The sequence below is a fragment of the Pituophis catenifer genome, unplaced genomic scaffold, assembly GCF_029215685.1.
Source record: "Pituophis catenifer annectens isolate HBS135680 unplaced genomic scaffold, rPitCat1.0.hap2 SCAF_1, whole genome shotgun sequence".
NCBI classification, from domain to species: Eukaryota; Metazoa; Chordata; class Lepidosauria; order Squamata; family Colubridae; genus Pituophis; species Pituophis catenifer.
The window spans coordinates 238,408,857-238,637,280 of record NW_027256881.1 but is presented as its reverse complement, the minus strand read 5'-3'; the positions used below and the strand labels follow the sequence as shown (position 1 = coordinate 238,637,280).

Genomic DNA, 228,424 nt, shown 5'->3' with positions numbered 1-228,424 from the left:
GATGGGTTACCGCGCCAGCTGCCGTCCATAACCAGGGGCCTCAGAAAGGAACCGCCAGCTCAAGCTCTTCAGAGGACCGGTTTCTCTAGACGGCGGACGGCCGGCCCGCGGGTCCTCCGCCCTCCCGGGCTTTCTCCCTCCCGGGTCCCCGCTAGGTCTGAGCGAGACTCCCACACATGAGCCGGGCGCCTAGCGACTCGGCGTTTCCATGGAAACCCCCACGCGGGATCGTCCGCCTATGGCGGAGCCGAGCGGATCGGACGGGGCGGGACTAAGAATTCGTTCTTTCGTCTACTACGCGCTTCCTACTCTCGGCCTGGCACGCCCCCTCCGGGGGACAGGACGGGTTTAGAGCCCGGCTAGGCAAAAAAAAAAAAAAAAAAAGCACAAAGACGCGCCAAAAACGCCGCCTCCGCCTTTTTTGTTTTTTTAACCGGGGGCTTGTTTCCCGGAGGAAAAGACGACGAAATGGGCCGGGCTCCGCTTTGTTCGGTGGCGCGCAGAGCCGCGATGGACTCCGCCGCTCCCGCCGAATGCGGAGACCCACCCGGCTCAGCCTCTGCCGCCTCCGCCGCCTCCAGCAGCTTCTCAAGTCTACTTTTGCATCCGGATAGGCAGCCCAGCCGGGTGCGGGATCCCGTCCTTTTAATGTGCTGCGAGAAGGGCAGCATCTCCATAAAACAAAGTTTCGGTTCTTCTTTGCCCCTCGGAAGACATGGACAAGGGGACCACTCTACTTTCCAATTTCAGTGTTCATTCTTCCCTCCACTTGAAATGTTTCCAATAGGAGAGGAGACTGCAGGATGCAACTCTTGCCTTCCAGAGGCTGGATTTCAGCTTCTGTCAACCCCACCAATCAAAGTTTTCTTTTAACAGATTATTGTTAAAATAAACCAACAAAACATGTAATTTTTTTAAAATAAAGAACAATTTCCTAATGCTGCAACGACACTGTTTCCATTTCATCAAAGTTGTTGAGAACTGAAATCTAATGCAGGTAGTTCTCAACTGACAACAGTTTATTTAATGACCGTTCAAAGTTATACCAGCACTTGTGACCGTTTTTCATAATTATGAACTTTGTAGCAGCCCCATGATCATGTGATCAAAATTCAGATGCTTGGCAACCGGTTCATACTTATTTATTTTATTTATTTATTTATTCGATTTATATGCCGCCCTTTTCCGGAGACTCAGGGTGGCTTACAATGCGTTAAGCAATAGCCTTCATACTTTTGTATATACCTGCTTAGTAGGGCTTTCGCCCCACCCCCACCCCCAAGCGGTGTTCTTTTTTATACAAAGTCAGCTTATTGCCCCCACAAACCGGGTCCTCATTTTACCTACCTCAAAAGGATGGAAGGCTGAGTCAACCTTGAGCCTGGTGAGATTTGAACTTGCAGTAATTGCAGGCAGCTGGTGTTACTTAACAGCGCTTTAGTCTGCTGTGCCACCAAGGCGCAGCAGATGTGTCCCAAGGTCATGTGATCACCTTTTGCAACCTTTTGACAAGCAAAATCAATGGGGAAGCCAGATTCACTTAACAACCATGTTACTAACTTATCCACTGCAGTGATTCACTAAACAATTGTGGCAAGAAAGATCATAAAACGAGGCAAAACTCAATAAATGTTTCACAACAGCAGCAATTTTGGCCTCAATTGTGGTCGTAAGACAAAGATTACCTGTATCTAAAGATTCAAAAGATTTATTTGCTGCTACTTGACAGTAGTCTGCGAAAAAAAGCCAAGAAATATTTTGTCAACTGGAAACATCATTTTAATAATGGATATCGTATACAGTTAAGGAAATTGGAGAAGTCATATCCTCAAATTGTTCAAAACGATTTGGCAAGAAAGCTTTCTGTCCACATTTCAAACAGATCAATTAGCTGCAAAGTTGAAACCTGTTTCGTTTTGTAGTGACAGTACAGTAACTGGAATATCTGCAGAACGGATCTATCCTTCCAGGTATCTGCAAGGGGAAGTTCAAAAATCAAGATGGGGCCACAACTATGCAATCAACGTACTACCCCTTATGTCACAACACATTAAAAAGGCAATGTAACCATAAAACCATGTAACCAATTACATGGTTCTGACCACCATCTTGACTTTTTTGACTCTGCCTGTGGACACTCCTGCATCCTTCCCTCTAAAAATACATCAAGGAGGTTGTACACACCCATCAAGAGCACATTCAGATTTCCACATGGACTGGCTTGACAAAGTACTCTGCTTAACCAATCTGACAAAGCATTTCTACCTGCTTCAACAATCTGGAAAAAGGCAATATTTACAGCCTACTGTGCATGACATTGTTCTTCCTATGATTTTAGCGTGAGCCATCTGCTGTAACATAAACACTGGCCTCTAGTCTTTCTGCCTTAATACAGGAAAACACTACTTTATCACAGATACCAACACATAAATTACTTCTGTAGCTGTGAAGCTACTGCTGCTACAACATTTAGAGAGGTCGCTAAAAGTCTACAGTATTTGCTATACTAACATAAAGATATGGAACTACCATAACCCAGCAAATCAAATTAATAATGAAGCCTCATTATAATGTCTTCTTGCCTAGGGTTGTACGTAATGAATCAGTAACCCCAAATAGGTGTTTCTTTGGGTAAATGTTATCTTTTATTTAAGCAAGTAAAATGTTATCTTTTATGTAAGCAAATATCTTTACATCTGCCTAACATGCCATAGTAGCAGATCATAACCATAACCATAAATGAATGCCAGCATTGATGGCACATGCACATTCAGCAACTGAAAAAAATACTGGAGATCTTTAATTAGTTCCCACAGAAATGAGCAATTAATTCATTTCTGAATTAACTTTAGTATCAGAATAGATTGTACTCTGAGAAGACTATACCCAGAGAGATACTTATGTCAATCAATTCACCCATCCCCAGGAGCTTTCAGCCTATCCCCACCTAGTTATTTTGGTACCAATCCCCACTGGTATTCTAGTTATTTTGGTACACACACACACACACACACACACACACACACACACACACACATCATTGTAACATCATTGTGACACCCGCTCTGCGTTTATTTCACTCCAGATGGTTGGGAAAAGGTGATGTGGATTCTTTTTCCCAATTATACTGTATGCCTGCATCTCTCTGTTGAGTCAATTGCCAGTTAGTAATATAGAGCTGATCCACATGTCTATGTTCCTTTTTAGGCTCCAACATTGCCATCAGCAATATAATCACACATCAAATATCCATTCTGTAGATAACCATAGCATCATCATATTACTCTTATACAAGCTTTTACCAAAATGGAAAACACGCCAGCCTGTCTACTCACTGCATGGTGGACAAAAACACAATTTGAGACAATAACCCCCTACTCATTTAGTGACAGCATGGACTGCTTATCTTCAGAAAATACAGCTAATCCATCTGGGAAAATACAAACACAGATATTCAGTGGGAGGGAAAAAGCAGAGAGAGTATGTCTCAGACAGAACAGCATAGCCAAGAGTACATTTTTGCAAGGTGTATGAAAAAATGGTAAAGTCAACATGATGAAGGTGTGGCCATGAGCTAGCTGACACATGATAAGTGAGTAGCAATGTTCCCCTTTTCTTGCAATAATGATACAGCAGGTGGAATTTATCTTACAGTTTCATTAAGAAAGGTGCCCCCATCTGTGGGGGCACCTGTTATCTGGAATGAGCTCCCCCCAGAGATACGGAGGATCCCAGATTTACGCACCTTCCGCCGCGCCCTCAAGACCTTTTTATTCCAACAAGCTGGCCTGGCCTAACTTTCCCTTTTAAACAGTATATGAGTAATTTTAAATCTGTTTTTAAATATGGGGATGTTTTAATTCGTCTCGGGCCAAATTGTTTAATACGTTTTTATACTGTTTTAAATTTTATAATCTGTGTGTTTTATCTTTTTGGCTGTTCACCGCCCTGAGTCCTTCGGGAGTAGGGCGGTATATAAATCTAATAAAATTAAAAATTAAAATTAAAAATTAAATTAGATAATAAGCAATATACACTTATCGCAAAGCCTTAAAATTATTAAAGAAACATTCAAAACAAAACAAAAAGTCATAAGAATGGTTCCTGAAGCTTTAAAAAAGGGAAATATTAAAACCCATATTTTGAGACTACAAAATCAGCTGAGGCATAACTTTAATGGAGACTGGGTTGTTTTAAATAGAAATTCACAGTGCTTTCTTTCCTAATTTCAGAAGCCCTCATACAAACCAAACCTAACCCAGCTCTTGCATATACCGAGATGCAAAAATGATAACTTCTAAAACAAGAGCATGGGATTGGCTAGGCAAAGGGTACAACCATTGTAAGCCATTTCTTCTTTCTCCAATTGGATTAATGTGTTATCTTAATCCAAGGTCCAGTGTAAAATTGATTAAATGCCAGATGACCCCACACTGAACATATAGCTGGTCTATGTTTTCCAGTAAGGCAGCAGCAATACTACCAGCTCGTGAAACATACACCAGAGTGAAAACTCATCCACTGGGAGAAATGTGAGAAATGGAAATATAAAAAGAGAGTACAATATGGCAGCTAATATTACTGGATAGAAAACTGAGAACAAAAGAAGAATTGGTGTGCATTACACCTAACTGGTAAAGTAAGCCACAGTGTCTATTCCATGCTGAAAAGGAATTCAGCACACAAGATAGTGGGGCTAGCATTTCTGTGTCTTTAGTTTTCAAGTCTGCAAGGAGTAAAATTTTCCTAAGAATCACACAAAAAACCAGAAGGAATTCTAATTTCAGATTTGCTTTCTGCAACTTCTGAATGTTTACTACATCAAATCTGAAATCAACAAAGTCTTCTTAACTCTACAGGCAGGTTTGTCAGTTTGTGTATCACAAAGAGGAGTAGAGAAGAATTATGTTTCATCACACCCTGCAGTGCAGGGAAACAAGAGATCCTTCTACCTCTGTATGCTGTACGTGCATATGATTGAGATCAGGGAGTTATATCCTTAGTACCTCAATGAATCTATATAGTACTAAAACTCTTGTGTTTATCTGTTTGTCTGTTTGTTCCCTCAAATTAGCTAAAATAGTGCATTAAACTGCAACAATTCTTAAATCAAGGTATTTAAAATCTGCTAATTTAAAAAATATGTTTAAAAAAACCCAGGACTCATTTCACCTGTGGAATTGAAATTTCTACAATATTCAGACCCGTTCTATTTGCAAAATTGTGGATGTTGTAGCATCCCTGCAGTCAAGTGATTGTGATTTCTGATGCTTGCTGCCAGCTTCCCACAAGGAAACTCAATGGGGAAGTTGGCAGGAAGTTGGAAGTAACTCCTGCTCTCACTGCTTTTTTGCCTACCCATGGTCATTCTGGTCATTTGTTTAGATTAGTAAATACTGATATATTAGTGAAGTTCATTTGCCACTACAATTATTTTTCTACTTATGAAAAATAATTGTATACTCTTTTTATATAATCACGGGACCATCCAACATTGGGGTCAAAAAATATGGTTGGCTTAGCATTTAATGTTCATTCTGGTCACATCGGACTGCATTACCTTTCTCTCAACACTGGCCCAATGGGTCACAGGTTAGGTAAATTCAACTTGTAAAGGCACATTGCATTAGATCTAATATTCCGTCACTTTTCACTTTTAGCAGAATGGAACTACCATTTCACTACAGATGAGAAATGAAAGCCTCCAGGATAGAAGAAGGGTGATAAGAAAAGTCTCCCAAAAGAGAATCTGGCTATCTGCAGTTCTTTCTGGTTTTGTGACACTTACATATATGACCAGGTCACAAGCATCACCTACTCAATGGCTAGGCTTGTGACTCATGCTATCCTAAGGACCAAAATTTATAAATAATAAAGTCTGAACCAAACAGAACATAGTGGGTAAGAATAATATAGGAAGTATGTCACAGATAGGTGGCACTTTTATCTTAGATATTGATCTTCCCTAACAGATTTTAGAAAAAATTGGACAAACATAGTGATGAGTTGTTTGGAAGTGGAAAAGAAATTTTTTCCCAAACCAGAACATCTAGGCATGTTGCAACTGGCATATGCATACTAAGTGTTCTTCTTTGTGCTTGCATTCACATGCATTTTTCCAGTTCTTGAACTAGCAAAACATATGCTGGCATAATCTGTGCAGCCCCAACTGCCAAGCCCTAGTGTACCTCCATTACAAGATCAAGTACTGCTCTTAAAGTTAAAAAAAAAAAAAGGATTGATAGATTTTCCCTGGCTTCATCTCCTCTCCTACCAAGCTTAACTTGCCATCAGGAAAAGCAATCATAATCACCTCTTAATATGCATTTAGACAAGTGTGGATGGAGAGTTTAGTTAGCTTTAAAGTTACTGGGTTGGTGGCTCACAGATATAGAAGTGCTCCATGCCTGTGCCCTGCCAATTGTTTGTTTTTTGAAAGGTGCTACTTTCCAGTACACAAAGCTTTCCTCTGCTGCATCGTTGACCTGTCAATTGGGCTTTTGGGGAGGGAGGAAACTGTAGATCTAGCATACTTTAAGGTACTTCTGCAGAAACTTGTCTGTCCTGAGTTCCAAATCAAAGTGCCAATGGAGGGTCATGCCCAGCAACCAGAGGGAAGGGGCCATGTTCACAGCAACCTGCAGTGGCTAAGTGAATTGGACAAATCCCAGCCCAGCTGTACCATCAACCACGTAACCAAGAAAGCATGAAAATATACAGCCACAACAAAAGTCCCAGAAGGTGGAAAGTATCACTTCAAAATTGGAAGAGCTAAATATAAATTTAAGCTGCTTCTACTGTGAATTAAGGATGAAATGAAAGCAGTGTCATGGGGACAGGCCCTTACATCTTTACTGTGTGGTTAGAGAGACATAAAAAGCTCTCAGCTAGTCAGATGCTCACATTATGTCACAAAGTTTGTACAGCTACAGAGCTGCAGAAACTCTATAAAAACCGTAACTATCCCAAAGATTTTTTAAATCCCTGTTTCAAGGTGCTAATCTAGGACAGGAGACATAGCTTGAATATGTGTCTTAATTTCTTTAAAACAGTAGTACATAAAATAAGACAGATTCGTTATGACAGTACAATTAGTGATGCTCCTTCCTTAGCGTGCGGAGTGGTTCCTTGAAGTCTAAAGACATCATTGTGCTTTTCACTTCTGAACAGAGGCTGGAAAGACGCAAACATATTAAATTAGGGTAAGATTTTATGCTGAAAGGAAAAATAAGGATGGCATGAATGTGAAAATACTCTCCACTGATGACTTGTGAGATTCCCACCCCTGCAACATTGATCTGTAGCAAGTTCCTAGAACATTTATTGAAAAGGGAAAATGACTTGATTGTTCTGTGTTGTTTTGCTGTGTGTTGAGAGGGCGAAATATCAAATATATGCATTTTTTCTGAAACTGGAAAATCTTGAGTAGACATAGGAGGTGCTAAACTTAGCTTTAGTTTCTCAACAGTAGTTGAATTATTAAACTCATACAGTGTATCATTATAATCTTTTGTATCTTAACCTGATAATACCGTCATATCAGGGGTGGGTTGTACTTACCTTTACTACCAGTTTGCAATGGGGCCGCATGTGCACGTCGGGGTCAGTAGGTGGAGCCTCCCGCCTGTTTTACTACCGGTTCTTGCAAACCGCTCCAAACCAGGGGCAACCCACCACTGCGTCATATTTTGCCCTGCTTTTGGAGTATCTTAAAATGCAATGGACCAAGTTACTTACTTAATTGGGGACAGTTGTCTGATGAAGAGCAGCAAAACGACGATCATGGGGAGAATCGCGATAGAATGGGTCAACAGTTGTAATTGTCCTACAATGGCAGAGGGCAAGCATTGGAAAAAAAATAAATTAAAGAGGGTAGAAGGCACCTGAGGGAAGGAGATGAAATGGCAACGGGGCACCAGAAATGACTTGATGGAGCAAAAGAAAAAGAAACAGTCCTGCCCCCATGATGTCACCTGCCAACATGGGGATGAACAGTCCTCAAGGTCTCTGTAGCATTAGGATCACTTCCTAAGTCAGTTCCGTGGTTGTTCGTAGCAAAGCCACCTGCTTGCTGAGGCTGTATACCCCCTCGGGTCCAGCCCTCCCTGTCCACTCCCTTTGAAATGGTTTCATAAAATCTGATAAAGAGAAAGATGATAAATGCCTGGCAGATTCAGCAACTGCTTCTTGTGTTCTAACAAATATAAATCAAAGATATGTCTTTACTCTGGCACTCCTTACCTCTGGCACTGCAGACTTGCAATTTGAGAGTTTACACTAGGGTATGAATATTTATTTTTCTACAAATAGCAGGGCCACTATTTTTTTTTCTGCCCTCTGCTCCCACTACCCATCCTCCAAAGTCCTTTTTTTGAATAACTTGATCCATATAGCTAAAAGAATCAAAACCACCTATGCAGACAGGAAAAATATGCTTTGAGAGAAAACCATAGCTTAGGAATGTTACTATCTCCCCCCCTCCCCTTCTTAGCATTTTCCTGCAAGTTCAGGGTCTGCTTTTATTGGATCAACCAATTGAATTGAATTGAAGGTATTGAATAAGCAGAGGGAGAACAACTGGCCCAAAGTCACCCAGCTGGCTTTCATGCCTAAGTCAGAACTAGAACTCACAGTCTCCTGGTTTCTAGCCTGTGGCCTTAACCAGTAGATCAAACTGGTTCCCTGAATGTTACTATCCTAACATGGATGGTAAACTACTACCAAACTCACTTGGAATTATAGCTAGTCAAAAACCTGTTGGGCAGATTTGGGTCATACGCAGGTGTCACATAATTAAGGTTGTTGGTGCTGAATCCCGTTGGCTCCTGTATGGAGAAAGGCATGAAAGCAAAACTAAGGATGCCTCAAGAAGAAGACAAGAAATATGTGATTATGAAAATAGTTGTAAGATCCCCAAATAACTCCCATATTATATATCCAACATACCTTGCTGCCCACATACTCTCGTCCTACAAGATTGGTTTGTGTTTGAGGCTGTCGCTGATGGCCTTGGAACTGAGAATGGCTCAGTGGTCCAGATGCTTCTGCATTGGGTCCCTGTGAAAATGAGGACCATAACAAACAAAGGAATTTAAAGGAGTTGGTGAAGTATAGGAGAAGCAAGCAACAACAAAAAATAGGAATCAAGATAGGAAAGGTAATGAAGGTGAGCAGACAAATGGCTAAAAAAGTGTAAGGGAGTTTGGGAAGCCCATACACAACTGATAAAGAAGTGGAGAAAAGAGAGGTATCTGTTTGCAGATGCTGTTAGGGAAAAACAACTAGAGAAAAATGTAGAAGAACAGACAAAAGGGGAAAATGAAAGCAGGCAAGGAAACATAGCAGATAGAAGAGCTATAAACATAAGGATAATTCAGAAATAGCTGTGAAGAATTTTGGACACATTTCTCCTGTGTACAAAAGCAGAAGTTCAAAGCAGAGAAAAATGAAATGGGGGGAAAAAACTGTTCTGTCAACACAGAGCTGTCACTTACTGAAGAACCAAGGCGAAGATCCTTCTGCCGACTAAATCCAGAGCCCCGCTCAGAGCCTTTGGAAAGGACTGGTAGAAACTCATCCCCCTTTCAGGAAGAAAAAATGAATAAAGATGTGTGGATAGCTGTAGTATACATATACAGGGGTAGATATTGAAGAATAAAAATGGAAATAATATTTGTTCATCCAGCCCCATCCATGCCAGCAGGTGCACTTCTTACATGTGGAACAGAAGATGGTAGATAATCTGCCTTCATAATGCTGATTCCAGGATTGCTGTCCTACAAAGCAAAACAAATGAAAACTACTACTTAGACCAAGAGAGAGAAAAAGCAGATTGGATATAACACTTATTTTATTATAGCTTTTACTATGTTGGGGGAAAAAACCCAAGGAGCCAGGTTAGTAGGAGACTCTACTAATACTATCTAATTATCTGAACTAATACTGGTGGTATCTGGATCAGCTGTGGCAAGGCATAAGAAGTAGTAGTTATTATTACTACGGTAGCATTATTATGATGGCAGGGCGTAAGTAGTAATTATAACAACTGCATTTAGGGTATTTAAGTTTCCAGCCAGATATACCCTTTTCCATAGTACTCCATTCCATTAGGTTGTTTCCCCCAGCCAGGATTTCAAGCCAAATAAGCATTGCTCAGATACCATTGATCTTAACTGGGACCTTTCCTCCTTTTTTTTTTTTTCATAAATGGTTTTTGTGCGTCTTCAAATCTGGAGGTTCCCCCAAGCTTGCACTCTTTTAGCCACATATGGATAAAGAAAATGAGTTTGCTATTTGTATGGAGAACCCTACACAAAATAATATTCTGGAACCTTCAGTCTGGGAATTTGTGTCCTGATTTGTTGCGATTTGTACCCTTGAAAAATGTGCTAGCAAAAATAGCTCCTGAAAGATATAACAAGCTAGAAAGTATAAAATTATTAGAATGCTACCTGTCCCTCCTCTAGCTTTGGCTCCTGTATGGTACCTCAGCATACCTTGGACCTATTACTGGCAGGTGGGAATATTTCTAAAATAATCCAAGGCTACATCCATCCAATTTTCATAGAAGAAATATAGGAAAGATATATATTTGGGGAAAACCAAGATAATCCTGGGAGCTGCGGTTATTTTTTGCTTAATGAAAATATTTGAAATTTATTTGTAATAAAAAGTCTATTGGAGTAGGAGCTAGCAGACAACATTGGAGGGCTGTAGGCAGATTGGTATAACAAAGCAAGAGCATTTATAAAAATTTATCAGAAAAGAAAAACATAATCCTAGAGGGATTCTGGAATTTTTCTAACAATAAGGAACAAAGATTGTAATAATGGGTTAAGAAAGATGGACGTTATTTACTTTTTCAGAATTCTAATGCACTTTCTTTTAAGGAGAGGTGGCCTCATTGCCTTAACATCAAATATGCTCTCTCCTAATCTTTTAATAATATTTTTTTAAAATTGTGGATTGTTTTTAATATTGTTTATTTTACTGCTTATTTGTTGTTTGCTGCCCAGAGTCAATTTTGTTTGTTTATTGTTTATTGTTGCTGCCTGAAGTCAGGTTTGTGAAATGGGCAGCTATGATAGGAGATATATACATATATATATATATATATATATATATTGTACACAAACCCTGATTGAAGAGAAGACAAATTAGATTGCAGTGTGCAGGGGAAAGCGTTAGCCCTTTTGCCTTTGTCGTGTTTCAGAAAAAAGTCACCCGCACCACACCTTTTGGCTTTTAAAGAGAAAGTTCTAAGGGAAGCCAATCAAGAACACAGCAAATTTGTCACAGTTCTAAGACTAAGAATATCTGCTTGCTTGTCTTCTTTTGTCATTGTGCTGGTTTATGTATTATCTTGTAGGTCAAAGCGAACATGTGAATAATTGTTACAACCTCCAGATTTATGCTTGTGAGCAATAGAATACCATGTCATGGTATACTACTACTCAATAGTCTTTGCCCCAGGGTTTAAATTAAGATATTTGGTACTTACCCTTGATTTAAACATGTCTCTCTTTAAGAAGGTTTCCCTTGGAGCTCACAATCCCTTTTGTACTACAAATCAAAGAACTGCTCTCAACCTCAGTTGGTTTTGCAAAACACTCTGATTAATTTCATAAGGTAAAATAATTCTGTGCCTTACTTTTTCTTTAATGGAGAATTATCTTCTTTTTCATTTACTTTCATTCCCAATAGAGATAAAACAGTTGCTACATGTTTCTAAAATGGTGATTTGCTTTGTAACTAATTATTCTTATGCTCGTGAAGGCAATATTCTTGAAATTGATATCTGAGTTCCATAAACAGATATTTTAGACTAATTTAAAAGCTTTTTTCTTTAACTTGAATGTATTCTCTTTTTGATATTTGCTGAACTACTTGAAATGTACCCAAATTATCCATTTAAAAAATATTGTTATATCATATATGTTTTATCCAAGTTATTTTAATATCCTTTTTGTACTCTTTTTGTTTTCACCATTATTCATCTGTTGGGATTGATAAAACCTCTTTTGTTAGAATGTGAGATTCCTCCTTTCTCTTTTGTTTCACAAATTGTCCTGCTCCTATAGTAAATAGGAGTCCTTGCTGGAGATGGTTAAAAAGTTAAGATGGTGGCTACAACCATGACAGGCCTTAATGCATTTTTATGTGCATTGTGATCTAAAAGGGTGGACTTTGATCACATGGTTGTGGCCACCATCTTCATTTTTTTTTTTTGAGCCCTCCCTGCAGGCACCAGTGACAGAAAGGGAGCCCGTGTATAAAGGGAGAGCAATTGTTGAAACTCAAGAAAAACTGGAGAAGAAGGGCACCATTTTGCCAAGTCTCCTTTGCAGCATCTTTAACATGATGCTTCATTTGCCCCTTGGGAAGAACAGCAGAAGAAACCAAAGCTACTGGGAGGACCTGTGATGCTAGTTTCTCCACAATGGGGTTAGCAAGGCAGCCTTCAGTAAATCCTGACTCTTCTTTGGCTCCAATTGTTTTCTTTTGGAGGAAATCTGTGAGGAGAGAAAAATAAAGATGGCCATTGAAGGGGGGAAAGGAGCATATGCAGTAGATGACTTCAAAAACATCTTGGGAAGCTGGATTGATCTGTTCAGTTCTCACAAATTAACACCAGTGAGTCATGCAAAACCTTGTGAGAGCCCTAGCTTTGAATATTAAGTTTAAAAGGGCTTAAATTGCTTATATAGTACTATCCTTTTCTGGATGCTTTTTCTTTTCAACTGCTATTCCGAGCTTTACTTTTTCTCTGATCCTGGAGGTGATGCCTAGCCAATTGTGATTAAAATTGCTTCATTTTCTATATAAACATATTATAATGGAAGGCTTAGCCATTATAATTTGCTATTTCCTCAAGCTCCTTTCGTCTTACCCAACAGTGAAATCAAGGAAGGGAAGAGGGAGATGCTACACCATATAACAGATATTACATGCAAGCTACATAAAACAGGATGCTTTTTTAAAAAGTGCAAAATTCCATAGCAGAAATCTGGAGTACACAGCAATGTTCCTCAAAATAGATGCATGGATTTTGCATTGCTGCTACCTGTAATGTGAAGTTATTTTTTAGACAGGACAGGGACTTGAGCATTTGTATGTAACTTTCATCCTGTGAGAAATTGTCCCAGGAAACCAAGAATTTTCCAAGTACCTCACAGTTCTTGAGATGTTTAAAAAGTGTTGCACAGCTCAATTTCTCTGATCCCCAATTTTAAATTATGTAAGCAACTCCATTATTTTTTTTAAAAAATGTATGGCTTAAATCTAATTAATGCTAATTAAATGCTAATTAAAATGCTATAGGACAAGAAATAAAAACAACAAAAGACAACCCTCTCCAAACAAAACTGAAAGAAAATAATTATTGAAATGTATATTTAGTAATCTCAATGGTTCCTTTCTAATGGTTGTGAAATTATTGTATTGGTTATGGAAAACAATAGTATTGGCTGGTAGATTCTTATCTGGCTCTCAGTGATTAGTTATGTGATATCAAGTTGGTGTTGACTCTTAGTGACCTCATAGATAGACCTTCTCCAGGATAATCTGCCCACACCCTTCAAGTCTTCCAATAGTATACCACTTGCTATTGTACATATTTCACTCACTGACCTTGCTACTGATTGTCTTCTTCTTCCTTCCATTTTTACGAGCATTATCGGTTCTTCAAGGAAATTGGATCTTTGGGCCAAAGATAACATAATGGACCAAAATATTATAATTTGAACTTAGTAATTTGTGCTTCAAGTAAGAACTCCGCATTGATTTATTCTATGAATGATGTGTTTTTGTGGTGCTCCATAGGATTCTGAAAAGTCTTCCCCAAAGTTCAAAAGCCTCAATACTTTTTCTGTACTGTTTCGTCAAACTCCAACATTTGTTTCCAAACAGTATCATGGGGAAACCATTGCCTGCTTGGTTATGACCTTTGTAGATGCAGAATATCATGGCAAGTGAATTCCTTCTGAATTTGGAGAATTTTTGGAAGACTTTCCTTATATTTCTAAATCTGTTTCCATCTCTGATGTCTTCACAGATGTTGTTGTAATACTGTTTGCGTTTTCTAACAGCTATGTTAGAAAGTCTGTGTTGAGATTCTTTCCAATATCTTTGCTCTCTTCTCTTGTTACAAGAGAAATATTTCTGCTGTATTATCTTCTGATTGAAAGCATCTACTTCCAGTACATTTCAAGTGCCTGATGCCTAAGATTCATTTCATATTTCATTGTGTTAAGCTTTCTTGTGTTCATGCTACTTACATTCCATGTTGCCACCATAATTTGGTCTTTACAGCTTTGGATTTTCTTTTTCTGCATGGCTGTATCATCAAATAGACATCTCAAAGGCTTCAACTGAAGTACATCACACCTGCATGCCATCTGACTTGAGAGATCCAAGATCCAGCACTCTTTTATCAATTGCTTTCATCATTTCTATCCATGGAATTATCTTGGCAAAATGTAAGCATGCTAAAACTCCATTAAATCAAATTATCCCATGGAAGCTTCACAAGTTCGAATCCAAACTATAATTTTACATTTTAAAATATTGATTTAGGAATTTAATATTCAGAGAATGGCTTATGAGTTTCAAAGGGAGAGGTATACTGATATAAAAACCACCGTGGGTTAGGGTAGTTTCAGATGTTGTGATAATCCAAGTCCCCCCCCCCCTCAAAAAAAAACAAATTATGCTTTAATGCATAATAGTAGCATAAATCTAGCAACTATTATGTTGTATTACTTGCACAGAAATTATACCTGGTTGCCCTGGAATGTTGAAGTGGTACTTAGAGCCATACTCCGTGGACATGAACTGAGGTCCCTAAAAATACAACAGAGAAGAAGACCATGTTCTCTGGAATTAACCCACCCTTATCTTCTCAATATATTTTCAGTCTCGCTAAGCTATATCCCATCCACTTTTCTCTCTGTGAGTAAACCAGTTATTCTTGCTATACTTCACTAGTTCTCTTGCTCTTTTAGAAAATATTGCCCTTTCTCCTCAGCTGCCTTTCATGTCTGGATTTCATGTCTAATTCCTTTGCAATGCCAGCTGTTATTTTCTATAGATCGCTACTCAAAGCTCATATTTTCTGTGGTGTCTTTGATACAACCTCTTAGCCTAATTCTCAACTTGTAAGGAACCCTAAGCAAGTAGTTGGAATTGTTTTATTTTTATAGCTACTGTTAAGCTTCCAAGTCCAATACTGGTTATCACTTACCGGTAGAAAGCCAGGGCTTACTCAAAGTGTTTTCCTGTTTGAGCAGAGCAGCAAATGCCTACCCTGACCAATCTTCTCTTTTTATATTTAGGTGTTGAGTACCCAGGTTTATACAAATTGTTCTGACATTTGAGGCAGAAAACCCTATAAGTGATTCTCCCTCAGTATCACCACCTGCACCACATGTCAAATCCCCGATCCCTTGCTGCCTTCTAATGGCATCTCATTCAAATTATTGGAGCCCACAGACTCACATGTCTTGCATTTTCCGCTTCAACTGAGCCTTTTCCAAATGTATTATGGAGCACAGGGACATGTCTGGGCTCCAGCCCTATCACAGCTTCAGCTCCCTGGTTGGCTGTATCAAAATGGACCCTTTTGACCTGTAATAGCAAACCCAGTTGGCCTCTGAGAAGAGCAATGAGCTAAAACATAATGGGATGAAGGGAATGGAAATGCTGCTGAACCTGTTCTAGGAAAGGAAGAGAGAAGAAGATCAAGGTAGACCATTCCAAGACATTTTGCTGCATGACAGAAAACACGGTGGCATCCAAAGTCCGTATTAAGACAATGTGGTGTGAAGCTGCTATCACAAATTTAAATAAGTAAGTAAGTAAACAAACAAACAAACAAACAGCTTATTCAAAAGCTACTCAAGTTCCTTTGGCACCTGAGGCAGAAAACGCACACTTTCTGATAGAGAAACACAAATACATTTAGATAACTATTTGCTGCCTTTCATTGTATCCAAAATCAGTTGCCTGGGGCATATGCTTTCCTCCATTGATAGGACGAGTCATGAAAGCAATCAGAAAGGCAGAAATGCCAAGAAATCATTTTCTATGTTTCCTTAGCTGAAATTGTGACCTGCATTATATCTATGGCCAGGTCTTGGTACCAGAAGACAAGAAAGCACTGAAATAACATATGTTATACCTCTCCGTCTCATTCTTTTTCTTTTTCCTATATACTTTAAACAAAATAGTATGAATTGCAGCATATACCTTTTGAATAAACGTCTTAATCTCTGCTGTAGTGAACATTTTGAAAAATAAGGTTATGGTGTTTTTCTAAAAGCCCACAATATAAAAGGTAAACTGCATTTTCCTCTTAGTGCAACAATGTAGTAAAGTAAGATCATAATTATGAAGCCATTGCATTTGGCAAAACTAGGCATCAATTCCATTGCCTTTTCCTGTCTAGGTAGAATATAAGCAGCTGCGTATTCATAAGAGTAGCTGGCAGTGGTAAAATCCTATTGGTTCACACCGGTTCGGGCAAACCAGTAGTGATAAAATCTACCGGTTCAGTGAACCGGTAGTAAAAAAAAAGCTACCAGTTGTTCCAAATCAGTATTTTTGACAATTAACTGTGCCACACAATTTATATTTGCTAGAAAGCAGGAAATCCTGCTTTCTAGCGAATGTAGATCGCGCAGCACAGCTGTTCCCCCCCAACTGTTCTACTTACCGTCAAACGGCCCCTTTTTCCACACGAAGTGTGCGTTTGGTGCACAATATGCATGTGTGCACAGCTTGTGTTTTGTGTGCACTGTACATGAACACACCTAGCATGCGTCTGGTGCGCACCACGCATGAGTGGGCAGCAAACCGGTGGTGACCAGCAGAGAATTTCACCACTGGTAGCTAGGTTCTTATTAAAATTATGTCTGGGTGTTTTCAGGGGTCATATTAAGGTAGATTTACTCAAATAGCTTCTATTACAGTTTCTCTTGAAATCTTATCTATATTGACATGCACATACATACAGCAGCTCTCATTGGATCAATGATTCCTTAATGCCTTAATATTATTTATTTTGAAAAGAAGGAGGAATGTAGAATGCAGGACAATGCAGTCTCTTACTAATCAGCTAGCCAACCTTTGTTTGGCAGTGCATTCTGTGCACTCAGCTTTTGGGTGGATAAGTAAGTAAACAAATAAATCTCCTTCTGTATAAACAACTCTGTTTTCATAGCATCCCAATTTATGTCCAGATCTGAAAAAATCAGAACAATCTGAAGCAGTATCATCCTGGCTTTAAAAAAAAAGAGTAAGCAAGTTTGTGGAAGATTTAATCTTATGAAACTCTCCTGTGGCCACTTTCAACGATCAGGTGCTCTGCAGGTATATTGGATTTCCCCAGAATCCCATTCATGATTGTTGAACCATTTAGAAGAACCACTCGGAAGACTGTAGAATTGTAGTTTTGGTAAATGAGTTTTCCAGATGTTATTTGAGGATGCACATATGGACACTGTTTCTCCCCATGTATACCGAGACACACACATACATTCAAACCTACACAAGTCTCAGATATTTTTGAAATGTTGTCCCATTTATCTATTGTACACACAGTACATTAAAAGTAAACTGAATAATATATATATAGGATTGTGCTATACATAGTCATTTGTTCTGGTCCGTTAGCAACATCAGATTTTAACTCTCTTAGTCATCCTTGTTCATTCTGAATCCTGACACATTCTCACCTGATCTTATAAATTTAGCAATTTTGCTTCCACAGTCTTCACCTTGCTTGGCAGTAGAGTGCACTAGATCTTGTGACCATATAGAGAGAAGCTCAATTATCCAAAGATTCAATATTCCTCCTCTCAATACACAAACATTATCTTTCAGCATTGATCCATATTTACAGTGCAGGGAACCCTAACAGAATAACAGAATAACAGAGGTGGAAGGCATCTTGGAGATCTTCTAGTCCAACCCCCTGCTTAAGCAGGAATCCCTCTACTATTTCAAACAAGTGGTTGTCGAAGATCTTCTTTAAAGACTCCAGTGTTGGAGCAACCACAACTTCTGGAAGCAAGTCATTCCACTGATTAATTGTTCTAATTGTCAGGAAATTTCTCCTTAGTTCCAGGTTGCTTCTCTCCTTGATTAGTTTCCATCCATTGCTTCTTGTCCTGCCTTCAGGTACTTTGGAGAATAGATTGAACTCCCCCCCCCCTTCTTTATGGCAGCCCCTCAAATATTGGAACACTCCTATCATGTCATCCTTAATCCTTTTCATTAAACTAGGTATATCCCATTCCTCAGTGGACATTGTTACTACCATTCTCAGGAAAACATACATCCACAAGAGAAAGCCAGAATGTAAAGTTAGGATACTTACTGTTTTGGTTGTGGGAAAAGTTAGAGGCTTTTCTCGAACATACCCACTGCCTGGCTGATGTACACTCCAGGGAAGAGGATACTTCCCATCCGGGAGCTGATGGGGCTGGAAATGTTTATTGATTGTTGATTCATAGTTATCTTGTAGGAGTTTCCTGGTTTAGGGAAGATAATATACAGCTTAAGAACACTTCTGCTTTCCAGCCCAAAAGCATTTTATGAATTTTGCTCATATCCCAGATTTGGAGAAGACTCCTAAAGATATCATGGACTGTCAAACAAAACAAGCAAACAAACCAGAGTTCCCATTTAAAACAAAAGACCAGACTTAAATTATTTCAGATACATTATACAAAGACCTAGCTTTCTGGAGAAGCCTCTAATGCTGAAAAAGGTAGAAGGAAAGAAAAAGAGCACAATTACTGTAACAGCAGAGTGGATGGACTTAGTTACAGTGATTGATTAATGTTTTATTGGAAGACCTGAAGGACCATTGTCATGGAGGAAAATCTATCAATGTGTTTCCTAAATTCAACAGCAATTTGAGGGTACTAATAATCAAGGATCTCCAAAAGACAACTGACCATTGGTAGAGGATATGTGAAAAATGTATATTAGTTACCCAATTGTTCAACATTAATTCTAAGGGAATTCTAATTCTAAGAGAAACCTCCAAAATTCTTGGTTGTCAATTAGCAACTGTTCAACTGTCTCTACAGGTCTCCAATAGAGACACTCTACAACCATCCTTCTCATCACTCAGTCAAGAAAGCTGCAGGTGAAGATCCTGGACTGGATGACTCAGACCTGGATTTGAAGGATATGGATTTGAAGAATATACTAAAATCTTTTACAAAAGTCTTCTGCAACAAATCTTTTAGGGAAACACCCCCACCATGATTGTACTCACACAGTTTGTAGACTAGTGACAAATGCAGTGGTTGACTTTATCATGATTTTGCCTGAGCATTCCAGCACAAATCAGTATACCCTGGCCTTATAGTACTTTAGTTTAGAAATACTGTTGATTGTACAGTTCTGGATTCTGAATCCCATTGACTCAGAGACAATCTACCAAATCCAGACTTTCATCATCTAAAGCACTCTGGTTTCATATTATCCACTTTAATGATGTCCTCTTGAGACAAAGAGTTGATTTTATAACCTCAACATTGAAGTCCAGATGCAAATAGTCCATATTAGTCCACTTTCTATACATGAACAGTTTAAGAGTTTTTCTCATGTTCACCACACATCACTACATTCACTTTTTTAGAACTTGGAGTGATCTCTTTTGCCAACTTAGTAAAAGTCCTAGGCAGCACGCTGCTCTGAATGAGAGTTATCAGATACCCCCATATCAGGTATCCGTACTCAGATTGCTTCTGTTTTTGAGAGCACCCATCTCTTACTAGTCTTGGTAATTTAATACGCTTGTCCTAAAGCAGGGTAAATACCAGTGGTTTCTACCAGTTCGCTTCAGTTCGGGCGAACCGGTAGTGGTGGCAGCGGGAGGCTCCGCCCACCCGCCCAGTGAAGGTAAGTGGAACCCACTACTGGGTTCCACTTACATAGCTGTAAGTGGAACATAGCTGTTTGCACCCTTTTAACAAATGGCACATTCTATAGGAACAATGGTTATTAATTATTATGATTCTCCAGAAGTGAGCAGAAAATTATTTTGGAGAATTTCTGAAGAAGATCTGCAAAAGCAGATCGGTCTGAGCACTCTTAGAGACAAGCTAGAGAAGCCATCAGTTTCGGAAGCAGGTGATGAAGTCTACCTAAGCAGCACCAGAGCTGTCCACTTTGGACACTGATTCAAACATTGATGCTGTTGATGCTGAACAAGGTGGGTGTGTCACATCTCTTAACTTCTTGAAAAAATCCAGTTGAGAATCCAAAACAAATACTAACCAGAAAAACTGAATCCTGTAAAGCACTGTCATAGTATAATTTGTAGTGGTGTGGATTATGTTGTACAAAATGTTAGTCGACAGCACCCCCTAGAAGATGTGCATAACCCTACAATATCAATTTGTCTGCAAAAGGGAAGTAATGGAGGATGTGCACACTGAGCTTGTGGATGTTCTCTGGATGCAGACTTTGTAGTTGCACTTTCTGCCAACATTAGAGACTCTTCAGAAAAAAAGAACCATGCTGCTGAAGAGTAAGAATTATGGAGTGCTAGACAATCTGTGTCATTGTTTCAGATATATTTCCTTGCCTACACAGAGGAATAGAATGAGGGAAGACAAAAAAAAGCAGTGGGAGCAGAAGTGACTTCCAACTTCCTGCCAGCTTCCCCATTGAATTTCTTTGTGAGAAGCTGGCAAGGAGCATTGAAAATTTTCCTTCCGTTCCCAGCAGGCAGGTAAGTGGCTGCTGCTGGGTGGGTGGGGAGCAAGCAAGGGATTAAGAGACTGTCTGGGAAACTGTCACAAAACATTGAAAATGAAGTTCACACAAATGCAGGAGCGGTCAATACCACCAAAGCAGCCATAACTTCCCCAAATTTCATTTTCATGGATTTTGAGCACATCCTGTAAGTTAGCCCATTTGAGGTACTTTGGTTCAAAAATTGTTGCCCTATAGTGCACCATTTCACCCAGTTAAAAGTCATGATAACAAAAGTCTTAGTGATTAGATAGGTGAGATAGATACCCTGTTTTCCCCAAAATAAGACATCCCCTGATAATAAGCCCAATCGGGCTTTTGAGCACATGGCAATAAGGCCAAGCGCTTATTTCAGGGTTCAAAAAAATATAAGACAGGGTCTTATTTTCAGGAAACGATAGATAGATAGATAGATAGATAGATAGATAGATAGATAGATAGATAGACAGACAGACAGACAGACAGACAGACAGACAGACAGACAGACAGATAGATAGATAGATAGGTAGAGATAGATAGATAGATAGATAGATGATAGATAGATAGATAGATAGATAGATAGATAGATAGATAGATAGATAGATAGATAGATTAAACTCATGTTATAGAGAGGGTGGCTGAAACATCCCAGTTACTCTTCTATCTCAGTCTGACACATTGTACTTAATTGCCTGAAAAAGGAGATACTGACCCCACAGCTGGATTATCTATTTTATCTAGGTTTGGGTTGTATTGGACAACAGGCCGGTAGTTGCTTTTATATCCTGCTCCAAAATGGAAGCCATTCCGAGGATGAAAGCCTTCCTGACCTGGGGGGAAAAAAGTTTGTCAATATTTTTTTCTTATTACACTGCCAGCCCAAATCACCTTTCCATCAAGGCACTGTAATAAACTATAATATGAAACAGCAACTCAACAAGACTTCTAAATGCTGAAAACATGTTTTGATATCTTCTCAAATGGTTAAAACAGGGGTGCTTGATTGCTTCCTCACAAAATGGCAGTCTAGTTGAGAGTGACCATTTTATTTGGTGAATTTCCCTCTGCCAACTAGGATTCCAGTTTACTATTATTGTTTTGGGGGCAGGTCTACAGATTGCATGGGGGAGGGACTATATTTGGGATCCAGACGTTTGTGAAATAAAGATATTGCAGATTACTACTTTGCTTTCTGAAGAAAAAAAAGGAGGAAGGGTGGAAGGGGAGGGGAGGAGGGGAAAGGAAAGGAAAGGAAAGGAAAGGAAAGGAAAGGAAAGGAAAGGAAAGGAAAGGAAAGGAAAGGAAAGGAAAGGAAAGGAAAGGAAAGGGCAGGACAGGACAGGACAGGACAGGACAGGACAGGACAGGACAGGACAGGACAGGACAGGAAAAGAAAGGAAATCCCAACATTATCATTTAATTAAAGCAAAAGCACCAGGAAAAAGACAAGAAAATAGACTTCCGCTTGGCTCCGCAAGCTTTGAAGACGCTCTTTTATGAGCGCCCGATCCCCAGTTCCATAAAAGCCCCAGAACAGCCGAAAAACAGCTGTCTGGAGGCAAAGGGGAGAGAGAAGAGCCAACAGGCGGAGGTAGAGCCCCCCCAAGTGCCCTAGGAGAAATCCTGGGGCGCGAAGGGTGTGGGCTCCCTATTGAAGCCTGTCAAACTGCTCCGGACCAGGGACGACTCCGCTAAAGCGAAGCTAGAAGCTGCAACCAAAATCTGCTGGGAAAAAAAATGAGGGGACTTTTAACATCTTTACCTTCTTTTATCTTTTATTGAAATTGTATACCGCCCTACTCCCGAAGGACTCAGGGCGGTGAACAGCCATAAAAATAAAACATATAAATACAAAATTTAAATAGAGATAAAACAAATTAAATAAATTTGGCTGAACCATATTTAAAACCCCAATAATTTAAAACCAAATTTAAAATTCCCATTTAAAAATGGAGAAGTTTAAGTCAGGCCGGCTTGCTGGAATAGAAACGTCTTAAGCGTGCGACGGAAGGTGCGCAGATCCGGAATCCTCCGTATCTCGGGGGGGAGCTCGTTCCAGATAGTAGGTGCCCCCACAGAGAAGGCTCTCCCCCTGGGGGCCGCCAGTCGACATTGTTTGGCCGACGGCACCCGGAGGAGCCCCTCTCTATGGGAGCGTACTGGTCGGTGGGAGGCTATTGGTGGTAGCAGGCGGTCCCGTAGATAACCAGGTCCTAGGCCATGGAGCGCTCTAAAGGTGATAACCAAAACCTTGAAGCGCACTCGGAAGACCACCGGGAGCCAGTGCAGCTCGCGCAGGAGGGGCGTTACATGGGAGCGCCACGTCGCTCCCATCACCACCCGCGCGGCCGCACTCTGCGCCAGTTGGAGCCTCCGAGTGCTCCTCAAGGGGAGCCCCATGTAGAGAGCGTTACAATAGTCCAGACGGGAGGTGACGAGGGCATGAGTGACCGTGCGTAACGAGTCCCGATCCAGAAAGGGGCGCAACTGGCGAATCAGGCGAACCTGATAAAAAATCCTCCCGGTCACGGCCGTCAAGTGCTCTTCTAAAGACAGCCGTGAATCCAGGAGGACACCCAAGTTGCGAGCCCTCTCCGTGGGGGCCAATGCTTCGCCCCCAATAGTCAGCGATGGCACCAGCTGACTATATCGGGACGTCGGAAACCACAGCCACTCGGTCTTGGATGGGTTGAGTCTGAGCCGGTTTCTCCCCATCCAGATCCGTACGGCCTCCAGGCACCGGGACATCACTTCAAGGGCATCGTTGGGGTGGTCTGGGGTGGAGATGTACAGCTGGGTGTCGTCAGCGTACTGATGGTACTCCACCCCGAAACCACGGATGATCTCGCCCAGCAGCTTCACATAAATGTTGAACAAAAGGGGCGAGAGGACCGATCCCTGTGGCACCCCACATATAAGGGGCCTCGGGGTCGACCTCTGCCCCCCTGTCAACACAGACTGCGACCGGTCGGAGAGAAAGGAGGAGAACCACCGTAATACGGTGCCTCCCACCCCCAACCCTTCCAACTGGTGCAGCATGATACCATGGTCGATGGTATCAAAAGCCGCTGAGAGATCTAATAGGACCAGGATAGAGGAACAACCTCTATCCCGAGCCCTCCAGAGATCATCCACCAACGCGACCAATGCCGTTTCCGTGCTGTACCCAGGCCTGAAGCCCGACTGGAACGGATCTAGATACGTCGTTTCATCCAGGTACCGGGGAAACTGTCGTGCCACCACACTCTCAACAACCTTCGCAACAAAGCGAAGGTTGGAGACTGGACGATAATTAGCCAATGTTGCCGGGTCCAGGGAAGGCTTCTTGAGGAGAGGTCTCACCACCGCCTCTTTCAAGGCAGCGGGAAAGACACCCTCACTCAATGAAGCATTTATAATCCCCTGGAGCCAGCCTCGCGTCACCTCCCGAGAAGCCAGCACTAACCAGGAGGGGCACGGGTCCAACAAACATGTGGTCGCATTCAGTCTACCCAGAATCCTGTCCACGTCCTCAGGGGTCACAGAGTCAAACTCATCCCAGATAACATTCTCAGGACCTGCCCCCGTCATCCCCCCTGGATCTACCCAGTCGGAGTCCAGATCTTCCCGAATCTGAGTGATTTTGTCATACAGATACTGAACAAAGTCCTCGGCTCTTCCCTCCAAGGGGTCCTCCCTCGCTTCCTGATGGAGCAGGGAGCGGGTCACCCTAAACAGGGCGGCCGGGCGGTTATCTGATGACGCAATAAGAGCAGCAAGATGAGTACATTTTGCTGCTTTTATCGCCACTAGGTAATCCTTAATATGAGATCTTACCAGTGTCCGGTCAGATTCAGTGCGACTGGCCCTCCAACTACTCTCTAGGTGTCTTTTCCGGCGCTTCATCTCCCTCAGCTCCTCAGTAAACCAAGGAGCCAGGTGAGATCGGCGCCGGGTCAGAGGCCGCAAAGGCACGACTCGATCCAGAGCTCCAGCGGCCGCCCTATCCCAGGCGGCCACTAAGTCTCCAGTCGAGGCGTGAGCCAGGACCTCAGGCATTGGCCCAAGCTCCGTCTGGAACCTATCAGGTTCCATCAGGCGCCTGGGGCGGTACCATCTTATCGGTTCCGCCTCCCTGCGGCGGGGAGCAGCGGTTCGAAGATCAAGGCGAAGGAGAGAGTGATCCGACCATGACAAGGGCTCGATGGCTATGTCCCCTATCTCGAGATCACTCAGCCACTGTCCAGAGACAAAAATCAAGTCCAGTGTGTTTCCCCCCATGTGCGTAGGGCCATGAATTAGCTGGGTCAGATCCATAGCCGTCATGGAAGCCATGAACTCCCGAGCCACCTCAGACATCTCACCCACGGACGGCAGGTTGAAATCCCCCATGACCATAAGTCTGGGGGTATCAACCGCCACCGCAGCGATAATGTTGAGTAGCTCGGGCAGGGCTGCTGCCACGTGGCAGGGAGCCAGGTACGTGATCAGCAAACCCATCTGAACCCCATGACCCCACTTCACAAGGAGGGTCTCACAACCGGCCGTCTGAGGAACAGTGGCCTCCCTCGGCCTAAAACCTTCTCTAATAATAACCGCTACTCCCCCGCCCCTCCCCTGAGACCTCGGTTGATGGAATGCGTGGAAGCCTGGTGGGCACATTTCTACCAGAGGGACCCCCCCTCCAGGCCCAACCAGGTCTCCGTAATACCTGCCAGGTCCGCTCCCCCCTCCTGAACAAGATCACAAATGAGGGGGGCTTTATTTACTGCGGACCTGGCATTGCACAACATCAGCCGAAGGCCCGGGCCCTGAGGGTCTGTGCAACCTGGAAAACGAGTGGAGCCTTGGGGGCCGGAGCACGCTACCGCATGAAGACAGCGGGTGCGCGCTCCCTTAACATGATATGGCCCCCTGCTCCCGCCATATCTACCCCTCCCCCTCACAGTACCGATGGTGAAAACACAATCTGGACAAGCTCGACCCCCCCCCATTTCCTCCGGAACTCCCACCCCCCCCCGCCGCATATAGTGGCCAGGCCTGACCTTCCCCTTGGTGGGTTATCCCCCAAACCCACTACCCTAGTTCCAATTTTGCCTCCCCCCCCCCTGGGACCCCTTAAGATTTTTTCCAAAAATTTACATAAAAAACCCCTCAACCCCCTCTTCGCCGCATGCCACCTCTCTGGGTTCCAAGACCCGACCTTGATTGCAGACAGAGCAAACCAGGAGAAAAAAGAAAAAAAATTGCAAGTAACACTTTAACTCCGTTTTAAAATGCAGAAAATGGCGCCTGAGGGCGGGAGGAGAAAGCTACAAGGGAAAGTGCTTGTTACGCTTGTTAACGTTTGCAACATTGATACAGCTACTGGATTACACCTTAAGAGAAAGTTTTAAAGTGGAAGCGCCTAGGAAAAGAATTTGGTACTGAGGAAAAGAATTTGGTATTGACTTTAACTAAAATTTTGCTCTTATACTGCGTGGAAAATAGTTGGAATTGTCGACCTAATAGCTGGATAAATACAAAGTAGCTGAAATATGGCTGACAGCAGGGCTGGTGAATCAGCAAATTCTCAAGATGTAACTGTTAAAGCTTTTCAAGAACTTCTAGAATCCTTTAATTCTGTGCTTTTGGATATAATTGAAAGAGCTTTTTCAAAAAACAACTTGGAAAATTATAAGGAGTCGTTAGATGGGCAGCAGGAAATTTTTCAGAGGAGTCTGCCCTTGGAAGATCAAGAGGCTGTTAGGACTGAAAGGCAGGCTGGCACAGCTGAAACAAAGAACTGGGTAGACGCTTCCATTCAACTGATAGAAAAGCAACAAATAGATTCTTTATTGCAAGCTGACAAACTTTATGGCAACAAATTTTGGCTATATAGACAAAGGAATGGACTGAAGGATTATACAAGCAAGAAGAGTCGAAATGGAGATCTCAAACTAGAAAAAGTGATTTCAAGAAGAGAGCGAGTATTTCAGAAACATCAACCTCAAATCAACATTTTAAAATTTTCAAAAATAAAATTGGGGGGAATGTTGAAAGAATTATTTAAAAAAAAGGACTGGAAAAAATATAGAAAGAAGAGAATAATAGAAGATTAAGTATTTGCTTTGTTTTTTCTCTCTTTGGGGAAGGAAGATTCTAGTAATAAATTGAAAAGTTTAATTACATTGGTATTAAAGGCTATTTTAGGAATTGAAAATTTGAAAGATATCTTCCTGTAGATTTTGAAATCTGCATTTGGCAAATATGTGTTTTAATGGTATTAAGAGATTTTTAAAATGTTTAACATAAGATTATATTATTTTAAAAGATATATGAGATAAATTGTGTAAGCTTTCAAGATGCCCAACTTTTTGAAGCAAAGAGGATTAATGTTAAATTCAGAATTCTATTACAAAATGATAACTAGTTTTGGATAGTAAAAGGGTTGCTTTCTAAAAAGTTAGAGGTATTAAAATGGTTAATTGAAAACTTGAAAGATATCTTGTAGATTTTGAAATTTATATTTGGTAAATAAGTGTTTTAAAGGTATTAAGAGATTTTCAAAATGTTTAACATAAGATTATATTATTTTAACAGGTATATGAGATAAAATGTGTAAGATTTCAAGATACCCAATTTTTTGAAGGAAAGAGGATTAATGTTAAATTCAGAATTTTATTAGGGAGTAATGTTCAAAAAGAATGATGTTCGAGGGTATGGAAATGAAATTTACTTATGACTTTTACTGTTTGTAATATTGCTAAAGTATTGGATTATACATCAAGAAAAAGTTTTTTATAATTAGGATGAATGAATTTAACGGAATTGGTCTTGAGGATTTATAAAAGGGAGGTTGATGAATTGGAGCAAGGGGAGTTAAAGAACGTGTGGGAGTTTTGAAATTTATAATTAGTTAGTTTATTTTAGCATATGTTTTTAGACGCTATACCCTGTTTTTGCTCTGGGAAGTCAGGGGGGTGGGGAGGGTGGGATAAGGGTTGGGATGGGAAAAAAAAGTGGCGAATAGAGAAATGTTTTAACAGAAGAAAGTATCTACGATTAGTATACAGGAGTTGCTCAGATACTAAAGGAGGAGAATATTTCACAGCAAAGAAGTTAGAAAGGAGAGAGGAGGAGAGGGTAGGAAGAGGAGAGGGAGGGAGAGGAATGGAAGAAGGAGAGGAGGAAAGGAAGGGGACAGGAGTAGGAGCGAAGGTGAGAAGGGGAAAAGAAGAGAGAAGTGGGGGAAAGGAAAAGGAAGTAGGATGAGGTAGGAGAGGAGGAAGGAGAAAGTAGGAGAGAAGAGGAGGGAGGGAAGGGAAAGAAAGGAGGAGAAGAAGAAGGTTTGTTGTGGAATGAGGGAAGAAAGAGAAGAAGAGCAACTCCGAATGTAATTAAAATGTCCTATTTTAATGCTTTCTTTAAGGGAAACATGCATTTATTATGTATAAGAAAATGTACACTTTCTATTATGTGGGGAGGGGGAAAGGGTGGGGGGAGAAAATTGTTTGTATTTCTTATAAAACTTTTCAATAAGAAAAAGACAAGAAAATAGATAATAGTAATAAGCATTTTTAAATACAAAATTTTACACATTATTATATGAAATATAAATTTATATGATATAACATGGAATGGTTGCTGCATATAATATAATGTTGCAAATTTACATAAGTTTTATTACATTCATATAGATATACTGTAGTTTTGATTATATTACTTAGTGTGGGTATTTTTTCCGTTTCTTCCAAATTTCAAGCATTGCAGAGTATGGATGTAGAAAAAGGAGAGTAGCCTATAACAGAAAGATATATAAGAGGCAATATATCTAAGAAAGGGACACAGGTTGGACAGTAAAGCAAGAATAATGATGCATAGAAAGCAAATATAACAAGCTGGACCCCATGGGAATCATTCCTGATCAAATATATTTAGGATTTAGCTGTTAATTCTGTGTATTTCTGGATATAATTCCCAAACATATTGTTGACATTTTTTTGGAACAAATCCTAAAGTATCTCAAATTTGTCCTTTCCTCTCTGCTCATGTGCCACAGTTACTAAGGTCTAACTTTTCATCTGGACAGATAAATTATATATTGGACATTCTTGCAATCCAAAGTAAAAAAGCAAGGTTCAAATTCTAGTTTTTAGATTAATTGAGGAGAATAAATTATTTTCTATATTGGTTAAAGTCTTACCATAAGCTGCCCCATAGCTGGTGCAATAGAATTTCATGGGGTCCATACTTCCACCAGAGCTTGTTTTTACATAGGGAGAAACGGCACCTAAGGGGAGACGTCCCATCTTCTCTGTGGATACAGAAAAAGATTTTGTGATACAAGATTTCCCCGGGGAAATAGTTATCGTAGAAGACTGGCCACTGATCATTGTGGAGAACTCAAAAGCTGCTGAGTACCAGAAGGAAAAATCAGTTTGGCTTGGAGAGATATTTATTTAGACTGTTTAGATCTCCTGGAAACAGAGTGAGCTCATACACAACTCTGTGACATCATAGAATCTTAAGATTTAAAGAAAAACTTAATAAAACTAAAGTGGACTGTAATCGAGATACCATAATACCACAAAATGGCCTTAGCACTCAGGTTTGACACTATATGGCGTAATACTGCTTTTATTTATTTGACTATTCAACATCATTTCTATGTCTCCCTAATTGTATGGATGGGTGGCTTGCAATAATTACTGATTTAAAGCCATGAACACAGAGGTGAAATGCTACCAGTTCGTTCCAGTTTGGGTGAACTGGTAGTGATAAAAACTACCGGTAGTTTAAAAAAGCTACCGGTTCCTCTGAACCGGTATTTCCGATGATCAGCTCTGCTGCATGGTTTAGCTTTCCTAGAAAGCAAGAAATCCTGCTTTCTAGCGAAGCTAAATTGCGCCGCACAGCTGATCCCTTCCTTGCTATTCTACTTACCTTCCCAAGCCTCCTTTTGGCACGTACTCTGTATGTGCATGCGCACAGCGCACATTTGGTGTGCATTGCATATGCGCACGCAGCACGTGTTTGGCATGGTCTGCGCATGCGCAGCCAGTGAATCAGTAGCAAACTGGTTCAGATTTCACCACTGCATAAACACATAACAGAAATTATAGAATACAATTAATAAATAATCCCGGTGAATAAATTTGAATAGCAACTTTCAGTGGGTAAGAAACTGAAGCAGCTTTGCAGAAGATATTCATTTAAAGTTTCTTCTTAAATGTCTACCCCCTCTGTTTATTTACTTCAAGAGGTACATTATTCCACAGCCCTGAGGCAGTAATAGAAAAGGCATATTTTTCTGATCTCCACCTCTTTAGCTTCAGGAGGAACAGGGACCCACAGCATTACTTGCTGTTTCAATCACCAAGGATGTTCTGCCCCAGCTCCAGATTCCCGAGGATATTGACACACACCAATGGTCCTTATCAAATTTATTAAGTAGAAAGAATAAACCAAAGTCCGGCAAAGGTTGGCAACCAGCCCAGAAAGCAAGATACGATAAGACTTTTTCAAAAATGCTCTGATGATAATTACAAGTTGTTTCTAGCAAGAAACTTACTAACGGCGTGTGACTTAAATAGGCTAAGGGAGTGGCCAATTATCCTCAAGCCTTACTCTTGAGGAGACCTCCTCCTCCTGAGTAGCCACTCCTGCCTTTTGGCAGCCCTGCGTGCTCGAGCACTGAGGCTCCTCCACTTCGCTATTTCCACTTGAAGGAGCCTCTGGAGGTTCTGAAGGCCCTGGCTAAGTCTCTGCCTCTGGCACCACATCCTCTTCAGCCTCCTCACTGTCCGACGCAAGCGCCGGCTGCGCAGGCTGCTGGCACAACACCACACCAGCCCCCAGGGGGAGAGCCTTCTCTATGGGGGCACCTACTATCTGGAATGAGCTCCCCCTGGAGATACGGAGGATCCCGGATCTGCGCACCTTCCGCCGCGCTCTCAAGACCTTTTTATTCCACCAGGCGGGCCTGGCCTAATCTTTTTCCCCTTTTTCTCTTTTAATACGTAAATTTTAATCTGTTTTTAAATGATTGGGGTATTTTAAATCTGTCTGAGCCAAATTTGTTTAATTCGGTTTTATCCTGTTTTTTAAATTTTGTATTTATGTATTTTATTGTTTGGCTGTTCACCACCCTGAGTCCTTCAGGAGTAGGGCGGTATATAAATCAAATAAAGACTAAGACTAAAGACTCCTCGTCGGGATCAGCCACGATCCGCGCAGGCCACTGGTGAGCCACAACAAAGGAAGGGTAGATCCAAACTAGAACAAATTATTCCTCAGTAGCCAAGATCCAAGTCATAAAAGGATTTGTAGATAACAACTAGCACCTGGACCTGTATCCAAAAACCTAAAGGTAGCCAATACAATGACCAGAGGAAATGTGTTGTCAGCCACATTGAATAGCTGAAATTTTGGAATGTCCCTCAAAGACCAAATAGAGTATGTATTGTAGAAGTCCAAGTATGTGGTAATGAGAGCATGAGTAGTTGTAGCCAGCACACTAGCTGAAATTAGGTAAGAATTTATTGGCCATAGTTTTCACTAGCTGTTCCAGTAGAAGCTCAGGGTCCAAGTGAATTGTCAGATGATATACCTATTTTATGAGAGGGAATAAAACCTCACCCATTCTAGAAAATAAAATCTCTGAGTTTGTCTGTTCATGCCAAGATTAGAGAAGTATGGCTGAGTATCATCAGCATAGTGATGATAGTCCCAAAAGTGCTTTTTCAGGAGACAACTGGACTTTCTTGTTTTTTCTTTTGAAGAGGTTTCACTTCTCATTCAAAAAGCTTCTTGGCTTCCGGTTTGACTTCCGTTGCCACCAGACGGTCCTTTGAGACCGCCAGCCCCGTCGCTCGTAAAGAGCCGCCTTTACATCTGAAAGGCGGCTCGAAAAACTCCATTTCCATAAGGAAATGCAAGATAGAGCAGGCGAGGGCAGGTAGAGCCCTCTGCGAAGTCCCCAGAGTTTTTCTTTTACTCTTGGGGACGAAGCAGGATGAGACTCCCTATTTCCCTCGCCGCTGCTCCGGGCTTCGGGAGACCTCTGCCTCTTGCAGAGCCAGGCGACGAGATCAAACCTTTTAACGAAAACAACAGATTGCTTAATTAAAGAGGATGAGATCTGGACTTGGGACCCTAAATTGCAAGTATTTTTAATGATTTTATAAGCGTTTCTAAGTGAAGGGAAAAAAAAGTTTAAAATGGCGACTGCTGAGGCTTGAGAAGTAGCCGAAAGTGAAAGTCCTTCCGTAACAAGCTACAAAGTAGCGCAGCACACAGTGCTCGCTAGAATAGAGAAAAGAAAAAAATTCTATTTTAAGTTTCTTTTTTTTCTTGGAGATTTGATATTGATCTTGTTGGAGAGAAGTCCTCTTTCTTCAAAAAGAGTTTGTCTGTGTGGCAGGATGGCGTTAAAATTAACAAAGCCAGACAAACAAGCAGCGGGGGGGGGTTTCCCCCATTTACAATTATGTGAACAAGTTTCGAGTTTACAGACTCAGAAGAATGGTTTTAATTTAAAAGAATTTGTTTTGAAGGAAATGGCAAGACATGACGAAATTGTGAACCAGAATTTTGAAAAATTTAAGCAGGAAATTAAAGAATTCATACAATTAAAGTATGATAACTTACAAAGAAAGATTGTAACAGTGACTAATGCTTTTTCAGAAATAGTTATAAAGATGGATACAAATATCAAGTTATTAGAGTCTAAAATGGAGGAAGTTGATGATAAGATTTATAATTTGAACAGTAAAATACAAAGAATGGAAAATGATTTGATAAATATTCAAGACAATAGTTCTGAAGTAAAGTCTAAAAAGGAAGCTGATCACGAGACTCACAATGCAGAAAATATAAAACAAGGGATTGAAAGAGAAGTTGTAATGATGCAATACAGGCTCACAGAATTTGCGGTTAGAATGAGAGGGTTACAGGAAAATAATAGAGATGATTTAAGAAAAATATCTGCTGAAGTTCTGGCTGGGATTTTAAAGATTCATCCAGAGGAGGTATCTTGTAAGATCGACAAGGCCTATAGAGTAAATTCTTGGATTGCAAAGCAAAGGCAATTGCGTAGAGATGTGGTGATTTATTTTACAGATAAAGAAATAAGAAATGATATTGTGCAAAAATCTTTTAATTCCACTTTACAATTGTATGGAAGAAAGATCTGGATATATAAAGAATTGCCGCCCAAGATATTAAAAGATAGAAAGAAATTCGGATTTTTGGTGACTGAGCTAAACAAACAAAACATCTCATTCAGGTGGGATGTCCCAGTTGGCATAATATTGAGATATCAAGGAGAAAGATACCAACTAAATTCTGTTGAAAAAGCGGAAGAATTTTATTATAAAGTTCTTAAAATGGGTTCAACATCTTCATGTATAATACATGAGTGGAATAAAGAAAAGCAAAATCAACAAGAGATAGAAATTCAGGATAAACAGAAAGAGATGGAAGTAATGGAAAAACAACAAGTTACAGAGAATTTTGTAGATAAGCAGCTTCTGGATTCTCCTTCAGAGGTTACAGCTGGACTATTTATAAATACAAGAGAGGCGGCTTTGGATTCTAATGTGATGATTCATCAAGTTACAGACCAGCATAGAAATCAATCAGTTGACATACAATTCAAAGAAAAGAAACCAGAATGGAGACTTAAGCCACAAAAGCAAAACCAACAAGATCAAGTTATAGATCAGCATGAAAACCAAATAGTTGATACACAACTTATAGAAAGGAAATCAGGATGGAGATTTAACCCACAAAAAGTCAAGAAAAGAAGAAGCAGGTCTTACAAAAACAAAAACTTTTAAACTAAACAACAGTGCAATGCCAGTTATCTAAGAGATGATTGAATATATGAAAAGATAGCTGAGGGAAAGTATTGATTTATATTATTCTGAGGACAGTGACAGACCTCTGCAGTGCTCTACTTTTGGGATGTGAAAAGGGCCTTAAACTGAATGAATTGGAATTATCTATTTTGGATTCTTTGATAAATGTATTACGTTTATGTTGAGCTACAAGGCAAGAGAGTTATGGGATTGGGGCACGCAGAAGATCTGGTTGTTACCCTATTACGGTGGTTGGAATTAATAATTTAGATGAAAGACACTACTATAGACACTATGTGGAATACAAATATAAAGTCACTCGGGTGGTTGTTTTTTATATATCAAGACATCTATTGTTGACGGGGGCAGATGGTAATTGAAGATACCGAACACACTGTTGGAATTAGGATGTGATGTTACCCTAATATGGGTAATGGAGTTAACAATCCAGCTGAAAGACACTACAGAAGATATTATATGGATTACAAGCTTAAAGTCATTTGAGGATTTTATTTATATAAGGGAATACTTCTTAGTGATGTGGACAGAAGAATAAGGAGATCAAGAACTATTATGTATGGTAGTTCTGTAGGAAAGTGGGTGGAGATAGGTTAGCTTATTGATTGTTTAATTGAAGAAAAGGGATATTATGTTTAGATATGAATATATGTAAAAGATTTGAGTTAAGAGATATATCTATGGGGGTGGAGGAAATGGGCAGACTATGAGTTGAATAAATGTTAAATTAGGATTTATTATATAGTTTTATAGTGGAAGGTTGCTTTGAAATGTCATATTAATATACAAAAAAGATTTGATTTAAGAGATATATGTATGGGGGAGGAGTAAAAGAGTAGATCATGAGTAGAAATTGTTAAATTGGGGGATATAATAATATTACTATGCTAAATTAGGAGTTATTATATAATGTTATAGTAGAATGTTATTTTGAAATGTATAATATAAGGGGGATATAATAATATTATTAGAAAGAAAGGGTCAGCATATGGGGGATGGAGCAAGGGGATGGTAAAGTATTATATAATCTGTTATGAATTTGGGTTGTACCCTGAAGAAGCCACAGGGGGAGGGGAGGGCGAGGGGGGGTTAGGGAGGAGGGGGGGAAAGGGGGGAAAATTTGTATTTGAAAAAACTTTTTCAATAAAAAAAAAAGCTTCTTCAGCTCTGACAGGATAGTGGGGAATGGAAGGATTTATATTCCTTGCAGACAGCTTGCTTCCTTTTAGCAGGTCGTTGAAGCACTTGGAGTTTTTTCTGTGTCCTCAGGGTCACCTGAGTAGCACTCATGGTTGCTGTAGTCTGCAATTTTTCCTCTGGAAATCCATTCCTACTCCCACACCATTCAAAGGGTGTTTATCCCAAATTATACAGCTAAAAGTCTGTAAACCATCTTCAAAAGAAAAAACAAGTCCAGTTGCCTCCTGAAAAAGCACCTTTGGGACAACCATGACCTGGATGACTGAGAAACTCTACAGACTCATAGTGATGATACTTTAGTGATTATATTTTACCTCAGGTCAGCAGGTAACATCTCCTCATGGTTTCAAATAGATGTTAAATAGGATGGTGAAAAAAGCTATGTTCCAAGCACTTCATGGAATATGCAAAACTTTGATCTTTCTTCCCCCTCAATACTGAGTAAAACCATCAGCTTTAGGAAAGAACAGAATCAATGTAAAAGATGTACTTTCAATCCCCAACCCTCACCCAGGAAGATACTGTGGCTGATGTTATCAATGGGTCCTGTGAGATTCCTGTGAATCTAACAGGATCGAAAGGGCTGCGCTCCTTCCATCCTGATCCTGTTGCAAGACATCCTTAAGCACTACTAATGGAGTTTCTATCCAGGTTTGAACCTAGTATTCAGAGAATCCACTAAACGTCTCTTCTGCTGCTTCATGTCCTGAAGTTACTTGGTAAATCCAGGAGTATATTACTGAAACCTTCTTATTGTTACTGCAATTACTGGGGTGAAGCCAACTGAAATAAAGAGCTTTATAAAGGCAAGCCTCTTTATATTTTACTGAGCTTGGAGAAATAAAACACACAATTTATAGCCCAGAATTTATAGCTGCCAATTGATAAGTATGTATATACTATTCCTTCTTGTTGTTCATCTGAAGTTTTAACTATGTGGCAACTAGTTAGGCAGTAGTTAACTGATGCTCACTTAATACAATCCTTTTTGTCATTTTATAGAATATCTCTTTGAAGCAGATATGTTGAAATTATTTGAAGTACTGAAAATGTTAGATATTGCTTCAAATACCACATAAAGCTTGGTTTCAATTAGTGCTATATAATAAATCCCATGAATTTTTATTCAAATTTGCACTATTCAAAGTAATATTTCTGTGGAAAATTTCAATTCAACCGAAATAAGCAACAAAAAAAATTAAAACATTAAATGTGTATTTAAAGAAAAAAATGTATTTCTAATTTAAATTTATAATAAACCAAGTCAGAGTAATTTTAGAAATAAAAACAAAAAAACTTCTAAATTTCATTCCTAAAGATAAGTTTACACTAACAAAAATGTATTTATTGTCTCTCAATCTCCTTAAAATGCGGTATTTGCAAACCATAAAAGATGATGCAATTTTATTTTTATTTCCCCTGCATTTTTATAATATTGTGCCCTGTAGACTAAAGCATTCCAACCAATTGTGCTGTTTTAGTATTTCTATGACCAGGTTCACGTTGTTCAATTACAACAAATTTTTGCTCTAATGTAATGACAAGCCTCTTCTTTTTTTGAGCTTGTACTCAAACTTGTAGTTGGAGCTTGATTCCTCCAAAAAAATCATCTTTTTCATCTTTTTCTCCATTGTGCACAAACATTAGCAACATCTAAAACTTCAACCACAGAACTTTCCAGTGCCAAAATATCCGATATACTGATAATAGACATAGGTACTTACTGCTCTGAAAACTTATCAGCTGAAATGTGTAGGCATTCTCTAATGTATATACGTAGCTAAGGGACAAGACCTAAATCAGGTTTTAAGTAACATAGCCACTTCTAAACAGATGTTCTATTTAAAGATGTGTAAGCACTGACATTTCCAAATGCACTAAGTTAGACCCTTCAATAAATTACTTTGAATTTGCAGTTCAGTGCTCAAAGTTCAGTAGCAAAGTACACATTTCAAATAAAAGTTTAGTCTCTACAATATTATCCTTAAAAGGAATCAAATAGTATGTCTAGCAAATCTATGATAAAGTGGTCATCACAAGTCTGAATAGAATTTGGTTCATATAACAAACAGAAGGCAAACCACATACAAATTTGAGGCAAAATGCTTCTCTATCCTGAAAACTTGTTTTATGAAGCAATGTCAAGATACATCTTGCAATACTATATCCTTACCTGCCAGTCAAGATATTGATTGGTTTACTGCTGTGAGCAGAATCCTTGTAGTGTCCCAGAGGACTAAATTATTCCCTTAAGTTAGGAACTTGGAGGAATGTGTAGAACTGAAGTAACAATATGTATCCTAGCAACTAGCTCATAGCAACCAGCTCCAGAGAACCTGACCACAAGACAGTCACATTTATAGAACCCAGCGGAAAAGCCAGTGGAATCAGTTTGGTGGCTTTTTAACATGGCAGACGCATTACAGATTCTTATCAGGTGTGGAGATGTTCAAAGTTAACCTTCAGAGTAATGGGAAATGGGATGGGAGTTTCCCTAGCAATGCTCCAATTATGAGTTTCAATCCAGTGTCAGACTAGATTCACAGAAATAATGATTTTTACAGTTATGCTATTCCATTTGTGAGACTTGAAGCAATTACCGATGACACAAAATGGATTTATATATAGGCAACATGCTTTCTACAAGTCTGCAAATTTAAGTGTCAGCAAATTCCATGTGCAGATTTTTGTATCATAATATAGCTGTTTGAGAATGTAAAACTATCTTCATGGGTCTGTATATTAGTTGACTTAATAAAGAATCTGTGAAATCTGGATCAAATTCCTAAGCAAGTCCTAACTATGGTAAGATACAGTACAAAGTTACATAGTGTATTTGATCAAACCTGTATCTAAAATCTTCATTTTCATCAGCATTGAGAGTAGCACCTACAGGTGAAACTCGAAAAATTAGAATATCGTGCAAAAGTTCATTTATTTCAATAATGCAACTTAAAAGGTGAAAACTAATATATGAGATAGATTCATTACATGCAAAGCGAGATAGTTCAAGCCTTGATTTGTCATAATTTTGATGATTATGAAAACCCATGAAAACCCCAAATTCACAATCTCAGAAAATTAGAATATTACATGAAATCAATAAAACAAGGATTGTACATAGAACAATATCGGACCTCTGAAAAGTATAAGCATGCATATGTACTCAGTACTTGGTTTGGGTCCCTTTTGCATCAATTACTGCCTCAATGCAGCGTGGCACGGATGCTATCAGCCTGTGGCACTGCTGAGGTGTTATGGAAGACCAGGATGCTTCAATAGCGGCCTTCAGCTCTTCTGCATTGTTCGGTCTCATGTCTCTCATCTTTCTCTTGGCAATGCCCCATAGATTCTCTATGGGGTTCAGGTCAGGCGAGTTTGCTGATCAATCAAGCACAGTAATCCCATGGTCATTGAACCAGGTTTTGGTACTTTTGGCAGTGTGGGCAGGTGCCAAGTCCTGCTGGAAAATGAAGTCAGCATCCTCATAAAGCTCGTCTGCGGAAGGAAGCATGAAGTGCTCCAAAATCTCCTGGTAGACGGCTGCGTTGACCCTGGACTTAATGAAGCACAGTGGACCAACACCAGCAGATAACATGGCTCCCCAAATCAACAGACTGTGGAAACTTCACACTGGACTTCAAGCATTTTGCAGTGTGTGCCTCTCCATTCTTCCTCCAGACTCTGGGTCCTTGGTCTCCAAATGAGATGCAAAAGTTGCTCTCATCAGAAAAAAGGACTTTGGACCACTGAGCAACAGACCAGTTCTTTTTTTCTTTAGCCCAGGTAAGACGCTTCTGACGTTGTTTGTTGTTCAGGAACGGCTTGACAAGAGGAATACGACATTTGAAGCCCATATCCAGGATCCGTCTGTGTGTGGTGGCTCTTGATGCACTGACTCCAGCCTCAGTCCACTCCTTGTGAAAGTCCCCAACACTTTTGAATGGCCTTTTCCTGACAATCCTCTCCAGGCTGCGGTCATCCCTGCTACTTGTGCACCTTTTTCTTCCACACTTTTCACTTCCACATAACTTTTTATTAATGTGCTTTGATACAGCACTTTGGGAACATCCAACTTCTTTTGTAATTACCTTTTGAGGCTTTCCCTCCTTATGGAGGGTGTCAATGATGGTTTTCTGCACAACTGTCAGGTCAGCAGTCTTTCCCATGATTGTGATTCCTACTGAACCAGACTGAGATTTAAAGGCTCAGGAACCCTTTGCAGGTATTGTGGCTTAATTAGCTGATTAGAGTGGGACACTTTGAGCCTAAAATATTGAACCTTTTCACAATATTCTAATTTTCTGAGATTGTGAATTTGGGGTTTTCATGAGCTGTAAGCCATAATCATCAAAAGTATGACAAATCAAGGCTTGAACTATCTTGCTTTGCATGTAATGAGTCTATCTCATATATTAGTTTCACTTTTTAAGTTGCATTACTGAAATAAATGAACTTTTGCACAATATTCTAATTTTTTGAGTTTCACCTGTATATGCATATAATGACACCTTGTGGTAGTTACAGGCAACGCCACAGGGATACTGTGGCAACAAAAGGATGTACAGTAAAGAATTTATTTCTTTAACCCTGGCCTGTATGTTTAAAATTTCAGAAAAAATAAAACTTTTAAATTGCCATATTTGAAAATAACTAAAAACTTAAAACTATTATACATAAAATACATAGAATAAAATAGCTGTTTTTAGTATATAATTGTAACTCCAATGTTTTATTGCCTAGAACTGTCCTCTATAACAAAATTAAATTCTAACCTTCTGAAAGTGTTATTTATAATTTGTTTAGACAGCATGTGATCAACTGAGGAAAAATACAGGATTATCTCCTGTACAAAATAATGTCTGATAAAGCCATATGGCTGGCACATATCATCTAAAGAAATTTATGTATAAAATGGGCTTGTGTAAAAGCTAATGCAGACATTTAGCATCTGTCAAACTTGTTAAATTAAAGTAACCAGATAAGCAATGAGTTTGTTAAGTGCAACTAATCTCCTATAAATACTAATTCTGATTACATTTTATTAAGCAAGCTAAAAGTTTTAATAGCCACTACTGTATTCTTTGGAGACCTGTCATTTACAAGCTCCTCTGAAAATTTATTTCTGCCTATGAATCATCACAGGCAAAATAGTCAGGGATGATGGGAGCTCTAATGCAAAACTCTCATGACCACTGAGACAGGGAGGGAGGGTTTGATTACAATATGGATCACTTACTCCCAAGTTGTTTTTTAAATCCCCCTACCTAGGTTCGAGAACAGAACAGCATCTGAATCCAAGAACAAAAAATGCCTGTGAAATTTCCTTTACAAAAATCTGATGTGTTTCCCTGAAAATAAGACCCTGTCTTATATTTTTTTGAACCCCGAAATAAGTGTTTGGCCTTATTTTCAGGGAGGTCTTATTATTTTGGGGCACGTGAAGCAAGACGGGGCTCCTCTTGCTGTCTTACCAGATTTCCAGCTCTGCGTTTAAATATTTTCGGGGAGGACTTATTTTTTGGGGGGGAACTTATTTTAGCGCATGCACTAAAAAACCTGATAGTTGCCTGAAAAAACTAGGACAGCAACAGCTGAGCCAAATAGATGGCAAAAATTGGCCAAGCAGGAATAAAGTTGCTGCATAGAGAGTAATCTGTGCAGTGACATATCTGAATTAATGTAATTTTGTTCACATGGTATCTCATTGCACATTATTACTTATCAGTTGCTATCCTGTTAAAAAATGCCACAATTGTCAATAAATGGATAATATAGACAAGCTAATATAAATGCCAATAAAATCATGGTTATCGAATTTGCATATTTCTGAGGCAAAATCCTCAACATATATACAATATTAACCTCTGCACAGAAAGCCTGGAACTGGCAATACCCAATTGAATTAACAGAAATATTCCTTGAATCAATTATCACCGACAGATAGCATTCAGGATCTAGATGGGGCGAAATGGGCCGCAACTGAACTCAAGCAAAAGAGTTGCTGTCTGTACACAACGGTTCTCCCACAGTTCTGGGTTCTCTCCTATAAGGGTACCATTGCCTTTGAAAGGGGAATCCATGACTTAGATGGCTAGTACTGGGCAGATACTATTAGGCAGGCAGAAGGTAGTTCTCCTGCCTTGGGAAGGAGTTGGACTAGATCTCCAAGGTTCCTTCCAGCCATATGATTCTTTGATTCTAGTGACAGGCAGGAGGTCCTTAACCCAGTTGCAGCTGGAGTACCAGTTGTGACTGTCTGGAGGTGGGGGGGATAGTACCATGGTAGAACCTCTGGTCATGAATGCTTCTGACCACAACTAAATCAGGTTCTGACCAAAAAATTCACTTTTTTTTTCACAGCCAATTTCCCCTTCCAAGCCATTTTTTTCTTTCTTTCTTTTTTTTGTAAGTGCCAAATTTCCAAACATAGGTTTGGGTCACAACCAAATCGGCTTGCGACCAAAGTTATGGAATGAATTATGGTCGTGAACAGAGGTTGAACTGTAATGTCATCAACACATTAGCCAATTGCAATTCGCTCTACATGGAGTTTGCTTTTAAAAGCTACTCTGAAACTGCAGTAGGCACAACATACAATGGCCTGTATGCTAACTGGCACTGATGCCATGAACACCTACACATAGACCCTGCCTTGAATGCCAGTAAATGTCCATGCAATTTAAAGTGTTAGTTTTAACCTGTTAATGTCTTATATGGTTAGGCATCAGGGCTACTGTCTTCAACATTCCTCATCTTAATCTCTGATAGGACTACAGGGTCTACAACGAGGAGTTGCTTCTTCATTACGATTACTGCCAGCTAATAGATATAGGTTTAGTCCCATCCTCGGCCTTTGGGGACCAGGTTAAAGGGCCCTTTCAGTAGTTAAAATTGTGCCTTAGAAATTACACCCACAAAAACACCCACAAATATATATGTTCCAGTTTAGATCATTTTTAAAAAATATATTACAGCTATTTCAACTTTTGTTAAATTGCCAAGATCTGCATGATTACAATGGTTTAAAAATCTAATAAATAAGAAGACATTTCTAAAGTGCAGTAGTGATCTCATCACTATTTCCTAATTTGTGTTTCAGCCCTTCTGTCGAGGAAAAAAAGCAGCTTTATTTCAGAGCAGTACAATACAGAAAAGGAGCCCATGAAGCACAAATATGATTCTACATTTTAAAGGATTCTCCGAACTGGGCATTTATGAAAATGCACACAAGATCAGTGGGAGCCTTCAGCAAGATATTCCAGATCTGGTTGTCGTAGTCTCTTCTCTCTGTGCTTGTTTTTAGTAAACTCTCTAAGCATCTGTAGGATTTCATTCTCAAAGATTTCTGGAGCAGGCTTTGTTTCTTGAGAAGAAAAAAAAAAAGTGAGATTTTCCACAGATCCAATAATCTTTTTCAAACTTCAGTTAAGTTTTAGGTAACAAGTTGCATTAGTTTGCTAAATATAAAAAAATGAAACATCAGCTAATAATTACCATTTTTAAGGCTTTCTGAAGAATATTACTTTCGTCTTCTGGGAAGATATATTCAGGATACCTTCACTGCAAATCTTATAATAATCATGCAGTTCAATCCTGTATATGTCTTTTGGAAACTAAGTCTCACTGAATAAAATATTGGTTACTTAACATATATAAAACTGGATTCTGATTTAGTTATGCTAGGAATACTACTACTAAATTTAGTAGAGCAAATTAACTGTGCTCCTCCCAAGTTGTATTTATTTTAGCAGATAGATATTTTAAGCATAAATAAGGATCCAATCTTTTAGTTACAGTACTAGACCTCTTAACCTGGAAAAGGCTCTAAATAAACCCAGTGCACCTTACAAAGATAAACATCTGTGAACTTTTCAGTTCTATCTATAATCCTGCAGTTAATATTGTATATCACAATAGAATTGTAAATAATATGGAGAGTTTAATGGACTCACAAACTATTTCCACAACTGTACTTTTTAATAGATATGCACAGGATTGTATAGTCTCTTAGTTGTCAAAATAGCAAATGGTGTTCTTAACCATTTTGCTGTATGTATTCTGCTCCAAGGTAATATTGTATTTCAAATTCCCATAAAATTTCAAGGCCCATGCATATCTTTTATAGTTTTTTAAGGTCTGTCTATAAGATCCCTGAAATATAGAATAAAGATAAGAAACAGAGGCTCAAATATTACCTATACTGTTTTACTCACTATTGTGAGATTAGAAATACGTTGAGAGCTGTAGTCTGCTGGCTCCAAAACACACTGTTCTACATTACCTGTTGCCCAGGAGTATATGTCCCAATCATTGCTTGGCTCATTTATTAGGCGGTCATAAAGGTCCAGTTGTTGTTCATTCATTTGATTCAGATTCTCTTTGGCAAATAAACTATTAAAAACAATTAAAGAGTACTGTAAAATGCCAAAACAGTGCTAAACTCATAGGAAGTCAGTATACACAAAATGAAAAAAGAATCAAAAACACATCTCAAACATACCAACAGGAAAACAACCTGAATTTTCCTATATATTTATAGGATAGATAATCCTCTCTTATCTCTCTTAGTAGATTCTAATTAATTCTATCTGTCCATTATCATTCGAAGAGGCAGGGACCAAATCTACCTCATCTGAAGATGCCCAAGTAATATTTGTAGAGGCATCTATAATCACAACAAAACCATCTGTACTAAGGAAGTCTTTGTGCACAATGAATGCTTCTGTGTTGACTTTGAGGAGACAAAAGAACAGATTATGTCAGACAGCACATATTTAATCCCAAAATTTTACAGGCAAAATACTAATGGCTACTAATTTAGATTGCTTTACAGGACAAATTAGTCCTCCAGGGGTAGGACTTAGGGCCTTGATGGCGAATTTATGGCACGCGTGCCACAGGTGGCACGCAGCACCCTCTCTGTGGGCACGCAAGCCGTTGCCCAAGTTTAGCTCTGCTGTGCATGTGCGCATGCCTCCCATCAGCCAGCTGGTTGTTGGGTCTCTGCCGCGCATGCGCAGGGGATGGGGCGCATGTGGGGGATGTGTGCACATGCGCAGGGGGGCTGTGGTCGGCTGTGCACACTTGCAGGGGGGGCATGCGTGGGGGCATGCGTGCAGGCAGGGCGCATGCGCGGGGATCACATGCACATTCCATTTTGGGGTGTTGAATGCGTGTGTGCATTTGCACACACTTTGGGCACTCGGTCCAGAAAAGGTTAGCTGTCACTGAATAGGGAGTTCACACAGTAAACTTGATGAAAGAAAACTTGGTAAGAAAAACTTTAGCCTGCTTAGCAGGAAATAAAATAAGAAAAAACTTCTCAAGTTGAACTTGATTGCTAACCTATGCTCGTATAGAAGCAATATGTATATGAAATTGTGGCATTGCAGAATTATTCTGTTTTACAGTTCTGATTTATTCTGGCTTAGTTTCCTGGTGGTCTTCCATCCAAATATTAACCACATCTGACCCTGCTATCACTTTTCGATTTCTTAAGTGCTGCTCCATACTCTGCTGAATATCTCAGGGCAGGAGTCCCAGTAAAAGTTATGAAGAGTGGTGATTAGCACAATATTCAAACATAGTTATTGTAAAATTAGCATTTAGCGTGTCCCAAAAGGGTCTCAGCTAAATAATACAGTAGTAAAAATTAAAATTGGGGAACCTTGGACTAGTGATTCTAAGTACAGGTAATCCTCAATTTATGGCCACAATTGAGCCCAAAATATCTGTTGTTAAGTAAGACATTTGTTAAGCAAATTGTGCCCCGTTTTACGACCTTTCTTGCCACAGTTATTAAGTGAATCACTGCAATTGTTAAGTTAGTCCAACGACTGCTAAGTGAATTTGGCTTCCCCAATGATGTTGCTTGCCAAAAGGGGAATCCCATGACCTTGGGACACAGCAACCGTCATAAGGGATGAACCACTTGCCAAGCATCTGAATTTCGATCACGTGACCATGGGGCCCGCCGCAAAGGTCGCAAGTGTGAAAGACGGTCATCAGCCACTTTTTTCCCTGCCGTCTTGAGCGGTCACCAAATGAGCTGTCGTAAGTCGAGGACTACCTGTACGCCGGCTGGGAAGGAGAGAAGCAAAACCGCTCCGCCCACCTGAGCAGCAGGCAGTTCTCCAACATGCCTCTCTTGCGGCTCTCGTATAAGAGCCTGGCGCGCTTGCTCGCCAGGGGCTCGTGTGGCCGAGCCTGCCAGGGAGGGAGCGGGATCTCCAGCAGGTCCTTCCCAGAATCAGACGGAGAATCCCCGCGGTAGCCACACTTGGGCGAGCGGGAGAGACAGCCGGGCAGCAGCAAGAAGCGCTGCGAGGAAAGAGAGAGAGAGAGAGAGAAATACGAGCGACCGTCCTTCAGAAATAACGACCCTTCCCCGGTCCTCCCGGTCCGCCTCCCACACTCACCCGAACCATTAGAGCCGCCATCCTGCCTTTCTCCCCGAGCTACTCTATCGTTCGCTCTCGACCATAGACGTACAAGGTGACGCGAACCAGGATGCGCTTTCTTTCTTCAGCTAGCCATAGAGAGCTCGTTCGCGCATGCGTCTTAATTCGGTCCCGTTCGAAAACGGCCACCCGTCGAACGCCGCCGGGAAAGGGAACCAAATAGGAAGTTTTGGTCTTCGTTACTTTCTTGCGCGGAGAAGCATTAGAAAACCGGAACAGGCGGGATTCGACAAGCCGGAAGGGGCGGGGCGGAGGAGGCCCTTACTGTGGTGGAGTGAAAGAGAGAGAGAGGTTCGCGCGCGTTTTGGGCCTGCTTGGGATTGTGGGCCTTTACGCGGTATAACGGGGACGCCTAACATTGGGGAGAGATGAGGTTTTTCGCCGGCGGCGTGGTGGTGACCCTTCCGTGGGGGGGGGGGGCGAGGAGGAATGGCGGGGTCTCTTCTCACCAGCGCGGGAAAGCGGGAGGCGATGGCTGCCGCGAGCGAGCGGCCGCAGTTATGGCGCCGACCTGGGGGGGGGGGTTTCTCCGTTTCCCACCTTTTCGCTCCGCGACCCCTCCTCCTCCTCCTCGTCTTGCGGGGCCCTCAGATGCGCGCGGAGCGAAGGGGGGCGGGGTTGTTTCGCGGTCCTAGGCCCGCCTTGCTGCCGGCGGAGGAGGAGGAGGAGGAGGAGGGCCAAGCCCGGTTCGTAGCCGCGCCAGAAAGGTTATCCGTGTGGTCCGCGTTAACCCGGTTCTTTACTTTGACCCGCAGTGCCGCTCTTCCCCCCCTCCCCCCGATTCTCTCCGTGGCGCTCCTGAAACTATGTCGGAAGGAGTAGACCTCATTGATATCTACGCCGACGAGGAGTTTAACCAGGTAAGTGTTGATGCGGCCTCATTGGGAGAGAAGGGAAAAGAGGGCAAAAGGGCACAAAAAGAGGTCAGGTCTTACTGAAGCTTCACCTTGTTACGTACTTGGGGGCAACGGCGCGTTGATTTAACCCAACTGATTTTTTTCCCCAAAGAGATTTTAACTCTGAAGAGGATTGAATTGCCAGGTAACGGTTGTTAAATTTCATTTGCAATTCGAGTAGGAATAAACTTTTCACCCAGTTGGTTTCAAAAATGTTTTTTTTTTTTTAATCTGCGAGGAAGAAGAAATAGTATTCCTTTATTTGAAGTACTAATCATCAGTATAAATGAAAAGTGCAGTTTGGAAGAAACCCTTCATCTTTTTTCATGGGAAAGGCCGATTTGTGCATGTTAAACTTTTCTTTTTAGTGGGAAACGAAAACAAAACAATGTGTTATCTGTAGTGACAAATTTACACACAAAAATATTGCAATGAGCTTAGTTTGTTATTTGAGTGTGCTTTTCCTTTTTTGTGGGATTCCATCTATTAAATGCAGTTGGATATTTGTTTTGTTTTAGACTTGGATGTTGCATATGAAGAAGGGTTGCAGGAATTGGGTATCTCTAGTTTAATGAAAGGAAGAATTAAGGGTGGCATAATAGCAATATTCCAATATTTAAGGGGCTGCCACAAAGAAGAGGAGATCAACCTATTCTCCAAAGATGTGAAGGCAGGACAAGAAGCAATGGATGGAAACTAATCCAGGAGAGAACCAACCTAGAAATAATGGGAAATTTCCTGACAGTTAGAAACAATTAATCAGTAAACAGCTTGCCTTCAGTAGTTGTGCGTGCAACTTTCAGCAGTTGCTAAATGAATGGTTGTAACTTGAGGACTGTACTCTATCTCACTACTGATGCCATACTGATATAGCAACAAAATAAAGCTAAATAAAACACTGACAAACCATCAACCATGCAATTAAATCCATAATCCTCTTATCATCAGCAAAAGGAAAACACAGTTAATATGCTATAGCGCTATTTTTACAAATATTAGTTACCATTTACTAGACTGTATTTTTAGGGATAGGATGATGGCACAATGAGTATATTTAACTTTTGATACTTTTACAAGATGGTAATTTGAGTATATGAAATATAAAGGAAGAATAAATTAAAAGGCAGGAGACACTTTATAATCTGAGTTACTAGATTTGATAAAAATATATTGCTTTAAACTTTGGAAGAGGGAAGATCAGACTTTGTCATTCCCTGTTTAGTTTGAATCTCTGCAAGCGTGTTGCAAACATAGCTATACATTATTTTAAATAAAACATTGGGAAGTCAGCAGAGGAATAATAACTTGGCAGGCAGATTTGGAACTAATCTCTCATTAAAAATTGCTTAGTACTAACAAACACTCGTTTAGTTTTGGAAGCACCTCAGATCATTGATATGTCTCGTGATATACAAGCAGAAGATGCCAGGTTCTATTGCTTATATCTCCTTGTAGAATTACTTAAACTTGTGTTTAGAACTCTGGAGAGTGCCTGTTACTATAGATAGCATTAGAAGGAATAGGTTAATAGTTTAAGCAAAGTGCTTAGAAATGTTAAAAGTGTGTGTAAGGTTCTGGGTTCATACTTTCAAATAGCTTCTTGTAACAGGATTCAGAGATGTTTGCTTGGTATTTGAGTTGAGACGATGTAAGTCAATTACCACTATTAAGTAATGTGCCTCTGATTTGTATCCTAGGGCAAAGCAACTTTATATCTCCTAGGTAGTCTTGCACTTTACTTAGCAGCAACCCACAAAATATCCCGATGGATAGCTTCTGGATATCTGTATTTGAGATACAGTCATCAACCTTTTTGAATAATTAAAATTTGCTATCTAGAAATCAGTTTGAAGCTTCCTTTCTAGGGTCACAAAAGTGCCTAATACTATGTCCATGTTGTCGTCTCAAATTAGAATTGTTTACACTTTCATTCTGGCAATATTTTTAGTCATCTCATATTTGCAACTAGGACAAAGGAGAATACTTCAGTAATTATTCCAGCAGGCTGGGAGGTTTGTACTATAAGAAGTGTTTGTGGCATGCTACAAAATCTGCTGTGTTAATTATTATTTGGTGTTCCAAAGATCCAAGAAGTGATATTAAGATATAATAAAAGAATGACATAGATGTTTGTTTCTTGCATTTGTTTTTAAAGTTGGATTACAATAGTCAGGAAACAATGCATGTCATTCTTTGGCCTATGCATATGTTAATTCTTTATACTTTTACGTCTCTATTAAGTAAAATATGTGCCTGAGAGGATTACATCAATGATTAATTATTGTCCATTACGTCTTTCATATTACCATAGTATTCTGAATTTACAATTATTTGTTCTTTACAATCAATTTATTTATGGAAGTCTTCTGTTCTGGGCAGGTTTTAATTGGATATATTCCCTGATATAGAATTACTTGTATGTTTCTTTCTCTAAATCCTGGTGAAGTTGGAGAGAAAAACAAACAAAATAAGTATTGCTTCAAAAGTGTTCTGTGATTTTTGGAGTCCTGCATTATATATATTGTTTTACTTATAATACATTCATCCATTTCATTGCTAAAGTGTAATTATATATTTGTCTTAGTTCAATTTTTTTGAGGGAGAAAGGCAGCATTTTGAAGCTACAGTATATATTTCCATATGTGCATCTTGCTTTGGGTTCCTCTATAGGACTGATTTAAAAAGTAGTGGATATATCAATTTGCATTTGTCTATAATTTGCGTTACTTGATATACACATCATAGGAACTTGTGTGTTTGTATTTGTATACATAAACAGGCATACAGATAAATCCTCAAAGGATTTTGGTTGCTTTTGTGGTAGATCATTTGCTACTATGATTCTTGAACAGATTTTGGCCTATAAGCTAAGAGTGAACTGTCTACAGCAAGTGGCAGTGTCCAACAAATATTCGCTAATTACAACAAAATTAAACAAGGTCAGCTCAGATTGATATTTAGATAAGAAACCATCAGAATTTAATTTGGGTGACAGTATAGATTGGAACATTGAAAAAAGTACCCTGGAAAAAAGGAATGGTGAGCCATTTCCATATCGCCACTAGGAAAAGACAGTATTGTGGACTGTTTTCAAGAATGACGTGAACTTGTCATTACCTGTGAACCTGACTTAAAGGAGCTTTGACTTTTAGCACTAGGTCCCCATAAGCAGAAAACTTAGTTGTCTCGGAGCAAAGGAATGGGAAGCTGTGAAAATCTGGAAATTGAAGCATTACAATACTGCTCTTTCTGTAAATGGGCAAATGAGAATTTACATGCTTCTATGAACTCTGAAGTATTCACTACAGGCTTCCAAATGATTACTACGGCAATTATTTGTTCTGTGTGCTTGTAATATAGTTTTGCATATGTTGTTTTGTGAGTCCTGTTTTTTTTCTCTTCAATTTGAATCTCCCAATTTCCAAATGTTTTAGTTATAATATTGCTATTACAGAGGTACGATCTAATATTGAATGATTAGAGTAAAGATTCCATGCATTTTTGTAATAATCTAGTGGCAGAATCATTTCCAAGGTCTCTGCTTTAGAACATCTTTATGTTTCAAGTTGAGGGTTTCCCTCTCCCCCCCCTCTCTCTCTCTCTCTCCCTCCCCGCCCCCCCCCCCCTCTCTCTCACACACACACACACAGACAGACACACACACATGTTTCAGGTGATCCCTAGATTGTTTTAGATGCACTTTTGTGGTGAGTTCTAGAAATACAGTGGATGCTGTCAGATAACATGCATACATTATTGTTGCATTCTAATTTGCTGCAATACTTGGTTCCCAATTATCCCTTAAGTAATTTGTATATGCTAGTACTGCCCTTTAATATTACCAGTGTGTATTTTTAGCTGAGAAAGTAACTAATGGTTCTGAATAGTTTTTGGTAGATTATGTTATGCTTTTTATGTAAAGATGTAGTTCTTCCAAAGTGAATAGAATATCAGTGTCCATAATTTTCTTTTTTCAGTTTCTTTTTTCCTAAACAGCATTCAGTTTTGCAATGCATATAGATGCAAAGCTACTGTTTTAAGAGACAGAGTACATTTTCTGATGCGTTACAACAAGTGACTTCGACCATGAGTTACAAGTAAATTTAAAGAACTTAGGTCTTGTAAAGATAATTCACTAAACTTTCTAAATATGTTTTGCAATTAAGTCAGATGTCTGCATTTCAGCAAATTGTTTCTTCAAAATATTCAAAGAACAGAAGTTCGGAAGTTCAAGGAAAAATATATTCTGAGAATGCTAACATCCCCTTTTCATTGTAAATGTAAGGGAACACATGCCATGGCTTGGATTCAGATTTCCTATCAGCAGAAGCATAAAATATTCACACAGAAAAGAGAAAGGGCAGTTTTCACTATTTTTCCCCCAAATACTTTCTTGAAGAGTAGGACATTTTCTCATCCTTTTATCCTGTGGAACTCTTGCTTTCCTTTCCACAAATAAAAGGAGCTTGTCCATTTGTGGAAGCAATACTCTGAATCCATTCCTACCTATGTTTTTGAAAGGGAAAAAGATACAGAGCTACAACTGGTACAGAATGCATGTGGTAAATGATACCAAATATGCAGCACTCATGCATGAGCTGCATTAGTTACTGGTGGGTTTCCAGATGCAATTCAAGGTGCTGGTTGTCACCTTTAAAGACCTACCAGTATATAGCTTGGGACTGCGCCTTTTTCCAAGAGTCTCTACCTGTCCAATTCAATCTAGCAGATCGGGCATGTTGCAGACCCCATCTGCCAGGGAGTGTCGATAAGCACAGACTAGAAGACAAGCCTTTCTGCAACAGCCCCTACTCTGTAGAATATTCTCGCCTTGGAGATTAGAATGGCCCCAACCCTAGTGGGGTTTCAAAATCTGGTTGGGTTCCCAAGTCTGGGGCACAGAATAGAAAGTATTAAGGGCCCTCATTTCTTGCCTTTACTGTTAATTTGCCAAGAATCTCAGCTGCTATGTATATTTATTTTGGATGTTTTTATTGTTTTTGAAATATTTTATTGTTTTATACTTTTGGAATTGTAAGCCGTCCAGTCATTGATTGTGATGGGTGGCTATAGAAAATGAATGAATGAATAAATAAACTTTATAAAGCTATAAAAACATACAAGTTCAAAATTGAAAATACTGTATATTTATATTTGATATTGTGCCACAAAGAGCTCATGTTTTTGCTAAAAGATTATATAGAATCATGGCTTTTGGTTTATCAATTGTACCTAATGGCTTTACTTTTTACATTCCATTAAATTTACTTTTTACATTCCATTAAATATATGGCAAAATACAGAGTCATTAAGCAGGCAAGTAGCAGCTGCATGAATCCTGGATTTGTGACTGTGAGTAAAATAATACACAGCTACCTTGAAAAGGCTATGATGAGTAACAAGTGATATTGGGAGTATGATAAAAAAAATGTCATGAGCCTGAAAAGATAAAGCAACTGTTAAGGCTGCCTAGTAGCCATTAAGTGCTAAAAAGCAAATCTTGAAATGTCTTGAAAATCTAAATATTCAATAAAAAATGAATTATCTTTAAGGTAATATTTGATTTGTTCGTTCAGCGAGGATGAATAAGGATCCAATCACAGCAAATGTATGAAGGAAGAGCAAATGGAAGAAGAAAGTGAAGATTGAGAAAGGCATATTTGAATTGAGCTTATTGAATGCTGATAGATGAGAAGTTTTAGGAACTGATTAGTGCATGAAACAATTTCAGCATGATAAAGCAGGACTCAGTTGCAAATTTAAGAAAAAAGCATGGAGAGGAAGACAAAACAGTGTTGGTGTTATCTAGGTTTAATGGCATTTCACCCACCCCCACCCTGCCTCATTTAATTTCTTTGGTTTACTACTACTTACAGATAGCCCTCACTTAACAACCACTCCAGCGATGATAGCACTGAACAAATGTTAGTAACAACCAATCCTTTAAGTTAGAGACATTGCAGCACCCCCACAACACAATCAAAATTTGGGTGCTTGGCAGCCCACCCACATTTACAACTAGCGTGTGCTCCAGCTTCCCCCATCCGCCTATCTCCCTCCCAAGTCTACTCTTTTACCTGCCCTGCACTCCACCGCGTCTGCTGCACTGGACTCCGCTTTATCAGCAGTTGAGGAACAATTGGATCCAGGTTATGGAGTGCAAGTTGACCAAAAGAACAGACAGTGATGATAGGATGGTGGGCATTGAAGCGGAGATGAAGGCAGAAAGGTGAAGCCCCTATGTATCATTGGCACGGTTCTTGTCTAATGACTGCAACCAGGACTACCAGAACTGCCATTGCTAATCAGACTGGTCATGTGATGTTTCACTTTGCTTAGCAATGGAAGTTAGGGATGCTAAGCAAAGACCATCTATTTTATTTTTATTTTTTTGTGAATAGTGTTCCTTATAGTAAAAAAGGGAATAACATGACGGATGCATCTGGATGTATATAACTGAAGTGTTACATATTTATTTGTTACTCACAACAGTCCATAAGAACAAAAAGAAAAACAGGTATCCTTCCCCCCTCCACCTCCACCCCAATCACTAGACAGTCTTCCAACTCAATCCCCATCCTGGTCCAATGCTTGGGAGAAGACCCAGGTCATCCCACCCTCCAAAAGAGTAAAAGGGGATTCCTCAGATGTATTGTTAAGGGTTGGGACAGCCATCAGAAAGGGTCACATCAGAGGTTCCATCAGGTGGCAATATTTAAGGGAGCGAACCTGGACGCAGATCCGTCATCTAAACTACTACCATAGACGAGGAAGAGGAAGAGCTGCAAATAACATGGCCCTATTCTATGCATGAAATATAATGCTAACACCATGAAAACTGATACAATAATATGGCATTTTTAGTAATACTTAGTTCAGTCCCAACTTATTCAAAATTAAAATCCTACCACAGCCAATAATGCAAATTAGGGTTATTGTTAACAAAATAAGATTTATTGATGGATTTTTAACTAGAGTATGGAGGTCTGGTAAGTGAATGAAACATAGAATAATCAATATGCAACCACACTTTATTGAGATGTATTTTTAAATGTTAATTTTTAATATATTCTGAAAACTTATACCATTTTAGAGGATTTGTATTACATTATTTCTCTCTAATGTGTGTGTAATTTATTACTTCAAAATTTGTTCAGTTTTAATGCTACCAAATTCCAATCAACTCTGAGTTGCTCAAAAATAAAGAATATAAAAACAAGTAACTAAAGATACAACAATCCCTAGAAGGATTTACAAAATAGTTACAAACTGGTAATCCATATAATACATTAATACAGGCAATTGCCTACCCCAAAGCTAAGGAGAACAGCTAGCATTTCCAGTCCTTTTGAAATATAGTAACGGGGAATCATCCAAATCTCTGAACAACTTTCATGCCAAAGGGTAGGAGCTGATACAGAGAAGGAACAATTCCTGGGTCCCAGAATATGACATTGTTTAGTCAAGGGGACTTGGAGTGCATACACTCTGCCAGGCAAAAAACACGAATAGGCTGTTCCTTGAATAACGATCTAAATGCTGTGTAGGCTTTATGGGTGATAACCAGCACCATGAATTGTACCTGAAAACACTGGCAATATGTGTACATTATGAAGCCCATCATTGAACATGCCACTGTATTCTGGACAAGTTGAAGCTTCTAAGCAATCTCTAATGGCAGCCCCATGGAGACCAGAGCATTACAGCGGTCAAGCTGTGAGATAACAAGGCGACGGGTCGAGTGTCAAAAGTCAGAAAAGGACATACTGTAAGTGCACCAGATGGAGTTGTGCAAAGGTCTCCTTGGCCATAACTTCCACCTCTGAGTAGGAGCTAAGTCTAAGAAAACTCATGGGTTGTGCCCTGCTCTTGAATGGGAAAGTGCAAAATCCTCGAAATTAGGTGTCCAGGTAACCATAGTGACTTCTTAATCATGGTGAGAGAGAGTCAAGAGTTGGTTCCTCCCCATCTAAGCCTGCCTTCAGGTATTTGAACATCCTTACTTGGCTGGCTTGATGTTGAAAGATACAATGGAATATGACTAGCTGATGATATCGGGTCCTGTACATGTTGAACAAGAGGAGAAAGAGGTTAGGGCCCTGTTGCACCTCGCAATGGTTTCCTAGGGAGGGGGGTTTCCTAGGGAACAACCTTTCCATGTCAACATCAACTGGAACTGAAGGATTTTGAAGGATCACTATAATATAGCGCCCCTAATTCCTAGCTCTTGGAGTTGATCCAGAGGACCACTTTAGTTGACAGTATCAAAAAATCAAAAAACAGAAGATGGATGCACTCTCCCATCCTACCTCCACATCAGGTCATCATCAAGTATGACCAAAACTATCTCAATACTGAATCCTGGCCTAAAACATGACTAAAATGTGTTTAGATAATCCATTTCCCTCAAAGTCTTTTGTAACTGCAGGACAACCATCTTAACAAGGTTGGAGATAGGATATGATAGTTGTATAAAACAGTTGGTTTCAACGATGAGAAGGAGACCCACCATCATCTCCCTCAAGGAGATTAGCATCACTGAATGGACCTAACTCCAGAAAACAAGTTGCTGAAGGAACTACACAGAACCTCAAAACCCCAACTCAGATACATCCTAGATCAGTGGTTCTCAACCTGGAGGTCAAACGACCCTTTCACAGGGGTCGCCTAAGACCATCAGAAAACACATATTTTCAATGGTTTTAGGAATAATTTTATGGTTGGGGGTCACCACAATGTGAGGAACTGTATTAAAGGGTCGCAGCATTAGGAAGGTTGAGAACCACTGTCCTAGATCATAGCTCAAGACTATGCCCCTGGCACTTGGCCAGATATGCCCAGTTGGAATTCATTCAGTCTGGATCTGATATTCATTATTTGGCAAATAGTCAGATATTCCTCACAGCAGCCCTGCAGATGATCTAATAGCATGCCACTCCCTAGCAGTGATCATACCACCCTCAGAAGGGCTGCTGGACAACCTTTCATGGAAGCAATAAGAGCAAAGAAATACTGACATTTTGTTGTCTTTATTGCCACAAGGTCATCCCCATTATGTAATCTTGCCCATGTTCAGTCATAGATATGTGAATATAAATTGGCAGTGATGTCACTAATCAAAAGTAGATGAATTTTGCGTGTCATTTCAGTATGATATTAACAGAGGATTGTTGTTACATATCTGCTTGCAATCCTATTAGTATAGGACAGGGGTCTGCAACCTGTGGCTCTGGAGCCACCTGTGGCTCTTTCATCCCTCTGCCTCGGCTCCCTGTTGCTCAAAATATACGTCGCAACCGACAATGTGCGACACCCAGCACGTGATTTATTGAGCTTTTCGACCCATCTTTTTTTTGGGGGGGGGGGAGTTCAAAATGTTTTTGTTGCATGCAGAAATAAAAATGTGTTTTCTCTGTAGCAGGTCATTGATTTGTAACACACTATAGTTTTTTTATACAGAGCATAAAGTTAAAAAATGATACATGCAGTGTTATCTTCATTTTAGATGTCAAAAAGTTTTGTGGCTCCTGGTGTTTTGTTTTCTGTGGGAAACTGGTCCAAATGGCTCTTTAAGTGTTTAAGATTGCTGACCCCTGGTATAGGATTAAGTATAATAAGTATGCCATGGTAGTTATATATCACTGCCCCAAGTCATCAAAGTGATGTTGTTGAATTGTTTTCCCAGTGCGGTTGTGAGGATCAGAATGAGTAAGAACAAGCATGCCTCAAACCTGACAAGACTTGAATAGAATCTAGCAATTTTCAGTTCTTAATTCCAGATGGGATGCCACTCAGAGTTAGTGCAGAATCTGGAGATCCTCCTGGACTCATGGCTCCTGCTTGAGATAGCAGCCATGGCCAGGAGGATATTTGCAGAAATACATCTTGTATGTCAGTTGCATGTTGTCTGGAGGCACCACTCACAGTTACTCACACACTAATCACTTCCCAACTGGATTATAGCAATGCATCCTATATGGAGTTGCCCTTAAAAGGGCATGCTGAAAACCAGCTGATTCCCAGTGCAGTGGCACATGCAGTGTGATGGGGACCTGCATCACACTAATGCAACATAATCTGCACTAGGCATCCAAGTGCAATTCAAAGTATTGGTTGTTACTCTTAAATCCCTACATTGCATGAAGTTAGGTTAATCTGGGACATCGCCAGTGGTTTCTGCCCATTCCACTAGATCCAGCATAGTACCTCAGGTTCTTTTAGTGAAAGAGCATTGCCTGGTGGGGTCTAGGAAGTGTGCCTTCTCTGTTTATGTTTCCTGCCACCCTCCCACCCCAGATTCCTATAGCTCTAAATGCACTAGCTTTGCAAAAGGCTCTGAAGACCTGACTTTTCCCTCAAGTAACATCCATTGGATGTTAATAGAATTCTGCGTAATGTGTGTGAGATATGCAGATAAGGTTACGGTGTTTCCACGAGGTTTATTTTTCTTCGCTGCCCAGAGTTCCACTAGTCTACGCCATATCAGCAAATGTATAATTTTAACAGTATATATACTGTTTAAAGATATGTGTATGTGCCCATGCATGTGTGTGTGTGTTATTGAGCAGTGAGTTGGATCCAGATGAATTAGGTCTCATTAAATTCAGTGTGACATTTTTTAAATCTTATGTTTTGAGGGAATTTAAGCTAAATTCTAGTCCAATCAATACTTGATTTGTTCTTCCAAACAAACCAAGATGTGATCTTGGTTTCTCAGTATAGCAACAAATAGAACTTTTCATCTAATGTAAAATTTGCTGAGTTTCAAATTCCATTTTAAGGAATTTGTCAATGGAATCAAGGCAGATAATGCCATGTTTTTTTATGAAATAAATTTCCATCTCTTGTTTGGTTGCAATCTCTTGCTAAATCCAGTTATTACCATCATTGATTAGGCAGCAGGGAAATATTTAGAAAGAGCCTGATTGAGTTATCTGTTTTTTGGCAGAGGAATAAGAAAAAATAAGGCTGTTGATTTCACATTTATAAATATAGTACAGGAGAGAATGGAAACAAAGCCGAAATCTTTATAACAGTGACAACAGTCAACTAAGTATTCATTACCTTTGAAAAGGGACACTGGGGACTTAGGTGCATTAGTAAATAAATCCATCCCACTGGACTTTTTCTTTAGTTTATTCGGAAGAAAGATCGTTGAAGCCAGTTTTATTGTAAGCTGTATAGCCCTTCAGGAGATTATATAAGTGTATTTTACAAATATAGTAAAAGTTTTAAAAGCTCTAGCCCTGAAAATGCTAAGTGGTATCTTCCTGTTTCTAGGACTCTGAATTTAGTAATACTGACCAGATGGATCTATATGATGATGTGCTAGCTGCCAGCTCACAACCTTCTGAAAGTTGCACTAGCAGCTCTGAGCCACCAATTGAAAGCCGCCAAGAACAATCTCCTAAGTCAAACAGCAAATCGCCTGCTATTTTGTATACATACAGTGGACTGCGCAATAAAAGGGCTGCTGTTTATGTGGGCAGCTTTTCTTGGGTAAGTATTCTAAATTAGAAGAGGAAATAAACAGAAGTTGACTTTTTACAAAATACTCATAATTTCAGAGAAAAGGTGCATTATGTGCTTTTGTCATATGTTCACTTTGATTTGGTATAAACTATAACAGCCATAGAGGCACTAATTAATTGAAGCATTTGCTCTATGCTACAAAACATAATTTTCTTCTGGTACAGGTGGTTCTTTTTAACAATATATAGAGGTACACTGTTGGTGTATACTGAGAAGAAAAATAGTTATTATTTCTGTTCGCATCCATGTGGACAAAGATTTGGTGAAAAAATAATGTAGCTGGTTTAGAGGTTTTGCCTTTTAAACCAAGATTACTATTTTGAAGGTACAGAAATCTGGATGATTATTAGATGGCAGCGGAAGAGTTGACTTTTGCAACTCAGATATGCTGTGTTCTCCCCATCTCTCCCCCCCAAAAAGGAGAAAAACCCCTCTGTTGAAGTAAATATATATACTATAGTAAGAGGAAATTGTTGTTGTTAGTCCGACCCATCGCGACCCCATGGACAATGTTCCTCCAGGCCTTCCTTTCCTCTACCATCCCCCGGAGTCCATTTAAGCCCACGTCAACTGCTTCAGTGACTCCATCCAGCCACCTCATTCTCTGTCATCCCCTTCGTCTTTTGCTCTCAATCTTTCCCAGCATTAGGTTCTTCTCCAGTGAGTCCTTCCTTCTCATTAGGTGGCCAAAGTATTTGAGTTTCATCTTCAGGATCTGGCCTTCTAAAGAGCAGTCAGGGTTGATCTCTAGGACTGACTGGTTCGATTGCCTTGCAGTCCAAGGGACTCCAAGGCACCATAGATGGTGCCTCAAGGGTCTTCTCCAGCACCATAGTTCAAAGGCCTCAATTCTTTGGGGCTTAGCCTTCCTTATGGTCCAGCTTTCACAGCCATACATTGCAACTGGGAAAACCATAGCCTTGACTATACGCGCTTTGGCAGGGTGATGTCTCTGCTTTTTAGTATGCTGTCTAGATTTGCCATAGCTTTCCTCCCCAGGAGCAAGCATCTTTTAATTTCTTGGCTGAAGTCGCCATCTGTGGTGATCTTGGAGCCCAGGAAAATAAAATCTGTCACTACCTGCATTTCTTCCCCATCTATTTGCCAGGAATTGAGAGGGCCAGATGCCATAATCTTAGTTTTCTTAATGTTGAGTTTCAAGCCATCTTTTGCACTCTCCGCCTTCACCTGCATCAAGAGGCTCTTTAGTTCCTCTTCACATTCTGCCATTAGAGTGATATCATTTGCATATCTCAGCTTGTTGATATTTCTCCCGGCAATCTTAATTGTCACCTCCACTAGCTTTGTTGTTGTTCAGACTTCCTAAGGCCCATTTGACTTCACATTCTAGGATGTCTAGCTCGAGGTCAGTAACCACCCCATTGTGGTTATCAGGGACATTAAGGTCATTCTTGTATAGTTCTTCTGTGTAATTTTGCCACCTCTTCTTAATCTCTTCTGCCTCTGTTAGGTCCCTGCCATTTTGGTCCTTTATCATGCCCATCTTTGCATGAAACGTTCCCTTCAAATCTCCAATTTTCTTGAAGAGATCTCTGGTCCTCCCTATTCTATTATTTTCTTCTATTTCTTTGCACTGTTCATTTAAGAAGGCATTATTTTCTCTTCTAGCTATTCTCTGGAATTCTGCATTCAACTGGATGTATCTTTCTCTTTCTCCCTTGCCTTTCACTTCCCTTCTTTCTTCAGCTATTTGTAAAGCTTCCTCAGACAGACATTTTACTTTCTTGCATTTCTTTTTCTTTGGGATGGTTTTAGTTGCTACCTCTTGTACATTGTTGCGAACCTCCGTCCATGGTTCTTCAGGCACTCTGTCTATCAGATCTAATTCCTTAAATCTATTTGTCACCTCTACTATATATTCATCAGGGATATGATTTAATTCATACTGAGTGGCCTAGTGTTTTTTCCTACTTTCTTCAATTTAAGCCTAAATTTTGCAACAAGAAGCTCATGATCTGAGCCACGGTCAGATCCTGGTCTTGTTTTTACTGACTGTGTAGAGCTTCCCCATCTTTGGCTGCAGAGCACATAGTCAATCCGATTTCTGTGTTGACTGTCTGGTGATGTCCATGTGTAGAGTCTTGGGTTGTTAGAAAAGTGTTTGCTATGACCATTGTATTCTGTTGACAAAATTCTACCAGCCTATGCCCTGCTTCATTTTGTACTCCCCCCTCAAAAAATAGGAAATAGTCTAGCCTAAAGAGTTCAACAAAAGAACATTGCAATATTGCATTGTTTTACTAATTAACAAATAGAAATCTTACAAAAGTTTAAGATAAAATACTGTGATTTTATGTCTCTTCATATACAGTGGACAACTGACCAGCAATTGACCAGAATAATCCGTTCTATAGGTGTTTATGATGTTGTGGAGCTGAAATTTGCTGAGAACAGAGCCAATGGCCAATCTAAAGGGTGAGCAATGCAGGCTTCTCTGTTAATGATTGAAATATGAAGGGTAATCATTAAGGAAGATACTACAGAGTAATATGGAGTACTTTATGATCCATCATATATATGAATATATGCACACAACATTCTGACTATTTGAATTTGGCTTTATTTTTGAACAAACTGAATGTTTTGCAATATGCCTGCCTGACAAAAAATTTACTTTGGTAAAATTTACATTTGTTTTGAATGCTATTCTTGGGTCACACTTCAGACCAAAGATAAGACAGTTATAAAGGAAAGAATGAAATAAGAACTGATTAACTTAATTTGAAAATTGGTTTTGCTTGACTGCTTATAAATTTGGCTTCAGGGATATGCAAAATATTTCAGACTTGAAATGGATAGAAACGGTGCTTCAAACATAGAGCATTTTAAAGTAATGAATTGTTCTCCTATTACATGTGTTATGTGTATCGCCTCTAAGAAACCTGTATTTGCCTTCAACCTTCACCCTCCAGCTGTGCGTAGGATTCCTGAAGGAAAAAAAGAAAGAATTCATTTGCAGGAAAAGCAGACCTCTGAGATCAGGAGTGTGAAAGGAAGCTCAGACTGAAAAGGAATAGAAAGGGAAGATGCATGTCTGAAATTAGCTAAGAGAAAGAGCCCAAGTGAAAAAAAGAATCAGAAAACTAGACAAATTGCATCAAGTTATTTAATCTAAAATATTTAACTCTTCTGGCACTAAAAAAAAATGATGTGGGCAATGGAAAGAAATGAAGCTACTGTTAGGTGGAATTCTGCAGGGATGATGAGGCAAAACCCTTGGATGGAAGCTGCTCCCCCCTTTCCCCCATCCATTATAATTAAATATGAGGGAAGCTGGGAATTTACAATTGTACAAGAATGGCTGATTCTTCCCTTCCCTTCCCCTTGTTTAGATGGTACACCTTACAAGAGTTTCCTAATAGTCTTCTGATGATTTTTTTGTGGCTCTTTGAACAGATACGCAGAAGTGGTTGTTGCTTCTGAGAACTCAGTCCACAAACTTCTAGAGCTGCTACCAGGGATGATTCTAAATGGAGATAAAATAGAAGTCAAGTTGGCTACCCGGCAAAACCTTGCACAGTTTGAGGCACAAGCCCGAAAACGTAAGTTTAGCTGGATATACTATGCTAGCTGAATAGGTAGCAATGCAGAGAAGGAGGCATTGGTTAGTTTATTTGAAAATCTTGAGCAGAGCTCTGTAGACTAGAAGCAAATTAATTTGCATTTGCAGAAATAGGAATACTTTTTAGGGAAGGGAGGTGATTTTGTTACATTTAAATATAATTAAAGTTCATCAAAATCTCTTGCTTACCACCCTCCAAATTGCATGGGCTTAACTCTGAAAATTGTTGTCATCTGGAATGCTCCATATCCATAAATAGATATACTGTTTTTATATTTTGTGGCTTTTTGTGATTTGTCCTAGACAATGGTCAGGTTTCAGTATTGGAATAATTTAAAATGCCTGTTTCCATTGAATCAGATGCCTGGATCTCTCTACAAAGTTTTAGCCCTGTGTGAGCATAAGAGCAGAATCTATCCTTCTTATAATATAAGCGATCAGAAATTAGAACAAAATTGGATTTTATTTCTTTTATTTTATTTTGTCATAGTGATGTGACAAAAAGTATTTATTGGAAGTTTATGCTGTATGAAACGAAAATCCTGTATTACTCATGTGCTTAATACTTTTCCTCATTTGTGGTATCTTAACAGGGGTGCCTCCAATGGCTCACTCAAGGGATTCCTTAGATTCTCTTGATGGCCGAGCAACTCCAACAGAAAATGCTATCCCACCACCACGCATTGAGAAACCTCCCGTTTTACCTTTCTTCAACCGTCCTCCCTCTGCGCTTCCTCTGATGGGGCTGCCCCCTCCACCCATACCACCCCCTCCACCACTTTCTTCAAGTTTTGGAGTTCCCCCTCCCCCTCCCGGTATCCATTACCAGCATCTCATGCCTCCCCCACCCCGACTTCCCCCCCACTTATCTGTGCCACCTCCAGGGTCAGTGCCACCTGCCCTGCACCTCAATCCAGCTTTCTTCCCACCCCCAAATGCAGCCATGGGGCCTCCACCAGATGCCTACAGCAAGGCGTCTGCACCATATAATCACAGCAGGTGAGAACGAGTCCAGTCTTAAGCACAAAGAAAGGTGTCTAGATGTAATTCAAAAAGGGACTTTGTAAATTATTTGTTAAGATAAAAATGTGTTTTAGTTGGGCAATACAGAAATACCAGAAAATGCCTCCAAACACAGGGAAAGATTTCATCCCTTAAGAGTCTTGCGATTACTATAATATCTACTATGGTGGAAAATAAGAGAGAGATACATATTCAGCAACACACTTCCTTTTTTGGTGGGAGGCTCTTATGCATGGTGGGCAAAGTAGTTCTGCTGAGTGATGGGTGCATTCTTCTGTATTGCAGCAGGGAGTTGGGCCCATTACCTCCACCTGTTGGCGAAGCAGAATTTGATGATATCATGAACAGGAACCGAGCAATTTCCAGCAGTGCCATATCTAAGGCTGTATCTGGGGCCAGTGCAGGTAAGTAGAGTTGCTTAATGCTGTCTTTCTTTCCTAGCTCAGGCCTCAGTCTTACCATCTTGTTTATATTGTTATGCTTCAGGGGATTACAGTGATGCTATTGAGACCCTGCTTACAGCCATTGCTGTAATTAAACAGTCCCGTGTAGCAAATGATGAGCGGTGTCGAGTCCTTATCTCTTCACTTAAGGATTGCCTTCATGGCATTGAAGCCAAGTCTTACAGCATGGGCACTGGCAGCAGCAGCAGTTCCTCAAGGTGAGTTATAACAAGAAAACCTATTTGTGTTTTATCTGGCTGGATTTATTATATTCATGACTCAGTCCTATTTTTCTTTGTTTGGGATTTGTACATCCATATAAGCAATGTGTCCTTTTGTAAAAAAAAAAACAAAAACCCAAACTGACAGCAAGTTTAACCTATTAATCACACTTGATATTTCTTTTTATTTTCCAGAAAAAGACATCGGTCACGTGATAGGTCGCCAAGTCGGTCACGTGAGAGCAGTAGGAGGCACCGAGAGGTGGTTCATAATGAAGATCGACATGAGGACTATTTCCAAGAAAGAAGCCGGGAGCACGAGAGGCACAGAGACAGGGACAGAGAAAGAGATCGGCATCATTGAGAGAAGTGAGAACACTTTTTAGATGGGGCAAAGGAGTGTTAATATGCCTGTCTGTTTTTATTATGTCTTCCTCCCTTAAAAAAAAGGAAAGCAATCTGTCTCTTCCCTCTAATTGGGTATCATAGTCCATATTGTTGTCATCAGAATCAGTGATAGGCATTAGGCAGGAAAAGCGAATTAAATTAAGACTTGAATCCTGGTTTGTTTGTTTGTTTGTTTTCCTTTATTCATGGGCATTTAATTTTCAGTGCTTTGTAAAGTTCAGTTGTTTCAGACGTTTGGGTGTCTTGAAGGATTAGAAAATCGATAACTTTGTCAGTACTGTTCTTCCTGTTATTGTCAATTCCTCTTTATATGAAGCAGCTTCAAGAACAGATAGTCCTCTACTTATGACCATTTGTTCGGCAACCATCCAGAGTTATCACAGTGCTGAACAAAGGGAGTATGATTGGTCCCCAAAGTTACGAGTGTTGCAGCAGTCCTGCAGCCACATGATTGTGATCTGGGTGCTTGGCAATCCATCTACAAGTGTGTCACAATCAGGTGATCACCATTTGCAGTTTTCCTTGCCGGCTTCCCCAGCAGGTTTATGGGGAAGCTGGCAGGGAGGGTCGCAAGCTGCTGTCACCTGCTGACAGGACTTCCTCTTGCCTCTGGAGGCTGGCTGAAAAACCTCTGTGCTGAGGCAGGGTTTTGGCATGAGGCGTTTTCAGACAGCTCCAGAGTCGTATCTCTGAGCGTTGGCTGAAAAAGCTTCATGGTGAAGTTTTCCTGGTCTGATAGTTCACCTCTTAGGGGATTGAAGGAGAGTCTAACCCTTTCAATGGTATAGTGCAGGATCAGTAATTCAGCAGAGTTGCCCACTTCCAAATAGAGTGGGAGCAAGCGGGATCCTCCTCATTATGCTTGTTAATTCCCCCAGGGGAGTCACAACCCATAATTTGAGAATTCCCACCTTGAGCTTGCAGGGATGTAAGGAACCATAGCATCACTTAAAAATAATAGCACCTTCTCCAAAATTAGGCTGGTTTTTCCTGTTTTGTTTTTTTTTCAGGGAAAATGACCACATTGCTGGCCATGCCCCCTGTGACCCCAAGGCAAGGCAGGAAAGCGAACTGTGGCCCCTGGGCCCAAAAGGATTATCCAGCACTGCTGTAGATAATCAGACCAGAGCTTCTAATTTAACTACTTAAACAAGAAGGAAATCCTGAAGTACATTTGTGCAGAATCTGCTTTGTTCTTTCCTGGGTGAAGTATATGCCTAAATTCATATCTTATTTCAGAAGGGGAAATACCAGTAAAATATTTTTTTCTAAAAAAAAATAAATCTCAAATTTAACTGTTTATTCTACTGTAATCTGCTCTGGGTTAAAGGGAATTGGACATTTCAAAAAGAAAAACTAAACTACAAACTTGATTTCTACCTGTTTCTGAATAGTTGCATAAAACCTGAAGTGGTGGTCTTCTTTTGGTAGGTACCATTCTGTGATGGGAAGAAAGTAGTTGGATTATGCTTAGTCTATATCAAGGGTGTCAAACTTATGGTCCACGGGCCGGAGGCGTCACGTGCTGGCCACACCCCTGCCTAGTTTAGCGAAGGAAAAAAAAGTCCTGATACATCACGTGACGATGCGAGTTTGACACCCCTGGTCTATATAATTCAGTGGCAGAATAAATCTGGCTTCAAATCCTAGTCCAGGTCAACTATGGTCTAAAACAACCCACAATTTTCAATTCCCTTTGTATATAGGAATTCACTCTTGGAATTGCACTTTTCTAAACTATGCTCTCAAAAATGCCTTTAAAATTGACTAATATTTTATGTTTCTTTTTTTTTCTTTTTGCAGGGATGCTAGAAGCATACAGTGTTTTTATGGACTTATATCCTGTCCTTAATCAAGACTAAAGGATGGGGGATTCTCCACCCACTCCTTCCCGCTGCCCTCTGCTCTTTCCAGACCCCTTGGAAGTGACTTTGCCTGTAGGACTCCATTTGGCACACTATGGCACTAAGACTTGAGTTCTTCCTAAGTGTGCTGCTGCTGCTGTTGCTTGATGGAGGAACACTGAATGACTTGGAGTTTGGGAGGGGTTGTCTGAGCCACTGTGACCAGGGGGCAATTTCAATCCATGGATTCTTGGACCCAAAGAGAATGGTGCTTTCCACAGAGGTCTGTCACCTCTTTCCTTTCCATGGCGTTATAGAAACACCCGGGGAGGAATACATCCAACTTCTCTCCTGTAGGAAGACCTCATGCTTCAGCACAGTACAAGGTATATTACCATAGCCTCACTGGAGCTTATGTTCAAAATTCAAACTGCATTGTCTTCTTAGGCATCAGTGCATAGAGTCCTCCTTAATTTTTGATCCTTTTTCCAAAGCAGCTTCAGTCTTGCACTCTAACAGCTTTGTACACAGCTTAGAAAAGTTTTGTTTTCCTTTTCTGGGATGAGAACAGGCTACTTGCTGCTTCCAGTCATGCCTCTTCTTAATTCCTGAAAGTTGTCATACCAGTTTAACCTAACTTCTTTTAGGAGGGGTTGTGCTGTTAAGCTTGCCCACAAAATTGAGTCTCCCTTAAAAAAATAAATCTACCTTTCGCTATTGCAAGAGCTCTATTCACAGGTGATTCACTGACAAATTCCTTGCTTTGTTTCATGCATTAGCTGCTCTGATTGTAATTTCTTACACAAACATTTGTTTTCAAGGCCATTCTTTCCCAGCATATCACCTTCCTTGTTGTAGAGGAAGAGTTGTGACTAGATACAGAAACATGGAATTGGGACAAAGTCAAGCTGAGGCTTCTGGACATTATTGATTAGAGCACACCTTGAGCATTTTAAATTTTGTGTGATGTAAGTGTTGAATTAAGGTCCAAAACTACCCTTGCTCCCATTCTCATTTGGAATTTTCCCTTTGGTGGGAATCACTCACACGTTTGCTTCGGTGACATAATAAAACCTTAGTGGTCTCTGGCATGCCAGCCTAGGAAAAGACAAAGTTAAATTTTTATTATGTAAACTTAGAACGAGGATTCCTGGATCCAATGAGCCTTTTGGCTGGCAACCAATTGAAACCAGAAACACATTACATGGGGATCCTTATGGAAAAACAGTGGCTGCAGAAATCTTGATTCAAGTGTCATCTTCGTGATGGAACTTTTTGAGGTGTGCATTTTAGTTTTCAGTGCTCCATCCTGGCACCCCAGTTACACAAAATCAAGTTACATACCCTGGATTTCTTTAGTAAGACCAAGCATCTATTACATTGTGACTATCCAACTGCATGGCGAAGCCCTCCTCATAGAAAGATCTGTCTTTTTCTCAGAGAACAATTGGATAGATTAAAGAGGATGACTGTATCACCAAGGGATATGATGCCTCCTTTTGTGCTGTTGATCCAAGAGGGTCTAAGATCAATGTTTTTTAAAAGAGAAAACAAAAAGTTAATGTAAGCCAGCGGAGAGCGCTTAAACTGTAAAGTATACAATATGGATTGGAAAAGTTGCTTTTTACCTAATGGGACATTTTTAGTTTGTTTTGAAATAATGGAAGAAAAAGAAGAAGAAAAACAGACAACAGAAAACATAACTTCAGTTCCCTTCTACTCTCCCACTCCTGTTCTTCGTGATTTGATTTGTTTGTCTTTTTCTGATAGGTTGGAAATTGTGTAATAAACTTGATGATATTGTCAATCTTTTATACTGCATTGTATTGTTTCTTTTCCTTTTGTAAGTTTTAAAAGGGAGGGTGAGTTGTTTTTTAGAAATCTCCATTAAAAAAAAAAGATTGTAAGGGGAGGGATTGGGCTAAATGTGACTTAGATACGTCAGTGAAGATGTATAAATAAGGCAGGTGCCATGTTCTAGCTGGGTGCTAACCCTTGTACAACCATGGCTTTATGTAATGCTAAATTAGTTCAAAAACCACTTTGTGTACAAAAATTAAAATGCCTTTTTAAAAGATAAAACTTCTATCTCATCATTATATTTAACTAATCATACTTCAGACTGACAAAATCCCTGAGAGTATTGGCTTCTGGTTAAACGTAATAATTTCCAGTATGGGAGGGGGGAAGGTGTTTTTACCTGGACTTAGTTTTTGGTCATGAATTTTTTTGTACCTAATTACCTTAGACATAGGAAAACATGCTGGAGCGAGGGATGTATCTACACTCCTATATTTTATTCACATTATTGGGGGATCACTATAAACTGGGCATAAGACATATTTTGCCATACTTCATAAAAGTTTGCACTTCACTACCTCTGTTATAAAGAGTGATTCTATCTTCTCACAGATCCCTGTCAGTAACTTCTAATCAAATTGGGCAACTGGTTGTCCAGAGAACAAGCTTTGCCAAAGGGTAGAATGCCTTAAAACCAAAGCAAATGTCTAAAAGAAAATTTGTTGTCTTACTGTATGTGAACAGTGTTCCATTAAGCCTCTGGTTTGCCATAAAAGGTGCCGACTGCAAGTAATAAGTGCTGAGGCTTGAATGATGTCATGCTTTCAGAACATGGTAGCTTGAGTAATGGACTTCAGTGGGTGGGGCTTAGTTCTAAGAGGTTGGGTTTACCTAGTTGCTAGGCATCCATTATGATCTTGTGCATCAGACACAGTCTCAAGTAGGCCAAGCAGTTAGCTGGCCGGAAGAATTGGTGCCATTGAGCCTTTCCACCATGACGTATTCCCTGGAGTTCGGACTTGTCAATGCTGCAAACAGATACCTGACTGCCGAACCTTTCCGTTTCCAGGTGGCAGCCACAGGCAAGCAACTAAAGCCTCGCCAGGTGTGGGTGCTGCAATTTGTGACCCCACATGGAGCTGGAGCAGCTGGCCCAGGAGAAGGGGCTGCCCAGAAAGTTCACCTTATCAGTGCCCTGAAACGCTACTTAGCAGCTGACCCAAACGGCAAAGTCACCTGTGACCAGGATAAACCGGGGCCTCAGACGTTCTTCCTGCTGCATCAGTATCCAGATGGCAAGGTGCAGTCATTCAGGGCCAAACACGCCTATTGATTATATATCCCAAGCCACAGAATTACAGCCTAGTTATGAGTGGATTTGGTGGGACTGGATTGAGATAAAAGTGTGGGAAGGAAAGGATGGGGAGAAAGAAAAAGAAAATTTGAGTTGTTTGCTGTGAAAAAAAATCATTTGGTGTTCGCCCATATGTGGTGATCTTATGGTTGCAACGCATTGGTCTATAAGTGGCAGAAGTTACATGTGTGCAGTGCTTGGAAACTACTTGATTCTCGGTTTGTACCTAGACCAAAATAAATTAAGTTGGTAGCTTTCAATGTCCTACTGTATCCCCTGATACAGTACACTTCCCTCCAATAATCCTTAATAAAACAGCTAGTGGACCAAATACATATTTTGTTCTTACTATCTAAAATATGCTGGTCAACTATAGTGTATTGGTAGAAAAAGAATCTGGATCTTTACAGTAGAAGGGTCTGGATCAGGATGTGCCATAGGATGTATAGTTGCTGAAGGGCAAGTTTAATTCCCTAACCCATGGTATGCAATACTGCAACTGACATTTAGAGAGGTCAATTCTAGCTGACATCCAGCTGGAGAGCCTTTCTAGCTTTTCATTCTTAGTGTGAGTGTTTCATTCATCACCTCCCTCGTCTGATGTGGTTGACTTGGTAACGTTTCTTTCCTGGCAGGTGTCTCTGCAAAATGAGCAGTCCAAGCGTTACCTGGGTGGGGCAGAAGACAATGTTACATGCTTTGCCCAGGCTTCCAGTGAAACAGAAAAGTGGACTCTGCACCTGGCAGTGCACCCCAATGTTGCAATCTATAACCCCAACAGGAAGCGTTATGTACGTTGTGATGAGAAGGCTGAGGTATTGCGCTGTGATCGTGATGTGCCTTGGGGGGCGGAATCAGTCATCAGTATCTACTATGATTTCAAAGGTGGGGGAAAGTGATTTTAGATGTAATTATTATGCATAAGGAATTTTGGAAGTCCAGAGTCTTCTTTATATCTCTTCTTTAAGGTGGCTCACTATCTGGTGGGATACATAGATAGGATTGGTCTATGAATAACTTTGCTTCATTTCCAGTATAGGCAGCTATCCTAGTGCTTGAAACTGTCGCAAAAAGCAGGATGCAACTTTGAATTCTGAGATAAAACACACTGAATACTTCTTAATAGGGTTTGGTCTAAAATGAAATAAATCTTACAATATCAAACATAAAGGCTACATGCATAAACCTAAATTAAGCCATGATTAAGGTAGAATCCTTAATACATTTGCTGCAAAGGTTATCTCATTGAGTTGAAGAGTTGCCTGAATAAACAAAAATAAGATTATACAATAGGTATAATTTGGAAAAAAATGAGCTGAATTGGGGCCAATTCATGACTAACTTTCCAACAGTTTCCAAAAAACTGATAAAAATAAACACTGAGGACATGAAGTTGAGTGTTAAATAAATACGTATTTTCAACATTTTTGTATTAGGCCACATTCTAACAAATTACAGAAAAATAATAGTTTGCTCATTACTTAAAGATTTCTTCCATATTAACATTCTTCTGTGATGTGGTTGTTGATGACACGCAATCCAACATTTCTCTCCTATCTAGAATATTGCCAATATAATTTTGAAAACTTTTCAGAATGAAGTTTACTTTAAAAAGCTGCGCTGTTGTTGTACACAGGAATAATCATGTACATCTTAGAAGCAATCATCAACTTATTTAAAATGTAGGGCCATTTCTTCACCTTACTCTTTTCCCTTATGATTCTTTATATTTTCTTCCTGGTGCTTCAAGATCTTGTCCCGTTTTATCAAGCAACCCTTTAATTTCTCTACAAGTAGATAATGGGTAATTTTGAAAAACAGAATTAAGGAGCAAAATACCTGGATGCTAATAGAAATAAGTCATGGTCTAATGACCCTGAATCAAAAAATCTTCAGAGACAGACAGATTGCATCATAGTATACTACAGAAGGAACTACAGAGAGAAAAGAGGATCCAAGAAACTACAGACCAGTCAGTCTGGTATTGATTATTGGGAAAGTTCTAGAGCAGATTACTTTAAAAATCTGTAAATGAATATTTGTTTTGTAGAATTTGTAAACATTTTGAAAATAATGCGGTTATTATTGCATATCAGGAGGGACTTGTGGTCAGATTAATTTTATCAGTTTTTATATGGTATTTCATTAGCAGATTGTGGGAATACCATGATTATAATATATGCTGATTCAGCAAAGCAACTGAGGAGAAAATACCCTATATTCTGATTAACAAACTGTTTTAAGTATGTGTGTAGTTGACTCAAAAACTACATTTATATGCATTTGCAATAGTGGCAAATATCTGTAGCTCTAGCTGTAGGATGAGGGTGAAGGTTCATTCTCTGATCTTGTAGGTTGGTTTCCGAACATTTCATTACCAGGCTAGGTAAGATCTTCTGCAGAGATTCCCCTAAACTCTACTGAAGATGTTACCTAGCCTGGTAAAGAAATGTTCAGAAACCAACCCACAAGCTCGGAGAACGAACCTTCACCCTCATTTATATACATCTATAAAATGTTTATCATACAATCTTCACTGTTAATGAATAGTTGAACAAATGTGTTTGTTTGTTTGTTTATGTATTTATGTATTTATTGGATTTAGAGGTTGCCCAACTCTCAAAATCTCTGGATGGCTTACATGTCAAAAGTAGGAAACAACAGAATGAAATGAAAAAGACAGGTTCATTGGGAACAGGAAACTTAATGCACCAATAGAAAACTAGAGAGGACCAAGAGTTACCGTAACTGCAGCCGTGGGAGCAAAGCCAAGTTCCACAAGCAAGGCCAGTGGAACAGCTGCAGCTTAGGAGCCTTATGAATCTCCAGGGGATGCAATTCCAGAGGGCAGGTGCCACAATAACAAAGACACACTTTCTAGGTTCCAGTAGGTGGTGTTGTTTAATTGAACGGACTTGGAATGTGCCCACTCTGCCCAGTCTCAGTAGGTGGACAGAAGCTATTGGAAATAGATGTCCCTCAAATAACCAGCCGCTGTGCTTATCAGATTTGCAACTGAAACAAACCTATGTGAGATAACCAATAGCCTAAAAAGGAAAATTAAAAAATAATACTGGTAGGCTAGGAAGGGACTAAATCTGCATGAAATTGAACAGAAACAAATTACAATTTCTTCTTTCAAGAAAAAAAAACCAAATGAATAGATATAGAGTAGGTAATATCTGCTTTGATAATCTTCCATAGGAGAAAGACTCTTGTAATTATCTGCTGATATGGCTGTCAGAAAGGCAAAATAATTTAGGATGCATCAGTAGAAATATTATCTGCAAATCATGTAAAGTAATAGTTCCATTGGATTCTGTACCTCAAACTTCATTTGAAGTACTATATCCAGTTGTAGACCCATATTTTAAGAAGTATTCAGATGGCCAGGCTTATAATAACATATCAGCACGAGCAGCAACCTGGTAGACTGGATCCTATTTTTAGAAGAATTCTTTATTGGCCAAGTGTGATTGGACACACAAGAAATTTGTCTTTGGTGTATATGCTCTCAGTGTACATAAGAAGAATAAAATACATTAATCAAGAATAAAAAGATACAACCCTTAGTATAGTCAAGGTTACTAATAAGCTATCAAGTCGTACTAGGAAACAAATAAAAACAATACACATTGAAAGATACAGATGACATGGTTATAGTAATAAGTGGGAAGAGATAGATACTAGTAAGGAAGAGAAGAATAATAGTAATACAGTCTTAGTAAATTATTTGACAGTGTTGTGGGAATTAGTTATTAAGCAGAGTGATGGCATTCGGGAAAAAACTGTCCTTGTGTCTAGTTGTTCTGGTGTGCAGTGCCCTATAGCCTCCCTGGCCCATCCATCAGTCTGACCTCAAAGTGGCCAACCATCTGCATAGGAAAGCCCACTAATCTCCCATTAGTTGGGCTTCTGAGGCAACCACAGTGCCTTCAAGGCTAATTGATCCCCACAACTTCTATGAACTGGTCCAATCTCCGAGGCAGCATCACGTCTCATGGCAACAAATTCCAAAAGTTTAATTACCTGTTGCATTAAAAAATAGTTTAATTGATCTTACTTCTTCCAAGATTGAATTTCATTGGATGACTTCTGGACTGGTATTTTCAAAAAGGTAAAATAGCTTCTCCTTGCCCACTTTATCCATACCATGTATCATTCTGTGCAGCTCTATTATGTTCCCTCTCATTCACCTCCTTTCTAGACTAGAAACTAGAAGTAGAGACTAAGCTCTGTTAGGAAGAAATCTGGATATGTTTGTCTTGGAGAAAAGAAAATTAAAGAGGGGAAATTATATTATATTTCAATCATATCAAGGGAGCAATGAAGAAGGGTAAGAGATAGAATGATGATCATGCTTGAATAACGTTGCCATATCTGCTAATAACTTACCCAAAAGCTACTAAGATAGCCAGACAAACCCCTAAAATAATCCTCTGTTTTAATATGTGAAAAAGTTAAGCTTGAGTCATTTGCATCTCCTCAATAGGTCTGGATTCCAAGGCACACAATGCTGACAGAAGGCAATTGTCCCCATATATACCAGGTGAATTCAAATTCTGCTTACCCAGGAAGTCACTATGGATAGTGCAAAGTTTGATTTCCTTAACAGCATTTGTTAGGTAACTTGGATAATTCCAATTAGACAGTAGTACAAGCACTGCACTGCACAAACCAAAAAGGGGGATATGTTCATCAGGGAGGATTCCATGGTATCTTTGTAATACAACACAAAAATACCTTCACTTCAGATTCTTCTTTCTATCAAATGCAGTCCATCTGGTCCTACTTTATAATACATATGGGGACAAGCTAGCCATGAACAGTGATGTGCAAATTAATTTCCAGTTCCTAACTCAGACTATGTGCCTTGATGCATCTGATTTTACTGGAGTTGGGGGCCATAGTCTTTAGCTATATTAAGAATCTATGCATAAAAAACCACAATACAGTACTGGAAAGAAAATAAGATTGATAAGAAAACAGATGCAATTTTAACACCTAAACTGGGGGCAAAGCTAAAATCCATGCATTAAAACAAAAATTTCTTTCAAAAATATACTTTTACTAAACACATATATTAAAAAAAATAAAACAAGCCACATTGTCCACAAAACAAAAACAAAACCAAGGAGACAGCATCTTTCTTAGACTAACTGAAGAATGTACATTATAGTTGCAAGCCATAATATTTCCAAACATTCTTTATCAGGCAAGATATTTAGAAAGCAGGAAAAATGGGAGGGATGCGCAAAGATGTTATTTAATATCATGTTTATACAAGTTTCCATTCTTAGATTGACTGGTCCCAAGACTCCAAGCATGTAGATTATTTAAGAGGCTATTTTGGGTATGCCAAAGCTCTTTCTAGTGTTGGGAAGAGAAAAACAAAGGCATGTAAAATATTTCAAGGTTGAAATGTTCCAACCGCGAAATGACTCATTATAGCTAGATGTATTCCGATCTCTGTTCTGCATTAGATTCAGGACCATCCATTTCTAAGTTGGAAACCAAGGTGGAAAAAATTCAGAGCTCTCTAGATAAGATCAGAATAATGTTGGGATGAGATATTGTATATTGGAATCAGAGTTCTTGAAACATCTCTAGAAACGTATCTCTACAAATAGGTGAATATGAGTTCGAACTGCTAAAATGAAAACTTTTTCCAACCCTCATGAGATGAACAGATTCTTTGGTAGAAGGAAAACAGAAAGTAGATGAACAGGTTTTATACTTTTAAAAAGATCTAGGCAATTTCAGCTATTGAACTAGGAAGCAAACCAATCCAAGAGAGAACTACTTAGTACTTCACAGAACACAATCCCAGTATAAGTAGTTTAAAAATCCTTCTCTTGTCCTGAATAGAAGCTCACTTAGAACAGTTCACTTTGGACTTTAAATCTGATTTTAAAAAGAAAAAAAAAATAAGAAGGTATGCAATAGTAGATTATAGATATGGGAAACTGGGCTAATTCGAAGGTGGTGAGAACAAAGATGTTGAAAACCTCTGCTGTCATTCTAGAATGAAATGAATAGTTGCAGCGCTGCTTTGCAGACATTCATTTTGAGACTATTTTCCAGGATTGAATACTAAGCCCTGTCAAACTCTTTTTGTTCCCTTCTCCTGCTCTATCTCCAGTGAAGAAGTATGGATTGAGAAATGGGGCAGGTAAACTCTTAGCTTCCAATGGTTCACTGGTATCTGACGTTACTGCACAAACCATGTACTCCTTGGAAGTCCATGGTGGCTTGGTTGCCTTCCGGGATGATGAGGGAAAGTATTTGACTGGGCGAGAGGGTAACATGAAAACCCTAAAGATGGACAGACCTGGACGGGATGAACTTTTCAGCGTGGAAACAAGCCCTGCCCAGGTTTCACTGCGCTCTTCTTCTACCAACAAGTTCGTCTGTTGCAAGCCTGGTGAGTTGAGCGAAAGCAACATTATCTGTCTAGATATGAGTGGCAATCATGGCAATTGAACCTCTAATCATAGCCTCTAAGAGTAACTTATTATTTTGCCTAGTCTGGTGAGTGGAATGACTTGCCCTGGGAACAAGTACAGTCCTAAATCTGCAAAAATGCAGAGATCTTACAAAAGCGATTGGGGGTGGGAGAGATAATAAGAGAGAAAAGATTGGTTGAGTATGTATTGTTATTAGGTCACCAGGCAGTTTTAAAAGCTAGAGAAAAGATGAAAAACAAAAGGGACATCTCATGCTTTAACAGATTTTCCTGCACATTGCAAAGACCTGGATTAGATCAGTGTTCTTCAAACACTGTGTCATTAAAATGTGTGGACTTCAATTCCCAGAATTCCCCAGTTCACACATCTTAAAATTGCCAAGTTTGAAAAAAACTGGATTAGATGATGTTTGTGGCTCCTTATAACTCTACAGTTCTAAGTTTCTGTAAAAATTGATTTGACTATACATAACCCAAGCATCTAGCTACTGTCATAATAGCAATATTGGGTTGGATTTAGACATTCAGTGATCCACTGAAATAAAAGGGACTTAAGGCAGATTTGATCTAACCCTAATGAGTACTGTAGATTAGTTTGAGAAAGCAGCAGACAGAAATCTCCCCTATCCATGCCCTCTCTCTGCTGCCCATGGAGAGTTGTACTATGATTGCACCATTCTGGTTCCATGCTGAGAAATGTATATATAGGAAAATGTCTTGATCAATCGAAGGATACATCTAAAATTTTGCTTAACTTAAGCAACAGAGGTTCCAAGAGAAGGTCATGAAGATCAGATTGTTAGGGTTTTCCTAAAAAGGACAGGATTTTGGAAGTATTACATACTCTTTCCCTGTTCTCGTTACTATCCTTTTGCAATACAGTTGAGCACTGTTTTAGCTTGACTTTTGACAACAATGGACAATAGCCTTAATTTATTGGGCTGAAACCATAATGAGTCTCAACTTGCTTTACTGTTCTGCAGGTGCTGACCTCTATGCCACTGCAATGGCAGTAAGTAACACAGAGATCTTCCAACTGATGTATGATGACGCTACAAAGAAGGTCTGCTTCCGTGGCCATAGTGGCACATACATGTCCTTGGTGAGTCCATCTGCATAATGCAAGAATGGGGATAGACTGGGAAAGATCAGCTACTTCAATCTGTTCCTAAGTGTGCCATGACATTTCCCCTTTTGGAATGAAATGTAGACATTGTCAGTAGTTTGTCTTTCCTTCCTTGCTTTACAGATCATTCTTGACTTACAACCATTCGTTCACCAACTGTTCAGAGTTCCAACAATGCTGAAAAAATGGACTTAATGACTGGTCCCTGAAGTTATGGCCAATGCAGCTCTCCTGTGGTCACATGATCAAAAACTGCGCATTTGGCAGCCTGTGCTGTGTTTTGACCGCAGGAGCACTTCAGCTCCCCCACCTGATCATCTCCCTGCAATCTATGCAATTTGGCCTTCTGTGCTCCATGGCGCCTGCAGCTCTAGCTGACCTTCACCGTCTTCTTGCTCCCATTGCTAATCAAGCATGCCCTATCTGGCAGGCAGCTGCTGGCTGCATCAGGCCTTCCAGAGACTGTATGCGGCCTTGTCCAGATTGTGACTGGCCTTCTCACAAGGCTTGGAAGCCTTCCAAAGCCTCATAAGAAGGCTGCATGTAATTTGGACAAGGCCATGTGCTTTTGGGAAATAGTGCCAGCAGCCTTGGGCAGAAGGCCCAGTGTGGGCAACAGCTGTATCAGAAAGGGCCAGCGTGACCATGTCTCCTCAGCAGTGGGATGAAGTCAACAGGGGTGGTGGAGTGCAAGGCAGCAGAGTCCATGCAGTGAAGATGGCTGGGCTAGGAAAAAGCTGGGGCTTCCTTGGTGTTTTGCACTTCCCAGGGTGTGGTAGCTTTGTGCTGTGCTGCTGAGCTGGCTGGGGCAGCCATGGCTTCTAGGACTGGTCACAGCTTCATGTTGCGCTGCAACACAGGAGCTTCTTGCAGCCCCAGGCCTGCAGGATACCAAGAAATCCTTGAGCTGCAATGTATTCTTTCTCTGCCCTCCTCTGCTTATGCTATACTGCAGGACCCCCTCAATTTATGCATAGCCTGCACTAGGCCTCCCAGGTCCTCTCCCACCGCCTTGCAGACCCCATGAACTCCTTATTGGGAGTCCTTCTGCTTCCAGCTTAATGACCTCCACATCTGGAAGTAAAATGGCAAGTGGAACCGAACTGTCAGGATTGCTTTCGCTAAGTGTCACCTTACGTTGTGCTTTACCACCCCATCACTTAGCAACAGACATTCCAGTCCCGATTGTAATCATAAGCCAAGGACTACCTGTACTCACACTATTGGCTCATCAGATTATACTATTCAAATTCTCCATATTAATGCTCAATTATAACTTCAATTAAGTAACACAGTTGTGTATCCCAGAGCTTAGAATTCCATTTAAATGTCAATAGGGAGACTAAGCTATTTTTGTCTGACAAAAACCTGTCAAACCACATAATAGATTAGCACACGGTATAAACCCAGTGATTGTGTGTATTTCATACAACACTCTGAGCCAAGCTATACAAGATCATGTCCTAATAGCAATGAAATCATGGAAACCATGACTAAGGTCACACTCAAATAGATTGAAGTTTTAGATTTGGACAACACAGTAGGTAAATCAAATGCACTGCAGGTTAATGTGATGCAAACACAGCCATTATCATCAATCCTCTTACAGTAGCTGAATTTGGGGCTGGGTCATGCCATATATAGACAGACTGACATGAAAAATCAGCATTTTTAATGCAGGGCCAAACAGCCAGGACTGAAAGTTAAGTTTCAAACTCAGGGTTGGGAATGTTTTTTCTAGGTTGGGTAAGGCAGAATTTCTTTTCCAGTAAAACCACTCTTTCTCCTGCAGGGACCCAACGACTGTATCATTAGCAGCACCAAACAGGACAAAAATGTTTGGTTTGAACTCCAGTATCAGGATCAGAAGGTGCTGCTTCACATGGCAGACAAGTATGTGTCTATGCGGCCCAACGGACAGCTCCTTGCAGTCCCCAAAGCTGCAGGTATAAGTTGGTCAGTAGCTTTCATTGTAATTACATGGCTTCAGCGTGGGCAATATTAAAATATGGGCAAATTGTGGAAAAGAAACCACAGATGGCCACCTGCAAATTAATGTTAGGGCTGAGCTTATAAAATGAGAGCTCTTCTTAGAAAACTGCTGATTGCTATTGTCAATAAGAAGCAGCAACATGCCTTTCCCTCTCTTAAATCCATTAAGTGAACCAAGTTCATGGATCACAATCCTAGGTTGATCTTAGATTTAAAAGTAGCACAGGAAACCAAGCCCCGTGCTTTTTTTATGGCGTGGCCTTTGTGGAACAGTAGGACATGGGTCTCTAACTGGTTCCTTCTTTGTTTTTGGAGCAGGTTACAAGATGTCTGCTAGCCTTGGGGTATGACATTCCCTCCCCCCCACCCCCAAACTATGTTTAGATACTTCTAGCAGAAACACCTTTCAAGTTATTGTTCGACAATTAATTTAATAGAGAAAGTGCACTAGATGTATAAAAATAATTATGATGACAGTTCTGAGGACAAGTGCCTTTGAAATGTGGACACCCAATGTTTAAAGACTTTCTAGGGCCAGTGTCAATATTATGATTTGTGTTAGGAAGACCAGGAAAAGGAACTATCAAACCACATAGTCCCAACAGTCAGCTTTCCTAAGATACTCATTCTAGTACTTTGGGTATTTTTATCTGGTGGGTAAAAGGCAGCAGGTGGTTGCAGACTAAGATGAACAACATCAAGAGGATTATATTGCACTTACAGGTAAAAGCGAAGATTTTCTGCTAGTTCTGGTGAACCGGCCTCTACTGATCCTGCACAGTGATGCTGGTTATGTTGGACTGACTTCTGACATGAAGCGGTTAGAAGGGAACTGTGCTGACTACGTGCTCAGCAGCCTGTCACTCAGTGATGAAGGCTACTATAATTTCCAAATCGGTTAGTATACTGTAGCTGATTAAGCTCGTTTGCAACAGAGAGCCCCAGATTATCTGCATTATGAGGGAAATCTGACATACAGTACTACTATTTCATGCACATACATCCCTCTAGCCTGGCCAGGTTATGGAAGGAAGCTCCATAGAGATAAATGGAATCAGGGCCATAACATATCCCCACTTACTTTACCCTAACTTGAAGGAAGGAAATGATCTTGCCACTATGCTTGCTTCCCCCACCCCCAAGTAAGATATTTTCTGGGCCACTTGTTTTTCTTAAATATTGGCTGAGTATTGTTCATATTTTCCAATTATACAGTCCTCGAATTATACCAGTGAAGATTCTTAAGGTTCTGCCCATTTTTCAGCCACAATTTTAGCATTAGGCATTAGATGTTCTTCCTGTTAAATCTTTAGGACTGCTGGGAATGCAGAAAGATGAAACTTAGTATCTATGGAAATTCTCAATCATCCAGCTCATGGTTGTCCCAAAGGTGCATTTTCAAAAGGCAACTGGACCTTCTTGATTTTTTTTTCTTGAAAATGTTTTACTTTTCATCCAAGAAGCTTTTTCGGTTCTCAGAACTGGTGCTTCCCAAACTTTTTTCCAGCGACCTTGCGTAAGATTATTAAAAGTGGCATGTAGGAAGTCATGTTCCTTAGCAAGAATTCTGATAAAGAGCAAAGTCTTGCTAAGGGGGGGGGGAGTGTAGTTCCCAATCTAGCCAGAGATAAGGCCCGAAAAGGTTGCCCACTCATCTTTAGATTAAATTTGGTGCTTACAAGAAACATGACTCCAACCTCCGATTCCTTTAATCATCAGAATACCCTTAAAAATTAAGAAAACAGAACAGTTTGATTTGTCTCGCCTCTGTCTTTCCTCATTTTATACCTTCCTTCCACTAACACTGCTAGGTGGCAGATATTGGGCCTTGGATAAAGATGGGCAAATCCTGGTAACCAGTGACCGTCCTAGCAATTTCAGCCTCCAGTTTGTATCCTCCAGCTGTCTTATAATCAAGGCTTCCAACAACAAATATCTTGTGGCTGATCAAGGAGGCCGAGTATGGACTGGGTCTACTGATGCATCAAATGCAACTCTGTTCCATTATTGAGAGGTTGTAACCTCCATTAAACTTCTGTTGTGTGTCTCATTTAATGCCTCCTACTAAGTATACATTGTCATGGAGAAAATCTATGTAGTCATTAGGGGTTGAAAATGACTTAATGGCACATGATCAATCTATCAGTCAATTAAAACAAATTTGAAGATGCACTTCAACAATAACAGTTAATGTTATTACCAAACTATACTCAAAGTATAGAGAGAGGGCTCGCAATCTGGGAGTCCTCCTGGATAGGCAGCTGTCCTTGGAGGAACATCTGACGGCTGTAACCAGGGGGACCTTTTGTCAGGTTCGCCTGATCCGCCAGTTGCGGCCCTTTCTTGATCGGGATTCCCTGTGCACAGTCACTCATGCCCTCGTCACCTCTCGCCTTGACTACTGCAACGCTCTCTACATGGGGCTCCCCTTGAGGAGCACCCGGAGGCTCCAACTGGTCCAGAATGCAGCAGCGCGGGTAGTGACGGGAGCAGCCTGGCGCTCCCATGTAACACCGCTCCTGCGCGAGCTGCACTGGCTCCCAGTGGTCTTCCGGGTGCGCTTCAAGGTGTTGGTTATCACCTTTAAAGCGCTCCATGGCATAGGGCCTAGCTATCTTCGAGACCGCCTGCTGCCACCGACAATCTCCCATCGACCCGTGCGCTCCCACAGAGAGGGCCTCCTCGGGGTGCCATCAGCCAAACAGTGCAGGCTGGTGACCCCCAGGGGGAGGGCCTTCTCTGTGGGGGCACCTACCCTCTGGAATCAATTGCCTCCAGAGATAAGGAGAATCCAAGACCTCGGTGCCTTCCGCCGTGCCCTTAAAACCTTCCTTTTCCAGCAAGCCGGGCTGGCCTAATTTTTTAAGTGTTTTTAAGTGTTTTGTTTATTGTTTTTAATTAATGGGGCCAAATTTATATATGTATATTTTAACTGTATTTTAATATTTGTACTTGATGTTTTTATTTGGCTGTTCACCGCCCTGAGTCCTCAGGGAGAAGGGCGGTATACAAATTCAAAATAAAATAAAATAAAATAAATAAAATAAAGTACCTTGGACAGCTATTTGTCTGAAATGGTACAGGTAGTCCTTGACTTACATCTTTCACTTAGTGACTGTTCAAAGTTACAATAGCATTGAAAAAAAGCAGTTTATGACCATTTTTCAGACTTACGACCGTTGCAACAACCCCATGGTCACATGATCAAGATTCAGATGCTTGACAACTGACTCATATTTATGACAGCTGCAGTGTCTCTGGGTCATGTGATCCCTTTTATGACTTTGACAAGCAAAGTAAATGGGGGAGACAGATTCACTTAACAACCAGCTTATTAATTTAACAACTGCAGCGATTCACTTAACTACTATTAAGGTTGTAAAATGGGGCAAAATTCACTTAACAACTGTCTCGCTTAGCAATGGATATTTTGGGTCAATTGTGGTCAAAAATCAAAGATTACCTCTATTACAATAACTCTGTTTCCTCCCATCCTCAATGCAAAATAAGGGAAGTAGGACATCAACACCTACAACAAAAAAATTGCCCAGTCATGTGTGAAAGGTACAAAATTAAATTGTTGGGGCTGATCCAATTCAGGACCCCTTCAAAAAAATCTGGTTAAATCAAAATTTTCCTTGAACTGAAAACACATGACTGAAAGTCTCAGCCACCATAGCACATGTGTTTGTGTGTGTACATCTTTCATAGGTTGTAGATGGAAGATAGGAGATAGCTGAGCATATCTCTATCACTTAGAACCATCACATAATTACAATAGTTGAAAAATAAGTATTTATGTCAAGGGTATTGTATAAAAAAATCAAGTATCAATCACAAATTACCAATACATCACAATAACAATACTGATTTCTAGGGAATGGACATCCATCTTAAGAGCAGGATATCGGCTGTAACAAATAGAATTGACAAAGGCATCCTAACAACAGTCATTGTACACATGGTAAAGACTTGAGTCAGTGTTAGAATGTTTCCATTTGAAGAATCTGAAGAGAACAGCATTTGCAGGCAAAATCTATGCACTGGCTGAAGTTCACGGATCCACAGTCTTGAGACCTGCAAAAATCAGTCTTGAATACCGCCAAGTCCAAGTGGGTCAATTATTATGCTCTAGGATGGGATACAAGAATGATGATGAGGATGTCCTTAGACCATCCAGTCTAGGATTGGAAACTCTACTCTCAGGACAGTACCTCAACATGCCTGAAGCAAATACTGGAACTATATCTTCTTTCATCTTGCCCAAGAAATCAGCTTGTCAACTTCATCCTGGGCTAGGCTTGGAAATGGTTTCATGCAACTTCCCTTAATCACAAAGTGTTTCACATAGTGCAATCCACAGAGATTCTCAATATGAATCCAAACTGAAAGGATAAATAAATAAAACAAAAGGAGGTAACATAAGGAAATTAGTCATGACCAAACACTTCTTACCTTACCCTTGGATAGATGAGAACCAAATCTAGTTCTTGTGTTGACAAAAATGTTTGCAGCCACTGCTCTGAAGAAAACAGTGAAATACAATTGCCATTGTGCAGAAATCCTCAACAGTTCTAAGACTTCATTTCCAATATGACTCAACATGTTATGATGAAGTTTGATATACTGCTAAGATGGTTGTAACCAGTGGTGGGTTTCAATTTTTTTTACTACTGGTTCTGTGGGTGTGGCTTGGTGGGCGTGGCGTGGCTTGGTGGGCATGGCAGGGGAAGGATACTGTAAAATCTCCATTCCCACCCCACTCCAGAGGAAGGATACTGCAAAATCCCCATTTCCTCCTGATCAGCTGGGACTTGGGAGGCAGAGAATAGATGGGGGCGGGGCCAGTCAGGATTTTTACTACCGGTTCTCCAAACTACTCAAAATTTCCACCACCGGTTCTCCAGAACTGGTCAGAACCTGCTGAAACCCACCTCTGGTTGTAACCTTTATATTTGGTTTTACTTGGGCTTTATTTGTCCATTTGTTCTTGTCAATTCTGCCCACTGGAATTGATCACTCATTATTCTCAACCATTTATCCTTATTTCAATATACCCAGTAGCCTTGCTCCTTCCTAATTGCGCTCTTTTATTTCTCTCCCCCAAATTATCTAAAGAGACTATTTTTATTGGATTCTAAATAAGGAAGTATTACATTTTCTTCAGTGAGGAGGGAAACCAATCATTGCCTTTAAAATGTAAAGGCAACCTACAATCAAAACTTTGATTTCAAGAATTAAAATGATTAATCTTTTATTATTTATTTATACCTTGCCTTTATTATTTTTACGAATGCCTCAAGGCAGTGAACCTATCCAACACGTTTTCCTCCTATTTTCCCCACAACAATCCTGCGAGGTGGTTGGGTTGAGAGAGAAAGCATCTGGCCCAGGGTCTCTCAACTGGCTTCCGTGGCCTGGGCAGGACTTGAATTCAAAGTCTCTTGCTTTCTATTCCAGTGCCTTAACCACTAGACCAAGTGGCTCTCCCAATAAATCCCAGATTTACAAGAAGATTACCTGGAAAAGGAGGCTAACGTTAGAATACCCAGTAATAGCTCAACTGCATAGAAGAAAAGCAGAATGGCATTCAGAATGGCTTCCAAACGCAAGGCATAGGTCTGCAGAAGTAGGTAATAGGCTGCCATCACTGCTGCTGGAAAGGTTAGTGCCAGGCTGACAGCAAGTGGCACTTTCCGCTGGCAAAGGTTACCTTTGGAGCCTGTCAGATATAACATATGGGACACAAAAAACATGGACCATTCAGCAGAAGTCGGAAACAATCCAGTAAACCTTTTCAGATGTTCATTTGAGAGAACAAACCAGAGAAAGAATTGAGCTACAGGTCCAAAAGGCAGTTCTATGCATGCTAACTTGAATTTAAATTCTCCTCACAATTTTTTCTGCCCCTGATTTTATTTGAGTCAATGATGCCTCAGATACTGCAACCTTTATTCATTTGAACATAAATAGGACTCCCAGATTTCACTCAACAGAGGAAAGTGTGGGGAGTGGCACACAAGTGTTGAAGTTTAGCACTGTTGTGACCCTGACTCCCGAGCCTGTCCTAACAGAGGAAGAGGACTCAGAAGGTGATGGGGAGGAACTGATAAGGCCTCTCTCTCCAGGACCCTCCTCTCTGGCAATGCCTCAGGTTCCATCCGAAGGCCAAGAGGAACAGCCTGGGATATGCCAGGAGGAAAGCATATCGGAACAACAACAGATAGGGAGTGAGGATGATGAATCCTGGCTTGATCCCAGGCAGCGTCGGAGGGAGAATTGTGCGCAGCAACGAAAGAGGCGTGGGAGGGCCAGAGATTGAGTTGAGTCACTGAGCCACACCCCACAAGGAAGAAAAGTGGGTGTGATTGCTCTTCAAGCTTTGTGACGGTCAAAGTTAAAAACCTGAGAGTCACACCGCGTTACCTGAAATCTGGCTTGTGAATATTTTGGATTGGACCTTGGCTAACTCTTGCTTAGTGGATTACTTTTTGCTACTGAACCGGACTAAGGATAAACTCTCTCTTGCTTATTGAGAGTGAAAACTGACTTGGCAGGCATTTCAAAACTTTTATCTGCAAGAGTTTCTAGTCTGATTGCTTAATAAAATCTTGGCAGGTGTGCCTGGTTGTGTGTTTGCCTGTGTGGGGAAGGGGGACAGAACAAGCATATACAGCACTATGTTCTGCATATCCTACTCCCAATACACTTTCATGACATGAAAATGACTTATTAGAAATAATCTTCTCCTGAAATGAAAGAATGGGTTCTGAACTTTACAAATTCTCAGAATCTGATTTCATATGATCACAGATCAAGAGGGCCAGCCTGACTGATCCAACTTTATAGTTCTATCCCCATATATCAAATTGTACCATGGTTCCTAATTACTCCCAAATAATTGTAACCCAAACTACACAAAGGGATGTTCACTGCTATCCGCATCTACAGTACACTACCGCAGTTGAGTAGGAACATTAAGAAAGCCTGGGCACAATATACAGAATGCTGTCAGCATCTATATATTTATGTCTGCTTAGGATCACTTGTCAAAATCTCGTAAATGTGTTGTTCTTAGGGAGCCAGGATTTATTTATTGACAGTTTGGTGAACAGCCTGAAGATGTGGAGGGGAGACCATTTAGTAAGTTGCCATCAAAGAAGCTCATATTTAACTGACAAATGAATCAGTTCACTCCGGATCGGGAAAACCGGTAGCAGTGGTGGCGGGAAGGTCTGCCCACCCATCCAGACGGCTCTGCGCATGCATGGGAGCGCAAGCGCACCCGCGAGTGAACCGGTAGCGACTGAAATTGAAACCCACTATTGAAATGCATGTACTATTCATTTAAGTATCATTGTGTATCCTTTAATGCTTACCAAAAAATATCCTTGTGACTTCAATTCCAAGATAGAGAAAAAGCATAATCAGGTCCAAAGCCAGATTAGCAGATGGATAAGGCAGTAAGAGACCTATAAAGATACACAAATGGCCATATGAATTGAAGGGAAAGCAAGATGCCCTTTCCACTATTGTGTATGGGTGCATTAAGATCGGAGGGGGGACGGACACTTCCAGCTAAGGTACCTTCAGGAAGACGGCAGCAGGAAGCATTACCCCAAAGCAGGAAGTGGAACCAGGTGAGAAGCTCTGATGGCTTCTGGAAAGGATGTCTGAAATCTATGTAATCTTTCTTTGTTTGGTTTCAATAATTCTACTATAAAGAATGGTTGTACAAAAACCCTGAACTCTATACAATTACAGGTTAAGTTACAGAATTAATGAGGAAATAAAAAGACACTCTTTTCTATGTTCAGCTTTCTTCAGGTAAGTCAGACACCTAAAAAAGAACAAAGGAGTTTATGCAAAGTATGCCCTCCACTAACTTCCTGTACTCACCTTTATAGACAAATATGAAAATCTCCAGCAAAAAATATGTAGCATAATACCAGCCATTGAGGAACAGCAGAATTTCCAGAGGTGTAGAGGAAAGTTGACGATCTAAGAGGTGCAACCAAAACAGTAATATGTCTGTGATTTTTCATTTTTTTCCCCAAAAAGCAATGGATTTAATTTACTCAATGATACATTGAAAAGAATAGTTTCACATACTGTAAACCTAACGATAATAATCCCTATTCGGTTATAAACTTAAAATTGATATTCCTAAAGATTATCTCCTGAAATATCTATATGTAGAGTGACACCAATTACTAGAGGAACGGTGATGTACTATGCGGCTAGAAAAAGGCACAAAATGTTTTGTCTTGCTCTTCTGCTTGTGCAACTTGATCGCTGCATTTCAGATCTGGGATTCCAAAGCACTAGGACTAATTACTATAACCACACCCCAATATTTTCTCTTCTGCCTTATTGCCAGGCAGGCATCCTCGTTCTTCTTTGCAAATTTTGACTCAAGAGCGGATCCACGTGCAAATACTTCGATATTCTTTTAACAGGCACGATACTCAAGAGGTGCAAACCGAAACGCAGATTAAAACCTACGTTCCGCTGCGAATTGCAGGGTATCGGAAGCCAGCCTTCCGACACCCGATTGGGACATCCGAAAGATGATTTAAAAAAAGGAGAAAATTCCATATTTCCCTTGAAATATGGGATTAAACGGGGCATTTCAAAGTTATGCTCCCAACAGGAGATGTGCACCCCGCTTGCTTTCGGGGCATGCCGGATTGGCTGGCTCTTTTACGGCAGGCTCCCCTTCCTTTTCCTTTTCCCTTCGCTATGCAGGATCTCCTGCCACGGCAGCGTCTGGAGCCCCGGGGCCAGATCCCCCCACCCCCACCCCCATTCCCTGCATCGCTGCCTGCTCGAGGCCGGAGCCTTCGAACTTGGAACCTGGAAGCGCGAGACACCGCATCGCCCCCCCACCCCACTGCCCACTTTCCACCTCCCGCGCTTCGTTCGTCACATGACCTCGCGGTTCCTACCGGCACCCTGTCTACCCGCCAGGCTCTCCACTTACGCCGAGGTGCCATCTTCCGTCTCCATGGACACCGCTACGCATCAAAAAAAAAAAAAAAAAAAGAATCCCACTTCCGATCGAGCTCACGAAGCGGAAGTCAAAGGGGCAGATGATTCCCAGCGCCCGACGCAAGCTCAGTCTGGGAAGCTTGCGCCGTCAGTTACAGAATAACAAGAGTTGGAAGGGACTTTGTAGGTCATCTAGTCCAGGGGTCTCCAACCTTGGCCACTTCAAGCCTGGAGGACTTCAACTCCCAGAATTCCCCAGCCAGCAAAGCAAAGCTGGCTGGGGAATTCTGGGAGTTGAAGTCCTTCAGGCTTAAAGTGGCCAAGGTTGGAGACCCTTGATTCTAGCCCAATACCGCCCCCCCCTCGCCCAAGCAGGAGACCCTACACCATTTCTGACAGATGACAGTCCAGTCTCTTCTTGAAAACTTCCAGTGATGAAGCTCCCACGACTTCCGAAGGCAACTTCCGTTCCATTGGTTGATTGTTCTCACTGTCAGAAAATTTCTCCTTATTTCCAGGTTGAATCTCTCCTTGATCAGTTTCCATCCATTCATTATTCCTTGTCTGGCCTTCAGGTGCCTTGGAAAATAGCTTGACCCCCGCCACTCTGTGGCAGCCCCTCAAATATTGGAACACTACGATCACCTCTCCCCTGAGCCTTCTCTTCACTAGACTAGCCCATGCCCAGAGCTACACTGAATAACTGGAGCTGCAAAGGAGTCTTACCCACCCTCGGGTTGGTCCTGGAGCAAGGCAATGCAGAGGCCGAGTGCTCGTGTGTTTGACCTGAAGGAGGCTGAAGGGAAGGAGAGCACACGTAGTCCTCAACTTATGACCGCAATTGAGCCCAAAATTTATGTTGTTACGTGAGTTTTGCCCCATTTTACAACTTTTCCTGCCGCTGTTAAGTGAATCACTGCAGTTGATAAGTTAGCAACCTGGTTGTTAAGTGAATCTGGCTTCTCCATCGACTTTGCTTGTCAGGTGGCAAAAAGTGATCACATGACCCTGGGACTCTGCAACGGTCGTAAATATGGACCAGTTGCCAAGCATCTGAATTTTGGTCACATGATCATGGGGATGCTGCAAAGGTTGTAATTGTGAAAAATGCTCATGTCACTTTTTTCAGTGCCTTTGTAACTTTGGTCACTAAATGAACTGTTGTAAACTGAGGATTACCTGTAATACCGATAGAAGAGAATTCCCACAATTGAGCCCAAAATTTCGGTTGCTGAGACAGGTGTTAAATGAGTTTTGCTCCATTTTACAACTTTTCAGTTTAGTGAATCACTGCAGTTAAGTTAATTAACGCAGTTGTTAATTGAATCTAGACAAGGTCTTCTGACCTTGTCAGAAGGTCGCAAAAGGTGATGTCATGACTCCAGGACACTGCAACCATTATAAATATGAACCAGTTGTCAAGCATCCGAATTTTGATCATGTGACCATGGAGCTGCTGTAATGGTCATAAGTGTGAAAAATGGTCATAAGTCATTTTTTTCAGTGCCTTTGTAATATTGAACGGTCACTAAACAAATGATTTAAGTCGAGGACTAACTCTATTTGTAGTTCAGGTGTCATACTTAGCACTGATGATATTACCTAGTTTGGTAATGAAACGTCTGCAAGAAAGCCGCCGAGCTCAGAGAGCAGCAAGGATCCAACAAATAGAGTAGTGCCCTTCAAACCCTTGAAAGAATGTCACACAGAGGATTAAGATTTGTTCTGTATCATTCCATAGTGCAGAACTAGAATAATGGATTTAAGTTACAAGGAGGCAGATTCTAATTAAATGTTAGAAAATAAATTGCTAGACAAGAGTAATGGAACCAACTACTGTGTTTCCCTGAAAATAAGACCCTGTCTTATATTTTTTTGAACCCTGAAATAAGCGCTTGGCCTTATTGCCATGCGCTCAAAAGCCCGATTGGTCTTATTATCAGGGGATGTCTTATTTTGGGAGAAACAGGATACCAAGTGAGTAATAGACTGTTTTTCACTAGGTATGTTCTAGCAGAGGCTAAACAGTTACCTGCCAAAATGTTTTAATTTAGATTCTTAGTACTAACACTCCATAGGATTCCAATCTGTAATTCTAAAATATAAAGCTGGGTTTTCTGTTTTAATATGTAAGAAAGTTTGCTATCTTAATCTGAATTATACCCAACTCTGGAACTTGTTGAACTAGTATTTAGATAATATAGTAGTATATTAGTATATTATGCAAATAACCAAGGCTAAATAAATCATGACTTTGCATATTCAGTTAACCAAGTTAAATATGCTTCTATTACTCCAAAGCTTAACTTTGCATGAGCCTTCTGTTATTACCAGTATTAGATCATACAAAAAAAAAAAAAAAACCTGAATCACACTATGATTATAGCAAAATGGCAGGTTTATTTTCTCATAACTTATAAAATAAGTACAAAAGAAAAAAAGTCAATGAGAATACATTTGCCTACTGTGAAGGTTTGGAACTAATCACATTGTTCATAATAAAGACAAGGGAACCTTTTAATCAGAGGCAGCAAACAGATTAAGGGAATATTTGCAAAAATAAACTGCAGTACTGCTACTTGAAAGTTCTCAGCCAAACCAATTTGGCACTTCATATATTCCTCAAAAAAATTGTAACCAACTCCTGAAAGTGCAGTATGCAGACCCGAGAGGATAAGTAGAAGCCTGATAGTTATGTAGTGATAAAGATTCCACAGAAGAATAGTATTGTGGATTAAATCATCATATAAAGTTAATATCCAGACTATAAAAAAATGAGAAGAAAACTTGCTTCAGGATACTGATTGAGATCTCTTTAACATTCCAGCAGCTCCATATAATTTAGAAGTAGCTCTCAACTGCGGGCATGAGCAAACTCTTTCCGTAACCATACAGAGTCTTGATAGAAACGTGGGTCTCCCAGATGAACAGCTGTTCTCTTGTAGAAATAGTAATATAGCACAGCCACTGCAATAAAAAAAGGATTGTGTTATCAAAGTCCACAATTCCCCCCTTCCCTTTTTTGTGTGTCTTCAAGTCATTCTTGATTCCTGATGACTCTATGGAAAAGTCCATGTAATTTTCTGGGAATCATTTTTCAGAAGTGATTTGTCACTATGTTCTTCCTAGGGCTGAGAGTGAGTGACTGGTTCAGACTTACCCAGATGGCTTTATACCTAAAGCAGGACTAGAACTCACAGTCTCCTGGTGTTTTACTTCAGTGCCTTTAACTAGTATACCAAACTGGCTTTCCAGCTTCCTCCAGTCAAGAAAATGTCACCATTGCTCCGGAGGGGATTTCTAGTTTGGGAGAATATTCCAAAACCCCCTACAAGTATTTACTAGCAAATCTGTGAAAGTGCAGATGGTTTGCATGCAAAATCCAGCATATTCATAGAAGGCTTGGAAAGGCTTGCCTGAAAACTGAAAGAATCATTGGCTGGTGACTATGCATATATCTAATGTCTGACATACGGTAGATATCTGACACAATTCCTACATTTTTCATATGCTGTCCCATTTATTTATATAGAAAAAATGCTGACTACACCATCTTCATTAAAAAGTTCAAAAGTCAAGACACAAAAGGAAATGATACAACTTAATTCTTACCTAATCTCTGGAAAACAAACAGAGTCTGCATCCCATTAGTCCATACAAAGATGTTTGAATTTTCCCAGCGGTAGTTCTATTTAAAAAAAGAAAAGCATAAAAAGCATAAAGCATCTTATATCCAATCTTTCCATAATTGGAAAGTAGCATAAGGTTTTCCTCTTGAGATGTCAGTAGAGTTTACAATCAAATTAATTAAACATTCTACATGCAGAATTAAGCAATTAATTAAACAAATTAAACATACAGTATAGTTCAATGTATACTTAATCCCCATGTATTGCTTTGTCTTCAAACACTTCTCATGCTAACTGTTAAAATTTCTACTGTTTGGCCAAAGACAGAATCAAGAGTTTCCAAAACAAACATATACCCATAATAAGTCCCAGTAAAATAGCATCTGCTTTAAGTAATCATGCACTCGTTTACACACTGATCTATTCTCGTTTGATTGTAACAGTTTTGCATGTTTATATATAAACATGCAATTAGGATTTAATTTGATTTTACCCAGCAATTTTATTTATCTTTTAATATTGATTCCCAATACCATTTTTCCAGCTGGACATTAGTTAACTAACTGACAGATAGTTCTAATGATTTTTTTCAAATCTTGGAAAATCTATAGCTAAAACTTAACATTCACTTAATATCAATTTCCCCAACTATTCCCTACTCCATGCATTAAGTTTCATAAAAGAGGAATTAATTTTTTAATTAGTTATACAGGAATGAATAAAAATGGGATAAATATTTTTTCCCCATTAATTTATTTTGATGGACTAATTTGGTCTGACACGTAGACTTCAAATCCTAGATTGCCATCCTCTGTCTTAGGCTTTAACATGTCTGCAATTCTTGCTCACCGAGGTCTATTTCGTAGGATAAGATCCTTTCTCTTAAATTGATACACATGTCCAACTAACAATATGAATTGAAACAACTAACTTTGATAATGTTGGATTAATGTTCCACTCAAGATAATTTTGTTAAGTGCCCATTGCAGCAATAGTCATACAGATTTCCCTCCAAGGAAAACATCTTTCAGCTGCCTCGATTTCAAGAATCTGGATTGCTTGGAGATAGTAATACCTGGCCAAGTAATTTTCCCGGTCCCTCTGGAAGACCAGGAATGTAGATACCTGTACAGTTTATAGCCAAGTTAATCCTTATTCCTAAGAAAAAGCCATTAAAAAAGCAAGAAAATGGGATGCCAAAAGATCCCATTTAAATTGAGAGAAGGAAAATGAAATCTTGTAAGGCTATTTCAAGCCATATCATCTCAACAGCTCTGAACAAAAGCCAATTTAAGAGGCCAGCAACAACATTCAAGATTTTTAAAGAGAACTGGAGAAGCTTTGCCAGCAAGCAAGAATTGCAGCAGTCCAATAATTGATGTAAATATTGCTGTGATGTAGTAGCTACAGTTCAACCCTATCCATGAAATGACTTTGAAGAAATCTCAGTCTAATCTACAAATAGAACAGAAAAGGCTCTGAGTTTCTAAACCTAGAGAAAAGACTAGACATATTTGCAACAAATACATAAATCAATTTCTTGCTCTATAACATCTCAACTTTTTTCTAGAACTTCTGTAAAATACAACAGAAGGTCTTCACTTTTTCAATTAAAATATATTCAAATATAAAATGCAAAGCCAGAAAGTAAAGTATATTACATTATTCTCTTTAATTCATAAATACCTGAATCAACTGGAAAATTGTGTACCTGTATTGCTCCTTCCTCTGAGAAGCCCTAGAACTCATGTTTCCACTTTAGTTATAATCAAATACAACAAATAACTAAAACCACCCCTTCCTTCAAATCTGTTTTAAGGATTAAGCATTCAGATACCATATGGGAAGTGTGTGAGTGCTGGAGAGAAGCCGAGGAACATAGAAAGGTTAATCGGATCATCAGATTTATAAAGCACGTCAGACTTATTCTAGCTACCAACAATAAATCCCATAAAATCCTCTTAAAATCCTGACTAAGCAAGGTTTTGGCCCAAACAGTCTAAGCAACTGAACCTAGACTGCTCTCCAAGTGGGACAGCTTTATCAAACTCAATGAAAAATATTAGTTTCAATATAGTTTGATTGATAAAAATCAATCAAATAAAAGATGCAGAATAAAAGGCTGAAAATAGGAGATGACAAGACACAGATCTGGGCTTTGATATCTCATAAGACATTCACTACTTCATTAAAAACTAGACATATTTTTGGGCTATTTATATATTCTGTACTTACAATTAATGTGTACTTTATAATGTTTATAAAGTAAAATAATGTCCCTGATGTGATTGGCCACACCCTTTAACAATTTCAATAATAGTTACAGAAAAGATACAATTGCTGTTGAGTATTTATATATTAAAGTCATCTCATGGGTTAGTTGTGCAGTTATTATTATTATTTTATCCTACCTTATAAATATATGTGACTCAAGGAAGTCAATGCTGCTATATTCCAGTCTATTTTCCTGACTTTTTTACTAAGATTTTTGATTACTAATACAAACTAAACTTAGAGAAAGAGAAAATATAAAAAGTGCAAGAAAAAAGGAAGAAAAAGTAAAGAAAACGAACAGTAAAGAAATAGAAAGAAATATATAAAGAAGTGACTGCTAACCTACATCAAACAAGTATAAACAAATTTAGTAACTCTTCACTGCTTACGAGATATCTCTTCATCATATAGTCTATTCATTATATATAAGCAAATCTTTAAAACATCAACTTTTTCAATCCTGGAGTCAGCAAAAGCTCATAAAGGATTGCCAGAACGTTTAAAAAAAAGGTTTTATTTTTAAGCTTGATCAAATAAACTATACTCCTTCCTTTTTCTTCTAATAGTTCTAATGTTTACGCCAATCAAATATTGTTGAGGGATTTCTCTTCAATTCTTCATCACATAACAGTTTTCTAACAAGCCTCCTTTATAGATCCAATAAGAAAATATTTTACAGATTATTTTCTTGGTTGATTATTTATATTTCCTTTTAGTTTTAAAAATGTCAGCCAGTTTCTTTTGTATATCCAATAAAGTGTCCTTTTGCAAATAACTCTTTTGGCCTGTCACTTGTAGTTCCACTTTTGGTACTTTCTCTGTCTTGTCAAATAAAATCTGTTCCACACTTGTCATTGCTTCATTAACATCTTTTAGACATAGTTTATCCATAGAAGCAGACATCATTACTTACAATATTGTTATTATACTTACTAACTTCAGGATCCAATCTTTAAAGAACTTCTTTAATGTTTCCAATGTTATGTTTTTTATCATTCTGTAAATCTGAGTATTTACAGTTTTGTATTTTTTTCCATGTACTTAAAATAGTTAGTCCTCTCTAACGTCCAGTTTCTAAAATCATCACTTATATTTTGTTATGACTTGCAATTACCAGGATAATCAAAATAAATCTATTACCCATGAGAAGTTGTTTACTTGGTATAGCTAATTCCAAAATCTTATAGCAAAGTCAGTATTCGAAATTTATTTATAACTTTGTTAATCAAAATCTTATTTAGCTTTTTGCTGTTTATTTCAAATTCTTTAATTTCTTAACTTTTTAATTAATGTTCCTTTTGTTCAGAGTTGAAGATAAATTCACCCAATGATTTTCCATACTTGTTATTCCAAAGGTCTTTAATAGCTTTAAGATAATTAATAGGTGATTTCCAAAAGAGATTAGAAAGTGAGACTTGGAAACTTAGTGTCCTTTATAAGGTTCCAATGCAGTTGCAAGCCAGGTGGCTGATCCCCTCTTCTTTCAACGTTCATGGAAAACCACTATCCTGTGATCTTGTTTGGAGCATAGTGGATGACCTCCCATGCACTCCTTATATGAAGAAATTCAAACGGATTGGTCTACTCACTGGTTCCTTGACAGCTGCAGACCTCAGCTCCACTTTTGCAAAGATGTCTTAAGTTCACCATACCTCCCCCAGAGGTCCCCCATAATGACAACCCTGTGAGGTGGCTTGGGCTGAGAGAATGACTGGCCCAAAGTGAGCTGGCTTTCATGCCTAAAGCAGGCCTAGAAACGTGCAATCTCTTGCTTTTTAGGTCAGCACATTATCCGCTATACCAAATAAGTCCACAGGTTTCTGTAATGGTAAATGAAATTGTTACATTGTTATTAAGATTTGTTACATCTTAATAAGGGTCATTAGAGAGCCACAATACAAGTAGCAGCATAGATTCTTCCTCAACCCAAATAAATATAGACTGACTTTAGGAGTGCAGGACCTTTATTTTTTTTTATTAGAATGCTCTATTTGTTGTACATGTTTTATGTCCAACAATACTGCCTAGAAAAATCAACATTTATAAAGACTGCAAGGGAGAAACTCACTTAGAGGATGCAGTATATCAATAAGAGTATTTGATGTTCCAATTTACTAAACATAATATTGGAACATTGACAATCTTAATAGGGCATTTATGGACACAATATGCAACCACTGCTAGGTCTCTCAATCAATTGCCTTAGATAGCACATATTTTAAGGATCACAGAAATCACCAACATAAATACCTATGGCAAGTGAGAGACATTCCCCATTATAAATTGTACCCATTAAGAATAAACGTTCTATTTATTTGAAATTACTAGAAAATACTTGACCAATGCATGTGTATGAACCTATGTGAGATGAAATTGAAAGACTGAACTGTAAAAAAAAAAAAAGCATCTTAAATAGAAATTTAATAGAAAATCAGTTGAAAGTCCTCTTGGGTCTAACTAAATATGTCAACTGAGTCAATAGTAATAAAATGGTAGATTTGTCCATGTTTGCCTAAAATGCACATGGCGTCACGCAAGCATAGAGTGGCTAGTTTAAGGTTCAGTGTGTTTTGGAAACCTAGCCCCCTGGATTAATTCAGGAGAGCATGGATTAGTATATGGTGTAAAAAAAGGCAGTAAAATTTCTTCTAACTTAAAACTTTACATTTTTAAAAAATATAAGGAAAATTCCTGGATTAGCTAAATTTAACTATTTGCATCTTAACATATCTTAGTCACACACATGCCACATCAGACTTCATGTCACTGATCAACTGAAGAGAGGATACTAACCTAACACTTGCTATAGAACAAAAACAATAACATGACTAGTAACACATAGTTCCTACTGATCCACAAAGGATAACCTAATACAGTAATCAAATCATATAATTAATTATTTAAACTTGAAAATTCTCTAATCCAATTTACAATTAGTTTCTATTCCACAAATTATGCATACCCGGATTATGTACAGAAGTGGTAACTGGCATGCACTAAGTTCTCAGCAGTATTTTGAAAAGGATTTCAGATATTTCATATTTTTATCCATTGCACTGTATTTTATAGTATCCAATTTAGTGGTGAAATCCAGCAGGTTCTGACAGGTTCTAGAGAACCGGTAGCGGAAATTTTGAGTAGTTCGGAGAACCGGCAAATGCCATCTCTGGCTGGCCCCAGAGTGGGGTGGGAATGGAGATTTTGCAGTATACTTCCCCTGGAGTGGGGTGGGAAAGGAGATGTTGCAGTATCCTTCCCCTGCCACGCCCACCAAGCCACACCACACCCACCAAGCCACGCCCACAGAACTGGTAGTAAAAAAATTTGAATTTCACCACTGATCCAATTCATTTTTTTTCTACTTTTAAATTTACTAAGTTAGTCACAAATGGAAAACATATTACCTTTAACAGGCTCATATGGAAAATCACTTTTTCTACCCACCTTCATTCTTGCCAGCATTCCTCCAATAAAATTATTATTATAGGTTTAATGCAAAGAAAACACAACAACCTATCGGTGTGTATTGAACAGATGCATACTGAACAGATGTGTATTGAATTCAATGAAGGGAAAATAAACTATTCACACACAATGGATTTCAATATAAATTTTATCTAATTCCAATATTCAAGATAATATTTTATCTTTAAGAACCAAACATAATCATTTCTTACCATGACCCATATGTGAAAAGATATGCTCAAAGCAAGGTATGCTGCTGACAGGACAATAGTTCCTTTAAATTTGTGAAACAGAAGATTGACCAGGCCGGCTTGAAAAACAAAAGTGTTGAAGAACATGAGAAAGATGATGATGACATTGAAGAGGATGGTAATATCTTGAATGCTGTAGGGAAAAAGACTTTTTTAAAATGAAACAGAGATTGAACGTAGCCGCATACATCCTACAAAAATGGGCTTGCTTTTTACAAGTAGAGAATACAGCAACAGGGCTGCTGAAATCTCTTTTGCCTATTTTTCCACTGGGATATTACTGTTTCATTAATAACAAGAAAAGGAGATCCCAAAGCTCGTTTAAAAGACTGCTATGGAAATAAGAGTCATATTGAGCTCCCTGCTTGCCATCACTTCCATTTTTCTCTGCTACTCCCTAAGCACGGTGATCTGAATAATACATCATGCATATAGCAACATTTATACATTGTTCAAACCAGCACAGGTTACCAGTAATCTATTCAATTCGATATTAGATTTTTAAAATATTTTATTTTATTACTTCACAGCAATCAACTATTGTCTGGCTTTCTCTATGTTTTCCTGAATGAAAGTAACCCAGGAAGAGCAGAAACTAAAAATACAATTCTATGAATGTTTATCCCAAAGTACATTCTAATCTACCCAGGATACATTGTTCTTTGATAAGTGGTTTGGGGGAGGGGCTCTGAGTTAGTCTTGATTTCTGGCAAATGGGCAACTGGACAAGTTGTTGCAGTTTTCTGTGCAATATTTTTAAAGTCAGCTTGCCTCCTTCCCAGGAACAGTACAAAGTCACCAGCTCCAAATCACTGCTTGACTGCTTAAAGTGGGACTAGAATTCAGTCACCTAGTATCCAGCCTGGTGGCTTTGGCCACTATACCAAACTGGCTGTCAAGTATTTTGTTTCCTAGCATAAAATTGCAGGCCTATGCATATGGGATCAAATGGCTTGTTTTTATGGCTTGTTTTTTTTAATTTATTGTATACCACCTAGAATCATATTGTGAGATGGGTGGCCATATAAATATGATTCATTAATTAAAAAGTCTGGTACAGACTGAAACATTTCTCTATGAACATCTCATAGAGAATCTTATAAAAATATCTACAGTTCCCTTCATGGACCATTTTGGTCTTGATAAAGAGTTTTAAAAGCTACAGAACCCTCTTTGGCTGCTTTCACTTTGCTGCTGTTATTATGACAAAACCAAGTAATTCTGAAAAGAATATGTACTGAGAAGCATATGCAAGTCTTTACTACTCACATGAAAAGCACAAGCTGGATGACAGGAGCCATGCGAAGCAATTCTGAGAAGGAGTTGACAAAGAGATCATAGGACAAGAGGAGGAATTGCAAAGACAGCACCAGGCTGTAATTGCTGGTCTGGAGCATCTTTCTTCCCTATAATGCTGGGATCTCAGTGTCTGCATTCCAGGCAGCAGAACCAGCTTACACTCATGTTACAAAAGAGGCGAGCTTCTTCCTCACGAAAGAGGCGAACTTCTTCCTCGAGACAGATTTGCTGGGATGGAAAAGTAAAGGGAAAGAAAAGTAACAATGAAAGCTAGAGACAGACATCTTATTAACTGCTGCGATGGTAGATGCATACAGTTTAGGTCAGATCCGAATACTGAAAAATGATCAAGCACTATTCCTTGAAGAGGGGGAAAAAAAATCTCTTACTAAATCAAAGAAAATCCCCCCTTTTTTTCCTTTCCTTTTCTTTTGTGCCTTCGAGTCATTGTTGACTTTTGGTGATTGCCTGGACTAATCCCTGCAGGATTTTTTTTGGCAAAGTTTTTCCGAGGTTGGTCCCCCTTGCCTGCTTTTACGGTCGAGGGGGACTGACCTAAAGTAGCCCCGCTAAGCGAGGACTAAAACTCACAGGTCTCCCGGTTTCTAGCCTGGTATCTTTAATAGCTCCAGCAAATTGGCTCTTTATTTCTTTTCTTTTTTTTAAATTGCCAACAGAATGTTTATACTTGGTACGGGACAGAATACTGCATTACTTTTGAAACCGACATGGCCTATAATCAACCCGCATTTCTAGACTTGGGACAGGAGACTACGGGGGTTTGGGGGGGGGAGGGAGGCAGCTGACGATCTCCTCCGCTTACGTGGGAAAGGGGGAAACGCCCACTTCTAAGATAGAGGACTTCACTAAATGCAGGACTTACCTGTGCTCCAACAAGCCCTTTTCAACCGGAGGCTACGAGATCTGTCACAGGAGTCGAGTTTACACCTTCTCGGGAATCGAATACAGCTCCGCGTTGTGTTAAGACACGAGAAACCGGAGGAAGCGCAGTCGCTGCGCCGGGGCAGCCCCCGACGAGGAGCAAACGATGCAGGACAGTTACTTTGCGCCGCCACAATTGGTCCCCATGGCGATAGCGCAGCGGCTCGGAGGAGGCGCCGAAGCCAGCAGGCCCGGAAGTGCAGCCAGGGCCGCAGAGATCATAGATGCCTTAGAGGCCGAGGAGTAACTTCGGGATAGTTGAGCGCTTCCCGACCAAACAAACCATCGCCTCGATCCTCAAGCAGCCTAAAGAGGGGTGTGGGTGTGTGTGTGCTACGGCGTGGCACGAAGTTCCCGCTTTTTCTCCATCATTAAGCAAAACAATGAGCTCTGTGGAATAGGAATTTCATTTAGCCTTCCCATTGAATGTTAGCTTTGTTTATGTACCATCAAGTCATTTTCAAAGGCCTACCGCTATTATATAGGTTTTCTCCACGAGGACAGTGAAAATAATATTTGGCCAGTGCAAATATCTTTTATCTTTGTTTATGTTTTGTTGATGTTATTGTTATTTCAATACAGCAACAATGCCGTCCACAGCGGTTGGAAATTCGGAGGATGCACAAATTTAATAACAACAATAATGCAATCGTCTAAATGTAATCCATTTCTAATATTAAAGACCGGTACTAACTTTTCCGACTAAACATTTTTATTAAAAGGCTTTTATGAAGCGCAGCTCACTTTATCGGATTACCATATAACCCAAAAGAAACCAACCACATTATATCTTCTGTAATGTGGAAGCTCAGCTTCTGGATTTAACGCACATAATGAGGCAGCTAATAATTCATGCTAGGTACCTTAATCTTTCGATTAGTGTTTGAAAAACATTTCCATCGATTTATCTACTTGTTTGCATTAACATGCGGTGCATTAGCATGGCAGGCAATTAGCAAGGCAGCGTAAATTTGTTCATCCCAGAAAAAAGATTTGCTCCAAACCGCACGTGTGGATAAGAAAACTACATTTCCCAGACATCCAGAGAAGTCGGAAATCTTCATTGGGCGGAGTTTCCACTCAAGTGCGAGCAGAGGGGCTTAAATTCTTCGTCCGCAATGAGCGGCGAAGGCCGTGTTGAAGGGGCTGTTGAGGACTGGAACTACTTTTCCCGACTCTCTCTGCGACTTAGGCAGAAGCGAGGTATGAGAGTGGTGTGCGGTTTCGTTGTAATAGGACTGAGGAAGGGAGTTATAATATTCTTTAATACCGGCAATCATTGTGACTGTCAGTCACCCACACGCTCATTCTTGTAAAGGAGCATAGCATGTTCTCCTACTGATATTTTGTTCAAGATTTTGTTGCTGCTGCATATCGGTCTTCCTGTGGTTTTGATTGGCGAATCGACAAAGTTCCTTTATTTTCCCCAGGAGAGTGCCGCACGCTTGCTAGTTCTTGGATCTGCTTTTGCACGCTCTGCTTCTTTAGAAACCATTAATACAATTGATAATAATCTGTGTGTTCTTGTGTGGGTAATTAGTCTGACTTTTACCAACACAATGTTCATGAGGCCAGTTAATCTCAAAAACGGCTATGCATTTTTCTCAAAATGTAGCAGGGCGATGCATTTTATTGTTTAACTCATTAAGATTGGTATTTATCCCTCGAGCAATACAGAGCAGGAACACCCTAAAATTTGTAGCCCTTTAATAATGCCCAGCTTTGAAATCTTAGCCAGTGTCAAGTGGTCTGGGGGTCCCTTGCTCGACCATCATGGATTTCGATGAAATTTTGTGCTAACATGCACACATGCCCCCAATGAACATTGGTAAAGTATTAAATGTGCCGATGCAATACTTGCAGAGATATAGGGATTTGTGTGACACCCCCCCCCCCCCATACCACAGCCTTCTACAGTAGGATTCTGAGGTTCCAGCAACTTTGAGACATAATATCCCCGGCAATATTTTGTTGAGAGAAACAAAACTTGCCCATCTTGTACAACTTTTTGTGCTCTATTAAACAAAATAATAAAAACATACTCGTGAGCGATCGCCATCTAGATAATTTAGAGCAAAGTTGGCTGAAAATAATGCAGCTTGAGAAAAGGTTAAAGTTTGGCTTTTTATATCTCTGGAAGGACAGGTATGATAAATGTGAAACTGTGCGTAATAACTTAGAAACACAAGGTTTTTGAATATAAAATTTCATTCTCCTACTGCTTTCTAATAGTTCACAAATTGAGTGTAAAGTTGACGGTTTTTTGTAAAAATGCCAAAAATAGGGTATTTTTCAGCCTGCTTTTACAAAAAAAGACCTGGAAGCTCTGTTGAATCATTCTCGTTAGAAAGAGCATGTTTCAAATCCCCTAAAAAAATAAGGTTGGTTTTTCATCGCTGACATGTAAAGCCCTAACAATAGGGACAAAGTTGAGGTCGTTGCTATGGCAACGTCACATGCATTATATTACTTTTTCGTCTTGTTTGTTTTATATAGACATCATTATTATGATTATATTGCATTGGTCCATGGTGACATTGTCACTACCAGTTCAGTCACTTGAACCAGCAATCCCATTGCCATAGGGGACATGCCTGACAGCTGTGCAATACCAGCCATGGGTGGGTTTCTTAGTTCAGGATCCCAAGCCTGTAGTTTGGTTTCTTCCTCGAGGTTCCAAAGTCTTGTGTGGGTATCCCAAGCCGACAATTGGGCAGATTATCCTAGGTTCCCAAGCCTAAAGTGGGTATCTTATATGGTTACCAAGCCAAAATCCATACTGTTCATATGAACTGCCAAATTCCAACAATCACTTATTGAATTTACGCACCACGTTCTTTAGCGTCACTTCTGGAAATTGATACTGTCGACCTGATGATGTAACTGAAGGTGCTGGAAGGATACAAATAAGATGTGGTTCTGGAACCCAACAAACATCTTGTCTTTCAGGCCAATAAAATGAATGAGCAAGGTAGACATAAAGGGAAAGGAAACACAGGGAAGTTATCCCATTATCTGAAATGTCCCTACACCAGGTCTGCAGAACTCTTGGAAGTCAAAAGTGGTAGATTAATACTTTTAAAGTAACTGCAGGCCAGAAAGGAACAGCTGGCAGCACTGTGGCAGTGATGCAACTAGCAATGTCTGTAAGGCCCGGAGGTACTTTGCAGTGTGTCTTTTGGGGTGGAAGTTAATTGCAAAAGCTTTGTTTGGCAGCAGTGGTGGAAGCTTTGTTTGGCAGCAGTGGATTGGCTGTTTTTCCATAAATACTGGCACAAAGCAGCTTGGTGGGCTGCAAATTGTGCAGGCCTGCTCCATGCTAATAACAAAACAGATGACCTGGATCATGAGGCAGAAAGACAAGTATGGTATAATAGGGATTACAGAAACGGTGGAACAGTGGAACATTGATCTTGATAAGCATACTTTGTTTTAGAGGAACAGGCAGTACAAGAATGGACATGGTATAGCATTATATAGTCAAGAATTAACTTAATTAGTTGTAAATTAACTTTACATAGATCAATTGGATTGGTAACAACCTGAGCATGGACAGTATCTGGCAAGCTAGCAGAAAGGATAGCTTGCATGTCGACTGCAAACCAGTCAGAAGAGGTAGAGTTTTGCCTGTGAAATCAGATTAGCCGTGACCCTGCTGGTCTTCTGTAAGGCCTTAAAGACATGTTTGTGACACTGAGCTTGGGGTTCTGGATGTATGGCAACGCCTGTGCAATGATTGTGATGATTTGTTTGCTGGTTATTTTGATTTTTTTAACCATGGGTGTCAATTATGTATAGCAAGCGTGTCAAACTGGTGGCCTGCAGACCAGATGCATCATGCGGAGGCCACTCCCACCTTGGCTCCGCAAAGGCAAAAAATATATGTCACATGACATCACGTGACATGATCGAGTTTGACATCTATGATGTAGAGCAATAACACTTAGATTTATACATCACTTCACAGTGCTTTACAGCTCTCTCTATGCAGTTTACAGAGTCAACATATTGCCCCCAACAATCTGTGTCCTCATTTTATTGGCCTCAGAACGATGGAAGCCTGAGTCAACCTTGAGCCGGTCAGAATCGAACTCCTGGATTGAGCAGAGATTTAGCCCTGCAGTACTGCATTTTAACCACTGCGCCACCACCATGTATTAGTTTTGTTGAGATGGGTGGCCATATAAATTGAAATAAAGATTTATTGGTATTGGCAAATAACCAAACCTTAGGAAACCATGAAAGGGTTTTAGGGAGGGAGGTTTCAAATCCCCAAACATATATTGAAAGACTGTCAAATGAAGAGAAGATAGAAAGAATATAAAAAAGTGTTTTTAGATATTGTCAGTCCTACAAGGTAGACCAGGCTGAGAAACCGATGCCATGTAGGTCATCACTACTTTTATTGTAGCAGTTATAGTAACAGAATCTTGCAAGTCTGTTTGTACTTACCCTATTCCTTCATTTTATCTTTGGATGAACTAGGGAAGGGCCTTTCTGAGAAGATTATTCATATTATTTTCTTTGTCCAGGCTCAAGCCCCTCTTATTGCCTTGGTAATCATTCTTCTTTCTCTTTTTCAAGGCCATTCTCTCTGGCCTCCACAGATATATAAAAAGATTTTATTCAGAAAATGGTTGACAAGTCTTGTACTGCCAAGAAACTAGAATCAGAAGTAATTGAGTTGCAGCTTCATAGATTTTGTTTTAAAAATTTAATTTAAATTTTATTGACAGTAAATCTATAGCACTGAAGCATATGATGGTTCCCCCCACCCACCCCAAAAAAAAAGTTGGACAGCCACCACTCACATTTGGTTTGTGTTTTTGTGTTTTGCAGATGGCTGGACTATAGGATTATTGTGGTTCCTTCCAATTCAATTAATCTATAATTCTATCAGGAGAAGAGAGGCAGTAAACATAAACCAGAATGTGTGTATTTATTTATTTATTTGATAATATTTATATGCCGCCCTTCTCCCGAAGGACTCGAGGCAGCTCACAGCAATAAAACAAAACAATAAATAATGCTAAAAATCCAATTAAAATTCCCAAATCAAAACTATAGCTCCCAAAACAGATCAGAAGATTTGCTGGAAAAGCCATGTCTTCAGGTCACTGCGGAAAGAGCGGAGGTCAGGGGCCATCTGGAGCCCAGTGGTAACTCGTTCCAGAGGGTCGGTGCGGCCACAGAGAACCCGTAGGAGAACGTGTAGGAGCCGACCCAGATTAATTTGGCTGCATTAGAATTTTGCTACCTAAATTAATTGTCATACAAGGCACTCATAAATAGCTTTTATTCTGATTAAAGCTTTCAGTGTTATACTCTCTGACGTTGATGTAGATGCTAATGTATTTGGTTGGGTGTATGCATATATGTATAGATACTACAAACATTATAAATACAAATTTCAATACAACTCTCAATTTTTAGAAAAAGTATTGAAAAGTTGCCTGGCAATTTGAAGAAAGTACTAGGTTTAAAGAAAATACTCAAAAAGAGAAAGCACATCCATTTCCTTTCTCCATCTATAAAGGAACTTGTGTGTTGTGAAGAGTGAAGTTTCGGTCAGCATCATGAACTATTAATGGACATTTTCTGCTATTTATTCAGCCTCAACTTCTGCTTGAAAAGCAGAAGTGAAGTCATGACAGTTGCCTTTCTCAAGAAGCAGTGGTTCCAGGTGCAATATCTATAGAGGGCTTTTTCTCTCCTTTGTACAATAAAGTCATCGGTTCCCCTATAAACTATATTTAGTGATATGAGTACATAGCATTTCTGGACTTAAAAAAGACAATAATCCTATCAATTAAACTGATGGTAATGACTGAGCTTTGTACATATTGCCACCCAGGTAGAATATGATCTGCTTGAATCAGCCCAGAGACATTGTAGAGCCTTTGTCTTCTGAACAATGAATTTTAACGGGTAAACGCATTAAAATATTTTCTCTAGAGCTTTCTCTCTAGCTCCTCCTCCTCGGGTGATAATGATAAAAATAGTAAAATTGAAGTGCATGTGCCGTACAGCAGAAAGCAATGCCATTTGGAGTTGGGTGAAGGCAATATTGGCTAAGAAGAATAGAAAGCTGGCGGAGGAGATTTGGAATTTAATTTCTTATCAATAACCTGAACTGTTTGTTCAGTTTCTGGTATCTTACTTTATTTTCTCAGGTGTGCTTCTAGATAGCATTGAGATGCCTACAATTCCATTTCTACCATATTCAATCCTTATGGGAAATCTGGGCATCTTGTGTTTGGGACTTACGGTATATTGGAGTCAGCACTTGCTTGGCGGCTTGGCCTGGGATGGTTCTCATAAGATGTTTAATTGGCACCCAGTTCTCATGGTGACAGGCATGGTGGTCTTATATGGTGCAGGTAAGTGAAAAAACACCAGTTTCTCTGTCCTTTCCCCCTCCTTTTGGTGTGTATGTGTTGATAGTGCCAGAGCGCTTCAACTAGGTCTGATGATTTCCCCCCTTTTCCCCTGCAGCAGCACTAGTGTACCGTTTGCCCTTATCCCATATGGGTTCCAAGCTCCCTTGGAAGGTGCTGCATGCAACACTTGCTTTGATAGCATTTATCTCTGCCATTCTGGGATTGGAGGCTGTCTTCAAGTTTCACAATGTGCAGAAGATCCCCAACATGTATTCTCTACATAGCTGGCTTGGGCTCTCTGCTGTGCTATTTTTTTCATGCCAGGTAGGTAAGAACATATCAATGGATTGATTTATGTTAAAAGTATATATCCCACTAGTTTCCCAGAGAAGAGATGAAAGGCTGGAAACAAACAAGATCAGCAATATTTAGAGTAGCTCCCAAACTTTTATTTTTATTGTAACCTGCCTCCGATAGTTGATCTTCAGAAAGGATTAAGAAATCCTGCCTGAAACTCTGGAGACTCATTGCTAGTCAATGTAGATAGTAGTGGGTGAGAAAAATCAATGCTCTGGTTTATTATAAGACAGCTTCTAGGACTCTAAGGGATAGCCAGTTAGCCAGAGATGTGAATAGTTTTATCTTTTAATATGCAATCCAATACTGCTACGCTTTTTCTAAAGAAAGACTTGATAGTACTTTTATATATTTTTTTTTGAAAAAAAGTTATTTTTTATAATCAAACAAACATTTTCACTTGTATATTTAAACATTTATAAACCCAACCTTCCACCCCCCCTTCCCACCCCCCCTCCCCCGACTTCCCAGAAGAAAAACAGGGTATAAGTTTTATCAAACATACGCTAAAATATGCTAAGTTAATGCAAGACTATAACAGTACTTTTATATATCTTGTATGTCCTCAGTTTCTTGTCACCAGAAATTAATTCTGTAAACAAAATTAAATATATAAAAATTCTATAAACTTTTCTCCTACTGGGCAAGTGGCCATCTCTTTTGAAATTAAACCAAAGAATTATGCATATGAATCATATATTACCTAAAAAACATGCAATGTGTTGCCTGCCGAACATGTATTGTGAGAGATGGAATCACATACAATAAACATACTTTCACAAATGTTGTGTCCATATGTGCTTGAAGATCTAAAATTATCATTTTTTTTAAATTAAAGAGATGAGAGGAAAAAAGAACTGCTGGCTACATTATCACACTTTGCTAATCATGTACAAGTAAATTTTTATAGGCTCAGATACAATTCAGGTACTATAATGTAAGACTTCTAATTTATGTCTCTCCTTTCCAGTGGTTAATGGGATTTGTTTCTTTTTTGTGGCCTTGGACGCCCATCTGGTTCCGAGCCCTCTACAAACCTGTCCATGTTTTCTTTGGTTCCGTCATCCTTGTTTTGGCTACTGCATCCTGCATCTCAGGCATTAATGAAAAGTTATTCATGAAATTGTGAGTAATGGAATTTAGTTATGGGTTGTTCGGGACATAGTGAAATGGGTCTTGTTGTTTTGTCTTTTGATTGTGAGGTAACAAGTAATCTCTATAAAAAGTTAATGATTTGGTTTATCAGTTTCAATCTAGAAAAAAGGAAAGAAAACTCAAGCTGATTTGGACTGAAATTGTTATGGATTTTGACAGTAATCAAAATACTTCTAAATATGAAGGGGACTTTCCTAAAGATTTATCAGGCACCCAGAATCCAGCTACAGGGATGCCGCTAGGGATGAGTTCCCTGTGGCAAGTATTTTTCTTGAAATATCTACATCAGTTTCCACCAATATTGTGCCTTCCATATTTAGAAGTTGCAGAAAGTGGGGTTTAACACCTCTTGGTGACCCAGGGATCTGGAAAGCTGGTATAGAAATATTTCCAGCCTTTGTATATTTAGTTTTTCCAACATAGCAAGTAAAGATGTGGAACAAATATGGAGATCTGTTGGAAACAAATACCATAAGCATGCCTAGGTTCTGTATTATGACGTCAATAGCAAATATTGGGAAGTCTGCAAGAGCAAAAAAGTTGGTTAGATAAAGCCCCAGATGATCACAGAAGAACCCATGGCCCAAAAGATTTATTAATGTATTCCAAATATTCTCTTCTTTTTGGATTTTTGCAGAAATATGTGAATTAAACTAGTTTTCATCAAACACTTTGTTTGACTATCTTCTTAGAAAAAATTCAACAATACCATATTCCAAGCTTCCCTCAGAGGCTTGGTTTGCCAACGTTCTGGGAATGCTGATTTTGGTGTTTGGAGTGTTGGTGTTGTTGGGTCTTGCCATACCAGGATGGAAACGTCCGGATGTGAATTCACAAGACGTTAGACAGGTGAGAAATTATGCTATGATGAATTATAGAAAATGAATATGGTTTTTTATGTGCTTTGAAAGGTATTTTTGAATGCTACATACACAGCACACACACACACACACACACACAACTTATAGCAAAACTCAGATGCAACTACATTCCAAAGAACTGGGGCAGACACAGTGAAGGCTTGATTCCAGGTCACCCATAAGACAAAGGTAGGCAAATCTTCTCAGACAATCTCAGTTGAATGGGGGTGGTGTTGGGAATCAAATAGATAGAGGTGTTTTCTCAATCTGCTTCAACCTCTAAACCACATTGGGCCTTAAAAGTTGATACTCTGAACTTTCTATTTCACCCAAAAAGAAATACAAAACAGAATTGGGCAGGGATTGCAAACTCTTCTGGAGAGAATTCTATAGATAAGATATAAACCTGGTAAAGTGAGAATTAAATATTTAATTGATCAATCTTTATCCTATGGATCATCAATGTGTAAATGCTGCTTGCATAAAAATTAGTTCTGGCAATCTAAAAATTTTAAAGACTAATAGCTGCATAATTTTAATTTTATTCTGCTAATACATAAACAAAATGCTAAAATTATACCTATTAATCTCGTTCTGCCATATGCATTTAGCCACCATTCTGGCTAATTAGATGTTATTGAGTCTAAATCTAAAGCATTTAATTCTCAAACCTGGGACATTTAGTTCCCAAACCTGAATTTTCAAATAATCATTAAACTATTGAAACAAAACATTTGCAATGTATATTGTATATTTCAGGCAAAATTTAGGTTTAAATGGAGTGGGCCAATTAAACAGATTGTCATCTTGAAAACTGAAAAGTGAATTAACTACACAACCACTGAAATAAGAATTTGTGACTCTGGATCAAGGTTGTCAAACTCATGGCCCACGGGCCGGATGCGTCACACACTGGCTACGCCCATACCCGGTTTAATGAAGGGGAAAAAAGTCCCAATACGTCATGTGACGCCGCCTTGACACTGCGAGTTTGACACCCCTGCTCTAGATAATAATTAAAGAATAATTCCTACCATTATTTTTCAGTGTACATACTGGTTGAAGTTGTCAGAAATTTTAGCCTAGCAATACTTAACAACAATACCACTTATCAATCACTCATAGTTGAAGCCATTCATTTCTCAATACCTAGGCACAACTTTATTCGAGACTTAGGGCACAGGAACTTTCATTATACAGACTGTCTATTTTTCTGTAAAATGAGACAAATGACTTAAGATTTCATGGAATGCACTCTCAGAATTTTAACATGTGAATACTAATCTTAAAGATAACTTAAGCTACCACATCCCCTTTCACCATAGGAAAATCATGTTTTATTGAATCCAACTTCTGATTTACTTCCTGTACAGCCTCTATTACAAGAAACCAGATGAAGAGCAGCTGCGTGGTGCTACCAGTAAGGGTTTCTTCATTGAAATTTGTAGCCTTGCTTGCTGCTGTTGTCATGAGTACAGCAGCTCACACCATGAACTGATTCAGTAAGAGAAGGTTTTTCTGGAAACAGGCATTTGAATTTGTTCCTCTGGGTCGGATTTTTAAACTTGAAATGTTATACTATCAAGGATTGCTGGACATTCAATCACATTTGAACAAATCTGTTTGCTAAAGTACCATAAAGTTCAGAGATTTTTGTGCTTTTCATTAGCCAATTAAAATCCTATAATCAATTAAAGAAAAGCTGCCTTTTTCTGATACTTGGGTGAAAGTATGTGCTACAATAGATACTTTGTGTGTAATCTCAGTGTTGCGTTATTTTCTAATTGCATATGATATAATTTTCTGTGTTTTTTTTTATATGAATCTGTTCAGATTCCATGTATATAGAGCATAGTTTGTTAGTTTTCAGTTTAACACGTCAGGTGAAGCCAGCTAGTATAGAGGGCCTTCTCTTGATTGAAAGGGAAAAAAAATCATTTTGTGCAGTAATGCATCAAGTAGATAGCCGAATTGTTTGCCAGTTCAGCTACAGAAGTTGTGTTTATATAACACATCAAGCCATAATTTAATGTTGGTTTACCAAATAAAAAAATGACTGGGTTCCCATAATATCTTAACCCTTGGTTTATAAAACACATTGACTGGATTCATATGATTGGACAAATAAGCAAATCAAATGTGGCACAGTGCAATAGTTTTTGGTCTCGGGACCACTTTATTTTTTTAAAAATAATTGAAGACTCCAAAGAACTTTGGTTTATATGGATTATACCTATCAATATTTACTGTGTTAGAAATTGAAACTGAGAAATTTTAAGATATTTGACTTAGTGGATCCCTGACTATACTTGAAAAACTGCTGGTGTAATGTATTATGGAGATACAACTACCTTGCTACCTTTTTATGATTTCTATTTACAGGGAATGATAGGATATCAATGGATTTTCAAGCACTTTTTTCATTTGATTACTGGCTGTAATTAAGTATTCAGACATGCTAATTAAGTAAGATTTTTTTTTTAAAAAGTATTTATTTTTCCAAATGGTCAAAAACCGGAATTACATTTTTCCCACCCACAGTGTTCTTCTGTATTTGTGTCAGTGGAACATAATCTTACTTTTGTGTTAACAGTAGTGTGGCTATTAAAATTCACAGTTGACAAAACATAATCATTAGTTAGGCTCCTTTAAAATGCCTCCTGTGTTTGCTACAAATTTATTCTCAGAACAATAGACTTTGTGCTTGTGTGAGAGTGAAGAGCAGGCTATTATATATATTACAATGATGTCTCAAACATTACAATGTGATTCTATACCTAACTTTACTTTTTTCTTAGAGCTATAATCTAATCACCTTATTTTAAGCCATCTTTCATTAGAGCTTATGAGACTTTATATTGGATCACATGTCTGGTCTAACAAAATATATCACCTTATATGGCTAAATCATGGGATTAGATCTTATTAGAAAAAAATATTAATCGACCCTTGATGCTTTTCTTATTTCTAATATATCTATCTTCTATCTTGCTAATGTGGAAATTGAGCCTCTTTCTTCTTATTTGTGCTAAATCACTTTCTTAGTAATGCTAATAAAAGATTATGCTTTTCTCCATAATCAACAATAGAGAAATTCCTGAACTTAATCAAGCAACGTGAACTGAACATACTCACGGACTGGCCCTTGATATATAATTAAAATAATAATATTTCTGTTGAGCTATTTATAGCATATAGTATTACCTATTTGTGTTACTTGCAAGCTACATTTATTTAAAGAACCAAAACCAAACCACTAAACAGGCAGTCCTCATTTAGCAATAATTGGGACTAGCAACTTAGTCTTAGCAACAAGTGTTTGCTAAGTCTAATCATGTTTCTGCTTATGATGTAACTTCAGTTTTCCTTTGTTTTACAGACCTGCAAAAGTTGTAAATGTGAGGACTGGTTGTATTTTTTCATCACAGTTGTAACTGCAAATGGTTGCTAAAGAGGGCAGTCACCAAACAAGGACTACTTGTATCTAGTATGGGCTAATTACATGCATTGCAATATTAACTCCTCCATATGATTGTATTAACTGAAGGCTGGCAGATATTTATTATTTACAGTTACACATTCTGGAATTCCTTTCTATGGCTGGCTGAACATAACCCTTACGTCAAACATCAAAAACACATGCTTTGGGTAATATCTTAGACATACACTGGCTTTTCTTTCATTCAATAGAGTTCTCATCTAAAATTGTCCCAAATGCTTCAAAAAAAAAACTTTTGCAAGTTTAGCAATCCAGTTTTTAGAAGTTGGAGTTATAATATGTATCAACTAGGTTCTATGGGTTCACTAACATTTTTGAATTACTAAGAGTTTACTAATGATTCTTGATTTACTATGTTCAACTCTGCCCTAAGTCTCTCTGCCTTTCACATGCTGAACTTAGTTTATTTAAACTGCGTCTATGCTGTCCAGAATGAGAAGTCATACATTATTTACCTTGTCTAAACCTTAATAGGATATTTTCCTTTTCTTTTACATTTGAAAATAAGATGCTTGGCTCCAAAATAGCTGAAAAATATCTTGAAACAAAGTTAGTTTAAAGGCTTTATTTGGAAATAACCAGACAATGAATAAAATCTTACGTATATTTATTCTTCTACATTCCTTTTGAAAATTTTCCTTAACACCATTAAGGTTTTTTCCAATTTAAATACAGGTAATTTCACTTAATTATCATTGTGCACCTAGCATTCATTCTGGTTATATCAAATGAGTTCTTGATCATATAATTAGCAAAATATTTAAAAATGGTGCCTGCAGTTACCTGGATGAAATAACTTTGGGGTTTTGTGGCAGATCATATGACAAAAGTTACCTTTACAAACATGGATCCTTGGCTGGCAGAGAAATACACCTGATAATTTATTTCAATCTAAACTATAATGCATTTTTTGTATAGTTGCTCCTGAAAATAACACCCACCACATAAAAGATCTAATGTGTTAACCAGCATGTTACCTGAGTAATTATATTCTACAATTCTGAAAGAGTGTTTTTGACTTATTTCCAATCCTGGCTCAAAGTGCTTAAGTCCCAGCCTTAAGGATGCTAAATTCTATAAAGATGAATCTTTACTATCATCTGAAGCAAAATAGACAATCTTGAAAAACTCATCTGTAAATAATCCCATTTATGAAGCTCCCAAAAGAGAGGTCTGGTTGCCAAACTTCCTTTCATGTTATCTAGGTACTAGCTAAACATTCCTAGCAGGATATGGTTGTATAACAGCTGAAGCATATTGCCCAGAGGGTAAGCAGTTCAAAAATCCTGATCTAGATTTACGATCCCTTGTACCCAAAGAGGATTCCTGTAACTATGAGAATGGTGAGTTACTGCCAAGGCTAAAAGGCAGATTATTTCAATTATGAATATACAGCAATATTCTTCTCAGCATCTACATATATACAAGCCAAATTAGATTGATATGTTCCATATTTATATAAGCTATATTGCATGCAAGAAATATGCAGTATTAACAAGTGTGATTATTGCACTTATGAAATTATGGGGCTTTCTGTGCTCCTGAGTCAGGGAATGGATTTAACTAGTCAAGAATCTTGTTTCATTCAGTGGCCAGTGAGATCTCTATGCGAAATCAACAGTGAAGGAACAAAAACAGCATCACTTTGGTCAACAACTCTTTAGAGGTATATCGTATCAATGTATTAATTTCAGCAGCTCTAGTTGTTTTTTAAAAAAATATCTAGACTATTAATCATGGTTTATGAAGTATTTTATAATGTTTCTGGCATATTTATACACCTGGTATCTACAGTTAGAAGATCTTTGAATACATTTTACTTAGTTGTTCAAGCTATATTGCTACAGTATTGTTTGAATGTACTATTACATAGCTTCAGCAAAACTTAAAACACCTCTTGTATACAGCGAAGAAATGCAGTACATAAAAACAACTTGAACAACTTAAAAAGAGGACCCTGCAACAGCCAAAATCCAAAAAGCATGAAAAAAACATAGACCCCAGACAAACATATAAACACAACTCGGTTCTCAAGCATGACCTTTCAAGAACAATACCAAATGATGTGCAAGAAAGCTTTGTAAATTAAAATAAGCCTTGTCATGTCAAAAGTACCAGTATTTAGTAAGTCCTGCACAGCAGGGATAGAATAGTGATGGGACATTTAAGCTAGTATTAAAATATTTATATTAAGGAAGAATATCATGAAGTTACTATGGTTTAGCCTGTAACCCTTCCAACACTGCCCGGAGAATGGCTGCAGTTGCTACAGCACCAGGATCGGGCTGTTCTAGATGAGTAGAGCTGATATAACTGGCTCTGCCTGCAGAAGCTTCCATATTCTTTGTAGATTCAGCAGCAGCCTCTGCTTTCTGGAGAAAAAAAGCAACATAAATGTGTATACTACAAACCTGTTCTTTATACAGATAACACTAGATATAATACACAAATGTTTCACATATCAATTTGTAAACAGAGACATCATTTGGAATTTAGACCTCTTTTTTGTTGCTACAGTCTTTACTGTGTTAATATTTATAGTTTTTGATCATTGATTTTAAGGGCTGGAGGATTTTAGGTGATTATAACCTTGGAGGCAAGAAGAATCTTTTAAAACAGCTCCTTTTATGAGCTGGCAAAAAACAATGCCAATTCATGCCTTGCCTGACCTGGACCAGGTGGTGAAATCTAATATTTTTTGCCACTGGTTCTGTGGGCATGGCTTGGGGCGTGGCTTGGTGGTGGTCATGTGACTGGGTGGGCGTGGCCATTTAAAAAATTTTTTAAAGCATTTTTAACTAGTAAAAAATGCTTTAAAAAGTAAAAAAAAAGTTTCCAATTATCAGCACCTGACCAGCCTGGCCCCCCTCGCCAAGCCAGATCCAATGCCTCCTAGCCCCAAAGATTGCAAGCCTTTCTACCTCGGCCACCCAGTCTGGGAGATGACGGAGGGGGGGAAAGAAAGAAACAAAGTGCTCGGCTGCTCCCCCTTTTCACTTACCCCAAGCTTCCTGTTGCGGATTTTCATGCCTTGCTTCACACGCCCAGGATTGTCACTCTCGTCTTCTTCCTCCTCCTCCTCTCCAAGTGGAAAAAGGCCAGGAGCAAGTGCAAAAAGAAGCGTTTGCTTGCTCCTGGCCTTTTTCCATTTGTAAGGAAGCTTTCGTACCTGTGAAGGCAAGTCTGGCTTCCTGCGTTAAAAATCTCACCAGTACCGCTGTGCGCACGGCTTGTATGTGTGTGTGTGGATGTCGGGCATGGGCTCCTGCGAAGACCAGGAGCAAACACACACATACACAGAGGCTTTAAAAGACCTTTGAATGAAGGAGGGGGTGGATTGGAGGGGTCATTTCCCTCCCCCTCCCTGCCTCTACATCGACATTCAGTGCAGCACACACACACACAGAGGCTTTAAAAGACCTTTAGAATGACTTGGGGCTCCTTCAGGTTGGCCTCCAAAGAAAAGAGGAATGAAGGCGGGGGTGGATTGAAGGGGTGAATTCCCCAACTCTGGTTCAGCCGGCCGGGGATGGGACGGAAGGCACAGGCTGCTACAAAAGACCAGGAGCAAAAAGACATACACACACACACACACACACACAAGCTGCATGCACAGCAGTACTGGTGAGGTTTTTAGCGAGCAGCACAGGAAGCCAGACTCGCCTTCACAGGTACGAAAGCTTCCTTACAAATGGAAAAACGTCAGGAGCAAGCAAGAGCTTCTTTTTACATTTGCTCCTGGCGTTTTTCCACTTGGAGAGGAGGAGGAGGAAGAAGAAGAAGAGGGTGACAATCCCGGGCGTGTGAAGCAAGGCATGAAAATCCACAGCAGGAAGCTTGGGGTGAGTGAAAAGGGAGAGCAGCCAAGTGCTTTGTTTCTCCGGAACGGGTAGAAAAAAATGTTTAAAAAGTAAAAAAAAAAAGTTCCAATGATCAGGCATTTTTAACTTTTTAAGCATTTTTTTACTACCAATTCTCTGGAAGTAAAAGCAGGAAGTAACGACGACTGGGCGGATGGACAGAGCTTTGCGCCGCCATCGCTACCAGTTCTCCGAACCACCGGCCATCATCGCTACTGGATCGGCCGATCCGGTCCGAACCGGGACCATTTCACCTCTGTCTGGACCCCTTTCCAAAAGGCTCCAAAGACTTAACCTCATATCTGTTCCTGTGCCTTGAAGAAGCATTTCTCCGATAAAGAAACAGAAAGAAAACTGCATGTTCTCATCTTTGCTCTCACTATGCAAAAGTTACTAACTTTGAATTGCATGTATGCTAATAAACTTACATTTACAGCCTGGGACAGAACCTGCATCAGATCAGCCTTTGGGGTCTTCAAAGCTTTGAGTTCTTTTGCAGCAGCCCAGAGTGAATCCAGCTAGGCAAGAAATGAGGAATATTAGACAAACAATAATGGCAATATCTGCTATTCTTTATTGGACAGGAACTGAACCTTTGAAAGAAATTCCCAGGATTTGCTATAATTGATAAGAATTCCAAACATTTTCAGTTGGAAGTGCTGGCTCTGACAAACAGGGAAAATGCCAACCAGAAGGGAAAGGGGCAGAGAAAAACACTGTACAGGTAGTCCTCAGGTTACAATGACAAGTGGGACCAGGAATGACATTGCTAAGCAATGTAACTGTAAACCATAACATCATGTGAGCATATCACTTGGTTATAATCCTAGGTCTGTGTAGGTCATCAAGCAGAAAGCAGAGGAAGTCCCAGACAAGAAGCATGGGAGCCCTTGGAAAGGCTGCACAGGGGTCCAGAGAATGCTGTGGGCAGGAGAAAAAGCAGGAGTGCCTTGTGACCTGCCCTGCTGGTTTCCCCATTGACTTTGTTTGGTAGAAGCCAATAGGGAACATCACAAATAACTTGGCCCGCCTTGGCAGCAGTGGAAGATGTTAAAGCTGGGGTGACAGGGGTAGATGGCAGAGTGAAGGGCAGCCTGAAGGGCAGAGATGAAGGAAAGATGGGAAGGGAGCTGAAGCACATGCTATGGTCATAATTGCAGGTGGGCTGCTAAGTGCCCAATTTCGATCACCTAACTGTGGGAGCATTGCAACAGAACTTTGAGGACCAGTCATAACTACCATTCTTTCAGCACTGTTGTAACTTTAAATGTTCACCGAATTAATGATCATAATCCAAGGACAACCTGTACATATGTAAAATTACTTAAATGAGGCAAAACTTACAAAACTATAGAATATGCCCCTGGAGATTTAACATTTAATATATATTTAATACAGTCTTGCCATGTAGAATCTTGGTAAAAAATATAACTGAAAAAACAGTGCAGGGAAATCTCTGAAATACCCATTATCAGCATAAATATTATGGTCTGCATAGTTCAAATGTACCATTTGAGATGTATACTACTGATAACTCAAATGCTGTTCTTTTATATAGATCAAAAAGGAATTTGGGAGCCTGAAAATGTGACTAAAAGCAACATGTGCACTGAAGAAGAGAGCACATCTGTAGAATACAGAGATAACGTATTAGAAACATGAATCTTAGCTTTCTATAAGAAAGATCTCAAAAGCAGCCGTAAACTCACTTAAGTAGGCAGAAATCCATTTCTGACATCCAAACTAGTTTTCAATGTTTAATTAATTATTCTTTACCTCCATGCCCCTTTTTTCCTCCAGCAACAGTGACAACAATTATAAAACGAATAACTGTTGTTTTAGTGGTTAATGGATTAAACTAATGACTTTTTTGAAAAGCTAACTGCACATTGTAGGAACAGTCCTAACAATGAGGAATAAGATATTGTATTTTTGGAGTATAAGACACACATTAGTTTTTGGAGAGGAGAACAAGAAAAAAAATGCTGCCTCTGCCTACAAGCATCCATCGGTATTCATCTGGCTAGCACCTTTACAGCAAACAGCCTGGTCAGCTTCAGCACGTTATCGCAGCCTGATTCAGCACGAGCAGCTGATTGACAGTTGGATCAGCTTCCTGTAATACCGCCAATCAGCTGTTCCAGATTGTGGGGATTACTACAGCCCATTGCCCCCTCCGCACATCGTGTTTTTGGCCTCCGCACATCACCTTTTTGGCCTCTGTGCATTGCGTTTTCGGCCTCCGCACACTCTGTTTTAGACCCGTTCTAGGCTGCCAGGATCGCCACAGCACACCACCACCTCCATGTCGCATTTTCGGCCTCTGCGTGTCACATTTTAGTCCTTTGCATGCCCCGTTTCTGGCCTCCATGCATCACATTTTTGGCCATTTCCAGGCGGTGGGGATCGGCGGCTTGGACTGTCTGGAACCAGCTAAAAAAGTGACATTCAGAGGCCACAAACGGGGTGTGTGGAGGCCAAAAACGTGATGCGCGGAGGCTGAAAACATGATGTGCAGAGGCGGCAATGTGCTGTGGCGATCCCCGCACCCTGGAACAGGTCTAAAATGGAGCATGCGGAGGCCAAAAACAGCTGAAGGGTGGGGGCTGGTGGGTGGGCAGGGCTTCGGCAACATTTGGTGTATAAGATGCACAGACATTTCCACCCAATTTTGGGGTGGGGGGAGTGTGTTTTATAGTCCGAAAAATATGATATCTCATTTTGTCTTGCCCCTACAAATGTTAAATTGGAAAGTGATCTACTCTAGGTTCAGGACACTTGAACGGGCTACTTTCATCTTTTAGATTTTTGAAAGAGCCAGCATGGTCATACTCCACTCAGTAACAAGGATGCAGCTGTAGAGGTGCTCAACAGTATTAAGTATCTGGGGGTGCAGATAACTAACTGGTCTCTCCATACATTATCCTTAGTGAAGCATTCAAACCAGTGTCTGCATTTCCTGTGTCGGATGAGGAGAGCACATCTTTCTCCTATCCTGATCACTTTTTACGGAGGCACAATTAAGAGCATTTTAACAAACTGCATCACTGTTCGGTTTGGTGGCAGCAGTGCCTCGGATAGAAAGTCCATTCAGAGAGTGGCAAGGACAGCCAAGAAGTTTATAGGAAGCTCACTTCCTGTCATTCAGGATACTGCTTATAAGCACTATGTGCTTAGAGCTCAAAGCATTGTTAGAGACCCCATACACCCACTTCACGGTCTGTTTCTGTTGCTCCCCTCTGGGAGGAGGTTTCAATAGCTACTGCTATTGCTAATCCTGCAGTAGTGATTGCCACTCCCCAATGTCAATAAAGTCCCCTCACTGTAAATAATCCCATTAATAACTCTACTTGCATTAAGTACATCACATATGTTATTATCTGCAATTAATATAGGAAAGAAAATATGGCTGCCATCATGGCACAAACAGAAGAAACTTAAAGACAATAAAAGATAATACGATAAATTTCTTACCATGGTTCTGTCTCCTGGTACAGCTCCTCCATACCTGTCAGAGGAAATATTAAATAGTACAGTTTCTACAATATGTGTGGGTATACAACTCCACGAATCTTGTACTCCATGGGTAGTTCATTTAGCATATTTTTAAAAACTGGCCTTGCTTATGCAAGCAATTAAACAATTGATAGAAAATATTGTAGTTTAGAAGAGGAGCTGAGAGCCATAAAAACAAGATGATGAAATAAAGCGACTGGGATCACATCATATACGATATGATGATATTTCCTCACAGTAGTCCTGGTTTATTTTCTATAAAAACAATGCCACTATTACATGTGAAAACACATGAAATGTTATAAAATAATAAAGAAACTTCATCAGCTATAATGAGAGTTATACTCACCGCATCATGGCATTAATTCCAGCATCCATCGCTAAGGACCAGGCTGCTAAGTCATCATCAGTCCGTAGAGGCTGAGCAGCTGCTGTCAAAAATAATCCATAGAGCTGCAAATAAAATAAATATATTCTAAGTATTTGCTGATCTCTACATGTCTTAAATTAAAAAATAGGAAAATTGCACATATAAAAATTCATGATTACAAAATATAGTATCTTGTTCTGTACATTCTTCCATCCACCTAACATCTTCAGATCTAAGAAGTTCTCTGTTTTTCCAATTTATAAAGTAGTATGTTGTTTTATTGCAGTCTATTAAACTGGACATCTGACTCAACTATAAATCTGAGTGTTTCATTCTTCTGCCAGTTTTCCTAAAAGATAACATTATTATAAATGCATATTTTCATGTTTATGTGATTATATTTCTTAATAATAAAAATTAAAGCTTGATTCCTAGTAATTTGGGAAACTATGTACACTTCTATGTACACAACAGAGTGGCTTGCTATTGTCTTCTTTTGAGATATTATTTCAATTTCGCAAATGAACTGAGATTCATTTCCTGGAGGTTCTCACATTCACGTACCACCCAAGTCCTAACTTGCTTTTTGTTGTTTTTCCTTTTTTGAGAAAACTTAGTCTGGTGCTGTCAATTAAACTAATAATTGAGAAACTGTTGTTCTCAATTTCTAACTTTCTTCCAGATCTAGAAGTTTTATTTACCTTTCATTTTCAACTAACAACTAATCCACTTGGCGAGCACTCACCGCTCCTGAAGAGCCTCCCATCTTTTCCAGGAGCAACTTGGCTAGTGACGAGAACAGTTGGTAAGGTCGCTGAGGCAGAGGTTTAGCATCTAGCCAATTCTGGATTGCTGTGAAGCAACAGTTATGGTTAGACATGATAATCCTCCAGCTGGCACCCATTGTATATTTTTTAAAAAGCCCTATTTTTAAGCAACAAGTTCCAAAAAGTGTTATTAAACAGGAAACAGTAGATTTATAAAACAGCTGTCCTGACATCCATGATTTGGTATGGTAATTTATAGCACCAGGAGAAAAGATGCAAAAATACTCTAGAAGCAGGAAACTTTCCATTGCCTTTTTCATCCCAGATTATATTCAATCACTGACACTCTTGAGAATTCATTTAGCAACAGAATCAGAAAAGAATTTATGGAGCTCAGGGTTGAACTGTAGAGTCTTTGATAGTCTCTGAGCTTGGTTGTTTACTTCCAGATGTTTCACTACCAACTAGGTAACAGCCTAGTGATATTATCTAATTAGATGATGAAACATCTACAAGCAAACCATTAAGCTCAAAGAGTTACCAAGGATTCCAGAATCAGTAAAAATTTCAAAATCTTTTCTTTCAAACTTTCAAATTATTAATTTTAATGTATCCATAATACAAAAGTCAGAGAATATATAATCTCCAATGCTGAGAGAGGAAGAGCAGCAGCTCATATTCACCACATTGTTTTCGTTTTAGAGAAAACAGCAATCATAAAAAAAATTCTCTCATTTTTATCAAGTATACAAAAGCCACATTTTGTTCATACTTCACAACTTGAAATACAGCTACCTCTGTAGCCTTAGCTGTGGTTAGGTTATTTCATGCTTTCATGCTAATCAAAAATGAACCAAACTTTACAAAAGAGCTCAAAGGAATTCAACACTGGATTTTTAAAGGAGTCATCCGAGGTTGTTGTGTCACGTGATATAAATTGTCTCCAAGGCTTAAAAGTTTGATAAGAGAACTAACCAATGGCAGCTTGTGCATGTGTGTTGCCACAATCTCCATCACCCGCAGCACGGTCAAGTTCATTGAGTTGCTCCTGTAGGCTAAGCATTTTAGAGCACACACACTCCAGAATCAATCTCATGTGAGGAGAAGATGGCACTAAAAGGAATGGAAACTTTTAATTATTTTCTTACAATAATGGTGAAGTTTTACACACTCTGTCTTACAGAAATACCAATGCTGCTATTCACCTGTTTTTGTGAATATATGTATAAAAAGATAAAATCAAACTACACAGATCACTTAACCAAATCAATCACTTTATCAGAAAGTTGTTACAGAAATTCAAGTCTGTACTGGATGACTCATAAGTTATTTACTCGATGAATGATGAAAAAGTAGAACGTTTGTGATAATTCACTGAAAAATTCTTGGGTTCGAAATGAAGTAATCTGAATATTCTGCATGTTTGTTCTATGATAATTCTCAAGTTTTGCCATACTGTAGCGACCTAAAATGATAAAATGAATTTGCGTGACTGCCCCATATAAAAAAACTATTTCATTGGACTTAAAAGTTAGGCAAAAAATGAATATTATTTTTAATAACTGTTTATATATCAAACAAAACAATAATTTTACAATTTAGTAAATAACTCTTATATATTGGAAATATATTGGAAATAAAGAACCATACACCAAAACCCAATTGCAAACCTTATTCTTTAATGGGAAAGATTAATTTGATTGCTTTGTTATAATTTCTGAAAGGGTGTTTCCTTCTTTTAATCAGTTCTCATAAAAAGTCTGCAACTTGAAGTACACTGGCAAACCTGAAGCTGCTTTTGGTTCTCTTCTTCCCACAGAAGATAAAAATCTCAGACCACCTTTTCTCCCTTCCCTTTTATTGTAATTCCCTCTTCAGAATGCGCATCAGTCAGAGATTTGTATATTAGCCTTATGCTCTCCAGACAGAATTGCAATTCTTTTGAAAGGAAAATGTGGTGTATTAAAACAAAAATAATTCATCCACAGAACTGGAACTAGAGAGATGCAAGAAAAGAACTCTGGTAATTCTCTATCTATTGTCACACAAGCTAATATACATGTAATTCATCTATTCTATGTCACAAAAACATTAGGGGGCTAGGCTCAAGCAGAGATGGAAAAGAGAACAGAAGTCAATGCAAATCTTAGTGACTTGCACACGTACCCTTTATTAAGTCTTATTTGTCTAATCATGATATAATGGTGCCTCAAATCTTTTATCCCCACTCTGTGTCTCTACCATTACCTGGAAGTCTGGATCAGTCTCAGCTGATGACATGAACCCAACAAAGCAAAAATTCCATTGCAGCTATAACAGATGTTTCAGACTGTACCTTTTGCTGGGTCAGGCGCTTCTTCCTTAGAACATTCTTTGGGTACTATCCTCTCTCTTTTCTCTCTTGTTACAGACTTCCCGACAGGTTTTAACCAGGCAACAGCTGTAGTATCTGAATCTAGGAATTTAAATATAATTGTGGACAACAATTGAAGATAGTTTCACATTCACGAAAGAACATAAACAAATGAATTGTTGAGAATTCCCACCGTTTTTTTCTGTATAAAATAGAAACATATATGTGAACAATTCCCAAATAATCAAATCCAGCGTAATAGAAGTAGAGAGCTAGCTAAGATACTATTTAAAATAAAAAGATAAGTACACCATTGAACATGCTAGTTATGTATCTGCATTATGCATTATGAATGTCAAAAATATCATCTTGAACTGATGGTTCCACAATTAACTCATATTTTCCCAATAAAACAGTGGGAACAAAACCAACATCTAAGAAAATTACCAAGGAGGACCAAGAGTTCTTCATCCACCTGGAGAAGGGTAAGGGAGACACCTGCCATTTCCAATGCAGTCATAAAGGAGCCAACGTAAGTCCGGGCAATACGAAAACCTCTGCTCTCTGCAATGATGAAGCAAGGAAAACTTGAAGCATTCTTCAGGGTGAAGAACCAAAATGAGAAGGAAAAAGAAGTAACTGTCATGAATGAACCAGATTAAGAAAAATGAAAATTATATCCATTTAAAACAATACAATGTTTGGGAAAACAGGAGAAGGTTAATCTTACATAAGCAACTGAAAAGGAAAGAAACCAGTCCATAAAATTTCCAAAGTGATGTCACTACAAGAGGAAATTCAATCCTTGGGTCTGATAAGATTCAAAGACCTCATGAATGGAATTGATTATGAAATGTGGGGTCCTTGGTGCTCTCTGAGCTTGACTGTTTTCTTGCACACATTTCATTACCCAACTATGTAACTACATGGTTATGGTTATGATCATGGAATGTTTTCACTATTTTTTTTTTTACAAATGCCTCCCTCACCTTCATCTCCAGGAAATGAGGAGGGCTGTGGGGCCTCTAAAACAGTCTGGAGGTATCAGAACTGCATCAGTAATTCTTTCCCATTTCATATGAGCTTGAGCCTCTAAATTTTTCCTCCTTTCCCAAATAGTAGTAGTCCTACCTGAGGCAAGGCAATATCCATGCCAGATCTATTTACTAAGGCATTTCCAACAGAGCTGAGAAATCTTGGCATTAAAAAAAATACTACTACCAAGATCCCACATAAAGAACTTATGCTTAAATTTTGTTATTTGTTTCTGAAGAGTGAATTCAAGTTATAAACATCAATTCATTATGAATATACAAAATTCGTATCAGAGATTATTGCAAATTAACACAGATTATCATAAAAGTATCTTTAGACAAAACACAAGTAAACATGGTATCATTGATAAAAGTAGCATAGTAGTATGGAAGAGAAAAGTAATGTATAGCCATACAAACCACTGCCTACAAATTGGACATTATGAAAATTTTCAAAATTTAAAAAGTTCTAGAAAACTTGCAATGGCAAACCTGAAATTTGGTGGTGTGATTTTCAAGTACAAAAATATGAAAATAAAATTGGGAATGAAGTCACTGGACACAAGCCTTACCCCTTCTCAGTCTTAAAGTCCTGTCAAATGGAGCTAAAATGCCTCCCCCTCCAAACAAAACCCAGGACAAAATTTAGCTCCCCCCACTTCCTGGTAATCATCACATCATTGAATAGACTTTTGCAAGTTGGAACGATGAGTTTCTATCCCCACACCAATGGAAAATGCCTACTTTTATTCTAGTAGGATATGAGTTTTGGTGGGGAAGCATCCAGTTGCATTTCTGTGAAATGCAGTTTGAGGAATACATTTTGCTCATTCCAAGGACTGCTGCCTTGGTAATATAATTAACTCTAGGCCAAAATAACAGTTCCTGTATTTTCTCCCTTCCTCTATATAGATATATAGATATTCAATTATTTTCCTGGAAACAGCTTGTCATGCTGATTTAAACATTATAGATTGATTTATGATGCAGCTGAAACCCAGTTTCTGCCCAGGTTATGCTTTAATTCCTATCAACATTACCTATATGCTACTAAAACTGTGATTCCTGTAACCTGGGATAATGACGAACCATAGGACAAAATGTTTTGAACTAAGGTGCCTCAAATGAGCTGACTCAGAGAATATGTCCAAAATCCCATGACTTCCATGGAATTGAAATCTGGCAAATTTTATAAAACATTTTATGACATAAACATTGTCATAAAGTAGTTTATGATGTAATAAAGCCTTGATAGTACAGTGGTCTAAGCACCCTGTTATTAACACAGCTGCCTGCAATTTACTGCTGGTTCGAATCTCTCCAAGGTTCAAGGTTGACTCAGCCTTCCATCCTTTCTAAGGTAGGTGAAATGAGGACCCAGTTTGTGGGGGCAATAAGATGACTTTGTATAAATATACAAAAGTATGAAGGCTATTGCTTAATGCATTGTAAGCCACCCTGAGTCTCCGGAGAAGGGTGGCATATAAATCAAATTAAATAAATAAATAAATAAAATGTCATAAAGTAGTGAGCCATGGTGGTGCACTGGTTAGAGTGTAATACTGCAGGCTACTTCTGCTCCCTGCCTGCTGCTTGCAATTTGGCAGTTCAAATCTCACCAGCCTCAAGATTGACTCAGCCTTCCATCCTTCTGAAGTGGGTAAAATGAGGACCCAAATTGTTGGGGGCAATATGCTGACTCTGTAAACCCCTTAGAGAAGGCTGTAAAGTACTGTGAAGCGGTATATAAGTCTAGGTGCTAGTGCTATTGCTATTTCTTGTGTTGATATTTGACTGTGTAATATACTGTAGTTCAACATGAGCTATTTTCAAGACAGATAAACTATCTCTGAATGTATCCCAACATTTCCAGTTAAGGGAATTCACTGGAAGTCCTAAGGAACCTGATAAGGAAATATCTCTGAAATGATGACCTGATGGAGCATGTTGTCTAGCTATTTCAAAATAGGATTTGTGTATTTATTAAATTAAATCTTACATATTAGGCTAATAAATGTACCCAAAAGATCTTGGCTGTTTATATGACAATGAGTTTAATCTCAAGTAATTAAAGCGGACATATGCAAAGCATTCAAAAGCTTGAATACTTTACTGGTAGCTGGATGTTTGTTTTCATTTACCTCACTTTCAATTAAAAAAAAACTTACCAAGAGAACAAACAGCAGATCCAGCTACTATATTCAACTCAAGATAGGATAATCCACCCAGGTTGTTCACTACCAAGACCACAGAAGAATCTGAAAGCCAAAGCAAAGATTGATATAATTGAAAGGTGTTTCAAATGGCCTGGAAGCCTAATATAAATATAATCTGCAAATATTAATACACAAAGGATGATTTAAGTACACTAGATTTGTACATGTAGTAATGGTAAATAGTCACAACAGTCAAAATACCCCTAGGATTGCTAATCACATACAGGTAATCCTTGATTTATGAATGTTCACTTTGAGACCATTGAAGGTAGAGTGAAACCCCCAAAAGGTACTTACAATCCAAATTCAAAGTTCCGATGCTCTCCCCGCCCCCCGCCCGCAATCATGTGATCGCATTTGGGCTCTTAACATCTGGCTCGCAATTATGGCCACCTGCAGCATCCCACGCATTGGGTATGACATTTTTTTTTGCCAGAAACTAGCTTTTACTTCCATTTGAAAACAGCAGGTATGGACAATGGGCTTGTTTATTGACCACAGTGTTCGCTTAATGACAATGGTGTTCATTTAATAACTGCCACAAAAAATGTCATAAAATCAGTTCAGCCACGCTGGTGCTTTTACTTGGAACCATGGTGACATATGAACTCCTTATGAGCACTGATGATGTTATCTAGTTTGGGTAAATGAAATGTCTGCAAGAAAACAAGCAAGCTCAGAGAGGACCAAAGACCCCTTATTTCAACCCTGAGCTACAAATATTATCCTTTATTGATATAATGACATATAAAAGAAATTCCAGGCCCCGGAATTCCTGTAAGTCAAGGGATATCTGTAGTAAATTCACCAAAAAATGCTGTTGTTTGTGCAAAATGTTATTACATTTTTTTAAAAAGGAATCACACTAAAATAGTTACCAGTGTCCTTTGAGAACTTTGGGGAATAATAGGTATGTCAGTCCAAAGCTACTCACTAGGCCTGAGTTGCACATGAGATGCATTGCAAGGGTTGGTCATGTGATCCAGCATTATGTTGACTATCTGATCCGCTGTTGCCATCTGTAAAAATGATATGTGTTAGTGGACAAGCATACGCTTCTAGGTATGTAAGATGGGTTACAGTCAACTTACCTTCATTCTGCGCACACCTGCTTCACCATGGATTCCTGCAGATAAAGCAAAGTATCTTCAGTTGTTAGTTTCTTTTTTAACTAAAAAAAATGACATGCCATTCTAAAAGTGATATACACATTTTTACCTAAACCCAGCTCAAGTTCATCATCTGCAAGCTGGAAGGTGGGTCTGGATCCTGGGACACTGCAGGGGGACAGACTTATTCCAAGAGTGCCTATGCAAGTAAAATATATATTAAAAAAATGCAGCTATACCAGATAGCATTCACCATTAATGTAAGAAAATGGATTAACAAATATATTTATTGTGTTGGAATATGGCACAGAATTTTAAACAGTACTCAAATTTCACTGTGTAGCATGGAATTAGGAGAAACGCCATAGTAGAATATAGAATACTGTAAATACTATTCATACTACAAGATCAAGTATATCTTTTAACAAAATGTATTATTCTTACTGTTGCTTTATTCTATTCATTTCAAGAAAATATATGCATATTTATATTCCAGTTTTCTCATAAACCCTCTGTCAGAGAACCTAAATCTAAGAGATTATGACTAACCTAAAGTCATATTTTAATTAATAAGATTTGAAACTGGAATTTAAAATCTGGAGTGAGTTATTTCCTCATTCCAATTGCTATTGCTACACATTATCCTTGCTTACCAATCATTTGGCCAGCAACTGTTGAAAATTGTAATGGTGATGAATGAGTGGTACTGTCCTTGAAATTATGGATGTTGCACGCCCCTGTGATTGTGATTGAAGTGCTTGGCAACTGGCTTACACTTATGAATTGCAGTGTCCCATGGTCATCTGAATGCCATTTGCAACTTTCCCTGTTGGCATTCCACAAATCAATGGGGAGGGCAAGTCACATTGCCCTCCTGTTCTGGATGGATGGATGGATGGATAGATATAGAAACAGACAGACAGAGGAATGATTTACATTCAGTCCAGTGGCTTATTCTAGAAAAGGGAAGTGAACATTTTACCCATTGCTCCTACAACAGCAGTAATTCTACGAACAATTTCATTCAGACCGACACCTGCCTCAGCCAAAGCTCCAGCCAACTAAATATAAACAGGAAAAAATGTTACATGGACCCCTTAACATAATGGTTTTAATAGGTCACAATTCAATACTGTACCCAAAAGAGTCTGAGTTACTTCTCTCCTAAAAATGAAGGAAAATGCTTGAGAATAAGGTGTTAAGCTGTGATTCAGTGAAAGCACCATCCACTAGAATTTATTTGAAGTCTCTACGCTTTATCTCTCCAAGAGTATAATAATTTGTAGTCTGAAAATTTAATAATTCCAAGATAGAATACTGTCATTTCAGGCTTATATTCATTAAAAAATGGATTTTTAAAACTGGCTTTAGTTCCACATACCGCCCCATGGAACTGTCTCAATTTAGTTTCACCTATACTTAGAAATAAGGGGATGTGGTGGCTCAGTGGCTAAGACGCTGAGCTTGTCAATTGAAAGGCCGGCAGTTCAGCGGTTCAAATCCCTAGTGACACGTAACGGGGTGAGCTCCCGTTACTTGTCCCAGCTTCTGCCAACCTAGCAGTTTGAAAGAATATAAAAAATGCAAGTAGAAAAACAGGGACCACCTTTGGTGGGAAGGTAACAGCGTTCTGTGCGCGTTTGGCGTTTAGTCATGCTGGCGACATGACCACAGAGATGTCTTCGGACAGTGCTGGCTCTTCGGCTTTGAAACTGAGATGAGCACTGCCCCCTAGTCGGGAACGACTAGCACATATGTGCGAGGGGAACCTTTACCTTTACCTTATACTTAGAAAAAATGCATTAAGTTCATAAAACTATTTCCCATTTCGTATGTGTATAATTGTAATTTAAAAGTATATGGAAAAAATCCATTATAATGATTAAAGTTGTTTTAAAATGTCAAAAAGAAATTAGTGCAATTAAATTACATTTTAAATTAGATTTTCCAATGTATCTTGCCTCCAATTTCATGGCCCATACTTCTTACTCTTTTTGTGTGCTTTGTATAATGTTGAAAGAAATAGTACGATAGGTTTGTCTATTCTTCTTCTTGTGCCATATCCGTCATCGGACGTTGGCGATCATGTTGATGATCCTATTTTTATCAACAGCTGCACAAAAAAGTGCTGCTGAGTTTTGTCCAAACCAGTCCCTTAGATTTTGAAGCCATGATGTTCTTCTTCTACCTGGACCTCATTTGCCTTCAATCTTTCCCTGGAGGATTAAGTGAATTCAATATGGCATATTTTTCCGGGTGTCGCATCACATGTCCAAAATATTCTAACTTTCACTTTTTAATTGTTTTGATGATTTCCCTTTGCTTTCCCAGGCAACTTATCACCTCCTCCTTTCAGTATAGGTGTGTCTATACTATATGAAAAATTAAGTTTTATTCAGGCAAAAAAGAGCTCATATAAAAAGTAGATGAAATACAAAACTACATTACCAGAAAACTACATAAATTTTATTTTTTTAATTTTATATGATTATGTGTATTTATTCTCAAAGTAATAATAGTTGGTGATAGTAATACCCTGTTCAAAGTTTTATAGAGAATTGCAGTTATATTTATTAAAAATGATACGATATACTCAGTTACATATAATCAATTATGAAATACTGTATTTTAAATATCACAATTGTAAACTCTGAATATTTACTGATAATGTATTTCTTTACACATTACTTTTCTTTTTTCTGTAGTCATTATTCTGTTTTGCTTTAATAAATTAAAAATAAGAGGATTTGCTAAAAGTGTATGAATTTTTGTAACCATAAGAAACATCAGCAGAAACAATCAAATTAAAAATGTTTTATGTATATTTTCTGAATAATCTCTGTCTTTAAATCTACACAGAACAGTTTACAAAGTTTTCTCCATATTCTCAAAACTAAATTTAGTGGTCGGTCACTAAATACTGATGCTGAAAGACTGCATGTAATGAATAGCAAGCACAAATAAGACAAAGTACTTGGCATTATCTAACATTTTTCAATAGGATGTGTAGTTTGAGATTGCTCTTGTGCAATGAAAACAGAGCCAATGATAATATTTGCCTTCAGTTCAAAGATGGACGACTCTTACCTTATGTACAAGCACTGTGCCACATAGGCCTCTCCTGCCAGCCTTCTTCTTTGTGGCAAAGGCAGTGTCATCACCAATTATCATCATCTGCACAGAGATCTCTTCTAACTGTGCCTGTTCCAATGCCAGCCCAAAATTCAGACGATCTCCTGTATAGTTCTTCACTATTAACAATGTCCCAACTATAAAAGAAAGAATTGAATTGTCTTCTGTTCCTTATCCAGATGGGATATCAGTCCACGAAAAATGCTACCATACCTGCTCCAGCTTGTTTCACAGTCCGAATTGCTGCTAAAATGCTACCCACTGCAGGGGAAGTGAATACTGGACCAGCGACCACCGCAGTGAGCATTCCTTTTCCAATGTATCCTGTGGAAAAATGATAGACAGGATGGTATCGTATCTACACTTGGAGTATCTTGTATCTTGATTTTTCTATGATTCTATTGAGGCTCAACATAAATCAGACAAATAAATCCCAGTCCAAGTCTCACTTCTTTGTATTCAAGACTGAAAAACTTTCCAGAAGCCCATTCCACTAACCTGCATGTGCAGGCTCATGTCCTGATCCACCTCCAGAAATAAGTGCAACTTTGCCCTCTATGTTCTCTAAGTCAGAACGTAGTGCCACTCTATGTCCATTTAGAAGTTGAAGATTAGGATTGCAAGCTACTATTCCAGACAATGAATCATCTGCACAACTCAGAATTGTGTTCACTAGTTTCTTTGAGCCCTAAAATAAGGAGATATAATAAGAGAGTTCACATATACGTACATATACCCTTTCACAGGAAGCAATTCATTTACTTAGATGTCAAAATGAATCATGATTCTCCTATGAGAGCTGAAATGTAATCTCTACAAAGACATATACAAATTGTATATGCTACTTGAATAGCACATCTCTTAATGATTACTTTGCACTACTAAAAACAAAACATTACACAGCTGCTTATTAATACACAATATAAACCTTGGAAAATATTTCGGGATAGAAGAATTTCAGGTATCACTTGAATTTGGGTTTAGGATTTTAGGGACTATCCATAGGCATGGTATAAAGAAGGGACATTTGATTCTGCACACATTCATGTCAACATGGATTCCACAATAATCAACATCAATCAATACCCAACAAGGCTTCCCTTCCCAAAATTCAAGATAATTGTATTTATAAGAAGACAAGAGCCTTGCTAGATCAAGCCAACTCATTAAGTACAACATTCTATACCTATAAAATCCAATTAGAGATATATTGGAAGCTCATGGATAGTATTCTTCTGGCATTGGCAGCTGGTAAAGCATATAGTTTGACATTCAGGAGGTAGCCTATAGCCATCAAGACAAACGACTCTCTTCTCAATAAACTTGCCTAGTTCTATTTTAAAATGAGTTACAGTGCTGGCCATAATAATATCCGATTATACAGCAAATTCCACATTTGAATTCTGCACTTTTAAAATTAATATTGCATTAATAACTAGATCTTTCTACATACACTTTAATATATGATTTAGCATTCTATTATTTTGAAAGAGAGAAACTATTATCTCTATCCCCATTTTCCATACTACTGATGATCTTTATCTTTATCTCATTCATCTTCATTTTAAACTAATATTCCTAAACATTGCAATCTTTCCTTTTAGAAAAACCTACTTTAACTTCCCAATCATTTTCCTCTATATTTACCTGCTGTGTGAGATATGGTGAACAGATACCCACAGAATTCTATCACACTATTATTTTAATTCAATTCTCTTTCTAATGAAATTCAATTTGATATTTTTGCTGGAATTAAACTGGAAGCTGCTTAATATTTCCACCCACAAAGGCTCTCAAAATTACTGAGTTGCCAATAGCATTTAAAATACAATGAACTTGCTCTCCCACATAGATGGTATTCCACTACCTACCAACTGGTGACTGGTGAGAAACCTGATTATTGGAAGGAGCGACAATTGCTTATTGCCACTGGGATTGTGGTAGATCATTCAGTGCCAAAATTGCATGATATATTGTGTAACTGAAACAATTAAATGCATTTCTAACATATGTCAACAAACTCTCTCTGGATAATCAGGCATTTTACCTGTTAGAGCAAATTGAGCCTGCTTTTAATAGTATTCTATGACAGCTCTATCAAACTCTTTGTTATCTCTGTCAAGTATACATGCATCAATGTTGAGGAGTATGCTTTGTTTAGACCAGAGGTTCTCAACCTTTTCTATACCCTGCACCCCTGCAATGCTTCTGATATATTCTCGCACCCCTTATAAAAGTAAATAATTATATGCATATAATTATGCATATACACTATAAAGAGCCTTGGTGGCGCAGCAGACTAAAGCACTGTTAAGTAACACCAGCTGCCTGCAATTACTGCAAGTTCAAATCTCACCAGGCTCAAGGTTGACTCAGCCTTCCATCCTTTCGAGGTAGGTAGGTAAAATGAGGATCCGGTTTGTGGGGGCAATAAGCTGACTTTGTATAAAAAAGAACACCACTTTGTGGGGGGGGGGCGCGAAAGCTCTACTAAGCAGGTATATACAAAAGTATGAAGGCTATTGCTTAACACATTGTAAACTGCCCTGAGTCTCCAGAAAAGGGCGGCATATAAATCGAACCAATAAATAAATAAAATAAATAAATTTTGAAACTTCTAAACCCAAGTTTTCTCACCCCCTAGAATATCGTCTCACACCCCCAGTTGGGAACTGGGGGTTTAGATATTAACTTAAATGCTTTTAAGGGAAAAAAATTCTGATATGTAAAGGGTTTTGTGCATGGAACACAGGTAGGATTGGATGATCTGTTTCTAAACTGATTTGAATTAAAATTCAAGTGTTGGAGTGGAAACTACTAATATTCTAGTAGAGATGCTTCACAGAGAATAGGAAAAAATCACTGTCAATGTCCTTGGCTTCAAGCACAGCATATCCAACTGGCCCATCTACCTATTAGCCTTCCTAGCATTTTTCTTCTGCCCCTTAGCCACCAATATTTTAGCTACAAGCACAGTATATCCAAAGATGGGGAGCTGGGGAGGGACAAATGTTACCCTACTTGAAACTGAAGGCAATGATTACAATGGCTAAGAGGAGACTGGAAAATGAAGGAGCTAGGAAAATTGTTGGGCTGACTGATGCACAGGCTGTGTTGAAGGGTAAGATACAAGGTTCATCAGTCTTGCCCTGCTTACGCCTCTGGATTTTGTCTTGACTAAAATCCAGGGCAGTCAAAATGTTCTGGTTCTACTGAATTACTCTCTATTTAGATCTATTTGGCAGAATGTCTGAAACATATTTTTGTACAGAAAATGTTTCACAATTTATGCACAAACAATGCAGGTAGCTACTGTATAAAGGAGTACAGAGATAGTTTTGAAGAAAGTATTTTAACAGCTATCACATAAACATTAGCTTGGTCTGAAAAGGGGAGGAAGAAAACTCATGTTTACTCTGCCTTGAGTCTCTTTGGTATAAGATGGGATGGGGGGAATCTTTGTCAGGCTTTCAAGATTCTGTTGTTACACAAGGACTTTATACCGGTAGTAGTCCTAGTGTCTTTCCTGACTTGTCCAACTTAAAAGGCTTATAGTATGTATATCAGTGTGAACAGCAGCTGACCAGTGATATCAGTGAAGGAACTGCATGACCTGTGTTGTTTTTCTCTCATGGCTGCTTCATGGCACAATCCTCCTCACATTTTCAGTTGTCGGGTTGATTTTGAAAACAGCTTTGAGTATTTTTCTGGAAAAATGCCAGACCTGTGTCCAAAAGCAGCCTACTTATCAACTAATAATCAGGCCATTTTAGGCATGGGTTTAGTATTACTGTACTCAATATCAGATGATAGTCAGATGTCCTTTGAATGCATCCATACAAAACCAGAACTAATTTGATAGATGACTAAACATAGTGTTCTAATTGTTCCAAACTCATCTCCTTCGTAGTCATATTAAGGAGAGCAATTGTTAAGTATTTTCCTGCTGGCTGGTAATTTGGTAATAAGGAAAGAAACAGAGTTCCATTCTGATAACGTCAAGAAGTTCATAAAATCCCAAAATGTGTCCTAAATTTTATAACAGTTGGCTTGTGAAGCATGTGTTCTTTTGGTTACTTTTATACAACTGGTCAAAATGCTATTATTGAAGCAAACATACGATTTGGATTAATGACTGTGTTTGAGATGTGATAAGAGTACTGTTCCAGTGTTACTGATCTTCCAAGTGTTTTGTAATTGTTGGTTAACGTTTATACGTAACATGAGCCTGACCCCAAATTGTTGCAATATTGTATGTTCCTGTTCATTGTATGGTCAGCCCCACCTTGCTTCATTCCATTTTTATTTTACCTCCTTAGATCTCATTCTCATTTGTTTTCTACCCGTCATTTTCAGATTCCTTTAATATTGCTTCTTGCTGCCAGTTTCCTTATTATTTTGCAGTTAACAGTTAAGAATAACTGCTGCAAAAATATTTTCATTAATAATGGAACAGCAGACAAAGCAGAATACTGTATTGGAAAAAGCAAGAAATTCAAGTACCATCCATCTTCACTAGATGAGCCGGATTTCTAATAATTACTAATATATCTGGTGTTTTACTTTGTATAAAGTACAAGGAAAGGCTGTCTAAAGCAGTGGTTCTCAGCATGGACCAGATGAATCCAGGAGCCATGTCATTTTTCTAGGGGCCAAATCAATATATGTGAAATAATTCAGATAGTGAAGACTTTTTTATACTAACGCTAAGAAAGGGGTCACAGGGGTGATGAGGCTCAGAAGGGGGTCATGAGCAAATGAAGATTGAGAATTCATGGACTAAAGCATAGAATAATAAACAGAGTTGGAAGGGATCTTAGAGGTCTTCTAGTTCAATCCCCAGCTCAAGCAAAGACCCTATACCAATCCAGACAAGTGGCTATCCAGTCTTTTCTTAAAAGCCTCCTGTGATGGAGCACCCACAACTTCTGAAGGCAAGTCAATCCACTGATTGATTGCTCTCAGTGTTAGGAAATTTATCCTTAGTTCTAGGTTGCTTCTCTCATTGATTAATTTCCATCTATTGTTTCTCATCTTTTCTTCTAGTGCTTTGAAAAATAGGTTGACCCCTGCCCCTCAAATATTGAAACACTGCCATCATGTCACCACAGTTCTTTTCAGTAAACTAGGTATACCCAGTTCCTGCAACCATTCTTAGTATGTTGAAATGTATTTGGATATTAATAGCTTGGGTTGGCAGTTAGGTGGTTGTTCTGAGCTCCGAGCTTGGCAATTTTATTGCAAACATTTTGTCACCATTGGGGGGGGGGAACATCTTCAATGCCCTTTGGACTATCAAATTGTCAATTCAGATTGTTAATTCAATTGTTAATTGGAAGCACACTGCCGAAGTCTCATCAAATGGTGACGAAAGGTCTGCAACCAAATTGCCAAACTCGGAGCTCAGAACAACATATATTATTTTATTAATTTATTATTTGATTTTCTTCTATTAGTTTTATTTTTTTTTTCTTTATGATGGTTTTATATTCCTATAAACTGCCTTGAGTCGCCAGGTGCGAATAGGTAGCAATATAAATTTTCTAAATAAATAAAACAGCCCATTCTTCGTATGTTTTGAGCCTCCCAGTCTTCTCCCTCAACCCAAAATATCAGGTCTCACCTGCATGATGTCCCAAGGTTCAGTTCTAAAAGCCAGCCAGCAAAGTACCTGGGCGCCACAATAAGAACCACCTTTCCGACAGAACGGATCGAAGAGGAGGCCGAGCTGAGCTCACGAGGACCCTCCACGGACTTTGGCCAGGAATGCAAAGGTTGCGCTGGACCAGAGGCTGAAACACACGCGCGCCGCCAGCCAAGGAGGGGACGAAGAAGCTCATTGGCAGAGCCCAGCGCGAGCTCTGGCAGTTGGCCGCGGGGGTCGCCGTGTCGCGCACGTACTCGGAATAAACTACGCACCGCTAAGGAGGGAACAAGGAGGAGCTCGCGCTGGAGCCCAAAGGGGGATGCGCTAACATATTAGGAGCATTTTGGGTCTCTTTCCCCCCCCCCCACCACTCTCCCCTCCAGCTGGCGCACCACGACAACTCCCACTTCCCACCCGGGCTTTGGTTCGCTGCACGCGCGCGCACGCGCAGGAGACAAGGGCAACATTCCCCCCCCCCCGTCCTCCAAAATTCGCTTCTTCCCTTCGAGCCGGAAGAGGGCGCTCTCGCCACCGGTTACAAAACGATCAGCAATCCTCTCGGCCTGCTCGTTTCCCCGTCGTGCACCGCGCGAAGCGGGACGCCGGCGCTCTGGGTGCTGGCGGTTTCTCACTGGTGCCATTGAGGGCGGTAGTGGGCCCTCAAGGCTGCGCTTGGCACCGCCGGTTCTCGCCTTCCGCCTCGCCCTCGGCCTCGCCATGTCGTGCAACTACGTGGTCACCGCACAGAAGCCCACGGCCGTCAACAGCTGCGTCACCGGTAATGGGTTTGGGACGAGGGGGGGGACGGCTTTCCCGGGATCGGTGAGCGGGCGGCGGGGAGGAATGAAGGGAGGAGGCCGCGGGTCTCTGCGCCCCTCCGGCTTTGGGCTTCTGCCAATCGGAGCGCCCTCACCCCGGGGCCTTTCCCCTTCGCCGCAGGTCACTTCACCTCCGCGGAGGACCTCAACTTGTTGATCGCCAAGAACACCCGCCTTGAGATCTATGTGGTCACCGCAGAAGGGCTGCGGCCCGTCAAGGAGGTGGGCATGTACGGCAAGATCGCCGTCATGGAGCTCTTCCGCCCCAAGGTGAGCATCGTCCCCTCCCGAAGGGCAGCGCGGCCGCTGGGCAGCCTTTTGCTTGGCCAGGGTTGATACGCCTCGATCCTTTACGGCTCTCTGTCCAGAAAGGGATTCCTGCAGCGGATCTGGGTTGGGCTTCTGGTTCGAGCGGGAAAGTTTCGTTGGTTTCGGATCCTCATGCTGGTTAAAACCCCGGTCGTTGGGGGGGGGGATCTCTGGGGAATGCGACCTCGGTGGAAACCTGGCCTTGTGCGGCTTGCTAGCCAGGTGGAGGGGTATGGTTTTGTTAACATTTCAGCCCAGTATTCTGTTTATACTGGAAAGAGAAGACGCCTTTTTGAAAAGTTCAGGTATGCGAAAGGCTTAATTTTTTTAGGACTGGTGGCCTGCTGGAATTTAGCAGGTTGTGGTGATTGCACACAGCCAGTCTGTTGTGAGTTTATTGTGTGGGCCTGTCATGTGGACTGAGTATTTTCTTCTGGATGATTCATTTTTGATATGGTCATGATTGAACTCGGAAATTTATTGTGCTTCATTGCTGCTGAGTATCAATAAAACTGAGAACTTGGTCTTTTTAAGGGGGATATTTGAAGGAAATATGTTAAGCTGTTCTCAACAGTAATCTTCTCAACCAACTTTTGTAAGTCTATCTGAAAAACAGCTATGCTGTCTGGCCTGGCCATTTGAATAACATTTGAAGTAAAATGTTTGCATCTGTTTGCTGCAATTCTCCCTCGAACATCAACAGCTCTGGTGCTTCTCATGTTCTTTGATGAATTCATGTTGTGTTTCACATGAAACTAATTAATATACTTTCTGATTAAATACTTTTTGGAGGAGCTTATTGATGTGCAGGTACAGAAGAAAATGCTTAATACAGCACTAATACCATAGGAAGTTGTCATAAGCAAAGGCATCTGTATTTCAGACATTTTTTATTTGAGATACACATTTTATAAATGGAATAATATCTTGTTGCTAATGTGTTGCAGAATGTGGAGTGTTTTTTTCTTTTCTAGCTAAAACTTTTTTTCTCCTCCTTAGGGGGAAAGCAAGGATTTGCTCTTTATTTTGACAGCAAAATATAATGCTTGCATTCTTGAGTATAAACAAAGTGGAGAGAACATTGACATCATCACCAGAGCCCATGGCAATGTGCAGGTAAAGGAAAATGCATTAAGTGTAATAGGTACATTGTGATTCAAGACCACACAGCAGTTTTCTGTATGTTTTGTAAACCGAGTTTGAACTTTTGGATAATGTATATTCCAAGTTAAGTAATGTAAATCATACAATCTTTGTGTGTTGAAATTAATGAATAGTGCAATTTGAGAATTGAGACCATGCTTGTCTTTTTGTTATCAAATTATTGGATGGACACTATTAAATTTTTCCTACTTTTCCATTAAGTCTTTGTTTCCTTCTAGTGATGTGCAATTAAAAATACATTTGTCATTGTTATGAGATCGAAGAAGCCTTGTTTGTTCAGATAGCTATTTTATGTTCTTGTGATCTACAAACTCTCATTGAATATGTTTCAAGAAAAAAGATTTACAATCTCAGTTGTTAGAATCTTGTTCTACTATGCTGCATAAAGGCAATTTATAAACCAGACATTTTTATATGCAGCAAAAATCATTTGAGTGGTTAGTTTTCTTGGTTTCCTTCTTTTACACTTCCCAAAGACATCTAATTGACCACTGTGAAACGGGTAGCTTAATTTATCTGATCTCTATCTAACCTAAGAGGACTTTTATTTTAAGCATTCAGTTATTATTTAAAGGCTTTTTCTTGGAAAACTCAGGGTCAAAATTTAAAAATGTGAGCTATTTTTAGTAACTGAACAAATCTGTCCTCATTTTTTTTCTCCCAGTTCTATATTGTACTAATTGGAACTCAGTCAGACTCCTCAGTTGTCTCTCCCCTCCATCCAAATGTGACTGGGGGATGGATTATTTTTATAATTGCACTGCCCTTGTCTGTTTGTAGTACTTAAAAATATGGTCATTTATCATGTTTGGAGGAAGGAGGGGATTATATTAATAGTTACATTTCAGATACTCCTATCCCACCATACACCTTCCAGTTCCAAATTCAAGTGAGATTACTTATTTTACATTATCCTTCTTAAATTCCTGGAAACCATTCACTGACTATGAGGGTAATAGCCCCCCTTTTCTCCAAGACTGGAGAAAATATGTGCTTATCATAGCTGGCAGAGAGTGATTAAATATTTATAAGTTGTATTAGGAACCTCTTGTGATTTGTATAAAGGCTAGGAACATTTATTCTAATTTTTTTTAAATCTACATTTAAATAGTATTTAAATACTATTGACATGTAAAAATAACCATTGCCTTTTCTCCTAAATTGTACTTTAGCTAGTTTAGAATATTTTTCAAAAGGTAGAACCTGCAGACTTGCCAGAATATGTGTTCTTGAGACATAATTTCACAAGGCTTCAAAACCTAATGAAAAGCAACAGTATACGTATACAAGCTTTATAGTACAGGTAATCCTTGCTTGATTAGCACAATTGGGACTGACAACTGCTAAATTTGTTAAATGTGTTGTGAGACATCACATGACTATGATGAGTTTATGACATCACCTGTGGTGGTTATTAAGCAAAACATGTCTGTGACTTGTAATTTTACTGCTGGCTTCTTCCTTGATTCTGTTATTGGAAGCCGCTGTGAAGTGTGCAAATGGTGATCAAGTCACTGCAGGATGTTATAATGGTTGTAATCACCCGCCAGTTGTGAAGCATCTAGATTTTGAACACGTAATCCAGGCCTGTCAAACTGGCGGCTTGCAGGCCAGATGGGTCCCATGCAGGCCACGCCCACCCCCGCTCTGCAAAGGCAAAAAATGTCGTGATATGTCACATGATGTGATCGACATCCGTGACGTAAGCCCAGAGAAGGTTATGACAGTTGTGAAGTCTGATGGTAGTTTTTCAGCACAATTGCGAACCAGAGCTGTTGTCAAGAGAGGATAATATAATGTAATATGTATATGTGTAATGTAATTTAATATGTGCATATGTAATATAAGTCCTGCTTGTTTATAACTTTAACATCTTGATCTTGGGTTGTTAAATAGCATGTGTCCCGTTCAGTTTTTAAAGGGGAAAAGAAAAATTCTATATTCATTATTTCTGTAAAATTGGATTTTTTCTCTGTTAGCTGTCAAGCTCTAAAGTTACTTCTGCTAAAGTATGAAAATCAAACTAGCATGTTTTCCAAGTAGATTTACATACACATATGTAGGAACTACATATCCAATATATATAATTGAAAGTTGCGGATTTAAATATATAAATACATAAACTTAATTTTGAAATATATAGATTTGTCAACTGAGATACATGATTTATTTACTGTGTTTTTGAAATGGCAGTGAAGGATTCATAGTAATTATAAGATATGGACAGACACACAAAAAAAGAGAAATGGCTGCTAATTGAAAGTCTAGGCGTACATGAACAACATACGTTAGCATAAATTACAGTATTCATCATGAGTGAATCAACTGTTGGCTAATACACAAAAGCCAAATTAATGGATTTTAGAAGACTTAACCTTGCATGTTTTTATGGTTGTGACAAAAGAGATTGTACTAAGAATATTTGATTTATGTGTTGTCCTCTAGGATCGTATTGGTCGCCCCTCGGAAACAGGTATAATTGGCATAATTGACCCAGAGTGCAGAATGATTGGACTAAGGCTTTATGATGGCTTGTTCAAAGTGATTCCTTTGGAGCGAGAAAATAAAGAATTAAAGGCTTTTAACATTCGACTAGAGGAGCTACAAGTTATTGATGTGAAATTCCTCTATGGCTGCCAGGCCCCGACCATATGTTTTGTTTACCAGGTAACCAAATTGGATCTGAATGTGTGTTGTAATAAAATTGCTGAGCTAGTGGGGACAGGGTCTAAACATTATTTAACTTATCTGTTAATTATAAACAATCAGTGAGTTGGTTCATGGGGGAAAAGAAATCCCAGAATCTTTAGTAAGGTAGTATTTATTTTTTTTCTTTCTTTGTTGCTAGAACAAACCAAATTGGTGCCAAAGTATTTGAATACTTTGGAACTTATTGAGTTAGGTGTTATCAAAAACAAACAAAATGGGATAGGAAAGAAGCAGAAAAATCCAAAACCTAAATCAGGAATTTCAGTGATGTGGTTTGCTGTTTAAAATCAGTCTCAGGATGATGCTTGCAGACCAAATGTGCTTTCTGTAGACAACTGTTGTCAATCTTAGGTTATATTACCATTTAGGTAAAAAGAATAATAAAAATTTTCAAGCATTGTTTTCTTTTCCACAAACATTATTTTGATTTATTGACATTTTTGACTTTGTATTACTATAACTCTACTAGCCCATGACTTAAGGGTTACTGATTTGATTCAGTTGTAATAGTTTTAATCTACAAGCAAATTTTTGAAGTTAAAATGATTCAAATAATTTTCCTTTAATGTGCAAAGCTGTTAAGAACTTTTCCTGATTTGTTACATTTTTGTTTTTCTGTGATTTTCAGTTACTATTTGAAACAATATATGGATAAATATATAACTTATCAATTCCATCAGCAACAATATTGTTCAGAATTGGGGAAATGCTTTATTTTGTGGGAGAAGATTTTGTGGTTCTTAGGTTTTGAAGTTGCTTTTAATGAAAATGCATCTATATATTTTTTCAATGCATAAACGTTATAAAAATAGAAATGTTTCAGGAAATGTTTGATTCTTGAACATTCATATGAAAATGATTCTTCTCATATGTTAAATGGGGATAACTAAACAGTGATGGGTTTGTGTTTAGTAGTTTACTTTCCATCCCTCAAGGATCCACAGGGCCGTCATGTCAAAACATATGAAGTGTCTTTGCGTGAGAAGGAGTTTAACAAGGGACCTTGGAAACAGGAAAATGTAGAGGCTGAAGCCTCCATGGTGATCGCAGGTGAGTTTGTGTCTAAAAAAATACTTCTGCCAGCTAATAATATAATTATAATTATTTAGACATAAAAACCAGCATTTTTTAAAAAAACTCCCTAGATTGTTTTTAAGCCACTGTATTAAACTTGCACCTAGAAAAAAAACCCCAGTTCTTTTTTGGATACAGGTGTGGGGCAATTATATAAAAGTTTCATTGCCCCAGGTTCTCAGGCCCAGAATAGTTATGTAACTTGAGTAGTACCTATCATGAAAGTAGTGCTGCCCAATGATAACTACTTGCCAGGCTCAGGTTGTTTTGTAATCTTAAGAATCCATTATTGCACAGCTGCACTTTTTGGACTAAACTATGCTGGCAGGAAAAACTTAGGAATTATAATATTCAAGGTGATTGAGGATTTAATATAAAACAAAAAAATGAATAGAGAAACTTATAAGACACAAAAGTTTGTGTATTTTAAAGACAGATCTATATTTAAGTTTACCAGATAGCTTTGTGAGAAAAAGACCGGCTTTCATGAAAATCTGAAATTTATTGATTTATTACTATTCATTTATTTGTAACCACTACCCAAAATCAAGTTAAATGGCTGTTTAATTTGCTTGCTTTTAGTGAGTAAAGAAACAGAAAACTGTTTCCAAAGTATATAATAAAATATGGTTAGGATATTGACTATCTGAATTACTCCTAATAAACAATAGTATATTTTCATAATAAAACTATTTTATTACATTGAAAAGTGGCTTTTTTCTGGTGAACAAGAAATTCTATGAATATAAACAGCAGCTATTGAAATTTAATTTAATACACTTTGTTTAGCTGGTTCGTATTCCTTTCCTGTATTGATTATTCTTTATGGATCTGAGATGAATATTCCCAACAATTTCTTTGTAGTGCCTGAACCATTTGGAGGGGCCATCATTATTGGGCAAGAATCCATTACTTATCACAATGGTGATAAATACTTGGCTATAGCCCCACCTATCATTAAGGTAAGCAGCAGAACACCTGGAAAGATATTTGCTTAAATCTGGAATTCTGTGCTTCATATTTACAGTAGGTTTAGTATGGATGTAAGTAAGCAGGTACATTCTAATATTTCATACTATGTCTGATAAGTCCCGAACAAATATGATTTGTATAATTTATGCAGCATCAGTTTGCTTGCTTCAAGTTTAAACATTTATTAAGGCTGAAACTAAATTTACTTTAGGTGTTAGGCATTTTTACTGTATTTTAACTGACATTTTAAGTCTGTCCAGAATTGTTAGCTAGCCTTAGAAATGGAAATTATAAATAAATGGGAATTACTGTGGCCACGTGGACCTACATTAACTGCTCATTGCATTGTCTCTGTAGTTTCTTAGAATAAGGGTAGAATCTTGAAAATGTGTTTCATGCACACTCAAATGGCTGTTCTGTGAATTTGGCCAAACATAGTACGTATGTTCATCAGGAAGCAAACTAGGGAAACTGTTCCTTATATCTTGTAGGATACTTTTTTTTTTTTTTTACTATAGCAGCTTACTTTTTCTAATCTAGAGGAATAAAAAAATTGTTTGGATCAATGTTAAGATCATCCTGCTTTTTCAAAATACTTTTTTCAAATACTTTTTTTTCTGAAACAGCAAAGTACAATCGTATGTCACAACCGGGTGGATCCAAATGGGTCCCGTTATCTGTTGGGGGATATGGAGGGTCGGCTATTCATGCTGCTTTTGGAGAAGGAGGAGCAGATGGATGGTGGGGTCAGCCTCAAGGATTTGCGTGTGGAATTGCTTGGTGAGGTAGGTTTTGTTTTCTCCACTTCTGGAGCATCTGGTGTGTGATGTCAGCTGGAAGAAGAACTAGAAGAGTGGGAAAAAATTCCTGCAGATACCAGAAGAGACTTAAGTCCTTCCCAAATACTACTTTTTTGAAATTGTGCTGCATTAAAATAAGAAAAAAAAACTGGTGTTCAGAAGCATTTTTAAATTTTGTAATAGAGGTTTACATTTCATGATTCATAATTGGAGGGCTATATCCATTATTGATTATTTTTTCTGCAGATCTAAGTTTTTACAAAATTTCATTTCTTATCAATTGAATATGCAAGTACTCCTCAACTTAAACAGTTCATTTAGTGACCGTTTAACTGACCGGCACTGAAAAAACTGACATGACTATTTTTCACAGTTACAACCTTTGTAGCATTCCCCATGATCATTTGACCAAAATTAATACAGTTGGCAACTGACTCACATTTATGACAGTTGCAGTGCCCCAGGGTCATGTGATCACATTTTGCAACCTTTTGGCAAGCAAAGTCACTGGGAAAGCCAGATTCATTTAACAACCAGGCTATTTACTTATTAACTGCAGTGATTCACTTAACAACAGGCAAGAAAAGTTGTAAAATGGGGCAAAACTCACTTAACGAATTCTCACTTAACAACATAAATTTTGGGCTCAATTGTGGTCATAAGTCAAGGACTACCTGTGTACCCTGTCTTTCCACTGGCAAATTGTCTCTCAGAGGACATTAAAATTAGAGTACACATTGAATAAAAACTGATCACCAAAAGCCACATTGGACACTTTTCCTCCCAGTGGAAACATGAAACAAAGCGAACTTTGACATCATCCTTGACCCGTTCAGAACTGGAGCAGAGCCATCTCTTGTATTCTCACATGTGGCTCTCTGGTGGTGATAGCATCAAGAGAATGATCGCTCACATCTGGGTTAAAGCCCAGACCTAGGACTGCCTTCAAAGGAGTTTAAAGAAAAGTGCTTAATTTGATGGCAATTTGATGTACCAAATAAGGCCGAGAGAGAATGTCATCTAAAATCACTTACAGGTTTTCATACATGAGGGATAAGTCCCTACTTATGACTAAGTCATATTTAATTATGTTTTGTTGTGGCAATGTATGTTCATTGGATACATTTAAATATGTCTTCTAATGTATTAGGTGCAGTATGTGCAGATAATGTGTGTGCAACTTTTTTTTTTTTAGTTTTATAGAATTTTTATTTTTAAATCTACATCAGTATCAATACATGAACAGTGTGGCTTCTGGGTATAATTCATTTTGTTACAAATAATAATAGCATTAATAATATTTGTTACATTAATCAAACTTGTATAGTCCCATTATTAATATATGTATTTGTTTTATAATAATTATTCAGTATGTCAATGTTCCATTTTAATGCCAATAGTAATATTATTTAAGCATACATAGTAATACCATCCTTTGACCGCTATCTTTCCATATTTCCATCTAATTATTAATCGTATTCTATCATATAAAAGTTATATAAGTTAATATTCCCCCTATTTATTATTACTGCCTCTATTGCAAATTCTAGTCATGTCATCATTACTTATCCTAGTGTTAATACACATGTTTATATTAAGACATAGTCCTTCATTATTGGTTGTTCAATATTTCAATATGCTATTCTAATGCAAATCATATTATTTGGACATACATAATAATACTATCTATCAACCGCCAATCTTTCCATCTAACTATTATGTAAAAATGTGTATTCTTATTTCTATCTCTATTCTAGTTTTTCATCAGGCCATCATTATATTAGAAAAGGAGAAGAAAAAAGAAAATATTTCCTTTCTATCCATTATCTCTTGCTCGTTTTAATACTTTAATCCTTATTCATTTTTTAAAACTTGCCTCCCATACTCCTTTCTTGATCTTTATTTCTATTAACATCTACGTCTTCACCATTCAATCTGGGTATTTCTCCCATCTCTATCCTCCTAAGCTGCCAGGTCTCCAAAATATCCACCCATGCCCTGATCTCCCTTTCAAAAGTATCTTCCAGCTTATCGGATTCCATTTTTAAAAGTACTGTTTAAAGAACTTTTTCCTTGGTTTATTTCATCAGTCATTATTATTATTATTGTCATCTTCTCCTTCTCATCTTCTTGTTTTATTTGCTGATTTTTCTGTTCGAATTTTTCCTCTGTTCTTTCTGTTATCTCCTCTTTTTCTTGGATTCTTTGATCTTCATTATCAGTTGTAAGATATTTTCCATTTTCCCATTCATGCTTGCAATAAATTCTGTGTTTCTCTGTATTCTTTGTCATAGCATCCCCAATGTCTTGAAACATCAACACCATTTCTCCTGTAGTCCCACTCATCTCCCCTTGGTAAAGCCTCTTGTCTTGTTTTAATAAGTACCACTCTTATCAACAGTCCAGAAATCAAATCTGAAGTTGCTCCTCAGAATATTCAATAATAATTCTTTACATCTCAGGGGGGTTAATCCATTCCATAGATAATCCAGGCAACTTTCCAGAAGACAAATCACTTTACTTTCTTTAAGAGTCTTTCTTATTCTCACAATAGAATCTCCAGTAATCATGAAATAGATATTTGTAGAACAGTAAATCACCATAATCCTCCAAATAGATATTGATTGATTGTCCTATCAAAAATTTCCCAGTTTTGTTGGGGTATGGTATGTTTTCCATTCACCAGTAGATGGTGCCCTCAGCTTAGGTTTCAGCGTTGTTTCAAATCTAACAAATTAATTAATCCACATTTTAATTCAGTTTATAAAAGCAAAGTCGGCTATTCAGGTAAATAGTTCCAGCATTTTATAATGCCTTTCCAATACAACGCCTAGCCAGTTTAAATAATCCAATTTTCTGTTATTTTTTTAAAGAAAGTCTTTAGCTTTTCTCCCCTTAATTTCTTTCTTTCGGATCTAGGATTTTTCTCTCTATGGTTATTCACCACTTTTAACAAATAGTTCTAAAGTCTCTTTTCCTGGATTTTCTCTCTTTTTTTTCCTTTTTAAGGTTAGGGTCTAAATAAAAAAGGAATCTTGTCACCCATCTCCAGTCACTGTTCATCTACATTGCTCCTGCACATTTTCTTAGTTGCCTCGGCTGTCCCAGCTTCATGGCAGCCATGATGGCTGCCTCTTCTCCTTGTCATGGATGAGAGAGATAAAGCCCTGGGTTGAACGACTGCGACTTGCAGGATGCCCCTCTTTTCTTCACCACCCCACAGGGTGGCTTTAGCTCCTTTTGGAGCCCTCCAATGGGGAGATGTTGGCGTGGGAGCGCGGAGACCCACTCTTCACGTCCAATCCCGCTGGGACGTCAACTGGAAGTCCGTATGTGTGCAACTATTGACATTCAAAGTCAGAAGCATGTTTGAGATCTAGGCGTGAGTACAGTCACTGCACTTGTCAGGAGCTTCTTAGAGAACCCACAACTTTTCTTGGCCTTGCATAATAGCTGCACAATCCCAGGAATACACATCTCTGAGTAAGGAGCTGCCTCCATATACGTGAGCATATCCATGCCAAAATATCCTTCCTGCTTTGAGTTTAAATAGCTGCACATCCCTATTATCATGTCTTTAAAATGCCTAATATCACTCATTTTGCCTTACTTGTTCCTAGACATCCATAGCAGAATGCCTGACATATTTGGACAATGGTGTTGTGTTTGTTGGCTCTCGTCTTGGGGATTCCCAACTTGTGAAGGTAAAGTGTAGCTTTTAATTAATAATTAGGTAGCAAAAAATAGTAGTTTGCTAATCTTTTACTTATTATTTATTTAAATGGCATTGTTGTGAGACCAACGACAAATTCCTTGTGTGTCCAATCACAATTGGCCAAGAAAGAATTCTATTTTATTCTCTTTGTATTTGTTCATTTTATTTTGAAATAAAGTAAGACAAAAACTGGAATTTTAATACATTTTTGCTCAAGTAGTTCAAATAAAGAAAATTTAAGCAAACAGTTCCTTATTTTCACAAGAAACATAATATTATTTTCATTCCTAGCTCAACGTGGATAGTAATGAACAAGGCTCCTATGTTGTGGCCATGGAAACCTTCACCAACCTTGGGCCAATTGTGGACATGTGTGTGGTAGATCTTGAGAGACAGGGTCAAGGCCAGGTAAAAGTTGATTCTTCTTTCCCTGCACCAGGAATAATGGATCTTGCTAAGAGAGGTGCTTTATATCCCCTTTGAGATCCTGCTTTGCAATAATATATCTTCCCCAAGTTGATCTGTGTTATGTATATGAATCTCCTCTGTTGAAAAACCCAACCTATTCTCTCTCACCAAATTTGTGTGTTAGGAGGAAGTTGATAATTAGCTTCTTGCTGAATGCTGTTTGTGAGCTCAGGTCTGCCCATTTTAAGCTTGATGTATTTTGAGTATACGACATGGATTCTAGTAAATCTGATAATACCTTGGAAAATTATTATTCTGTTGACTCTTGAAGTAATACAGTGCAAAGGCTATTTCAGAGCGCTAGAAGGGCTAATTTTTCTGGTATATACATTAAATTCTGAAATAATAATACAGAGTCATTTCAGGAAAGTTCTTGCTTCACTATAGGAATGGAACTGACTGCAGGATTTTGTCTTAATGGACATTTTTGATTAGGTAATTTACTAACAGATTGAGGAAAACTTCTTAAAAGGATGGACATGAATTACTATTCTCTATAATTACATTGCATTTCCCTTAAACTTTAATAATGTAATTAGTATATGCTAACTATACCTGCTTTTCACAGCTGGTTACATGCTCTGGTGCCTTTAAAGAAGGTTCTCTGAGAATCATCCGGAATGGAATTGGGATTCATGAACATGCCAGCATTGATCTCCCAGGGATTAAAGGTGTGTGTGTGCGTGTGTGTGTCTCCATTAGAAGCAGATATTGAACAAATAATAGTGCACATTATTACCAAGGTTGTCAAATCTCAGATTTTTTGAATGAGCTTTTTTTTTAATGTGTGTTAATCCTCATCAAATCTTAGAAAACTGAATATATTATTTAGGAAATTTTGGGGAGGAATCTTGGCAGCCTTTCAGAAAAAGGATTTGGATATTTTGTATGTGTGTGCATTCTATTTTTCTCCTCCCCCCCTTTGGTATATTATTATGTCTTCTCTTTTTCTTGTTACGTATTCTTGCTGTTATTTACCTTTTTGTTATACAACCCAATCTGATAATCTTAATTTTTGAAAGTACAATATATTTTACTTAGAAACAATACCCAATTAGTTGAATATGTTGTACAAGGCCAAGAGCTTTGAATTAGCATTGATGAAACATTGATGATTCAGAAAGTGTTGGGTTGGTATTTTTATTTGTTAAGTTATGAAATCCCTTGAGTTTTCCAGAGTAATTTAATAAGACTGTACTTTGTCTCTGAATTGCAGGATTATGGCCTTTGAGGTCGGACTCTCACCGTGAAACTGATAACACCTTAGTGCTGTCTTTTGTGGGACAAACCAGGTAGAGGAATAACATCCATGAAAGTGTTGAATATGGCTCTTGGTTAGGTCTTCTGGGGAGTTTGATTGGGCTTTCCTACATTTTGCAGAGTTTTGATGTTGAACGGCGAGGAAGTAGAGGAAACAGAACTGACAGGATTTGTGGATGATCAGCAGACTTTCTTCTGTGGTAATGTGGCTCATCTACAGTTAATCCAGGTAATCTCTAAATATTTTTAGTGATAACAATTTTTAGTGATAAAACGTAAGGCATGAGTGAATAAACCTTTGGGATAAAGAGCCACATTTGGAACATAGAATATGTGAGGGTGTTCTGTTCAAAACAATGTTATTTTGTTCATAGTAAACAACATAATTTTTCTTAAGAGCTAGTAATTTTTTTTAATGATTTTTTCCAATTCATTTCAATTTAGTCAATCTTAAAATTAAACATGGTGGATTGCATTTTTAAAAAATTGTAGAAAGCCTTATATGTGACGTAGTCACATATTCTAATGCCTAAAGAATATGTTACCTTTCGGTCAGGAAGAAATACCAATGGATGTTATTTGTCTCTTTAGATAACATCAGCCTCAGTCCGGCTTGTTACTCAAGAGCCGAAGGCTCTGGTGAGTGAATGGAAAGAGCCAAATGGGAAGAACATCAGTGTTGCTTCCTGCAATAGCAGTCAAGTAGTAGTAGCTGTGGGGAGAGTGTTGTACTACCTGGAAATCCACCCCCAGGAACTCAAACAAATAAGGTCAGTCTGAACTAACTATTTTGGGGATATTTTGTGTCAGAGCTGAATATTGCTATAATGTTGACAGTTTAATATCTTGCCAGCTTTACAGAGATGGAGCACGAGATTGCCTGTCTGGACATCACTCCCTTGGGAGACACCAATGGCATGTCCCCTCTTTGCGCTATTGGCCTTTGGACAGACATTTCAGCCCGTATTCTTAAACTGCCCTCATTTGAACTGTTACACAAGGAGATGTTAGGAGGAGGTAGAAATTCCATTTATATGCTTGGTGTTGGGAAGGGCAAGCTAATTGCAAAGAGTGATATTACAACTCGTATCCCCCTTTACAGAGATTATCCCACGTTCCATTCTGATGACCACCTTTGAGAGTAGCCATTATCTGCTTTGTGCCCTAGGAGATGGGGCCCTGTTTTATTTTGGACTGAACATTGAAACAGGTAAAAATACAGTTTTCTGCCCTGCAGAATTTCTTTTTTGATTTCAAACAATGAACAGATTGCATGCCCATCAGGTTTTAGCAGAACTCAAAATCCAGCAAATAGAGCTTGACCCCAAAAATACAAGCAGGAATAGAAGATCTGAATTCCAGAAATCTCTTTGAACAGAGCTAAATCATTCCACATCAAATTTACTGTTTTTTCACTTCAATATATTGAGGCTGCAAGGAAGTGCCATACAGTAACTGTCATTTCCTGGTTCACACATTGTATCAATTTATAATTTATTTATTTATTTATTTATTTATTTATTTATTTATTTATTTATTATATTTCTATACCGCCTTTCTCCCGTAGGACTCAAGGCGGTGTACAGTCAAGAAAAATATAGACACACAAACATCATAAAATTGCTAATTAAAATTGTTACTTAGTTTGGTCAATTAAATAAAACCCAGAATTAGATAACATTTAAAAAATCATTTGCATGTTTGTATGTTTAGCCCTGCCTGTTGGAACATCAGGGTCTTGAGGGCACGGCGGAAAGCACGGAGATCAGGGATATTCCGTATCTCCGGGGGCAGTTCATTCCAAAGGGTTGGAGCCCCCACAGAGAAGGCCCTCCCCCTGGGAGTCGCCAGTCGACATAATTTGACTGACGGTACCCTGAGTAGTCCCTCCCTGTGAGAACGAACTGGTCGGTGGGAGGCTATTGGTGGCAAAAGACGGTCTCGTAGGTACCCAGGTCCTAAGCCATGGAGCGCTTTAAAGGTGATAACTAACACCTTGAATCGCACCCGGAAGACCACCGGGAGCCAGTGCAGCTCGCGTAGGAGAGGTGTTACATGGGCGTAATGAGCTGCGCCCATAATCACCCGCGCGGCTACGTTCTGGACCAGTTGGAGCCTCCGGGTGCTTTTCAAGGGGAGCCCCATGTAGAGAGCATTACAGTAGTCCATACGGGAGGTAACTAGGGCATGAGTGACCGTGCGCAAGGCGTCCCGATCCAGAAAGGGACGCAACTGGCGGATCAGGCGAACCTGATAAAAGGCACCCCTGGCCACGGCCGTCAAATGATCTTCTAAAGATAACCGTGAATCCAGGAGGACACCCAAGTTGCGGGCCCTCTCTGTGGGGAGCAAGATCTCATCCCCTATTGTCAGTGATGGTACCAGCTGACTATACCGGGACGCCGGAAGCCACAGCCAATCGGTCTTGGAGGGGTTGAGTCTGAGCTTGTTTCTCCCCATCCAGATCCGCACGGCCTCCAGGCAATGGGACATCACAGCAAGGGCATCATTGGGGTGGTCTGGGGTGGAGATGTATAGCTGTGTGTCATCAGCATACTGATGAACACTCACCCCAAAACCACGGATGATCTCACCTAGCGGTTTTACATAAATGTTGAACAGAAGGGGTGAGAGGACTGACCCTTGCGGCACCCCACAAATAAGGTGCCTCGAGGTCGACCTCTGCCCCCCTGCCAACACAAACTGCGAACGGTCAGAGAGGAAGGAGGAGAACCACCGAAGAACAGTGCCCCCTATTCCTAACCCCTCCAGCCGGTGCAGTAAGATACCATGGTCGATGGTATCAAAAGCCGCTGAGAGATCTAATAGGACCAGGATAGAGGAGCAACCTCTGTCCCGAGCCCTCCAGAGATCATCCACCAATGCGACCAATGCCGTTTCTGTGCTGTATCGTGACCTGAAGCCCGACTGGAACGGATCCAGATAGACAACTTCATCCAGGTATCGGGGTAGTTGTCGCGCCACCACACTCTCAACAACCTTCGCAACAAAGCGAAGATTGGAGACTGGACGATAATTTGATAATATAGCCGGGTCCAGGGAAGGCTTCTTGAGGAGGGGCTTCACAACCGCCTCTTTCAAGGCGGCGGGAAAGACACCCTCACTCAGGGAAGCATTTATAATCCCCTGGAGCCAGCCTCGTGTAACCTCCCGGGAGGCCAGTACCAACCAGGAGGGACACGGGTCCAATAAACATGTGGCAGCATTAAGCTTGCCCAGAATCCTGTCCACCTCCTCAGGAGCCACAGAGTCAAACTCTTCCCAGATAACGCTCTCAAGACCTGCCCCCGTCTCCTCCCCTGGATCTACCCAATCGGAGTCCAGGCCTTCCCGAATCTGAGCGACTTTATCATGCAGGAATTGTACAAAATCCTCAGCTCGACCCTTTAAGGGATCTTCCCGTACCCCCACCTGAAGTAGGGAGCGGGTCACCCTAAACAGCGCAGCTGGGCGGTTCTCTGCAGATGCAATAAGAGCGGAGAAGTAGCTAGACTTCGCCGCTCTTATCGCCACTAGGTAGATCTTAATATAAGATCTCACCTGTGTTCGGTCAGATTCAGATCGGCTTGTCCTCCAATCACTCTCCAGGCGTCTTTTCCGACGCTTCATCTCTCTCAGCTCCTCGGAAAACCAAGGAGCTAGATGAGATCAGCATCGGGTCAGAGGCCGCAAAGGCACGATGCGGTCCAAGGCCCCAGTAGCCGCCCTGTCCCAGGCGACCACCAGGTCCTCAGTCGAGTCGTGAGCCAGAGTCTCAGGAAATGGCCCAAGCTCCATCAGGAACCTTTCGGGGTCCATCAGGCGCCTGGGACGGAACCATTTGGTTGGTTCCGTCTCCCTGCGGTGGGTGGAAGTGACTTGAAAGTCCATGTGAAGGAGAGAATGATCAGACCATGACAAGGGCTTGATGTCTATATCCCCTATTCTTAGATCATTCAGCCACTGATCAGAGATAAAAATCAAGTCCAGAGTGTGATTCCCCAAGTGGGTGGGGCCTTGAACTACCTGGGTCAGGCCCATGGCCGTCATGGAAGCCATGAACTCCCGAGCCGTCTCCGACATCTCACCAGCAGATGGCAGGTTAAAATCCCCCATAACAATAAGTCTGGGGGTTTCCACCGCCACCCCGGCTATAATGTCGAGCAGCTCAGGCAGGACCGCTGTTACGTGGCAGGGAGCCAGGTACGCAATCAGTAGGCCCATCTGAATCCCCTGACCCCACTTCACAAGGAGGGACTCACATCCGGCTATCTGAGGAACAGTGGCCTCCCTCGGGCAAAGACTTTCTCTAAAGATTGCTGCCACTCCCCCACCCCTTCCCTGAGCCCTTGGCTGATGGAATGCACGGAAACCTGGCGGGCACATTTCCACAAGGGGAACTCCTCCCTCCTGGCCTAACCAGGTCTCCGTAATCCCTGCCAGGTCAGCACCCCCCTCTGAAATAAGATCATGAATGAGGGGGGCTTTATTTACCACTGACCTGGCATTACATAACATCAGCCGTAGACCCAGGGTCTGAGACTCTGAACAACCCGGGAAACGAGCAGTGCTTTGGGGGTCGGAGTGGGCAATCGCTCGTAAACATCGAGTGCGCACTCCCGAAACATAAACATAATGTAATCTGGTTGGTTAACTCATCTGATTATGACTTACTGATGAAATAATGATTATGGGAAATTAGACTAATAGAACTGGCCTATATCTTCTTATCATTTAGCAACTGCAATTCATTCCTTAAAGCGGAAGCGAAATGGTTGCTAAATGAATACAAGACTGAGAGGGAGGGAGGGAAGAAGAGGGAGAGAGACGGACGGATGGACAGACACCCTGCGAAGATCACTGGTTGCTGCCATCTCTTTCAGATAGTTTTCTTATGTAACTTTGCCAGCTCTGGTATGTGTTCTAGTCAGCTACCCAAAATTTGGCTTTAAGTGTGTGCATTGTTTAGAAAATGAGTTTTTTTAACCATCACATTTGCAAATGGTTGCTAAACACATACCTGTTTCCATTTTGTCTTTATTCAAGAAAAATAACTCAAGTTAGACACCAGGAGATCCATGATTAGATTTTTCAGGGTTTAAGAGTAAGACCAGCCGAGGATATATGAATCTTATCTCCCTGAACCATTTTTCAGTTCTAAAACAGGCCTACCCAGTATCCAGAAATTATTATTGGTTCATGGAGAAAGAAAACAGGTGTGCTGTACCCGTATAGACATATAGCTGTATTTTGGGATGCCCTCTGTCTTTCAGGAATAGTTTTAGTACATTTAAAGTGCTACCGGAAATATACTTTTCTAAAATACAAAAACGTTTCATTTTTTTCAGTAATCAAAAGTAGCCACAAAGTGACTAATTTGTCCTGCTCCCCTCTCATCTTCTAGTCTCTCTTAGTGGGTAGGCTCTAATAATATCCTTCCTCTGGCAGGTTTGCTGAGTGACCGTAAAAAAGTAACTTTGGGAACCCAGCCCACTGTTTTAAGGACATTTCGCTCACTTTCCACCACCAATGTATTTGCTTGTTCTGACCGCCCTACCGTGATTTACAGCAGCAACCACAAACTGGTCTTTTCCAATGTCAATCTTAAAGAGGTGAATTATATGTGCCCTCTTAACTCAGATGGGTACCCTGACAGGTAAGTGTGTTTGGTTCCTTTGTTTCAAGTGACCAGTGGGTCCACAAAGCATAGTATGCTCTCTTCCTGCTTAGCCAGTCTGGTCAACTCTTTTAATTAAGTAGCCAGCTTGTCTCATATAAAGAACACAAAAATAAGCAATTTACTTTTGAAATGTTGGGATTAAGAGAATAGGGACAAAATGTTAGGCAGTTCCAAAGTAACAGAAGAATTGCTTACATTGTATCCTTCCTCTTTTCTCTTTTGCTGATGCATCCTGGCTAATGTGACTTTGGGAAAAGAAATTGTCATACACCCATTGTGTAATAAATATTCAGCCAGTTTTATATCTTCATGTAAGAAAGGACTCTTCTATTTTATCTGTATTTGATATTTATTTCTGTGTTAAATTTTATGTAGTAATGCCATGAGAAACTTTTTGAGCGGTCATGAATTTTATCTTCCATTATGCTAGTTGCCTAGTGATGATCACTAGGCAGGAAAAGTGGGATTTAAATTAAATTATTTTTAAAGTAAATTATTTTTTAGTGTCTCAAGTCCCCTGTTCTAGAATAGGTTTGATTGATCTAAAATAATACTCTCCAGAAATACGCTGGAGGTTCCTGATAGAATTGGTGAAACGGTAACTTGCATTTAGGATTGTAGGTGGAAACATAGTTGTGAAGATAGAGATTGGTTGTGATCAACACTAGCAAAATTAATCCATCTGTAATTTATTGAAGGTTAAAAATTCGAAAGAAGTTAAAAAGGCTCCTTTTTTGTACTGCAGAAGGAAGCTGTTGGAAACAAAATCAGAAATATACTGCACCCACCATAAACATACAAACCTTAACTCTTGTCTTTGTCTGCTCTACCAATATGTGAGCTGTTCTCCATGTATATTTTCTCCCTTGTATCTTAATGGCCAGATGCTCCTATGTATACTTGATAGTTCATGAAACAATACTGGTTTTGACATATATTTGCTGCAGGTTTTGTTTTGTTTTTTGTTTTTTTTTTACATTTTCACTTCTGTCAAGTCTTGCTAAGTACTGTATAAATCCTAATATTGGATTATTTCTGAAATGTAGTAGGTAAATACTCTAGAATTGAGAGGTATAGTGGAGTGATTTTTTTCTTGAAAATGAAATACTTTTATTTTGTAGCTTAGCTCTGGCCAACAACAGTACTTTGACAATCGGCACCATAGATGAAATTCAGAAACTGCATATTCGCACTGTTCCCCTTTATGAATCACCCAGGTGAGCAGAGCTAGTCTTGTTGCTGAGAATTCATCAGCTTTTAAATAATGTAACTTTCCTCCTTCCTTCCTTCCTTCCTTCCTTCCTTCCTTCCTTCCTTCCTTCCTTCCTCCTTCCCTTCCCTTCCCTTCCCTTCCCTTCCCTTCATTGTGAGGATGATGGATCTTTTCAAGGAAGCATTTGGAGCATTTTGAACTTATTAACATGGATGTTTATGAGTGAGCTGGCACCTAAATTGAATAAATTAAATATTACTTCTAATGTTTCTTAGAGCATATGGATTTTATATGCATGTGTCCCTTTCTGTCATGCAGAAAGATCTGTTACCAGGAAGTCTCTCAATGTTTTGGCGTGCTCTCCAGTCGTATTGAAGTTCAGGATGCTAGTGGAGGAACCACTGCATTGAGGCCCAGTGCAAGTACCCAGGTGAGAACCATCAATAATTGTGTTATATTTGTGTTATAATTTGATGGTATATTTATGGTAATTAATAAGTATTGGAAATGTAAATTTCTTTACAAGAATCTGTAAATATTTTCTATTTTTACTCTCTGATTATTGGTGTATATATATAGGGATATTTTGGTGATGTTACACCGTGATAGAAAAATTATTATACATCTGTTTTTGATTTTTTTTCTTTTTCTTTTTCTTTTTTGAACTATAACAAAATGCTTTAATAAAATTTATAAAAAAAAATAATTGTGTTTAGGAATGGCTTGAAAATGCACTGGTTTCAATAAAAGGAGTCACTGTTGCTTAACATTATTATGTTTATAAATCATTTGAGAAATCATCTTCATTTCTCATCTGATAATCTAAACTTAAAAGACGACTAGGTACTTGTTTTGGGATAAAAATACATTGTGGCTCAGTTACATGTTGGGCTTTCTTCAGTGATTTAAATCCTTGCTAGCATCGTTTTCCATATTTACTTAGCTTTCTGCCTATCTTTTACGAGGAGGTCCATGTGGACTGATTTTCAGTACCTTCAATAAGCAGGAAACCTAGTAGTTTTATACTGGTACTTTAACATAAATCATCTTCCATTATTTCTTTTTCAGTCCAAATATGGTTTTATTCTTCATAAATTTGGCATTTCTGATGCAAACCTTTCTCCAAACAGTTCCAAAAAATACAAATGTATTTTTTTTAGTTATTTCATTCTAGTGAATGTTCTTTGGACTTATTTCTGTTATCTTTGTGTCTCTAGCTTAAAATGCTTACTTTTCTCTCCATATTTTAGGCCCTTTCCAACAGTGTGAGTTCTAGCAAGTTGTTCTCTAGCAGCACAGCTCCACATGAAACATCATTTGGTGAGGAAGTAGAGGTACACAATCTGCTCATCATAGATCAGCATACGTTTGAAGGTATCTACCTCATAGGTTGTATTTCACTGTTTATGAGAGAACTGTTTTGGGGAATCATGAGATTAGGAGAAGAGAGCCATCTAGTGTACTTGCTGACTTGGATCCCTTGAAGGTCCAAGGAGCCATGGATCATCTTGAGGGTCATTTTATTGAATTTCTGAAGGTTTTTGCAGTTGCGTGCTTTATCCACATTGTTCCAAACATTATATTGAAGTCAATATTTTGTTGAGCTCTTTAACACTTTTTTGTTTTTTACTGTTTGTCTTCAGTACTCCATGCTCACCAGTTCTTGCAAAATGAATATGCACTAAGCCTGGTCTCCTGCAAATTGGGCAAAGATCCCAACACTTATTTTATTGTGGGAACAGCCATGGTGTATCCTGATGAAGCCGAACCCAAGCAAGGCCGCATTGTGGTGTTCCATTATTCTGATGGTAAGGACTAACATTTTGGATCTCTTTCTCCCTAGAAACAAATGAGTTGCATGGACTTGTTTCCTTTTATTAATTATTATTTTGTCATGGAAAAAGTGGGTTTGTTCCTAGGTTCTTTTACCCTAAAAGTTTAGAATACTCTTTTCAGCTCCTGAAGAGCCATCTTGTTTGCGTCATATGGAAAAAAATAACCTGAACATCTGGTTTTTTAGAGTTTGAGTATTTAAATTATTTATAATATGCTGAAGTTACCTGGATGGCTTACAGTAATAATGGTAATATTAATATATGTTATAAAAGAGACCTAGCGGGAGATCAAATTAAATCACTGTAACAGCACCACATATCAAGGTCTGCCAAACAAATAAATGGGTTTTTAAAATAAAAGTTTTAAAGTCTTGGAAAATAGGGGGAAAGTGTTCATTTGGCATTAACAAATGAGTCATTGTCGTCAGCCATTCAGTTATGTCCAACCCTTGGCTACTCTTATGGATCAGCACTCTCCATGCCCCTCAGGGGCGGAGCCTGCCACCGCTACCGGTTCGCCTGATCTGGGGCGAACCGGTAGCAACCCACCACTGATGCCCCTCTGTCAGGCACCGCCTACTTCAGATCCACCATGACCATCCTGGTGTCGGCCTTTATACTGTCCAGCCAAGGGGTACTACTAGGGCAGCCCCTTCTCCTTTTTCCACTAATCATTCTCAGCATCTTTGACTTTTCAAGTGAGTCAGCTTGCATGACATGACCGAAGTATGATAGTCTTTGTTTGGCAACCTTGGCTTCAAGTTATATTTTTGGTGAGATTTAGTATAGGACTTTGTGATTTTTGCAGTCCATAGGTTGTGTAATAGTTGTCTCCAGTACCATAATTCAAAAGTGTCCACCCTTGTCCTATCTGTCTTTTTTAGAGTCCAAGTTTCGCAGCAATAAGTACCGTGTTTCCCCAAAAATAAGACCCTGTCTTATATTTTTTTTTGAACCCTGAAATAAGTGCTTGGCCTTATTGCCATGTGCTCAAAAGCCCGATTGGGCTTATTATCAGGGGATGCCTTATTTTGGGGGAAACAGGGTAGGACTTGGAAAAATTATTGCAATGGCTGTGAATCTTGGAAAAGCACAGAATATTCATCAAAATAGCACTTTTAGCAATAGCTACCTATGTTGTATTGCTAAAAGGGAGCACAAGAAGAAAGACCTTAAACAATAATCTCAAAGTATGGTGAAATGGTCAAATAAAGAGATATAAATTCATTCTGATTCCTATTCTCAGGAGCAGCCTAAGATTTTTGAGCCCTCCCATTGATCCTTTCACAGTGATTAGTTGCATGCTAGTTGAGCTAAGAAGTCTTTATTTTCATCTCATTTCACCTCATCAAGAAAATGGATAGTTCAGGTGGAATTACCCATATAGTTTTATGACTGTTGAAGATGATGAATATTTTTTAAGCTAACAACTGACAAATATTTGGGATGATATTGAGTAATGTTGCACAATGAGGAAAGAGACTTCAGAAAAGTAGGTAGAAGTTAAAACTATTATAGTTGTTACAGATTAAGTGCATACTAGGCTTTATTGTATGTTGTGTTATTGTCACAGAAAAAGATTATCACATAGCAACACATACTTGCAAATAGACTTTGATAGTTTACCCTGATTTTGAGGGGTAGAATTAACTCATTTTAGTCACTGTAACTATGTGGCTACTAAGAGTTGATACCAGCTTTGATGGTACATAATCATAAGAGAGCCAAGGAGTTTTCTGTCCACTTCAACATTTGAAATTTCCTGAATGCTTACAGCTCTGTAGGTGAGGCACCATCTTTATGAAGAACCCCTGGCTGAGGCGAGCATAAAGAAATTGTAACTGTTAAAAAAAGATAATTAAAGACCTCCCTGACATCTTGCACACCAATCTTTCTATGTCTTGCTCACGTTTAAGGTTGGGTATTGCCATATTTCAGAAAATAATTGGAGTTCACTTGCAGCTAGCATTTACATTTACTCTGGATCCATAGTGAGCAAAATGCCTAAATTAACTTCTGGAAGGTTTCATGATAGAATTTTAAATATTTTGTAATGTCATACATTTTATAACAATTAAGTTTATGCTGTAGAAAGCAAGGAGGGCTTAATATAATCCAAGGGGGAAGCTGCATTTCATGGCATAATATCAAGGTGTTTTTCAGGCTGTTAATCTTTTTTGTTGCTATTTGTAGCTACATACACCATGAAATGTAAGGAACCTGTGTATTTTTCAAGTAGTGTTGTATTAATGTGTATCCTAGGTAAATTGCAGAGTCTGGCTGAGAAAGAAGTAAAAGGGGCCGTCTATTCCATGGTGGAATTCAATGGAAAACTCTTAGCTAGCATAAACAGCACGGTAAGGTTTCCAAAGCTCTCACATCGATACTTTCTAAAACTGGGTTTGCTTAGCGAACTGTAGAAGAGAAATGTTTTGGACTCTGCAGTATTATTCCAGATCTGTTTTAGCCTTACCCGTAGAAATCTGTCTTGTCCTAACAGGTGCGACTGTATGAATGGACAGCAGAGAAGGAGCTTCGCACGGAATGCAACCATTACAACAACATCATGGCACTCTATGTGAAGACAAAGGGTGACTTCATTTTAGTTGGAGATCTTATGCGCTCTGTACTTCTGCTTGCCTATAAGCCCATGGAAGGAAATTTTGAAGAGGTAGTAATTCAGTTTTTACCTCAGTGTGTATAATGGAAATTGCAATAAAGAATTTAAGAGAATAGAAGAATATTTGGTGGCAGAAGAAACTACTTGTTTGTGGGGGTTTTTTGTTTTTGTTTTTAAAGGTGCCTAGGTTATCTTAGGTTGGCCTCTCCATTTCACTCTGCATTTAAAACCGTGCATTCTACTTCAGGCCAGAAAAGTCTTATCTTTGTGGAGAATAGATTGACTTGGTAGGTAGATTGACTTGTATATCTTTACAGATCGCTCGTGATTTTAATCCAAACTGGATGAGTGCTGTGGAGATCCTGGATGATGACAATTTCTTAGGGGCAGAGAATGCATTTAACTTGTTTGTGTGCCAGAAGGACAGGTGAGATGACCTTCTAAAAAGGTAGGCCAAAGTGAGCAAATAATAGGTTGGGACAAAGGGTTCACCCTATCCTTTTCCTAGTAAACGTTTTGTATTGCAGTGCTGCGACAACTGATGAGGAGCGCCAGCATTTACAGGAGTTTGGGCTCTTCCATCTGGGTGAATTTGTCAATGTCTTCTGTCATGGGTCCCTAGTCATGCAAAATCTGGGTGAAACATCTACACCAACACAGGGCTCAGTGTTGTTTGGCACAGTCAATGGAATGATTGGTAAGGTTAGATATTAAGCCAGAAAATTTTGCCATCTCCCCATATAGTCTGGTACTCGGGGAGGGCTTATCTGGCAATAAAATAATATCTATCCTTTGTTTCCAAAGTGGTCTTAGAGTAAATAGATAACTATTAATTTCTTTTTTAAAATAATATTCTGTCTTTATTCACAGGACTGGTGACTTCTCTGTCAGAAAGCTGGTATAATCTCCTGTTAGATGTGCAAAACAGGCTCAACAAAGTCATTAAGAGTGTTGGGAAAATAGAACACTCTTTATATCCTTTATATCTTGTGTTTCTCTTACATAATATTTTGTGACATTAGCCATTATATAAGAACCATGAATAGTTCCTGCCTACCAGTTTACAATTTGCAGCACAGAACCAAATGGGTACAGTTCAGCAGTATGAATGTATTCATTCCTCTTACATCTTTAGGAAAAACTAGGGATAGGATACTGTATTTCTAGTCAGAGTTATAGCTTATGTCCCTCTTGACTCCCTTAAAAAAATTGTTTTTGCAGATTGAGAACTCTCTTGACTGGAATATTTATGGGCCTTGGAGAAGTGGTAATACAACACCGGATTAAAGTGAGGACCATATTGGTACTTTAGCAGTGCCAGTCAAAATAGTTCAGCTTTCTTTAGGAATTTATATAATAGCTGTAGATCACATATTTTGCTAGAATTTAGTCTGATTAATTATGGTTTATTAGATATAATTGACTGGATTGACATAATAAATTAAAATTATAAACCATTGTATACAAACTACAGGACATGGGTAAAATAGCTAGTCTATTTTACATTATGGATTAATATGTTGTGTGAACCACTCCAATAGCTACTTGCAAGATACTATAGTACATGGGTGTCAAACTCACCATGTAACCTTGCTATCACATGACATTTCACAATGTTTTCCCCCTTCGAGGAGCTGGGGTGGGCATGGCCTACATGTGACACATACGGCCTTCAGGCCGCCAGTTCGACACCCTTGCTATAGTAGAATCTATCACAGGATGAAAAGAGTACTAAGCTAGTCTTCTATGAATTGTGGGTAATTTGAGGTACAATATAAAGGTGAATTATTGTTAAAACAACATAAGTGGCTATTATTTTAGGTTGGCAGAATTGTCATGTTTTGCTTTGAGGCTTACAGAATCAAAGTTGAAGACTTAGAATGGAAAATATTTTTTTCATTGAACCTCCATACAGTTTACATGTTACATAGAGACTGGGCCAAGTTCTGTTGATAATTATCCATAATACTCCAGGTATATACTTCATAATTTCATTAAATCAAGTTCTCTTTCTCTCCTATGAAGTATTATTTTAAAAACTCGTAAATTACTGTTTCAAGAGAATGTATTTTCTTTTCAGTTTTTGAAGTATTCATAATGGTGTGTGTCAATAAAATACCTTTCATTTGTTGATGGCCAACTTCAAAAAGATTATTACATGGGTAATAAATTCAGAATTTATTTTTAGTTTAAGGTGTGCATGTTATGCATGTCATACCATGTTCCTGCAAACATTATCTTCTGTGTAATATTCCATACGTCAAATATAATAAGTCATAATATGTCATAATAGATTTTTTAAAAATATAACCAGTAACTCTGAGATTTGGAATAGTACCATCATTAAATAGCAAATACTAAGGATTATTAAAATGTTTTCAATGTTTGCCTAAATTATACGGTTAATATTGAAATTATTTTGTTCTCCTGAAAAACAACCTGACCTTTTGAAACAGTGTTCTTCTGTCACATGAGAATGCAATCTGTCATCTCTAGATGAGGATTGCTATTACGTTGGGGCTGTGTAGTACACATATTGCTGTAATATTTGATTTTGACCATGAAGGCTAAAAATTCTCAAGATTGTAGTTTGAACTGGTCTGCTTCTATTGGATAATTGAGGAAGATTAAAAACTTACATTGCACTACTGGTTCTGTTCTGGGTAATACGTTAGAGGACAGTTCTTGCAACATACCATATTTTTTGGAGTATAAGACTCTCAGGAGCATAAGACACACATTAGTTTTTGGAGAGGAAAAGAAGAAAAAAATATTTCTGCCTTTGCCTACCAGCATCCATCGGTATTCATCTGGCTAGCGTCTTTGCAGCAAACAGCCTGGTCAGCTTCAGCACATTATCACAGCCTGATTCAGCACAAGCAGTTGATTGGAGGTTGGATCAGCCTCCTGGAATACTGCCAATCAGCTGTTCCAGACTGCGGGGATTGCCACAGCCTATCGCCACCTCCACGCATTGTGTTTTTGACCTCCACGTGTTGCGTTTTTGGTCTCCATGCATCACATTTTTGGCCTCCACACGCTCCATTTAAGACCCATTCCAGGCTGCTGGGATCACAGCACATCACCATCGATCTCTGCCAACTGCGCGTCATGTTTTTGGCCTCCACGCGCCCTGTTTTTGGCCTCCACACGCCCTGTTTTTGGCCTCTGCACGTTGCATTTTCAGCCGATTCCAGGCAGCAGGGAATCGGCCAAAAATGTAATACACGGAGGCCGAAAACTGGGCATGTGGAGGCGGTGATCGGCTGCGATGTGCTGTGGCGATCCCCGCAGCCTGGAATGGGTCTAAAATGGGGTGTGCGGAGGCCGAAAACGTGACACATGGTGGCCGAAAAAGGTCGAAGTGCATTTTATACTGCAAAAAATACGATACTTTTGTTTTTACAGTAAAGGTGAAGCCATATTTTGCTGAGAGTTTTATTTCCTTGATTCTTGATTTTACCTGGAGATCATTTCATACAGAACGTAAGACAGAGCCAGCCACTGGATTTATTGATGGAGATTTAATTGAAAGCTTTTTGGATATCAGCCGACCCAAGATGCAGGAGGTGGTGGCTAACTTACAAGTAAGTTGAGAAAATTACCCACGTTGAGACAATCCTTGTTGTTGGCCATGACTTCGATTCTGTACTTGCTTATTTGAAGTAAAGTTATGAACTTCGGTTTGCAGCATCAGGCTTAAGAAGAGGTATATACGCTTCCCCTTCTGTCTGCCACACGACTTTGCTTCACCTCTGCCTCTTACTTCCTTGTTTCAGATTGATGATGGCAGTGGAATGAAGAGGGAGGCTACGGTAGATGACTTGATCAAGATTGTGGAGGAGCTCACCCGTATCCATTAGCTGAATGAGAAGAAACTTCTTGCACCTTCCTTCAGGATAGCATATGGAGTCTTTCCCAACTGGTTCCCTCACCAGTTTCACTGTAATGCTAGAGCAGTAGCAATGTGCCTGGATGAAAGTGGGAAATCTCTGAACTGAAGCCATCTTGCTAAGGACTTGCAAATGCAGTGTTGGCAGTTGACGACATTGTATTCTGCTTGGATTCACCATTCATCTGCCACCTAATAGTGGTCCCAGCAGGTTTTTCCCTCTGAGTAACAGCAGCTGGCAAAGATGTCCCTCTGCCTAGACTCTTTCCACCCTTCATTTGCTGTTGTCTTTTAGAACATCTGAATTTATTTTGTTCCTGGTGTTTTGAAGTGGAGATCTTTCCCTATACCCCTCCTTGTTTGGATGAGAAGGTGGCTAGATGGCTGCAGTGGCTGTTGGAGAGATGGAGGTGACGTTTAGCTCGTATAAGGTGCTTTCAGGATTAGGGCTGCTTAATCTCGAGGAACCCAATTGTGGGTAGCAGCCTCTCTATTCCAACAGCTTTGCTGCTTATTCAGGGAGAAGAGACTAGATTGCAATTTTTTCTGTTATTGGTTTTGAAATTTTACCAAATAAAAGTAGTCCAAGAGGAAAGGTTTGGCTGTTGTCAAAATCTTTTCATGCTTTTCTGAACTCCTTTACTGAGGAGGAAAGAAATTTTGTTCTCACATGTTTTATATTTCAACACTCCCATTAGTCTATCTATAGGGAACTGACTACTCTAATTTCATTTTGTTTTTGTGTTTTCTGGTCAATAAGCTTGTAGAATTTTTTTAAGGGGATGACAATATACCTCGTTACCTCTTTTTTTTCTCATTCTTGCCAATAGGAGGCAGACTTTTAAGAAGTGGGTGATGGGATTTTGTTGTTGTTATTGTTGGATTGATAAGCACAGGGTCCTCATTTCCCATTGTTCTGCTGTCACATATTAAGAATTTTCATTCCCTTCTAGCATGTGAGAGTTAGAAAAGACTTTTGCATTGGACGTTTTACTCAAGTTTTCTCCCTTTTCTTTTGGTAAAAGCTTGTCCTGACTATTCTGTGATAAGACTTTATGGGCTGGGGAAAAGGCTCTTCTTCAAATTCACCCCACAAGTTCATATCATTGCATCACAAAATGCCAAAATTAGAGGGAAAATGCTTCACAATTCATTGATAAAAAGTTAAATGCACAGTGCAGCATGCCTCTATTGGATTTGGCTTCAACATTTTTTACCCATTCTCATGAAATCACTTCATTCTCTTCTCAGTTGGAGGGACAGAGAAAACCTGATGTATGGTGGACTTTCAGTTCCATCCACAAAGCCTGGATGTTTAATGTGCAGATGGGGATGGGGTTTATTTTGTCCTTCAGGGTTTTGAAAGCATTTGAGCAAACCTTAAGGAATTATAAAAATGGAAAAACAACCCATAGTTCTTTGATTTGCTCAGCAGAGGACAGAATATTTGTTATAGGTGGTTCTTGACTTATGACATTCAATTAATGATGATTCAAAGTTACAACGGCCTCAGCAAAAGTGACATGATGTGTACTCACATGACCATCATGCCACTTCCACAGTCATGTGATTGCAATCCAGTCGTGATTGCAATCAGTCATGTTATTGCAATCCACTTGGCAACTCGTTCCCATTTACGATTATACTTGCCGCATCCTGCAGTCACATGATTGTGATTTAATGACCCTTTTTGCTGATTTCCAGCAAGAAAGGCCCATTGGGGAAGTTGGACTTGCTTAAGCATCAAGTGATTTGCCTCACGACTGTGTGATATGCTTAATGACTGCCGTCAGTGGAAATTCTGGTCCCAATTCTTTGTTGTAAATCGACTATCTGTAATATGTTGTAAAGGTCAACAACTTCTGGCATCTACAGCATGTACAGTGTGAAGCAGCGTCCTGTACAAATCTTACATGCTAGGTGATTGTGCTCTCCCATACTTTCTAAAATCATGCCCCAAACATTGTTGATGCCAGGAGTTTAGATCTGTTGCTTATGTTGCATTTCACATCTGCTTAGATAAGGTATTAAGGCTTGTGTCGAATGCAACTAACTTTCTGTAAAATGGTATATTTTGCCAAAAGATAAACACTTGGGAAAAAAAAGAACTTGGAAAAATATTTGAAACTGTTTTATACAACATGGAGGCTCTGTAATCATATCTTCAGCCTGTGATTCTAATGGCCAAGCTGCTTGGTAGAATGGAATACTATCAAAAAGCCTGGCTCTATTCTCAGGAAGAATGAGGACAGAAATTTGAAGTTTCAGAGATATTACGACTAACTGCATTCAGCATAGGAAACCTGGTATGCATGAATATTCAGATGATTGAGTGAGCATATTGGAGGCTTTTTTTAAAATTACAAAAGCCCTGTTGTGTGGTAATATACATACAAAAAGTGTGGTGTTTATCTCACAATGGCAGAATGCTACTTTCATTATTTGTCCCCCCTTGTGGATGCCCCTGATTCTTATTTTATTGTGAAATCACAGTTGGGAAGTATCCGAAATGGGGAAAAAACATGCATGCCAAAACTGCTATTAAAGGAAGGGGTCTATACATATTTTTGAAGCCCTTCGTCAATCTATATTGTGCTTGCCTTACATTTCCAAATGAATATGAGAGGCAATGCAGTAATATGTAGTAAACATTGTACAATGTATTGAAATATGTTTGTTTTAGTACATTGAATTTCAGAGTGCAATTGATACAAAACATAGTCCTTTTTGATAGGATACTAATACACAAAATGGGAGAAAGAAAGAAATAAATTTCAATATTTGCATAGATGTGTGATTCTTAGAAAGGGGGAATATATTCATATAATATTACAAGTGAATCATTTTAAGAAAGAACTGCAATGTGTCACTATTTCTTTTTTAATAATAATTTTATTAAATGTTACAATTAAAAAATGAATACAAACTTAAAAAAAGCTGCATATAAAAGAAAAAGAAAATTATAGTGAAAAATATATATAAAGAAATGACTTCACTCTTTATTACAACATGTAAATATTTTAGTAACTTATCGCCTCTTAAACTACAACAAATGAATTTTTCTTTCCATATCCCATTTCTTATCTACAAATGATCCTTAATGCCTCCTGGTTTAGTTGTGGTTAGCAAAAATCCATTAAGGGTTAACAGAGATAACAACATAACTTTCACCTTGATCAAATAAACCAACTTTATATTCCTTCTGTTTATTTTTAACAAATAACAATCAGATGATTGCGAAGAAATACAATCCTTCCACTCACCCCCACCTCCACTATCTTATTAAACCTTTAACCTTCTAACTCTCCACCATCCACTCTCAACTGTCAGTACCTATCCTTCCATCCCACCCCACCCTCCACATCAGAACTGATGAAGTTTCTTGGATGAGAAGCAAATCGTTTTCTTCCTCAAAGGAAAAAAAAAGGCGTCCAGTTGCCTTTTGAAGAAAAAAGCACTTTTGAGTTAGTAGAAAGCATTCTTAATATCTAGATGCAGTGAATCTGATACTGATGTTCAGGATTTTTTGATTCTAAGAGCTAATTGAGAGATTGCAGTTCACCTGTAAAAAACACAAGATCAGGACATTTGTATTGCTGAATGCTCATTAAGAAAAAATATAAATAAAAATAAGGTTTAATCCTTTAGGATTTATTTCTAGATGTGCATATGCATAACTGTCAGAAATCTTCCTGTTTTAGAAAGGCAGCTTGCTGTGTGTAAGATTCCCATCTCCTTGTTTACTTAACTACGGCAGCCTCAGAAGCACAGACCTTAAAGATTATTTCATCACCCAATTTTTAATTGGTATTCCCAGGGCCACTCTCCCCTGAACCTGTAGGTCAGCTGACCATACAAAAAATAGATACCTAAAATTGTAGAGCATTACAAACATCAAAAGGAGGTTTTCTTGAAGGAATCTTGGTATCCTTTTTCAACATGAACAAATGCAATTTGAGCTATAGGATTTTGTAGCCCAGGTAGCAGCAGAGTAAGCAAGTAAGTAATTTTCTCCTTGAAGCCATCAAACAGAATGATGCTGCTGTTTGTTTTCCTCCTGCTCCAAGAAACAATGTGACTTGTGAGAGTCATTGTAGTGCAAGTATAGCAATAGCACTTAGACCTATGTGTCACTCCACCGTGCTTTACAGCACTCTGTAAAGGGTGGGATGGGGACAGAAAGATGGTGCCAAATGCTTTGGATGAGAATGAAAGCCATAGTGCTGTTTCCTTCATGCTTTCTCTTGTGGTTTCCTTCTATATGCTTTTTGTATAAGATGTGAATTAAAGGTTTCTCAGATTTGAGGGAAAGTCTGATTCTCAAATTCTAGATATGTTCCATGTGTCAGTCTCTTTCTACTCTTCAGTTTGCCCCCCCACCTTGCAATAATTTCACCTGCCATTCAAATATAGTTTTTGAAGGAGAGAGGAATAAATTCCCTTTCCTGCCTTCTTAATCTCACTAGTAGAACCAGGAGGCAAGCACTGCACTATGCAGGTAAACATGATGCATCCTAATTGGAAGAGAGCTCCTCCTGGTAATAAGAATCCAGAGTATATTTGATAAATGCAGTTTTATATATGAGGGAAATCAACAGAAAATAAATTTGATGGATTAATCTTTCAGGCGGTGAAATAGAATAGATGGCCAAAAGGTTTTTTTTTTCTTTTTGTAAAATAGTTTCATGAATTTGACCACAATCTGCAAAAGCTTACCTGAGAATAAGTCTCTTAGCCTCTAAAATGCTAAAAGACAATTGTTTCTACAATAGGATTGTTAGTGCTTTGAACATTTCCAAGTTTAAGGGTTATGGAGGAATGCTCTGCATCGTCTGCTAATCATAAAAATAAAACTTGTTTACATTCCCCAAGTTGCATAACCCTGATGAAGGTTGGTACTGGATTGCTTATTACCTACAATATAAGAGTTGTCTGTGGTGATAACACTAGTTGAGCCAAGAATGAGTGTTTGGACAATTCCAAATGATACATTAGGAAAGGAAGGGAATTCTTGTTATTAGAGTGGAGGGTTGGGGGGGGGATGCAATCTCTGGAGGGAGAAGTAGGCTGCTGGTGTAATTATTGAGACAGCACAATAGTTTCCTTATGTCTACTGAGCAAGACTTGCCATTTTTCATTAAGGAGACCCAACTCCTGTGAGTTTAGTCTTTTCCCCTTGCCTGCCCCTTGAGAGAATCTATCTTAATTTTCATGCTTTTCTCTCTGATGAATTTCCTACTTGAACGTCTGAACTGGATTAGAGTGAATCATATTAATAGCTACGATTATTTCTGCTATGTGACAAGTGTACTATTTTTCTTAATGACGGCTATTAATGATTCTATTGAATATGCGCAGGCTAAGCTCTTTATATATGTTTTTATTTTTATTCAAACACATTAATGTGCACTGCTTGATAATTTTCAATCATGGAGCAGGCGTTACACTAAAATCTTAATGTTGGTTGCTTGGTTTTGACATAGTTGGTGTGAATCGCTGTCATTAGTAAACCAGGTTTAATGATTTAGCGTGTCAGGATAAGGCAAGCATCGGTTATTCAATAAACCAAGCTTATGCAAACCCTACTTAACATGGACTGCTGGTGTTTCAGAACGCGGTTTTGTTCACCTCCTGAAGCAACACCTGTTTTTTTTTTCCCCACCAGTGGAAAATCCGAAACGACAGCTGGGCAACTGAAGCGATTTTGGGTTTGTTTTGTTTTGTTGGTTTCTGCTTTTTCTCTCTCCCCGCTTTTCCCCTTCCCCCCTTCCGGCCCCAGCTTTGCAGCTCCTCTCTGGAACAAGGCCCCCAATGTATTGCAAGGGGCAGCAGCCTAGTCTGTTATTCACATCAGATGCGCCTCGGGTCCTCATCCCCCTCGGAGCCGCTTGGAAGCCTTTATCTGCCGCGGCTCCTCTTCGGTCCAGACGGGAAAGCAGCCCAGGGAGGGGAAAAGGGAGGAGGGGACATTCCACATGCCAGATGTGGAAAAGGGAGACTCCTAAAAAAAAAATGGGGGTGGGGGGGGTCTTAGTGCAGCAACAAAGCTGCTATGTTTTGAAGGGGCCTCCCCGGTTCCTTTGCTCTACGCCTCCCTGCCCCCCTCCCTCAGAGGGTGGGGCGAAGCGAGTACCCTTTTGTACACACGCACGCACGCCCTCGCACATACAGGCAATGCCCCCCCCCTCGGAACACCCGGCTGGGGAGCCCCGCCGCAATCTGAGCCTGTTGGTGGGGAGGAGCTTTCTCCCCACGCCGCCGCCGCCGCCGCTCCCCCAGCTCGCCAGCGCTGATCCTCGCTCCCCTCCTCTGCCCTGAAAGCGCCCCCGGCCGCCTCTTTGGTGGGAAGAGTCCAGACAGTTCAAGCCATGCTGTAGGGGGCCTGCAGGGAAAGAGAGGGGCGGGGAGGGCAGGGGAAGAGGCTTCGGAGGGAGCAAAGCATCTCTGCGGACTGGGAGACGCTGTCATGTTGGCCGGGCTGTTCTTCCAGGCTGCTTGGGTGGCTGTGCTCCTTCACGGCGCTCAGGGGAGAGTCTACACGGGAAGAAGGAAGCTTGCCAACTTCGCCGTAGAGAGGTACCCCTCCGCTGCCCTGGCCGCCGCCGCCGCTAATATCCGTCCACCAAACGGGGACAAGCCTTGTCGTAGTAAAGCTACACTTCTCTCCCTCCTCCCCGCCACTGAATCCCCCTGAGGCTGACTGGAGAACGAGACAAGGACGCCTCCTCGCCATCTCCCCCCCCCCCATGCCACACGAGCTAGGCAGCGAGCGCTTCCAGCGCTTTCGACGGCGAGTGCCGAGGGGGGAGGAGGAGGCAGCGCAGGAGGGAGTCGGTGCCTTCTGGGGCAGCGTTGGTGTGCGTGCTGGGAGACGGCGGCGCTTGCTTGGGGAAGCGGGAATTGGCCTTCCTTCCTTCCTTCCTTTCCTATTTACTACTTGGTGTCTCTGTCGGCCATGCCCTCTCCAGCTTGGCAGAGTTCTGGAGGTGACCAAGTTGAGTTGAGCCTTGTGCTGTCCAAAGTTAAACCAGTCCAGTTAAACCAGTTTGCCAAAAGGACAAAAAAAAAAAAAAAGTTGGCTACACAACTGAGGGACTGTGCTTGGAAGCAAGATGGAGGGGGCGGTGGTGTGTTTCCTTCACTGAACGCCCTGATTTCAGGATGCCAACTCGTCCCGTGTGTTTCTGTGCGTCTGTGGCAATGGGCAGCTTGTTTCCGTAGATGCGCTTCTGCTCATGTTAGTGATGATGAGTAGTTATTATATTTTAGTCTAAGGAAGAACTTCTGCTCCCATTATCCATGCCATGTGTCTGGATGTAGCCTTTTCTTCCTTGTGTGCTCCAAGTCCTCTTTTGTTCCAACAGTCTTGTCTCATTTTATTAATGCAGTTCGTAAGGTGGGTGCTCGGTTTTCTATTGTGTGAGAAGAGAACCTTATCCTGCAAGCCCACCAGGGCACTTTTCTATAGTTCATGAGCAACCTGAATGCAGCACAGGGAATGATTGCATCACTATTCTATGCATGGAGATAGTCCAACTGAGCCTGTGCAATGAGCAAAATAACCATTAGGCTTCATTGAGTGACTTCTCTGTTCTCTGGCACATCTTATACAAAGACTGTGATCATCTCTGGTCAACATCCACACCTCTGTATACCTGTCACACTTGTCACAATGTAACTTAATTCTTTTAGAGATGGAGGTGTATTATAAAGATAGCAATTGGCACAAAAACAAGCGGGTGGGGGAGGGGGAAGGAATGTACTAGATTTATTTCTGGTATGCTTAGCACCAATCACCTTCACCACCACTGGGGAATCTCTTCAGGGTCTTCTGACTAATTCTCCCCCAGGGCTTTGTGAGCACAGCTGCCTCTTTCCTCCCTTCTTCCTGTCTTGGGTCACATAGGAGGATGTTATCATTTCCCTTCCTTTGTTCCACGAAAGCCTCCTGTAGACTTTTCTTCTCCATCCCCCTACTGGGAATTGACAGCTGCTCCTCACATTCATGTATCTTCACTCTCCACCTTTTCTCTCCAGCCACTCTGTTTTGCAGCCCCTTTTTTCCTCTTTCTTTCCTCTTCAGCAAGCTTTCTCCCCAACTTTGGGTCAGACTGGCAGCAGTACCCAAGCAATTGAGGAGATGGGGGTCGTTCCCCCCCCCAGAGCTCTAGTCCACAATACCTATATAGTAGCCTGAACCAATAGGACTTCTGTCTCAACATTTCCCTACAACAGTCCTGGCTGGCAGCCAGGTCAGCTCATCATCCTGCCCGACAGCGCAGCTGCACTTCAAGGCTAGAAAATGAGCTTCTTCTCCCCTGTTCTGTCTCCATTTGTTGGACTTATGCCAGCCCAACAGCAGCCATGCCAGGTCAATAAAAAACACATGCCCCAGTCTCCATGATGCTGGCAGCTTCCCCCAACTCTTCAGCATTGAACAGATGAACTTCCATCTTAGCTCTTACTCCAGAGGGAACTCAATGAAGACAGTTTGTAGCATTTATTCTAGTGCTGCAGAGTAAGAAATTTTGTATTGATGAGAATTCCTGCCTTATCTCCCTCTTGGAATTTTTCCTACTCTCTCTGAAGCCAAGGCACCATAATGCCTTGCATTCAGCCCCTTTCACAGTGATCAAAAGAGCATGCTTTCCTATATATGCCACCCCCCCCCCCCGCATAATTCTATAAGCTGCAAATGCAGTCAGGAAATAATGAGATGGGGTGCTTACCGAAAGACTGATTTGTTTGTTCCCCCAGCTTTTCTGTCCTTTTCTTTCCCTGTCCTCATCCTCTATTGTCCCAGAGAGTACACACTTGCACAACAACCAGAGTAAGAAGGGTGAAGCTGGCGTGCAGGGTTGAAGTTTAATTTCTTAATTACTTAAGATATTACTACTAAGGATGAAGAGAGATGCTTACAATATTATCCCTCTTGTGTAAAAATCACTTATCTGGCTTTGGCTACTGTGGTCCTCTGACTAGGCTGGATAGGATATTATCTTTTGTTCTCCAAAATGTTTTGGACAGCCACCAAATCTAGCTACTATAAACGATTAAATTGATAACTTCTGCAAGTCTGTGTTCCTTCCTGCCAAGAAAGAATGGTTTCTCTATGTAATTTGATCCACTGTACCTTTCATCCAAATACTTTTGTTGTGTCTTGAACACAGCATCGATTAGATTTTTAGTCCAACATGCTGTTATGTTTTGCTTTGTGCCAGCACAGTATGTCCCGCTAGAGAAGCTCTGTGGCTGGCTAATAGTTGCAAATCAGCTTGCAGTTTGCACTTTATCCACAGTATTTAAATGCCTTTCTGCATATGTAATGCCCAATTACTATTTACAAACAAAAAGGGAAAAAGAGAAGGAAGGAAGGAAGGAAGGAAGGAAGGAAGGAAGGGAGGGAGGGAGGGAGAGAGGTTGGATCTCAAACTGCCTCTTTCATTGTAGACGTCGCATTGGACCACATATTTGTCTCTCTGGTTTTGGAAGTGGATGCTGTCCTGGATGGATACCATCTCCAGGGAGTGGACAATGCACACTGCGTAAGTTTCTAGAACTTGTGGCAAAATCAGCCAGCACTACATTATTACTTTTAATCTTATTAGCAAACTGATGCTCATTAACATTTTGCTAAAGGGTTATCATAATCTTAAGAGAATACACAAGGGGTTCCAAAGGAAGGCAGCCAGGGAACAACAACAACAGATAGTCCTGCAACTGATATGAACAGTAATCAGCAGAGCTGCCCTTTATGAGACAAGTAGGGCCAACGTCCCACCATGCTATAGATGATTGCACTCCAATCATCTATACCAGATATACTAGTATATCTACAGTACCAGTAAAGTACTTGGCACTGAAGTTCAGCTTATAGATTTGCTTTTAAGGCATTTTCTTCTTCCAACTCATCTGGAAACCCTAATTTTACAATTACTCTATGGATAGTCTTACCTACTTTGATGAAGTGTTGCTTAATTTAGAGCTTAGAAAACTACAGTCCTCCAGATATTGCTGAACTATAACTACCAGCATCCCTTACCACAGCCTTTCTGTCTACATTTCTACACACCTACACACACACACACAATTCTTGCCAAGCCTAATGGATGTTTTCTTGGTTCTCCTCCTAGCATTGTGTTCCTTTGGTTGTGGCACTGGATTCTGCATAGCTCCCAATGTCTGTGCTTGTCGGGATGGAAGGCAGGGCATCACCTGTCAAGGTAAGCTGCATTTCCGGAAATGCTATCAGCAGTACTATTTATTGATAGGATGCATGATTCCTATGGAAGGTTTGCCTGGTACCACAAGGAGATGCTCAGTTTGTGGCTTTAGGATGTATTTTAAAATCTGGGAGCTATAACAGAGAATCTATGGAGTGGATTGTTGTGACCCCGACTCCCGAGCCTGTCCTAACAGAGGAAGAGGACTCAGAAGGTGATGGGGAGGAACTGACAAGGCCTTCCTCTCCAGGACCCTCCTTTCTGGCAATGCCTCAGGTTCCATCCGAAGGCCAGGAGGAACAGCCTGGGATGTGCTAGGAGGAAGGCATATCGGAGCATCAATTGATAGGGAGCGAGGATGATGAATCCTGGCTTGATCCCAGGCAGCGTCGGAGGGAGAAGTGTGTGCAGCAACGGAAGAGGCGTGGGAGGGCCAGAGATTGAGCTGAGTTACGGAGCCATGCCCCACCAGGAATAAAAGTGGGTGGGATTGCTCTTCAGGCTTTGTGACGGACAAAGTTAAACCCTGAAAGTGCTATAATGATCCCAGCAAGGGACACATATTCTTAGAATCAAATTTCCACCCTGTCCATTTTCAATGCTTAACATCAGTGATCCAGTTTCATTCATCCTTTAATATGACAATACATGTAAACCATCCCTGGGAAAGCAATAGACTAATTTGCATGTCCTTACCAGTGGGGAGTTTTCTATTGTTCACCATTGATCAAGTTGGTGTTGATTCTGGGATGTGTATTGCTTTTTTTCGTTTGGGTAATCTACGTTAACAGTGTAACAGCCAAATAGTGCTTGTTGTTTTCACTAAAAGCAGACCCAGGAACAGCTGAATGAAAATAATGCTGGAGCTCTTGGATTTGGGGGTTTCTCCTTTCTGTGGGCTCTGCCAGTGGATTGAGTCTTTTCCGTAAGATCTTTTCCAGGACTGCCGGTTCTGGGCTGCCAAACTCCAGAGGACCAAAGGATATCAGCAAAAGGATAACAGAAAATCCTCTTGGTGGGCTCCTTGGTGCTCTTTGAGTTTGCTTTTTTCCTCTCCAGACATTTCATCATCAAACTAGGTAACATTGTCAATTAGTGCATCATCATCACTGATGATGTTACTTAGTTTGGTAATGAAATGTCTGCCAGAAAACAACCAAGTTTAGAGAGCACCAAGGACCCCATAACCTTGAGCTACAAAGGTTAACTTCTGTTAAAACCCTCCTTGCTACCATTCTAGTCATTCCAGGTTTTACAGCCTTATTCGTCCTGAAGTTGCTGGAACAGACATTTCTGTTCATGCAGCAGTGAAATGGGGGATGTTTTCCTCTGCCTCGTCCCTTCTCACAGTCCTTGCATTTTTATTACCTTACGGATTTCCCCTAATTGAAATCTCTCTGTGAAACACTCCCATCTTATTTTTTTACAGACCCACCTGGAGCCTGTGGGGAGTATGGCTGCGACCTCACCTGCAATCATGGGGGCTGCCAGGAGGTGGCAAGAGTGTGCCCTCTGGGATTCTCTATGACCGAAACAGCTAATGGTGTACGTTGTGTGGGTAAGCCAGAAAATGGGGTAACTCCCTCCCTGGGAGTCAGGAGAAATGGACCTTTAACACAAGAGTCATAGGGAATTTTTACACTTTTACACTGAGTAAGTCATTGCTCTTTAGCTATAGCAAGATTGGTCAACATTTGGCCACTCAGCTATGGCTCCAGAACATCCCCAGATCCTGCTGCTGAAACCTGGTATGAGCAATCATTTTCACTTTTTTGCCCCCAAATGAGAAACAAGTCACCAGAAGGTCCAAAATTTTCAGTTCTAACCATTCTCTTAACATCAGATGTCATATGAGTCTTACATATTTCAGAGCACTCCCTAAGGGATGGGGGTGGGGAGGAAAGGAGAGGAGAGAAGAGGAGAGGAGAGGAAAAGAGGTCACCCTCATCCAAAAGATTGCCTGCACCTTCATTAAAAGCTGGATCAATAATTTTAATTGGTCAGTGGCATATTTTCTTTGAAAGACTTTCTCTGTACACAGACACACAAATACATCAGCAACAATGCTAAACCTGCACTGACCAAAATAATAATATGGAGGTTGTGCTAAGGGGAAAATGTGTGGAAATAGGTTCAGTGTTCTAAAATGATTCAAAATGAAATCAAAAAGTAAAAGGGATCTCTTCTTCAAGTCAGGCTCAACTGCTGACATCACAGACATCACAGAAGGAAAGTGATTTGTGCTGCCTTCTTCTGAAATGTTTTTTCAAGTTCTCCATCCCACCCACTACCCTGATATACCTAGCCCACCTTCTGATCACTCAGTAGTGTCCTCCTTGGGCACTTTGACTTGTGCTATCGGAGAGACTGGATGCCTGATTTGAACAGGCTACAGCACTGGCCAATCACTACATAGGTGACTTGTATGCATGACTATAACACTTTTTCAAAGAGAATTAAATCTGTCTTTTAAAATAATGGTTTGACATTCTTTGCAAAAAAAACCCAAAAACCCTCTAGCCCTATGTCTAATAAGCAGAACTAGTATTCTCTTCTTCTACATGGCAAAGAAGTTTGGTTTACACCAGATGGTATCCTGCCAGCTCTAAGTATAAATTCAAAATAAAGTCAAGTAAAAGTAAAAAAGTTCTTGGTTCTGTCCCATATGAATGCATGATAGGTTTTCCACTGATTCTGGAAAACCCCACTGAGCTGTTACAGATAGTGAGTCATAGTGAATTAGTTACCTTAAGGATTAAAAGTTGTCTCTTTAAGAGATTGCATTGTGGGAGTTGGAGAGAGAGAGAGAGAGAGAGAGAGAGAGAGAGAGAGAGAGAGAGAGAGAGAGAGAGATTACATTATGGGAAATGTAGTCCATGACATGTGACCATATCTGTGTGTCTGGTTGGCCACTGAGGCGCTCTGCCTGGGTGCAGAAAAAAGACCTGGCCATTTTGAACTACCACAGAAGAGAGAAGCATGCTTTCTGAACTGGGGGACAGAACTACTGTCATTTTACACTAGGAAATGGGATAGATTATGAAATACTTGGATGAACATCACCTTGACTCACCATGATTGTAAGTCTGTGTTTGAGGATACCTCAAATAAATATAATCTGCATTAAAACCTGTTTGCTAGAGTTTATCTGCCTGTTCCCAGTGGAGCCAGATGCCTGGAGAACAGAACAGTAAAATGACATAGACTGCCTGACCCTCTCCCTTTCTTTCTCTTGAAGCATTGATAGACATTCTGTATGAGTGAAGAAAATAAAACAAAAGCACACCCACCCCATACTGGGGAAGGAATGGGGGGAATGTCTTTAAATGCATTGCTGTCATATTACCTAAGAGATGTCAACTATGATCATTTAGCCCTCCATTTTTGTCTTTTGCTGCAGCTGATCTCTTCTCCTATCTTCATATTTGTTGATCCACAATATTTTTTCTGCAGATATTGATGAGTGCCTGAGTGCTTCCTGTGAGGGGCTTTGTGTGAACACAGAAGGGGGCTTTGTGTGTGAATGTGGCCCAGGGATGCAACTTGCCACTGACCGGCACAATTGTCAAGGTGGGTCAGACTGGAATTGCAGGAGGGGAGGTCTGGATGAATTTTTTTTTTTAAAAAAATTGCAGATGGAACATTGGTAGGATAGATTGTCATGGGCCAATGATGTTAATCATCTTGATCCCAGATATTGATGAGTGCCTAACAACACCTTGCCAGCAGCATTGCCAAAACAGTATTGGCAGCTATCAATGTTCCTGCCATCCTGGATTCCACCTTCATGGCAACCGACATTCGTGTGTGGGTGAGTGATTCTGCTTTTGTTGGAGAATCCAGCAGATACCTTTCTTCCACCTTTCTTCTAAAACAAGTGGTTTATCCTAGCCTAAAAGCTCTACGGCAGCTATAGCTTTCTGGAGAACAAATTGGAACTGAATATTTGAAGGATTTATTTTCTTTCGTTTAAAAAATGAGGTCCATGTAGGTATGTTATCATCACTGCTTTAGTTTGGGGGAACAGCCTGTTCTGACTGAGACTCCAGGAGGCTGCAGTGTGATGCAAACTGCTCCAAATCAGAGTGACAACACTATTTGGGCTCCTAAAACTGCACATTTAAAAAGGGGCTGATTAGTTTCTTTGAGTTCTTTGTTCTTTGTATCATACCTGACAGTGTCACATATCTAAGTTCAGCAGATCTATTTTCCCAAATTGAGAAATAATGATGGAAAAGTTTTCTTGTTCGATATTGTGGTGCTGCAAGGTACATAAGCTGCATTCAGTGTCAGAGCTATGAGATGTCCCCTCATGCATATGAACTGCTTAAACAGCAACTGGACTTTCTCGATTTTTCTTGAAGATGTTCAAAAAACTCCAGTTGCTGCTTTAAAAAAACACTTTTTGAGATAAGCATGACCTGGATGAATGAGAACCTCTATGACATTTTCTCTAAGGTGTCCTTATAAGAAAATCTTAATAGCAAGCTGAATTGGCCCTGAGTGATGACAAGGGAAATAATCAGTCAAGAACTTGTTTCTGTTCACTGACCATATCTCTGAAATAGTACAGCTAGCATTCTGACTTAGTAGGAAGGGATATATAGAAACTTAGGTGATATGGCCAGAGAAGTGGCCCACAGGCTTTCAGGAGCAAAGTTGAGGCTGAGAGGAGCCAAGGTGGAGGGAAAATCCAATGCCGCCCCAGCACTCTCCTTTCCTTGGAAAGGAAGTCTTGGGAGGGGAAAACTGCAGCCACAGACAGAGTGGGTATGTCTCTGTGTGTATAAAAAGCACAAAGCGAGGGAGCCAGCAGCCACGGATTAAGGAGCTTTGTGAAACTTCATGCCTGCATGCAAAGTTTGGCGAGGGAGGGGGAAGAGATACTTCCCTCGCTTGGCAGTGTTTTGCTTGAAAATATTTGAGAATTTGACCAGAGAGAAGGCGTACAGATTTCCACGCCTTCTTTATGGGAGGTCGCTTTACACCTGCAACATCGGAAGGAGCCCTGCGAGGAGACAGATTCTCAAATATTTCAGAAGAAGCAGCAGAGATCCTGGTCTTTCTTTCTCTCCCCCAAACTCCACCAGAAATGAGTCTATGTGAGACTCGACGCGCTGGTACAGCCTCTTGGAGCAGGACATTGCAAGTCTTGTTGTGTTGCTGTGTGGGTGAGTGGTGGCACTGCCACGAGGTTTGACAAATCGGCGCAGCTGCGAGCGGCAGGATGCCACCTGCACCACTGTGATGAAGCTCGTGGTGCTGCCGTTCATGGGTGCAATGCCACAACAAACCTTGCAGGGTTCTGCACCAAGAGGCTGTGCAGGTATGACAAACCTGACAGTGGTGCCGTCACTCCCGCATGGAATTTGGGGGAGAGAAACAAGTCAGAGTCTCTGCTGCTTCTGCTTTCCTTGCATGCAGCCAAAAGTTCACAAAAGCCAGGAAGGTGAAATGCCAAGCTCATCTCGTACCCACACTTCATGTATGGGCTGCCCCCAAGCAGCGCCAGGCCTGGGGAGTCCATTGGAGGAGTCCCGCACGGCCCCCGCTTGCTTCCGCTTTGCCTTTGCCAGGGCAGTGGGCGCTAGAAGGGCTTTGTTCCGAAGCCTCCCAGCCGCTTGGTTTGGGGCAGACAGTGCCCGACAGGTCCAGGTGCAGTGGGCAGGCAGGCAGGTGGAGTGGCTGCGCAGCTCACTCGAGTTGCAAACAATCTGGGGATTTGGGCAGCATTTACATGGCTGAGATGCCTACAGGATCCCTGGCTTCTGAGGCTGGTGAGGCCCAGAGAGGAGGTGCTGTGAAGGAGCCCATTTTTCACATTGGCCTCGGCTGCAAGGTTGCCTGGCGCCGTGGGCAGGGTTGGGGCTAGTAAGAGTGCACTGGAATCATCTCCAGGCACCCGGAGAGACAGAACTCCTGGCCCTTGCTGGATAAGCTGATCCGCGGGCCACGGTTAAGGGGGCAAGCAACCGTGAGATGACAGGGAACGGAAGGGCTGTCTCCTGTGCTGGCCATGCCCACCCCATTCACTAGGGCTTATTTTTGGGGTAGGGCATTTATTAGGCTCATCCCAAAAATCAGGATAGGATTTAGGGGCTGCCTTTTCCTTTTAGAATTTGCTCCCCCCTCTTATCCCTGATCTTTTCTTTGCTTTCCATGCATTTGCACAAATGCATGTCTTCAGCCCACATTCTCTCCTTTGATATTAACACAGGCCTTTTCTGTCCCCTCCCCCTACCACATTTATTGAACCTTTTTTGTTCTGACTCTACAGTGATTTAAGCAAATGATACAATTTACTGTAAATTCACTGAAAATTAACTTCCCGTTCCTAAGGAAGAATTAAGAAAATTAAAAGAGAGCCACAGTTATTCCTTATGCATATGCTATCTGTTGCATAGTTTGTATGTATATACTATACTTTCTGGCCCTTTATGGCTAAGCAACAAAATCTACACAGCTACAAGCTTGAGCTGACCTAGCTGTGCTGTAAGCCTCTAGCGCCCTGTCTGTCTGGTGCAGATATGAATGAATGCCGCCGACCCAGTGAGAAGCGAGCCTGCCAGCACTCCTGTCACAATACACTGGGGAGTTTTATGTGCAGCTGTCATCCAGGCTACCGACTTAGTATGGACAGATTGTCTTGTGAAGGTAAGGACTGTGATATATTTCATCCTACAAGAAAGCCTTCTTGATCCTTTGCATTGCATCAATTATTTGTTTATTGTGATAAAAACTGATCAACTAGAAAAGTCCTGAGACTATGGGAATATGTATGTGAGCAGTGGGAGAACAAGGAGATGTTGGAAAATGTGTAAATCTAGTCCACATCTGTTTAGTAAGCCAAAGTGATTCAGCCCAGCAGAGACCAGCTTGCTGTTGTAAACTGCCTAGGATGGTGACTACATTTGTTCCTCTAGAAATCTCAGTTAGCATGCTGTTTCCACTTTCTTGCTCATCTCATCTATGTTGGTAAATGTCGTGTCGCGTTTCACCAGTGATAGTACTTTTGCCAAATGGATTGTTCCTATGGAACAGAACTATCAATCAAAATCCCTCTCATTTTGTTACTGAGATCCCCAATGGCCATAGTTATGCCTACTGGTTCTTGCCAAACTTAAAAAATCAAGATCAATTAAAAGAGGCTATTGAAACAGGGCCCTCAGTCTGTTGGATTAAGTTATCTCCCCTCAGTATGTGGAGCTCACCAGATCAGCTTTCTGGGGCAGAGATTTATTTTTCTAAATAGGCAGGCAGGCAGACACATTTCATCTTCCAGGATTTTTTAAATGTGCTTTAAAAGATCTGTAAAATAACATGCAGCAGTTTTAAACAGTATATTTTGTCATGTAGAGTGTTGTGTGCAATCACCCTTGGTTCATATTACATTGATAATCATTTCCAAGAAACATTTTAATACAAATTTATCTGACCTTGTTTCTTACATAATTTTCCCTGAAGCATAATTTTGCAATACATATTTTTCACTCTATGTGCTTGATTTTTTAAAATAAAAATAAACCTTTTTGTTTGCATCTTTCAAAAACACCTTTTTCCTTGAGTGTCTCTTAAGTGATGTTTTTTAATGTGAACCTTTTAGCAGATAAACAGAAATTAGTAATCTCTACTCAAAATTCTACCTGCCCCATAATCAGTTTGTTTTGACAGATGCTTTCAATTTTTTCAAAATGGGATTTTGTTTACTGTAGAGATACAGAATTTAGCAACCCTTTTGGGTTCCTTTAACAAGGGTTTTCAAAAGTCTCTGTTATTGTAATCAGATAAGACTGGAATCAAAAGCTGGGTAAAAGGGACAATTGAGAGCACAGTGTAAAAGCTCTTATTGATGGAGTAGAAATATCTTCCCAACAGTGATTTGGAAGCTGTGTATTTTGGGCAAAGTGGGTGGGGGAGGTGAGGTGGGGAGGATTTCTGAATATAATTGGCCTTTTCTGTAATGGAGTGTGTGAATGACCTTAGGGAATGAAGGGAAAAGATGCTGCTTAGAAGCAATCAGACAAGTGAGGAAGGATCCCGCTATGGATTAACAGTCAGAAGTAATTTAGGAAGGAATCTAGTGGATTAACTTGGATTTGGATTATTAATGTTATCCAACAGAACATTCTGCGAGACAAAAGAAGAAAGGTGATAGAAGAAAAGACAAAAGAAGGAAAGTTAAATAAGACTAAAATTTGGACAATTGAGAAGATATATAATTGAAAAACTATAGAAATATACTGAGTAATTTTTATTAAATTGTTATAAAATGGATTTACAGGGGATAATAGAGGTATATGAAGAAATATTCTTGATGCTAAAAAGTGTGCATGAAAGTATAAAGAACAATAAGGAGACAAGGGTATTGTTTAAAGACACAGAAACAAATGTAGAAGTCACTCAACAATTGGGGGGAAAGAGGAACACGATATTCAAGAAATAGATGAGAAATTAGAAGCAGTGGAAGGAAAAATCAAAATGAGATGCAAGAAGGTAAAAATAAAAAAGAGAAAGGATTAATAAGAAGGAATCAATTAGATAACTCCTTAAAAGCTTATAATAGAACAGAGAGAAAAGAGAAAAATATCTTCAAAAAAAAAAAAAAAAGAAAAAGAAAAAGAAAAAGAAAGACCTAGAGAAAAAAAAAAGAGAAAAAGGGAATGTTCAGTAGGCACAAAAATATCAAAAAGAGCTCCAAGATTCCAAGAGAGAGAGATAAAAGGCTGACTAAAAAGTCAATAAATGATGGAATTTTAAAAAGGTCAAGAGATGATGGATAATGAGAAAATATACTGATAAAATGGGAAAATACAAATAGGGAAAATAGTAGTATATATAATAATAGATAATATAACTTATTATAAGTAAAAATAAATCAAGCTTAGTAGGTGGAAATTTAGGATTAGGTAATTTAATTGTATTACTAACATTAATAGTGTGTTAAAGTATATTGTGAATTTAAAATATTAAGGATTAGAAATTGTGGGGATTTTGAGATACACTCCTGGGACTGATTAAATATTGTTAATATTTGGCTTTATTAGTAATTCTACACATTTGGAATATGGAAGTTATGGTGGAATAATGAGTAATTCCTAAAATATTAAATATTAGTAATTTAGTAGAGGATAACAAATACATGGCGCAAAGAAATGTTATCTATGTTGAAATGAATTAATGGGGAAAATGATAAAGAATTATGAAGAGAAAATAGTATTGTTGAAGTTGGAAGATTAGGAGTATACATACTTATTTGTATTATTATTGTTAGTGTTGTTTAAAAAAGATTTGACCCAGGCAATACACTGTCCAAAAAATATGTATGGTGTGAATAGAAAACTGTAAATAAAACATGTTTTTAAAAAAGAAGAAGTAATTTAGGAAGGATCTGCCCTAATTGTTTGAGCAGTTAAAAGTGGTGGCAAGAAGTCTGTACTTCAGAATTAGCAAGATTCTGTTAATGTAGCCTTACAATAAAGTAGAATTAGTTTATCTAGTTGTGTTTCCTGTCTGGTTTAGCAGCGAGGGCTGACAATTTCTCTCTCTGACTGACTCTCTTCCCTGTTCCTCCCTCCTACCTCACAGGTTTCTCAAAGTCCAGCCTGGCCCCTTCTCCCATTTTGCAGTCTCTTCAGCAGCCGCAGACTCTGCTACGCCTTTCTCCAGAATCCATAGGGCCTGCCTTGCCCCCCAGGGGTTCCCCAGCACTTGCTCCCTCGAGTGTACCTGGAACCCCATTTCCTTTTCTGCTCGTTTCCATTCTCTCTGTGCTTCCATCAACAGCTTCTCCCACCTCCTCATCTCCTCCCCACAGCTCATCTTTTGGCACCTCTTTCTGGCCCAGAACTGCCAGGCCTTCTCTGACAGTAAGTCCTCTGTCATCATTGTTACCAAAGAAGTTTAGCCCATCCATTCCCCCCATCTCTTTGACTCCCTCAATTCCATTTGCCTGCTGGCATGGAGAGGTTCTTCATGAAGATAACAGCTCCTGGACAGAGCCACCATGTCTGAATTGCTCCTGCAAGGTATATGGCATATTTTGAGTTCTTATCTTACTCTCCAACTTCAAATGTTATGTTGGTACTGTCTGTATTGTCTTATTACAGGGTGGACAAGTGTTTTGTCAAACAGTGACATGTGAAGTTTCCTGCTCTCACCCAATTCCCCCAGCCCAGGGAGAATGCTGTCCTGCCTGCACAGGTGAGAGAAGTACCCACTAGGGGCTCTATATGCTTATGTCAGATTGGATCACGTGGGCCTTCCCTTGTTTTTACCATGGAGGATTTTCACCATATACCCCCTTCCCCCACAACTGATAAGAAGCAGTCCCTAATTTCTGGAACTTGACTTAATAAGTCCCCATTCCTTTTTTTATTAACATTTTTGTTTCCTGGAAATTATATAAAACTTGGTCTAAGTTTCCTGACTTGTCATACTTCATGGATCACCTCATTCACTGGATCATCTGAAAACTGGGCAGAAGGTTGACACATCTTTATTCACACAGGTGCCATGTCTTGTGCAACCTAACATTTTGTGTAAAAGGTAAATGCTCATGTGAGTCGAGCTTGACTTCTGGTATCCAGCTATGCAACATTCTGTATACAGTTAGCAAATTGAAGGATAGTCTTTTTAGACCACTTTTAATTGAAAGCTAAAAATATTGGCACTGTCCCACCAATTTTAAAATTAAAAAGTTTAATTGGTTAAAATCTCATGAGATTTTCAGGCATTAAAAGGTTTCTGTAATATCACCTGTTGATTCTAACATTGTTTGAACCTTGTAAGGTTTGGCAATTTCAGCCATTTTTAATGTAGTGAATTTATTTCTTAATTAGATTGATATCCCATATTTTCTTCAGGAGCTCAAGGCAGCGTTCATAGCATTCCCTTCATCTATTTTTCCCCACAGAAAGAATCCTGTGAGGCAGGTTGAGCTGAGAGAGTAACCGGCCCAAAGACACTAGTTAACCACAATGCAACTATAGCTCTCAATCATTATGGACATCATGTGGAGTATCACAAGTCTATCCTGGTACCTATAGACATTCCTTAACCTAGACTTACTTTAACCTAAAAAAACAATAGCTGTGAAGTTTTCAGAAAAGGAATGAACACAGCAGAGGAAGCAACGTTTTCCAACTTGGTGGCCTTCTTTAAGATTCTTGGGCCTAATAGAAGTGTATAGTGTAATATATAGGGAGCTTTGCATGTTGGACATAACTGAAATAGAGCTTTTATCTGGGTTCAACAGCCAAGAGGTACCTTGAATTATCTGTGACTTGCAAATGGTGATATTGTTACATGTATTTTCATCTATGGAATATTGGAGAGCAACTAGCAAGTTTTTGAAAATATCTACATGCTGACCACTGAAAATTTCCCAGTTAAGAGAAAGTGTAATGGGGCCTATTTCCCTTAGTTCTTATCCCTTCAGAGAAGAATCTTCTCATTCCTGTTTCTTACAGGCTGTTTCTATTATGGGATGTCCAGAGTTGAAGGGGACGTATTCTCTCTCTCTGAGGAGAACTGCACAGTCTGTGTCTGCCTGGTGAGCCTCAGGGAGTTGGGGCTGGTATTTCTTTGAGGTCATATAAATTAATACTTGCTGATACTTTAGATGAAAATAAATATAATGACTGTTGCTTTTGCTAGGAGCCATCTAACAAATTGTACTGAAACTTGTAAATGTTTTGATGGGCATCTGTTTTTTTTTACCAATAGCCCAGAAAACAGGGTTGAATTAAGAGATGGAATTATTCCTCTATCTCCTCCGTTTTACTTTATAGTACAAATTATTATCCAATTTAACATGAAGTTTCAGACCCACATGATTTTATAATGTAGCCATATCTTGGGTCACTGATTTTCAACTATCAAAGATGCCAAGTTTCAAAAAAAAAAAAAAACAAAACAATACAGAAAGAAGGGAGAACAATACTATAGTGAAAGACAAAATAGTTTCCAGCTTCTATCAAACTTGCATTTTCATGTTGCTTTCGTGCCACCCAAACACCTTTTCTGAACCTGGCTGTTCAGATGGTTCAAGGAGGGTGCAAGGAGGGTTACCTTTGATTTTAAATCTGTACAAGGATCCCCGTAGGCAGGAGCAGGATATAGTGTGTTACTATCCTTCTCCCATGGCCCTTACAAACCCCTCACTACAAGCTGTACTCTCTTCCTTTTCAGCCTTCATTGTTAGCACTCTTATCCACATAATCACTGGGATGCCTGTCTCCAGTGGTTGAAGTCTGCTATCCAGGAAGAGTGCATAGAATTGATTGGGTGAGCATAGTTTTTCCAAGGGGTAATTTTATAGGTGAGATACACTGAGACTCTTTATCAGCCACATGATGGCTAGGAGCAATATTAAATCCTACTGTTAGACAGTAGATGTCATGAAAGAAGAGCATATTCTCAAATGTTAATTTAATTGGTATTGTATTTATTGCCAAAGAGAAGCTTGTAGGATGTCTCTGTCTCAAAGCTGAAAATAGTGTTAGTGGTCTCGGTACTAAACACTTGATGTAGAGCATGTACTGTTTATCTGAGGTGGCAAAATGCACTGAAGTGGTCCAGAGTGAGGAGCATTTGGAATTTAATGGAAACAATGGGCGTGAGCATTTGGGAGGCGAAGGATTATGTTCACAACAATCCATTCATTCTTTGTCACAGTTTTTCTTACCTTGTTGCCTAGAAATTATAGTGGCTGAAATCTAAATTATCCTGATGCCACAAGTTTATGGAACACATTCACAAATATAATCCAGATGTGTCATCAGGCTGAAACTGCATTGTAGAAAATGAAAAATCAAACAAACTGCACTATAATGTTTGTTTTTCATTCCAGGCAGGCAACATTTCCTGTATTTCTCCAGAATGTACACCCAGTCCATGTCCCAGTTCTGCTCAGACAGATTGTTGTCCCTGCCAGCCAGGTAGATCTCTCTCGATTACTTAATTATTTGCCATGAAGACATCTTGTTTTTTAGAGACAGTGTAAAACAAAAAGGGTGGAAATGGTGGGAAGTCATTCTTTGAAAGATTTTATCCAAGGAAGTAAGATATCCTATGAGTAGGAAATGCTAGGATTCACAGTATAAAGACTTTTCAATGCTTGAGTGCTTCCCTCTATAAGTGAATTGGGGTGGGGGGCACCTTGGGGGAAGAATTTCAAGTGAGGATGCCGAATAAATGAAAATTAAAATCCAAGTGTCTGTGCACTATGAGAAGACACGGGAGTATAAATTTACATCATAAAAGCTATGGACACAAGATCATTAGAGCTGTACATTTATAAATGTGATACTATAGATTAATTGGCCCTTTATCTGGTCACCAATGCTTCTCTTTTCTATGGAAAGATCACCTGTGCCATGTTACTCTTTCCTGCCATGAATCTTCTATAGCAGGACTGACCTGTTGATTTCCTTTGTAGCAGAATGTCATTTCCGTGGGCAAATATACACAGAAGGAACCGAATTCAACCCAGATGGTGATAACTGTACCATCTGTGTGTGCAGGGTATGTGTTTTATCTACCTTTACTCATCTACCTTTTTTAAAAAAAAACATTGAAGTTTATTGTAATATAAATACATAAAAACAAAGATAATAAGGGACTAGGGAAGGAAAAAGAAAGAGGAAGAAGGTGCAAGATAAGAGGGAAAGAAAGAAAAGCAGTGACTTCTAATCTTTTTCAGTGCAGTCAAATATAAAATACAGCTACAACCTCAATTTTTTACTTAATATGTTTAGTAAGTACTAGCCGTTTATATAACAATAGTATAATCTAATTATCAAAAGTCAGGATCAATTTTTTTTTCTGTTTTGAGCATAAAGTCCACAAGTGGTTTCAAGTAGAAATAAAACAGTATACATTATTTTCTTTTATTAAAACAGTTAATTTTGTCATCTCTCCATCAATTTTTCCATTCATTCTTCCATTGCGGGAATTGACGTATCTTTCCATTATTGTGCATATAAAATTCTCGTTTCAGTCACCGTATATAATAATAAAGTTTCAATTGTTTTTCAAGTTCTTTGTCCAATAGTCCCAAAAGGAAAACTTCTGGTTTCCGTTTTGTATTTGTTTTAAGAATCTTCTGAATTAAAATATAAATCTGGCCCCAATATTTCTTTCTTTATCACAAGTCCACCAAAGATGATAAAAAGTATCTTCTTTACAATTACAATTCCAACAATATTTTAGACACCTCTATACATCTTTTACAGTTTCTCAGGCGTACCTTTGCTTATCTCATAGGATGTTCAAATTAATTTTCTTTCACTTAGTAGACACACAGTTTCTCTCTTGATTTCTTTCTCTTACATACACACAAATACACACTGTTATAGGCTTACATTTTTCTCTTTCCCAATGAAAAGCATATGGTGAGATATAAACATTGGCAGCAGCTTAAGTCTGTGCTTTACATCATTTTTACCTAAGAAATCATGCATTTCAATTATTTAGAAGGATGACTTTGATCTTTTATTTATTTATTTATTTATTTAATTAAATTTTTATACCGCCCTTCTCCAAAATAGGACTCAGGGCGGTGCACAGCCAAGGTAAAAACAAGACATATATACAAACATGGTGAATCTAAAAAAAACTATTTAAAATAATTAAATGTTTTGGCCGAATTAAAACCATTTCCAATTTAAAATCAATTTAAAAATTAAAAATTTGGTCAAGCCAGCCCAGCTTGTTGGAATAAATAGGTTTTTAGGGCCCGACGAAAAATCCGGAGGTCTGTTATTATGCGTAATTCTGGGGGGAGGGTGTTCCAGAGGGTAGGCGCCACCACAGAGAAGGCTCTCCCCCTGGGGGTCGCCAGCCGACATTGCCTGGCGGACGGCACCCTGAGGAGGCCCACTCTGTGTGAGCGTACTGGCCGGTGGGAGGCTATTGGTGGCAGAAGGCGGTCTCGTAAGTACCCCGGCCCTAAGCCATGGAGCGCTTTAAAGGTGGTCACCAACACCTTGAAGCGCACCCGGAAGACCACCGGGAGCCAGTGCAGCTCGCGCAGGAGAGGTGTCACGTGGGAGCGCCTCGTCGCCCCCATGATCCCCCGCGCGGCCGCGTTCTGGACCAGCTGGAGCCTCCGGGTGCACCCCAGGGGGAGCCCCATGTAGAGAGCGTTGCAGTAGTCCAGGCGGGAGGTGACGAGGGCCTGAGTGACTGTGCGTAGGGAGTCCCGATCTAGAAAGGGACGCAACTGGCGTATCAGGCGAACCTGATAAAAAGCCCCCCTGGCCACGGCCGTCAAATGATCTTCCAAGGACAGCCGTGCGTCCAGGAGGACGCCCAAGTTGCGAGCCCTCTCCGTGGGGGCGAGTGATTCACCCCCAATAGTCAGCGATGGCGTCAGCTGGCTATATCGGGACGCCGGAAGCCACAGCCACTCGGTCTTGGAGGGGTTGAGTTGGAGCCTGTTTCTCCCCATCCAGGCCCGCACGGCCTCCAGGCACTGGGACAACACTTCAAGGGCATCATTGGGGTGGCCTGGGGTGGAGATATACAGCTGGGTGTCATCAGCGTATTGATGGAACTCCACCCCGAAGCCACGGATGATCTCACCCAGCGGCTTTACATAAATGTTGAACAGAAGGGGCGAGAGTACCGACCCTTGTGGCACCCCACAAGCAAGGTGCCTCGGGGTCGACCGCTGCCCCCCTGTCAACACAGATTGCGACCGGTCGGAGAGGTAGGAGGAGAACCACCGCAAAACGGTGCCTCCCACCCCCAACCCCGCCAACCGGTGCAACATGATACCATGGTCGATGGTATCAAAAGCCGCTGAGAGGTCTAACAGGACCAGGATAGAGGAATGACCCCTATCCCGGGCCCTCCAGAGATCATCCACCAATGCGACCAATGCCGTTTCCGTGCTGTGCCCAGGCCGGAAGCCGGACTGGAGCGGGTCTAGATAGACAGCTTCATCCAGGTACCGGGGAAGCTGTTGCGCCACCACACTCTCAACAACCTTCGCAACGAAGCGAAGGTTGGAGACTGGACGATAGTTAGCCAAAACAGCCGGATCCAGAGAGGGCTTCTTGAGGAGGGGCCTCACCACCGCTTCTTTCAAAGCGGCCGGCAGGACCCCCTCACCCAAAGAAGCGTTAACAATCATCTGGAGCCAGCCTCGCGTCACCTCCCGGGAGGCCAGTACCAACCAGGAGGGACACGGGTCCAATAAACATGTGGTCGCGTTCAGCCGTCCCAGGATCCTGTCCATGTCCTCGGGAGTCACAGGATCGAACTCCCCCCAGATAACACTCTCAAGACCTGCCTCAGTCATCCCGTCCGGACATACCCAGTCAGAGGCCAGCCCTTCTCGAATCTGAGCGATTTTGTCATACAGATATTGCACAAAATCCTCAGCTCGACCCTGCAAGGGGTCATCCCGCACTTCCAGATGGAGGAGGGAGCGGGTCACCCTAAACAGGGCGGCTGGGCGATTATCTGATGACGCGATAAGAGCGGCAAAATAGCTAGTTTTCGCCGCTTTTATCGCCACTAGGTAGGTCTTAATATGAGACCTCACCCGTGTTCGGTCAGATTCGGAGCGGCTGGTCCTCCAGCTACTCTCCAGGCGTCTTTTCCGGCGCTTCATCTCTCTAAGCTCCTCGGAGAACCAAGGAGCTAGGTGAGTTCGGTGCCGGGTCAGAGGCCGCAAAGGCACGACTCGGTCCAAGGCCCCGGCAGCCGCACTGTCCCAGGCGGCCACCAGGTCTTCCGCCGAGTCATGAGCCAGAATCTCAGGAAATGGCCCAAGCTCCATCTGGAACCTGTCAGGGTCCATCAGGCGCCTGGGGCGGAACCACCTTGTCGGTCCCGCCTCCCTGCGGCAGGGTGCAGCGGTTAGAAAGTCCAGTCGAAGGAGCGAGTGGTCAGACCATGACAAGGGTTCGATGACTATATCCCCTATATCAAGGCCACTCAACCACTGACCAGAGACAAAAACTAAGTCCAGAGTGTGTCCCCCTGTGTGAGTGGGGTCATGAATTAACTGAGTAAGGTCCATGGCCGTCATGGAAGCCATGAACTCTCGAGCCACCTCAGACGTTTCACCGATGGATGGCAGGTTAAAGTCCCCCATGATGGCAAGTCTGGGGGTAGCCACCGCCACCTCGGCTATAACGTTAAGGAGCTCGGGCAGGGCCGTTGCCACGTGGCAGGGAGCCAGGTACGTGACCAACAAGCCCATCTGTACTCCATGACCCCACTTCACAAAGAGGGACTCACATCCGGCTATCTGTGGAACAGTGGTCTCCCTTGGATCTAGACCTTCCTTTATAATAACCGCCACCCCCCCCGCCCCTGCCCTGAGCCCTCGGTTGATGAAATGCACGGAAGCCTGGTGGGCATATATCCACGAGGGGGACTCCCCCCTCATGGCCCAACCAGGTCTCCGTAATGCCCGCCAGGTCCGCCTCCCCCTCCTGAATAAGATCGTGAATGAGGGGGGCTTTATTAACAACGGACCTGGCATTGCACAGCATCAGCCGGAGGCTCTGGCCCTGAGAATCTGGACAGCCTGGGGAACAAGAAAAGCATTGGGGGCCGGAGTGCGCAATCGCTCTAAGATAGCGAGTGCGCATTCCCCGCACATGATATGGTCCCCAGCTTCCGCCATATCTGCCCCTCCCACTCACTATGCTGATGGAACAGCCCTCTTCAAATCGAACTCCAACCCCCTCCCCGACCTCCGGTTCTGCGTCCCTAGTGTCGCAGCCCTTCGCTAAGGCTGGTCTTGAACCCAGTGGATTTCCCCCAGAACCCACCCTAATCCCCCCCGAACCCCTTAAAATTTTTGTTAAAAACCCACTAAAAAACCCACTTAAAAAACCCCTCAAACTCTTCTTAGCCGCATGCCATCTCTCGGGGCTCCAACGCCCGTCATCAAGATAGGCCCTCGATAACGAAGAGGGCCAAGCCTGCGAGAGGGGGGAGTCTCGCAGGGCACGAAGGTCATTCCCCGAATACATCAACGTCAAGGGAGGTGATAATTCATGGCCAATAGCCAGGGGCCAATTTGATGTTAACACAGTCAGAAGGAGTGGAATGCCAGATTTCAATAGAGTTCCATTGGAGCATGTGAGACCTCAGTGCCCTCTCACGGCAATGGCGGGAGTAAAATGCTGTTTCGATCCGGCAGGGGTGACCCAGCCCCCCTCTCACGGCGGCTGGTCAACCACGATCGTCCAGAAGGCCGGAATTGAGACAGTAGTTATAGACCCACTCCACCACGACTTGAATCCCCAGATGTAAACCTCCATTCAATGGAGGGAAAGAATGGGATCAGGTCAGTCCACAAAGTCCAAGCAGGCTCAAATAGCGGAGATCATAACCGTCATTACCTCCGGGGAGGTCAAGATGGCACCTAGACCTGGAGATGAATTGTTCAGCAGGCATACCCAGCATGACATCACCACATACAGGGGGGGGGGGAGAGCGAAAAGGAGAGCAGAGGCAACAAACTCCATAGGGGGAAAACCCCTCAGTTTTCTTTCTGGTTGTCCTTAAACCCTTGTAATTTTTCTTATCTGTTCAAGGAGAAACATTTTTTCTGCTTCACTGCAGAAACTTGAAACTGTTACATGAGTTTTATTAGTATTCCAGAACTATATGTCAAATGTGAAATTGGCTAAATGAGGCCTCCGAAGGGAAAGCCTATTAATAGCCCTCGAATGCTCTGTGGCAAAGAAGGGGCCAGGTAGAAAATGTTGAAGCATGTTTTAAAAAAGCATGCCACATATTTCTTTTGTCATAACACTGAAAGCAGTGACAAATTAAAAATACAAGAACAAACAAATAAATACAGTCAAACTCAGTTTAAAAATATATAACATGTAAAATCACATAAGACAACTCCTAGAGCATATTTCTGGAGATTCTTTCATCCTTTTTCTAAATATGGAGCTATTCAGACTAAGAATACTGTCATGTGGGAATGCGTTCTATAAACAATATCTGCTGTACATAACTGAAGTAGTCCTGAATGGTATTAAGAATGATGGTACACAAATAAGACAAATAATAAATAGATGGCACCCTGTTTCATCCAGCTACTGCCAACAGTAGATTGCTTACTTAGCAATGATTATGCAATTCTTAGTTGTATATTCTAGTTCAGGGGTGTCAAACTCATGGCCCATGGGCCAGATGCATCACATGCTGGCCACGCCCATGCCCGGTTTAACAAAGGGGAAAAAGTCGTGATACGTCATGTGATGATGCGAGTTTGACACCCTGTTCTAGTTGGAAGCCAAATTGAAACAGATCCAGAAAATTTATAGAGAAACTGCATAGCTTGAGAGATTCCCCTTATTTAAAAATATCTGTTAAAAAGAAATTGTGGACACCTGTCTTGATGACTTCCTCTCTGTGTCCTTTTCATTAATAATGGTACCTGGTCCTTCTTCAGCAAGGTGAAGTGGAGTGCTCTTTCCTTCCATGCCCCACCCCGGGATGTCCCCGTGAGGACTGGCTGTTGGCTCCAGGACAGTGCTGCTTCACCTGCCGAAAGACTGCACTCATGACAGGTGAGACCCCTGCAGCCACCATGCAAGAACATCTACATCATGGAATAATGGAAAATCATTTATATCTTTTGGGGAATTATATATTAATGTGTATTAATGTAATAATATTAATGTAGTAATAATGTATTCAAAATTTATGTTGCTAAGTGCAAAATTTGTTAAGTGAGTTTTATGACTTTTCTTGCCACATTTGTTAAGTGAATCATTACAGTTGGTAAATTAGTAACATGGTTGTTAAGTGAATCTGGCTTCTCCATTGACTTTGCTTGTCAGAAGGTCTCAAAAGGGAATCATGTGACCCCGGGACACTGCAACCGTCATAAATATGAGTCAATCGTCAAGCATCTGAATGTAAATTATCATGTCATAAGTCACTTTTTTCAGTGTTGTTGTAACTTTGAATGGTCACTAAGCGAAGTCTACCTGTATTTAATTAATATACATTAAGATGGTAATGTAATGTAATGTTAAATGATATACCAAAGCTTTGGAATTTGATTCTTTATTGTGATTGCATCGAGCATTGAGGGAGCCAAACAAAATAATTATGCAGTATCAAGAAATTATTTTCTACTAATCAAAGGAGGCAGCACAGCAGTGTGTTTTTCTTATGGGAGAGATTTTGTTATATCTTACAATAATATTTATTTTATTTATTTATTCAATTTATATCCCGCCCTTCTCCTAGTGGACTCAGGGCGGTGCGCAGCCAGAACTAAAACACATATCAATACAAAATTTAAAATTATTAAAAGAATTAAATAACTATGGCCCAAAAAATTTAAAACATTGAAAACTAAAACCCATTTAACAATTTAAAAGCTAAAAAAGACTTAAAAAAAAGGGGGGGGGTTTCACGCCAGCCCTGCTTGATGGAAAAGAAAAGTTTTTAGGGCAATATCTTCTATTGTTTACACTAGTGGTCCCCAACCCCCGGTCCGCGGACCGGTGCCGGGCCGTGGAGTACCTGGCACCGGGCCGCGCAGCGGCCGGGGGACATGAACGCTGCAGTGCAAAGGCTCCTGGGCCGTGCGCAATGGGCCGTGCGCAAAAGCTCCTGGGCCGTGCCCCCACCCCTGCGCGCGCTCAGCGGGCCGCGGCGATAAAAAGGTTGGGGACCACTGGTTTACACTATAGTAGTGAATTCATTGCTGAACTACCCTGTTTTCCCCAAAATAAGACATCCCCTAATAATAAGCCCAATCAGGCTTTTGAGCGCATGGCAATAAGGCCAAGTGCTTATTTCAGGGTTCAAAAAAAAAAATATAAGGCAGGGTCTTATTTTTTGGGAAACACGATAGTAACTATTAATAAATATAACATATAAGATACATATTTTTCCTTCTTAGTTTCATTTAGTTTACATTTTTAATTTTTAAAGTTTTTTGTAAGATATATTAAATTTAAAAAAGTAGTCCATAAACCGGAAGGCAGACTGACCTGACAGTTTTTCTCTAGATGAAAGGGGATTAAAACACAGGATAATTTTCAAACAACTGATACAGGTTTTCTTTATCTGGTTAGTTTTCACAATGCAAACTTTATCCCTACTCCATATGGTCCAAAATCGCTTCAACAAGAGCATCCTTCTCTTTCTCCTTCCTTAAGGACACAGTAGCATCATCAACATCCACACCCATGCATTCAATACCTACACAAAATGATAAGGTGCGCACAGCAAACAAGCATCAATGCATATGCAAATATAAAGTCAAAATAAAATTAGTAGAACATATAATCTTGGCTTCTGATCTCCCTAAGGAAAGCATTCTTTGGAATCAGTCATTCAGAAGTGGCCCTGCCACTGTCCTTACCTCAGGAAGAGTCCTTTATAGCTCTGGCTCAGTCAGAGCCAGTATAAAAGAGGGCAAGTAGAAAAAGATTGGATCATAATCCCTAGAAGCCTCTCTAGGAGTACTAGCAAAAAATTTACAGTGCATTACTTTCTTCATGGTTAGGACCCAGAGAATACATCAAACCAAATATCAAACTAGCTATCCATGCAGGTCTTGATTCTCTTTTACAACCATGGACATTTTGATGTAAATTGCTGATAATATTTCTCCTAGCAAGCATGCTGGTAAGAGAGAGCTTTTTGTCTTTTCTGAGATGTTTCTTTTCATTGTTTCTCTTCAAGGTTGCTTTATCGATGACAATGGAATTGAATTTCCAGTGGGACAACTCTGGTCGCCGGGTGATCCCTGTGAGTTATGCATCTGCCAGGTGAATGATAACCTGCTCTATTTCACTTAGTTTTAACTTTCCAGTCTTCTATTGCATGATATTTTACTATTATTATTATTATTATCATCAGATTTTTATCCTGTTTTTGCTATAGTAGCTCCTTAACATTCCTCAGTGAAGATTCAGATGGATTCCTTAAGGAATGTTGCTCAAACTCCAGTTGTGTTTGCCTGTGCATTCTAGGACACATTGGGCAGAGTCAGATAATTATATTAAATGCAGTCTTCCAGTATCTGGGTTGGGCAAAAAAGTATGCTGGTGTATATTGTGTTGCCTTCTTTGACAATCCATAGTCTGCTTCAATAATGAGGCTGCCATTTTACTGTTTTAATGCTGGACAAGTTAAGGAAAGTGAAAGGAAACCACTGAGGCTCTAGTCTAGGATGTGAATGCTAAGATTGTATTCAACTCTCCCAAGATGATACCATCCAACACTCACCTTATTGGGTGTAAAATAACAGAAGACCTCTAGAACCTTATGAAGACAACTAGTAGAAGACTGATACTTCTGTCGGGATGGAGGCAATGGAGGATCTGTCTGCCCACAACAGACCCGCATTTTGTGCTGTGGGTTTCTGTGAAGTTCTTTTCTGTTACAGGCAGATGGTTCAGTGAGCTGTAAGAGGACAGATTGTTTGGAGATGTGTCCTCATCCAATCCGAATCCCTGGACAGTGCTGTCCAGATTGTTCAGCAGGTAAAATTCTATCTTTTAGGAAAGCTGTTTTCTTCTTAGGGAAACCAAATATTTTCCTTCCTAGATCATCCATATTGTAATGAACATGAATACATGCTGTTTTGAAAACCAATGCATACAATTTTTTTAACATTTTATATCAAAATTGTACAGAAAATACAGACAGCGGACATACCATTTAGTTCTGCTTCTTGCTTCTGCCTTTTGCTTTTAAAGTAGACAGAATATTGTTCTGTTCATCTATAAATGTGAGAAACCTATCTCAAGTGAACATTCCTGTTTTTAAAAAATGTACCCTGGTACTCATTATGAGAAGACAGTATGTATAGGCAAAGGCATCGTAAGCCTAGCAAATAATTTCCAAAACTATTGATTTTTGTGGTAGATTTTTTTTCAAGGAATACTTAAGAGTGGCAGATGCTGTCTATGTTACACTTGAGTACTTTCAGATGAACATTTCCTAAGATTTTCATCAAAAGGCATTGTGCAATTATTTTGTTCACCCACCCCAAACAAGCATCCATCCATATGATGTCTACCTCTCTTATGCTTTCTTGAAACTTCTAAATAGGCCATCTGGTTCAAGCTGACCAAGTAAATATTTTTTTTCTCTTTCACAACAAAAGGTTGTACCTATGCAGGGAAGATCTTCTATAACAATGAAACCTTCCCCTCTGTCTTAGACTCATGTCTAAGTTGCATTTGTTTGGTAAGTTCTCTAATTCTCTTACCCCAAGCTGAAAAAATGTGAAACCCTGGTAATTGTGAGCAAGCAAGAGTTGTGAGCGAGTAGATGTTTATATAAATTTTCTAAACAAACAAACAAACAAACAAACAAACAAACAAACAGTCCATGACGTTCTTTGGGTTAAGAGTCCACTTCCCAAGAGGGAATCAGAATGGTATATCTACTCCACCCTCCCATAACCTTTCAGAGAGATGCAGATGTAAATCATGTCATGCTTCTATGCATGGGGTTTTAAATGACTTCATGTGATAACATTCCAGAATATCTTGAATAATTTGAAAATTGCTCATAATTGCTCACTTTCTTGACTTTTGAAACAAATCTTCTTGATATATTTGTGCAACTATTACTAAGGAGCTATTCGGGTGAGGGGGAGGGAAAGAAATAGAAATAAGGGAGGGGAGCAAAGTTAAAAAAAATTGTTAGGAGATGAAGATTTTAAATTGCAGTATAATAATATTGCTTTGCCATTAATATAGGTTTTTGTGTCTTTGTGTATGTGTGTACATGTGTGTATGCGTATTCTACTGCATGTGTGTGTACATGTACAACCCTATGTATGTCTGTGCATGGACCTTTTTAGCTGGGCTCTGTAGCCTGTTCTCCTGTGGACTGTGTCGTATCCTGTACATACCCTTTCCATCCAGAAGGCGAGTGCTGTCCAATTTGTCATGGTAAGCATCACAGCAATGTGGCTTTTCTAAAAGACTATTCCAAATGAATCTATATACTACTAATTGCACTTTTGCTATTGCTTTTCAAGAGAATTTGTGTTTTGGTTTGCATTTGAAACACAATTATTGACTATAGTTATTTTGCTATTAAGATGAAAATAAAGAAACATGATGAAGAAAATGAATAAACTTATTTTGGCATTGTGGCATCCTGCTTCTCCCCAGAAGCTGCAGAAGAAGCAATAAACAGAGCAGAAGCTGAAGGGAGGGAATTGCTAGTAAAAGGCACTAAAAAACCAGAATAATGCTTTGAAACCAATTTTAGTTGGAATGGTGCGGGAATTGAAATTTTTGGCCAGTCCAGAAGTAAGCAGTGCTACAAATCAAGTTGGGGAAAAATATTATTAAAAAAAAGTGAGCAATCAAAGGACTACAATTCCAATTTTTTTTAAAAAATGAGTTATTCTTTTACAAAACTATCACAAGTTTGTTTCCTGTGTATTGATGAAGAGTTTTGCATAATTTGTGGGTTTCATATTTTAATTTGTTTAAAACAAGTGTGCCTGCCCTTGACATTTATTTATTTATGTATAAACTAAACAGTCGCCTGTCCAGTTGGTTGGAATTTACTTATGGTCTTTATTGCTTAGATGAGACTAAAAAGTAAAATGTTAGATAAATTTGTTAGTAACTGATTTGATTCTTGAATATTCAGCTTGATATCTGATGGGTTGCTTTCTTGCTATACCTTTTTTGCTATAGAAATTCTCACCTATATAATTATTTGTGTAGTAATCAGCAGTTGGGATGTTTTAATAATCTTGAGTAATATTTAGTATTACAGAAAGTAACTTCTGAATTTTTATATGACGCTATATTATAATTTGGTCATGTTGCCCCATAAGCAGGTCTGTGGATAGTATGTTCACTGTCGGGACTGTATATCTTATGCATTCTTTTTCTGTAGACTGCAATTACAGGGGAAGAAAAGTAATCAATGGACACAACTTTGTTCCTGAAGATGAACCCTGTGTTTATTGTACCTGCCAGGTGAGATGTGAAGGTTTTGCAGAAGAGAGACTCCATTCCTTTTTCCCGGCTTTACCTCTCTCTGGTATATAATCCAAATTTTGGTCTACTACCGCATTAAAGTCCCTGAGCAGACAAATATTGGCGTAGTTTACCTCTAATAGCTTCTGATATAATTTCCTGTAAAAGTTTACTTGGCATCCATTTGGGGCATAGATTCCAACCAACAAACATTTCCTTTGGTCCATTGTTACCTCTACCATCTACCTTTTTTCCCGGCATAAATTAATTTAGCTTCTAAGTGTCCTTTTACATATATCACTACTCCCTTCTTTTTCTGATCCGCCAGGGAGGTATACAAATTTTCCAGTCTTTTATTCTCAGTATCGCTTTCTGGTTTCCTTTTACATGAACCTCCTGCAAGCATATCATATCATAATTTGCTTTTGCCAACTGGTTAAACACTCTCTTTCTCTTACATGGATTATTTAAACCATTAATATTAGCTGAAAATAAGGATACCCCCACCTCTCCCTTTACCATCCTCCTTACTACTTACTTATTGCTTGCTCTCTGTTTTCTTTCTAATCTGTCGGGTTTTCCTCGGGGAAAGGGGTTCTTTCCTTCCTCCAGCTCCTTCCCTCTCTATCTTTCTCCCCTTCCCATCTGTTCATTCCTTAAGTTCTTCATCCTCCTGTAGATCTTCTAAGCTTTCATTTTCCGCTTCCCCCTCGGTCTCCAAGTCATTCACCTTAAAATTTAGCTCATAAAAATCTTGTGCATCTCTCAAATTCTCAATATTAATCCTCTTGTCTCGCCAGGTTATCAATAAACCTTCCGGTATCAACCATCTATATAGAATTGCATTTTTCCTTAATTGCATCGTCAAAAATTGGTATCTTCGCCGCTGTTCTTTAACTTTCCTAGGGATTTGCTTTAAGATCATAATTTGTTGTCCTTTATATGATATCACCTGGTCCCTTGCTTTCCTATAAACCTCCTCCCGTACATCCTTCTTACAAAATCGGATATGAATTTCTTGAGGCAAATTATGTCGTTTTGCATATCCCGTAAATACCCTATAGGCCTCATCAATGTCTTTCATTATTAACTCCTTATCTTTTTCCAAGATTTCAGTTAAGATACCTCCAACTACTTCTCTCACACATTCTTCTTTGTCTTGAACCACGTTCTGCATTCTTAGGAAAAAGGAGGAGCATTCCATCTGTAAGAAGATTATTTCTTCTTTCATAGTCCTCGTAGTTGCGGCTTGCTCACGTTCCAAGCCCGCCAAGCGTTCTTCATATCTATTGGTATGGACTTCCACTTTGTGAAGTCTCCCCTCTTGTTTAACCATTGCCTCTCGCACTTCTGTCAATTGTTCATTTAATACTTTAATGTCTCCCCGCATTGCTTCCATTTCACTTCTCAGATTCGTCGTTAAGTCCTCAAAGTTCTTCATCATTACCTCTTGCATCGTCTGCATCATTCCCTGTAGATTCTGTAGCGAGGGGGACTTTCCCAATGTACCGTATTTTCCGGCGTATAAGTCGACTGGGCGTATAAGACAACCCCCGAATTTTCCTGTTAAAATATAGGGTTTGGGCTATACTCGCTGTATAAGACTACCCCTCTTCCAACGCACACCAAATAAAAATTAAAAAACATCAACTGGCTCACCCACAATATAAAAGCAGCTGTGCTAGACCCAAAATGGCCCCTGAAACAAGCAGGAACCTCACACAGCCACAAAAAGCCCAAAAAAACAACTTTCACACTTTACACACACACAACACAACACAACACAACACAACACAACACAACACAACTGGCTCACCCACAATGTAAAAGCAGCTGTGCTAGACCCAAAATGGCCCCTGAAACAAGCAGAAACCTCACACAGCCACAAAAAGCCCAAAAACCCAACTTTCACACTTCACACACACAAAATTCCACATACAGCTTTGTGAAATTTTCTGTGTTTGTGTAATTAGAGTGAAACACTACAAAAACATACTAAATCTCAGAAAGCTGCACAAATATTATTTTATTTTATTTTATTTTTATTTTTATATGAAAGCTAAATTTAAAACTTCCTAAACTTTAAATGGCTAGGTCTAAAAAAGAACAACTAAAAAACCCCCCAATTAACTATTTTTTTTAAAGCTCCCAAAGGGGAAAAAAACTTACCCAATAGAACAGGGGTCTCCAACCTTGGCAACTTTAAGACTTGTAGACTTCAACTCCCAGAATTCCTCAGCCAGCTTTGTTTTGCTGGCTGAGGAATTCTGGGAGTTGAAGTCCACAACTCCCTGCCTGTTTGATTGAAGGCAGGGAGTTGCTTGCTGATGGAATGGATTCAGGCAAGCGAAGCAAGGCAAGTGAAGCAAGGCAAGCAGCTAAGGTAAGCAAGCTGGAGGGGGAAAACTTTTTCCCTTCTCCATGGCTCTGGCGATCCCAACTGAAATGCCTGATTAGCAGATCGTCAGGGCTTGGATCGTCAGAGCCATGTGAAAGGAGAAAAGTTTTTTCCTTCTCCATGGCTCTGGCGATCCCAACTGAGTTGCCTGATTAGCAGATTGTCAGGGCTTGGATCGTCAGAGCCATTTAAGGCTCGTCAGAGCCTTTCGGGCTGGTCTGCCTGGTTACAGGAGAACGACACCCGGCGTATAAGACGACCCCCGACTTTTGAGAAGATTTTCATGTGTTAAAAAGTCGTCCTATATGCCGGAAAATATGGTATTCCTTTACCTTCTTTCCTATTGTTTCTTTTGAAATCTTAAATAGGCCTCAGTTAAAATGTGGTTGATAATCTGTCAGACTCCACTGACAGTATTATATGTCAATTATTTCTTCTTTGAGTTCTCATAAACTCCTGCTTGTGCCACCAGTTACCTTGTCTTCTGTCAGCCTCTTTCTTGATTACCTCTCATTTTTTAGCTGTGTGTGGAGGGGAGTCTCCTCTCATAACTTTTGCTTTTCCATTATGTATCCAATACAATTGCTTTAATTTCTATTGCATAGTCTGCAGGGTAGGTAGCAGAAACTGCAGAGTCTCTAAACAAACATTTATTCATAGTAAACACAGCAAATAATTGAATTACTCTATAGTAGTCCAAAAGAAAAAAAGCAAAAGAAATCTCATCAGTAGCAGTAGAAATCCCACTAAGCAACAATCCTAACTCCATCTGGTCTAAAAACAACAGAGATCCTGTCTTTGAACAATATAATTGTAACTCTTCCCACAATACACAACAGCTTCATTATTAGTGCTTCCAGCGATCAGTTTGGTATTACTTCTCCCAGTATTAAACGTAAAGGTAAAGGTTCTCCTCGCACATATTTGCTAGTCGTTCCCGACTCTACGGGGCAGTGCTCAACTCTGTTTCAAAGCCAAAACAGTGCTCATCTCTGTTTCAAAGCTGTTTCAAAGCTGTCCGAAGACATCTCCATGTCATGTGGCCAGCATGACTAAATGCCGAAGGTGCATGGAATGCTGTTACCTTCCCACCAAAGATGGTCCCTATTTTTCTACTTGCATTTTTTACATGCTTTCCAACTGCTAGGTTGGCGGAAGCTGGGACAAGTAACGGGAGCTCACCCCATTACGCGGCACTAGGGATTCGAACCACTGAACTGCTGACCTTTAGATTGACAAGCTCAGCATGTTAGCCACTGAGCCACCACGTCCCTTCTCCCAGTATTACAATCCATGATATTCTCATCCATTTTCTCCAAAATGATATCTCAAGAGCATAATTTCTTCTCTGTTCAGCCTTTTTGAGGATCCAGCTTTCACAGCCATGTACAACAAAGAGAGCATACTGTATTCAAGCTTCCAACTATGCCATGCAATAATAGAAATACTAGAAAATATAATAGAACATCCCTAGGACAGAAGGCAATGGATTTACTTGCTGCAATCAGTGATTTCTTGCTGGGTTTTATTAACAGCTCTTTTATTTTCTCTCTCTTCAGCTTGGGGAGGTGAGCTGTGAGAGGAAGACTTGTCCAAAGACTTGTACAGAGCCCGTTGGTTTTCTGATTCATTGCTGCCCGGATTGCCAAAATAATGAAGTTCTGGGTAAGTATTTTTTTTTTGTCACATCTGTCTGAGGAATCTATTGCTCTTCATTCCATCCTCTCAGATCTACATCAACAAGGATGCAACAATTTGTGGAGCAGAAAGAAGTGTGTGATATTATACTATCTCTTTTAAGGAAATATAAAAATATTCTATGCATAGAACTGTTTACAGAAGCTGCATTAAGTTTGTCATGCAAAGTGAAATTGTCTGGGATGGTAATGGAGGTCAGAACACAGGAGACATTGTATTTGCATATTTGAGAGTCTGTGGGGAAATCTGATGAATAAATTCTAAAAAACTCTGACTTTCATCTTCTGACAGTCACTGGTATGCAAGCATTTTTCTATTGATTCTGCTGCTCTATCTATACTAGGCCTATTGGGTTCTGTAACAGCTTTGTTCCTTATGCCATCCGTCTTGTAAACTCACAGGATTCTTTGTGTGTTTGTGTGTGTGTATACATCCGAACTAGACTGTGATGTTTCTCTGTGTTATATATATATGTGTGTATATGGATATATGCACAATGATTATCTTTTGAAAGCTAAATGCAACGAAATTTCATTTTAATGTATGCTGATTAGTGTACATTTAAAGTGACAATAAAGTTCTAGTCTAGTCTAGTCTAGTCTAGTCTAGTCTAGTCTAGTCTAGTCTAGTCTAGTCTAGTCCAGTCCAGTCCAGTCCAGTCCAGTCCAGTCCAGTCCAGTCCAGTCCAGTCCATTCTGTAATGCAGGTTTCTTAACACATTCAAAGCTGCAGAATGTGTTACAATGTACTTTCTAGGTTCCCCAATTATGCTCTGTTCAAGCTGTATGAAATAGTCTTTTGTTCATGAGTGACTGCATCCACTTTTGTGATCCAGCAGGAAGGGGCAATGTTTGTGCATGTTTGTATATGCTCATGCACAGCTAAATTCACTATGGATTAAGATTTGTACAGTCTAGAATACAGGTAATAAGTAGTACATCTGCCACAATGCTTCAGATCAATTAATAGTCTATCTAATTTTCTTTTTTCCACATCAGATGATTTGGCTTCCCTGGAGAATAGATTAGCCAATCCTGTCTTGGAAGATGGAGCAGCAGAGAGACCCTTGCAAACTCTTCAAAGAGGTCCCATGGCTCTGGTGTCTGACATCTCTACCCCTAACCTTGCCTCGCTTACTCCAGAGGATCATCTTGAAGCAAGTAATGCAAATGATCAAGAGACCATACTTAAGAACCCAATTACACTAGGAAATGTTGGACTCCACCAAAGCAGACCAGGAGAGGCCACTAGATTGCATCTCAATGAACCACCAAGTATCATTCCTCCTTCTTGGCTAGGCCACTCAGCAATTCCTCAAATAAAGCCAGAGTCCATTGTATCACTTCTAAATAACCCAGAGAGCTTTGGGGATCCTCCTAGGAAATCAACTGGGTTCTCCATGACTCATTCCAGCCTGTCCTCTCTTTATTCAAGAACAAGCAGAACCACTGCATCTCCCCCTATTGCTCATATTTCCATTCCATCCACTCCATCTAACCTTAAAAAGTCCATAACTGCCTTATTTCAGGGTTCAAACACCCACAACCTTCCTTTGCAACCTCTGGCTGAAACGTTTTCTTCTTCGGCCAGCTCTGCTCTAGATTCTCTTCAAGAGCTTCCTAGCAGCCCAACCCACTTCGCATATTTTTCTTTGGACCAGCAAAATGTGGGGAACAACTCTAAATTAACTTCTAGTGATGAGAATAGCCTCACTGATATATCTCCATAGATTGGAGAATAAGAGGAACATAATTATTTTGAATAAGAGGAACATAACCACTTTAATTTCATAAAAACAAGAGCATCTGCCTATGTGGTTGCTGTTTGCTAGATTTCTCACTATGTATTCATGGCAATAATCTCCATTATAATTTCTGGTTTCTTAGAAAGCAGGTCCTCTTATTGGGGATATCACTTCAGCTCTTGATTGTATTGAGGTTCTTACTTAACTAATAACATTGGACTTAGAAGATAGTAGAAAAATGCCTTTTTATTTGCAATATCAGTACAAACATTCTGGTAAAGCATAAAGATTTCAGAACAGAAGCATGACAAGTAGTAGAATTATAGGCTAATTCAACCTCTTGTATTGCATGTTGTATGGCTGGCCTAATGCCAGCAAAAGAAGCAATAATTTGTGCCAGGAATCATATAATAAATTTTCTCACACTATGTCTAATATAGACATTCTGTTGCTGCTTGCTGTCTTATATGGATATTTCAGGACTGATTATACATATTGAAGAAATGTGGCTAGCTTTCCATGAAGTCAGAAATGAACTGAGCATTGCTTTACAGACAATGTACTGCATACTGGTATGTACAGCACTGATTTTAATAGTGGAAAACGTCCACTTTCTTGTTCTGGTGTATATAGAATTCTGCAATTCAGATTTTAATATGTTGAAATATATTTTATGAACGCTAAAATCATAGCATCATACCTAAAGGTAAATGCATTTTTCTATGCCACAGTTAAAAGTATGTTTCCAAGCTAAGCTGATGAGAATTTTGTTTAACATTTCTTGGGTGAAATTTGCCAGCCATTAAAGTCTTTGGGAATATTCAGTTCTTGAAAGGCTTTGAAAGTCATGTGCAGCCTATTCATAAAATATGCAGCATGACTGAATTTTGTCAACTACCTCAAAGGGGTGTCTTGTAAGGGCATATCAACTTTTCATAATTGAAACTATAAAGACTGCTGTTGTTTTCTTCCATTTTGATCTCTGGGAATTCTAATTTTCTGAGATGTCCAATAAATCTTCATTGGGTAATCATTTATGTAACTTATGTGCTTCCTAAAACTTAATAGCTAGCATCATTGTTCCTCAGTAGGCTTGAGTCTGATGTAAATGTGCAGGACGATGTACTGTACTAGAGCAGTGCAGTGCTTCTGTTTCAAAACCGCCGCAAAGATGCTTCAGACAACACAAAAGCAGGAACATATCATCTGACTATAGCTCCATAAAGCAACAGTATCTTTTCCACGTATCACATGACTATGCTTTGCAGATATAATAGTGTTATTGGAAAAAGGCATTTGTTCCAGGGCACCCGTTTTCCTTTGAATCCAAAGGCAGCACAGCCACATGAAATATAACTGTGGACACATCCAGTGGCAATTTGAAAAGTGATTTGAAGTATATCCACAGTTGTTCCTTGGCTGGCTGGCTGGCTGAACTTCTGTGAGGCAGATAGAGCCCATTTATCTTCAACTCTAGCTCTGGCTTCTAAGCCTTAACCATATACTCAGAATTTTTGCAGGTGAAAACCCAGAAAGTGCAAAAAAAGAGTAGCTAGACAGGCAAATCCACATATTAAGAAACCAGTGTAGGAGTCCAAAGTGTTTGATACATTATGCCACAGGCATTCTGACTGACTTTGCTAAGGTTCTCATACTGATTCAGTTTATGATCTGTCAAAACCACCCTACCTCAGAGGGCATGTAACGGTTTTATGCTGGGTTATAGTTGATTTCTTCCAAAGAATCTTGAAAAAATGAGGAGACTAAAAATTCACTGGTCCAGATTTCAATTTTCTTTCATGGAACTATATTTGTGGAAGGGGGAATAAAAACCTGTAAAGCCTCATATCTCTATACCTTGAACTAACAACAGTTTAGGGCTTAAAGTGACATTGTCTGCTTATCAAGGCAGCTACATCCTTTTCTCTTGCCACTCTTCCCCCTGATTCATAGCCATTCTTGCCAATATTTCCTAATTAGGGCAGATTAGGGCACATCACTTGATGCCATCTATTGGACAATGTGACCAATCTGCATGCAACGTTTTATTGGTAGAAATGGTAAACCCGTTTGAGATTGTCACTTCACACATGCATGTATTCATTTGGGCAGGAATTAAAGGACATTTCTAGGTGAATTTACCTTGGTATGTTGCCATGTCAAAATAAATTCCTATATTGTGTTTTTCATGTATTGATATAAAAGTTGGTATTACAGTGCTGTGAATATTTCCATTTAAACAAAATGGTTGGTTTTAAAAACTAAAATATATATTATAATGAAAATTATGGCAAATAAATTTAATCTGAATATTCTCAAACTGGATTTTTTTTATAACTGAATTTGATACAGTTCATCTTTAAAAGGCTTGTTTTGTATATAGACAAATATAAACCTTGGAAAATATGTTTATTGACGTCTTCTTTACTAATTGCAGGAAAGTTAAATGTTTGTTGAATGCTGGAAAAAACTTCCTAAAATTAAGAGTAGTTTGACAGTGATATCCATTATGCACAAAGTTGGTGGGTTCCTCTTGGTTGGATGTCTTCACTTGGGAAATTTCACTTGGAGTGAATTAACTTCAGTTCGTTAGTTGACATGCATTCAGTGTGCAGTGAATACAAAGTCATTTATTTTTATATTTATTTATTGTTGCTGACATAGAAGCATGGGGATCAGGAGTATAATTACCAAATTTAATTCCAAAGAGTCAAGACCATCCTTAGGCTATAATATGACCAATAAGATGTTGCTATTACTTTGCCACAGGAGCCAGGCCAATCTGGTTGTTTGCTCGGTCAAAGACAGAATAGTATTGACGAATGAAGACATCACCAAGGATCCAAAGATCATACTGGAAGGCTATATTCTCGAAGCCACTCATGCAATAACTTGGGAACTGAAAGAGAAGTTCAAATATATGATGAATTTGAATGGCGTAACTAGAGGGCCTTTGCAAAGCATCAGGAAGCTGACATTCCCCTCCCCCTCCTGTTGAGTGTTCCTTATCCATGTTGGAGTAGCAGAAAATCATATTTGCATTGAATAGGCTATCTCCATTGTCTACTTCTAACTTGCCTCTTGTTTAAATCTGGAGTCATCTGATTTCCCTCGAAGGTGATGGGTGACAAACCCTTACAGATTTTGCATACCTTAAGCCTGCTGTTAGGTTATATTGGAGTAATGAAAATGCTATGTTCATCCTAGTACAGCTACCGTAACACTGACTAAAAATGGGAATTTATTTGTATCCATTTCATGTATTCATAATCATATATAACAGTGGATCATACATGTTTAACAGTGCTTGCTCTTTAATCGTGTTTTCCTAGAACATTTGTACAATCCAAAAATTTGGATCATGGCATAATGAAATAATAATGCCACAAGGAAAGAATCACTTTATGTGTACCTTCCATACCATGAACATTAGGTTAATATTGCAATATTTGTGATTAAACATAGTGGTTATTCTTGAGTCCAAAATGATAAACTGATAGAATACTTTCTTTCAAATAATCCCCTATAGCAGTGATGGCTAAGCTTTTTGCCATCGCGTGCCAAAAGTGGGGGGAGTCTGGGGTGGTCGCGTGCGTGTGTGCTCATACCCATAATTTTATGTGCCCTGCACCCCATGCATGCGTGCATGGCCCCCCGTGCTCGCCCCACTTTTGGCATGTGTTGGCACGGTGGACCTGGTAGGCCCATTTTTCACCCTCCCCAGGCTCCAGAGGCTTTCTAGGAGTCTGAGGAGGGCGAAAACAGCATTCCCCACCCCCCTGGCCCATTTGCCAACTTCCGGTGGGCCCAGAAGGCCCAAAAATCAGCTGGCCAGCATGCACATGCGTGCTGGAGCTGAGCTAGGGCAACGCTCGCGTGCCCAGCAATATGGCTCCGTGTGCCACCTGTGGCACGCGTGCCACAGGTTTGCCATCATGGCCCTATAGCTTTCCTCATTCTGGTTCTCTTTAAATGTGTTGGGTTTTTATTCTGATAATCCCCCAGATAGCCCAAATACTGGGAATTGAAGTCTAAAATATTAAGGATGGTCTATTATGGGAAATGAGATTTACTAGAAATGAATATGATCTACATGAGAATAATCTTATCACTAAATGTGTTGAATTTCATGTTCAGAGTTGCAGAGTTCAATTCTTAATGCATAATGAAAATACTGCTATGCTAAAAATTATCAAAAACATTTCAAATGTTAGAAAATTTCTCCCACTTGAATATAAGTGACTGAGATTGTCTTGCTATAATTCTTTCATGGGTCAGGTTTTTTCTCTCTCTCGGGGTTTATTGTATGACCTAAATTATTTGAGACAGTTTTTTGGATAAACCACAGATCTTACCTGGCGAATGTAGGCACTGGCGGACAGAGGGTATTGAATGCCATTGATGGTGAAGACGATGTCAGGCAGTTTGTTGATAGCATTGCAGTTGACTATATACTGATGTGAAGTAGGATGAACAGAAAACATATATTAGCAGCCCCATAAGATTTGAGAAACAAACAAACAAACAAACAAAAAAAGCTGGGCTAGAAATTGTCCAGAAAAAAATGCATTAGAAAACCTGGACATTTTACACACACACACGGGCAAAAGCCACCTCTGACCCTTTGGCCCTCCCTATCTAGGCCAAACCAAGAATCTTGCATAAGAATTGGAATAGAGGGAGAAAATGGATTGTACATAACAATAGCAAAAAAACTAGAAATTAACCTGAAAAACCTCTTAAGCTTCACAAAATCATTGAACCATAGATCTCTAAAGATCTCCTAGCACAATGCGCTTGGTCTATTTTCCTGTCTCAACCTTTAAGAAGAATTATATACACAATAATGTGGAAATCACAGCTGCCAGTTCCTTAGCTGGTATCGGCCTTCATGCGCATTGACTTCTTCTCAAGAACCTAGGATGCCATAATGAATCAGTGTAACATATGGGTGGATCCAAGTAGTGTGGCCTTTTGCAATTGTCAGATGGAAATTTTGTCAATGCACAAATTTTCTAAATGTCATGCAAGATTTTTTGGTATAGCATAATAACTGGATAATTGATAACATAACTGATAACCACAGGAACCATCACAGCTGCTTTATGCTATAACCTTTCCATTTTCAGTTTCAGATCTTCTTTGTCTTCTCCTATCTCCTGATACTACTGCATATACAGTATTATCTATGCTTTCTTTTTTTCAACAACAGATAAATCTGGTGTGTTGTTATCAGTTTGTATTTAGAAATCTGACATTTTAACCTGCTCACTTTTTTACTACTTTTTCAACACTATGTTCCCAGCAATTTTTCATTGCTGGTAATGATTACTTATTTATGTATATTAATTATAGTCACATATCATTATTATCAAGCTCACCTGACCATTGGAATATTGGCTACCAATGAAGTTCTGAATGCTAGCAATGGCATTGGGGGGACCTGCCAGGAGGGAGGTACCAGTGTCAACAATAGCTTGGCAGCCACCGGAACAAGCAATGGCTTGACCATTGACGGTGATACTGAAAAGAAATATTTAGATAAAGATGAGAGAAAGAAAACTACCATAACCTTTTGCCTGCAGATCTTTTGAAATTATAAAACAACTTGGGCCATGGGGAAGGAAGAAGAATGAGAAAGATTCAAAATAATCCACCTTGACTTTTTTTTTCCCTATAAGAGGGAACAGAAGGAAATTTTTGCAAGTTTTCAAGAGTCTATTATAGCACAATGCTAAACTATATTCCTATAGTTGTTAAAGTGTCTATTTCCTAATCTGTCCTACTTTGTAGAACTGATGGGCATCTTCTTTTGCCATTATTCTGCATTTGGTTTTTGATTGCATCTTTATGAAACAGGGATGTGAAGGCTGAAGATGTAGGAGTTGGGTTACCTGTCCACAGCGATCTGCCAATAGGTTTCAGCAGAAAGGGGCACCCAGTTGAGATTTCCAGTAAAGTAAGAGTCATCAATGCCACCAAACATTACAAAACTCCCTTTCTTGCCATCACTAAAAAATGAACATACAATAACATGACAATTAGAGGAATTGCAAATATTTTTCATTTCTTTTTTTGTTTCCTTTTATATTATTGGCCTATTGTAACTTTTTAAAAATAATACCCTTAAAACTATGGGTTAATTAGTTGATTGTTTCACCTATAAGCTACCGGTAGTAGCAAAGAGTTAGAGAGTTGCATCTGTTGGCTGCTATCTAGTGATTGTATGGACAAGGGATGAATGCTGTTGAAGAAATGGAATTTAGCTCTGTGAATTGGTGTATGAGCTGTAAAACTAGAGATTGGTTGTTAAGTGAACCTGCTTCCCCCATTTACTTGGTTGATCAGAAGTCTCCTGGGAAGGTCACTGATGGCAATCACATGGCTCTAGGATGCTGCAACTGTCATAAATACATGCCAGTTGCCAAACGCCTGGATTTTGATCATGGGACCATGGGGATGCAGCTCTTTTTGGCCCCTCAAAACTTGTTGTTAAACTAATGGTTGTAAGTGGAGGACTACCTGTAGTGTACAGACTCCTGGAATATACGCCTAGTATTCTTCACTCATCCCTCTCAGGAATATCCCTGCTGCTACGATGACGCAATCTAGCAGAACTCAAAGGGATAAAAGTAATTTACCATTGACTTGTTCCAGGAATTTTGTTTTAAAAAGTTCCTATTCTAGCCAGTAGTCCTGGAATTTTTTTATAGTTCCCCATCCAAATACTAAACAGGTCTAACCCTGCTTAGTCTTTTGGGGATCAATCACAGTCACCTACATGCCGCCACCTGCTATTCATGGTGAAGAGTTATATGCATACTACTTTATAGGGATATTGTTATTGTATGTGCATGCTTTTTAAAAAAACCCTCACTGGGGATTTTTCATAATATTTTATTAATCTTGCAGTAATGCACTGAAAACTTGTAAAACTGGAAAGGATTGTCTACTGCTGAGTTTCTCCAGGAATAATATGGTTGGCATCCATGCCCTCTCCCTTCTAGCAACAGATAGTATTTAGTCCCTTCAGAAAAACGTGCACAAATCATTGTTACTTACGAACTCATGAAGACGGAAAAGAGATCCTGAGATACCAAATTTTCACTCATCATGTTGTCAAAAACAGGAGTGGCACCAGAGGCCGACAGGCTAGGGAAAGCCAGACCCAGGAAGCCATCAAAGGGGGAATAATAAAGGAAGCTGCCTGGCTCGGTCTGACTCAGACCAAAGATTTGGTTGGTGACCTGAATATCTGCAACCTGTGCAGAAGAACAGGGAGAAATGGTTATAAAATTCCTTTTTAATTTCAAGAAGTACTACTACATTTGCGTCAGAAGCACATACCGAGAAATTTTAATTTCAATTTCAGGCAGATTTATGCATAGATACATACATGTGTATTTGTAAACAGATCTTGAATGATTCCTATAATTCACTTGATTCTAGTTGATTCACCGCTTTTAAATAAACTGCTTTGCAGTTTAATGTCTATCTCATAAAATAGCCTCAAAGGAAATCTCTGTGTATGTCCTATTAGTTTACCATCTGCAACTATTTCTCTCTGCCCAATCTAAATTTTGAAAGGCGTGTAATTGACGCAGAGTCGAGATTAATCTCCTGGCAAAGAATTGGCAATGATTCTCAAAAAAGACATTGTTGAATATATATTGAGCTATAATCCAATAAATGACTGGATCTTATCTATTAGAATTAGTGGATATCCATAGATATCAACATTATATATCAGTATATACATCTCCTACAGATTCAATAGTGGACATGGAAGAATTCTATGGATAATGTAAGAAGTGCTAAATGTAGCATCAGGAAAGGACATAAATATTACAAATGGGTGTTTGGAATGCAAAAATGTGAAGAAACCTGGAAATACAGGAAAATTGGCCTGGCTAAATTAACACAATAAAGCAAAAATAGAATTTGGTAAAGATAACTATTTGTTTATTTACAAAAACTACTTCAAATACAGATACTATACTTGGATTTCACTTGAGAAATAAGCCTTGAATCCAGTCAATTACACAACAGGAAACAAACATTTGAAAAATGAATTCTCGTAAACATAAAATTATTGCTGTTTAATATATGAGTTAAACTCAGAAAAACAAAGAGAGCAGGTATGCCAACAAGATTTGATCAGAAGAGGGCAATAGAGGGGGAGGTGTGACCAGCATCGCAGCGGTATGACGGGCTCTTTGAGAGCTCTCAAAGACCCTCTGATATCTCCGCTGTCCGAGGGTCCCCAGGGACCTAAATTGTCCTGTAGGGATGACAAACAAGAGGAGCATGTACTGATCAGCACAGGGAGTCCGCAAACTGGAAGAAGCTCCTCAATTCGGACAGTGCAGAAAGCAACCTAGAAGTCACTAAGAAGTTGTGGCGGCTACAACAAAAGAGGATGAAGAAAGACTGCATGTGACATGGAGGTAAGAGAGATTTGATCTTTTTACCAAGTTTCTCTTCAAATCTACCTGGAAATTTCACAGGGTGGAAAAGATTAGCTGAAACTGAAGAGTGACAGCGGGTGTGTATCTGCTCTCACATCAGTAATTTGGTGGCAAGGAAAATGCAATTGGAAGCCTTTTTACTATTTTTCTATTTGAAAAAAAATAAAAGAATTTGGGGAATTTTCAACCTTTTTTAAAAAATTGATCATAAGAACTGGGACAATGAATTGAATCGAAGATGGATCCCATTTGAATGATTTATCATAGAATCATGATGATTGCTAAAAGAAATTTGAAACAACAAAGCCTAAAGGATTGAAAGTGTTGTGTTAATGTTAAAAGTTAACTTACAGTGCCATCTAGTGGCGAAAGGAAAAGAAAAAAAAGACATTCACGTTGAAGAAACTAACAAATAACTGACCTTGACATTTTGGTTGAATGATAGCTGTGGAAGAGAAAAGATTAGACTTTGAACTTGCTTTTGAACTCTTTTTTTTCCTTTTTTTCTAGGGACAGGGGGATAGAGAGGGACCCTCGGACGGCTGAGAGGAACGGGCAGGTTTCTCGGGGCCGGAGGCTTGCCCTCTGAGCCGGTGACAGTGGATCGGTGGCCATGGTGGCTGCCCTGAGATCATGGCAACTGGGATACAAGAATGTGCAGGAGGAGAAGAGGAGAAGCGGAGAGTGGAGCTGGGAGTTTGTATGCCAGGTGAGTGGACATCAACCCAGGCAGGAACTGCCCACAAACGCTGAATTACAATTAGTCTGCCCCAGCCTTAACAGTGGCTGAGAACTATTGGGGCACAAAGACAAAAGACCTATTGGTGGATAACATAAATTACTGACTTTTTGGAAATGTTTGACTACAGATCTGGATATATTTTTTCTTTACTTTTTGGTGGATAAATGAGATTGGACTATGTTTGGGAGAGAGGAAGGAGAAGAGGAAATAATTATGCCTTCAAAAGCAAAGATAAAAGACAAACGGAGACGGATAAAATGGTTGCCAGTTGAAAAGGGAAAGTGTAAATTCCAGGCTGCTTGTTACTTGAAAAGAGAAACTTTGTTGCTTGTTATTTAAACTTGACTATTTTGAAGAAAAGACTCAGAGAACTTGATTTAGGATACATAATCTGTTCACTGGAGGATTTATTGAAGATTAGAAAGAAGAAATTAAATGGAACAATGAAAACTGAACTAATAAACGTGGCAATAAAAGAAGGGTGTGGCAATAGAAAAAGGACATGATGATACCATATATGGAATAGCTTCAGAATTAACTTTGTAGAACTCATAACTTTGGTGACATTGAAATGGAAAAGATACATATTTGGACAGACTGGAGAAAGGAATAATGGAATATATTATGTAACAAGACAACAAAATATTATATTTCAATTTAAATGAATGTAACGGTTTCTGGGTTGTTGAATAATGCTAGGAGATACTTTCTTTTTTTTTCCTTTTTCTTCTCTATGCTCTCTCTCTAATTCTTTCTTGTAGTATCCTTTTCTTTGTTTCTTTTCCCCTCTCTATTTTCTTTTTTAATCCATTTTACTTCTTTTGTTATATTTCTACTCTCTTCCTTTTTCCTTTTTTTAGTGTTGCCTTATTTTTTTTGTAATTCTTTTATTGTAATGATTATTATTATTATTATATTATTATTATTATAATTTTATTTCTATACCGCCCTTCTCCCGAAGGACTCAGGGCGGTGTACAGCCTATTAAAAACACAGAAATATACAGACATCAATTAAAAAATGATTAAAATTATTAAATAATTTTGGCCCAAATTAAAACCCAAAAATTTAAAACACCCAATTTAAAATCTTTTACATTAATAGCCCGGCCTGGCGGGACAGCAGGGTCTTCAGGGCACAGCGAAATACATGGAGGTCGGAGATCTTGCGCAATTCCAGGGGCAGTTCATTCCACAGGGCAGGAGCTCCCACAGAGAAGGCCCTCCCCCTGGGTGTCGCCAGCCGACATACCTTGGCCGATGGTACCCTGAGGAGCCCCTCTCTGTGGGAGCGGACTGGCCGGTGGGAGGCTACTGGTGGCTGAAGTCAGTCTCGAAGGTACCCGGGTCCTAAGCCATGGAGCGCTTTAAAGGTGGTGACCCACACCTTGAATCGCACCCGGAAGACCATTTGGAGCCAGTGCAGTTTGCACAGGAGAGGTGTCACATGGGCACAACGAGTCATGCCCATAACTACCCGCGCGGCCGCATTCTGGACCAGTTGGAGTCTCCAAGTGCTCTTCAAGGGGAACCCCATGTAGAGAGCATTACAGTAGTCCAGCCGGGAGGTGACCAGGGCATGAGTGACCGTGCGCAAGGTGTCCCGGTCCAGAAAGGGCTGCAACTGGCGAATCAGGCGAACCTGATAAAAAGCCCCCCTGGCCACGGCCGTCATATGCTCTTCTAAAGACAACCGTGCATCCAGGAGGACACCCAGATTACGAGCCTTCTCTGTGGGGGGCAAAGATTCACCTCCAATAGTCAGCGATGGCACCAGCTGACTATATCGGGATGCCGGGAGCCACAGCCACTCGGTCTTGGCAGGGTTGAGTCTGAGCCTATTTCTCCCCATCCAAACCCGCACAGCCTCCAGGCAGCGAGACATCACATCAAGGGCATCGTTGGGGTAGTCTGGGGTGGAGATGTACAGCTGATTATCAACAGTGTACTGATGAACTCTCATTCCAAAACCACGGATGATCTCGCCCAGCGGCTTCACATAAATGTTGAACAGAAGGGGCAAGAGGACCGACCCTTGCGGCACTCCCCAAGCGAGGTGCCGTGAGGTCAACCTCTGACCCCCTGCCAACACAAACTGCGAGTGGTCAGAGAGGAAGGAGGAGAACCACCGCAGGATGGTGCCCCCTATTCCTAACCCCCTCTACCGCTGCAGCATGATACCATGGTCAATGGTATCAAAAGCCACTGAGAGATCTAATAGGACCAGGACAGAGGAACAACCCCTGTCCCGAGCCCTCCAGAGATCATCCACTAATGTGACCAATGCCGTTTCTGTGCTGTACCCCTGCCTGAAGCCCGACTGGTACGGGTCCAGATAGATAGCTTCATCCAGGTACCGGGGAAGCTGTTCTGTCACCACACCCTCAACAACCTTCGCCACAAAACGAAGGTTGGAGACCGGACGGTAGTTGGCTAATTCAGCTGGGTCCAGGGATGGCTTCTTGAGGAGGGGCCTCACCACCGCCTCTTTCAAGGCGGCGGGAAAGGCACCCTCACTCAGAGAAGCATTTATAATCCCCTGGAGCCAGCCTCATGTAACCTCCCGGGAGGCCAGTACCAACCAGGAGGGACACAGGTCCAATAAACATGTGGCAGCACTAATCTTACCCAGAACCCTGTCCACATCCTTGGGACCCACAGGATCAAACTCCTCCCAGATAATATTCTCAAGACCTACCCCCGTCTCCCCCCCGGACTCACCCAGTCGGAGTCCAAGGCTTCCCGAATCTGAGTGACTTTATCATGCAGGAATTGCACAAAATCCTCAGCACGACCCTGCAAGGGATCTTCCCGCACTCCCCCCCGAAGAAGGGAGTGGGTCATCCTAAACAGAGCGGCTGGGCGGTTCTCTGCAGATGCGATAAGAGCAGAAAAATAGTTAGATTTCGCCGCTTTTATCGCCACTAGGTAGGTCTTGATATAAGATCTCACCAGTGTTCGGTCAGAATCGGATTGACTAGTTCTCCAAATGCTCTTTATGCATCTTTTCCGACACTTCATCTCTCTCAGCTCCTCGGAGAACCAAGGTGCCAATTGAGATCGGCATCGGGTCAGAGGCCGCAAAGGCATGACGCGGTCCAAAGCTCTGGTGGCTGCACTATTCCAGGCAGCCACCAGGTTTTCAGTCGAGTCGTGTGCCAGGGTCTCAGGAAACGGCCCAAGCTTCATCAGGAATCTTTCAGGATCCATCAGGCGCCTGGGACAGAGCCATCTAGTCAGTTCCGTCACCCTGCGGTGGGGGGAAGTGGCTGGAAAGTCCAAGTGAAGGAGTGAATGATCTGTCCATGACAAGGGTTTAATGTCTAAATCCCCTCTACCAATATCATTCAACCACTGACCAGAGACGAAAATTATTATTGCTATTACCCTCTCCTTTTTTTATTATTATTATTTTCATATAAATATATAAACAATTTGATTAAGAAATAAGAGCATAAATGATTGAAGAAAAACATGGTTTTTGGATGTTTTTAAATTTTAAATTTAAATTTAAATTTTTAAATTAAAATTTTTGATTTTTAACTAGCACTACCTACAGATTTAATAATCTGGAAGAAAATATTTACTTTTAAAGGCGTTGGATGTTAAAAAGAATTATTTATAGAATTAAGAACCATAAAAAATTGATTTTATTATTATTATTATTATTTATTAAATTTCTATACCGCCCTTCTCCAAATAGGACTCAGGGCGGTGCATAGCCAAGGTAAAAACAGAGCATACAAAATTTAAAAACAGTATTAAAATAATTAAATATTTTGGCCGTAAATTAAAACAACCCAATTTAAAATCAATTTAAAATTTAACTCAAGCCAGCCCAGCTAGTTGAAATAAATAGGTTTTCAGGGCCCGACGAAAAATCCGGAGGTCTGTTATTGTACGTAACTCTGGGGGGAGGTTGTTCCAGAGGGTGGGCGCCGCCACAGAGAAGGCTCTCCCCCTGGGGGTCGCCAGCCGACATTGTCTGGCGGACGGCACCCTGAGAAGGCCCACTCTGTGCGAGCGTACTGGCTGGTGGGAGGCTATTGGTGGCAGAAGGCAGTCTCGTAAGTACCCCGGCCCTAAGCCATGGAGTGCTTTAAAGGTGGTCACCAACACCTTGAAGCACACCCGGAAGACCACCGGGAGCCAGTGCAGCTCGCGCAGGAGAGGTGTCACATGGGAGCGCCTCATCGCCCCCATAATCCCCCACGCGGCCGCATTCTGGACCAGCTGGAGCCTCCGGGTGCACCCCAGGGGGAGCCCCATGTAGAGAGCGTTGCAGTAGTCCAGGCGGGAAGTGACTAGTGCCTGAGTGACTGTGCGTAGAGAGTCCCGATCTAGAAAGGGACGCAACTGGCGTATCAGGCGAACCTGATAAAAAGCCCTCCTGGCCACGGCCGTCAAATGATCTTCTAAAGACAGCTGTGCGTCCAGGAGGACGCCCAAGTTACGAGCCTTCTCCGTGGGGGCGAGTGATTCGCCCCCAATAGCCAGCGATGGCGTCAGCTGGCTATATCGGGACGCTGGAAGCCACAGCCACTCGGTTTTGGAGGGGTTGAGTCGGAGCCTGTTTCCCCCCATCCAGGCCTGCACGGAATAGGAGAAAACTTAAGAGAGAATAGGATATAAGATATTTATTGAAATATACTTTTATCTTAAATTGGTAAGAGATATGGAGGAGAATAGATTGGAAAACAATATTGGTAACACATTCCGAAGTAATTTGGAGCTAAACAACTGAATAAGAGATAAATGTTATGAATTAGTTAAATAAATGAATTTAGGAGTGGAGGAAAGCATGATTCTGGAGATCAGTGAAAGCAAAGCTGTGACCCAGTTTTACAAATAAGGTAGGAGTGGAGGAAAGCATCATACTGGAGAACAGTTAAAGTAAATTGGGAACCAGTTAAAAATAAAAATAAGGGTTAGGAGTGGAGGAAAGCATGGGCTGGAAAACAGTTAAAGCAAAGCTGTGAACCAGCCAAAATATTGAGTTAGGAGTGGAGGAAAGCATACGCTGGTCAACAGTTAAAGCAAAACTGTCAACTAGCCAAAAATAAAAAGTTAGGAGTGGAGGAAATTGAAATAAAGTTGTGAACCAGTTAAAAATAGGGGTAGGAGTGGAGGAAAGCATTGCTGGAAAGCAACTACTTGAGTTGTGAACCAGTTTTATAATAGATTTAGGAGGAGTTAAGGAGAAGGTTGGTGTGCAGTTAAAATTATACTGTGAACCAGCTAAAATAATTAAGATAAGGAGTGGAGGAAAGCATTGCTGGAAAGCAGCTGATTAAGATACGAACCAGCTAAAAAATAAATTTAGTAGGAAGTGGAAGAGATTTTACCGGAGAATAGTAGCTAAACTGTGAATCAGTTTAAATAAATACAGATAGGAGTATTGGAAAATACAGCTGGGAAATAGATATTTAAACTATGAACCAGTTAAAAATTAGATTCAATAAAATATAAGAATAAATTTGAAATAAATAAAATAAAGTATTGTGGAAGTAACGAACTATAGAAGGAAATGTTGATTGTTTATGAAATGACTTTAAGAGAGGAAGAAAATACTTTTTGTCAAGATTATGGATATTAGATGTCATTTAAGAGAAGTAAAATATAGATTTGAGGTTTTAGGATTGAGGAATATATATATGAAATATTGATTGTTAAAATGATAAAGATTTAGAATAGTGTTTATTGTTTAGAATTTTGGGTGTAATAGTAAAATGATAAATGTTTAGAATAAGATTTTTTTTCTTTTTTCTTTTTTTTTAAAGATGTAAATGGATAAAATTTGGAACAAAATTGATTGAGGGAATGCAAATAATTGTACTCATTTTATGCCGGACCAAACCCTTGCTCTAAAATGATGTATTTTATGTTTAAAAGAAAATAAAAAGAAATTAGGAAAAAAAAAAGAAATTAGAAAAAGAATTTCAAAAAGATATTCAAAATAAAAAAATTAAGAAGTTGATGGAATTGAAAAAACATGAAATAAACTTAAATGAACAGGAACAATTAGCAAATAAATTAAGAACAACCAAACAGAATTTTTTTGAAAATGCAAATAAACCAGGAAGGTGGTTAGCATATAAATTGAAAAAAGAGAAGGAGAAGAAGATAATAAAAATATTTGCAAGACAAAGAGTGGAAATTATATTACAGAAATGAGGAAAAGAAGATGATAATTCAAAAATATTATAAAAAACTTTATTCTCAAGAGAAAATTCCAGAGGAAGAGATATTAAAATATTTAGAAAATTCAGATCTACCTAAAATAGCAGATCAATATAAGGAAATGTTCGAAGAAAGAATAACAATGATGGAATTAACAGAAGCAATAAAAAGACAAAAAAATGGGAAAGCACCTGGACCGGATGGTTTACCAGCAGAATTATACAAAACATTACAAGAAGTGATGAGCAATGTAATGCTGGAACTATTCAATGAACTTCTAATGAAGGCGAGAATGCCAGACTCATGGAGGGAGGCTTATGTAACACTTATTCCTAAAGAAGATACAGAATTACAATTAATAAAGAAACTACAGATCTATTTCACTGTTAAATGTGGATTATAAGATTTTTGCTTCAATAATGGCAAACAGATTAAAAAGACCATTAAATGAACTTATTCATATGGATCAAAATGGATTCTTACCTAAAAGGCAAATCAGAGAGAATATGAGGGTAATCTTGGACACTTTGGAGTATTATGAGATACATTCACAAAATCAAATGGCGATGATGTTTTTAGATGCGCAAAAAGCCTTTGATAATGTGAATTGGCAATTTATGATAGAACAATTGCAGAGAATGGGATTTGGGGAGAGATTTATAAACACAGTAAAAACGATTTATGATAACCAATCTGCTAAGATAATGATGAATGGAGAAATGACAGAGAGTGTTAGCATTATGAAGGGTACTAGACAAGGATGTTCCCTATCACCATTATTGTTCATTTTGACTCTAGAAGTGTTAAATAGAAATATTAGGCGAGATAAAGACATAAAGGAAATGAAAATTAAAAAAGACGAATACAAATTGCAAGCATTTGCGGATGATTTAGTATTCATTTTAGAGGAACCACAAGTTACAGGACCAAAATTATTAGCGCAAATAGAGAAGTATGGAAAGGTGTCTGGATTAAAAATAATTAAAGAAAAAACAAAAATTTTGGTGAAAAATATTACAGAAAAACAAAAAAGATAGAAGAAAAATTAAACATACAAGTGGTGAGAAAAGTTAAATACTTAGGAATATATTTGACCTCAAGATGTACAATGATAAAAGAACACAATTATAATAAACTTAAAGAACAAATTGAGAGAGATTTGGAGAAATGGAAGAACCTTCAATTGTCATTTATGGGAAGGATAGCAATAATAAAGATGAATGTATTACCAAGATTATTATTCCTATTTCAGACTATACCGATAAAAATTGAAAAGACTTATTTTCAATACCTAAATAAGACAATAAGGAAATTTATATGGCAAGGCAATAAAGCAAGAATAAGTTTAAAAATGCTTCAGGATACGAGATTATGAGGAGGATTTGGACTTCTGAATTGGGAACTTTATTATTAAGCAGCAGCATTGACATGTCTGAAAGAATGAATTGAATTAACAAAATACAAGGTTAACACTAGAAGGCCATGATTTACAACTGGGCTGGCATGCTTTTTTATGGTATGGCAGAAACAAGATACATACGTACTTTCATAGACACTATATAAGAAATGCATTGTTATTGGTATGGGAAAAAGTTAGAGATAAATATTATGTGAAAATACCAATATGGTTATCAACAATGGAAGCTTTAATTCACCCAAATGTTTTTAACTTTGGAAATATTGTTAGATATAAGGATTTGTTAACAGATAAGGTGGAATTGAAAGGGAAACAAGAATTGGAAGAACAGGGAATTGAAGTGGATTGGTATATGTATATGCAAATTCAAACAAGATATGAAAAAGATGTCAAATTACATAGTTTTTACTCAGAAAATACTGAGTTGGATAAGATACTCACAGGAACAGAGGATAAATTAATTTTAAAATGTTACAATTTTTTGACAAAACATCAAATCAATTTGATCACACAAACAGAAATAGCAAGGAAAATTAAATCAGCAAACCAAAATCATTTTGAACATGCAAATAAAACAGGACGTTGGTTGGCTTACAAATTGAAAAAAGAAAAAGAGAAAAGAACAATACACCAACTCCAAGATGATACAGGAGACACACCCTATAGAAATGAGGATAAAAAAAATATAGCGAAAAACTTTTTTCAAAAATTATATAAGCAAGAGGAGATATTGGAAGAAAATATCAAACAATACTTAAATAAATCAGACGTAAAAGGATTAGAAGAGTCACATAGGGAACTACTGAATGTGGTATATATTACTAATGGGTCATTATTCTTTTGATAAGCTTTTATAGTGAAGAAGTCACTACAGGAAGTGAATCTGGACAGTCAGAATGATTCAGAACAGTGAATCATGCGCAATGAACACCAAACGTGTGCTTCGCACAGAAAAAGGAGGCCTAACGAAGTAAGTAGAAGAGCGGGGGGGGGGGGGGACAGCTGTGCCGCATGATTTAGATTCGCTAGAAAGCAGGATTTCCTGCAAGATCACATGAACTGGTGCGAACCGGTAGCATTTCACCCCTGATTCAGAACTAAAAAGAGAATGTGACAGAATACATTTTTATCAGATGTGCTTTCACTGCAATCTACGCTGGAAATAGTTCATGCAACTAGAATCTAAAAGCTCAGATTCATACTATATATTAGATGAAAAATTAATCTTATGTCACAAGAATCTCAAGAATTCTACTTTCAAATGAGACCTTTATATATAGGCAATTTCAGGCTGCAAATGTTGCATCTATTTCCTTCTGCTTTTTTTGTAGGAGGTGGACATTTGCCTCTTTTATGAAGACAAAACAGAAAGCACCTCTTGTCTGTTGTCACAACTGTCAGCCCTGCTCTTAGTTTTCACAATAGTGTGAAATGAACCTCCCACAGTATTAACCCTGTACCCATTTAACTTTTACAGCAATATGTTAACAGAATAGTAGGATGGAATGAGATGACAGCTGGAATCAAAATAAGTAGCGCTGCTTCTGAAATATGCTAGTTCTGTTTTGCTAGTTCATAGTAAAAGAAATCTCATTATAAAAGTAAAAATAGAAAGTGAAACATCTGTGCTAATGTTTCAAATTTGTTAAAGTTCAATATTAAGAAAACAAACATAAGCTCAATCAGCAAGTTTCATGAACTTACAGCTGATGGCAAAGAAAAGAATATGGTACATGGTTTTGTTTTCTTGGGCTCCAGAATAGATAAAAGCAGACAGAATGCTATTATTTCCAGGGAAAATAGTTGTAAGCATTATTAAAGAGAAAACAAATTTATTGCGGGGGGGGGGGGGGGGGGAGAAAGAGTTTTGGTGAAAACAAACCAAGAGAGTTATTTCTGAAAACAACTCTCTAAATTTCCAAACTTTTTGGAAGGTGTTAATGAGCATGTAAGCCAGGTGGCTCAATAGAGGCTGGATTCTTGGGCTCGGAAAAAAATCCTCAAGAAAGTTTCCCTGTTAAAGCCAGTTGACATGGCATCAGGAGCCCCATTGGACTGGCAAATGGCTAAAAGACAGGAATAAGTGAGCAATTCTTGCATTAGCAAGATGTGCACAATTGGGTCTTCAAAGATCAGCATTTGAACTAGTGGTTTTCACCTGGATATGAATGATCTGACATAAGGATTGAACAATTAGATGACCCTATTTGCTGTTGAAGAGTGATAAAAGCAAAAAGGGACTATGAAGGATCTCTGCCAATTGAATGATATTTATGTACATGTCAAAAATATAAGGTTGCCTGCCCTACAGTGGTGGGTTGCTCCCAGTTCTGTCCGGTTCTTCTGAACCGGTAGTAAAAGAGGCGGGAGGCTCCGCCCACCCACCCAGATGTCATAATGGACGATCTGCGCATGTGCAGAAGGGCGCACACGTTCTCCCGTTGCAAGCCAGTAGTAAAGGTAAGTAGAACCCATCCCTGCTGCCTTATTATACATGCTGTGAGCTGTCACACATAACTACATCTAGGTCTGTTCAAATGAAATGCATAGTACCCATATATCCTCATATTTGAAATTATAAAATCTATTATTATCTTGTGAAAATGATGTTGTGTCACTACAGTACTGTGGTTTCCCCCCCCCCCCCAATTTGTTCTATGAATAGTTTGAACAGAGAGCCAGTTTAGAGTTGTGGTTATTGCATCATGCTAAAAACAGGGAGACTGTGAGTTCTAATCAGGGGTGAAATGCTCCCGGTTCGGACTGGATCGTCCGATCCGGTAGCGATGGCAGCAGGTGATTTGGAGAACCGGTAGCAAAAATCCCTGTGCCCCCCCCCAACATGCCCAGCTGAGCCGCACGATCATCAGAGGCTTTTTTTTTTTTTAACTTTTAAAAGCATTTTTTCTACAACCTCTTCCGATGAAAAAATGCTTTTAAAAGTAAAAAAAAAAGCCTCTGATGATCGTGCGGCTCAGCTGGGATCGTCAGAGGCTTCTCAAAGCATTTTTTTCTGCAAAAAATGGTAAAAAATGGTAAAAAAAGGCAAAAAAAGTAAGATCTATACAAACTTCAATTAGGTCTTCCCTGTTTGTCCACCCAGAACCAGGCTGACTCCATTTCCCAAAGGATAGCTTCTCAGTCTATTTTTTTTGGCAGTTTACCTGAACAGTATCATAGCCTAGGATTCCAGTCATGCTTCCGGTGCCATACACGATGGATACGGTCTGGCTGGTGGACCGGAAAGTGGAAGACTGTTGTGGATTGAATTTATTATGGTCAGCTGCAAAGATAAGTAATTGTAGTATGATGTGGGCATATTGAATATGTAACGGAACAGAAAGAGTAAGAAAGATCTTGGCATTAAACTCATTCCAGTGCAATATTCTCTAATATGTGAACTCAGTCATAGCTAACCTGAAAGCTGGTTTATAATTTGGGGGAAAATAGTTACATTTCCCCTTTATCTCATGTGGAAAACAAAATATGAAATAGTTCTATTGTTAGACATTTTACTGTATCTGGCTTTATGGCTGTAATAAACTGATCTGATTATCCCTTACATTACATCCCACACTTCTATATCCAAGCTCGTGCCTAAACATTTGCTATGTGGGAGCATGTTCTGTTATTCCATAATAATCCCCTTGAGTAGCAGCTCCCCAAAGCTGTCTCTAGCAGTCAATATACCTGATATTAGTATGATCCATGTTGAACACATTGGAAAAATAGATGGACACGAGAATACAGAATTCTCCCTGATTTGGTCCTTTTCAAATGTGTTGAGATTGGAGTTCTGAGGATTCCAAGTCAACATGCCAACACAGATACTGTGATGGGACTTGTGTTCTATTACATTTGGAAGGTACTAGCTTGAGGATGGTTTGAATAAAGAGTAGCCTCTTTCTGAAGGCATCAGTTATGGAGACTACTTACAACAAGCTGGACTGGAGCAGTACACAGAAGGGACCCACAAGTTGGAAGAACCAGTGTCAAAGAGGACTGTGAACTCTTGTGGTGGAGTGCCAATGGAGATAGTGCCAGTGTACTCGATCTGTGGAGGAAGAAAAGAGAACATAATAAAGAGAATCCATCCCTGATATCTCCATAACATTTTTGAAGCAAGAGAAATGAACACTTCTTTGTAGGCAAAGGCAAGTTTGACAAGCTTTTTAAACAATACAAATCTGCTCAATTTGTTACAGTAGAGTATCATTTATGTTCCATGATCTCAAATTGCTTTCAAACATTCAAAAGTATAAGTTCCTAAATCCGTATGTCTCTTTTTTTGCTCTCCAAAGCCAGGGGCTATTGATTTAAATCAACAGGTGTTGAGATTCTCTATTCTTGTCCATAGGCTAAATGCTGAGTAACTCCTCCTAATATGGAATACTTACATCCATATAATTTCGCATGGGTTCAGAATCAGTGGCCAATGTATTTTGCAGCCCAGGGAAATATTTTGTGCCAGGGTTATAAGGATGCTTCTTCAGAAAATCATCTAGCAGCCCATGCTCTTGAAGGATTTCTCTCACTGATTTTGTTTTCTTTAGTTGAACCCTAAGCATTGAATAATGGAAAGGAAAAGATTAATAAGTGAGAAATTATCGTAGCATTAAAGATTTTTTAAAAAGCATTTTGGACATTCTCTGATTCAACACTCTTAAGAGGGCTACAAGTTCAGAATTCCCAGCTAGAATGAAAGATAATTGCAACATATCTGGAGGCCCTCAGGATGGGAAAAGTTAGGTTCAGATTTATTTCTCCTGAGGAAGAAGGACTTGAAATCTAGGTATACTCTTTAGAGAAAGAAGCATGTTCTACTTGATGAACACACAGTGCATTAGCAGATATTTGCAAATAAAATATTACTGTCAGTGGAAAACCTAGGCAAATTACGGCTTTGTGGCTTGCTCACCAATCACAATAGAAAGTTTGCTGGAAGAGTTTGTGGAACATAAATTTAGAAAGAAAATTAGATCCCTCTGAAGAAAATAGTACATGATGTTTTCTTTGAAGAAAGCACAATGCTCAATACTTACTTTGATGTCAGACACTGGGAAAGTGCCACCAGGCTCAGAAGTAAGAGGCACTTCATGATTACTCCTGAATCCCCAAGTTGTTGATTTAAATGAAGTGTGGGTCCCAGCTTCTAAGCCACACACTTAGGTTTGCTACACACACACATATATATAGCTCCAAGACTCTCTTATCATATTTGCATATCATACAAAAAGCCAGACATTCCTGATATTATTATCTTTTTTAAAAATGTCCTTAAGAAGAACTTTCCATGTTATTCTTTTCATTTGCATTAAGTTCTTGACGTAAAAAAAAAGGCAGAGGTGTAGGTGACATTGGCAACCATTTCAAAGACTTTGGTACATCCCAAGAGCACTAAAGCAATGTTTTCCATAACTTTTCAACATGTGAACCAATGGTAAAAATTTACACTTTCTTTTTAAAATAATCTGGATGGAATTTTATTTTTTAGAAAATAAACCATATAATTAATTAAATATAAATTTAATGTTTACAATTGAGGGCTTCAGATATAGTATACCCAGCATCGTTCAATTTCTGGAAAGATATTTTAGACAGGTTGGTAGCCTTTGCAACACTGCAACATTCTGCAAAATCCAGAAGTTGCAGCGGGTGCAAAATGCAGAGGTGTGGGCTGATCAATGTATGTTAGTCCTGTCCATTACAAGCTGCTCCATCAGTTTGCTTCTGATTTCAATTCAAAATGCTGGTAATTACCTGGAAAGCCCTACATGACAGGGACTGGGTTATTTGAGGGATCACCTCTACTCAGGTACATCTACCTATCAGGTAGAGGCATGTTTTGGGTCCCATCTACTAAGGAGAGGCATGTTTTGGGTCCCATCTACTCAGGAGCCTCATCTGAGGGGAGGAACCTTTTCTGCCATGGCACCCACCTTTTGGGGCATCATTCCTTGGAGATGAGACAGGCCCTGACTCTATTGGCCTCTCAGAAGATTCTGAAAGCATGACTTTATTTAGGGATTAGGTGTGATGACCTGCCCAGTGGTTCTCCTGAATGTTATGACTGGTTTGTACTCAACAACTAATTATATGTGTGTTTTAACAAGGTGTTCAATAATGATTTTTACTTAGATTTTTATTTTTTGAGAGTTGATTGTTATAGATATGACTTACCGTTCTCACTGCTCCCCATGATACCAATTTGCACAATTAGAGAACTTTTCCAATGGAGGGTTCCTAGTACTAACACTACCAGGGAAAAGATTTGGTGCAGCTTATTCTGTCTTTTTCACCAGAACAGATATTTGGAAAGAAAAATGTCACAGGAAATGGCTGGAATAGATAGTTACTGCACAAAGTTTCAGCCCTGGTTTTGAGAAGAGACGAGTCCTCTGGTGATCCAGAATCTTATGTCTGAAGCCAATCATTTTCTCTAAAACCCACAATTTGTTTTCTTTATAGCCTGCTCAGGAAAATGAAACCAAACCAGAAAAGTTCTGGTCAAATTCACTTAGGCTTACGTTTCCCCGATAAAACTTTGCTTGGGAAAAGTAGAAAGGAAAGTAAGGTGAGGAATGGATGAAAATAGCACAAATCAGTCCTAGATGCATTTTATTTTGGGATAAAAAGAATTGGAAGACATAGGGGCTGGGTGTCTGAAAATTCCTAAAGCCATTTGGAGTAGGAAATAAAAAAGAGGTTGCAATCGTCTATCCTTTATAAAATGTTGTGCAATACAAATTTTCTTTCGACAAGCACAAGCCTAATATTCTCAGCTTCCCTCTGGTCCATTTTAAATTCTGTCTAAGAAGAAATAGCTCACCCTCAATGTTTTGTTAAGACGTTCTTTCACTAGAACATCTTGTGAAACATGATGATAGTTGCATGAGGAGTGGCCCAGATATACAATACCCTTGAAATTTGATGTGCATAACTATTAAAACCCAGTTGCAGAGGTAATCAGAGCAGTCAGACTGTGGGTTACAGTCAAGATGCTATTGAATCTGG

The 228,424-nt window shown here is 39.6% G+C and overlaps 11 protein-coding genes across 16 annotated transcripts; 5 read left to right on the top strand and 6 right to left on the bottom strand.

The window, feature by feature from the left end:
- Positions 1-7,737: 7,737 nt before the first annotated feature.
- On the bottom strand, positions 7,738-29,105 carry SAXO4 (stabilizer of axonemal microtubules 4). The gene is made up of 12 exons (XM_070957320.1): positions 28,916-29,105; positions 21,464-21,581; positions 18,377-18,530; positions 15,496-15,624; positions 14,778-14,841; positions 12,418-12,512; positions 9,717-9,776; positions 9,495-9,581; positions 8,947-9,057; positions 8,731-8,825; positions 7,974-8,138; positions 7,738-7,825 (listed from the first exon to the last, which is right to left on the bottom strand). Exons 1-12 carry the CDS (start codon positions 29,103-29,105, stop codon positions 7,738-7,740), a joined length of 1,356 nt encoding a protein of 451 aa, XP_070813421.1.
- A 12,626-nt stretch (positions 29,106-41,731) lies between these two features.
- On the bottom strand, positions 41,732-45,862 carry SDHAF2 (succinate dehydrogenase complex assembly factor 2). 2 transcript variants are annotated; one of them, XM_070931929.1, is made up of 5 exons: positions 45,794-45,862; positions 45,212-45,517; positions 44,863-45,113; positions 43,075-43,184; positions 41,732-42,156 (listed from the first exon to the last, which is right to left on the bottom strand). In XM_070931929.1, the coding sequence occupies exons 2-5, from the start codon at positions 45,230-45,232 to the stop codon at positions 42,026-42,028; spliced, it is 513 nt and encodes a 170-aa protein (XP_070788030.1). In that variant the 5' UTR covers positions 45,233-45,517; positions 45,794-45,862; the 3' UTR covers positions 41,732-42,025. The 2 variants fall into 2 exon arrangements, with proteins under 2 accessions (XP_070788030.1, XP_070788040.1); XM_070931939.1 differs by having other exon boundaries at positions 44,908-45,113; positions 45,794-45,852.
- CPSF7 (cleavage and polyadenylation specific factor 7) lies at positions 45,540-67,285 on the top strand. Of its 2 annotated transcripts, none has more exons than XM_070931919.1 (10): positions 45,540-45,590; positions 46,009-46,113; positions 57,430-57,648; positions 60,014-60,117; positions 61,099-61,244; positions 61,858-62,263; positions 62,576-62,691; positions 62,774-62,948; positions 63,147-63,320; positions 65,163-67,285. In XM_070931919.1, the coding sequence occupies exons 2-9, from the start codon at positions 46,060-46,062 to the stop codon at positions 63,313-63,315; spliced, it is 1,389 nt and encodes a 462-aa protein (XP_070788020.1). In that variant the 5' UTR covers positions 45,540-45,590; positions 46,009-46,059; the 3' UTR covers positions 63,316-63,320; positions 65,163-67,285. The 2 variants fall into 2 exon arrangements, with proteins under 2 accessions (XP_070788020.1, XP_070788015.1); XM_070931914.1 differs by having other exon boundaries at positions 62,573-62,691.
- Positions 61,083-86,949, bottom strand: TMEM216 (transmembrane protein 216). Of its 2 annotated transcripts, XM_070931950.1 has the most exons (6): positions 86,925-86,949; positions 85,841-85,942; positions 85,321-85,413; positions 83,462-83,663; positions 82,397-82,463; positions 61,083-61,168 (listed from the first exon to the last, which is right to left on the bottom strand). In XM_070931950.1, exons 1-6 carry the CDS (start codon positions 86,935-86,937, stop codon positions 61,154-61,156), a joined length of 492 nt encoding a protein of 163 aa, XP_070788051.1. In that variant the 5' UTR covers positions 86,938-86,949; the 3' UTR covers positions 61,083-61,153. The 2 variants fall into 2 exon arrangements, with proteins under 2 accessions (XP_070788051.1, XP_070788059.1); XM_070931958.1 differs by lacking the exons at positions 61,083-61,168; positions 82,397-82,463 and adding an exon at positions 81,822-82,326.
- On the top strand, positions 67,998-79,952 carry LOC139308379 (fascin-like). Its single transcript, XM_070931903.1, has 8 exons — positions 67,998-68,303; positions 68,993-69,242; positions 72,850-72,906; positions 74,500-74,781; positions 75,807-75,925; positions 77,742-77,895; positions 78,665-78,838; positions 79,753-79,952. Exons 1-8 carry the CDS (start codon positions 67,998-68,000, stop codon positions 79,950-79,952), a joined length of 1,542 nt encoding a protein of 513 aa, XP_070788004.1.
- A 2,386-nt stretch (positions 86,950-89,335) lies between the features above and the next one.
- Positions 89,336-98,919, bottom strand: TMEM138 (transmembrane protein 138). Its single transcript, XM_070957319.1, has 5 exons — positions 98,734-98,919; positions 97,821-98,078; positions 96,513-96,684; positions 90,545-90,620; positions 89,336-89,899 (listed from the first exon to the last, which is right to left on the bottom strand). The coding sequence occupies exons 2-5, from the start codon at positions 97,946-97,948 to the stop codon at positions 89,787-89,789; spliced, it is 489 nt and encodes a 162-aa protein (XP_070813420.1). The 5' UTR covers positions 97,949-98,078; positions 98,734-98,919; the 3' UTR covers positions 89,336-89,786.
- Positions 98,920-99,910: 991 nt separating this feature from the next.
- On the top strand, positions 99,911-109,145 carry CYB561A3 (cytochrome b561 family member A3). Of its 3 annotated transcripts, XM_070931879.1 has the most exons (7): positions 99,929-99,995; positions 103,632-103,723; positions 104,966-105,172; positions 105,288-105,496; positions 106,500-106,654; positions 107,377-107,533; positions 108,918-109,145. In XM_070931879.1, the coding sequence occupies exons 3-7, from the start codon at positions 104,989-104,991 to the stop codon at positions 108,939-108,941; spliced, it is 729 nt and encodes a 242-aa protein (XP_070787980.1). In that variant the 5' UTR covers positions 99,929-99,995; positions 103,632-103,723; positions 104,966-104,988; the 3' UTR covers positions 108,942-109,145. The 3 variants fall into 3 exon arrangements, with proteins under 3 accessions (XP_070787973.1, XP_070787966.1, XP_070787980.1); XM_070931872.1 differs by lacking the exon at positions 103,632-103,723 and having other exon boundaries at positions 99,911-99,995; XM_070931865.1 differs by lacking the exons at positions 103,632-103,723; positions 108,918-109,145 and having other exon boundaries at positions 99,911-99,995; positions 107,377-107,569.
- A 2,488-nt stretch (positions 109,146-111,633) lies between these two features.
- Positions 111,634-135,320, bottom strand: TKFC (triokinase and FMN cyclase). Its single transcript, XM_070931853.1, has 17 exons — positions 135,024-135,320; positions 129,899-130,088; positions 129,614-129,724; positions 129,356-129,537; positions 127,251-127,329; positions 126,378-126,467; positions 126,251-126,285; positions 126,094-126,178; positions 125,112-125,201; positions 122,357-122,473; positions 121,892-122,011; positions 120,532-120,669; positions 119,535-119,641; positions 118,769-118,872; positions 118,378-118,411; positions 115,332-115,421; positions 111,634-113,415 (listed from the first exon to the last, which is right to left on the bottom strand). The coding sequence occupies exons 1-17, from the start codon at positions 135,027-135,029 to the stop codon at positions 113,257-113,259; spliced, it is 1,737 nt and encodes a 578-aa protein (XP_070787954.1). The 5' UTR covers positions 135,030-135,320; the 3' UTR covers positions 111,634-113,256.
- Positions 135,321-135,682: 362 nt separating this feature from the next.
- Positions 135,683-164,171, top strand: DDB1 (damage specific DNA binding protein 1). The gene is made up of 27 exons (XM_070931841.1): positions 135,683-135,825; positions 135,987-136,135; positions 137,174-137,290; positions 139,784-140,005; positions 140,983-141,097; positions 141,986-142,083; positions 142,720-142,878; positions 146,514-146,597; positions 146,900-147,016; positions 147,645-147,747; positions 148,293-148,368; positions 148,457-148,565; positions 148,928-149,106; positions 149,190-149,353; positions 149,439-149,546; positions 153,785-153,992; positions 155,138-155,233; positions 155,548-155,659; positions 156,480-156,603; positions 156,873-157,037; positions 159,327-159,421; positions 159,565-159,735; positions 160,002-160,111; positions 160,212-160,381; positions 160,555-160,657; positions 163,148-163,271; positions 163,464-164,171. Exons 1-27 carry the CDS (start codon positions 135,765-135,767, stop codon positions 163,545-163,547), a joined length of 3,423 nt encoding a protein of 1,140 aa, XP_070787942.1. The 5' UTR covers positions 135,683-135,764; the 3' UTR covers positions 163,548-164,171.
- A 5,871-nt stretch (positions 164,172-170,042) lies between these two features.
- VWCE (von Willebrand factor C and EGF domains) lies at positions 170,043-204,706 on the top strand. The gene is made up of 20 exons (XM_070957318.1): positions 170,043-170,152; positions 173,027-173,121; positions 173,710-173,799; positions 175,229-175,357; positions 177,253-177,369; positions 177,494-177,610; positions 180,325-180,453; positions 183,385-183,824; positions 183,906-183,999; positions 185,268-185,350; positions 186,650-186,737; positions 187,238-187,323; positions 193,235-193,352; positions 195,490-195,575; positions 196,196-196,292; positions 196,919-197,001; positions 197,624-197,714; positions 198,682-198,764; positions 202,722-202,827; positions 203,859-204,706. Exons 1-20 carry the CDS (start codon positions 170,043-170,045, stop codon positions 204,587-204,589), a joined length of 2,973 nt encoding a protein of 990 aa, XP_070813419.1. The 3' UTR covers positions 204,590-204,706.
- Positions 204,707-207,359: 2,653 nt separating this feature from the next.
- Positions 207,360-225,978, bottom strand: LOC139327477 (pepsin A-like). Its single transcript, XM_070957315.1, has 8 exons — positions 225,808-225,978; positions 225,347-225,464; positions 224,575-224,693; positions 211,667-211,866; positions 210,499-210,615; positions 209,986-210,127; positions 208,960-209,058; positions 207,360-207,503 (listed from the first exon to the last, which is right to left on the bottom strand). The coding sequence occupies exons 1-8, from the start codon at positions 225,976-225,978 to the stop codon at positions 207,360-207,362; spliced, it is 1,110 nt and encodes a 369-aa protein (XP_070813416.1).
- Between the last annotated feature and the right edge of the window lie 2,446 nt (positions 225,979-228,424).

What these genes read in the sequence shown, in the direction of transcription:
- SAXO4 (XM_070957320.1), bottom strand. Translation starts at nt 29,105, where the DNA reads ATGATCAGTGGCCAGTCTTCTACGATAACTATTTCCCCGGGGAAATCT. An exon ending in ATAGATAATCCAGCTGTGGG is followed by an intron (nt 18,531 to 21,463) that starts GTCAGTATCTCC and finishes TCCCTAAACCAG; the next exon opens with GAAACTCCTACAAGATAACT. An exon ending in TGGAGAAACTAGCATCACAG is followed by an intron (nt 9,777 to 12,417) that starts GTCCTCCCAGTA and finishes TTTGCTTTGTAG; the next exon opens with GACAGCAATCCTGGAATCAG.
- LOC139327477 (XM_070957315.1), bottom strand. Translation starts at nt 225,978, where the DNA reads ATGCTTAGGGTTCAACTAAAGAAAACAAAATCAGTGAGAGAAATCCTT. An exon ending in CCATGCGAAATTATATGGAT is followed by an intron (nt 225,465 to 225,807) that starts GTAAGTATTCCA and finishes CTTCCTCCACAG; the next exon opens with ATCGAGTACACTGGCACTAT. An exon ending in GCCAATATTCCAATGGTCAG is followed by an intron (nt 209,059 to 209,985) that starts GTGAGCTTGATA and finishes ACTTCACATCAG; the next exon opens with TATATAGTCAACTGCAATGC.
- CPSF7 (XM_070931914.1), top strand. Translation starts at nt 46,060, where the DNA reads ATGTCGGAAGGAGTAGACCTCATTGATATCTACGCCGACGAGGAGTTT. An exon ending in GCCAATGGCCAATCTAAAGG is followed by an intron (nt 60,118 to 61,098) that starts GTGAGCAATGCA and finishes CTCTTTGAACAG; the next exon opens with ATACGCAGAAGTGGTTGTTG. An exon ending in TGTATCTGGGGCCAGTGCAG is followed by an intron (nt 62,692 to 62,773) that starts GTAAGTAGAGTT and finishes GTTATGCTTCAG; the next exon opens with GGGATTACAGTGATGCTATT.
- VWCE (XM_070957318.1), top strand. Translation starts at nt 170,043, where the DNA reads ATGTTGGCCGGGCTGTTCTTCCAGGCTGCTTGGGTGGCTGTGCTCCTT. An exon ending in CAACCGACATTCGTGTGTGG is followed by an intron (nt 177,611 to 180,324) that starts GTGAGTGATTCT and finishes TGTCTGGTGCAG; the next exon opens with ATATGAATGAATGCCGCCGA. An exon ending in CTGTCCAGATTGTTCAGCAG is followed by an intron (nt 196,293 to 196,918) that starts GTAAAATTCTAT and finishes TCACAACAAAAG; the next exon opens with GTTGTACCTATGCAGGGAAG.
- TMEM216 (XM_070931950.1), bottom strand. An exon ending in TTTCATATTTGTCTATAAAG is followed by an intron (nt 85,414 to 85,840) that starts GTGAGTACAGGA and finishes GTATCTTTATAG; the next exon opens with GTCTCTTACTGCCTTATCCA. An exon ending in ACGTTAGCCTCCTTTTCCAG is followed by an intron (nt 82,464 to 83,461) that starts GTAATCTTCTTG and finishes TGTTTTCTTCAG; the next exon opens with AGCAGTGGCTGCAAACATTT.
- TKFC (XM_070931853.1), bottom strand. An exon ending in ATCTGCTGTTTGTTCTCTTG is followed by an intron (nt 122,474 to 125,111) that starts GTAAGTTTTTTT and finishes TCATCATTGCAG; the next exon opens with AGAGCAGAGGTTTTCGTATT. An exon ending in AGAACTCTTGGTCCTCCTTG is followed by an intron (nt 122,012 to 122,356) that starts GTAATTTTCTTA and finishes TTAAATTCCTAG; the next exon opens with ATTCAGATACTACAGCTGTT.
- SDHAF2 (XM_070931929.1), bottom strand. Translation starts at nt 45,232, where the DNA reads ATGGCGGCTCTAATGGTTCGG. An exon ending in TGGCGGCTCTAATGGTTCGG is followed by an intron (nt 45,114 to 45,211) that starts GTGAGTGTGGGA and finishes CTTTCCTCGCAG; the next exon opens with CGCTTCTTGCTGCTGCCCGG. An exon ending in CCTTCCCAGCCGGCGTACAG is followed by an intron (nt 43,185 to 44,862) that starts GTAGTCCTCGAC and finishes TGTTTTTAATAG; the next exon opens with TTTATTTGCCAAAGAGAATC.
- TMEM138 (XM_070957319.1), bottom strand. Translation starts at nt 97,948, where the DNA reads ATGCTCCAGACCAGCAATTACAGCCTGGTGCTGTCTTTGCAATTCCTC. An exon ending in ATCCAGCTTGTGCTTTTCAT is followed by an intron (nt 96,685 to 97,820) that starts GTGAGTAGTAAA and finishes TTTTCCCTACAG; the next exon opens with CATTCAAGATATTACCATCC. An exon ending in CTTTTCACATATGGGTCATG is followed by an intron (nt 90,621 to 96,512) that starts GTAAGAAATGAT and finishes TTTTTTAAATAG; the next exon opens with AACTACCGCTGGGAAAATTC.
- LOC139308379 (XM_070931903.1), top strand. Translation starts at nt 67,998, where the DNA reads ATGACGTATTCCCTGGAGTTCGGACTTGTCAATGCTGCAAACAGATAC. An exon ending in GTTCGTCTGTTGCAAGCCTG is followed by an intron (nt 74,782 to 75,806) that starts GTGAGTTGAGCG and finishes ACTGTTCTGCAG; the next exon opens with GTGCTGACCTCTATGCCACT. An exon ending in TGCAGTCCCCAAAGCTGCAG is followed by an intron (nt 77,896 to 78,664) that starts GTATAAGTTGGT and finishes TTGCACTTACAG; the next exon opens with GTAAAAGCGAAGATTTTCTG.
- DDB1 (XM_070931841.1), top strand. Translation starts at nt 135,765, where the DNA reads ATGTCGTGCAACTACGTGGTCACCGCACAGAAGCCCACGGCCGTCAAC. An exon ending in CAGGAACTCAAACAAATAAG is followed by an intron (nt 149,107 to 149,189) that starts GTCAGTCTGAAC and finishes ATATCTTGCCAG; the next exon opens with CTTTACAGAGATGGAGCACG. An exon ending in TGGAAGGAAATTTTGAAGAG is followed by an intron (nt 159,736 to 160,001) that starts GTAGTAATTCAG and finishes ATATCTTTACAG; the next exon opens with ATCGCTCGTGATTTTAATCC.
- CYB561A3 (XM_070931865.1), top strand. Translation starts at nt 99,911, where the DNA reads ATGAGCGGCGAAGGCCGTGTTGAAGGGGCTGTTGAGGACTGGAACTAC. An exon ending in GCGACTTAGGCAGAAGCGAG is followed by an intron (nt 99,996 to 104,965) that starts GTATGAGAGTGG and finishes TTATTTTCTCAG; the next exon opens with GTGTGCTTCTAGATAGCATT. An exon ending in GGTGGTCTTATATGGTGCAG is followed by an intron (nt 105,173 to 105,287) that starts GTAAGTGAAAAA and finishes TTTCCCCTGCAG; the next exon opens with CAGCACTAGTGTACCGTTTG.